The 287,664-nt window shown below is 38.4% G+C and overlaps 1 protein-coding gene and 4 long non-coding RNA genes across 8 annotated transcripts; 3 read left to right on the top strand and 2 right to left on the bottom strand.

Moving 5' to 3' along the window:
* The first annotated feature begins 26,838 nt into the window (after positions 1-26,838).
* On the top strand, positions 26,839-32,687 carry LOC122222800. The gene is made up of 3 exons (XR_006203872.1): positions 26,839-26,960; positions 27,541-27,613; positions 32,206-32,687. It is a non-coding gene; the product is annotated as an uncharacterized LOC122222800 (long non-coding RNA).
* Positions 32,688-94,318: 61,631 nt separating this feature from the next.
* Positions 94,319-127,045, bottom strand: LOC122222794. Of its 3 annotated transcripts, XR_006203866.1 has the most exons (6): positions 126,820-127,045; positions 125,592-125,708; positions 116,509-116,624; positions 116,309-116,400; positions 101,559-101,664; positions 94,319-94,436 (listed from the first exon to the last, which is right to left on the bottom strand). It is a non-coding gene; the product is annotated as an uncharacterized LOC122222794 (long non-coding RNA). The 3 variants fall into 3 exon arrangements; XR_006203865.1 differs by lacking the exons at positions 94,319-94,436; positions 101,559-101,664 and adding an exon at positions 103,257-103,343 and having other exon boundaries at positions 126,820-127,037; XR_006203864.1 differs by lacking the exons at positions 94,319-94,436; positions 101,559-101,664 and having other exon boundaries at positions 115,994-116,400; positions 126,820-127,036.
* LOC122222796 lies at positions 119,150-126,959 on the top strand. 2 transcript variants are annotated; one of them, XR_006203868.1, is made up of 3 exons: positions 119,150-119,266; positions 126,303-126,362; positions 126,873-126,959. It is a non-coding gene; the product is annotated as an uncharacterized LOC122222796 (long non-coding RNA). The 2 variants fall into 2 exon arrangements; XR_006203869.1 differs by lacking the exon at positions 126,873-126,959 and adding an exon at positions 126,559-126,657.
* Position 127,046: 1 nt separating the features above from the next.
* On the top strand, positions 127,047-130,988 carry LOC122222795. The gene is made up of 3 exons (XR_006203867.1): positions 127,047-127,194; positions 129,571-129,712; positions 130,396-130,988. It is a non-coding gene; the product is annotated as an uncharacterized LOC122222795 (long non-coding RNA).
* A 12,170-nt stretch (positions 130,989-143,158) lies between these two features.
* Positions 143,159-262,904, bottom strand: SYT16 (synaptotagmin 16). Its single transcript, XM_042943441.1, has 7 exons — positions 262,856-262,904; positions 236,303-236,969; positions 172,607-172,819; positions 166,778-167,034; positions 161,070-161,510; positions 158,045-158,234; positions 143,159-144,006 (listed from the first exon to the last, which is right to left on the bottom strand). The coding sequence occupies exons 2-7, from the start codon at positions 236,823-236,825 to the stop codon at positions 143,693-143,695; spliced, it is 1,938 nt and encodes a 645-aa protein (XP_042799375.1). The 5' UTR covers positions 236,826-236,969; positions 262,856-262,904; the 3' UTR covers positions 143,159-143,692.
* Between the last annotated feature and the right edge of the window lie 24,760 nt (positions 262,905-287,664).

The raw sequence follows: 287,664 nt of genomic DNA, 5'->3' as shown, positions 1-287,664 counted from the left end.
AGAAGTGCCAACTGGGAAAGCTGACATTTTCAGTGTGTCTAAAGCTCAGACCTAATTATGCCAGCATAGGGTTGAATTTATCATTAATTAAAGCCTTTTAATCATCTTAAATTTTTCATATTGTCTGTTTTCAATGAAAATGTCTTTACTGTTCAGTGCATTTTTAAGTACGAATTACCTAAATAATATCTAAATCTACTGTGGCATAATGTCCAAGTGCTCCACTATAAGTATATATCAGGCAGCCATTAAATACACAAGGCTTCTTCAGTAGTTAAGAGAGTTAACAATGGACTATGGTTTATTTAAATCGAGAAACAAGAGGATAAATTCTTCCAAATAATGCCTAGTATGGTGATACAGACATGCCTGTCACTCTTGTAATCTGAAAGTATGACTTCTTTTAATGTCTTATATCTGGACCTTGATCTGTGAACACTAAGCATTATCACCTACCAAGAAAATGTTTCCATTTTTTTTTCCTGTCCCAATCTGCAATGGTTCTGGACTCCAAATTAACCTTTAATGGGGGAAAATGCCCTTAAGAAATCAATGTAGTAACTATTTCAGTTTTGAGCTGAATAAAGAAATTTTTTAATGTGGTATACATATTGCAAAGATGCATTCATAAGCCCATCTTTTGCTTCCCTAGTATATATCTGTTTATAATGTGTTTAAATGCTTGCTTGTTTCTGTCTTACATGTATATAATAAACACGTCAGAGTTCCCTCACCCTTGGAAATCTAGATATGACTGGCTCAGAGTGCTGCCAATTCTCCATAATAACTAAAACCTTCTTCATGATTTCTGCTAACCCCTGGGGGTTTCATTTTTTCTAGTGCTCTGACTTCAGCTTTTGCATACAATTGTGCAGCGTATATTGAGGCTTTTCACCAAATTCCACAAGGACTCCATCTACTCTGAGCACAGACCTGGCACTACAAAGTAATTAGCTGCTGGACATATAAACCTATAGGGTTGAGTTCAGTGAGGAAGGAAGGGAGGGGAGGGGAGAGAGGTGGGAACAGAGAGAAGCTAATTGAGTCTATTTAGCAAAGTGGAATGAGCTTGGAGTTGGAGGCAATACAGGGTGGTAGGTAAATTCAGTGCAGTGAATGTAAAAGATAAAGCATCTGAAGAAAGAAGGAAGTAAGGAAGGGGGTCAGAGGGTCAGTGGGCCAGAAAAGGAGAGGGAAATAAATGGAGGAAGGGAAGTAGAAGGGAGAAAAGGACAAAGAAAATCAAAGAGCAAGAAAAAAAAAAAAAAAAAAAAAAAAAGGTATCATGAGGATTTGCATGCCGAATGGGAAACCTGTCATATTATGTAAGTGGACAGAAAGCCACTACCAGGCAGGCTCAGGGGTCTCGACAATATGGGATAAGACAGTGAGCTGCCTAGATCATCTGTGGGGCAGGATCTGTAATCAAAGCTAACTTCATATTTACGCAGAAAGTTTGTAATTCAGGTGTTTCACTTAACCCTTTAGTAAATTCAATTGTTTCAATTCTGTATTCTCCATCCTGTTTGTTTTAAGATCCAATACCCTTAACTGGATACTATACATATCAAAAATATCCTACCAGTCACAAAACAGAAATGTAAATAGGACAAAGAAAACCTGAACCCACCTTACTAGGTAAAGTGGCAAGGCCAGTGATCTTATAGAATCTGAGTTCTCCATGACTGCTATACTAGCATAATGCATAATAAATGTAATTTTTTGAATAAAGCAGCCATCACATTATCCTCTCTGGACTAGACACAGGAATAACTACAGCAGAAGTCTGAAATCACATCTCCCCCATAGCACCCTGGTTTCTCTGTTGCCATGACAACTCCAGAGAGAATGAAATAAGGTTTCAAGATATCATCAAATTCATTGATTTTTTTTAAAAAATCAGGTTATGTATTTCATGAATAGCAAACCCTGAATGCTGAGTTAAAATTAAATTAGAATATATTGCTTGAATTATCTCATTATACATATTCAAGTAAGGGACTTGACAATCTAGAATTCAAAGGACCATATCCCTAGAGTTGCTGAAATAAGTCTAGTATCCTCTTCATTGTTTTCACAATGAACACTGAGTCATCTGAATGGGAAAGATGAAGAGACTCTACTGTCTGCAAAGACAATGAGCTGTCACTTCCTATCACCAGCTGCATTCCAGAAAACAGGTGTTCAATAACCAGGTATCACAGCTCAGTGTTTTGAAACATTATTTGAATGATAAACAGTATTCAAATATGGCAAAAAATACACAGTACAAATAGGAACAAATTCCAAGTAAACAGACTTGGGAAATAACAATTAATGGATAACAAATAAATACACTGAAGCATAAACGTGTGTAACTATTACTACCTGGTAGTTAAGGCCACCCTTGTTAGAAGAAATCTGTGAAAAATAATTTTACTGAAAAACGTACTTCAGACTTAGAAATATATTTTATGTTCTCTATCAACCTATAAAAGCTTCAATAGTAACTGACTGACATTATTTTTGACTAAAGTTACCAATATCTGGCATGCCTAATGTCAATAATTTTTAATAGCTTAGAAAAACAACGTATACATCCATTTCATTGAAAGATCTAATGGGGTTTGTTTTTTGTTTTTGTTAGGGTTGGGTCAATTTCCTCTAGGTCTACGCTCATTTGTTTGACAATCTCCTTACAGGTTAGGCATTGTGGGACTTAGGACAAGTTAAAGGCTTTTAGCTGCCCCATTTCATAGCTGAGAATTTTACATCAGTGTGAAAGGAGGTCAGTTTGCAAGAAGCACTTAGAATTTAAGTGGGATGGCACGTAAGAAAAAAACATTGCCTGGTTCTTTATAAAATTATAATGAGTTTTTTTTTAATGAACTATATATTTACAGTTCAGGATGAATTTACAATGAGTAAGGGCTCTTTTATTTGGAGAAACACAACAATAGTAAATAAGTATCAATATCTGGAAACAATGTGGTTTGATGGTTTCCCTCACTGTTTACTCTAAGTTGTGAGCATGGCAAATTGTGTATAGCCAACTGTTAAAGAATTGTGTCTCCCCAAATTCACAAATTGAAGCCCTAATCCCCCAGTACCTTAGAATGTGACTGTACTTGAAATACAGACCTTTAGAGTAGTAATTAAGGTTAAATGAAGTCACAAGGATTGGGCTTTATTCTGATTGGTGTCCTTTTAGGGACACAGCAAGAAAGTAGCTGTCTACAAGACAAGGACAGAGGCCTCAATAGAAACCAAATGTTCTGACATCTTGATCTTGGACTTCCAGCCTCCAGAACCAGGAGAAAACAAATTTCCACTGTTTAAGCCACCCCATGTCTGGTATTTCATTATGGCAACCCTAGCAAACCAATATACCAATTCTGAGAAATTAAAATCAATTCAGATCATTTTATTTGGGGGAATTTTCTGTCTAAGGCATCTCAACTCAGAATCTATAGGCTTTCCTCTGCACTATTCCCCATCAATTTATACCAAGTTAGAGACAAATGAATTTATCTATCTTCAAAGGTAAGGACCAAGATCAAGAGCCTCTCTTCTGATTCCTTCTTCCTGGCATCTCTTGGATGGAGTCTAGACAATTGCTATGGTAAAGGAGCAGCCTAAACGACTTTGACCTTGGGAATCACTTTATAAAAAAGTTCAATGTGTGATGTTATTCTAAAGTTGGTAAAGCCCCTAAGGTTTGCAGAAAAGGGGAGGTGGGGCCAAGAGACGTTGCTGTTTAGATACTCTACTTAGGGTAATAGCCCATGAGTTGCTGTGTTGTTCATCATTTTACAGTTATTCTAGAGAAAGTGAATGGATAGGATGCACATCATACTTATATGGAGACTTTAACTGAAAAGGTCACAGAATGTTTAACAAAAAAAGGACAGGAATACAAAGGAAACAGTAAAGGAGATGGAGGAAATTGTAAAGGGAATACAAGTACATTATTTCTCTACTGAAAATCTAGATGGAGAGAACTTGTGAACATAAAAACCCTAGAAACTACCTCCATCATCTCTAATTTCTGCCAGTTTGTGTAGAGGGACCACTCCTCCCATCTGGGGCATTTTAGTCCTAGGTTATACAGAGATATTGTCAATAAGCCACCTTTTCACTGGATCACATGTGATTGTCTCTCCATAATTCTCATCAGCTCAATACTTCTGAAGTATTAATTCAGAAATTTTCTAAATTACCACTCTCCTGTTTTACTCCAAAGTCAAGTCAAAAAGATATTCAGGCAATGATGTGCTTTAGACTCAAAATGCCCTCCAAACCTAAAGTAAATGAGGACACTGATGGTCACGAGAAGTGACTGGTTCCAGATGCATTCTCTCCCGCAAACGCAGAGTTGTTCATGGTCATGGTTTCCACCTCCCACCAGCCCAATGATGCACTAGCCAACTGCCAGGACTATAGAGGTTGGCATCACAACTGCTGGTCTCCACAGCTGTTACTTCTGAGGGAGAAGCGGAGATATGGAAAGTAGGGTGAAGGAATAATTCAGGAAGCATGAAAGACGTAGTGAATTAAATAGCCTTTTATTTGGTAGTATACTTAGTTGGGCACAAATTTCATCCGTTTAGAAATCACGTGCACTCCATGTTTTAGCTTTTAGGCTAAAGGGAAGCAAACACTCACCAGTATTCAATTACTATGGCAACATTTCTACCTCTCAGTTAGAACCCTGATTTAGGATATTTTGTGCATTCGTCAGTGCTTACCCTGTGCAGAGAGCCTCCTGAGCAACAATTTTCAGCCTTGCTAGCCTAACTCCCATAGCTGTCATATTACTTTAGTTCAACAGACATCCAGTGTGACTCTACCAAATATCCGGGCTGTATTCTAGGGATTCAAAGATGAATGCCATAAGACCATGGAATGCTTACAGCCAGCCAACACTCATCCCTGGAACTACACTGTAAAAGTCTCTCTCTCTGCAGTGCTTTTTCAAGATTTCTCATAAGTCATTCTCATCTTCTGTCTCTTCTCCACTTCATTAGGGAGGGAATTTTAATGCACATTAAAATTTCCAACGATAGAGTCTATACTTAGTAGTTGTATCTTAAATAACTATTTTGAAGTACTGAATCACAAGTCCCCCATTAATATTTAGGAAAAAGCCTAGCCATGACATACTTATATGAAACCTAGCCATAAACCAATGGCCCACACATGAATAAGTAGAGTGAATAAACTGACATAGTCACGAATCATCTTGAGGTAGATCAATTCCTAGACACATGGCTCCTCCTATCTTTGTTGGCTCCTCTTGGCTTCAGTGTCAGAGAGTGGTGAATTGTGGGCTTGTCCATAAACTGGGAGAGGTTGGTGGAGAATTCCATCTTCTTAGAGCCAATGAACCTCGTGCACAGATTTAGAGAAAGACAGAATCTTTGGCTCTTCTCCCTAGCTTCATTGTGCTACTCTGTCAAAGGACATAGTAAAACATGAAGTATCCTAAAACAATGAAAACTGTGTGTTGCCTACAAATAGCCACAGTCTGAGAAATACACTGTACTGGCATCTTTTGAACCACGAAGACGTAAGATTGAAAAGGTAGCTGTTATTTTAACCCTGCTATGAACAATGACAACAAAATCCTTATTATGAAGTCCCTGCACTTTGTGGCTGGTCACTCACCTCTCATCATCATCATTCAGATTGTCTGGTACTGATCAAATAAATCAATCCATCCATCACCAAGTGAAGAAGCACCCTAGACTTGATCTCCAGATCTGTTCACAGTGTCTCCCAATCCCTCCATCTTTGCATCTCATCCAAGAACGAAAAGAGAAAAAGTTTGGGTGGGATCTCAAGCTAGTGAAAGATGACTCTCCCTAGACTCCCACTGTTTGCTAAGAAACTGCTAAACTCCCTGCTTCAGTTGAAGGCCCGTCTCAATGTGGCCCTCACCTGCTACTTCATCTTCTCCCACCTCACCTTTACCAGAAATCATTTTCCCCCATATGGCTAAGGTACTAACCTTGGTCAACTCTGCTGATAACATTTATCGTACATGAAAGTTTTCCCCACTCCTTTGCACTGGTTCCTACAATAGCTATTCTCTGAGGATCACGAAAATTCTCATCTCCCACTGACAGGTCGCAGTGCTGTGTCCAGCTCCGCTCTGAGCTCTTACAGTATCTCCACTCTCTGGATGACTCTTTTGACAAACAAATCATCCTGCCTGTGACACTTCTTGTCTCAAAGCTGGACAGTTGTTTGTTGTTGTGTTTATTCTGAACGCCTGCCTTCTAAAATGCACAGATCCTGGTTCTCCTAAATTAGACCACAGAAAGCTTGTGTGAGTGCAGAAATAAAAATGTTTTTAAAAATATATTATCTTGAAATAAGCAAGAACTACCACCTGAATCCTGAAATACGAAATCAAATATTTTTATCCTTTGCAGAATCATAGGAATAGAGGAGTTAAGTCTTCTATATTCTGTTGCTTTTTCTGTACTTATCCACCCAACACTGGATTTCTTTATAGATATATTTATGACATTTTTATGTCTCCCCATTAAGGTTATAAATCTCCTTAATATCAGTCTATGAAATATCTTATTTCTTTAGAATATTCAGAGTGATGCACAGTAACTGTTCAATAACTATTAACCCCAGTCAAATGATTAAACTATGAAATCTGAGTTGCCCTATTTTTAAAACAGAAAATCATATGTAGCTTTTAATAACAGCAAGAATTTTCCTGAAGGATACCAATATTAGTCTGGCACATAACTGGCACTCACTGGAAGGAAAGGAGGGAGGGAAAGTGGAGGGAGGGAAAGAGGAAGGAGAGGATGCTATGGCCTGTAGCTTATGGTGCAGAATATAAACTGAATATTAATGCTATTAAGCACTGTTATCAGGTACAGGTACAAACAGGATACACAACATTTCCACTGTTAAGAAATATAATTCTAACTCTTTGTTTCCTGTGTATATTCGATATTTATTAAAATATATGTCATCTTTCTCCCCTCCCCCATCTACTTAGATATCAGCAAAATTATTTTCCTTTTACCTACAGTAGCAGAAACATTATTCAAAGTAACCACATTTTACTACCAGCAGGAGCAACATTTAACAAGTAACATTTTGCCTTAGAAAAAGAATCAACAAAAATGCCAAATTACTGAATAGTTGATGTAAATTATTAGAAGCCAAAAACATGCTGAAAATTTGTAACTGTGCCCAGAGCTACATTTAAGCAAAAGAATCATTACTTCTACTTTGAAGAAAAAGCTTCTAAATCAGAAAAGCAAAGAAAGTCAGCTGAACCTTTCTCTGAATTATTTGGCAAAAAGCACATTTAGTAATATTTTATATACAAATGATGCCACTTTTCCAAGGTGCTCAAAATATTTTGCAAACAACCAGTCAGCTTCAGAGTATCATGATTAAACCAAAAGCAGTGTTCATGCCTTTGCACAGGAATAAAACTCAATGCTCATAGTAACTGAATTATGTAGAAAGTCAGTCAGATCCCTTCTCACCCCTGACCACCCCCATCTATTCTCCTATAGGTCTACCTGTTCCCAGATCCTGCACTAAAATAGAAACTGATTTTCCTATCTGGGACTTTCTGTAAAAGGTAAAGAGCAAACCTAGGCATGTCTGGCTGTCACTCAGGAATAGATCGATTCAAAAGGTGATTAAGGACATTTTCAGCTGGAGAAAACTACAGCTGGCTTTACAGATAACAATTACTCACTGATAATTGTGGTGTTTGAAAATTACTACTGCTTCCAGGGACGTCCACAATTCCTCATAGCTTTCCGGGGCTCAGAAGAAATGACTGGCAGCCTCTTTTCTACAACATGACAAATCAGAGCTTTCACAAACTCAATCAAAATTGATTTCTGATGGCAAATAAGCAACTAAAAAGATGCTACACATCACATGTTGTCAGAGAAATGCAAATTAAAACCATGAGATACTATACTCCTATCGTCCAAAATCCAGAGCACTGACACCACCAAAGGCTGGTGAGGGTGTGGAGCAAGAGGAATGCTCTATACGGTTGGCGGGATGCACAATGGTCCAGCCACTTTGGAAGAAAGTTTGACAGCATCTTAAAAACTAAACATACTTTTATCAAAGTTTCTCTTTATTTGTTTAATCTCTACACTCAAAATGGGGCTCGAACTCAGGACCCTGAGATCAAGAGTCACACGCTCTTATGACTGAGCCATCCAGGAACCCCAAAACTAAACATATTTTTATCATATAATCCAGTAATCATGCTCCTTGTTATTTACCCAACAGAGCTAAAGACTTAATGTTTGCATGAAAACCTGCACATGGATGTTTGTAGTTTTATTCATAACTTCCAAAACTTGGAAGCAACCAAGGCATCTTTCAGTAGGTGAATGAATAATCTGTGGTACATTCAGGAAATAGAATGTTATTCAGCTAAAAAGAAATGAGCTATCAAGCTATGAAAAGGTAGAGAAATCTTAAACGCACATTACTGATAGAACACAGTCTTTAAAAGTTACACACCATAAGATTCCAACTATCTGACATCCTCGAAAAGGCAAAACTATGACGATAGTAAGAAGATCAAGGGTTGGCAAGGGTTAGTAAGGAAAGGATGAATAGGTGGAACACAGAGGATTTTTAGGGCACTGAAACTACTCTGTATGGTACTATAATGGTGGATACATATAATTACACATTTGTCCAAACACAAAGAATATACACCACCAGGAACGAACCCCAATATAAAGTATGGATTCTGGGTGATAATGATGCATCAACGTAGATTTTGTCAGTTGACAAATATAACACTCCGGTGAATGATGCTGATAATGGGGGGAGGCTATGTATATTGGGGGCTAAGAAGTGTATAGGAAATTTCTTTACCTTCCCAATTTTCCTTAGTGTATAAGAATGCAACTGATTTCTGTACATTAATTTTGTACCCTGCGACTCTGCTGAATTCATGTATCAGTTCTAGCAGACTTTTGGTGGAGTCTATCCGGTTTTCCATGTATAATATCATGTGATCTACAAAAAGTGAAAGCTTGACTTTATCTTTGCCAATTTTGATGCCTTTGATTTCCTTTTGTTGTCTGATTGCTGATGCTAGAACTTCCAACACTATGTTAAACAACAGCGGTGAGAGTGGACATCCCTGTCGTGTTCCTGATCTCAGGGGGAAAGCTCTCAGTTTTTCCCTCTTGAGGATGATGTTAGCTGTGGGCTTTTCATAAATGGCTTTTATGATCTTTAAGTATGTTCCTTCTATCCCGACTTTCTTGAGGGTTTTTATTAAGAAAGGATGCTGAATTTTATCAAATGCTTTTTCTGCATCAATTGACAGGATCATATGGTTCTTATCTTTTCTTTTCTTAATGTGATGTATCACAGATTGATTTGTGAATATCGAACCAGCCCTGCAGCCCAGGAATGAATCCCACTTGATCATGGTGAATAATTCTTTTTATATGCTATTGAATTCAATTTGCTAGCATCTTGTTGAGAATTTTTGCATCCGTATTCATCAGGGATATTGGCCTGTAGTTCCCTTTTTTGCTGGATCTCTGTCTGGTTTGGGAATCAAAGTAATGCTGGCTTCATAGCTTCTGCACGGCAAAGGAAACAATCAACAAAACTAAAAGGCAACCCATGGAATGGGAAAAGATATTTGCAAACGACATATTGGACAAAGGGCTAGTATCCAAAATCTATAAAGAACTTACCAAACTCCACACCTGAAAAACAAATAATCCAGTGAAGAAATGGACAGAAGACATGAATAGACACTTTCCTAAAGAAGACATCCAGATGGCCAACAGGCAGATGACAAGATGCTCAACGTCACTCCTCTTCAGGGAAATACAAATCAAAACCACACTGAGATACCACCTCACACCAGTCAGAGTGGCTAAAATGAACAAATCAGGAGACTATAGATGCTGGAGAGGATATGGAGAAAATGGAACACTCTTGCGCTGTTGGTGGGAATGCAAACCGGTGCAGCCACTCTAGAAAACAGTGTGGAGGTTCCTCAAAAAGTTAAAAATAGATCTACCCTATGACCCAGCAATAGCACTGCTAGGAATTTACCCAAGGGATACAAGAGTGCTGATGACAGGTGCCCCTTGTACCCCAATGTTTTGGGGTTTTTTTTAATTGTTGAGAGACAGAGACAGAGCATGAGCGGGGGAGGGGCAGAGAGAGAGGGAGACACAGAATTGGAAGAAGACTCCAGGCTCTGCGCTGTCAGAACAGGGCCCAATGCGGGGCTCAAACCCACTAACCGTGAGATCATGACCTGAGCTGAAGTCAGAAGTTCAATCGATTGAACCACCCAGGCGCCCCTGTACCCCAATGTTTATAGCAGCACTTTCAACAATAGCCAAATTATGGAAAGAGCCTAAATGTCCATCAACCGACCAATGGATAAAGAAGATGTGGCTTATATATACAATGGAATACTATTTGGCAATGAGAAAGAATGAAATCTGGCCACTTGCAGCAATGTGGATGAAACTGGAGACTGTTATGCTAAGTGAAATAAGTCAGGCAGAGAAAGACAGATACCATATGTTTTCATTCATATGTGGATCCTGAGAAACTCACCAGAAGACCAAGGGGGAGGGCGTTGGAAGGGGAAGTTACAGAGAGGGTAGGAGGCAAACCATAAGAGACTCTTAAATACTGAGAACAAACTGAGGGTTGATGGGGGGTGGGGAAGAGGGGAAAGTGGGTGATGGGCATTGAGGAGGGCACCTGTTGGGATGAGCACTGGGTATTGTATGGAAACCAATTTGACAATAAATTACATATAAGAAATAAAATGTAACTCTAATGCTCACTAAAATAAATACATAAATAAATACATAGATAAATAAAATTAATCCTTAACCCACCATTTTCATAGAAGCTACTGAGGACACTGGCCATAGGAAAGCACCTACTCCTTCCCCTACAAATATCCACACACATCCTTGTTCCTGGTTTCTGCAATACTCCCCCTTATGATATAAAAGCACTGTAGTTCACTCTTTTGGGTCATTCATATGAGCTGCTCTTTCCTAGTGCTCCCCCAAAGACAACCCATGATTGCTTTACTACCTGATACCCCTCGACCAGATCCTTTCACTATTCCTCCCACCTAAAACTCATGAAATCAAAACTATGATTTGGAATGCAACATTCAATACTGCCTTTATTATTCCCAGGTTCCAGCACTCTTGCTATTCCTTATCTCCTGAAATCCTTACCACTTTTTCAGTATTTGTATTTAGTGTTTTGGGGTATTTTCATACTTTAGTATTTGATACACGAATTCATGAATTTAATATCCTGCATCTAAAGTTCTAAGAGAACCATGCCATTATAAATAGGGTCAATTATATACCTAAGCAGAAAGATTAGTTCAATTTCCAGAGTGGATAAACTTCAGACTTTTATTCTCCCAATAATCAAGCTAGTACTCTAGGTCAGATCTATTTTAGGATGTAGGTAAGAGGTAGCTAAACTGTAGTTCTAAAACCCTAACCCTTATCTCTCAGCCTCACTCTACATAGGAAATTTCCAATCGCATTATTCTAATATTAGAATCATACCGTTGTTATTTAATGTAATATCCTATGCTTATCTACCTTTGGCACTACTGTATTGTCTTGAAATTTTCAGAATTCCTGTTTCTCTGACTCCCTCCCTTCCTCTCTTAAGCTCCCAAAGGCAAACACAATGTGTTCTTCTCACCTCCCAAGGCCTATAGCAATGCCTGGGATATGGTGAACGCTCAATTGATGTGTGTGGACAAACCCATTCAATGTGTGAGTGAAAGAATTAATAGCATATTCAAGAGCATACTCACCAAACATGTCAACTCCCTTTTACCTTTTTTCTATGTGTATGCATTTGCAACTACTGCCAATACATTTCAAACATACAGGGTGAAACAATGTAGATAATAGTAAAGGTGAAGTATTGTCCATGTAGACTTGGCTGGGATCTCAACAGAGCTTCTCCTTGGAACACGTCTCTAAAATCTAAAGTGAGGGCACCTGGGTGACTCAGTCAGTTAAGCATCCAACTCTTAATTTCGGCTCAGGTCATGATCTCACATTTGGTGAGATTGATCCCGCAATGAGCTCTATGGTGACAGCTTGGGATATTGTCTCTCCTCTGCCCCTCCCCAACTAGCACTCTCTTACATGTGTTCTCTCTCTCAAAATAAATAAACCTTAAAAATCCAAAGTGAAGAGGGCAGGGCATGGACTGAATTGTGTCCCAACAAAAATTAATATCTTCATCCAAACCTCCAGTATTTTAGAATGTAATTGTATCTGGAGGTAGGGTCTTTAAAGAGGCAATTAAGTTAAAATGAGGTGATTAGAGTAAGCCCTAATCCCATATGACTACTGTCTTTACAAGAGGACATTTGGATACACATAACAGGCAGAGTTAAGACTGTGTGAAGACAGCCATATACAAGCCAAGGAGAAAAGCCTCAGAAGGAACCAAACTGACACCTTGGACTTCTGGCTTTCAAAATTGTAAATAAATTTGTTTTCCTTCCCTTCCCCTAATGTTCATCTGTTGAGTTTCTCAAATTCCACATATGAGTGATTTCATGTGATATCTTTCTCTAACTTATTTTGCTTAGCATAATATGTTCCAGTTCCATCCATGTTGTTGCAAATGGCAAGATCTCAATTTTCATCACTGAGTGGTATTCCATTGTGTGTGCGTGCGTGTGTGTGTGTGTGTGTATACACATATACATACATATATATATACACACACACACTATATCATATTTATCCATTATATACACTATATACACATATACATACATATATATACACACACTATATCATCTTTATCCATTTATCAGTCGATGGACATTTGGGCTCTTTCCATAATTTGGCTATTGTTGATAGTGGTATTATAAACATTGGGAGGCAAACCATAAGAGACTTTCAAATACAGAGATCAAACTGAGGGTTGCTGGGGAGTGGGGTGGGGAAGGTTTGGGGGGTGGGGGCTGCCTTAAATAAGTGAGAGGCATTAAGGAGAGCATTTTTCAGGATGAGCTCTGGGTGTCCTATGTAAGAGATGAATCACTGGGTTCTACTCCTGAAGCAAAAACTACACTGTATATTAACTAACTTGAAAAAAAAAAAATTCTGTCATGTAAGCTACCCAGTCTGCACTGCTTTTTTATGGCAGCCCAAGCAAATTAATAAGCAGGGCATGGGCTGCTTTAGAAGGCATAGGTGCTTCATACAGTGAGGCATTTTTCATAGAAGATATGAAGGAAACCATCATGGTTGTCTATAATATGCCTGGGTGCAGTGCTGGGTTGTTCATGAGAATTACCCTTTTAGCTCCTCACAAAACCATATAAGGTCATATTATTAACCCAGTTTTTAAAATAAGTGAGTTCAATAGATTGAGAGGCTTTCTAAGGATATTTGGCTGATTTACTTCAGAAACAGTTTCAATAATGCCTAGGTGACTTCAAAGTCCATATTCTTTTTTTTTAAAACATGTTTATTGTCTGGACATACATATAAATTCACCACATAAGATGCTATTCTCTCATTTCCCCATCTTCTTCCTCTTCAACACCCCTGAATTAAAGAACATTACACCTTATTAAAACTTCACCCAAATGACCAGACAATGCTCCATCTGTATATTCTTCTCTGTTTGCAAGCTGCATGTTCATATAGCCATCTGCAGATACCAGATAGCTTTTGTACTCCATTCCCCACTTGAGTTTCACCATCACTGGCTTTCCTGTTAATCCATTCAGGAAAAATTTGGGATTGAAGGGCAAATTTATCTCGACTACAAGCAAATGCTGCAGGCCACTCAGCACCGACCCAGCTGTTGCCCGTCCTTGCTGACTGGAGTAGCTATGCCTGAGCGCAAGTCACAGCGCTTCCAGGGTAAAAATAAATGTCCATATTCTTTTTTGAACAAAGTCTATGTTCTTTACAACTCCTCCAGAATAAAAGGGCTCTGATGGCTGAAGGTCTGGGACAAAGATGCTCCTATGTCCACAGGCAGGAGAACATCCCCACGCACAATCTGGAGGTAGACTGGAGGTAGCTGATATTTTTTAAATCACATCTCTACAATTATAGTATGTGCCAGAATAGAAGATGCAAGTTTTCACACACAAAAAATAGAAAACATAAAGAAAAATAGAGAAGGTGGAGGAGGGAGAGATGGAAAAATCCGAAAGTAACTTTGCATCAATTGAAAGTAAAAAACCTAGAACCAAAGCACCCAAGATTCAGCGTCTTGTTACTCCATGTGTCCTCCAAAACAAACGTCGGCATACTGCTTGGAAGAAGCAGTGCACTAAGAAAAGTAAGGAAGAGGCTGCAGAATATACTAAACCTGTGGCCAACAGACTGAAGGAGGCCAAAGAAAAACACCAGGAACAGATTGCCAAGAGACAGACGCTGTCTTCTCTGAGAGCTTCTGAGTTCAGACAGAAAGGAGATTTGTCTAAGAGTAACAAATAAATAAGATCAGACATCAAAAAAAAAAAAAAAAAAACAACCTTATTTCTGCAGTGCATTACTAGTATTTGTTTTTAATAGAACTGCATGTATGGTATGAAATTTCATTTACCAGTAATGTGTGTTTTGTTGTCTAATATTACCTGATACACAGTGAATATATTTTTTAACTGTGATTATCTATTTTCCAGGATTAGAATGCTAATATCCAAAAATATCATAGTATCATATCCAGAACATACTATTTTGCACCTGGTCTCCACTATATAGTACAATATATAAATAATATATTTCCTTTAAATGGATTTTTATGATAGCATATCATGGATTGTACTTTTTCCCCCAAATTATCTCTGAAAATTTGAGATATATCTTATATATCTCTGTGTCCTACATATAATATGAAAAGTGACATTAGGGAATTTTTAAGTTAAAAGTCATTTAAATTCCCTACCCCTTTCATTTGTACATATTAGATGTGCAGAGATTAGGTTCAATTTAGCAAACATTTACTGAGCACTAGAGAAATGATGATGACTAAGACAGAGTTGCTAGCTGTAAAGAGCTTACTTCTGGCCAAAGTAAAACATGAAGAGCAAACTATTTTTCCTTGTATTTGGATTTACAAGGTACAAAATAAAGTATCCTTCTTTATACTTAACCCCCCAAAGTGTCTACCAACCAGTTTTCCTGTTTCCTTATAGTCTTACCAACTACCAATTCTAATAATTTTAATGTTATATTGAGTCAAGACCCATGATTTCTAAGGCAAATTTTGAATCTTTTGGGACATTCTGATTCTTGCCAATTGCTCTCTAGATAATACTACAACAGAAATTTCAAGTATGTGGATTTTTTCTTTTAGAATATTTAAGATAAATTTCAGAGGGGCTGAATTGCTGAGTCAGTTTTTACTCTAAGAATATTGTTATTTATAAAACCATGATGCCAACGTCCATTGCAATTGGAGTATAATGGTTAAAAAAAGTCACTGCATATTTTCTAGTAATGAGGTTTATCTATGAAAAAAATGTTTTGGAATTGAATGAGATTTTAAATGTACCTTAAATTTTGTTCAAATTTTAGATCTCTGTAACTCATATGCAATAAACTCTCCTGTATTCTAATTTGCACTGTTTTCTGAAATTAAATGTTTATGTCATATGCCGATTTATCTGTTACAGTCTTAAGATTTTTTCCATAAAATTAAACACAGAATAATTATTAATCAAATAGTCCCACTACCATTTGGCTTATAGATTCTTAAAGGATTGTTGTGTTAATGGTACATTTAAACAGGTTTTGAACAACCAAAGAAACCAGAATCCTGAGAATATTTTTTAAATGTTTTTATTCATTTTTGAGACAGAGAGAGACAGAGCATGAGCAGGGGAGGGGCAGAGAGAGGGGGAGACACAGAATCTGAAGCAGGCTCCAGGCTCTGAGCTGTCAGCACAGAGCCCAACGCAGGGCTCGAACTCACAGAGTATGAGATCATGACCTGAGCTGAAGTAGGATGCTTAACTGACTGAGCCACCCAGGCGCCCTGAGAATATTTAATACTTTCCACAAAGATTTGGGGTAGGGGGAGTTTAATGGCTATGGCAACAAAAGACATTAATACCAGCTATCCACTCACCAAAGAGGCATGATTTGCTTTCAAAGTGATTGTAGTAGCCAAGTTTAAAGTAAATCAGAAATAGATAGCTAAATAAATAATTAAAAAACCCATCTGTTAAAAATTTCTTTACTTTTGTCTTTTCTCGCCATCTACTTTCTCTGTGTGAGTAGTTTAACGGGATTAATGTGAACATCTGAACATGCTGTTTTGCACCAAGCTCACTTAGCCTTTCTTCAAGTCCTTGACCCAGATAAAGAAAGATATGATTTCCAAATTCAAAGAAAGCTTCAATTGGAGGGGAGGAGAAAAATGCTATCTCAGCTCAAAGTCTGATTTCTCTGCTGTCCTACAGTTGTAATTGTAAAATAGAGCTTCACTTAAAAATATCTCCCTTTGTTCATGTGGGAAGGGACCTTGAGATGTCATTTACCACCACGGACCACATGTTATGAGCCAAAACTCAAAACAATAGCCTAACCAAAGACTTTCTTTCCCTTATTTGTCAATGTATTTATAATGACCTTCTAAGTGCTCAAAGGTCACATGAATATATACACAAAATCAATTGCTAAGTTTCATTCATCTCTTGGTCCCTGGGCAATCTCATCTAGTGTCAAGGCACGGACAGGACTTATGTGCTGTCCACCCCCCGCCCCACTTCTGTTTTCAGATCTTCTCTCTTTAATTTAGTCTATTTATCCAAGTGTCCATAAACCTCTCTCTCAATACACATTTCACAGGTACTCTAAATCCACATATCCGAAACTGAAATCATCTTTCCTTCCAAACCCATTTTTCCACCTCTCCTCCTCACCCCATGAACAATACCACATCACTCATTACCCAAAACAGAAAGCTCAGAGTTCACACAGGTCACTTTCTCCCTTTCCAACAGTCACCAAATCCTGTCAATCCTACCTGAAAAGAAAATATCTCTTGTGCTTTTCCTTCTCTTCATTCTCACCACTGCTGCCTTAGTGCACATCCTCCAACTTCCTGAGCAAATTATTATGTTTTTAGTTTTTCTTTGTTATTTTAAATTTATTTTTTAATTTATATCCAAGTTAGTTAGCATAGAGTACAACGATTTCAGGAATAGATTCCTTAATGCTCCTTACCCACTTAGCCCATTCCCCCCCCCACAACCTCTCCAGTGACCCTCTGTTCTCTATATTTAAGAGTCTCTTACGTTTTGTCCCCTCCCTGTTTTTATATTATTTTTGCTTCCCTTCCCTTATGATCATCTGCTTTGTATCTTAAATTCCTTATATGAGTGAAGTCATATGATATTTGTCTTTCTCTAATTTCGCTTAGCATAATACCCTCTAGTTCCATCCGTGTAGTTGCAAATGCAAGATTTCATTCTTTCTGACTGCTGAGTAATACTCCATTGTATATACATACCACATCTTCTTTACCCATTCATCCACTGATGGACATTTGGGCTCTTTCCATACTTTGGCTATTGTCGACAGTGCTGCTATAAACATTGGGGTGTATGTGCCCCTTTGAAACAGCATACCTGTATCCCTTGGGTAAATACCTACTAGTGCAATTGCTGGGTCATAGGGTAGTTCTATTTTTAGTTTTTTGAGGAACCTCCATACTGTTTTCCAGAGTGGCTGTACCAGTTTGCATTCTCACCAGCAGTGCAAAAGAGATCCTCTTTCTCCACATCCTCACCAACATCTGTTGTTGCCTGAGTTGTTAATGTTAGCCATTCTGACAGGTGTGAGGTGGTATCTCATTGTGGTTTTGATTTGTATTTCCCTGATGATGAGTGATGTGGAGCATTTTTTCATGTGTCGGTTGGCCATCTGGATGTCTTCTTTGGAGAAGTATCTATTCACATCTTTTGCCCATTTCTTCACTGGATTGTTATTTGGGTTTCCTGAGCAAATTATTGAAGTTCTTTCCTTGTCGGTCTTTTGCTTCCAGTGTTCATCACCATCCACTTGCCCCCCACCCCCAACCCACCCACCGATATGTCACCTCTCAGCATACTCCTTATCTTGGTCAGAGATACACAACTCATCATGTGACCACTACTCTTTATGATCTTATTTTAAATATTTGAGTTTTCTGCTGTAACTGAAATAGTCATGAATGAAACTCAAGTTCACTACTACAACAGGGCAAAATGAGAAATTTTGGATTGTTTAAAAAAAGAAAAAACAGTTGCCAGGCTGATTTTTTTCCCCCTAACACAGGATTTCTAGGATTGAAAACTGCCAAACAGCTTTGTGATCCAGCTTGTAACATGCTCCATGCTCTGCTCTATCCTCCATATAGACTGTGAACCCAGCCATGGGACACACAGAAGATAAAATATACACAAACTTCAAAGGCTGCAAATAGACTGCAAACAGCTACAACATACAGTTGTTTAAAGAAACTGACAGATCCTTCAAGTCCTCCTAAACTGTTATCAATAATATTCAATGATTCTTTTTCCTTTGAGATGCTCTGAGCTCTATAAAAAGAGCAACTCTTTGAATACATAAACAGAACTCACAGAAAGAGTGAACACAAGAATGATCTCCATCCCTTTCTCACAGCTACAGACAATTCCTTCCGTATCCAAAACCAGGGGCATGGGAAGGATTCCTTTATTTATAGATGCATAAGCTCTTTCAATGGTATTTTTAAGCTATATTGAACCAGACAGTATGCTATGGGAACCCACTGGTGCCAGGGAAAGCCCCTCATTATTCCAGGGGTTTCTGAGGGCAGTGACTGCACCCAGCATGAGGATCAGTACCAAGACAGTATTCAATAAACGTTCAGTGAATATTAGAGGAAAAGTGTCGCCAAATGGTGAGATGGTATTGAAAAAGAGGCATGTGCCAACTGCTGCAGAGGAGAAGACCTGGTACCAACTGGCTCAGTGGAGTGAGCTGGAGCCAGGGAAGCTTTCTGGGCAGAATGTTGTGGACAGGGCTCTTTGAGTTAGAAGACAGCTCGTGCTGCTCCCATTTCTGGGAATTCTCTTACCTGTTACTCTACATACTGAACTCTTATTCATCACTCAAGACCCAGATGAAGTCTCAACACCCCAGTGGAGCCACTCCCCACCATCACACTCCCCATCAAAATCTTCCGGACTCCAGAAGCGGAGCACTTTACTTATTGCCTACATGCTCATGCTAGGTTCTTATCACATGTTAACGTCCTCTAGCTCATCTATTTTGCTGAAACACTTACACTGCACTTACTACATACCAGGCAGCATCCTGATGGCTTTGTGACATTACCTCACTTAATCCACACAGTTAGCTACATGTGGCCTAACTATTATCCCTACTTTACAGCTGAGGAAACTGAAGCCCAGACTTTTAGCATTCTGCCTCTTGCACTATAGAGCAAGCTTCTAAACAGAAGAAAATGCATGGTTTCCATCATTACAACCTCAGCCCTTTTACACATGACTTAGCAAATTATAGACTTCGAAACATATGTATATATTGTTGAATAAAGAACATTTGGCAGAGATGCCTGTCCAAACAGAAGTGACTCTATTCATTTTAATTCACTCAATTCAATTCTTTTATATAACCTTCTCTTAACAACTAAAATGTTTGGTGAATTATTACTCTCAGCTTTAAAAAAAGATGAAAATAATAATTAGTGACTTAACTACTATTCTCAAGCCCAAGTAAAGCTCATCAAGACCTGGTTAACTCATTTTCTTCAGAAAGACAAGTTTCACATCACTGCCTTCAAACAAACAAACAAACAAGATTTAGTGCTTGCAAATTTTTTGTGAGAAATCTCAGTTCAAAACTGTGCCAGCATGCTGTTCAATGTGCTACTAAAGAACAGAGGAGGTCTGCAGTTAAAGCTGTTGCTGATGAGATGAGCACACTGTCCTCATCACCAGCCCTGTCCACATCAGGGGAATGTGTGCAAAGACCTAGAGCACAATGAAAAGAGGCGGCTTATGAGCAAACTGTCCTTAACCACCCTGACTCTAAGCGTTTGGAGGGTCAAGATCTGCTCAGTGTCAATAGGGAAGATACTGCAGTGATGGTGTCAGACATCTAGAAGAGGTGGAACTGTATGAACGCAGTGCACTGTCTGAACAGGGAATGAAATGTCATTAGGTACAACTTTACTGGCATCTAGGTCTCCTGAAATTTTGGTTATTTTTAAGTACCAAAAATTAAACCTATCCTGGATAATGGAGGCATGGATTTTTGTAAAGTCCCAAAAGAACACTACTTTTCTTTCAATGATTACAATCTCATTCATTTGCGACAAGTCCCCAATTTAAAATGCTAGCACCCTGGGGCGCCTGGGTGGCTCAGTCGGTAAGCGTCCAACTTCAGCTCAGGTCATGATCTCGCAGTTCATGAGTTCGAGCCCCGCATCGGGCACTGTGCTGACAGCTCGGAGCCTGAAGCCTGCTTCAGATTCTGTGTCTCCCTCTGCTCCTCCCCCACTCACACTCTGTCTCTCTCTCAAAAATAAAATAAAACATTAAAAAAAAAATAAAATGCTAGCACCCCATGAGGAGGTAAAGCTTTTATCATTACCACCTAACACTTGGTTTCCCCAGTAATTCCCAGAGGGTAGTATGCCTGCAGGCAAGGATAAGAAAAGGACCCAGAGAGGTGCCAGGGGCAAGGAGGGTCCTTCTAGGAGAGAGAAAAACAACCACTTTAAGTGAGGAAGGCCCAAAAGGCCCGCATGCTGTGCTTCACAGTTTTCCCAGGCTGGCTGTGTGTCACCAGGACAGAGTGGAACTGCAGGTAGACCCAGGACATTCAACTAATAAGCAATTTCTACTCGGGAAACATTTTCAGTGAGAGAAAAGTGTGTCTTTAATAAACCAGTGGTTATTTAAAAAGGAGGAAGAGGAGGAGGAGGAAGAGGTGACAGTGGTGGTTTTGGTGAGTAAATGAAGGTCTACTGGGCCAGCACCCATGTCATCTGGAGAATAATCAAACAGCCAGGAGAAGGCATCAGCTCAGCAGTGGCACATGGCCAGACAGAACTCAGGGCTGAAATTACTCAGAACTGGACAGCAACTCAGTGTTCTTTTCTGCCCTCACAAAAGGACAAGGTACATGACTGCTCCTTGCATACCTGGATGGAAAAATGTTTTGTTTCATAAATAATACAAATAAGTCATTGAGACACTGTTGACGGCTTACTCCTTTTTATACAGTCATGTTCTGGAAACGACAAATGAAGATCTGCCATTTCTGTCACATTCTAATCATCTGACCAGTGGACCAAAGCTAACCAGTCAGTGGAACTTCTAAAATGACCAAGTGTGGGTTTAAGCTCCAGTGCACAAAAGGTGCATTTTCAGTTGAGCTGAAAATGAAGAGAAGGTGAAAGATCCTTGACACAGATGGTATAGGGGAATGACAACAATAAAATGAGACTTAAAGCCCTTACCACTGAACTCAGGCCAAGAGTCAGGGATGCCCTGAACTGTTGTGCAGGTTGTACCCTGCGCAAGGGTACCCAGTTCAAGTAAGCATGAGTGGAAACAACTACTCTCTGCAAGCCAAGTAATGGCCTGAGCAGGACTGTACCAGCTTCTGAAGGGGTACCATTTTCTAACACATGTACCCAAAGTGGGTTCCTTTTTTTTTTTTTTAATAAGCAGTTCACCCTGTAGGTGTATCTTTTTCTTAGTAAACACAAAAGACACTTCGTATAAGTGAAGAGATTATATCAAGTCCCATTCAATTGGATGTGAGCAGGAGCAAAATAGAAAGTTGAGAGGTAATCTGGGCCCCCACACCACACCTACAGTTCTTGACCTTCCCTCCTACAGACCTCACTCAACTCAGAGTCTCTGCTCTCACAACAGAGGGAAGGAGCAGAGATGTTGTGCATACCTATGGACACCTGCCCAGTTCAGAGGTGAGAGGTGAGTGGCAACGGGAGAGGTGAGTGGCAATGGGGAGAGCTGAAAAGAGCTGTGTGATGGGACCACCTCTGAGAATACCTTGTTTCTTTTTCATATGTTAAAAAATGAGAGGTTGAAGTCAACTTGGAAGAACCTGTGTGTTGAGCAATGGGAATGGGTTAAAGTACTAAAGATAATTTCTGCCTAATTCGTAGGCTTCTCCAGAGCTGGATATAACTTTCCCACTTGCTTGTCATCTCTAGGTCCACACCACAACTCTCAGTCTCACATCCTTACTAAAAACCATATACCCTGCTTGGAGATTTCTGTGACCCCATAGATCCATCTTCTCAGGAACCTGGAGCTACCCTCAGGTGGTAGGAGGATGCCCCACACCTTTCTCCTCATGGCTGAATACAGCCCCTTAACTCCCAGCTGGTGTGGAGGAGATGCAGAGTCTAGCCCCAAAGAAGCACCCCTCAACTGGGATGAGTCTCATTCTTTGGTCCTGTGAACTTGCTCCATTAGAATGAAGGAGCTCTTATGGGGGGTTCTGGTAATGAAGAGCATACTTTTCCAGCCTCAGGCACCAGCGAGCTTGCCTGTGAATTTTGCATTATAAGCGCCTGAGATCTCAGCTTAATTAAGAGCATCACTGCTCCCAGAGAGATCTGGTGACAGAAAAGTAGACAAGCAAAAAAGAAGGAAACACAATTCACCTCAGCAAACTAAGTTCCATTCCTTCAAGTAAGCATTTAAGGAGAAGTGGATCCTTCTCAGCAGGATACTGGTGGTGCTGAGGGAGTGGGGCAGGGCAAAGGAGGGAGCCAGGAGTAGGGAGGGTATAGCCTGGCCTGGGACCAGACACATAGTTAGGCAGCCAGAGGTCAGCTTTATGACAACCGAGCATGTAACAGTCCGTCTCTTCCCAAGTGCAGAGGACACAGGTGGAGGGGCCAAAGAAGAGGAGCTTGTCCTAAAATTAAGTGTGAGGTTGCTGAGACAATTAAATGTGAGGGCCTGGGAAGTGCTGAGTGTGGATCTGGCACATGGAATCATTAGTAGCTGCTACAGTTAGTACGTGGCCCTTGGACTCACCCCACTTATCTCCAGGGCCCCTAGAGGAGACCTCCAAGAGGGACTGTGCTTGTGGCTAGCAAGAACTTTGCCTTCTTATCTTCTGGGAAAAGGTGGAACCAGCCCCTTCCCTCCTAGAAAAGCTAATCCCAGGAAAATTCACAGAAACGGCTGAGCTGAGTCACAATTTGTCCCTTCTCTCTGACAGCTGACTTCTGACACCAGAAAGTTTGGAGCACTTAGAAATGCAAAAGACCTAGCTGAAAGCTACCTGTTTGGAAGCCACAACTCTGCTTTCTCCCTCCTTCATCATCTCCCAGACCTGTGGAAATACATACACATCCAGAATACATGTTTCTCAGTTAACTAAATGACACTTTACTCAACAGGAACTGAGTTGGGCTCACCTGGAGCTAAAAAGTAGAAAAGAGGGAGGAGGAGGAAGAGACAATGCTTTACTGGAAAGGCAGGAGCAAGGTAGGTGATGATGAAGCTGAGTGCTGGAGATAGGCCACTTGGACCTGAACCCCAATCTCACCACTCTAACTATGGGGCTTTGAACAGATTGTTAATCTCATTTTTCCAATGAGAACAAGAGAACGTGCAAGATAGGGTTTTAAATGAGCTAACATACATAAAGTGCACAGTTCACACAGGTTCTCTATATTATAATCTCTATAATTACTAGCCATTAATCCATAAAAACACTGTAAAACAGATGCTATGATTATCTTCCTCCCTTTACAGATGAGGAAACTGAGGCACAGGGCCCAAAGTTGCACACCTAGTAAATGGCAGACCTGGAAATTGAACCAGAGTCTGTGATACCCCCTGAACTATGTTATCTCTTAAGCACTAGAAGTTGCAAGTGGAGCAAAGGGTTTCTTGTTCCACATTGCAAAATTAAAAATTAATGATTTCTCATCAGGTACTAGAATTTTATATGTTCTTTTATTTCCTAGTATGAAACTCTACCCAGGTAAACCAAGCCATTTTCCTAAGTGCTGACCCTGCTGGCCCCCAGGGCCATTATCTCCTCCTGAGTCTGCATATTAAACTGCAATTCCTAGCTCTCCACCCCAAACCTATTAAATCAGATTTGCTGGAGCGGAGCCCAGGAGTCTGCATTTTTAACAAACTCCCTCACACAACCATCCTACCCTCCCCCCTATAACTCTCATGCACCCCAAGGTTGGGAACCAGGGCTACAGATTCTCTTTCCAATTCTGTTTTTGTTTTTTATCTATATATCCTTATTAGATACCTGAAATGTTCTGAGTTTCAAAACATGAAATGAGTTTGAATCAAATTCAAAGCAGAAAAAAAAAGGCACCGCTTCACTTGTCTTTTACAAATAACACAGTCTCGTGTAAAAGTGCCGAGTCTGTGGAAGGTACAGGATGAACAGAAGTCCCATTGCTACCATTTATCCAGACCGTTTCCATTAGGAAAGGAAACATTAACTTCATAATTATCCCCACATCTCCAGGTCTGTGGTGGTTCTTTTAATCACTTGTTTAGGATGAAAAAGTTAACTCTTTCCTACTGCATTCGTGGTTCCCAGTTACACAGAAGCAAAAAGGACTCATCGTCGTGATAATAGGAGCTGCCCTGGTGACCTATGATCTGCAGGTATGGTGTGTTCACTCTGGAGGTCAACCCTTCAGAGTGAACACACCTGCCAGATACAAATTCTTCCTTCCTCCTTCATGAGTCTGTCACTACAGAGAGCTTTTAAATTTCTTCTAGTACATAATGTTATTCTAAACAAAAATGTGTTGTTTAAATCGCTCAAAAAGTAACTGACCCATGAGCTACCAAGTCCCATGACCACCACAAAAGTTCACAATTCAGTCATACAACTGGACTGAGACATTCAGCGACTACATGTTTAGAGTATAGTCTTGTTCTAACAACACCAAAAAAAATAATAATTCCAAAGGTCTGTGCTCAGTGTTTTCTATAATTAACTTACACAGTGAAAAGTACCAGGAAGAAGGGAGAAAGCCATTCGCCTTTGAAAAATAACTATGAGTTCACAGCAAGTTTGCTCTGATGAAATCTATAGTATGCAATTTGCCAGTGCATGGTCCTTCCCCTTGGTGTTCCTAGCCCCCAACCAACTTGCATGTGACACCCCTCCAGCTGCCCTGCCCTTTGCCGGCAAACTGGCAGATACATAAATAATACCTTCAGTCTGCTGGAAGTTCTGTGGTATTTTCTTCCAATACAGCACTTATGGGATTTTAATAGAGGACTGGGTGGGGGCGGGGAGCAGGGAGAGGATGGTGGAATTACTTCAGGTTAAAAATGAAGAGAAGCATTATGTGCAGCTGGCCATTTCCAATTAACCACCAGCTCCTTTGGTTAGCAACGGTCTGAGCCTGCAGCATTTGGGTTGTTTTTCCCCTGAGCTATTATGATATTCATTAGTTCAAATAAAAATCTGCAAGCAAGCTGCTAATAAAGATAGTAAATTTGCTTCTTTACCAGCCTGATGGTGGAGCATTTTTGGCTTATTATCGTATTTAATTGTCTAAGGAAACTAAGTGTTTTGGCTCATTTGTTGAAGTTTATAATACTTGGATCATTTTCTTTGCTTACAGAGCAGGCTAGAACATTTCAGCATTGAATAATGTGTAGTTCATCTATGAAGGATAGTCTTTTGAATATGCATTTTGACTATGGTGGAAAATTTATTCTTTCAAAATCTCATTAGTTTACACTGGAATGTCCTTTAAATGGAAATCAATACAGTATTCTATAAGCAGTAGTGTTCCTGTATATATGGAGAGGAGATACCCAACTCATTGGATCAGGAACCTACTTTGCCCTAGAAATATATACTTTGCAGACAATACTGTGGCAGTGCTAATAATAATAGAGAGGGGGAGCCTAGGTGACTCAGTTGGTTAAGTCTTTGACTCTTGATTTCGGCTCAGGTCATGATCTCACAATCAAGCTCCTCATGGAGCTCAATGCTGAGCATGGACTCTGCTTGGGTCTGTCACGCGCTCTCTCTCTCTCTCACGCGCTCTCTCTCTCTCTCTCTGACCCTCCCCAACTTATCCTCTGTCTAACATTTTTTTAAAAAAAATAACAGGGAGGGGCACCTAGGTGGCTCAGTCAGTTAAGTGTCCAACTCTTGATTTCAGCTCAGGTCATGATCTCACAGTTCATGAGTTCAAGCCCCACATCGGGCTCTGCACTGACATCTCTCTCTGCCCCTCCCCTGCTCGCTCACGCTCTCTTTCTCTCTAAAAAATAAATAAATAAAAATTTTAAAAAATAACAAGGAGGAGAAGGAAAAGAAAGAAGAAACAGAACAGAAAGAAATGAACGAACTAGACTTTCCAGTTCCTCAGATCTGGGTTGAAATTAAGTGCTGCTACTACCAGCTCTTCATTTTCCTTATCTGTAAAGTGGATACTATTTCCCAAGGTTGTTGAAAGAATTAAATGTGCTCCTGTACATAAGGCTTCCGACCTATCACAGAGCTCCAATGAAATTAGTGCAAGCCAGAACTAGGGTGGCCAGGTAAGATACAGGACACCAGGTGTATCAGTTTCCTGTTGCTGCTGTAAAAACTTACACAAAGTTAGTGACTTAAACCAACATAAATAACAGTATCATACAATTCTGGAGGTTAGGAATCTAAAATGGAACTTCAGGGCTGTATTTACTCTGGAAACTCCAGGAAAGGACCGGTTTCCTTGACGTTCTGTTTTGTTTTTAGCTACCAGAAGACTCCTACATTCCTTGGCTCTTGGCTTCTTCCCCTATCTTTAAAGCCAGTAGCATAGCATCTTCTCTGTTCTTTGAACTCTGCTTCTATCCTTTTATCTTCTCCCTAAGAAGGACCCTGGTAATTATCTGATCAACCAAGGTAATTTAAGATAATTTCATTTCTAGATTCTTAATGTATTCATATCTGCAAAGTCCCTTCTGCCATATAAGGTAACATACTGACCTATTCTGGGGAATGAGGCTTGAACAACTATGGAGGCCACTGTTCAGCCTACCACAGTTCACCCTCTGGCCTCCAAAGGTTTATATCCATCTCTTATGCAAAATACATTCACTCATCCCAGTATCTCCAGAAGTCTCAAGTTATTACAGCACCAATGCAATTTCAAAGTCTATCATCCACCCAAAAGTCCTAAAACTCACTTTAAATTTTGTATGGGTCATAAGTCCCAGTATGATCCATTTAAGGCAAAATATCTATCTGTGGACCTGTGAAAATAAAAAACAAGTTATGTGATTCTAAAACACAATCATAGGACAGAGTAAGACAACAGTTATAGTCATTCCCTTTCAAAAGCAAGAGTGAGGGATGGATTGAAAAAAAGAATCATTGGTTCTAAGCAATACTGAGATCCAACTGGGAAAAAATCATTAGGTTTTAAGAGTTGGGAATAATCCTCTGTGGTTCTCATCTTTACCCTCTGGGCCTTCACTTCCAGCCTCTGAACTTGACGCTCTCCCTTCTGGACAAGCAGGCAGTATTTCTGATGATATGACATCCTCAAGAACACTGTGAGTATACCATGTATGTATCAGGAATTCATTCTGTTAAACCAAAGGCTGCTCCACAGATCCTCCCAGATCACTTCATCTCTATTTTGACTTCTCCAGAGATGACTGAAAGGATCCATCAAATGAGTCAAATGCATAATCTCTTCAAAGAGACTTCTTCAAGGTTGAATATTTGGAACTTCTGATCCTTCCAAGGAATTAGTGAAAGGTTGCTGAGACACACCCTTGGCTTTCTCTCAATAGGATGCTTTCCTGACAGTCAACTCCTAACTACATCTTTTTTTTTTTTCCTAACTACATCTTTGCAATATGGATAGACTAAGAATTTCCTAAATCATCAGGTCATTGTTCTATTTTGCTTAGAGTTCTTCCCTTAATCTCTTTCCTCTTACATTTTACTATAAGCAGCAAGAAGAACCTGGATATACGTTCAAGACTTAGAGATTTCCTCAGTGAAATAACCATCACTTATAATTCCACTTTCCATAATAACAATGGGACACAGCTTAGCTAACTGTCTTTCATTATGTAACAAGGATCCCTTTTACTTTAGTTTCCAATAACACCCAGCTAAATTCAAATTTCACATAAAAAATTATTAACATTTGGGGTGCCTGGGTGGCTCAGTCAGTTAAGCATCTGACTTTGGCTCAGGTCAGGATCTCATAGTTTGTGGATTTGAGCCCCATATTGGGCTCTGTGCTGACAGTTCAGAGCCTGGAGCCCACTTTGTTTTGGATTCTGTGTCTCCTTCTCTCTGCCCCTCCCTGCTCACTCTGTATCTCAAAAATAAACATTAAAAAAAACTTAACATCTGTGATAAGTATGTCCCAAATATTACACGGGACACACTTAAACTAAAAAGATATTCTTGTTGATCTGAAATTCAAGTTTAACTGGGCATCCTGAATTTTTATTTGCTAAATTTCATAGTTGTCATGGAGGGTTATGAAAGAGTAGGATACAGAATGAGGAAATGCTAAAAATGAAGAAAACAGAAGAAATGCACAACATAAGGCTAGGTCTGGGAGGGCAGACATTATTAAGAAGCTACGTAGGAGGCCTTGAACAGACAAGGAGGCAACTCCAAAGGTTCAGAGATGGTGAGGTATGGTGGGGAGGGGGATGCATCCTAAAAGAGCTAGAGGCACTGAAAATGAACACCTCACCTCTTTATTTAGCTAAGGCTCATGCCTGCCAAGAAAATCTCATTTTAGCAACACTTATCTCTAGAGGAAAAAAAGTACTCTTCATCCTTCCTATGGCCACACACACACACACAGCATGTGTGCAAGCTGGAGTACATCTAGGTGCATGGCAGCACCATGATGATTTTGGTCACTTATTAACAGTAACTTCTTCCTCAGTGGGAAGCCAACACTTTTTATGCTCCAAATATATAGACCACAGAGAATTTACTCTCAATTAATTTGCTATCAGGAATGTAAGTATGGGTCAGGTTATCACACACACCATATATATACATATATATATATATATATATGTATATATATATATATATATATATATATATATATATACACACACACACACACACACACACACACACTACACACACACACGTCACCCAATTTACAGGTGACTCTTCCAAAGCAAATGGGAATTTAAAATATATCAATGGTATCTCCTGCACTTGTTTGCTTCACTGCCCTTCCAACCCCCCACTTTAAGCAGGAGAATCTTTCCCCACTACTGGAAAAGAAGTCAGAAGCAAGATCACTTAGCTTTGGGCAACTTTATAGCTATTGCAGGTAGGAACCATCTTTGCTCAAGTGGTCTTCAAGGTAGAAATTGAACATGAGTTGGAATGGGAAAATATGGTTGCTTCCTCTGATTTCTCCTGAATGCAGCTTTCCAGAGAAGATCTTTCTTAATAATAACATCACTTCTTTAGTTTTTTGTGTGTGTCAAGAGGACTTCTTAGCACTTTACATATATTAGATCTCAACAGAACCCAGTAAGGAAAATACTAGTATCATCCTTAGTTTATTAATGAGACTACTGAGGCACAGAGATTAAGTAACATGTCCACAGTCACAGTTATAAATGGCAATCTGGATGCAGAATCTAAGCTCCTCCCCACCTCTCTGCACCCTGCCTCTTCCACTATTTCAAATGAATTCCTAACATACCAGGCACACCTATAACCAAACACTAATGACAAGACTCATCCAGCATAGGTAAACAGAAAGAACTCTAATTTATATGGGAGGACCTCAGTTCAAGAACTCTCACTGACTTAATACCATGGAAAAATTCCTCAGTTCATCATTGTAAACACTTTTAAAAATAAAGACCAAAGTCAAAAAAGGAATGAAGCATCCATAATCACAATTAATACATTCTGGCTCTTCAATGAATATACAAATAATTTCTTAAAAATTAATAATGTCTAATATTTTAAAAAGTATGGCTAACTAGGCAACGTTATCCACTGCTGATCCAAATGCTGGCAAAATGGATTCTATTTTTGCAAAGCACTTAGAATGATTCAAAAACATTTTCATATCCTTTGATCCAATAATCCTAATTGTCAGACTGTCCTAAAAAACTATCTTAAGGATAAGCTTTATAGATAAAGATGTTGATCAAAGCATTATTATGTGCATTGTATATACAAACTATGTATATAATTATAATACTGTATATTTAAAAATTATGGGTTCTAATAATACTTTAAAAACTGGTCTTTTGCTTAACATCATTCCTTGTCATTCTCAATATCACTGAAGGCCAGAGATCATTCCAGGAAGGTAGTGATGAACTGGCAACCAGGACTTCAGGTTGAAGAAATTACTTTGTTGTTGTCTTCTTTCATGAGAAAGACAAATTACAGGAAAACAAGATCAAGCAAGGAAATCTGTTTTCAAAGGAATCTCTTGCAGAGAGCATCCTGGAGTCACTTATTTCATCCCAATCTCCTACTCTGCCTTCATCTTTGTCTTGGTATCCAAGAGCCTTTAGGGTCAGAGTGATAACAGAGAGCAAGTCTGCAAGATCCACCCTCATCAAAGGAACATGGCATTCTACATCCAGGTAGCAAACCAAGTCAGTGTTACAAACATTTCCAATATCCACTAACAACTTTTTAAAAGGTGTTTCTGTTCAGAGTACCGAGACACTCTTTCTGAACTGTTCAGATTTCTTCTAAATGCTTCGTAATATTCAGAGAAGAGAAACAGCTGTAATTAGAATTCCACATTTTAGATTTAAATCTGTAAATTCACATCTGCATCATACCCTTCTCATTTTACATGTACAAAGTACATAACAAAGGGGTAGGATGTATCCAACATCCTACACCTGACAGATGTACATCCCAATCATCTGACATATGATCATATGATTAGCCCTTCAAAAAAGGGTTAGATCTTATGCAGGCAGAAGAAGACTGTAAGGGATTATGCTCTCTCAGTCCTTCCCTGAGCATCTGAATACTGGCTGCACATATCACTTGATCCATTAAACTTAAGTTAATGATCCTGGAATGAGTACTCATATTCTAAGCTTAGTAACAGAAAAAAAAATTCCTGCCAATTATGGATTCTACCTTGTAAAATGTACCACATGCACTTTTCTAAGCCATGAATTTGTTTATTCTGACACACACACACACACACACACACACACTATGTGGGTCATTGTGAAATTTAATTGGAGTCCTTCTCACCAAGTAACTGGTAAAACCCCTCATCAGCCATGAATCAAAATTGTCTCCACCCAGACCCCATCCAAATCTTTTCTTCCCCTCTCATCTTAGTTTTACTTTTCTGCTTCCCTCTCACTTCTGCCTCCCAATTCTGATCGGAACTGGAAAGCCTTATTCCTTCCATGAAGATTTTTACATAAATTTAAATCAACTCCCCTTCCCCATGTCTACAGTTACTCAAAGGATTTAATGTAATTTCAGAGCTTGCACTGACACACATCTGCTATTCTAGTCACTGCTAATTCAAGGTTCCTTCTATCCCAGTGTATGTTCCATAAACGGCCTGTTGCCACCTGTTATCTAAGATTATTCTCATCACCACCACTATACCATGATGTCAGGAGTTTACCATGTAACTACTTCAAACCCATTCTTCCTTGACTTAGAATTGTCCTTAGTTTCAGTGACGTGTTGGGTTTCCTGAATAAAATTTCGTCAGCCTTATTCTCCATGTAAAACATAACTAAGACCACTTCTAAAGCAGCCCCATATGTACAGTGTGTCTAGTAAGAATTTTCTCTGTCATGGGAAGCATAAAGAAAAAATAGAAAAGCTGGAAAACTCCAACCAAAGTTAGAACACATCTGGCACAGAATTTACCCTGTGTTTACTCACAAAGGATGGATGACTGCTTGCAAATTATTTGGTTTCTGATATGATGCAGAAAACAATGAACAAATTTGAGGAACCCAGCTTAGAAGGTTGATTTACTAATCAGCGGTATTGATATCTGGATTAGTAGACCACCTTTAATAATTATCATGAAGCCAACATGCAAACATGCTGAAGACTTAGAAATCTTTTCAGAGAATAAAATAGTAATCATATTAATAAATACCACTTAATTTCTCTTTTCCCATAGATCACTTTCACAAAAACCATGCAAAATGAGTCTGGACTCCTATGTTCCAATCACTCAGCTAAGACCCAGGTTGCAAAGGTGACACAGACCTTGATGAGGAGAACAGACTGTACCATAAAAGATGTTCATGTGAGTTGCAGAAGAAAGTGAAAAACTTTCAGGGGAGATCGAGGGCTTCTTGAGGAGGCAGCATGAGGATGAGGAAACTACTGCAGGAGTCCAAGCACTGAGTGACTGGAAGCAGAATGAAGCTTGGTGTCCCATCAGCAGTGTGAACCAAGAGTTCATGGTGGCCAACTGGATGTAAAGAAGAAGGGTAGAAAACTCTTGGCCTACCAGATGAATGACAATGCCAATGTCCCAGATAGGGCCTATTCGAACAAATTCGGGGCTAGAAGAAATGAGTCCATCCTCATCTTACATAAAAGGAAACTGAGTCTCAAATGGCTAAAGATCGAATTAAAGATCACACTAGTGGTTAATGGCTAAGCCAGAGTTCAAGTATTTTTTGGCTGCTGCCAAATTTATGCTCTTTTCATTGACCTACCTGCTTTGTTACTTCTTTGGTAGGAAAACTCGATGGGTAGCAGTTTAATTTTGTTGGAGAGACAGTAGGGATATTTATGAAAAGCAAACTTAGTTTCCTTTCTGTCCCTGTGCTTGCCAGAAAAGGTACCAAGCCTGTAACTATTTTTCTTCTCCCACCACTCCTTCACCCCTTTTGTGCTGCTTTTTCTATTAGATTCCCTACAGAACACAGAGCCCTGAGAAGGAAAGGCATTAGAAGGCTCTCACAGAGCTCAGGATGATCACTATTATCTGCAAACTACATATATACACTTGTGTATACTGCCCAATTTTAAAGGCTTGATAAAGTTGGGGGTTTATGCTGCTCCTTTCATGGCATCCAGAGGCAGATGCAGGTTGTAAACTCAGCACTAAAGACAGCACACATTTGCTGACAGAACTCACTTATGAATTTTACATACTGAATAGATAACTAAATTTAGATTTTAAATCAATTGACTTTTCCAGAAGGCTGGAATTGTTGACTGCATGAAAAAAGAGGTATCCCTTTTTTCACCCATTTAAAAAAAAATTGTTACAACCCTTTGTACTTAGCTGGAAGACGGTAATGCACAAATTTTGAACCATGCTACAATTTCTGTATTGTATTTCAAATTTAAATATGACACTAAAGGGTAAAATTGCTCAGAATTATAAAATCTCCCTTCTTCACCTAATATCTATTTGTGTAAATTATATACATTGAACTCCTTTGTTGAATTAGAGAATGTCTCAGGGAGCCTGGGTGGCTCAGTCAGTTGAACGTCCAACTTCAGCTCAGGTCATGATCTCATGGTTCATGACTTCAAGCCCTGCATTGGGCTCTGTACTGACAGCTCTGAGCCTGGAGCTTGCTTTGGATTCTGTGTCTCCCTCTCTCTCTGCCCATCCCCTGTTCACACTCTGTCTCTCTCAAAAACAAGTAAACATCAAAAAAATTTAAAAAAAAAGAGGATGTCCAAAAGAGTTAGTTGTACAAAACTTCAAAATTTTACTATTCTCTTAAGAGAATTCTTTGAAGTCACTATGGCAACCTCTTAATAAACTAATTATATAGGAATAAATTATTCCATTCATCCCTGTAGATTTTACCACAGTTCACTTATGTCAACACACTGCAAAGATTAATATTTTTATTCACCTAATACTGATTAATATAAATTGTTCATTGAAAATGCACTATACAGAAAATCCCCCAAAGAGAACTACAAAATATTTTATCAAGAAACCGACTCATCTCAAGAAAGTTCTTAATAATTCACAAAAGGAAAGTCTTCTAATAAAATAAAAAAAATGGCAGTATAACACCTCCTGGTTCATCTAACTGTAGATGACTCCAAAAGCTAATATGAGGAGTCATCTCAAGATGAAAGACCACAAAACATCACCATCAGACATAAGTGTGAAAATATGACTTGTTCTGTATTCATCCATGTTAACTATAATAATTTGTTTATTGTTTTCATTCATTCAACAAATGCTGAGTTTAAACTTACTTTACTAAGCATGTCTCATTCTTCACAAAATACCCAGAATAATGACTTCTAAGTCCATTTGGAATATTTTGCCAAAACTCCATCTTTATCTCTGATATTCACGTAAGAAAATGAACATTAAGTATTTGGACACTGGAGCTGCTTGAACAAGTTGTTTCAAGGAATTGAAGAACAATTTTCAAGAATTTATGTCTTCTGGAGAAGAAATAATTATAATAGAAATGCAGATGAGGCATTATAGTTCAGACTACTTCCACTCTCTCCTTGGGTTTAAGGGAAATAATGCTAACTGGATTTGAGGTACAGATCAAACAAAGCAGAGGGTTAAGAACAGTTCTGATAGTGGGCATTCTCCTTTGCTTAGATTCACACAGTGCCCTAGGACAGATCAGGGGATTTTTGATGGAAAAACTGAGCTTTAGAGATCTGAACTGAGATTTGGAGGAAATCCAGGATTTAGAGATTTAAAAATGGAGGAAGAAACAGAGAGTGGTCTGTCAATGTCAGGACACTGAACTTGGGAGTTGAGTATGGGAAGGAGGGCATTGGCAAGACTCTGAGCTTCCTAGAGGCTGTGAGGTCTCCGAGAATGGAGACCGACATGAATCAGAACTATAAACATCACCTCATTTCGGGGGCTGCAAAGCCCAGTGTAAACCCCGTGTTTGTTCCTGACAGCCTAACTTCTTGTGTGTGTGTGTGTGTGTGTGTGTGTGTGTGTGTGTGTGTGTGTGTGTGTTTTCTGGGAGAGATACTAACATGAACAAGAGCATATTTTTCCACAAAAGCATGTGTCAATCTGGCAACTGATGTGGAAACTAAACTGGGAAGCCTTCAAAATTAGTGTTTATAAAACTCTGATCCCTGGACTAGGTAACAAAAACTGGAAAAATGTTGATAGTAACAGATCTCTTTATCCTCTGTACACAAACTCACCCGACCAAGGATCAGTCATTTAAAATCACCCAGCTGTTATGGGAGAAATGCTGCTCAGTATACAGATTTCCCAGTAACATATTCTCAGAGAAAGGAAGAATTGCTTGTGATGTTCAATTAGTTGGGACCCAAAGTCTAGGCTTACTTCCAGGGAGGCCCAATCCTGAATCAACCAATTATTACTAAATGTGATATAGAGGGTATTGTGAACAAGAGTTAATCAACAGCATGTTACATTTTTGCCACACTCCTAAAATGCAACTGGGAATTAACCCATTAGCTATACAACACACTACTCCACCATTTTTTTAAGTATGTAGCTATGAGTACTATTAATTCCAAACCAAAAAACTGAAGGGAGCGATGATTTGTTCAGTGTGCAGCCAAACTAAGAGACTCAAGAGAGGAAGCTTAACAGTCACTGCCCAGATCATGGTAATAAAATGTCCAAGTCCCAATATAATGCCTGAATGCAATGCTAGGAGTTGAAATATGTAGCTAACCACTATTGCATATCATGGTTCTGAAGCTAAGCACCCGGTGCTGGAAAGCTGTCCCCTAATGGTGGAACAAGTAACAATAATGCCCATGTATAAAGTACAGAGCAACATGGTACAGGACAAAGTTAAGACAGCCCATCTAAATACTATATCAATAACAGAACTTGTAGGGTAAGCTTGCTCTCCATCTCAGCCCACTTGACAGGTGTTAACTTGGATTTGAAAATAACTACTCCAAATCCCTTTGAGTTCCTTTTCCAGGATGCCTTTTATGAAAGGATGATTTTTACCAAAGACCAGAAAGGTGCTTCTGAGGAATTATGTGCCACAGGAAGAAACAATATCAGATTGTTTAGTGGCTGATTTAACAGGACTACAGGATCAGGAGGGGAGATGGGATGTTTTCCATGAAGTGGAAATGGATATCCACTCTGGAAATTATCTTGAAGGACGAAAGGAGATCAGCCCAGTAAGAAACTGGGTTTCTTCTTGTTTTCTTCTTCCAGTAAGAAACTGGATTGGGTCTGAAGAGGGTAGTAATTTTAAGGTGTAAGCCAGAGTGATAGGTTAGGATGGACAGTCAGTCACTGAATAACAGCTATGGCCAAAGGAGCTGCCATCTCAGTAGGACATACTACAGTCAAGGATATAGTAGGGCAGCAAAACAAGACCAGAGCAGATTAGCTAAAGGAACTTTTTTTTTTTTTTTGCAAGTATATGTGAGGCTATACCTAAGTAAACTCTCAGAAATAAGATCAGTGGAATAGAAATGAGACTTCAAAAATAAAGTCATACGTTTATGATCAACTAATTTTTGACAGGGCTGACAATGCCACTCCATAGAGAACAGTCTCTTCAGCAAATGGTGCTAGCATATCTAAATGTTCACATGCCAAAGGATGCAATTAGATTTTATCTCAATATATGAAAGCTAACTCCAAATGAATCAAGAACTTAATTTTTAAAACTAAAATTAGGGGCGCCTGGGTGGCTCAGTCAGTTAAGCCTCCGACTTCGGCTCAGGTCATGATCTCGCGGTTCATGAGTTCAAGCCCCGCGTCGGGCTCTGGGCTGACAGCTCAGAGCCTGGAGCCTGTTTCAGATTCTGTGTCTCCCTCTCTCTCTCTGACCCTCCCCCGTTCATACTGTCTCTCTCTGTCTCAAAAATAAATAAACGTTAAAAAAATTTAAAAAAAAAACTAAAATTATAAAATTCTTAGAAGAAAACAAGAAAGTAAATCTTGGATTTAACTTTGATTTGATCAAAATTAAAACGTTCATACTACAAAGAACAGCATCAAAAAGAGTGAAAAGACAACCCACAGAATGGGAGAAAATATTTGTGAATCACGTATTTGACAAGGGACTTATATCTAGAATATACAAAGAAATCCCACAACTAAATAAAAAAAAATAAAAATAAAAAAATATGAATAGACATTTCTACAAGGAATATATACAAATGGCCAGTAAGCACAGAAAAGGTTTTTGGTATCATTTAGTCATCAGAAAATGCAAATAAAAACTACAATGAGATACCACTTCACACCCATGAAAATGGCTAGCATAAAAAATTTCAGATAACAAATATCAATGAGGAAGTTGAGAAACTGGAACCTTCACACACAGCTTGTGGCCACGTAAAATGGTCTAGCTGCTTTAGGAAACAATTGCCAGCTCCGCCCGAAGTTACCATATGATCTGGCAATTCCACTTCTAGGCATATACCAAAGAGACATGAAAATATCTGTCTTCACAGAAACACAAATTTGTGTATTGTACACAAATGTGTACAGCAACATTATTCTTGAAAATAACCAAAAGGTGGAAACAAACCAAATGCCCATCAATTGAAGAATGGATAAATCAAATGTGGTATATTCATACAATATAACATTATTCAGTCATAAAAAGAAAAGACACATACTACAATTCAGATGTACCATGAAAGCATTATGCTAAGTGAAAGAAGTCAGTCACAAAACACCATCGATTATATGAGTTGGTTCACATGAAAGTCCAGACTAGGCTAATTCATAGAGATAGAAAGTATATTAGTGGGTTTTTTATGGTTGTGAGGAAGATGGCAGATAGGGAGTGATAGCTGAAGCGCAGGGTTTCTTTTGGGATGATAAAAATGTTCTCAAATTGACTGTGGTGATGGTTACTTCCATCTGTGAATATATTAAAAACCACTGTACACTTTAATTAGGTGAATTTTAGGGGCGCCTGGGTGGTTCAGTCGGTTAAGCATCTGACTTCGGCTCAGGTCATGATCTTGCAGTCTGTGAGTTCAAGCCCCGCATCGGGCTCTGTGCTGACAGCTCAGAGCCTGGAGCCTGTTTCAGATTCTGTGTCTCCCTCTCTCTCTGACCCCTCCCGCATTCATGCTCTCTGTCTCAAAAATAAACGTTACAAATTTTTTTTTAATTAGGTGAATTTTAAGGTATGTGGTATATCTCAATAAAAGTGTTTTTAAAAGAAAAAAAGGATAGGGCAATACTTTGGTGGCTAACTTTTGAAAGTAGAGACTTGAATTACAAATGTTTAAGTGTAACAATTAAGTTTGGTGGGTATCAATATTCGTATTTTAGGAGTGCCTGGGTGGCTTAGTCAGTTGAGCATCCAGCTTCAGCTCAAGTCATGATCTCATGTTCATAGGTTTGAGCCCTGTGTCAGGCTCTGTCCTGACAGCTCAGAGCCTGGAGCCTGCTTTAGATTCTGTGTCTTCCTCTCTCTCTCTGCCCCTCCCCTGCTCACACGCTGCCTCTCTCAGTCTCTCAAAAAATAAAATAAAATGTTAAAAAATTTTAAATAAAATATATTCATATTTTATTTTTTCAGATAGGAGGTGGGCACACCTTTGTTCTATTCTTCCCATCCTGTTTTGTATGACTGAAATATATATGATTCTGGGTATAGTAGAGTATGTTTACTTTGTCTTTTCCACTGAATCATGCTTTAAACCACTACAAAATGTATAAGGCAGCTTTCAAGAACTCTAAAAGGTGAATAAAACAATCAAAATCCTATCCAGTTATTTTGTGGATATCTACAATTTGATAATAAAGTTTATATGGAGAGGTGAAAGACCCAGATAGCCAACACAATACTGAAGAACAACAAAATTGGAGGACGATGCCACCTGTCTTAGAAGTTTTAATAAAGCTACAGTAATCAAAACAATGGGGTACTGGCAAAGGAATAAACAAATGGATGGATGGAACAGACTAGAGACCCCAGAAATAGGCCCCCATAAATACAGTCGACAGCTACTTGACAAAGGAGCAAAGGCAATACAGTGGCTCTAAGATAGTCTTTTCAATAAATGGTGCTGGAGCAACTGGATATCCACATGCAAAAAAAATTAGTCTAGGCACAGATTTTACACCCTTCACAAAAATGGAACTGAAAAATTGAAAAAAAGGAGTAAATTTTCTTGAGTCACTAGATGGGTTTAATAGCAGAATGATAACCAAGTAAAGAATCGTTGAGCTTGATGACTGGACAACAGAAATTATCCAATCTGAATAGTGGACAGGAGATTGAAAATTAACACAGCTTCAGGGATTAAAAAACAATACCAACAGGATTAACACCCAGCAACCCCCCAAAAAAGAAACCCAAAGAAATTTCCACTCAGAAAAATCAAAATTAACTGATAAAAAATAAACACAAAGAAAAAACAGTGAATGCCAAGAAAAATTATGTATTATCTATGGGGAGCAACAAATTGAATGGCTACAGACTTCTCAGCAGAAATAATGGAGGCCAGAAAGAAGTAGAACATTATTAAAGTTAACAAAAATAACTGCCAACCAATATTTTGATATCTTTGATATATATTTTGATAGCATACCACCTATTAAGATTATTCAATAAAGCTACACTCATCAAGACAGTATGATTGATACTGGTAAAAGGACAGACATAGCTCAATGAAATAGAAGCTAATTGATTTTTAATAGTTACAAAGGAAATTCAATTAAGAAAGAATAGACTTCTCAAATTGCCCCAACATGACTGGTTGATAATCCATATGCAAAAAAACAAACTTTGAACTAAATATTACCCCTTATAGAAAAATTAAAATCAAAATGGATCATAGATATAAGTATAGAACACACAACTGTAAAACTTTTAGGAAATATGGGGAAAATCTTGACCTGAGTTAGGAAAAGAGATTATAGACATGACACCAAAAGCACAATCAAAAAAAGAAACAAATTTCACTTCAAAATTTAAAACTCTTGCTATTAAAATGACCATTAAGGAAATAAAAGATACACACCAATGAAAAATTTCTGTAAATTACATATTCAATGAAAGCTCTGTACCTTGACACGTAAAAAACTCAGAGATCAACAGTAAAAAAGTAAAAAATAAAAAATAATAATTTAAAAATGGAAAGGGGTGACTGGCTGGCTCAGTCAGTGGAGCATGTGACTCTTGATCTTGGGGTTGTGAGTTTGAGCCCCATGTTGGGAGTAGAGATTACTTAAAAATAAAATGTTTAAAAAAATAAAAGTAAATAAAAATGGACAAAAGACTTCATGAAAGATAATATATGAAGGCCAGCAGCCCATGAAAAAATACTAAACATCACTAACCATTCTGGGAAATGAAATTAAAACCAGGATGCATGACAAAATACCACTATATACTAATTAGAATGGTTAAATAAACAATACTGACTATAACAGCTGCTGACAAGAATACAGAGCAGCTGGAACCCCCGTCTGTTACCTGAGGAAATTAAAAATGATGCTTTGCAGTGTGGAGGTTCCTCAGAAAATTAAAAATAGACCTACCCTATGACCCAGCAATAGCACTGCTAGGAATTTATCCAAGGGATACAGGAGTACTGATGCATAGGGGCACCTGTACCCCAATGTTTATAGCGGCACTCTCAACAATAGCCAAATTATGGAAAGAGCCTAAATGTCCATCAACTGATGAATGGATAAAGAAATTGTGGTTTATATACACAATGGAATACTACGTGGCAATGAGAAAAAATGAAATATGGCCTTTTGTAGCAACATGGATGGAACTAGAGAGTGTGATGCTAAGTGAAATAAGCCATACAGAGAAAGACAGATACCATATGGTTTCACTCTTATGTGGATCCTGAGAAACATAACAGAAACCCATGGGGGAGGGGAAGGAAAAAAAAAAAAAAAAAAAGAGGTTAGAGTGGGAGAGAGCCAAAGCATAAGAGACTGTTAAAAACTGAGAACAAACTGAGGGTTGATGGGGGGTGGGAGGGAGGGCAGGGTGGGTGATGGGTATTGAGGAGGGCACCTTTTGGGATGAGCACTGGGTGTTGTATGGAAACCAATTTGACAGTAAATTTCATATATTAAAAAACAAAAAATAAAAAATAAAAAATAAAAAATAAAAAATAAAAAATAAAAAATAAAAAAAAAATGATGCTTTGGAAAACAGTTTAGTAGTTTCTTACAAAGTTAAATATACATCTACATAAGACTCAGCAGTTCACTCCTACTTATTTACCACAGAAAAATCAAAACTTACGTTCACACTAAAAGCTGCACATGAATGTTTATAACAACTTTGGTCATGATCACCAAAAAATTAAAATAAACACATATTTTCAATGGTCAAGTGGATAAATATAGTGTGTCAAGCCCATACAATGCCATACTATTCAGCAAGGAAAAGGAATAAACTATGGATACACACAGCAGTATGGATGAACCCTAAAGGCACTATGCCGAATGAAAGAACCCAGTTTCAAAATTTGCATATTATAGGATTCTGTATATATAACATTCTAGAAAAAGAATTTCATGTAGAGAACAGATCAGTGGTTGCCAGGGACAAGGCGTGAAAGGTGTGTTTGACTACAATGGCACAGCATGAGAGTGTCTTGGAGACGACAGAAGTTTTCTGTACCACGAATGCAGTGAGATTTATATACGTCCACACATGTACTAGAACTGTATATAGAACTGTATACAGAACCCAAAAAAGTCAATTTCACTGAATGTTCACTTAAAAAATAAAATTTACACATATTCAGACAGGTCTCCAAGGGGCTAAAAGCCTAATGGAGTGAGGAAGACAACAGATTTCACCTCCAGACACAGTCTGATGTCAACTCCTCAACCCTTTGGGTTAGAAGCAGGTCTCATTCAGCTTTGAATTTTCTCAGGCTCTGGCATTATTCTCAGTAAATATTAATGGAACTAAACAGCTGACAAATGCCACATGTCGCAGCCAGGCAAATGGCTCATTGGCACAGAACCTACCACATTTAACCCACTGGTGTCTTATCACTAGTGGAGTTTTAATGTTAAGAGGAAGAAAAGTAGGATCCATATCTCCCTTCTTGGAATCAAAGATCACTGTGAATGTGAGCAAGAGTATCCCATGTTCACTTAGGGATGAGAGAGGAGTAGATTAAGAGATAGCACCTGTGAATCCACAAAAACTGTATACTGGATGAAATCAATGAGGAATGAAGATAGGGATGTTGAGGCATCTGACTCTGAGTCCACTTTTATGGACACCTTGGCCAGGATCTCCCAAAAATTCCAGTGAGGGGAAAAAAGTGGCCCACTGGCCCTTGTAGCATAATCCTACCTCTGAGCACAATCCAGTCTTTCAAAAGCAAGAATGTCTCCCAAGTCCAAGAATATACTTCAACGATCATGTTCTCATTTTATAACTAAAGACACTCCTTTCCCTTCTAATAAGAATCTTCTAGAATAATTTAGCTTGCTGAGTTCTTTAGTTTTGTGGTCATAAACACAGTGGAACAAAAAACACCAAGTTTTGTACTGTGGGAAAACAAAACTTTGACCTTATTTTGTAAACATGTGTGGTGAGACCTGGCTCATAAAAAAAGAAAATGAATAAGAAACACCCTGCCTTCAAGGGCTTAGCAAAGGAAAAATAATTGTGGTCAGTCTAGAGTGTTTAAGTGCCTTGAGAGAGAATTACTGCAGGGGAGGTAACAACTGAAGGAGGTGGGTGAGTTAAGGTGGGATTACAAAAAGCTTTATTGCAGATAATCTCTTCTGGCCTTTCTTTTGTTCTAACAATGGCCACTTGCAGAGTATTCTCAAATCCTTCAGGCACAGAGCAAATAAGGACTTTTAGTGTCTAGTCAAACTATATTTTTGTCTTTCAGAAGACAGTTAAATAATACTGCCTATGGCTCTTCAATCACTTTTTCCAGAGGAAGTACACAACTCCTTTACTTTCCAGTGAGACCTCTTAGAACAAAGATGGATGTCTGGGATCAGGGTTAAGTGATCTCAGGCTAAGTACTTCCAATACTGTTCTAGGACACTGTGTGAATCAAAAAAAAACAAAAACAAAAATAAAAAACAACACAAAAAAACTACCACCCGCCATCTGAATTATATTGCTAACCTCTATTTTCTTCTCTCTTCTCACATTCAGTCACGTTATTTCCCTTACAAATGTATCAAGAAGCTATTTATATCAAAGCCTAAGACAGAAAGGTCATTCTAACTTTGAGTTTTCATTATGTAAAAATAATCAAATTTTTCATTATAGAATAAGAAAACCGCATGCTAGGCTATATGCTACCTTCTAATCCTACGGAAAAGCATTCCGTAATTTCATTTTAGTATCAACTGCTGGAAAAGAAACTTTGGAGAATCTCCCAAAGCTGAGTTATTTTGGGATGTGAACCATTGATTTTTCTGTTTCTCTCCAAATATATATGTTTGTATTTATCAATTTGGTAACATTTTTTCATGACTATTCCCATCTCAAAGTTAATCACTCAAATGTTCTTCTTCATCACTTGCATCTTTATATAATATTTAAGATCACAAGCACATTTTGTTGCATTCCCACTAAGGTCAGGCATTTCCTCATATCCATTTTATCAATAGAAAACAAAGACTCAGAGAGATGAAGTCACTTACACTAGTAATATAGTAGAGATCTGATAAGAACTCAGCTTTATCTGACTCAAAGACACTTATTAAACTTAATATTTGAATAGGACTTTTCTTACTGTCTCACAATTTTGCTAAAGATCCCACATTGAAGGTAACGGTCAATTAAGTGTATTTTAAGGAAGAACTGATAAACACATTTCTATAGGACTAATAACATTCTGTAGAGACCATCACCTCATCAACCACCTACAACTGATAGAGAGAAGGCCAATTGGAAAAGAGAATTACTATGTGGGTACCACCAGAGGCAAGACAAATATAGAGCAAGGAAAAGGGACACAGGTCATCTCTGCCAGAATTTGCTTTGCCCATGTCAGGGAATACTCATCTCACAAAGAACCAGCCACAAAGGACTTTGTTCAGCCAGTATCAGCCAAGACAGAATCTTAACGGAAGGACTAGAGAAAAAAATAAAAGATTTTGCTGCTTATCAAATCTCCTCTCCTCTTCAAGTACTAGAATGGGAAGTAGAAGAAAGAGACGAAAATTGAAGACCATGACTATGCCATCTTTCCTCCCTTCCATACTCCTTTCTAGGAATGAGTATGGCCCAAGATTGGTAGGGAGGACATAAACTAGAAATTAGATATGAGACTCAAGTTTGTATTTAAACTTGGGAAGAATTTAATGCTTCAAACCAAGTGACAGTTGCCAAGAGACCATTCTTACAATTAAAGAGTCAAAACTATAGCATTTGTCTGAAGTATCCTCAGAGAGGCAAAATATGGTGGAGGGGGGATAGGATATGTCCAATTTGATTCCCCCAATGAGCACATTTTAAAATATGAAGCAATATTTGACAAACTGATACTGATTAGAGCTAAAGGAAACCATCTAAAGTAGTATTAAGGTATTAAAGAAATAGAATAATGTAATAGAGTTATTGTTTTAAAGAAACATGAGGGGAGGAGTTAAGATTTCATAGTAAGAAGGGGCCCCTGGGTTTGTCTCCTCCCCTGATCCCTGAAGCTAGATCAATATCAAATTATTTTGAGCACCTAGGAAATCAATCTGAGGATTAAGAGAACAACCTGCATAATTTGAGGGAAAACACAGGATAGGTACACGTGCAGAGAGGGGAACTGGGGGAGAGAAATGCCTCAGTGCTACAGAGGGGTAGGAGCCCTTTTCACAGAGAGGAGAGAGGGGTGGGGTGAGAGCAGCTGGGTTCGGTAAGAAAAGTACTCCCCCCAAAATCACTGACGGGGTAATTATAATGAACTGAATATGGCAAGTTTCTGCAAACAGTGGAGTTGAAATTCTGAGTTTTTGGAAGTGCCATATGCTGTATTAGACCTGGGAGGGTAGCAGTGCTTCTGGGGAGAAGGAAGGGAAGCCTGGGAGCAGACAGTGTGGTATGGGGATCCCTGGCGTGGCTCTAGGAGATAACATTCCTTTTCCTGGAGTAGATTTGGAGGAGGGTATATTGCCTCTCCAAGGACAAAAGACCCAGCTGGCGCCTTTGAGCGGCCATTCAACAGCAGGGTACAGAGGCACCAGCAAAGGGCAGACAACCTGGTCGCAGCTTTTCACCTGTAAACTCCAGGTACCTGTGCAGCTATGCAGTGGCTTTTCTAGGACAGCACGGTGCCAGGCACAGCACTGCAAGGCTCTCCTCCAGGAAGGGGGAGTGGGTCCATGCTTTGCTGGGTCCTTTATGATTTGTAGTTTTGAATCCGTTATACACCAGGGATAAAACACAGGAGGGCTCTGGCACCAGGCATGTCACTGGCCCCAGACACAGAAAGCTCAAGGAAGCCTGGAACACAGGAGGGGAGACTGTTCACTTGTCTGTGAGGGCTACCTGAACAGAGGCGGGCACCAACTTCCCTACCCAGGCATTAGAGAGTGGGCCAACACCATCTTCCCCCCTCCCACCAAGTCAGACTTCAACAAGCAACACAGTACCCTCAGTGAAGGCTGGAGCCGCTTACATCAAACCCTGCCCCCCTGCACCCTACAGGGACATCTTTACTAGAGCAGGTCTGGTTATGAGTCAGTGCTGCAGACCTCTCCCCAAGACGGCCAGAGCTGCCCCCACCCCCCAAAGTGGCATGCACCCAGTCTACTGATCACAGAGTGCTCCAAAGCATCAGCCTCAGTTCTGGCAGAAATAGGACCAGATTGTTTTGTTTTTTAGGGGTTTTTTGGTATCAGGCTTACAGTTTTTTGGTTTCTTGTTTACTTTTCTCATTTGTTTTGGATGAGGCTTCTTTTTCTTTCCTTTTTTTTTTTTTTGTCTTCTTTTTGCTTTTTCTTTGGAATCAGACTTACAGTTTCTTGTCTGGGTTTTTGTTGTTGTTGTTGTCATTGTTCCTTTTCTTTTTCTCTCTTTTTGGATAAGGTTTTGTTTTTTTTTTTGGTGTTTTTTTTTTGTTTTTTTTTTTTTTTTTTTTTTTTAAATCAGGTATATTTTAACAAACAAAGCAAAGCACACCTAGTTAAAGATCCAAACATTCTCCACTGCAAGCAAGTAGAAACTCTGCAGAGGACTGACTTGGGAGAAAGAGCAGCCAAACCACAATAGCAGCATACATACACATACACCAGAAACACTTCCTGAAGCACCAGGCCCTGGACAGTGTATAACCCCTTCTTAATATGCCATTATACTCAGGAGTAGGAAACACAAAAAGTTTTCATAACATGTAAAAGACAGAAACCGAGACAAAATGACAAGACCGAGGAATTCTCCCCCATCCCCCTCAAAGAAAGATCAAGAAGAAACCAGAGCCATGGATTTGCTCAAAACAGATATTAATATATCTGAACAATAATTTATAACAACAGTCATAAGAATACTAGCTGGGCTTGAAAAAAGCATAGAAGATACCAGAGAAAGCCTTGCTTCAGAGATCAAAGACCTAAAACCTAGTCAGGCTAAAATTAAAAATGCTATAACTAAAATGCAAAATTGACTGGATGTAATTACAATGAGGATGGAAGAAATCAAAGGATCAAATAGGTGACAGAAAGATAAAATTATGGAAAATAATGAAGCTGAAAAATATCGGGAAAGAAAACTGACAGATCACAACTACAGACTGAGGGGAAATAAGCAATTCTATAAAGTGCAATAATACACATATCATAGGAGTCCAAGAAGAGAAGGGGAAAAGGGACAGAAGGTTTATTTGAACAAATTATAGCTGAGAACTTTCCTAATCTGGAGAAGGAAACAAACATTCAAGTCCATGAGGCACACAGAACACCCCCAAAAATCAATAAAAACAGGTCAACATCAAGACATAGCATAGTGAAACTTGCAAAATACAAAGATAAGGAGAATTCTGAAAGCAGATAGGGACAAAGGTCCTAAATCTACAAGGGTAGACACAAAGTTGGAGCAGACCTGTCCACAGAAACATGGCAGGCCAGAAGGGAGTGGCATGATATATTCAACATGCTAAATAGGAAAAAAAATATATGCAGCCAAGACTACTTTATCCAGCAAGGCTGTCATTTAGAATAGAAGGAGAGATAAAGAGTTTCTAAAACAAGCAAAAATGAAAGGAGTTGGTGAATACTAACCCAGCTCTGCAAAAATTAGTAAAGGGGACCCTCTGTGCAGGAAAGAGAACAGCAACAAAGACTAGAAAAGAACAGAGACAATCTACAGCAAGAGCAACTTTACAGGTAATACAATGGCACCAAATTCATATCTATTAATAATTACTCTGAATTTAAATGAACTAAATGCTCTAATCAACAGACATAGGGTATATGAATAAAAAAAGAAAAAAAAAAACAAGACCCATCGATACACTGCTTACAAAAGACTCATTTAGACCCAGAAACATCTCCAGATTGAAAGTGAGTGAGTAGAGAACCATTTATCATGCTGACATCAAAAGAAAGCTGGAGTAGCCATACTTATATCAAACTGGATTTTAAATAAAGACTGTAATAAGAGATGAAGGGCAATATATCATAAGAAAGAGGTCTACCCAACAAGAAGATCTAACAATTGTAAATATTTATGCCCCCAACTTGAAGCAGCCAAATATATAAATCAATTATTAGCAAACACATTGATGATAATACAGTAACAGTGGGGGACTACAACACCCCATTTACAACAATAGATCATCTGAGCAGAAGATCAACAAGGAAACAGTGGCTTTGAAGGACACACTGGACCAGACGGACTTAACAATATATTCAGAAAATTTATCCGAAAGCAGAATATACATTCTTTGAGTGCACATGGAACATTCTCCAGAACACATCACATACTGAGCCAAAAATCAGGCCTCAACCAATACAAAAAGGTGAGATCATACCATGCATATTTTCAGACCACTATGAAACTTGAAGTCAACCACAGAAAAAATTTGGAAAGACCACCAATATATGGAGGTTAAAGAACATCCTATTAAAGAATGAATGGGTTAACCATGAAATTAAAGAATAAATTTTAAAAAACACATGGAAGCAAATGAAAATGAAAGCACAACAATCAAATAGGTGACAGAAAGATAAAATTATGGAAAATAACTTTGCAACGCAGCAAAAGTTGTCATTATAGGGAAGTATATAGCAATTCAGGCCTTACTCAAGAAGGATGAAAAGTCTCAAGTACACAACCTAACCTTACACCTAAAGCAGCTGGAAAAAGAACAGGAAATAAAGCCCAAAACTAGCATAAGAGGAAAATAATAAAGATTAAAGCAGAAATCAAGGATATAGAAATAAAAAAAGAACAGATCAATGAAACTAAAAGCTGGTTCTTTGAAAGAATTAACAAAATTAATAACCCCCTAGCCAGACTTACAAAAAGAGAAAGGATCCAAATAAATAAAATCACAAATGAAAGAAGAGGGATCACAACCAACACTGCAGAAATACAATTACAAAGCATATTAGGAGCAATCATATGCCAACAAATTGGACAATCTGGGAGAAATGGATAAATTCCTAGAAACATATAAACTACCAAAATAGAAATAGGAAGAAATAGAAAATTTGAACAGACCTATAACCAATGAAGAAATTGAATCAGTAATCAAAAATCTCCTAACAAACAAGTATCTAGGGCCAGATGGCTTTCCAGGGGAATTCTACCAAACATTTAAAGAAGAGTTAATACTAATACGTATTCTTCTCAAACTACTACAAAAAATAAAAATGGAAGGAAAACATCTAAACTCATTATATGAAGCCACCATTACCCTGATTCCAAAACCAAAGACTCCACTAAAAAAGAAAACTACAAGCCAATATTCCTGATGAACATGGACACAAAGTTTCTCAACAAAATACTAGCAAAAATACCATCCAACAGTACATTAAAAGAATCACTTACCACAATCAAGTCGTGGTTCAGTATTAGTCAATCAATGTGATACACTCCATTAATAAAAGAAAGAATAAGAACCATATGATTATCTCAATAGATACAGAAAAGGCATTTGACAAAATAAAGCATCCTTTCTTGATAAGAACCCTCAAGAAAGTAGGGACCGAAGGAATATACCTCAACATCATAAAGGCCATATACAAAAGACCCACAGCTAGGGGTGCCTGGGTGGCCACTGGTTAAGTGACCAACTTTGGCTCAGGTCATGATCTCGCGGTTCATGGGTTCGAGCCCCACATAAGGCTCTGTGCTGAACACTTGCTCAGAGCCTGGAGCCTGCTTCAGAATCTGTGTCTCCTTCTCTCTGCCCCTCCCCCACTTGTGCTCTGTCTCACTCTGTCTCTCAAAAAAAAATGTGGATTAAAAAAAAAAAAGCCCCACCTACAGCTAATATCATCTTCAATGGGGAGAAACTGAGAACTTTTCCCCTAAGGTCAGGAACACAACAGGGATGTCCACTCTTACCACTGCTGTTCAACACAGTACTATAAGTCCTAGCCTCAGGAACCACATAACAAAAAAAAATAAATAAATAAAAGGCATCCAAATTGATAAGGAAGAAGTCAAACTTTCACTATTTACAGACAACATGATACTCTATGTGGAAAACCCAAAAAGACTCCACCAAAAAAACTTCTAGAACTGACAGCAATTCAGCAAAGTCACAGGATACAGAATCAATGTACAGATATTGGGGGCATTTCTGTACACCAATAATGAAGCAGCACAAAGAGAAATCAAGGAATCAATCCCATTTATGATTGCACCAAAAACCATAAGATACCTAGGAATAAACCTAACCAAAGAGATGAAAGATCTGTATGCTGACAACTATAGAAAGCTTATGAAAGAAAATGAAGACGACACAAAGAAATGGAAAAACATCCCATGCTCATGGATTGGAAAAAACAAATTTTGTTAACAATGTTAATACTAGCCAAAGCAATCTACATTCAATGCAATCTCTATCAAAACAACACGAGCATTTTTCACAGAGCTAGAACAAACAATCCTAAAATTTGTATGGAACTAAAAAAGATACCAAATAGCTAAAGTAATTTTGAGAAAGAAAAACAAAGTGGGAGGAATCACAATTCCAGACTTCAAGCTGTATTACAAAGCTGTAATCACCAAGAGAGTATGGTACTGGCACAAAAGCAGACACATAGATCAATGGAACAGAGGAGAAGACCCAGAAATGGACCCACAACTATATGGTCAACTAATCTTCAACAAAGCAGGAAAGAATGTCCAATGGGGGGGAAAAAGCCCCTTCAACACATAGTGCTAGGAAAACTGGACAGCAACATAGAGAAGGAAACTGGACCGCTTTCTTACACTATACACAAAAATTAATTCAAAATGGATGAAAGACTTATATGTGAGACAGGAAACCATCAAAATCCTAGAGGCGAACACAGGCGGCAACCTCTTTGATGTTGGCCACAGCAACTTCTTACTAGACATGTCTCTGGAGGCAAGGGAAACAAAAGCAAAAATGAACTATTGAGACCTCATCAAGATACGAAGCTTCTGCAAGGTAAACAATCAACAAAACTAAAAAGAAACCAATGGAATGGGAGAATATGTTTGCAAATGACATATCAGATAAAGGGCTAACATCCAAGATCTATAAAGAACCTATCAAACTCAACACCCAAAAAACAAATATCCCAGTTAAGAAATGGGCCAAACACATGAAGGGATACTTCTTCAAAGACGACATACAAATGTCTGACAGACACATGAAAAAATGCTCAACATCACTTATCAGGGAAATACAATCAAAACCACAATGAGATACCACCTCACACCTGTCAGAATGACTAAAATTAACAACTCAGAAAACAACAGATGTTGGCGAGGATATGGAGAAAGTGTAACCCTCTTGCACTGTTGGTGGGACTGCAAACTGGTGTAGCCACTCTGGAAAACAATATAGAGGTTCCTCAGAAAGTTAAAGATAAAACTATCCTATGACCCAGCAGTTATAGTGTTAGACATTTATCCAATGGATATAAACATACTGATTTGAAGGGGCACATGCATCCCAATGTTTACAGCAGCACTATCAACAAAAGCCAAATTATGGAAAAAGCCCAAATGTCCCTATATCCATTGACTGATAAATGGATAAAGAAAAGTGGTGTGTGTACACACACACACACACACACAAATGGAATATTACTCAGCCATTAAAAAGAATGAAATCTTGCCATTTGCAATGACATAGATGAAACCTCAGTGTATTATGCTAAGTGAAATAAAACAGAGAAAGAAAAATACCATATGATATCACTCATATGTGGAGTTTAAGAAACAAACCAGATGAACATAGGAGAAGAGAAGGAAAAAATAAGATAAGAACAGAGAAAGAGGCAAACCATAAGAGAATCTTATATACAGAAAACTGAGGGTTGCAGGGCGCCTGGGTGGCTCATTCGCTTGGGCGTCCAACTTTGGCTCAGGTCATGATCTTGCGGTCCGTGAGTTCAAGCCCCGCGTCGGGCTCTGTGCTGACAGCTCAGGGCCTGGAGCCTGCTTCAGATTCTGTGTCTCCCTCTCTCTGACCCTCCCCATTCATGCTCTGTCTCTCTGTCCCAAAAATAAATAAATGTTAAAAAAAAAAAAAAAGAAAGAAAACTGAGGGTTGCTGGAGGGCGGTGGGGGGAGGGGGAGATGAGCTAAATGGGTGATGGGCATTAAGGAGGGCACTTGTTGGGATGAGCACTGGGTGTTACACGTAAGTGATGAATCATTAAATTCTACTCCTGAAACCAATACTAGACTGTATTTTAACTAACTTGTATTTAAATACAATCTTGGGGGGAAAAAAGATACATGCGAAAAATAGTGCTTACCTATGGACAGTGCCTTGTAATCTCTGAGGAAGGTAAAGGAGAATTACTTTTCATTTTATATCCTCCCACACTGTTTGAATTTTTAAATATGTGTCTATTTACTATATGTTATATTTATAGTTAAAATATCACTTAAATTATCTCATTTATTTCTAGATATAAGGAAGCATTTAGAAAGTAAAAAATGAATTTCAGCCAAGCCTCCAGTTATTTTAGGTACTTCTGAAGAGTCAGAACAAACATAACTGATACTGCTTGCACAAAACAATTGTGTGTATTTTACTATATTCCTTTTATTATATCACTTAGTCGTTAAGGGAAAAAGGAATCATGGTCTATTCATGAAAATCCCCCTCTGCCTTGCACGGTTTCTAACTGGTACTGCTAACACTATTACAATTTAGGCAGGGTTCTGAAGCAGCCAAAACTGTGTGCTTTCAGCCTTGTGCTACAGCCCTGACTGGGACAAGGGCTGCAGGAAGTAAATTGATTGGTGTGTGCACAGGAAGATCTCATTTGCTGACAAGAGAGTTCTAGGGTAATGCCAGCACTGTCACTGAAACTTATAACACAGATCCTCAAGCTCCAATTATCACTCATTTTCTCCACCTTCTTATCACTTGTGTTTGACAGCTGTTCGGTGACAATGAAAGAAAGGTTTTTCATCTCTAGGTATTATGCTGGTTGGCCAGATTAACCTCTGGAAAGATTTAATTATCTTTGAGAGGGCAGTCCCTCTGACAACATCCCTTTATCTATCTTGTCCAAATTGGTATTTGCTTCAGTGATTCTCATCCTGAGACTTAGCTCCCCTGTCACCACACACTGTGAGTGAGCTTCATCAAACACCAGAGGCTGAGCCTCTTTTCAGGAAACATTAATTCTGTGGCTGCCTATTTCCAGCTTTATCTTGATACACAGAAATGTGCTTGAGGTTGTCTATCAGGATAAACATTAAAATTAGGTCACAGAAAAAAATAGGTTACAAAACTGTGTGTATGGAATAAGCCCTCCAAAGTGAGCATGTGTGTGTATAGCAAAGAAGTACAGAAAAATGCATCAATACTATCAGTGACTATCTGTGTGGTACGATTGCTGATTCTCTATTTGCTTCATGCTAATACATTTTCTGATTTCAGTATACATATATTTCTTCTTTAATCACACAAGATAAAAAAGCTATTTTAAATATTTCAATATTATTTCAGAGTTACGGAATATTTAAAAGATGATTGGGGGTGCCTCCTAACTTGAGAAATAACTCTAAAAACATCCATGTTTTGGAATCGGCAGATATGACACTCTACCTTTTTCTAATTCTGATTCATGTGATTGCTGGAATTGTTCATTTGAAATCAGTCTACCTTTTGGTTTTCTGACTGAATTTCTAGTCAGAAAGGAATGGGAGACTGTGTGGCGTCAATAATTGAATAGCATGCCAACTAGGCCAGAGTTCATTATCACTATACACAAACTGAGTATAAAACAGTGCATAAAACCTTTAAAAGGGCCAGTAGGTAAGGGTTATAATCAAAGCAAACCAAGTTTCCCAGGAGCCCTCAGCTGGAGACAGCAACAAACCCAGGACAGAAAGGAGTGTTTTCTCTAGTACCCACTCCAAATTGCCTATTTGACTACACGCTACAGGCATTCCCTGGTAGTAGAGCATTAGATGAACCCAGAGCTTTCAAAGCAGGCATCTCTTCTCAGCACGCTGCCGGCCGTGAAGCTGCCCAGAAGCAGAGGAATGAGAAAAATGATCACAGAGGTCTCTAGTCAATCCTCAGATGCTGACATTTGGGGAAGTCTGGGATCCTTCTACAGCCAATATACTGAAGATTACTGCACCTCTGTAAGACAGTTTAAGTTAGAGTTTGTAGAGATCCAAGCAATTATATCGTGTTTCCTTGCCCAAGTTTTAAAATCTAGAGTGACTGAGGAGCTAAAAAGATGAGAATCAAAATGTCAGCTTTGTTTTCGATAGAATTATCGAGAACATGGCGTATGTATGGCAATACTGAGTTTCATGACAATGAATCCCCAGATTCATGGGCATTGCATTGCCCATGCAGACATGGGAAGTACTGGAAATGGAAGCCTGTGTTGGAGGCACCACAATAAATCTATAGCATGGAGGAGCACATCAGACTGTTTGCCCCTACGGGTAGACTGATCCCTGGTATGGAACAAGAGAGGGAAGAATGGCCACTTGAACATACCTAGCTCATTTTCTAAAGTTGCCAAACTGCTAATCGAAGTAATATGTGAGGAGGGTTGGGAGAGTGGCCAAGTGTGGAAAGAAAATAAATCCCTCTTGATAGAAGCCAGAGCATAGGGGAATACACTGCTCACCTTACCTACACACTACTCCTCAGTAACATAACTACCTCTAACACTGACAAAGAGAAGGGCTATCTAGTGAAGAAATTGGACCTCCATGTTCTTATCCTTAACAATGGCATCCTGGTCAAATTAGCTACAACCTAGTAAGGTTCATCCTCTTGTAATCATTAGGGAAGTTTTGCCCACACATTCAGATGGCTTGGGAAACAGTCAACTCAATGAACCTCTGGTTTCTTCCAAGTCTGAAAGTTTCTCATTTCTTTCTAAGGTATAACAACCCACTACATATCCTAAGCTATCTTGCAGTTAAAACAAATATGTTGACAGGATTAAAAATGGGCTAAAACATTTTAGAGAAATTGAGAATCATTAACCCATGAGGAAAAAAAAACTCTGAAAAGCCAAATGCTGAATCATTTGTAAAAGCTGAAGAATTAAACATTCAAATAAGAGCAACATTAAGCCATGATTTATAATTTTCTTCTCTGAAAACACAATGGACCAGAAGATGGCTCAGTAATTTTAACCATATCATGCAATTCACTCATATCTATTACTCTAGTCATTTATTCACTTTGCAACTTGAGTCATCTGGGACAGAATACAAACAAAACACAAATTAGCTGCCAAATTTGGAGCCCAAGTCTGGATATGTACCAAGTAGAGGTGGTACTGAAGTGTGGATATTACCTACAGCAAAGCTGGAATCTGCCAAATGAATGTATTCAACTATTATGGCCTGGATGCATGTGTCCCCCCACTCCCCACACCAGCCCCCAAAACACATGCTGGAATCTTAACACCCAATGTAATGGTGTTAGTAGATGGGGCCATTGGGAAGTGATTAGGTCATGAGAGTGGAGCCCCCATATGTGGTACTAGTACCTTATAAACGCTACACATAGGTCCCTACCCTTTTACCATGTAAGGATACAACAAGATGTTTGTGATCCACAAGAGGGCCCTCAGCCAACCATGCTGGCACCTGATCTCAGACTTCCAAGCCTCCAGAACTGTGAGAAATAAAATTAGGTTGTTTATAAGTGGTACATTGTTGTAGCAGCCCAAACAGACTAAGATACCCATTAATACAAGATACACCACAATCCTCAATTGAAGAAGAAATTCATTTCTTCTTAATCTGCTTTGTTTGCCCATACCAATATGTCACAGAGGAAACGACAGATAAACTGAAGCACTAAATCACAAACTGGCCAAACTTAGGGAGAAGAAAATGGACAAGGTTTAGCCTTCAATCATTCACATATTCAACAAGAATTTTTTGAGTCCGCTGTGTATATCAGGTACTTATTGTGTTAAGAATTAGAAGTTACAGGGGTGCCTGGGTGGTTCAGTCATTTAAGTGTCCAACTCCATTTCAGCTCAGGTAATGATCTCACAGTCATTAGATCAAGCTCCATATCAGGCTCCACACTGGGCACGGAGCCTGCTTAAGATTCTCTCTCCCTCTCCCTCTGCCCTTCCCCCACTCACACAAGCGCCATGCACATGCTCTTGCTTTCAAAAAAATTTAAAATAAAAAAAAAGAATTAGAAGTTACATATGATTATTTCAATAGATGCAGAAAAAGCATTTGACAAAGCACAACACCCATTCATGACAAAAACTCTCAACAAATAGGTTTAGAGGGAACATGCCTCCACATAATAAAGGCCATATGTGAACAACATACTCAGTGATGAAAAACTTACAGTTTTTCCCCTAAGATTAGGAAAAGACAAGGATATCCAATATCACCACTCTTGTCCAACATAGTACTGAAATTCCTAGCCACAACAATCAGATAAGAAATAAAAGACATCCAAATCAGTAATAAGTAAAACTTTCACAATTTTCAGGTGACATGGTACTTTATATAAAAAAACCCTAAAGACTCTACCAAAAAAACTACTAGAACTGATAAATTCCATAAAGTCACAGGAAACAAAGTAAATGTGTAGAAATCTGTTGCATTTCTATATACTAATAATGAAGTAGAAGGAGAAATTACGAAAACAATCCCATCTACAATTGCACCAATAATAAAATAGCTAGGAATAGACTTAACCAAGGAGCTGAAAGACCTGCACTCTGAAAACTATTAAACAGTGATGAAAGAAACTGAAGATGACACAAACAAATGGAAAGATATTCCATGCTCATGGATTGGAAGAACAATATTGTTAAATATTAACAAATTTTTAAATCTAAATAAAATTTAAATATTAAATCTACAGATTTAATGCAATCCCTATCAATATATCAACAGCATTTTTCACAGAACTAGATCAACCTAGAATTTGTATAGAACCAAAAAAGACCCCAAATAGCCAAAGTAATCTGGAAAAAGAACAAAACTGCAGTTATCACAATCCCAGATATCGAGATATTCTACAAAGCTATAATAATCAAAACAGTATGGTAATGACACAAAAAAATAGACATGCATATCAATAGAACAAAACAGAGAGCCCATAAATAAACCCATGATTATTTAGTCAGTTAATTTAGAACAAAAAAAGACAAAATACTCAATGGGCAAAGAACAGTCTCTTCAACAAACAGTGCTGGGAAAACTGGACAGCTACATGCAAAACAATAAAACTGGACTACTTTCTTATAGCATACACAAAAATGAACTCAAAATGGGTTCAGGATCTGAAACCTGAAACCGCAAACATCTCAGAAGAGAGCATAGGCAGTGATTTATTTGACCTCAGCTATAACAACATTTTTCTAGTTATGTCTCCTGAGGTAAGGGAAATAAGAGCAAAAATGAACTATTGGGACTTCATCAAGATAAAAACCTTCTGCACGTCAAAGCAAACAATCAACAAAACTAAAAGACAATCTACTAAATGGGAGAAGATATTTGCAAATGACATACCTGATAAAGGGTTAATATCCAAAATATATAAAGAACTTACACAATACCAAAAAACCCCAAATAATCCAATGAACAAAGGGGCAGCAGTCATGAATAGACATTTCTCCAAAGAAAACATACAGATTGCCAACAGACACATGAAAAGATGCTCAACATCACTCACCATCAGGGAAATGAAAATCAAAACCACAATCATGTATCACCTCACACCTGTCAAAATGATAAAGCAAAAACACAAGAAACAAGTGCTGGCGAGGATATGGAGAAAAAGGAACCCTCTGGCACTGCTGGTAGGAATGCAAACTGTTAAAGCCACTGTGGAAAACAGTATGGAGGTTCCTCAAAAAATTAAAAATAAAATTACCAGATGATGCAGTAATTCCAGTACTGAGTATTTACCCAAAGAAAACGAAAACACTAATTCAGAATGATACATGCATCCATTAAAAAAAAAAAAAGATACATGCACCACTATGTTTATTGCAGCATTAAATACAATAGCCAAAAAATGAAAGCAACCCAATGTCCATTGATAGATGAATGGATAAAGAATATTTGAGATACACACACACACACACACACACACACACACACACACACACACTGAAATACTATTCAACCGTAACAAATAATGAAATCTTGCCAATTGCAACAATATGGATGGATCTCCCGGGCATAATGCTAAGTGAAATAAGTCAGCAAAAGACATACCATATAATATCTGTATGGAATTTAAGAAACACAACAAATGATCAAAGAAACAAACAAAAATCAAACTCTTAACTATAAAGAACAAACTGATGGTTATCAGAAAGATGGGTGGGGGAATGGATGAAATAGGTGATGAGGATTAAGAGTGCACTTATTCTGAGGAGCACCAAGTAATATACAGAAATGTTGAATAATACTGTACACCTGAAACTAATATTAACACTGTATGTTCATTACACTGGAATTAAATAAATTTTTGAAAAGAATTAGGGTTTATGATTGGGTACCTGGGTGGCTCAGTTAAGCGTCTGAATCTTGGTTTTGGCTCAGGTGATAATCTCATGGTTTCGTGAGATGGAGCCCCACACTGGGTTCTGCACTGGCAACACAGAGCCTGCTTGGGATTCTCTCCCTCTCTCCATGTCCTCCCCTACTCATGCTGTTTCTGTCTCAATAAACAAAGTTAAAAAAAAAAAAGAATTAGGGGTTATGGTAATAACTAAGACTGAGTTATTTTGGATTTTATTCTGGATTTTCTCCCAAATTAGGCCCTTTCAAAACTGAAACAAAATGAACTATTTTAAGCAGGACCATGGTTAATAAGGCATGATGAAGTATTCTAAACATAATAATCTGGTCTACTGATGATTCATGACAAGGTTTCCCAGGTCCACAATAAAAATAATAATAATAATGATCAAAGTGTATGTGCAAATTTATACATGTGCATGTGCTGGGTAAGATGGCCTTTAAGAATTATTCTTGATTCTAAGCTTAGTACTTCCAACTTCTTTAGTATGAAAAAAGTTTTTATAATGTGTGGTATTAGTAAATGGTTGATTTTCTTTTGATATCCTTATTTTGCCAACTAAAAAGCTAGCAACCTTATGTGAGTCCCCAAATTATTTTGGAAATTTTACTTATTCTTGATTACCAAAGGTTTGGGTTATGCTAGAAGGACCGAGGAAAATGTACAGGCTGAGTCAGCAGATGTAATACACCTTGGAAGAAAAGGGGAGCTGTTAAAGCACAGATTAATAGATGTTGACATAATAGGAAAACAGGTTGACACAAAGTAAGTGCAATATCATTGAGTCAGCCTTCCCTACTTTGTTGGTTGATTCTCAAGCCTGGGTTAAGACCTAATTATGTCACAGGATCTTTGGAATGTAGGGTTGTTTTCCTTCTTTTTTTTTTTTTTTTTTTCCAGAATGCACTGATCAATAGCAGTCAGCTCTTACTATCTGGTCTTCACATACGTTTGGGATATGAGTAAGGAAGAAAGAAGCTGGCAAAATTTAGTAAGAAATACAAAAACCTTGCTCTGAACAGAATAAACCCTCCTTTTTTCAACTCCTGAATGAGACAAAATAAAGTTACAGGAAACGAGACACAGACTGTGAACAGCCTAAGTCTAGAACTCCTGTTTTGAAGGTAACAGAGGGTCCATATGACTTTGGGGTGATCTCATCCAAGGTGCCCTGCAGAGGTAAGCACTTTGGACTATGAGTAGTCTTAGCCCTGATAATGTTCTCCACTGAATCTGAGAAGAGAGGGGTAATGGAGGAAAGAGAAGACCAGCAGTGAGTTTGAGGAAGCTGAATCAACCAAAAGTAATACAATAGTGGATGAATCACAAATGTCTTACACCAAAGACCTTATATGTGTAATACCCTTCTCCCTAAGCCCTCATTTTATGACTCTATGTTCAAGTTCATAAATAATTTGTTTTTCAGGTGTAGTTGTGTCATTTTATTTAGTCCCTTTCCTTTCTTCCCTTCTTACAAGTACATTAGTTGCCATGGGAACTATGATGCTAATTCTAGTGGTGGAGTCCAGAGACATCTATAAACAGAGGAAGAGAGATTTATTCCCACGGTTTGAAATACAGACCCCAAGCTGGAAAACTGCAGAAACTGAATAAACCACATGTAACTTCAACCTCACAACTACATCCTGCTTGGACCAGTTCACCACTGAACCAAGTTAATAAAATTCTAACAGTAAAATCAAACAGGCAGAGATTTCTAATGCTATTCTTCACTGGAGCTTTTTACATAAACTAATCCATCAAGGAAAGTGGTTCCCATAAAAGCATCTGACTGAAGGATTTATGTTTCCTTATCTCTCAAGTGCCAGCCAAAGTCAAGTTCTTACAAACCACAGCCCTCTTTTGTATGGGTACCAATGTTATACTTTGCCTTCTGCTAAATGTTATCTAATTAAAGCCCTTAAGCCTTTCAAACTTTCTCAACAAGAGGAAGTTTCTACAATGAACCTATCAAAAGCAGAGAAGTCTAGCACACCTAAGGCCCAGTCCCTCCAGTGGTAGACCATTGCCATGCCTCTCCCTCCAACCTTTCCCTTGGCCATGAACTCAATGACTTCACCATGAGCACCAGCACACCACCACTAGCCCACCCAGACATTTCATTCCTGGCTCTCTCATCCAAGATCACTAAATATTTCCTCAATACAACATAAAAACAGAATTCATGTTGAGAAGTTCCTTTATAACCCAAAGTATTCCAAAAGTCATAAAACTCGTGGTCAAATCCATTCAGTTTTCTCTGTTGAGGTTTACACTGAAGATAATAGTGTTTAACTATCTAGGAAATGTCTGTCCTGCTCCTTAAGCAGTGCTCTCCATATCCCATGGATTTAGACTTGGAAGGGGCTAAATATGAACCTCAGAGTTGTAGGATCAGGTTAAAATGTTCCAGAGACTTCTCATCCATAAGTTGGTTGGGAGGCATAAACCCTATTTATGTGTACCCACTAGAAAAAAGTATACTCAATAGCAGTTAAAGCTCATTCAATAAGGGGACTACACCAAGATGTGATAAGATTTAACAAGAAGGGGTAGTACATAAAACAAGCAACACTGAGGAGTCCTTCAGATCTGAAGGTGCCATTGGACTACAGCAAGAAGTTGTAGAAAAGCCGCTTGAGAGAAGGTATGGCATTTCACAGACTGCAGTCCAGCCAAAACGGGAGCAGAGAATAAACACTGTAACTTCTCCCTCACCCTCTGCCTTCTGATTGCCTCTCTGTACCTCCCTCTGGCTGAATCTAACCAGAAAAGACATGGGAGCCCAGGGATCCATGGAGATCAGCCTTCTCAAACAAAAATCAGCATGATGAAGGGTGAAGCAAAGTCTATATGGGCAAACAGAATATGCAGCCAATAGGCTTCTTGTTTATAGACTTGTAAAGGAGTCAGGGCCTACCAAGAGATAGGAGCCTCACATGTGCTAATACAAATCTCAGGAGTTTGCAGCATCTACCTTGCTATTGAAAGAGGAATGACACACAAACTGGAAAACACTAATAGGCATACAATGTACTTACCACCAAGACAGGTCCTGGGAAAATAAAAGTCACAATACATCTTGAAAGTGTGACTTCTCCCAAATTTTGATTTGCATAGACTAAGAACTCAGACTCTCAGAAATCATCATCACCATAACTTTAATAGCCAACATTCATTGGACACACCATGTGCCAAACACCATTCGAAACACTACCCAAATTAACTTGCTTAAATCTTGCAACAACTCTGCAAGACAGGTAGTATTGTCCCCATTTTCTAGATGGTGAAAATTGAATGACTAACAAATAGAGAAGTTACACACCAAGTCAGTGGTGATACCAGGATCTGAACCCAAAATGTGTAACCGCAGAGCGTGCACTTTTTTTTTTGGGGGGGGGGGGGGGAGGAGGGAGACAAAGGGAGAGAGAGGGAGAGAATCTCAAGCAGGCTCGATGCCCAGCACAGAGCCTGACACAGGGCTCAATCTCATGACCCAGACACTTAGCTGACTGAACCACCCAAGTGCCCTGAGCCTGCACTCTTAAACCCTACACTTAATGGTCTCTCATGACCCTGTTTTTAATACAGTTTTGCTACTTATTATTTCCATGTTACTGGCACCTAAAATCCTATCTGAACAAGGGTCAAAGTACTTACACAACATTACAGAATTTCACAGCAGAAATGGTCAGTAGCAACTCACCCTTATTAGGGAAATACGCACAGATGGATATATGGTATAACTCACCTGAGGCAAGAATGCTTTGTGGTGTCAATGTCAGGAGAAGAACTCATATCCTAATGGCTTGTCCACAGCTCTTTCAATTTCATTATAGCTACTCTGATATGCAAAGGAGTTGTATCAAGCACTATGAGGGATCAAAGAAGAAATCAGGCAAGAACCTACCATCTTAGGAGTGACTGAAGGGAGAGAAGATAGGTGTTGCCATTATAATCTAAATGCTCTTGCTCAAAACTGTGATTGTCCATAAAATGTTATGGAGTTTAGAGAAGAAATGGTTTTCTTTCAGAGGACTGTCTGGTAGGGTTTGGTAAAAGAGATGACTTCTGGGTTAGGTTTTTCAGAAAAAGTAATATCAGAAGATTAATTTCTAGCCCATGGAATTTATCCAGGATTGCCAAGGATCCAATTCAGAAGCAAAACTGCCACTCTAGAAACCTGAGAAACTTTGATGTTTGCAGTTTTGTGAGGCATGGAATCTGTAGATGCTAACGCACTAAGAGATTCAAGATTCTTCAAGAATTCTTTACCATTCAAGATTCTTTACCATCATCACCCATGTGGATGCCATCATTCTGGACTTTAGTAGTGGTAGAAATCAGGGTTTGAAAAAATGGGAAGGCTTAGGGGCATCAATGGGAAGAATAATCGCAGAATGCTAAGAGTACTGTTTTCACTGCTGGACTCAAATTGCAGTTTTTGTGCCCAATAAACTAAGAAAATGTAATAACTTTCCAGATTAAACCAAACTTTCAGAAAGAGCAGAGGTAGCTTTTTCACCTAGAAGAATGTGCTCTAGCCTTTGTGATTGACACAAAGGCCCTAAGAGGAGTGGCAGTCCCCCTTTGTTCTTGCTCTATTAGGCAAGGAAGTCAGGTAAAGGGTGTTCAAGCTCTAAGTATTCCTATTTTTTCTTATATTGTCTCCAGACGAGGTAAGCACACTCACCACTCCTGCCACCTTCTCTCCCTACCTCAATGTCCTCCTCTGAAATTCAAATGAGTTACCTGAAAGGCAAATGAGTCCTCCATGAATCCTTCTAAGATTCAGTTTCCAGATCTACATATATTTTCAGTATAGCCCATGATGGTGGCTCATAGCCAGTGCAGAGTAAAGGTTTAATTTAATATGGTTTAATTACATTGAAGGAAAGAGAGTAGAGGACTAATAAAAGAAGGTTCTAAATTTTTTTTTCTTTGAAACTGCTGGCTGAGTGATTCTCACTTCCCTCTAAAGAAAAAGCACTGTTTCCAGAGGCACTCTGTGTTGAGTGAACTAGTTGTCTGCTCAGGTGTAACAAACCTCATGGTTGCTGTACTTTCCCTGAAGAGCTAGGGCAAATCCTGTTTCTAACTGCTGTGATGAAGATTCCCTCAGACAGAGGAGCTATTCCTGGAGCACACTTATTACTTATTGATCTCACCAAACCTGGTTTGGTCACCCATGACAACCATTCAGGAAGCGCCCTTGTGTACAATGAGTTGTCAGTGATCTGTGCAGGTATCCAACACCAAAATCTGTGTCAGATCCCAATTTCCTCAGACACTTTCAACTGTAACTCCATTGCTTACCTGAGGAGCAATGATTCAAGCATAGTTTTGGGCAGCCTCCATTATGGAAGAAATGCAGACACATTAATGAGAATACTTAATGGTAAAGAAATATTGCTAGCTTTTCAAGATTTTATCTAAGGTCTCTGTAGGTGGACATGAAAGGGATCATTAAAACTTCGAAGATTTAGATTCTCTACTATCTTCTACTATGAGCATGTGATAATTAAATCCAAGAGCAAATCATGTAACCAGTAATAGCAAAGAGCCAACATGTTACCAGATTCAGAGGAAAAAGTGCCCATCTGTAGACAGATGGGGCTCACAGCTAGTCTCTGGAGAATAGATAGAATTCTGTGCTAAAGAGAAGAAGCCATCACTCAAAGTGAATGGTATGGCCAGAGAATGACAGAATGTGGATGAGAGTATAAAATATGCCATGTGGCTACAGAAGTGGGAAATATGACTGAAAATGCAGCTTAGTGCCAGATTATGGAGAACCTTGAGAATTAGGCTGCAGGATTTGAACATTAATGACACAGCTCTCTAAAAATCAGCTATCAACACTAAAATGAACTGCTCCTAATGCAGTGTCCTTCCATCATTAGTGGTGTATCAGCTAACACTAGCCCTGTTAGTGGTGAGCAATCAGAATTTTTCCGTTCTGTGTTATGGGATACAGGATCAGATTATCCAAGAGAGTATGATGCAGAGGAGCATGGAATGTAGAGTCAAAGACCTGGATGGGAGCCTAGCTCTGCCTCTTACTACTTTTATTTTCTTGTGGTTATGATGGGCTTCATTTTATCATCTGCAAAATGAGCATAAAAGTGCCTACGTCACAGGGTGAGTACAAGTTCAAAGTGCATGCAATGTGGGAATATACTTTGTAAAAAGTATAATACGTGTTATAGTTGATATTCATGAATGTTAAACTCCCTTCCAATTTGCAAATTCTTGGTTATATCCTGGAGGTATTATGGTCCAGAGGAGGGTCATGGTGAAAATTATATTGTAACAACAATGGAACACATATAGCAAATTGGTTTGGAAAAGAGAAAAGGTAGGAAGAATTTCTTAATAGCCTAGGAAGGAGTCACGGGGTCAGGAAAGCCTTAATTAGTGGGAGTAACAGGGAAGGAAGGGAGTAAGGGAGTGACAAGAATTCATGAAGGAAGAGTTTTGAGAGAAAGATTTACGAAACAAAGGGTGACTCAGATTACAAGCAAAATAGCTTGCTTGAAACATCTTAGTTCCAGCATTTTCAGATTAAGGGACTGTCTAAAACTTTGTTATGCAATACAGCAATCACTGGCCCCATGTGGCTCTTGAGCACTTGAAAAGCAGCTAGTCCAAACTCAGATGTGCTGAAAGTGTAAATCATACACTAAATGTCAAAGATCTAATGTGGAAAAAAATACAAAATATCTCAATTTTAATTTTTTTTTAATTTTTTTTTTTTTTTTTGAGAGACAGAGCAAGAGAGCAAGCATGGAACAGCAAGTGGGGAAAAGGCAGACAGAGAATCCTAAGCAGGCTCCACGCTGTCAGCACTGAGTCTGATGTGGGGCTTTAATGCCACAACTGTGAGATCAGTTGTGAGATCATGACCTGAGCCAAAATCAAGAGTGGGATGCTTACCCAACTGAGCCACTAGGCACCCCAAAGTATCTCAATTTTTATAGTGCTTACATGTTTAAATGACAATGAGCTAAAAAAATTTTAATTAATTTCACCTGTTTCGCTGTACTTTTTTAACGTGGCTACTAGAAAAAATTAAAATATAGATGTGACTTGTATTATATTCCTATTGAACTGCACTGGCAGTGCACATAATTCTCAACAGCATATAATTCTAGCATAAAATTCTCAACAGAATCATAATGGAGCTTTTCATCAACACATTCCAGAGGTCTCTCCCAGGCTACTTAAATAAGCAGAAGCTATGAGGGACCATCTGTATTTTTGTTTCGTGTTGCTTTTTACTGAAGTTTAACACACACACAGAAAGGTGCATACATCATAAGTATTACAGGTGGATGAATTTTCACCTGTAATTAGTCCTAAAATCAGTAGCCAGATGGACAAAACATTAGCAGCATCACAAAATCCCCTTTCTCATGTCTTTCCCAATCATGACCTTTCCCCTGGGTAACCACTCACCTGTTTTGTTTTTTAATAAGTTCTCCCAATAATCATAAGCCATAGGGTTTTGCGTTAGAACACTCTAAACACGTTTTTTTTTTTCCCTTTATTTTTGAGATACAGAGCATGAGCAGGGAGAGAGAGGGAGACACAGAATCAGAAGCAGGCTCCAGGCTCTGAGCGGTCAGCACAGAGCCCAACGTGGGGCTTGAACTCACGGACCGGAGATCATGACCTGAGCTGAAGTTGGACACTTAACCGACTGAGCCATCCAGGCACCCCTAAGCACACTTTTTAAGCTTTGTTTGTACAATCATCACCTGAAGACCTCATTAAGAAACAGATTCCAGCCCCAGATACTTTGATGAGTTATGTCTGGGAGAAGCATGAGGTCCCCTGGAATCTTTAGTTACTGAGTTCCCCATGTGATGTGATGCAGGTGATCCAAGTGTCATATTTGAGGAAATGCTACTTTCTGGGCAGGAAGTACAGTGTTAACCAAATAGGCAGGCTAGGAACACCCACTGGCAGTGCAACAGCAAAGCAGGAGCAAAGAGGGGAGGGGAAGATGAATAATTAAAGAATTTGATTTGACATTTCAAAAAAATTATCAAAAAGTCTTATAGAAAATTATAACTGTCGGGCACCTGGGTGGCTCAGTCTGTTGAGCATCTGACTTCAGCTCAGGTCATGATCTCACTGTTCATGGGTTCTAGCCCCACATTGGGCTCCGTGCTGACAGCTCAGAGCCTGGAGCCTATTTCGGATTCTGTCTCCCTCTCTCTCTCCCCTGCCCTCCCTCACTCGCACTCTCTGTCTCAAAACTAAATAAACATTAAAAAAAATTAAAAAAAAAAAAAAATTATAAATGTTTATCTTAACTTTCTTCCTTTACATTTTGACTTAGAATTTTATTTTTCTATTGTCATTGAATTACATGACAGAGGAGGGTACTATAATTCTTTTCAGAGCTTTCTGTTTTTAAAGATCTCATTCTGGCCTTAGATGAGAATTAAAATATTGCCCCAAATTTTTGTTCCATCTTATTCTGTAGGCCTTGGGGATCACAGGATATGCACACATACCAAACTTGGGGTTCATTAATCTTGAAGGCAGAAAGTCTCACCGTTTTGCCTCAATTTACTGGGTTTTTGCAAATCAGATCTTTCTTGTAAAAGGGGAAAATAACTACTGTCTTCAGAGGAAGATGGATCTTCTAGTAGAAAAGCATGTCTGGGAGAAGTTCTTCAGCTCATTAAACACCCAAGTTTAAATCTTTCTTTCAGTGTCTTTAGAGGATTGGCTGGTCAACATCACAACATAAGAATCAACACCTTGGGCAAACAGCTATTCAAGGACGAGATTCTAGTAGTAGTTAAAAGCCTGCCCACCTTGAACTTCTGGGAGCCCAGGTCTAAGCCCTAATTCACCATCTCTGCACCTCAGTAATATGCAAATCACTCTAACAGCAGTGATTTTTTTAATTTTAATTTTATTTTAATTCTTTTTATTTTAATTTTAAAATGGGGATTAAGGAGTGCACTTGTTGTGATGACCCCAGGGTGTTGTATGGAAGTGTTGAATCACTAAACTGTACACCTGAAACTAATATTACGCTGTATGGTGACTGGAATTTAAGTAAAAACAAACAAAAGAAAAAGGAGAATTCCTAAACGGTCACAAATCTTATACAACGTGTTTTGTTTCTTCATGCCTAACCATTAAGGAATCATTTGAGCCAATTCAGAATCCCAAGATTTATTCAAATTCCCCCATTAGTTAGTTGAGCAAATTACTAAGAAGCAGACAACGATTAGCAGGAGTTGACCACTATGAGAAGTGTCCCTAAGAGCACCCTCCTTTTGACTCCTGGACAATTAACACAGTCTAACTCCTTAGCATCAGGTGACCCCCTTTTTTCATCTTTCTGTTTCCCTCCCTAATCGTCATGATGGCATGGCTCCATACACCATACTGGGGAAGTGCCCTTCTTCTTGTTCATAGAACATATGAGCTGAGGCCAGGAAAACAATCTTGAAATGCAAGGAAATTAACTGGGCCCCAGAGAAATCAAGTCAATGATCCCAGCCTCTAACAGACTCAACCAGCCAGCAGATACAGAGCACAGAGCACCACACTGCACTGTGTGAGGCATCTCATGGGAAACATCCACCATCAACACCAAAGGTACAGAAGCAACCATCAGACCCTACACTTTTCCTCTGCAAGTAAATGACTGAAGTCTCAGGTTCAGGCACTTGTAAAAGAGAATATATCTAGTTAACAGCAGAGCCAAGACCAATGTCCAAGTTCCAGTTCCTAGCTTTAAACTATCTCCATCTCAGAGGAACAAAACAGAGGGAATCATATTTCCTGATTTCAAGCTATATTATAAAGTGTAGTAATCAAAACAGTATGGTACTGGCATAAAAACAGACACATAGACCAATGAAACAATCAGGAGCCCAGATATAAACCAATGCATACATAGTCAACTATTACTTGACAAAGGAACCAAGAATATTCAATGAAGAAAAGATAGTCACTTCAATAAATGGTGCTGGGATCATTGGATATTGACATGTAAAAAGAACAAAACTACACACTTATCTTTTACCACTTACCAAAAATGAACTCAAAATGGATTAAAGGCTAAAATGTAAGACCAGAAACCATAAAACTCTAAGAAAACATGTGCCTGAAGCTCCATGACATGAGTTGTGGCATTGATTTTTTGGCTATGACAGCAAAAGCACAAGGAACAGAATAAATAAAAAAAAAAAAAAAAAGCCCACAAGTGGGACTACAAACTGAAAAACTTCTGCACAGAAAATATCAACAAACTTAAAATATTTGCAAATATTTTCAGAATAGGAAAAAATATTTGCAAACCATCTGTCTGATAAGGGGTTAATATCCAAGATACACTTTCTAAAAGAAAGCAAAACCTCCTACAATAGCCAAAAACCAAAAATCTAATTTAAAAATGGGCAAAGGACCTGAATAGACATTTTTCAAAAAAAAGCAGATAGCCAACAGATACATGAAAAGGTGCTCAGCATCACTAATTATCAGGGAAATGCAAATCAAAACTACAATGAGATCACCTCAAACCTGTAAAATAGATGTCATCAAAAAGACAAAAGATAGTAAATCCTGTTGTGAATGTTAAGGGAAAAGAACACAGTGCACTATTGGTGGGATTATGCATTGGTGTAGCCACTATGGAAAACAGTATGGAGATTCCCCAAATAATTAAAAATAGAACTACCATATAATCCAGCAATTCTACTTTTGGGTATATATCCAAAGGAAACAAAATCACTATGTCAAGGAGCTATCTGCACCCCCAAGTTCACAGCACTATTTACAACAGCCAAGACATGAAAACAACTAAGTGTTCAACAACAGATGAATGGACAAATAAATTGTGGTACACACACAGACACACGGAGTACTACTGAGCCATGAAAAAGGGAAACCCTATCATTATAACACCAGGGTGGACATTGAGAACATGATACTAATTGAAATAAGTCAGAAAGACAAATACTGTATGATCTCATTGATAAGTTGAATCTTTAAAAAAATACAAGTAAAAAGAAAAAATGCATAAAAAAAGAGATCAGATTTATGATTAACAGAGGCAGAGGATGGGGGAGGTGGATGAAGGTAGACAAGAAGTACAAACTTCCAAATGTATAATAATTAAGTACTGGGGATGTGATATACTACATGATGACTACAGTTAACTTTAATATATACCTAATAACAGTGTTAACAGTAAATCCTAAAGTGCTGATCACAAGGAAAAATAGTTTTTTTTATATCTATATAAGGTTACAGATATTAACTAAATTTATTGTGATAATCATTTTAAAATTTAAGTCACATCATTATGCTATACTCCTTAAACTTATATTTGCTATATGTCAAATATATCTCAAAACTGGAAAAAGACTCTTTAATTATGGAATTAAAGACTATATGCCTTTAAAAATTAAAGTTATAAATATGTATAAAAATCCTTGAGACCACAAAAATAATCATATCATTTTAGTTTTCCTATGCAATCAGCTTTAACAACTAATTTACCCAATATTTATCAAGTATAAAGCACTGTGCTAAGAACATGAACATTACTAACCCCATTCTAGAAATTAAGGCACTAAGGGGTTACTTATCCATATTCACACAACTAACAAACAAGTGGGAGGGTCTAAATTCAGGTCACTTTTCTCCATATGCAAAGTAGACTCTCTTAACCACAATGCTACAGCACCTCTTAGAACCACATCACCCTCCATGGATGACTGGAGTGTTAAAGCTAGCTCAGGGTCCTGCCAAAAATAGATCCCTATCCATGTGACCCATCTCTCCTTCCCTCCCTCCCTCCCTGCCTGCCTCTCTCTCTCTCTCTCTCTCTCTCTCTCTCTCTCACACACACACACACACACACACACACACACACACACACACACACACACACACGCCATCTGCAGGATGCATAGTCAGTTTACCATGGGAAAACAGTGTGCATGGTCAAATCAGTGTCAGCACAGTCCTTGCCTTAAAGGCACTTGATGGCTGGATCTCTCCCATTAGAAAGCGCATTCCTTAAACCTGAAATGTAGCTACCTAGGATGTCTTCAGGAGGAGAAACAGGAGCTGTGGAGCACACTGGAGGATAGGGCAAAAATACCACTTCCCTCACAATTTTGCTACAAACCAGTCCAACTTTAGAAGGCAAGGAAAGAAACACAGTTTCCCCCAAGCCCCAAAGCTCTCCTCTATTCAGGACTCTCAGCTTTGCTACCTGCCTCTCAAGTCCTAGGGTCTGACTCCTATTTACCCTTAGCTGATCACCTGGCTGGAGACATTAGGCCACTTGTGAGTATAAAATTTTTAATTCACATTATGACACTTAGAGGGGCATAAATATGTTGGAACATCAGATATAAAACTGTCCTAGGTCACCTCAATGAATGGTCATACTATCCTAGCACCCAGTTGCCTTCCCTGCAAGATACATTTTTAATGGGAAGTGGAAGAAAGTGGCCCATCTGCAGAAGCAGTGCTTTCCCACTGAGGATTCTGTCCAGTTTCCTCCCCTGTGGCATCTTCCTAGGTGTCTGCTACCACCAGCACACAGAACTTACAAGGACATTTGGCAAGGCAGGTTGGCTCATTTTCTACCAAAGATTTGATTGAAGATTTGATTCCTTCTACCAAAAATCTAATTTCTAAGAATAAAGGAGTACTAGCTGAGGATAAATTTGATGGGGGTGAATTTCTTAGTAAACTCGATCCAAAAGGCATCTTTTGCAGGACACCGGCAAGCCATAGAATTTGACTGAGATACTTTCATCCTACTCAGGAGAGGAGCAAAAGCAAAGGTTTGCTGCCACCTGCTGGTGAATATGAGTCCCTGCTAACAAGAGGACAGCAGCAGGGCTTGACATTTGATTGCTTCAGGATGTCTACAGGAACCCAGAGTCAACTTACTCAGAGCAGCGGTGACCCACAGGGCTATCATCTCAAGCACTTATTCAACAACGATTTACTGTGAACATGATGCACCCTAAGCCAGAGGGGAGACAGCAAGATGATGGAGACTCCTGACCTCGATGAGTTTACATCTATTTCACTAAAAGAAAGAAGGCAAAGATTATCTAAAACATCTTTGTATCTTCAAAAAGATTTTTTTTTGAGACGTTGAAATTATTAGGTATTTCCCAAGGACAATGCATATTCTAGTAATTTCTCTGCCAATTTTGGTTACAAAACAATGAATGTGGCACACAGGAAATAATCCTAGAAAAATGTAGAAAGTATGGCTTATCATTATTCCTACCTCTTGCTTTTACTTTCCTTATGACCTCTACCTTTTATACTATTTCTATCAAATAGGATACATAAACTGGTTAAAAGGCAAAACCCCAGGAAGTAGCAAATGATTCACTTTAACTACTGATGTCAGCTGGGGAAACTGATAGAGTGAAACAAACTCCAGTGTCAGGCTTGCACAGCAGTGGGAAAGATCATTTCAGATGGACTCTGGCTGAAAGGACATTTCCTCCTTTTTCAAAAAAAACAAAGGCCTCTTCCACTTCCACAGCATATATATTTTATAAGCAGTAGCAGCTATAATAAGCATTTTATATTATCAGAAAGGAGGTACCTTGAAATCCCCAGCATTATGTCCCAATACAGGCAGAAACGCAATCAGTAAAAACTGAATTTAAAGTTGAAGCCTTGAACATTTGCAAATGGAGAAACTAAGAAAGTTCTGGAACTGGTAAGTTGCATTGATCCCAGCAGGTGACCTGCTGAATGTGAACAGTCTCAGACCAGAGGCAAAGCAGGAGAGAATCAGGGCAGGAACAGAATGGCCATGACATGAAAGGAAGGAAAGGCACAGAGAACTAGGAAGGAGACATTTCCTCTGGGCAAGGGTTTTCCCAGAGCTTAATGAGGAAGGATCATATTGCAGTTGTAGCTGTATGTTATTTTTAAGGTCTCCTCTGGATATATGTAAACCTGTTAAGCAAAATGAGCACTAATCCTTCCAAGGTCTCCTTCAATCTCAATCCATCACCTACTTGGTCTTCATAAAACCCCAAGTTTAAAATAATTATTTTAAATTTAAAAAGATCCCTCAAACAAGCCCATTCCTGTTTGGGTATGTGGTTTCTTACACTTGCCTTTTGTTGGCTATTTCTTTGCCCCAAATCCAATTTTTAGGCCATGAGTCTGATAAACAAACCTTGATGACCCAGTAAGAAACCGGGGAATTCTGACGAGTGAGCATGATAGTAACTGGTCATCAGAATAACACGAAAAGATTAGACGTGGTGCCTAAAAAACATCAACTAAAAAACATAGTTCCAGACTCAACATTACTGGCTGGACAATTTGTGCAGACACTGCTTTTTATGCAAAATAAAGGAATGAACCCCTTCTCAGCTCTCAGGAAATAGGATGACAAATTTTTCATTCCCAATTCTATTGATGTACCCACATAATAGTTGTCAAAGAGTCACCTACCATTTTATTACCTTCATCCGCAATTCTGATTTACTTTTATTAAATGTCATATTAGAATATATTCTTCATGGCCCTAGCAATGTGTCCAGTGAAGGCAGTCACTAGAAACCAGGGTGGAGGGGAAATGCCAGACTCCATCATGGTACAGTGGAGCTGATGTGGCACTGTGAGAACAGGTCATCCTACTTCATGTTCATTTAAAATAATGTGGAAAAAGGAAAAACCCACTTACCGATTTTGACTGAGCAAGAACTTCCAATTTGATAATATAAGCTCGACAGCGTCCACTAATGAACTGCTCAATCAAACTTGGTTGACTACTCTTGACCTGTGACAGGACCAAGGAAATCTCAGGGTAGCATTTCTTATTGGACCTGAATAGAATCTAGCTAATCACCTGAATAACTGTCCTGCACATCACAGATGAACCGCTCGAAAACTTCCCTTTAGCACCTACACACCAGAGCTGAGTTGCCACATGTCACAATGTGGTTGTTAGAGGTGAAGACAAAGGGAGACTCAATCTCAGATCCAAAATTGTTTCTTTCAGAGAGCACAGAGGAAAGATGGGAGCATACACTATATCAATGGAAGAAAAGCTTTATTAACTTTTCTTTCCATCTTATTAATTAGCACAGCCACTAAATCATCCTCTCCTGACAGGCTTCCTACTGTGACACCATATTGACTGTAAGGAGGATGTGACCCTGTTAGGTCCCCTGAGGTTTCTTCTACTTGAATCCATTTTTTTAAAAAGTTCTTTCCAATGTCCTGTTCTTTCTCATCTTCCACTTATTGCATCTTATTTATAGAAAAATTTATAGAATGGGGTAATCTGATCACATGAGGGATTAGAGAAAGGACCTGTACTGATTTCCTTTGAGAGCCATACAATTCAAAGGCCTGAAAGGTCAGCATGAGTTGATCCTTCTCCTAGTGAGCATATGTTTAATAGAAGGAAAAGAATATGCATATGTCTATTACAGGAACCTAAAAGTGGAATATACTCAAGATATTTAAAGGGGCATTAGAAAGCAAGAACTTTTCTGCTATGTTTAACAGTTGGTTATGGTAAATGAATTATACAATGAGATGACATTTCAAAGTTCACAGTGACATCGATCAGGCAACCAGCTGGGGAGATCATTGATTACAGAGGGGCAAACTAGCTGTTTGGTATCTTGTTTTTGTGAACTACCAGAAAAAAGATTCCTGTCCCAATGCAGAGAAGCAAGCATCGAGAGGCTGCAAGAAGTCCTTCCTGGGATAGGAAGTCTACTGTGGATACAATCTGTTTGTGTCCACTCATAACTGATAAGCCACATGCCCTACATTTTTATCCTCAGATGGCTATTTTTGTCTAAATGTCCTAGTATTCTGAACTGTTATCTGTTCTTGCATTTATTCATTCAACCAATGACTGTGCAAGATACTGGGAAAAGTTCTGGGAAGGGTTAAAAGATCCAGAACATACTCATAAGTAGCTCACAATCTAACACTCTACAGATAATTCCATTTTAGAAAGAAAATCATTCCTGTCATGGAGATCCTGTGTGTGCACACACGTGTGTGTGTGTGTGTGTGTGTGTGTGTGTGTGTGTGTGTGAGAGAGAGAGAGAGAGAGAGAGAGAGAGAGAGAGAGAGGGAGGGAGGGAGGGAGGGAGAGGGAGGGAGGGTGGGAGGGAGAGAGGGGTGGGGGAGGGGGAGGGGAGTATTACTAAGAGCACAGGCAAGTGTCTCTATCAGGCTGTCACACAAAGAGGAAGGAATGTCTGGACTAACACTACCTGCCAAAATCTTCTCACCTTCAATAACAGAACAGGTAAAACAAGCCACATTCAGCAATCCAAAAGCAGAATAGAGCTCTTCAGGCAACTACAAATTCTGTGACCACTTTCAATGTTTTCCTATTTCTTTTTTGGCTGAATCTTGATGGACAACAATCAGTTTCATAAAATTACCCAAGTGAATTCACTTGATGTCAAAACTAAAATCTTTGGACTTAGAAGGCACTTTCCATGACCATTATTGGTGGTGATTGTCAGTGAATTCAGCCAGGCGATGCAGTGAAGAACAGCAACCCTGTGCCCCTGGAAGGGAACATGGGGCAGAAGTTAGGAATGAAGGTTCTAGAGTCAGGATGCTTGTGAGCACGAGGTAAGATGATGGCACTGTTAGGTATTTAGCATCATGTGTGGCACAAAAGAATCTATTATCAGATGCTATGACTGTATTATTAAAATTAGCATTTGGAAGTTTGCTCTAGAGTTACACTGTTACAGTTATGAATTCTGGTATCAAGACAGTTAAATCTACAGGTCACAAGTGCAAGTTAAAAAGATGAGTAACAGGAAGTGATCTGATGGGATTTCAAAAGAACTTAAATGTACAAATCTCTGCAAAGTGTCCTAACAGTAAACTCAGACTATAAATTATATATTTATATAAATTAGATACTTTGATCTGCAACAATTCTTTATATAAAGAAAAATGGATAAGTAGGTGTGATTTTGTTAAATAACAGATATTTGTGAACAGATCTCTTTTTAAATGTTGCTTCCCAAGGGATTTTCACATTTTAAGAGCTTTCTGCATTCTATATCAGTTTGTGTATTTGTCCTCTTTTTATGGTAAATCAGTGATACTTTTTGGCTATCTCACACACACACACAAAAAAAATATATATATATATATGCGTGTGTATGTGTATATATGCATATATATGCATATATACACACGTATATACACATGTATATATATACATACATATACACATGTATATATATATATATATATATATATATATATATATATATATATATATGAATAAGTCAGATACTTAAAGCCAAAACAAATGTTAGATTTTCCATTATGGGTGCATTGTTAGCTCTAAGAAACAAAAGAAAACTTAACCACACGAATACAAATGAATTTTAAGTTGCCCAGTAACAGAAAAATGTGACAGCTGAGGCATCGGTGTGGCTCAGAAGTGTTGAGTGTCCAACTCCTGATTTCAGCTCAAGTCATGATCTCATGGTTCGTGGGATTGAGCCCCGCATCAGGCTCCATGCTAACAGCACAGAGCCTGCTTGGGATTCCTTCTCTCTCTTTGTCCCTCCCTCTGCTTGCAAGCTCTCTCAAAATAAACTTTCTAAAAAAACATATGAGAGTCAAGAATAACACTGTGACTCCATCAACTAATTCTCAGAAAATGGGAAAAATCTCAGATTTTTCCATTTTAACATCAGTCGATAAAGACTAATAACATCCATAAACAATGGATTGAAACTGATGACCAGCCTATGGCAACGAAAGCATAGTATCTTATTTAGAAGTAACAGTTGTGACTAAAGGGGTGGGAAGGCACACTGCATATGCTCTGTTGGAATCTAAGAGTGACAAGCACTTGTTCAACAATTACTTCTGGAGCTGACACTATAGGTCAGGCAGTGTTCTAGGTGCTAGGAAGAAAGCAACACACAAAATGGACAAAAATTACTATCCTCATGTTGTTCATATTCCAAGGTCTTTTTCATTCCAGCTTAAGTTTGTTTCCCTTGAAAGTTAAACATATTTGAATGTGAAGCATGCTCTGACAGGCCACCTACATCCTCCTTCAAGAATGAAACACTGAGGGGGCACCTGGGTGGCTCAGTTGGTTGTGTCTGACTCTTGGTTTCAGCTCAGATCATGATCTCATGGTTCATGAGATTGAATTCTGTATCATTAGGCTCTGGGCTGACAGTGTGGAGCCTGCTGGGGATTCCGTCTGCCCCTCTCTCTGCCCACCTCACCCCCCATGCGTGCATGTATGCCTGCACTCTCTCACTCAAAATAAATAAACTTAAAAAAAAAAAAGAATGAAATGCTGAGAACCCTCACTGTTGGTGGGAATGTAAATTGGTGCAACCACTATGGAAAATAGTAGGGAAGTTCCTCAAAAAATTAAAAACAGAACTACCATACAATCAATTCACTTTGGGGTGATTAAAGAAAACGAAAACACCAAGGTGAACAGACATATGCACCCCTATGTTTGTGGAAGCATTATTTACAGAGCCAAGATATGGAAGCAACCTACGTCCAACAGATGAATAAAGATGTGGTATATACAATGCAATATCATTCAGTCATAAAGAATGACATGTCGCCATTTGTGACAAAACAAAAATGACCTAGAGGGTATTATGCTAAGTGAAATAAGATTTCACTTACATGTGGAATCTAAGTACAAAACTAACAAAACAGAAACAGACACAGATATAGGTAACAAACTCATTTACCAGAGGGATGTGGGGGTAAAATAGGTGAAGATATTTAAAAGGTACAAACTTCCAGTTGTAAAGTCAGTCAGTCATGGGAATGTAATGCATAGCATAGGGAATAGAGTCAATATTGTGACAACTTTGTATGGTGACATATGATAACTAGACATCATGGTGATCATTCCATAGTGTATAAAAACATCAAATAACTATGATGTATACCTGAAATAGGATATTTTGTGTCAACTATACATCAATTTAAAAAAAGAATGAAGGGGTGATCAAAGGGTATAAACTTCTACTTAATATATAAATCAATACACCACACACTTTAAACTTCCACAATGTTCTATTCTGATTATACCTGAAAGCTGAATACAAATAACGAACTTATTTCCTTCCTCAGCTGCTGTGAGTGCAGTAGTCAACACTCTTTGGAGATTTTAATGGGCTAAATAAAACCGCTTCACCTAAAATCAAACCACCTTCTGGGGCAGCCCAAAGCCAAAGACTGATTAACATTACAACTTAGGACAAGGGGCATGTCAGCCTTAGAGGTTCCTGTAGGGTCAGCAGAGGCCTTTATTCGTTCCATATTGAGACTTCCCTTTCTGCTTAAGAACTGATTGTAAGAGCATTATCAAGAACATTCCTTATGAAGCCTCCTGTACGCTCTTCTGTATTTTACAGTTGGCTTCCCAGGAATCCACCTGGCAAAATTTTGTATCAAGAGAAAACAAATGCCAAGAAGAGAATTTCAAATTGGATCATCTATCCACCTGCTGGCAATGAGGACCCACCTCTGATGACAGAAACAGCACAAATAGCCGCTGGCACAGGGCAACAGGGCAACTGTTGAAACGTTTACAGGTGGTAAACAAAAATGGGTAGAAGGGAATGCATTAGCTCAATTTGGAGGGAAAATGGAGGAAGCAGTAATTGTTAGGACAGTGGAACCAGAATGCTATTAATTAACTGTGGATGCTCTGGATAAAGACAAAATAAATAGTCAACTAAAAGTGGAGTATTTCCTTGGTGGTGAATAAAGTGGTTCTTATCTCCTCAGCAGGAAGGAAGAGAAAGCTGTGGACACCACCCAGGAACAAAGTTTCATAGATTACACTCCCAACCAAGGAAGATCAGCTGTGCCATAATTAGGGTCCTGATTTGAAAAGAATAGGATTCTGACACATGGGGTGCAGGCATCTAGGTTGACGGACTCAAAGCACTTGAATCACCAGACTGCCTCAACTCTCTAAGCCTGAAGAAGTGGCCTAATTCTCCCAGGGAAGGGCTAACCCTCTTCTTTTGTTTGAAAATCATGCAAAGATTTTGCTAACAAAGGAATATGTGCCCATTCAGTGGCCACTCTCCCATATGGACACTTGACTAGTAACTATGGTTAAATCACAGCACAACTCAGTTGGAGACATGCTAGGAGAAACAATACCCTCAAAGTAACTGCATGGTTCACCCAGAAAAGACAAAATAGATTCTGAGTGTGCTGGACCCAAGCAATAAGACACTAATCTGAATAAAAGTTTATTCTCTCATGATACAGCATTAATGCTCTAACAAAGACCTTTGAAAGTGGCACAAACACACAGCTAAGAAGGCCTCTAGAAGCCTGAAAAAGATGGCCCATACTAAATGAAACAGAAATAGCAGAATTACTGTGCCAGACAATGGAAAAAGGGGTTAAAAGATGTAGAGAAGTGATATCCACAGGGATATACTATGTAAAGCCAGAAAATCCATCAGATCACTTTGCTTCACAGGAGAGTGAGAGGATTTAACATTTACCAAAGCAATGAGGAATGTCTGGTGAGAGGGGAAAAAACAACACTAAGAAGTTTGGTTGTTGGCTCTCCTACGTAAGTCAGTGCACATAAGAGATGCAGAAGTGGGTTCACACCTGATAACAACCGGCATGGTAAATCTCCAAAAACAATCAAGGCCATATACTAGTACTTAACCAGAAGCCAGGTGGATGAAAATACTGTAGAGTGGCAAGGACACACTGTCAGTAAAAGGAGGCCTGACCAGGTGTGGGTTATAGTCTGCTTAAGAGATAAGAGCTTCCACAGGGCTGAACTAGATGGGCAGTCAATAAGGATGCTTTTCAATCTACATAAAATCCAAAAGAACTCCAAGGTGGTTAGTCAGAAGTCTGAAAGCAGGCACCCTAACAAAAAGTCATGATTCTTTTATCAGTCTCTACACCTGAGCTACGTTTCAGACTCAAAACCCAGCAATACCATGGCAAGTATATGATGAGTCCCTCAATCCTTCCCCAAAGAGACACAGGCTCGCTCTGGAAAGCAGTGTGGAGGTTCCTCAGAAAATTAAAAATAGACCTACCCTATGACCCAGCAATAGCACTGCTAGGAATTTATCCAAGGGATACAGGAGTACTGATGCATAGGGGCACCTGTACCCCAATGTTTATAGCGGCACTCTCAACAATAGCCAAATTATGGAAAGAGCCTAAATGTCCATCAACTGATGAATGGATAAAGAAATTGTGGTTTATATACACAATGGAATACTACGTGGCAATGAGAAAAAATGAAATATGGCCTTTTGTAGCAACATGGATGGAACTGGAGAGTGTGATGCTAAGTGAAATAAGCCATACAGAGAAAGACAGATACCATATGGTTTCACTCTTATGTGGATCCTGAGAAACATAACAGAAACCCATGGGGGAGGGGAAGGAAAAAAAAAAAAAAAGAGGTTAGAGTGGAAGAGAGCCAAAGCATTAGAGACTGTTAAAAACTGAGAACAAACTGAGGGTTGATGGGGGGTGGGAGGGAGGGCAGGGTGGGTGATGGGTATTGAGGAGGGCACCTTTTGGGATGAGCACTGGGTGTTGTATGGAAACCAATTTGACAGTAAATTTCATATATTAAAAAATAAAAAAATAAAAAAAAAAAAAGGAATACATTCTAAAAAAAAAAAAAAAAAAAAGAGACACAGGCTCTTTTTTTTTTTTTTTTTTTTTTTTTTTTTAATTTTTATTTTTTTTATTTTTTTTATTTTTTTTTATTTTTTAATATATGAAACTTACTGTCAAATTGGTTTCCATACAACACCCAGTGCTCATCCCAAAAGGTGCCCTCCTCAATACCCATCACCCACCCTGTCCTCCCTCCCACCCTGCCCTCCCTCCCACCCCCCATCAACCCTCAGTTGAGACACAGGCTCTTGATTCAAGAAACTGTATACTTGAGAGAGATCCAAACACTGTTAGGGTTGTTGACAAAGGGTCTAAGTTGACAGTGACTTTTGGATACTCAGAGTATGCATCCAATGACTGATCATCACAGGGCTACTGAAGCCCCAGGTCCCTTACCCCAAACCTGGGAGAATTCTGAAGGGCCACCCGGACCCCATGTTTAGCTGAGGCCTTCTTCAGAACTGTGCTGTATTTCGTCTCCTCTCTACCCAATTCTACTCCCTGACCTTCCTCCATGGGTGTTGATTACAAAACCAAAAACACTTTATACTGAATATCCTGCAAGCCTATCTTGAGTCCACTCTCAGGTTAACCAATCTGCAACACTGGGTGAATCTGAGAATCTGGGGAGAGGGGAAGAGTAAGAGGTGCCTTGTGTGGAATACTTCCCATCTGTTCATCCAAGTCTGTTCTCCTCTCGTTTACTGCTCTATTCCTTCCTCTATGGACTGTGTCACCCGAGGCCTTTGCCCAGTGATTTCTCAAGGGAGCCAACAGGAGACTGAAGAGTGGAAAAAGAAAGCAATCAGAGTATTTATCACCCAGGCTCCCTCACTGTCTTGCCAAGTCTGGGTCATGGCTGCAATCCTCTACTGAAGTCCTTCACTCCAGAGAGTGACTCCTCTCCTGTGTCCAGAGCTACAGCTCTGCCCAGTTTCCCCAAATTGTCTCCCATCTCCTCACTCTGTCCTTGCCCCTTTAAATCTAGGGATATAAATGACTCTTGTTTACTGCGAGGCTTGGAGAGCTTCATTTAACCTTTTTTTAGTTTCATTTAATTCTTCTCTTACCATTGTAAAGGGCCTCCCTATTAAACTCTGCTTAATTACTCGATGATGCAATCTGTTTTCTGCTGTGCCCCTGGTAAATACAGACCAGCTAGAATCTACTGCACAGGAGCTTCCATATCTAGCATATCTGGATTCAGATATCTAGCTGTATGACCAAAGCAAACGACTCCACCTCTATGAGTCTTAGTTTATCCAGTATTCAAGAGCGCAATGATACCTACCTGTTTCTGGATACCTTCACCACTAAACAACAGAAAACCTGAAGCAAACAGGCCAAAATTATAATCACACTTACCTCCTAGAGCAGGAAAGTCACAGGTTTGGAGGACTGAGAGCAAAGTACAGTCAGGGCTCAGCACCATTTCTCTACAGTTCTCTTTCTCTGCCCTCCTTTGCCTTCAGGCTGGTTTACTCCACAGTTGAAAGAAGACCACAAGCAGCTACAATAGCAACACACTTCCTGCTCCATCCAGTGAAAGGGAGTGAGGCACAAGCGCCTGAACCGTGAGTTAAAGCCTTTCCTTCCATCTGATTGGATCAACTTAGTTTGCTTGTCCAACCCTTGACCAGTAAAAGTTGCTCTGATTGGCCAAGGCCTCGGTACTGAACCAATCATTGTCAAGAGGGATGGTATCACTGTGATAAATTTAAACCAATTAAGCTCCATCCCTGGAGCTGAACTCGCAAAGCTGCCTGAGTTTTACAGGATGCCCAAGAGGAAGGACAGATAGCGCTCAGCAAAGGGCTCAGGTGAACACCCTCCTGTGGAGAGCAGGCTTGGGCTGCTGTGGTTGTATACACAGTTCAGCTGTGCTCCAGGGAAAGGCTCTCATTTCCCCATTGTTCTCCATTTTTATGATAAAAAAAAAAAAAACTGAGTTTGGTATGATGATAAATGTTATCTACACTTACTGTGTTGGCCATTTTGCAATATATACAAATATTGAATCTATGTTGTACACCTGAAACAAATGTAATGCTACATGTCAATTATATCCCAATTTAAAAATTGAAATGATTGAAAACAATGGAGTTTGGTCACCAACTTGTCAGAGCTGAGCCATATACTTATGATTTATGCACTTTTCCATACATGTGCTAAAAATACAATTTAAAAAAAAACCTCAACCTCACATTCCCCATCAACTATCACCCATCTTTCATATCCTGTTCTAAGGTAAGTTTATCAAAGAGGAATGTGCCACCTCCACTTTTGTTATCTTCCACTTGTTCCTTAGCCCACATATACATCAGGTTATTTGCCCTACAACTCCCTCATAATTATTCTAGTTACAATCATCAGTAAGATTCATGTTGTTAAACCAATGGACTCATTTCAGTCTTCACTTTGGCTTCTGAGAACATTCAACACAGCCGACCTCTCCTTCATTTTGCTACTGTGACTCCACACTTCCTCAGTTTTCTTGCTACAACTCTTATCATTCCTTGGGAATCCTTTGCTTACTCATTCTCTTCTACAAAACTTCTAAATGTTGGAGATATACCCTAGTAGTTCTCAATCTTCAGCATGAATCAGAATCACCTGGGGAGCTTGCTAAAACAAATTTCTGTGTCCCGCTCCCAGAGTTTCTGATTCAATAGGTCCAGAATGGAGACTTTCTAATAAGTTCCCACGTGATGTTGCTGTCTAGGGATCATACTTTAAAGATCACTGAACTACCTGACTCTCTTCTGGATCCCAGAACTATATATGTGATACTAGTTGGATATTTTCCAGACATTAGAGATATCACTTGTTCAAAGCTGACCTCATAACCTTGTAACCACATCCATTTGTCTTTCAGTTATCCACGTTTTCATAAACTCACCTACTTGTTGAAACCAGACACTGGGACACCATCCTTGATACTTTCTCTCCCTCATTTCCCATATAATTAGCTACTAACTCCTAGCTCTTCTACCCCTACATCTCTCTCAAAGCCATCCCCTTCATCTCCACCATCACCAAAACCTTTCACCTGGAAGACTGTATAGCTTCCCAACTAGTCTCCCAGCAGTCATACACTGAACCATTCTCCAAATATCTGCCAGTGATCTTCTCTAAATCAAGTTTGACTCAATTAATTATTTTCTGAATCTTTCATATAGATTTCCAAACGTTCTTAGATGCAGTCAAAGTACATAACATGGACTACAGGACACTGAAGAGCCTCTTCAGCCTGATCTCATGCCATTCTCCACGGGGCACAAGCCATCCTGGACCCACTCTCAGCTCCTTGTGTGTATTATATCCCTCCCTCCAGGGACCTGTGCACTGCTTCCTCCCTGCCTGGCTCCCTCAGCCTTCTCCCTTCACCAAACTAACTCCTAGTCTTCCTCGGCTTCCCAAAGTAGATTGTTTTAAATTCTGTAAGAATTTACTTGTAATTTATTTACTTATTTATTTTGAGAGAGAGAGAGAGAGAGAGAGAGCACAATAGGGGAGGGGCAGAGGGAGAGGGAGAGGGAGAGGGAGAGAGAGAGAGAGAGAAAATCCCAAGTAGGCTCCATGCCATCAGCTCAGAGCCCAATGCGGGGCTTGAACTCATGAAACTGATATCAAGAGTCAGATGCTTAACTGACTGAGCAACCCAGGCACCCCAATTTACTTGTAATTTTTATGAGAAATGTACTTGTCCTTTCTGATACTTTTCAAGGTATTATTAATAATTAAGTGATATTTCATTTACTACTGAGCTCTGAAAAACAAACCATGTGTGTCTTGTTTGTTATGAACCTCAAATGTAGTTAGCAGTCAATAAACACTTCTGAAAGAAAAATGACTGTGTGTGTTTGGGTGCACAAAGGAGGTAGCTATCTCTGGGACCAAGAGAAGGGTAGCTACTAGAGGGACCAAGAGAAGCTGTACAGAGGATGAGATATTTGAGTAGAGTCATTTCTTGGAAGATGCAGAGGAGTTTACTAAGTGAAAAGGACTAGCATAAGAACAAGTACTAGACCAAGGACAGCATGTCATCCCAAAGAGCGACGAGGTTCCTACATATCTCTCCCATCCAAAGCATTTTCTTCAATGACTGTAAAGAGGCCTCAGCCTGTCCTGGAAGATGGATGGTCAACCATCCAGAAACTCTTGTATTAAAATTCAAGTTCTGTTTCTGCAGGACAGAGAGAGAGAGAGAGAGAGAGGGAAGTGAGTGAGTGACTCACAGGGCACACCACCATTCCTTTCCTCAGAAAAAGGAGCATTTTTATGCCTGCAAATAAAGAAGAAGCCAAAGACAGATAATCTACTGGAGAGTCACAGTTGGGCATAAGGAGGAGAAGTGAGGTGGTCCACAGCCAAGATGCCCTGAGAAATAGAGAGAAAGTGTGCTGGAGTGAGCATTAAAACAACAACTTAGTGGATGGGAGTATATTTTCATTTTTCTTTTTTTTAATTTTTTAACATTTATTTATTTTTGAGACAGAGAGAGACAGAGCATGAATGGGGGAGGGTCAGAGAGAGAGGGGGACACAGAATCCGAAACAGGCTCCAGGCTCTGAGCTGTCAGCACAGAGCCCGACGCGGGGCGTGAACCCACGGACCGCGAGATCATGACCTGAGCCGAAGTTGGACGCTCAACCGACTGAGCCACCCAGGCGCCCCTATATTTTCATTTTTTTAAGCTGCATGGTCTGCAACCTCATCCTTGTAAATTATTTACCCCTTTCCTCAGAGACATGTCACAAAGAGCTAATGCCAAGAAAGAACGTGTGGCATCTTGGCTTTGGATAAATAATCCAGATAATGTGTTACAGACAAAAGTTATATAGCCACTTCCCCACTGTTATCTCTCTTGTCTTAGTAGATCCATATGCAATTGTGAAAACCGTCTTTATCCATTCCTTGCATGTGCAGAGCAGGCTTTTTTTTTAACGTAATGCAACATCACCATCTAGAGTTAAAGAGCATTGCTACAGTTTGTTACCCACAAGAGAACCTGACCACTGAATCCTAGAATTACCATTCACAATCCTGCAAGGAGAAAAGTGGCAGGGGTCCTGTGGAGTAGCATGAAAAGCCTTATCATTTGGATCCCCTCTGAAGTGGCAATTCCCACTTTTAGTAATTTACTCAAAGGAATTTATTCTGAAGCTGAGGTCGACAAACTTCCAGAAATCATGAGGAACATTACTGGCCTATAAATTCTAAAGTTTGTGAAATAATCTTAAATATTAAGTAATAAATGTCCACAAAGATTCATACATTTCTTATCAGAGTGTTGTTTGTAACAACAAAACAATGGAAATAATAACAATGTCCAGCAACAGGGGTGTTGTTAAGTTGTAGAATATATTTCCTTCACTAAAAATATTATGAAAACATATTTAATGACTTAAAAACACTTTCATAAAATATAATGTGTGTATATTCAAGTGTATGTGCATGTGTAAAACTCAGGTTAAAAAAATTTGTACGTCTGTAATCATCCTACTCTTGGGATTGAGGGAAAGAGAGAAGGAAAGGCAGAGACAGAGAAGGAGGATGGAGAGAGAATGAATCTCTATCAATCTACAGAGAATGATTACCTCTGACTGGTGGATTCAAAGTCATTTTTATTTTTTAGCTTTTTGTCTTTACCTATAATTTTCTATAATAAACATCAATGTTACCACTGGGGTGTTTTTGTTGTTTTCTAACAAAAACAAAAGTGCTGGTCTGACAAAGAGTTTATGAACACAAGTTCACTGCAACTCTAAGCTCTCATCTATACCCAAAATGACACTATAGGAAAAAGAATTCAATCTCTGTCATCAGGGGAAACACAGACACATACACACAGTTGCCAGAGTAGTTCTGGGTCCAGGTAGTAACAAGATGCAGGGAGACCCACTCTGGTTACAGAAGATTTGAGTACGGTCCCAGCCAGGGTGACCCCTTCAGATCCAGCTGTTTCAGGGTGTGGCAATAAGGAGGCTCCCCACGACTGCAGTCCTGACTCCCACAAACTACACACAAGCAGGGCACACCTGCCTACTCTTTTCTGAGTTTCAAAGATCTCTATTCTCCTTCCAAGTCCAAGGGAAATATCTTCTCCCCACAGCTTTCTGAAAATGTGTACACCATTTTATCCTGAGTATCTGGAATGGAGATTTTTATTCTCCCCTACACTTCTATGCCAGACATACTGGCCAGTCAGTGTGCAGATATGACTTTTAGTGCTTAGCAACTCCTACATGATCCTTCCATGTAGCAGGGACAGCCATTCTAACTGGGAAGGAACTGGCTCAGGAAAAGGAGCACAGGTCCCTCCCAACACTATGGTAACATCCTACGTGCCAGCAGGGAAAACATCAAAGAGGTCAATAACATGGCCTACAAAGCTAAAGGAATTGGTTGGATCATACCAGGCTCCAAATTCTGGGGGGGAAATATACAAATTTTGCCTAAACTCTGGTCTCTCTTCGTTCCTATCATCGGTGCTTCTTTGCCCCCTCAATGCAAAGAGGGGGCATTTAATTATAATTAAAATTATATAATTTTATATAATTATATATATTTATATATTTATAGAATTATAATATATAATTATAAAATTATATAATTTAATTATAATTAAAAATTATAATTTTTAATATCATATTCAATGATATTGTATATTCCCTTTTATATCAGAAAAATGACTAATCTTTTTATTGGCTGTGGAATTATTTAACCTCTCATACTCGCAATATAGGCTCTACAGAATCCTAACATTTGCTTGATACATGGATGTTGCATGTTGGGAGGCTCACTCACAGCTCTGAGCAGTATCTTCAGTATCTAGAATGTTGAAGGAGGCTGTCAAATGCTGACTGATGGTGATTCAATACTTTCATGCCCAGAGCCCAGAAGAAAATAAAAGTCACTGGGGAGGGAGATGGCCTTCCTGAATACAAACATTGCCAAGGAAGGGAAGCCTGCATTTACAGGCTACAATATAGATCAAGTTACCAGCTGAGTTACCAGTTTTTGTTGGGGGGGAAAAAAGCCTTTTGTAAGATCTTTATAAATTTTTACAATTTATTTGAAAATGTCATACGCTCTACCAGTGCTTATAGTTTACTGGGAAGACTGATGTTTAGAATGCAGAGCTATATGAGTTATCATACGTGGTTGCCAGGCACACTACTTTTGGAACAGCCCTTGATTTTTGTCTGGCATCTATTCCTAATGCCAAGCCAATCAGCTCACTTTGCTCCTCTCTATTTAGGGGTAAGTTCTAGACTGGGATCATGATCAAAAAGGAAAACAAATCAAAACTAATATGATATAGTTCCCAAACGTTGGTTTGAGCTGTCAGAGAGGAGGAAGCTCTCTCTTCCTGACCAAGTGAGAGAGAATATAAGGTGGAATGTGGCCCAGCTTATCTCCACAAAAGGAAAATACTGGAGAGCATGGACAGCACAGTGGAAGCCTGGCATGGATACACACAGAAAAACGGGCTCCTGAGAGGTTGTCTGAGTCCTCATTGGTTTCTCCGGAAACCAGCTACAATTTTAGCATTTGTGCCACACAATTTGTGCCAATATTTTCCATTTGGATTGTGTGAAAATGTCCAAATGGGGAGGTGAAGTTCAGCACACCATAGAGACAGTCAGCATAAAAGGTTTCCCTGAAGTTTCTAGTTCACCAGACTAAGTGGGGGAGGGGAGAATAATCCCAGAAGAGGGAACAGCATACATAGGCCTAAAGGCCAACAGAGCAGAGAACCCAGCCTATCATTTCTCACATGTTACACACTGCCTACAGCTGTTTCATTCATATGTTTCTTAGGAAGTGATCCTTGTATATAGGTCACTTTCAGATGAAAAAAAAAAAAATGTTTCAAAGTCCCTGAACAACCCATCTTAACAGAAAGAAAGTATCAGAAGTCTATATGGTAAAGAAGGAAAACAAAAAAAAGATACAAAAGAAATCAAAATCAAGTCACACAGAAAACTTGCATCTACCAGACTCCCTCTGCCAAGCTCCTTTTACATAATCAGTAACAAACAGACACTTATGAACACTTATGCACATATGTACATATTCCAATGATGCTTTTAATAATGGTAATTTTTTATGCCATCTTTCATAGAAAGATCTAGAAACCATGTTGAGGTGATATAAGCACTTTCAGATGCTACAATATAATCATTCTGAAAAATAATTTGAGAATACATATCAAGAGTCTTAGAAATATTAATGTAATTAGGTGTGGTAATTCCACCCCTGGAAATCTATTATAAGAAAATTGAAAATGGCTTTATGTGTCATATTGATGACATCACCGTTTGTAAAGTCAAAAAGTTAAAATAATTTAAATTTTACAAAATAAAGGTATAATTGTTGTATTTCTAACTCAATAAATATTTTATATGAAAGGATGCTTACCAAAAGTGACTAATAACAGGAGAACACATTTTGCTGCAATGACAAGTGAAAAGAATGGGAAACAACTGGTATACCATAATCTTGACCCTGGAAAACAAACTATGTTCATGTCAATCTCTTTGTTGATTTATCTTTTACTTTGTAGGAATAAATGAGAAATTGATTAAGTGTAATTTAAATAAAAAGTCACCTCCAAAACAGGCAGGCATTGGGGCTTACACAAACTGCTAACTTTACAGTATTTTTACATGAATTGAAAGTATCCATCTTTCCATCTTCCCACACTGGATTGCGAGAACCTCAGGACTACATCTCCATTGTTTCCATACCTGCCCCATAGAAGGAGCTTAATAATGATGATGATGATGATGATGATGATAATGAATATTATTAACTAATATTTATATAGAACTATTTGCCAGGAATTTTCTAAGAACTATACACACACACACACACACACACACATATATAATAAAATACATTATTTACTTTATAAAAAAATTTTTAATCCTCACAGTTCTGTGGAGCAAGTATTATTTTCACCTTATGCATAAGAAAATCAAAGTTCAGAGTGGTTGAGTAACTTAACCCATTTTATCACTAGTAAATAGCAGAACAGAGATTTAAACTAGGGATTCTTGAAACTATACTGATGAATTTGTCAAAGAGCAATGAGAAACAAGGTCTAGTCCCTAATACCAATCCTTCCATGGCTCAGTTTCTGCTCTGACTGTTCACTTACTATTCCCAAGCCCTGGTCTAGAGTCCTGAATTCTGACACCTCCTCTCCTGAGTGTGGACCAACTGTTCTACTTAGAACCGTGGACCTGTCAACTCTGTGCTAATATTACATACAGGTTCTATACTCACCTTTCCAGGGTGGGCTTCCTGAAACCGCATGCCCTTCTCTGTGGTGACATATTGGTCATTGCCTCTACCCCTGTTTTGCTTCATTTTATCCTCAGCTCCCATTTATTGTACATTGTGCTAGGCCCTTAATATGATCTGAGCGCCCCTTCCTTTGTAAAGCACCTTTTATATATTTACACACAAATATTTGTTGTATATAAATAATACATAAACAAATATATATTTGCTTATTTACAGTTATATATTAGATGCCATAACTCTCAGCACCTGTAGCAGCCTATTTTTAATTATTATGGCTTTATAATAATATTCAATGTCTAGTTCAGTATTTTCTCCATGCTCCCTCTTTTTGAAATTTTATTATCCATTCCCACGTTTTTATTCATTCAGAAGGATGTTAGAATCATATTGCTGCAAGTTTTTTTTTTTTTATTTTAATATTTATTTAGTTTTGAGAGAGAGAGAGAGAGAGAGAGAGAGAGAGAGAGCATGAGCAGGCTAGGGGCAGAGAGAGAGGGAGACACAGAATCAGAAGCAGGCTCCAGGCTCTGAGCCGTCAGCACAGAGCCCGACGCGGGGCTCGAACTGGCAAACTGTGAGATCGTGACCTGAGCTGAAGTCAGATGCTTAACCGACTGAGCCACCCAGGTGCCCCGGTGAAAGTTTTTTAAAAGTAGGTTTTGGGTTGTGGTTCAAGGTGGCAACTTAAGAGCATCGTAAACTCACCTCCTCCCATAAACACACAAAATCAGCAGCTACATGTGGAGTATCTTCCCCTGAAAAAAATAAACCCTGGACACTGGCTGAGTGACTCCATGTATCACATCAAACAAAAGACAAGACGGTCCGCTTGTTAGCAGGCAGGAGCAGCTGGGACACGATCTCGCCATAAATCCCATGCCCAGTGCAGTGACTTCACAGGAAGAAACTCAAAACCCAGGGCCTCTCCCTGAGGAACTAAGGGTTTGAACCCCACATAGGGCACCCCCCAACTTTTAAGACCTGCACCTGAGAGATGACCCCACAATATCTCTTTTTGAAAACGAGCGGGCTCCGCCACAAGCCCCACAGGATGTAAGGATCTGAGAAAGGGCGCTTACGGGGCTCGCTGGGACTCACCTGCCCCAGGGCCCAGGCAGCAGCCCACGGAGGCGTGACTTTGTGGGGGCCAGGCTCCTTCGTTCATCTTGGAGCCTCAGCCTGAGAGGCGGCCCACGGGGCTGACGCACATCCGGGGCCACGGTGGGGCTCTACGAGGACCGAGTCTGGCAGGCGCCCTCCTTCGCTGTCCCTCTGCCTTTCTTCAGCTGGTGGGCACCATCTTTTTTATTTTTTTTATTTTTTATTTTTAACCGTGGGCTCCCCCCCCCCCCCCCACGTTGCTGGTAGGCACCATCTCCACACTCACCCTGCGCAGGACTGCCGCCGGCGGGCGCCATCTTGGCGCACTCCCGCCGCAGAGACGCAGCACCAGGCGTACCTTGAGGGGGAACTTGTGCGCATGTGTGGTGCCCGGGCTTCGTGTCTGGTGTCCAGCGTTTGTGGCTGCCACCAGAGGACACCTCTACAGAACCTGGCTGTGGTGGCCAGGGTGGGGCTTACGCTGGCGGGTCCCACAGGACTGTAACCAACGGAGAAAGAATCCTTAAACGACCACCGCCTCCAGGGCACAGCCAGAGGCAACAGAGCCAGGAGCTCATTCTGTGCCAGAGGCCTATCTGCTTATCAACATAGCTGCAGCCTGAGGGCCAGCCTCCTAACTAAACATACGTCTAAAGGCTGACTGTCATACTTTCCAGAACCTCAGTGGGTAGGTGCTATCTTCACCCTCTCCCTCTACCACACTCCAGAGTGCCGGTAGCTCCCAGAGGAAACTCACACGCTCATCTGGAGCCCTGGTTTTCCAACTGGCACCCAGGGAACACCTCTAGATCACCTAGAACTAGTGGCTAGAGGGGCTTAGCTTGCCAACCAACAGGGCTGCATACATTTCACTGCATATATTTGCATATTTTAAAAGCTGCTTCTTTAGAGTCTAGATTCCAATCAGCCTGAATCTAGGTACTGAGATTGACCTCTTTGGGACACTGAGAGGTCTTGGCACACCCCCAACTAGTGGAAGCCGTGAAAAATAAAATAGACTGCTTGGACAATCACAGAAGTTTGAGAGACAACCAAAAGCAAGGGCGGGGTGGAACAATAACTTTCCTCTTTTACACGAGGCCATTCCTTCAAGACTGAGAGAGGTGAATGCTTTATCTAATGCATAGAAACCAACACAGAGAATGAAGCAAAGTAAAGAAGTAGAGGAATATATTCTAAATGAAAAACACAAGATAAAACTTCAGAGAAAAACCTTCATAAAACAGAGATAAGTAATTTACCCGAAAAAGAGTGCAAAGTAATGGTCATAAATATGTTCATCAAGCTTGGAAGAATGTATGAGCATGTGAGAACTTCAATTAAGAGATAGAAAATATAAGAGAATCAAATAGAGGTCACAGAAGAAAACAAAAACACTAATTTGAAAACATGTATGTACCCTCATGATCATTGTGGCATTATCTCCCACAGGCAAGAAATGGAAGAAACCTAACTATTGATCGATGAATTATACATATAAAGAAAACGTGGTATATATTCACAATGGATTATTATTCAGCCAAGAAAAGAATGGAATTTTGCCATTTGCCACAACATTGGACCGTGAGGGCATTATGCTAACTAAAGAAAGTCAGACAGAGAAAGACAGGTACTGTATGATCTCACTTACATTGTGGAATCTAAAAAAGAGAAAAAAAAAAAAAAATGAACTCATAGATACCAGAAAACAGATTGGCGGTTGCCAGAGATGGGAGGAACGGGTGAACAGCGTCAAAAGGTACAAACTTCCAGTTATAAAATAAGTAAGTCACGGGGACGTGATGTACACATGGTGACTATATTTAATAATACTGTATTGTATATTTGAAGATTGCTACGAGAGTAGATCTTAGAAGTCCTCAACATAAGAAAAACATTTTGTAAATACGTATGGTGACAGATGTTAACTGTGATCAGGTGTTATTGTAGTGAGCATTTTGCAGTATATAGGCATAATTTGCATTATGCAAATATCAAATCATTATGTTGTATAACTGAAACTAACAATGCTATATGTCACTTATGCCTCAATTTTTTTTTTTAATTAACTACAATTAAATTAAATTGGTTTTCTGAAGTTCAGGCTACAAATTGGATATGGGGAATATTTTGTCTCTACTCGTGCTTAAAATGCTTAGCTCTTAAGACTATAAGATAATCTCTATGGAAGTAAAGAGCAGAAAGAAGACATGCTGCTGTGTCACTAGCAGTATAAAGTTTACAGAATACCTATTAGTAATTGTTACTAAGTTCAATGAACTTACAATCTCCAATAATCTTGCAAACGTGAATGAAAATTATTTCTTTCCAATGAGTCTAAATAAAAGTTTGTAAAAATATAAAACAAAAAGAAAAAAACGTAGGTTTCTATTAAAATTGTATTAAACATAAACATTAATTGGGGAAAAACAGATATTGATAGTATTAATGAGCCCCATTCAAAAATATGGCTCAGCTCCCTCACACATCCTGTTTATATTATGATAACTCCATTATATAAGATGCACTCAATAACTCATTATCTTATATATTTGTGCTTTTATTGCTATTCTGAATGGTATCTTTATTCCATTGTGGTTGATTTTTTTCTAGTAGATAATTGTTTATGAAAGCTATTTTCTTCTCTTTAAGTCACTTAATTTTTTTATTATTACTAATGATTTTTAATAGGTTATCTTGTATTGTGTCTAAGAAAAAATACCACCTGAAAATAATAGTCTATTTTTTCCTGTAACTATACCTAGAAATTTTAGGGCAACATTAAATAAAAGTGATCAGAAGTAGACATTCTTAGCTCACTCCTGATTATAGTGAAAATGCTTTTGGTCTGTCATTAAGTGTATAACATAGCCTTTTGATAAAATGATACTCATCATCATCTTTTAAAAAATTCTTCTGGGGCATCTGGGTGGCTCAGTCAGTGAAACTTCCATACGTTCAAGCCCCGCAGATTCGAGCCCCACTTCAGGCTCTTCACTGATAGCGTGGTACCTGCCTGAGATTCTATCTCCCTCTCTCTCTGCCTCTCCCAGCTCATGCTCTCACTCTTTCTCTCTCTCTCAAAATAAATAAGCTTAAAATATAATTTAAAAATTCTTCTACCAGAAATTTGAAATATTCCATTTTCTTCCTTTGATTTATTAACATAGTATGCTTTATTTCTAATTTTTTAATCAAAACATTCTTATATCTCCAAACCAAAACTTATTTGTTCCTGGTACATTATACTCTTAATTTACTTCTGAATTTAGTTTTGTGGCACATACGTGTATATGTTATTCTGTTTTTCCTTTCTGTTACATTTGACTGGATTTGTTACCAGGGTTTTTTCCTAGATTTAAAAGTGAACTGGAGAGTTTTTCATTTTTTTCTACATTGTATGACAGTTGATATAATGTCTTCAAATCTTGAAATAATTCAAGTGGTAAGAACATCTAGACCCACAGTTTTTTGGTTATCAATTATTTGGTAATCTTTAAAGGTTTTTCGTAAAAATATTTCTTTTGCTTATCAATTTCACCTTGATTTTGATTATTTACAATTTGTCAGAAAATTATGCATTTTAATCCAATTTTCATATTTATGGCCATACATGGCTCTTTTTTATCATTTTAAAAATCACCCATTTATGGTGTCACAGCACTCTTAAATTCTTTTTGTGTGTCCTTCCTAATTCAACTAGGCATTGATGTTTCTATTTTATGATTTTCTTCTTCTGAGAACTAACTCTAGTTTACTTACCAATGCTGCAAATTTTTGTTTTATAATTTCTTAACTTCTGAATTCATATTTATTATCATTCTGTTTCTTTTGTGTTTGTTTTGCTAAAGGAACAAATATGACTATATATTTTTTCTGAGCACATGCTCCATCATAACACATAACTTTATATATAATGAAATATATATTATATATTATGTATATTTTATATTAATAAATATATGTATACATATACTTAGCTACATATACATATAAAAATAAATACATATACATATATACACATATATAGTGTGTGTTCTTTATATTCAGATAATCAGTATTATGCCTTCAGATTTTGTTTTCTTATTTTATAATATGTATTGTCTAAATGGAGTGCATTTCCTTTGCTTTATCTTCTTCAGTGTAAGATTCCATGCCACCATAATCCTGATATCAAAACAGAAGAAAAATATTTCATTATAAATAGAGAAACAAAATTTCTAGAGAAGACTTTAACAAATCAAATTCTAAAGAGAATTAAAAGAATAGTACTATATTACAACCAAATAGCATTTATCTTAAGAATGTTAAGAATTGTTTATCATTAGGAAATCTATTAAATAAAAAATTGTAAACAATCAAAACATCTTGACAACAAATGCCAAAAATAAAAAAGAATTTAATAAAATTCCACACACTTCCTAATGATAAGGATAATCTAACAATAAGCTAGCAATTAAAGAAACTAAATTTAATAAAGGCCATTAACAAGAAACTTACATAAACCTTATACTTAGTTGTAGAATACTAAAACTATCTCCACTAAGTCAGGAACGAGATAAGAAGACCCATTAGTACTATTATTAGCATTACAATGCAGGTCCAAGGAAGAATCAATAAATAAAAGTTAAATTAATCAGGTAAAAAAACAATGAAACTGCAATCTTTGAAGATAATCTTATACCTGAGGAAACCAGGTAAATCAAATGGAAAACTTTTAAAGTCAGTATAGTAGCCAGATAAAATCAACAATAAAAATCAACAGATTTTGGGGCGCCTGGGTGGCTCAGTTGGTTAAGCGTCCGACTTCTGCTCAGGTCATGATCTCGTGGTTTGTGAGTTCAAGCCCCGCGTCGGGCTCTGTGCTGACAGCTCAGAACCTGGAGCCTGTTTCAGATTCTGTGTCTCCCTCTCTCTCTGACCCTCCCCCGTTCATGCTCTGTCTCTCTCTGTCTCAAAAATAAATAAATGTTAAAAAAAATTTTTTTAAAAAATCAACAGATTTCCTATAACCCATATACATATAATATATATACACATATAGATCACAAATATAATTTTTTTAAAAAGATTCAATTTACTGTATCAACAAAGGCCATAAACTAATTAGGAATAATGCTAACACAAATGTGCAAAACCTTAGAGAAATAAACTATACAACCCCACTGGAGAATATAGAAGAAAATTTGAATAAACAGAAAGACACAGAGTGTTTTTTGAGTCACAAATTGTCCCCTATACACAGAGGGCAAGGGAAGACTAAGAGGCAGACCACTCCACGTTAGTAGGCGGCAGATTTAAAAAGTAAGGGAACTTACATATAAAGCTTGTCTTGAGTAGCCACAAGATCAGTAAATCTCCACATCTACCCACCAGACTTAAAAGTTTATATAAAGGCCTTAAATACATGGGTTCAACCATGTATTCAGCCCAGATGGTCTCAATAACACCTTGCTCTCTCAAGGTTATGTTCTTGAAACAGCTCCTAGCATTGGGAAGGGTGGGTAGAACACACATTCCAAGAGCAGGGGAGGGAGTAAGGAGTGTCCAATTGCCCAGGTCCTGCTTGAGGGTCAACTGGTGGTCACATCCTCTCAATGAACTCCTCCAAGAGCATCCCTTAACTTCTCCCTAATTAGTTGACACTGATCATTGAACTCAACAGCTGACTCCTAAGAATATGAGCAAGAACATATAGAACGTTTTTTAAAATGTGAAAAACAACAAGTGGTGAATTACCCTACAGAACATCAAAATTTCCTTTAAAGCTATGGTAAAATGGTAGAGCAATGGCATAAGAATAGGGAAGCCCTGGGGCACCAGGGTGACTCAGTGGGTTAAGCTTTTGACTTTAGCTCAGGTCATGATCTCACAGTTCGAGAGTTCGAGCCCCACGTCAGGCTCTGTGCTGACAGCTCAGAGCCTGGAGCTGCTTCAGATTCTGTGTCTCCCTCTCTCTCTGCCCCTACCCTGCTTGCACTCTGTCTCTCTCTCAAAAATAAATAAACACAAAAAAAAATTAAAAAAAAAAGAGAATAGGGAAGCCCACTGGTAAGAGAAAAGAGAGATTTCAGGAACACACCCTGTATACATGAGAATTCAATTGAAGGTAAAGGTTGTATTTCAAAGGATAGAATTTAGAATGCATCGGGAGACTTCAGGTGAAGATGCAGACTAAGCAAATGAAAGAAAACTCACCATGACTACACACCTTACTCTCAATAATTACAATAGCCAGATTTTTTTTTAAGTTTATTCTACATAGCTCAACTTAAAAGCAGAAAAAGAAAATTGTCTGTAGCCAGAAATAAAGAACCTACTTTATTGAATAGGAGTTGAAGCTATGTGACTCAGATAAACAAATGGATTTGGTATATACTTAGGGATTTATGTTTTAATATCTATACCTGCTTTATTAAGAACCAGGAAAGGGTGGCCCTATCAGGAAAATACTGCCTGCCAGTGCAAGATTGTAACTCAAAAGCCTCATGGTTATCAGTGAAAACATAGTAGACCTAGAAGCCTTTCCATCTATAACATCTGACCACCAGCAAGGAAGATGGGGCAGAAAGCAGACCTGTGGACACTGCACTACTGGTGACAAAATGATTGATACTATTCGTGACTGGGCTCAAAACCTCTCAGCCAGGGTACAGGTCTACAAAGCTTATTGGTTTTCCAGTTTGAATGATAGGTCTAGTTCTAATAATCATATTGATAATGAAAAGTCAAACCAGGAATTTTCTATTTTTTAGTCCCTCGGGTTCCCAAAGATATAGTCAAGCCCTATCTCTTCATCATCATCACCACCCTAGAATACACTGTTAGTGCTGCCACAGTAGATCAGAAGGTTATCTACAAGGATAACTGTAACCTCAGTACTGAATGCCCACATGACATTAATCCTACCACATGAATGGATAAAACCTTGTAAGCACTCCTGACTCCTCTGTTTCCCTTCTTGCAAAGGTGCTGCCTGCCTCCTTTAGCTTATTCATGTCATGTGATCTATTTCTGGACTCAGATGAAATGACATGCCATAGGTATGGTATCTAAGTTTTCTGAATGTTTACGTAGAGCATGATGAATCTTGACCAATGGGAAACAGGGAATGAGAGGATGTTGGGCAGATAAATTCCCCCTCCTTTCTCCCCTCCAAGGACTATCCAAGATTCAGCTTGTCTTTTCCTGCCTTTCAGATAATACCTGTGTGCCAAGTAAACACTCATGCTCCATGACCTGTCAAGTCTCCTCTTACTCTTTGTGAAGCTATAACCACTGCTTTGCTTTGCTTTTTTTCCTTGCCTCATTTCACTTTTTCTCAATCTCACTACCCATGGCTTGTGTTTCCCAAATAGTTAGTATTTTCAATCCTAACTCTGCCTCTGCTTTTTTAGAAGGCCCAAACAAGGTAGCAAGATTTTTTTTATTCTTTCACTTATTTCCTCAAATTTGATAATACCTTGAATATTGGACTGACAGAATTCCAAATCAATCCCCTTGCCTACTTCCCTCTGGCCATATATGCCACAGTCACAATCATGGGCCAATTATATCATAAATGATTGACTATAGCAGAGTACAGATAAGATATTCATTCTGTTGGTTAAATGTAAACATTCTTTCTGCTATCTTTTGTGCTGGGTTATTTAAATCTCAATAATGTCTCTGCTGCCTTTGTCACATCAAGACCAACTGAAGCATGCATCAATATAGGTTGGTGCCCCACTAACTTTAAAGTCATCCTCAGTTACCAGCCTGCCATTATTGTTCCCTATGGAGAGCCAGTCAAAACCACTGAGAGCTACCTGCATACTGAGCAATGCCACATCTGTGATTGAGGACTTGCCTGGACCAAACTAGACCTGATGTATACCAACCATGCCATTTTTCACTGGTACAAAGGTGAAAGGTTAGAGAAAGGGGTTCTCAGGTACATAAAGACATGAATGTTCTAGAATTGTTTCTGAGATGGTTGAAGTCCATAGGACTAAGGAATAAGATGATTGTCTATCATATTAACTTGTCTCCTGCTAGCTTTTATACTCCTTTGTCTTGAGTTTTAGTTCTCTTCTCTTTACTATCCACAGTAATCCATGAAAGTTATGTTTCTAAAAACAATTTTTAAAGGATAGTACAGAACTTAAATCTTTAACAGTATATATTCTCACTCTCTCTTTTAATGTTTATTTATTTTTAAGAGAGAAAGAGAGAGAGTGAGCAGGGAAGTGGCAGAGAAAGAGAGGGAGACACAGATTCGAAGCAGGCTCCAGGCTCTGAGCTGTTAGCACAAAGCCAGATGTGGGGCTCGAACCCACGAACCCCAAGATCATGACCTGAGTGGAAGTCAGACGCTAACTGACGGAGCCGCCCAGGCACCCCTATAAACTTTCTAAGAATGATTTTTATATTTTACCCAGTTTTGTAAATATACTTCTAGTATTCATTTATGCTTAATGTTGTTTTAACTGATTTCAATGCTCACTGACAGTTTTTTATATCAGTTTCCCCATTCTTAATTTCTTAGAGTGAGTCAGCACTTCTTCAACTCTTTTAAGATATGTTGGATTGATTGCAAATACACCCTTAATTTTCCACCCCCTCCCTCCCTGTATCCATGTCTTCTGTAATATGCTTTTGCAGGTTCTCCCATTAAGAAGTGGTCTATTTCCTGGGGTGCCTGGGTGGCTCAGTTGGTTGAGAACCTGACTTCGGCTCAGGTCATGATTTCATGGCTTGTGAGTTCAAGCCCCATATCAGGCTCTGTTGCTGACAGCTCAGAGCCTGCAGCCTGCTTCAGATTCTCTGTCTACCGTTCTCTCTGCCCCTTCCCTGCTCATGCTCTGTCTTTCTCTCTCAAAAATAAACATTAAAAAAAAATTTTTTTTAAAGAGGTGGTCTATTTCCCAATTCTTGTGGCCTTATGACTTACTCTGACTAAATCAATATGGTGAAAGTAATGTTGAATCAATCTGAGCTGAGGCCTCCTCAGAAAGTCTTGTGTTCTTCCACTCTTGGAACTCTGAAACCACCAGCTGAATAAGCCAGGAGTAGCCTGCTAAATGATGAAATGTATGTGGTTCCTTCACCACAGTTGTCTCACCTGATGGCCAGCCAATAATCAGACCTGTGTGTGAGGCTATCCTAACCCTCTACCAACTCATCAACTGACTGCAGATGCACTAGCAAGGCTAACCAAAACCAACAGAGATAAGTCCAGCTCTACCAAACTACCCACCTGAGCTGTAAACTTATAAGAAATAATAAATGTTTGAGGCTTTAAAGCTCTAAGTTTTAGGGTGATTTATTAAGCATCAATCGGTAACTGATACAAAAGATAATAGGGTGACATTTTCTGAGACTTTGCGTACCTTGGAATATGTTTATATCTCTTTTACTTGACCACCAACCTAATTCACATTTAAAATTCTTGACTTATGAGGAGTGCCTGAGTGGCTCAATCAGTTAAGCGTCCAGCTCTTGATAATTGTCTCAGGTCACGATCTTGCAGTCGTAGGACTGAGCGCCACATCAGGGTCTATGCTGAGCGTGGAACCTACTTGGGATTCTCTCTCCCTCTTTCTCTGTCCCCCATCAAAATAAATAAATAAACATTTAAAAAGAATTTGTGACTTATGAAGTTCTTGTCTCAATACTCTGTATACAATGCTTTACTACCTTCTGGCATTATACTTTGCTGATTTGTAGTCTTTTATATGCCTTTATATTTCATGTCTGAATGCTTATGATAATTTTATTTATCTATATAATGAAACATCTTTCCATGATTTGGAATTTTGTCAACTTTTCCTCAAACATAATGAGCCCTTTTAATCTGTATGCTGAGAAGTATTTTTTCAGTGATATCTTTTACTATCACTTCTATTCAACTATTTATTCCTCACTTAAATATCTACATTTTAAAGCCTTTCTCTTCACTGTATGTCCTCTATCAACACTCTTTTCACAATATTTAAAACTCTTTAATTTTTGCCTCTGCATTATGGGAAAAAATTTATTAAATTTGCCTTCATATTACCATTCCCATTATTGATTTTAAACATTTTTTTACTGTTTTAATTCACTTTTGAGAGAGAGAGGGAGAAACAGAGCATGAGCAGGGGAGGGGCAGAGAGAGAGGGAAACACAGAATCCAAAGCACGATCCAGGCTCTGAGCTGTCAGTACAGAGCCTGATGAGGGACTCAAACTCATGGACCATGAGGTCATGACCTGAACTGAAGTCAGACCTTAACCTATTGAGCCACCCAGGTGCCCCCCATTATTGATTTTAAATCGACATTCTGCTCTTTTTCCAATATAGATTTTAGTCTGCTCTGTATTTTTAATTGCTATGTAATCTTTTCTCTTCCCATCCAGCTTCATCTTCATCTTGAACTGTTGACTTTTAAGTTCATCTGATCTTTTCTGTACAACTTGTTCTCTTTTTATAGCTTTCTGTTCCTGTTTTATAGATGTCATAGCTTTATAAATGTTATTGTAGACTCTTTTTTTTTTCTAAATCTTTTTCTAGCTTAAGGGTTAATCATTTAATGATATTTCTGTTCCTCTGAGTTATAATGGTCACATAACATTACTTTTATTCTGAAATAGTTTTGCATGTTGAGCAATACCCCAGCTATCATTGAGGTCTGTTCTTGTTTTTCATTTTACTCCTCATGGAATGAAGAAAGATACATCTATGTTTGCCAATACACCAGGATTGTGGTTTAGCTTTAGTACAGCTTATTATAGTTAGAAGGTATATTGATGTACACAGCATTTAACTCAATTTCCAGGGCTTAGAGATATTCTTCTATTATGTCTCTTCTGGATTTTAGTGAAATCATTAATCACTTCCTATTTCTGCTATTTGATTCTTTGATATTGTGGACCATCAAAGTATTGGAATTACTTTTGTTTTGGCCTCCCCTCCAATAAAGCCTTTGTACATATTGAGACTATATCTCCAATAATACAAAGCAAAACTCTATGTCACCTCCCTATACCCAAATGCTCATTTCTTGTCCTGTTCTCTAGAAGTTTCAGTATCTAAATCAATGCATAAAAACAAGGATTAATGACACAGGTGGACATAGGAGGGGAGAGCAACATGCTTATGTAGGGGCATAACGACCCTAATCAGAAAAGGTAGACAATGAGAAAGGGCTGATGATGGGTTTAAGTTCCAGATGGCAAAATAGATAGTGTCGATAGTCACTTCAGCCCCATTTTTCTTGAATAATAGAAAATATTCCCAGAAGCTGGAACCAGATATGCTATAGCTTACTTTTAAGGGTATTTTCAGTTCTTGGTCTTTCTGTGTGTCATGGTGGGGTGGGGCAGAGGACGGTATTGTAGGAAGATGGGGGCTGACTGTGCCTTTGGAACAGACACTGCAAAGAAAAGTAGGAACTAAGTCAAAGAATCCTTGATATGTACATTTCAACTCAGAAGTTTCTACCTTACCATGTCTCCTCAAAATTCAGTTTTATTATTCATATAGGCTTATATAGATCTGTCAAGAATCTATTGAGATTAAAAACTCTTGAAGTTGACAGTTACTTGATATGCTCCAAAGAAAAATTAAGATAAATTCAACCTTAAATAAGAGATATTTAGTATTTTTGTTAATACTTTATTTTTTAAGTAATCTCTATGCCCAGCATGGGGCTCGAACTCACATCTCCTAAGATCAAGAGTTGCATGCTCCACCAATCAGGCCAGCTAGGTGCCCCAGGAGTTAGTATTTCAAATACACATAAATACTATGAATATATATTGAAGTCACTGAAATTACACATATGTTATGAATAATACTAATTGCTGCTGGCAAAACATTTTTGTTCCATTTGGGCTTGCAAATCAGCAGAGAGTCTGTTAAAAATTAGTGTAATAACATAATGTTTCTGAAATATTACCAGATGTCTTTTTTATTTGCAGAAATTCTTGTTCCAAACACTGAAGCTGAGGCATTCAGTGCTTCAGAAGAAGGATAGACATGGCCAAGAACAATGAACGAATTGTCCAACATTGACTTTCAAAGCAAACTTTATAAAAAAGCACATGTAGAAACAGTTCCTTTCATTTGCCAGAATCAGGCACTGGAGGGAGAGAAGCTCCCTGAATCCAGCAGTGTCCCTTTATGTATGCAGAATTAGACCTGTGGCCTAAACCAGTTGGGTTTCTGTCATATGACAGAAAAAGAATCCTTACCCATGTATTGCTTTTTTTAATGTGTTAAATGCTAACCTCAAAAGTCAAGTATATAATACCAGAGTCTAATTGTAAGGGCAATGAACTGAGTCCTGGGTTTGAAATTAAGAACGCCAAATTGTATATTTCCTTCCAACCGACTTTCAGTGTTCCGACTGAGCAATCCATCATTTGGCTACTTCTATTTTAATGGATTTTACCTAAAACCCTTTCTTTGAAGTCTTTCCTAGCTCTGGATGAAAGCACAGTCTTAAGCTTAATCCCTTCCATCTATTAATATGATTTTTTTTTTGCAACGTACTCAAAAATTAGAGTATAATACTCTCACCTCCTTTACTCATTTAATTTTGGCATAATACGTCTATTTTCCTGCTTGAAGATTTGCTGTTTCTGGCCACATTGGCACCAGCTGTTCTACATGATGATGCCCAAAGAGACTGGGAATTAGATCTGTTTACCTTGCCCTGAAAGCCCCTCTTCTAGCAGAGCATGCATTTGTCATTGTGCTCCATTTTAGCATCCACATCCGTTTAGCAGGACTTCTAACTTGGTAGAAGCTAGAAGTAGGCAAGTTTCACTTGCATGTTAGCTTTTCATTTGCAACATTGATTCTTTTGACTCAAATTTACTGAACAGGTATTGTGCCTTTTGTTCCAAGGGCCTACCTTCCCTGTCACCCTCCTAATTAAGTAGAGGCCTACCTGAGTTTCACTTTGTGTGAAGTGCTCTGCAAAGGAAATGTTACAGATGGATTCAGGTCTACTCATTTATTCATTCAAGAAACATTTATTTAGTTCCTGAGGATAAAGAAAACAAACAGACGAACAAAGGACAGTCTTTCTCTTGGGTACTTCACAGTCTAGAGAAGGAAACATAAAAATCATTGATTACAAGGAGTTACATGGCTATAAAATAGATTTAATATTGAAGCTTAATCCTTAAATTCTTTGGCATTCATTCATGATAATGTTATCAGCAAAATAGATGATTATAATTTTTAAACATGTTCAGATCTGGTAAGGTGTTGAAATTTCTGGTTTCGAATGCCATTTCAATCCTGAATCACTTACCTTCTTGGGTTCTGTTCTCTCTACAAAATGAGAAAACTAAGCAAGATGCCTTCCAACTGTCTATCTGGCCACCACATGCGACAAATCCACAATTCTCAAAGCTGTAGAAAAAACTCTCCTCCTAGTTTAAACTGCGACCTGTCAATAATGTACTCTTGAACACATGGCTTTGAAGTTCTGATTTGCTGCCAACTTGCCTAGCTGTATTTATTTCCTCTCAAGTTGAACTATCAGAGTGGGAATTAAAAATTGGACACATTACCTTGGTGATCATACCAAATTCCTGTGAATCAGACCAATAGCCATCTGGCGGTTGAGTGTGTTTGAAAACACTGCTAAGCTTGGGGAAGGGCCCTTACTCAGGCTTCTGGCTACCAGTATGGAAGCAGATTCTCTTTGACTGGAATCCTTTGTGGGGAGGAGGCTTTGTGCTTGGAAAGCCTGTAGTTGTGGCTGTGTGGTGTGGGTATCACTTAGCTCCTAGGAACATGGCCTGTGAAATATACAATGCCAATATTGTAGCCATGCTTTGCTTTTTTTACCCCAGCACCAGTTGCGCTCAATTCATTTGTGATGCGTGTGTGTACGTGTCTTAGGTTTCTTTAGCCTGTCCTTGGAAGGAAGGAAGGCCTGGTCTGTGAACACCCCCTTCCCCACAGATGATTAATTTATACACATTGGCGTGGAACAAAGCACCATTCGTGGAGAAGAACTAGTTCATACTTTGAGAACTGTCATTAGAAGCATCAGAATTATTTATTTGTAACCATTTTATATGAAGCCATTTTGGAAGAAGTGGGGAACCCCGGATAAATGGAACACTAAAGATTTCTCATGGTTTCTGAATTAGTATCAAATTTACTTAATTGTGTTAATGCATTGGCGTTTTTATCTTACATGATTATTTATTTTACATTGCTAAAATTTCTTGAGCATAGACCTTAAGTCAGGCATGGTAATAAATGTTGTGCATGCATTAATTCATGTGACTCACATAATAAACCTTAGAGTTATGGGAAATCAGTTCTCCTACTCTAGATAGAAGAAAATCAAGTGGAAAGAAAGCTTGGAGAGGAACTTCCTCAAGTCTCTGCAGGTGTAAGTAGTGGAACTAAGACTTGGTATTGTGTCTGTCTGACTCTGAAAAATATTTTCCTAAGAACTAACTACATCTTCACTCATGTTGGAGTCTTTGGAGTCAGACCACAGGAGTTCCAATTTTGGCTCTACAATGTACCACGTGGATGGCATTAGAGAGGTTTCTTAAATTCTCTGTGCCTCAGTTCCCTTGTATGTAAATTGAGAGATAATAAAATGTAACCCATAGGGTGGGTGAGAAGGAAATTAAGTACTTACAAAGCATTTAGTTCAGTGCCCAGAATATAGTAAACACTCAACAAATGGTAACTATTTAAATGTTTATTCATTCACCATAGCACTGGCTGAATGAAGGAAAATTGAGCACTTTGGGGGAGATAAATATAAATATGTGGTTTCTGTATGTCTAGGGGAGAAAAGAGACATGTAATTAAGCAGTTTAAAAAAAGGCAATGAGGACAAATAGAAAGAGGCTCAAATGAAAAAGACAGTCTATCCAGTGGAGGATTCTGAGACACCTTAATGAAACAGACAATATTGGATCAAAGTATATGGAGCATCTCCTGGGTATGCTCTAGATATACTGGGACGGAAGAAGAATCTCACTGTCTGGTGGTGTTTTATGGCCACAAATCAGATTATAATATCATAAAGAACATCTTTGCTTCCTCCCTAATGCTCCAAAGCATATGTGTTGTTTTTTTCTTAGTGTCAGTGCTCACATTGCCACACCCAAGAGATCAGTTTGGATATAGCTGTGTAAGCACACCGCACTGCACACTCCCCTCTCACACCGTCCTAAGTCCCCAGCACTTTGTACATCATTTCTTTCTGTAAGAATTTGAAACTAAGGAGAATTTTGTAAGGATAAAGGCCCATATGGAAGGTCAAAGAGGTCCATATATGCCATATTGAATCTTAAGAGGTATGCCAGGATGGATAAATTATTTGTTATATACTCAAAACGATAATCGTTCTTTTGAGTCATTCTTAGTAGTTCTGGAAGATTTAGCAATTGACCACTCAACCCTCTCTTAACGCCACATTTGTATTTTCAACAGCTTAACACTTCACTTCAATGATTCACTCCAAGCTAAAATGTTAAAATCCGAGTTGGTGATTTCTCCCTCTCAACTAGCTCCTGCTCCTCTTTCCTCTATGTCCATAGATAGTCCACCATTTTCCTAGTTCTTTAGAGTCTAAACAAGTACTGCCCAAGAGAAATATGTGAGCCACACATGTAATTTTACATTTTCTACTAGTCACATTAAAAGTTTTTAAAGAAACAGGTTAATCTTTAAATGGTGTATTTAACCCAAAATATATAAAATATCAGCATTTTAACATGTAATCAATATAAAAATTAACGAGATATGTACATTCTTTGGTGAAAAATTATTAGAAGTCCAGAGTATATTTTACACTTACATGTCGATTTAGACTAGCTACAGTTGAAGTGATTACTAGCTACATGTGGCTGTGGCTACCATATTGGACAATGCAGGGCTAGACCTTATAGTTACCTTTCATTCATTATCCCTCACCCTCCATATCCAAACATTTACCACGTCTCTGCAATGTCTGTCATAACTATCTTGCCACTTCCACTTACCACATTATTTCTTTATCTACCAAGCACCTTACCTCACGTATCCCCCATCTATTCTGTTTCCTTGTTCCAATCCGTCAAATAAACTACTACAAGACTAACTGTCCCAAAGTGCCACCAAAAAACCATCAATCATTCCCCATTACACCAAAGAGTATTCAAATGCCTAAGCCTGATGCTCAAAACCCTCCACAAAATGCCCCCTAATCATTTTATAATCTCATGTTTCATTGCTTCCCTTGTTTCAGCTAATCCAGTCTACAGATTGTCCCCCAATCCTACCCCCAAATTCCTAGTTCTGTCCCTTTGGTCATTGACCCCCTTCTTCTGCCTATTAAAAGTTTACCTTTTCTTCAGAGTTGTTGTTGAGCTCTACTTTTTCATTAATACCTGCCTGTTCTTCCCAACTAGATGGGATCTCCTCATTCTCTCACAAACAATCCTGTATTTTCCATGCAATTTAGGTAAATCTATTTTGACTTAGAATCTGGGATATATTTTTATTATCCCTTCTATATTTTTGCCTTCAGGGCAGGATAATATCTTTAAAACCTCAGTATCCCAGGCAACTCTCAACTGGTTTCATTTACTCAATAGCTAGCTAAGAGAAGCAAATCTCTGAGATCCATTGGTGGCAGTAAGCAAAAATGCGGGAACCCAAATTTTTGAAATAGCTTCTCATTATCCAAGCAATGAAAGATACCCACAAAAGCAAAATATTTAATGTGATTAGTGTTTCCTATAGAGTTGGACTGGGACTCTAAGATTAAAAGTCAATATCTGCCCTATAAGCTGAGTTGTTGTGGAAGGTACTGGATATGAGAGAAAAGGCTAGACCCATTAATGAACTGATGTCATAATTTATATATAAAATGTACATTTTCTCACCTTGCCTGGGAGCATTCTTCCAATACTGTAATCTTCATTTGGGCTTCCCCCAGGTAACATCAAACTATATATGCAGAACCATTAAGCCTAGGGTTTCGTTCTTTTTATAAGACACAAGTTTATAAAGCAGCAGGCCAGCAGTACATAAAGAAACATACAAGTTTCTTCAAAAGAAATCAAGCCAATGAAAATAAATTGTGAAGTACACAAGCGAGAGAAGCAATCATTCCAGCCCATTTGTCTGAAAGGGACTCACACTCTTAGAGCAAATTCAAAGAAGGAAAAACAACACTGTCTAAGTTTTTGGACCCATGCCCAGGATCCTTTTCTTCTAAATATGGAAATAGATATTTAAGTCCCTGGTGCATTCATACCCACTTTCCAGGTTGCTTCTGTGATTCTGCCTCCCCACAACATGACTGTTTCTTACCCCCAGGCAGAAAGCTCTCTCCATCTGTGCGAACTACATCAATTCAATTCCATGTAATTATGCAGGGATCCAGGAAAGTGGACATAATTCAAATCAGAGACAGTGAACTATTTAGTGTTTTATATATTTTTTCTAGTTCCTAATAGCCTATCAACTACAGCAGAAAGAAGAGTTTTTAGAGTTGGCTTATTTTGAAAGCTAAACAGAGACATCCATTGCTGGTGTATTTAGTCTCTCAATTATTTAATGTCAGTGGTGAACATTTCCTTGGAGAGTTCCACATGAGGAGTTTAGCTTATGTGTTTTTTTTTTTTTTTTTTTGAGAGAGAGAGAAAGAGAGAGAGCGAGCGAGCACAAGCAGGGAAGAAGGGCAGAGGAAGAGAGAAAGAATCCCAAACAGACTCCACACTCAGTGCAGAGCCTGATGCAGGGCTTCCTCCCACAACCCTGGGATCACAACCTAAGCCAAAATCAAAAGTTGGACACTTCACCAGCTGAGCCACCCAGGGGCCCCTAGCCTATCTGTCTTTTATAAAAATAGGGCAGTCAGGATAAGGTTCCATTGTAAGGAGACAGTTTCCCTTTTCACAGTAACTACAAACCCAGGTGTTCCTCATTTCCAGAAGGACACCATGTTGACACTTGAGTCACTACATCCTTTGATGGCAAAATGAGCCACTCTATGAGGTCCCCCTCTCTTCTGACAGGCCACAGCTGGCTGGTGACCAGTGGAAATGGCCTGGAGCACCTTGGGAAGGATTTTCCTAGGAGAAAGACCAGAAAGACCTACCAATGAGGTCAGGTGAGGGTGAGGTTGTCTTAATCTGATAAATAAAAAATTGTCAACTATTTTGTATCACAAATTGATGAGAAGGAAATATAAGACATATATGTGTGTATATAAAACTTCCATATTTGGCTTCCTCATAAACTATAGAAATAACTACAACTACAGTTGGTCAAAGTGGTGCTATATTCTACTTGTCCATATGAACATAGGAAATAGATTGATAGGACTTCTTTTCCCTTGAGAGGAGTCATGGTAATTCAATATAATTTGTGTTTATACAGCACTGTTTACAAATATTTCTACTTATAAAACTCATGGGGCCATAGCAAAAGTATCTTCCAGATAAGTGAAAGTTTGGGAGTGGGTCTCACATTATGGAATATATATTTAACTCAGAAGACTCATATCAAAGAATTTTATGAAAATAATCACAATATGAAGACATGGGTCTGGGATGATTTAACTAAGGCTTTATAAATATTTGTCCTGGTAGAGCTTGCCACCATGTGTATTAATTTTGGGGATAGCAATCAGGTCACAAATAGAGGACTTGGGCTGGAGGTAGGGTAGAATGATGGGGAGATATAATGTCAGGAACAGGGAACAGGAAAAAAAGATGAAAAAAACCTGTTTTGTGGTGGGTCTTTGTTTTGAGGTTAAAGTTGTCCTTACTCAACAACTCCACTATATTCATGCTTCTCAATATGGCTTGAAATTCTCGTGTAGATTCCAAGCTTCCTGAGAGAAGCATTCTGAGTTACCCTTTCTTTTACTTTTTTTATTTAAAAATTTTTAATGTTTATTCATTTTTGAGAGAGAGAAAGACAGAGTGGGAGTGGGAGAGAGGCAGACAGAGGGAGACAGAATCTGAAGCAGGCTCCAGGCTCTGAACTGTCAGCAAAGAGCCCGATGCCACCCTTTCTTTCATTTCTTTCACTTCTTAATAGGTTTTTAAAAACCCCATCTACCTGCAATCTGTGGTTTGCGTGTATATATTTGTGTGTGTGTGTGTGTGTGTGTGTGTGTGTATGTGTTCCATAAACTTTCAAATAGGAAAGAAAAACATAACCATCTACTTTTGGATTCACAAATAGAGCACAAGTGGAAAAATGCATTTATTTATGAAAGAAAAGCTAAGAGTCACTTGGACAACATGATTCATTACCACCAAATATATACTGGAAACTGTCTGATGCCCTTATATACTATATAAGGTTGTTTTTTGACTCCTGGAAGAGATCAACTGGATCTTTATGTTACCATCTTAGATGTGTCCATCTGTGTGTGCTTAAGTTTCTAACACACACGTAAGTCTCTTTTATTTATATGGGTTGGTTGTTCCTGGGTTGCTCAAATAACTATACATTTCATCAATCCATCATCTTGGATATACACGAAAAATATTGTGTTCTTGGAAATACCTTACACTTGGGCTTTAATGTCCCACCTAAGTCAATGGGTTATAGGGAACTTCACAATCACTGGTTCACAAAATTGATTAATAAATACCAGCTCCCAAGAGAAAGAGAAGAAGTCTACCTTCCTTGTGTGTTCCACCTCTCCTTCCCCTAACAAATCTCTGGAGAACTGATGGGGACATCTGTTGCCATTCTAGTCTAATGGGAAATTATCTTTGACTCTGAGATTGATACTTACATTGTTTGAATAAGGCCTAAACTAGAGTGAGTTCTGTCACATGTTCTTCTGACTCATGCTACCTAAAAACCATTTTGAGGCCAAATTTAGTGAAGAGAACTTGCCAGAAGATTAGGACTGTCTTCCAAATACTTAAGCAAATTTTGTGTTGAAAGCAAACTGCTGAAGAAATATAACCATATGCTTTTAAAATGAGGCCTCTACAATCGAGGGACATAAAGCAACTGCCACATGTTCATGACCTCCCCCTCCCCCCACTTAATAAGGCACCTTTATTTCACCAGAAATAAAATTTTATTAGTAACGTGTCAAATATGATTTAAAATACAGTTACCTTTCTTCTTCCTCTCAGTTTAAAAAACAATCCAATAAAAACTCTAAATCATGACCCAGATATTTTTAAATGTGAAAATGACATAGTTTAGATTATGTAACAGACGCACAGTTTCCCAAATAAATGTTGTAGAACACCATCTGCTTGATATTTGGGTGCATTCCCACAGAACTAAATTTCTGCTTCTTTACCCTTCATTAATGGTGTATAACAAATTTATGACAGCATTATTTCACAATAGCTATATCCACAATTTATGACCAAAGGAGAGCCTGACAAAATCACTTGGCATGCTCAAATTAGACAATTTATGCGACTCTCTCATCGACACCAACCCTCCACTGACAACTGAAGAGGAACAATGAGTCCGTAACAAGGGGAGGACCTCTCATGGAATAAAGCTCAATAAAGAGTTCAAAACAAGAAGCTGAAGATCCAGGTGCCATTTTCCAGCTTATGTTTCTCAAATTCTTCAGGCCATGCATTCACCTACAAGTTTGAATTTAATATAGAATGTTTTTATAAGGTTTTCTCATATTCGGCCAGATAAGAAATTGCCAAATTCTTCTTAACTGTCAACAACATTCCATCTTTGTTCTAGTGTTACCAAATACAGCTCACTTATCTGGGTATAATCAAGGGGGGGGGGGGTGGAATCAAGAAGAGAAATTTACCATATGTCATTTCTTGGCTGATAAGAGTGGTACATGGCTATGTCCGTGTCCCTTTTTTGCACTTGATGCAGATAAAATCTATATGAGAAATCATTTTGTATGTATTTTGCTGTATAAAATATTACATTTGTGGCCAATTTGGGAACCAGTTTATGGCATTTACTTTTTATCTTTCATTTCTTTGGATTAACAACTTCTATAGAAAACAGACAAGAACACGTATTCTTTGAAAGTAACCAGAATACAGGCTTGCTTCTCAAAGTGATGTATGGCCTCATTATTCAAAGAGTAGTTGGCAGACAAGGCAGCACCCACATTATCTAGGAGACTTGAGAAATACAGAATCTCAGGCCCTGTCCCAGACCTACTAAAAGGAATTTGTATTTTAACAAGATCTCCCGGGACTTACATGCACAAGAGGATTTGGGAAGTGCTAGTGTAGAAGAATGGACTTTATTTACCCAACTATAGAATAATCCCTGGGAAAAGACAGAATTACTCTAAGGAAAATTTTGTTCAAAATGTTCAACTACGAATGTAACAACTTTGAGACATGATCCACTTAATAAAAAAAAAAACAAAGACAAAAACACCTGAAACATGTCACATTGCTGATGTGCAGAATGAAGCTCGCGAATGGGAAGATGCTTAAAATTCCAAAATTACATAAATGATCATGAACTGCTTGAATTAATCACACACAATCTTTCATTGTTTCCAACTCCAGGTATTTTCTTTAGCAAAACATACACAAGTGATAACTATTACATTGAACCCTAGAAACATGAAGAATACCTTAGTAGTCAATTATTTAATGACTAAGTACAATAGTTTTATAAAGAATTGTATCAAGAAACTGATGAATTCTAGGTTGATGTACTTTGGAAACCCTTTCTCAAAAGAGTTCAACCAGTACTGAAAATTGTTGTCTTCTTCCAAGGATCTTTGAGCAAACGCATTATCAATGCTGGGAGGGTGGGGAATGGGAGGGTGCAGAATTAGAACCATAACCACTGCTTACAGCCAACTGTAAAATCTGGAGTGATTCAGGGTGGAGGGAAAGAAGATGGCTCCATAGCTGGTGTTAAGAAATCCAGAGGTGCATTCAAGCAGTTCACCAGCACAAGGCAAATCGAAGAAAGCTGCCCACGTTATACACAACTCTATACACAACTCTAGAGTTATACACAACTCTAACTTTGACCACATTATACACAACTCTTGGGCTATGATTTCACAATTCTGCTTCTCCTTCAAGTCTGTCCTTTACTTTAATAGCCTGATTTCCCCTGTAAAAGAACAGGAAAGCTAGAGAAGCAGGAGAGAAGGAATTCTTCTGTACTTGCACCTGTCTCCCCACCTCTCCTACAATCCCTGTGCTCCAGGAATAAGCCAAGGCCAGCCTCACTTCCTCTCACAATAGTGGCTTTCTATTATGCTTCCAAGCATAAAATATGTTACAAAGTAGAATGTACATTGCTTCCACTCTAAGATCTAAATGAGTAGACCTTCCCTTCTCCCTGTGCATCTTCTTAACTATAAACCCCTTTGGAGACACACATTTGATAATCATCCTATAGTCCAGAAAGGAGAAATGTAGGTGTTCCTCTCACTACTTCTAAAACAAAACCAAACATCTCCAAGTTTCTCCTTCATCAGTGAACTGCTTGAGCAAAGGGACTGTGTATTCTTCACCTCTGCATATCCAACCCTGGCACAGTGTCTGGCTCATAGTAGTTGCTTAATAAATGGTGGGGACGTAGAGTTTTTTCCCAAGTCCTCTAGCACTTAATTTGTTAAACCTTGGGTTGCACATTTTAAAAGCTGATCATACGTATGAGCTTATCCATGTATATACAGGCTCACCATCAGTCTTTCCCCTAACTTACTTTCTGTTTTTTTCCTTTATTCATCTACCCAGGGAACTCAGTTTAAGAGTTATTTCACAGTCACATCACATTTCAAATAATATATGCTGAATAAAATCTAGTCTTACGAATGAAAGAAAATATCAATATATTATGGCTACCACTTTTGGAAGTGTACAGAGACACAGGGAAGCAAAAATAAGTATAGCAAGTAAGCAACCCACCCTCACAATGAAACAACTTTCCGTTTAACTTACTAATAATGTTTTTTAATTTTTATGCCCCCCCCTTTTTCCTTCCTCATCTCTTCATTTTCCTCTTCTCATTTTTTTTTAAATTGTCTTCTTCTTTACTAGGCCTTCAGGCCATTTGAGCACCTACAAGAATGATCAATATTACCAAAGGCATTCAGATTTCTCATCCTGTCTTTCTTATCTAAGGATGGCTTTTGTTACCAGAGAAAGAATGTCCAGGTTCAAAAAAGTTGAAACTGGTCTCTCACCTTTTGCTTCTCCCATAATACAGCATGTGGGATGGGGTCAACAAAGCAGGTCTATATAGAGTCTCTGTCTATATCAGTTTGCCATGGTAAAATGACAGCAATCTATTGGTCGACTCAGGCAAGTTTACATCATTTAAATACAAATTGTTATTTTTTAAAAAGTCAAGATAACATTAGTCCACTCATTATCTATGAATTGTTTATTGGACAAGAGATTAAATGCTCTTAAAGATAGTTTTAAATAACTTGTTTTGAAATCAACTTTAAAAAAAAAAACCATATTCACAAATACCACTGGCTTCTAAGACATTTCCTTGTCTACATGTGAGTGTATAGATCAGAGAGCTCAGTTAATGATGTCACCAAATAAAACAGACTTAACATCTGTTACTGGTTCATTGCCCAAGAGCTGTTACTTTGTTTAAGTTTTGTGACATACCCTAACTATTATAATTTCACACTTTCTTGGTAATTTTTTCCGTCCTTCTCTTTTCTATTCCAAAGTTGCATTTCTATCCTCAATTTCAGTATGTGCCAGCTTTATAAGTCACATCTATTCACACTGGTGTATTTTTCTTTTAGACACTGTCCTAAACCAAATGTTTCTTTCAGTAAAAAAAATTAAAACTGTTAGAGAGCTAATTCTATTTTTAAATTATATGTGGTATAATCATCCCATCTAATTTGGAGCCTATTCAATTAATATCCTCATTGTTTAAGAAACCTACATTTTAAAAGAAGTGTTGGTAGAAATAAGATATTTTATAAGCAGTGAAATAAAGTTTTTGAACTTTGGTGCCAAATTTTATCCTTAAATTAATTTTTAAATATTTATTTTTGTTTCAAAGCTATCCTACCATTCATACAAAATTGCCTTTAAAAATTAGCCTCAATTATAATTTTTCAGTTTTTTCTAAAGTATTTTCTACAAATTCTAATTGAGCAATTAAAAACAAACCTTATACTTTTATCAGTTATAGATCTATAGAATCTTCAACAACACATGCTAATTAGGGTGCCAATAATCTTTATACCAAACACATCCATGTGACTCACCTGATGATTCATTAGAAGGAACAAATAGTAAATCAAAACTAAGAACAAAATTGTCCTGAATAAAAAAAGGACTTCCTGGTTACAAGACGGCGTTCAACTAGGGAAGGTACAATGTTGACAAGTCACCATAGTTAGATTTGTGAAAACATACGATCACCAAAGGCCTGTAGTATCTTTGTTTAAAGCAGTGTCCTTGATTATCACTATTATGTATAAAGTGCTGTGAAAGCACATTAGTAAGCACATCGTTCCAAAACCCTTTAACAATGTTCTTCTGTGTCCCGTGGAATCCTTATTTTAGACTCTTACCTTCATTATCATAGTCTGTCTAACACTCATCTTTGGGTCTTTGGTATTTTCTTGAATATACCTTTGGCACCTAGTTTTTCCAATCTGTTTTATCAGTTAATGACAGTTCTTTGAATGATATGCTCCATAGGACATGACTCTGGACACTGAAATCAGACATCTCACTCAAACCTCAAAGAACATTATGAACCACTTCAAATAATTTCAGGAAACTATCCAACTTGTTAAATAATTATCTTTCAAATTGCAAAATATAGGGACTTATCTAAACTTCACCACCAAAAGCATTCTGATACATTTTGTCAAATAGTGAATGGTCAACTATTATACAAAAATCAGTGCAAGTTTCGTCCAGGCAGCCTTAAAAGTACTCTTCGATGAAGAAATAACATCATGTAGAATTTCTGTGGTTTTCTCTAATTTCTGCAGATCAGATTTTTTTTAATTGTCAAGCTATTAAAACAAATTGACCTGCCTACCCTTTTCCTGAGCTTCACAGCCTATAAAAATGACATCATAAATAAAATTTAAACCCTTAAGACCAGCCACAAATTTTAAATGACCTCTAGAACTCAGAGATAAGCCCATCTGCAAGGCTCATTTTAATAAATTTTACTTTAAAAGATAGATGTCTATCAAGCCAAAAATATAAAACAAAACAAAAAAAATGGATCAGTTTGGAGTAATCTGGTTGTTACATTCAGCAGTTAAGTTGCAATATGTTTGCCCCATCTTAAATTGCCACGAACCATAGGAGAATGGTGTCAAACAATTATTTGGCACAATGCTTGACAAGCCAAAACTTTTCAGAAAGAGCCTATCTTCCCCTCATCATTTATGAAAAAGTAAATTCATTCCACCCTTAATATTCAGGGATCCTGCATTGTCAGTTCAGGGTCACATTTTGTCACTTTCCACTAGGAATGGCAGAATTTGGAAACGGGGGCTTAAAAGTTTAAATTCACATGAGACCTTGACATAGGTCCCTTTGTACACATCATCTTATCTTTAAGAAAAAAAAAACATAAAAATCTTTGCCTTTACAGCACTTATTTGCTGCTTTATAATATGTGGACATAGCTTCAATTTGGACGATACTAAGGACTGCCGAGTAATAACCAGGGTTCTTTCCACTCAGTTCAGCGTGCATGCCATCTTTGATCTCAAGTGCACTGGTAATTAGTGCCTTGTTTCAATATCTTCACTAAAACAGGTCAGGCATTTAGAAACAAAGTATCAATGAACTTAACAGTTACTTTAATTCATTTTATAAATAAGCAACTGAGAATTTTGCTCCAAGTGGCTGCTAGTGTAGCCCATCCCATAAATGGCATTCTCCGAAGCATAAGGCACAATATGATATGAATGCAGCTCTTCATAATAAAGAGACTGAGAACAGCATTCCTGTACCATGAACTTCAGCCGTTTTCTTGTATCAGAATAAGCAGTCTTATAACAGGGAGCTTCTTTAAAGTATTCATAGCTCTCTTTCTCCGTCTCTAGATGTATCTTCCTCAGCAAATTGTTAATTAACACAGACCTTCTTAAGTAGGTTTCTGGGTCTTCAAGAAACCTGAGCTTCTCCAGAGAAAGTTTGAGAATGCAAGTCCTGTCCTCAGGCAATATCAGGTGCTGGAAAGCAAATACATCATTATCTATTTTTAGAAAAAAGAAAACTAGAGCTGTTTGCTGTTGACAAGACTCATAAAAAGGAAGAAATAATGATAAGCAAACCCTTACTTTTGGAAAATACCCATGGTAATCTTGATGTAAATCTTCTTCTTCTGCATATTTTCTCTTAAAGTAGGCTACTTTCGACGTTGTTAATGTATATGTTAATACTTTTGTTGGATAAGCTAAACAAAATAAGACAATGAGAGAAAAGTCAGATTTTATTGTGGAAAACAGCATTTTATACATTCTACTTATAAGAAGAAACTGTTGGTTGACCCTGGAAAAGAAAATTCTTAGTAAATGAAGAATTTACTAAGCAATGTGCTAAAGTCATCCGTAGCAATTCTCTTGTGACCAAAAAGCCTGTTTGTAGGTAATAGCCACTACTCAGACCCAAAATAGATGTTCCGCGTTGATGAATTATATGTATTTCCTTATGCTGGTCCTCAAAAATGAATACTTACCAATACTCTATTTAATTTCATGCCATTTAATGTCAAAATATTCCCCAATTTGAAGTTGATTCACAAAATCAATGGAAAGAGGGAAGTCATTTTTCATCATTCTTTTAGTTAAACTCCCTAGTTTACAAAGGGAATTTAATGTTGCAAGGTTAATGTAGGTTAATCCAATTGGTGTAAAATGGTTGGTAACCCAATTACGCTTTAAAGAAGCAATCATGTGTGTCTATAGACAAACCCTATGATATGGTCATGGTATGACCATCCTCATAACACAGAGGTTAATCATATGGAAACGAGAGGTTTAAATAGCATCTTGACTAGCAAACTTGAGCTTGGTATAATATCTGAACGTGAAAACTTTGTTCTCTCCTTTAAAATACTATTCATGGTTGGTGGGTTTGAGCCCCATGTCAGGCCCTATGCTGACAGCTCAGAGCCTGGAGCCTGCTTCAGATTCTGTGTCTCCCCTGTCTCTGCCCCTCCCCTTCTCTAGCTCTCTCACTGTCTCTCTCTCTCAAAAATAATAAAAAATAAATAAACATTAAAAAAATTGAGGATTCTGCCTTGTTTAAGGAAGGACAGTAGTGTTCTGGAAGTGGATTTTCAGAAAGCATTTGGTTTGAAGGGAGTTCCTACTATGTACTGTAGGTGGTGCTCATATCACACAAAAGAGGCAAGTTCAACCTTAAAAGCAAAGGACAAGTAGCTTCCTAGTGAAAACACTGAATGAATTTAGAATACAAATTGAGTCCTGGTGAGTACATGCTCATTCAACCTCAGGGGGCAGAACCAAAATAAATGCTCATATTTATACATCATCTATTTTACTTTTAATCCATACCTTCAAATACTGCTAGGTATTGAAACCATTTGACTCACAAAATGAGTAATTTATTAATGTGTTGGTTAAATAAATTTACGATTAAGACTTTTGATGTTTTACCTCTGACATTTTAAATTTAAAAAAATCTTATATATTAAAAATGTGTTCTTCAAGAACCTGCTGCTTCTAACTTTTCTTCCAATTTAGCGGCATCTATTTAACACTTCCTGCAACTTTGGTAGCTGCTGGATGGTTTTCCTAAACCAGTAGGTAAAGCTACAAAAATCACACCTAAAGCATTCCAAATGTTCATTGATACCAGTGTGAATTGTAAACCCAAGAGTCTTCAATTAGAATGGGCATGGTCTGTAAGGGCAGTAAGAATTTTAAACACTGGTGTGTCTGACCTAAAAGGAGACAAATGTGCAATGATCTTTCACAACTGAAGCAAAAACAACAGTTGCCACTGTATGTACGTGGTCTCTGAATTCAATAAGCAGAACTCAATTTATATGGAGTATTCACAGATTTCAAAAGGTTGGGGCAAAAAAAGAACAAAATGGATTGTATTGAAAACAAAGAAAGCATTAAGGAATCCAGTTTTCTCAGGGGCTGTTTTTTGGTTTGGGGGTTTTTGTTTCTTTTTAGTAGACTGCGTTTTCTTTCATGTATTTTGAAAGCATTTAACCAAAGAATTACGTGAAGCTTTGGGATATTCTGTGATGACAATTAGCTATTGTGACTGAATTCTTTTTTAACTGTTTAACTAGTTGACGCTACAATGGATCTCAAGTGTTGGAGAGCATCAGAATCATTTGAAGGGCTCTTCAAATCACAAATTGCTGGGTCCCACCCCCACAATGTCTAATTCAGGAGCTCTGGACCAGGAGCAGAAAATTTACATTTCTAACAAATTTCCAGGTGACCCTGAGCCTGCAGGTGTGGGGACCACATTTTGAGAGCACTGGACAGGCATGGCAGTTGCACTACAACAGCAAGTAGAAAGGCAGAACATTCGGCCCATCAACTGATTGCCTTATCATCTGAATGCCAAGCAATCAGCTTGATTGATTTTTGTTGTTGGTGGTGTTGCTATCGCAACATTGGCTACATTGGCTTCGATGCTGTAGCATCATGAACAAAGCCAGAGTGCCTTTTAACTAAATAGTCAAGGAAGAATGAGGTCACTGTTCAACATAAATTCTGGGTTCACATTAAGAAGTATCAATGACTGTTATTAGCATTAAAGCTGGACAGGTCACTTAAAATAAATAAATAAATAAATAAGGCCCGAAGGATTATTACAGTAGGAAAGGATAGATGAAAGACTTGGAAAGAAGAACAACTTTACCATAGCAAACATTTTTGTCTATGTATATTTTGCTTTTTAACATCTGCTCATTTTATTTTCCAAAGGAATGCAATACCTGTAGCATTTAAGACCAAATGAAAACTTTTGAATGAATGACACAAGGCAAGGCCGGTGGCAGCTTTGGAAAACCAACCATCAACTAAACCAAGTGATGCTCTGGGGAAGGTACTTTTAATTAATAGATCAAGACCAGAAAATTATACTAAATGTCTCCAAGGTTCATTAAGATCTAGTTTGGCTGTGTTGGAGAAGTGAGCCTCAGATACAGAATGTATTACACCCTGAAAACATAGTAAATTCTCAGGGGTCCAGACTTGTGTCTCAGCTCCATGGGCAACACACTTAGCCACTTAGTTTATTGCTCTTAAAAAACACCCCCAAGGGTTGTTGAAATGCTGAAAAGCTTTCACAGCTGGTATTGGTTTGACAATTACCTCCTTGCAGGCTGTTTAGCTATTTGCAATGTTTTTGGCATAAATGTTTTTGGAGGATGCTTTTAGCCACTTTGAGGCTAAAATATATAGCAAACATAAGTTCCTACATCTGTTTTCTTGGCTGGATTGAAACTCAAAAAATTCAGAGCTGGAAATTTATTTATTGACTACCTGATTTGGCCTCCAAAGTTTACAGATGAAGAAACTGTAGCTCAGAAGGGTTCTGTGATTTACAATCAGTTATGTAGCTATGAGTTTGGGTTTTGAAGTCAGGTTGAAGTGGGTTTGAATTCCAGGTCTGCTTTTTCTTAGTTGTGTGGCCTTGAGAAAATCATATAAACATGTTACAAGTCTCATTTGTAAAGTGGGGACAGAAGTATCACTGGCTCATAGGACTGTTGAAATAATTCATGGAAAGGGACTGGCACTGTGCCAAGCATATAGTAAGCACTCAATCAAATCTGAACTCTTATTAGTGCCAACAGGCACAGACCTATCCTACAAACACAAATCCCAGCCTGGCCTCCTAGCTCAGACCCTAAGACTCTTTCTACCACCCTTCCTCCCAGAGATACTAGATGGTAATTTGGGAGTTAAAAGACTACAAAAGAATATTTCAAATGATCAAGTGAGGAAAAAAAAAAATACGGTACAGGTGCTATGACGACTCCAAGAAAATGTTTCTGAATTTACTGCCACTGGTCATACATTTGGGGTGAAACAAATATCAATTGTTTTTGAAACATCCAGATAGCCATTTGAAGAATTAAAGTTACTCCAGATATCCAAAGAAATTTGCCTGTTATGATCCAGCAAGCACGTGTAGATCTGTTTATATCATTCTCCCGTAACTAAAAAGCCAAACTCAATCCAGAGAGTTGAGATACGCAGGAAAAAATCAAAATGATTTTATGTGTTCATTTTCACTGTTTTGAGGTCTGAGAACAGCATATGAATTACAAAACAGAATTAGGCTGCGCCTAAATTTATCTCCAAAGGTAAAACAGTTAACTCTGGCTTGGATATTCACACATAAAATACCTGTGTCCAGCCCAACGCATTTCACAGTGTAAAACTTCAAGAAGCAACACATGAGAAGTCAGGCAACAGAATGACCGCCCCCGTCATTAGGGTTCCAGCAGCACAATTTATACACATTTTTAAAATAAATGTTTCAAATGTAATTACAAACGATTGCTCAAGTGCTCCTCCTATTGTTCTGCCCCTGCCTCCAGACATCTGGAATCCTATTACTGCACAAGTGATTTCATTAGGTACACGGCCCAGGGGCAGTACATTAAGGAAAGATCATCAGCAAATTAATTTACAAACACTTTGAGAGAACAGACAATAATAAAAGAACAAGGCCGTCATGGAGATCCATTCTTTGTCTGAGCCTGCAAAGCCTGAGAGATGGTGAAGAAGTGATGGCTTTCACATATCTTCATTTTAACCACGTTTCCATTCTCTTCCCCACAACACCTTGATCAATAGACTGCAAAACCCGAGCTGAGATCCTCCTAGTAGATGTGCCTCTGTAGCCACAGACAAAAGAACAGTCTGATCGATGGGGAGACTAAGGTGGGGTCTAGCCTCTGATCAACGGCTGACTTGTGTACAAATCACGGGGCCCCGACTTCCGGTCCCTCATTGATTTCCCTTTACGTGGCATTAGCCTGGTGTGAGCCTTAGAAAGTACATGTCCCTACCTAACTACCTAATGCTTTGCTAGTCGCAGAGCTAGAACACATCCTTCCTTAAAGGCAACAACCATTTTTGTTTAGAAAGAGCTGTATCATCTGTCCCTGTTAGCTGCATTCTTCAGTCTTGCTACATGGCTTAAAATATTTCGACAGGATATTCTAGTGCTATGAAACAGCACTAGTTCAAATCCCAACTCTACAATTTATTTGCTTAGTGACTTTAACCTCACAGAGCCTGAGTTTCCTCATCAATTAAATGGAGGAACAATATCAAACTCACTGAGTTGTATGTGAATTAAGGGAGATGATATTTTAAAAGCACTTACTCAGCCAGGGCTTGTCACATTTCCACACATTTTCTACTCAATAAATTTTAGGTGTTGTGAGTGTAGTGATCTCATTTTTGAAATCATAAATATGTGTCCTATTAAGCAGTACTGTGTTAAAGCAGGACATTTGTCCTCTCTTTTGTGTTGAGCACAGTAGCATGAAACATTCACAAGTGTGCTCAAGGAGGTAGATGGAAGCAACATTCAAGGCTGCAATACTGCTCCTTTTGTAGTCCTTGAGTTTTGTGATAGCAATTTTCCATCAGTTTTGTCCCTTATAACCCCTTGCCTGGCACACTTCTAGATAATATATTCTATGGAGCAGAACTCAGTGGCAGTTTTTAGCTCCAAATCAATCAATGGAACAATCTGTTTCTACAGATTTATCACCCACTCCAAGCACAAGATTGACTTTGCTGGCAGTTTAGAATTACCAACAAGTTGTAGCTCCTGGCAAAGTTTCTTAGGAACTTCCAGGGATACTAACAAGAAAGAGAAGTTTCCCAAGACCAGAAGCAGTGTCTGGGACTGGATTCCACGTCCCTCGGGATAGCCCCAAGTGTACACATGGAATAATAAATAAAACACCACCCTTCCACAGCCTATCTTGTTCCGCTGCTGATGACCTCTGAACCAAAGAGAGCATTATTACATGGCTGGTCATATCCCATTTCATAAGTTACCTTCATGAAGTTACCTTAGTTGCTGCACCAAAGCCTAATTTTTGCCATGATCTGGCCCTACTGATAGACACCAAGTGCAAGAGTTCCATGGGTAAATTTAGTGATTTACCACCCCTCAGAAGTGCATTCCTTGTTTTAATTTTTTTAATGTTTATTTATTTTTGAGAGAAAAAGACAGAGAGCAAGCAGGGGAGGAGCAGAGAGAGAGAGAGGGAGACACAGAATCTGAAGCAGGCTCCAGGCTTGAGCTGTCAACACAGCCAGACAATGGGGCTCAAACCCACGAACCGCGAGATCATGACCTGAGCTAAAGTTGGATACTTAACTGAGTCACCCAGGCACCCCCATTCCTTGTTTTAAAGGATGATGCTCCCTTTTACTACACCTTGGAAAGTGGGAATGAATCAGAAAGAAAATTGGCAAAGCACTCACATTGCTAGATATAGGTTCCAAGAAATATCTTACTGATGAGATGTCTCGGGAGATGTTATAACTTCCTTAGATACCCAGGTCTGTTGCTCAGAGAGGAGGGCTTTTCAATCCCCCATATGTGGACTGCAGAGATCTTATGAAGAAATACTTAATCCATATCACCCTCATTGTCTTCCACTTCGATGCCGCCACCAGGTTTGAGTATATCACCAACAACATTTAGCCAGGTACCCCAGAAGGGTTGTAGAAAAACATAAGATGGACTAATCATTAACTTTACTAAGAATATAGGACAATTTGTCCCAGAGTGGGGTGATTCTCTGCCTTCGCTTGTATTGCCTAATTTGTGTCACCACCCAGAGTTACTCTGGTGGTGAAATGTCCCTCATTCACAGGTTCCCTTTCCTCTAAAACTTCGGTGCTTCATTAAATTGAATTGTGTTCAACCCAAGCACTCTGCTTAAGTTAATAGCTAGATTTATGCCCCACATCAGATATGGGGAGACGAGCCACAGAGCAGTAAAGCAAGCAGCCCATGCAGACAGAATAGACACTTGAGGCTCTTGAGCTGTGATTCTCTTTGCAACATCCCCAACTTTTCTTGATGTTTGTAGTCCATGCTCCCTTTTAATAATGGTTTTTAAAAGAATACATACTCTGATACCTCACCACAGGGGGGATTTCCCAGCTTCAAACCTGCCCCTCCTCCCCTTCTAAGCATCACTGATATTTAGAAGACTCTTGTATCTACCTGCCAAGAAGACCTTTTGCTGCACAGTATAAGATGAAAAAAAAACTTTAAAAAAAAAATTCTAGTGATAAAGCTATATCATAATGCTGAACATAATAGTCGCAAGCCTTTAGTCCTTTTTATTAATATCCCCTTATGACCCCCAGTGAGAAATATTGCAACAAACTAGATGGCTCTGTTATTAGTCTGTTACCATAAATGTAATCAGGAAAAATTTTAGAAATACTTGTGTTAGCCCAAAAAGGGGAAATGTTAAAGTAATGTATTGACACTAGCTGAACAGACAACTTCTTAGAAAGATTGGGGGTGGGGGGGACTGACACGGAGCTGCTCCCCCCAGAATGGAAGGTGCACTTCTTCCTCAGTTTTAGTTGTGAATGTCTACGGTCAGTTTACCCCTCTGCTTCTGAAATATTATTTTACTTCACCTTTCTCTAGGTTTCTGAAGCATATTGCTTTGACAAATAGAGCAATCCAAACTGGTTATGCCTCAGCTTTAGAGCTATTGTAAGGGTGTCGGTGTTTTGACAGCTAAAGCCAGCTGGCATGAGTCCTCAGTGCAGAGCCCAGGGCTTTGGCATCTTGATCAAACCTTTCAACATTTCTCCATGTTTCAAAGCATCTTCTAAATCCCAGGAAAGCAACATGGCATAAAATTAAACATGGAATGTTCGTAGACACATAAACACTTCCAAATAGAATATATGAGGAAAAACTGAAATTGGAACATGGTTTCAGTTTTAACCTGCTTGATCTCAGCTTGATCTAAGCCTTATAGCCCGAATGACATCCCCCTTTTAGAACTCACTGTACGTACAAGTACAGCTGGCATTCCCATCGACAAGAGTGACTATATCCTGAACTACAAAGCTGTGGAATTTTTTTTTACACTCTTCCTTAGGATCTACCAATAGCTCTAGAATTAAGCGTTTATATTATAATGACACCATTTGATTTAGTTTCATTTATTTAAAGCTAATTACCATGATAAAATTTTCTGATGAATGACTTCAAACAGATATGTTCATCAAAAGTGTACAGGATATATTCTGCACATTATACATTCAGGATAGAATCAAAATTAAAATTTAAGAACCCTTTTCACTTGACCTTCTTGATTGCAATAGTGGTCTCAATGAAAGGGCAGGCCTTTTCATGTAAATTAAAGGGCACTGAATGATTTTAAACTCCTATGCATATTACATAAGAGATAGGATGTGTATAAATTACGAATGCACAAGACTAATGCATATGCATGAACCAATACTTGTGGCTTATTCAAACTTTCCTCAGATTGATAGCATGGCTAGAATTCTACATACATCTCATCGCAGATGACAGTAAATCTTATTGGTCTCCTTGGATTTGCTGCTTACCATAAAATATAGTAATTATAATGAAGAAAGGAAAAAGGTGTCATGGTACTAAAGGCAAATGATAGTGTTAGTGGTCATCTTTAATGTTTAAAATTATCAAAGGTATTTCAATAAGTGACTATGGACACCAGTACTTTTAAAGTCTCATGATAATCATAAAAAACCTACAATTAGACCAGAATAAATTTTCAAACAGGTTTCTAAATAAAACCGCTCAGTTATTTACTTTTACAAAGAGACGTAAAATGAGGGAAGAAATGCAGCCTGCTGTATTTTCATGAATTTGATTGCAATTTGCTAGGCCGGTTACCTACAGGAACTGTACATGTGAAAGTTAAACACAGCACTGGAGAGCTTAGCACTCATTAAATGTATTCTGACTTGAAAATTTGGTTTCAGATGCTTAATACTCCTAAGTTTCTATCCTCATGACCTTAGTGCAAATTAAATTTTAAAAAAATCACCAAGATCTCCTTTTGCGACTTGGAGACTCCTTTTCATTTCCTTCATTCAGACATGCACCAGTTTGCTCATAGGGCTTCCGCTTGACATGCTCCCCAAGGCAGGCTACCTAATTTGGCCCACCCTATTCACTTGGGTCTTAGGAAAATCTGCCAGCCCACAAATGTCCTCTCTACGGAAAACCTCTATTGACGTTTACCCAGCAACCATCTATATAAACAACCCCTTATATTGATCTTGTGAGTTATGGTAATGCTACATTAGCATTTATTTCTTTGGATACATATTTAAACAGTAATTTCTTTTAAGCTAGTGATTACCTGGTAAAGCTGAATCAATCTGAAAAGTGTATTTCTAGGACAGCTTCAGAAAATCTGGTGAGAGCTCCCCTTTGCACAGCGAGCATTTCTCACAGCCTCGGGCTCATGAATGGCAACCTGAGATTGTGAAACAACGGAGACAGATGCAAAATAACATGGGGAGAGCCAGGACTGCGCTGATTTGAACTGGTTATCAAGTCAGGAGAACGCATGCAGCAGGGGGACACTATGAAAGATGTTCAAGGTGGAGCTGTTCTGGACCAGATGGATTAACTAGATTAACCTTCAAGCACATACCATTACTTTCCTGTTCTCCAGATTTAATTTTAAACAGAAGGAGTCTTAGCTATCCTAAGAAATTTGGAAAAAAAGTGAATAACCAATTTCTCCAATTATTTACTGGCAGATTATTTGGGGGATGTTATCGGTAGGTTGATTTTCTTTTGAAATCGGGGTCAGATGTACTTAATTTGTTTTTAAATGCCAGATGTTGTATAATTTCAAGATACATTCTCTCTAAAGTTACAATCCATCAGTTAACTCAAAACAGCAACTCAATCATTCTCTGTACTACACACGATTTCTCGCAAGATTTGAAACAGCCAAATGGTACTTCTTCTTTGAAGATAGTTTTTCTTTAAAGGGCCATGTTTAACTGCACCTTTTCTACATGGATGTATGCTTACAGATCTCATCATCTTCTATATTTAGAGAGATGAGCTTTCCAAAGGAAGATAGGCAGCCAATGAGGAGGATCCCATCAAAAGAGAGGTGAGTTACTATGGTTACTTTTCAGGAGATTGAGTAACAGTGAACGGCTGCTCCCGGCCAAATGGACCCTTTCCAGAGCAGGACCTAAAAAGATTGTTGCTCTCCATACGTGTTGATTCAATTAGTCCATGCTGCACGATGGCATTTTAGCCTTAACCGCAGGCTTACTGCTCCCCGTTCTCCTCGCCACACACAGGGGCAGCGAAGTCAAAGGAAAAACACGGAGGGCTGAAAACTTCCGAACACAAACCTAGTATCGATGGGCAGGGGAATCCTCAAGAACCAATTCCATGATTTTTAAAATATGAAGCCAGGTAATTCGGGACCACCACCTGGCCGCTTTTCAATGACCGGGAGCGGAGTAGGATCCCAGAACAGTCCCTATCCTCACCCTCAAGGAAACGGGTCTTTTCTGAGCCTCAGAGAAAGGCACATGGCTGGATGAGTCCAGACGTACCTTGCGAGCTGGGTCCACTGGCCAGGAGATCGGCGCATGCACCTGTTTCGTAGGTTCGCGGGGTTCGGCGCTCCCTCCCGCTTTTGCGGCGCTGTCACTCTTCACTCGAGCGCTGACAGCAACGGCGGCGGCGGCAGCGCGACAGCGACAGCGGCAGCAGCGGCAACTGCAGCTCGGCGGGCAGCCCTGGCTCCTGCAGGTCCGTCCCTCCAGTCTCTGAAGCGCCTCTCGCCTCCGGCTCCGGGTTCGGAACGCGAGGCGGGCGCGCAGCTGTTCTCCGCTCGCATTGGACCAGAGGGAGCAGATGTTACCCGGTTGCTAGGAGCGTTGCTAGGAGGCGATGACGCCCCTCTACAGCTCAGGAGCAACTTTCCTGTAGGTCGGATGCGCTGGCAGGGGCTGCTGGGAGCTAGATTTGAGAACAGGAACGAGGAAGCGCAGCGAACAAAGAGTCCCAAACGGGGGGGGGGGGGGGGGGGGTCCTTTCCTTGCCGACGTTGGGTCCTGAAAGGCTGGGGAGCTGCGGGTCGGTGAGAGCAGCAGCTCTGCGCTTGGGCCTTGGGGCCCTGCTTCCGAGGGCCTGGGCAGGTGATGGGGGCCGCTCTTCCCCAGGCAGGTCACTCGGTGCAGGCCACAGCTGGGTGTCGCCCGAGGTGATCAGGTTTGGGAATGGGAGTGGGCGGTGCTTTCAGTGGCTGAGGAAGCAGCATAAGTTGGTGCCTTTAAAACACCGAGGCCCACCGGCATGCTCTGCACCCTAGGGCAGGACCCTGGCAATGGGAGAGATGGAGGAGTGTGTGTATGGCCTGGGGTGAGGGGTGTGGGATGGGGACTATAATAGGAACTTATGCCTTCTGGGGCTCTCCTACCCAGCGTGTTCCAGTTTGTGTCTTCAGGTTTGAACAGTTGATAGATTTTGAATCTAATCCATGAAAATCAGACCAGAGTCTCATTCCTTATAGCACTGGCTATGACTGCCTACTGGTACTGTGCCAAGGATTTCAGAAAAAATGACCCTGTGGTCTCAGATATTCCCTTTATGACTTAGAAAGTCTTCATTTTGATCCAATGGCTAATTAAAACCTCAGGCTAATTTGTAAGCTTCTTTAAAAATATACAAAAGAGAAGATACCTTTCACAAAGGAGACTGGAGAAGGTATTCATGTTTCAGTCATTTACACTTTAGTATAAGTTCACCCAAAGGATTGATTGTATCATCTCTGATAGTGCACTCAAGGTATGCTTTTTCTTTTCTTTTCTTTTTTTTTTTAATCATGGCTTTTTGTTGTTGTTGCTGTTTTTCAATGGAGTTGTTATTCTTTGGTCAGGGAGGGATGATGAGGTCAAAGTGGACAAATTCAGGTAGCCAGTGAGCCAAATTAAAGAAGGGAAAATGACAAATGCAGTAGAAAAAGTTTTCCCAAAGCAGAGAGGCAATCCCTCAGAGAGGGAATCTCATTGAAGAAGGATATATACCACTTCCCTGACTCCCTATAGGGTCAGGCCAGGGCCTGGAAGGAAGAGAGTACCACTTGGGAATCAATTAAAAAGAAAAGTTGCTGTATTCAGAGCCAGGACAGGGCTGCTGTGCAGTGTCATGTTGACTTCTGCAATGGCAGATATTTTGCAAGGCTGAAGGGGCTACACAAAGTGGCCCTACAAATCTCATTGGCCCTGCTTCCTCAGGCACCCATTACCAACTGAACACCTATGACCAAACTTAGAGTTAACAATCTGTTAGCCCGAAGATTTGAAAAGCCAATCACCTTGTGCTAATGATGAACCTGACTATAGGAATCCCACAGCAATGTGGATCAAATCATCACAGGTGCCCTTTAAATATCTTACAATTCTATTTGCCAGTTACACCTCAAGGTCCAGTCACACTAGTTTTCTTGTTTCCTTGAATAGGGAAGGCTCTCACTTGTCTCAGGTATTTTGTACATGCTGTTTCTGCTTCCTTCACGTGCCTCCCTCTTACCTGGCTTACTGCTACTCAGCTTTCAAGTCACAGCTTAAACACCATTTCCTCGTCAGTGGCTTTCCTTCACAGCTTCCCACTGGCTAGGTTAGCCTCGTAATTACATTCCCAAATCACCTTACTGGCCCCATTTCACCAGAATCACCACACCAGGTTTCCGGCTAGTGCCGCCTTGTTAACACTGTGTTTCCAGTGCTGAGCACCCAGGGCCTCGTCCATCAGAGGTAAGCATAGGCACATGTGAATGGATGGAGCCACCCTGTCTGGCTCAAGGTGCCTGGTTTTTCCTTAGCTATGTAGCTATCAGCTGGTGAACTTACAAAGCCTGAGGGTAGCAGCTAGTTGCTGTCCTGTAAAGGAGAGGGGAAAGCCTGTTACATAGAACATTGTTTTCTCCCCTTAATGAGACATTATGTCGATTACAGCAACTTCTTTTTCTTCTTACGGCATCTTATAAATTTCTCAACCTGGATTTTACTGGCATTGGGAAATAACCTTAAAGTTCTTTATATATTTTCCTAATTCTGTTCTCTCTGTGTCCTCCAAAGTAAGCAGGATCCTCTGATGTGTTTCATCTTTCCTTAAAATGCTCCTCTACCTCAGGTAAAAAGGAGCCTTCATCATCACAGGCTGTATCTCTATGGAGCAAAAAATTAAAAGTTAAAAAAAAAACCTCATTGGGGAGCAGCTAGCTAACTTGACCAATATGGACAGTACTTCTAGTCTAGTTGATCAGAAGAGACCAGGAAACCTTCTTCTCTTGTCAATAGAACTCTCCAAATAATTGCCAAATCCCCTCCTCATCTGGGACCACCTCAAGAAAAATAATAGATGTTGGAAACATGATGGAAAGGTCAGGGAAATCTCAAGATCACAGAATTGCTTGGTGGCAAAGCCAGAAATAGAGCACAGGTATGAGTTTAATCTTTACTGGACTACTTATGTCTGCACATATAAGTTTACAAATTCTTCAATCCTCCTGGCAGGAGATCAGAGCACATCTTTCACTAAACATTCTGGATTTTAAAATTAAATACTTAAATACCATACAGTTCACCTTAGAATTAATCTAAATTGTAATCTTCTCACCTCAAGACAACCCTTGAATCTTGTCCCTCCTTGAGACGACCACAGATGTAATGCTAATCCTGTCTCCTACTCCTTATCTATTTGCTAAAAAGAATGAGATGTTTTATTATGTAGTAGAATGCACATTAAAATTCATCAGTGCTCCGAACTGTCACCCAAGTTTCTTCTTGAGCCATGTCTCTGAATCTCCCTAGAGAAACCCTAGGGAAACTGTCAAGACACTATGTAGTTTATAAGACAGATAATGTGATTTGATTCATCAATAAAATGTTACTCAAGATTTTTTTAAATTACTACAAAAGACTTTAAGAACCATAGTCCTAGATAACTGTCTCAATTATTTTAACATTTAAAGATGGGTACATCTCTATTGACGGAATGTTAGAAATAGGAATCCTTTGTCAAGTTTTTGGTTCTGCAGATGATTTACTTTAAAACTCTATTCCCTCTGCAATACTCTGTTTTTGCTCACAGTTTTATATGCTTTGCTTTGGTGTTTTTAACAGGTTACATATGTATGTAGTGCACATACACACGTAGAAATGCTCCGCCATACTCAGGCTGTCAGCTCAAACTCTGCCCTGTGGCTCTGGAAATGTGAACTCAAGTGATCTTTATTTGCAGAAGCACCCCCAAACAGTGTAGAAATACTCTACAATGGCTAATGTGAGCAACTAAAATCCTTAATCAGCCCATAATGTTCTAGTGCCACCGTGGGTTAGGAAGTAACAGATAAGCTTACAGTTAGCAGGTTTTCCTTAAATAATCACCACTGCTACAACATTTGAAATAAAATTGTTTTTTAAAAAGGAAAACTGTGTGTGCTAGATACTGTGTAGAAGAATCCTAATGGATTCAATTTCCTGTACATGCAAATGAACAATTCCTAGCCTTCTTAAATATAGGTGGAGCCATGTGACTCGTTCTGACCAAAGGAGTTTACACAGAGGTGGTGAGCACCCTCTAAGCCTGGTTCCTTGAATGTACATTTGATTCTCGTGCTTTTTCTTCCTCCTTCATTTGATTCGCCATATAGTCCTTCAGAGGCCCTAAGAACTCTGGGATGGCTCTCAGTCCCCGAAATGCTGCTAATAAAGAAAGCTGCATGGGCAAAAGCATGTTAGTCAGAAATAAACTTATCTTATGCTGACTCACTGACATTTAGGGTTGTTTATTATAACAAGTAGCATTAATTACTTCAACTAATACAATATCCAAAAATGGTAAAAATAGATTTTCCCTGTAACATTTAGAGAATGTTTCTTTGTTTGTTTGTTTGTTTGTTTAGGGGACATCAACAATGTTTTTATAGCTATGGAGGTCTGACCATAATAGCCCTGCCCTGGTATTTCTAGCTTCCTGCACTGGATTCTTACAAACCTATTCAAACTGGTTATACACAGAGAAGCCAGAACTCCAAACAAAAGCCTCTCTGATAAACAATTACTTACCCTTTTGTATAGCAATACTTACATTTTTCCTTCTCAGAATCCTCTTCAGATGCAATTTAATTATTTCAGGTGATCTTTACGTATATATAGCTCCTTAGTTACCCAATATTCAACACTTTATCATTTGAATTGAAATACGTTGATTCATATATGTGTTTAACATAAAAGTCTACAGCATCCTAAAACCAAAATAAATTATAGGGGTCATAAATATAACATTTATCATTATATATATATATATATATATATATATATATATATATATATATTGCAGTTGGTGTGGTTTTGGAGTTAATGGTTTCTGTATATACTAAATTAAGCAATATCATTCAGGCCCATAAAATTTGCATGTTGATGCTGCAAAACTGTATCTTTTTTTAGCATAAAAAAATTTCACACATATACATATAAGCCATCTGCTTAAACTTTATTGATAAAACCAGTTTTACAAAATTAGAATGATTTTCAGTTTTGAACTATCATGAGTTCAGTTGCAGCAGACATTTTGTACAAACTGGGGCTAATACTTCTTCTATGTTTCTGGTTTAAACAAAAAGCAATTCGAATTTATCCTCATGCATTTAAATATTTAATACAGAAAGAGTTTTTAGGCTGCATAAAATATGCTTCCAACATCACTGTGAGACAGAAATTCCACTTTAAGCATTCTTTGTACAAGAAAAACAGTATAATTCTTCTAATCACAAACCTATTCTCTATCACAGGTAAACAATTTCATATTTTCTAATGTATTTTCAAGGGTGCTTGTATCACAAGAGTATAGACATTAAATATTTCAGTAGTTTGCCCAGGTAAAACACAGACGTAACAGTGCAGCAATAATACATTAAAACCAGTGTTATGAAATCTGGGACATTACAAAAAGTAGAAAGGTATTCTAGTTTTTAAGTTTAACAATTAAAAAAATTTCCAAACGTCTTCCTATACACTATCCACCAACAGAATTTTAGAAATGGGGTGGGTCATTACATTCTATAGCTGTTTGTTTTGGTAACAGCTGGAGATACATTCATGCTTCTTAAATAGAAGACACCATAAGTCAATAAGTCATACTGTGAGGAACACAGGGACACCTACATGGAATGTTCTGAAGATTTCCAAAGTTTCTAAAATGAGAGTTCAACCTTTTGTAGGAGAAAATACTTTTTGTTTCTTCTCTCTTGAAATTCTGGACCACCCAGGGATTGATTGTCTGCTGGAAAACTTTGGAGGAAGAAATATAATAGCAGCCAGATCTAGAAATGCCCATGAAGTGATGGGACAGGTTTGGGGCAGCTCCTACCTTACAACTAACAAGTCTGGCCTGAAACAATGAATTTGCCCATGAAAGCCTTCTTGTGACTAAAGGTCTTCTAAAGCAAGACCAGATTGTAAGCCATGTTACATTAAATTGTCCCCATAAGTGAAATCTGTAAAACTGTTGACCACCATTCACAAGCACCAAAAACTCAGGACAGTCTAGTACATATAAATAACTCACGAAAGTAAACATGGGATGTAGAAGGTACAGGCTAACAATATTAATACAACTCTAGCATCCAGCTGTGAGCTGAACAGAAATACAAAGTACGTTCTCTGCTGAGAACAGTGTGCTCCATGTAAGGGTAAAAACTCCCCAAAATAGTTTCATATATTCAAAATGAATGAATCATTCACATTTACTTTTTTTGGCATGCAAGTTCTTCAAGGACACCCATCAAAACTTAAGATATAAAGGAAAACCAATAAAATATTTTAAAACAACAGAGTTGCACACAGTATGCATATGGTAAAACATAAATGTGTGAATATGAACAACTGTTTCGGATGCCATATGAAGACCAAAAAACTTGAGAGTCAGATTTATCTTGCACTGTGAACACCAAATATTGCTATGAAATCTTGGATGTACCTTGAACATGTTTTTTTTTTAATCTTTACTTTTTTCTGGGAGATGATAAGTGGTATTTAGGAAAAGAATGGTTATGTGGGTGAGGAAAGTCACTTGGGAGGGGAAAGCTGGAGAAGTGTGATTCTCCAAGAGAAATATAATAATGTAGATGGCAGGACCTTTTCTGCTGGGGGAAACATCTTTCCAAATGCTATATTCAGATTCCATTTTTGTGAAAAAAATGCATAACTTAATACTTTCTCGGTACTCAAAGTTAAATTGTTCTGAAGGAGAATGGTCTGCGTTCAACTCAGATTGGCAAGCCTGCTGAAAAGATGGATTCGCAATTTGTTCTGCGGTCAGGGTGTCTAAACAAAAGAATTAGAGCCTAATACTTCATTTCTATCTTCTCAGAGGCAGAAGGGCTAAAGACCATCCCAACTGTAAGTTTTAGTCAAATAACTGTCTATGAATATAGTTCAATGATTGGCAGAGATCTAGAAGTGTCAATTACTTTGATATACTGACACAAAGAACTGATTTGGCCTTAAAAATAATAAAATATCTCACAGCCTTCAAAAACTCTTCAGTTCTGCAGAGTGGATTTCCATCTATTACCTTGTCATGCCTATGGCCCTGGTACATAGTGTTTGTGGTTTTAATGAAGGAATGAATGAATCTTATAATAACCTGGTGAAAATAAGTAAAATGAGTATTACTATTACCATCTGCCAGACGCAACATTGAAGGCTGAGAGAACTTGTGACTTGACATTGATCTGAGAGCTCATTAGGGGAAGATTTGGTATAGAACACAGTCCTCATTAATTTTAATCTAACCCAATATTCTTTCCGCAACCACACCTTCAGCTCCGCAACAATGCCCCGGTTCCGCAAGTTGCTGCAGCTACAAAGCAAAGGGCAGTCAGTGCACGTGAACATGTCAAAATGTTTCCCAGATATTGATCATCAGTCAGATCTCCCCATTCACCCAGCGTGATTATCAGTGTTACTACTCCAATATCTACTACGTGCTCATTCAGCCTATGCATTACCATGGGTCATCCTTGTATTCAAAATTCAGAGTTCCTGTATGATCCAGATCTTATATTCACTTTTAGCTCATTTGCACCATTGACTATGACAGGGTGCAATCCCGAAACTTCCTTTCTCTTGGCAGCAGTGGTAAATGTAAAGTCATATAAACCAGTAACAGAAGGTGGTTTTCTATCCTGAATCAGTAATAATGTAATTAGCACTTTTTATCAATGTGTATTTAAATCAGTGCTCAGCAAGAAAAAATACTACAGAATCACTAAATTTGGGGATCATATCCTCTCTGCCTTCAGAACTTTCTGTGCTTAGATTCCAATTGTGAAATCATGTAATATTTTCCAGGAATCTTCTCCTCAAAGGTGAAACAAGCCCAATATCACATAGGTGAAATTCATGCTGGGTTGGAAGTTGCTACATTTTAGTTATTGCATCACATGGATCGATCCACCTATTTTTCTTGAGAATATGCACATCAACAAAATGTACAATAGCAATTAGAACTAAAAATAAAAATAAACAGATAATTAACAGACCAGTACATCCAGACAATGGGATATTATTATGCGGCACTAAAAAGGAATGAACTACGAAGCCATGAAAACACAGGGAGGAAACATAAATGCATATTACTAAGTGAAAGCAGCCAATCTGAAAAGACTACATACTGTCTGATTCCAACCATATGACATTCTGGAAAAGGCAAAGCTATGGAGAGAATAAAAAGATCACTGGTTGCCAAGGGTTAGGGAGGAGGGATAAATAGGCAGGGCACAGAAAATTCTTAGGGTAGTGAAACACCAAGACTGAACTCTAATGTAAAATATGGAATTTTGGTGGCAATGATGTGCCAGTGTAAGCTCATCAGAGTAACAAACAGAGCCACCCTGGTGGGGTATGCTGATAGTGGGTGAGGTTGTGCAAGCATGGGGGCAGGGAGTAGATAGGAACCCTACAGTCCACTCAAACTTGCTATGAACCTAAAACTTTCTCAAAAAAACGTTTATTAATTTTTTTAAAAAGCAATTAGATCACAAACGCCTTTATGCCTTTTTCTGAAAATAGAGGTCAAACCTTAATTCAAAACATTATTACAGAAATGTCTCGGTCACACTAAAGTATGCAAATACTAACTTCTTATTTACAAACTTAAAATAATAAAGACTGCAATAAAATTAAAATTTTAAATTCTGGGAAACATTTTATATTTCACAATAACAAAATTCATAGCTGCGTTAGTATGGTGGCATAATAAAACACTGTAATATAACTTGGTGTAGTTGTGAATTAATAAATATTAGCATGGCCCACAGGAAAATGGCAACATTAGTAAACTGCTCAAGTGCCACCTATAAGGAACTTGACAAACTCTTAAGAGAGACGTGTGGCCGTAGAATGTGAACACAGTACACAGAATAGCTTACATGGAAATATCCTTCTGTTAGTGTACCAATCTCACCAATCAGAGTTCTTCATGGCAACCTTTTAATATCTTTCCCCCCAAACCAAGGTCTTCATCAAATAAGAGATATAAACTTTTGTTTTTTTTATAATGGACCATCAACTGGGCAACACTAAAAGACGTCTTCAGTAAGAATTTTTAGGCCATCAAAGATTCTGACCTGGAATCATGGATTGAGACATATTTAGTAGATATGTGAGATCAGTTTCTATGATCTTGTAACTAAGCAAAAAATCCATTGGATAAACCACGTTTGTCTCCTATTATACAATTGAAGTTAAGAGTTACATTCAGACCAATTTAAACTTATTTAAGACTAGAAAACAATTATTGGTTCATCTGCCAAGGAAGGGACACTCCCAATGTTGGTCTCTACCCATTTGACAGGGATGTCCCAAATGTGTTTAGTGTACGATATCTAAGACAAGTTTTAATCCAAAGAAACAGAGAGGTAAGCAGGGATCTCTGTTTCATGCCTTTATCCTCCCTTTTTCTGGCAGCTACTGTTTCCAGTTCACTCTTTCAAAAAAGTAAAAGGTAGCAATGCCTTTCAGCTATTAAAACATGGAGCTTATAAGAACTGTGTCACATTTGTTTGTACAGACCTAGCATTCCAGGCTCTGACCCGCTTACTGCTTTACAAAAGGTATTCAATATTCAATTATAAAAGTGAAAAATAGGAAATATCCAACTTCTACTTCAAGCTAGAACTTATTTCATTACTAGAATGGAATGGTGCATTTCTTCCCTCAGTTGTAAAACGCATCTGTTTATTTTGAAGGGAAGTATAGACTGACAAACAGTACGTTTATTTCTTAACTAGAGGCAGGGTAATAACTCCCACTTTCTATAAATCTTCTCCCTTTCCACAGGGAGGAAAGAAATCGTTACAGAAATACATTAGACAAAAATTAAGAGTAATAAAAGATCTTACTGTTTACCCAGTTTAAAAAAATGGAATATTTAGAAACAAAAGTAATTGTTGAACTCAAAGTATTTCACTCATCTACTACTCTGCAGCCCCTAGTCGAGAGTCTGGGATAACTATCTTTTGAATGAATACATTTTGTATAAAAATTAAAAAAAAAAAACAGTAAGTAGATACTTTAAGGGGAAAATGAAGTAGACAAAAAGAATGTACAAATATGGCGGTCTCAATGGGAAGGCAGCCTTCTCACAGTCCTCAAAGTAGAGTTGGTAGGTAGCATTGTTACTCAAAGGCATGAAGTAAAAACTCCTATGAAGATAGTTTGAGGCAGCATTAGTGAGCAAGGGTGAGCAGGTAGCAACATCCGGGGGTGGTTTATTCTAAGAATGTCCACGGGCCTCAATGACTGTTTCTGAGTTCATTTTGTAAAGCCGCAAGCTGTTTTACAGGTTCCACAGTGGCTATAAATACAGCTCAGGATACTGCTTTGTGACCCAAGGGAAACAAAAACACCGTAGGAGAGGAAACTCACCCAGAGCCTACAGGCATCCCCAGAGTCACCTAAACAAGGCCCAAACAGGAACTCCCCACAGAAAACCTCCTCTTATGCACAGAAAAATCAATGTGGAAACAATGTCCAAAGGAGGAGAGGAGAGGCCTAGAGTGTTGTTTTTGTTGATTCTGTTTGGAGGTTATACACAAAATATTACAATTAGAAGGAACTTTAAAAAGACTGTCTTCCCAGGTGCCCTTCTGTTCTCCTTCAGACAGAACCCACACCCCACCCAGAGGTTTCTATTTAAAAGCCTTCCAAAGCTGATTCTGTGCTCTCCCTGGACAATTACCCCTCCGACGTGACTGAGACATACCTCAGGTCCTGGCTTCTTAGACACGGCCTCTGTTACATTCTGTCAATACGTTTCACCTCCTTCCAAGGATAACCCATAACAAGAAGCTCTGTTTTTTGTGTCATATGATCGGACCAATTGAGTAACTGTTGATAAACATTGTTTTTATCATAGTGACTAATTGCTTCAGTATATAATCACACTACTCCAAAAAAGATTTTAGGTCCTGCACTAGCCCAAATCACCAGGTGCTAGACACAAGGAAATCCAAGGAACACATTTTTGAATGAATGCAAAACCATCTTCATATCCTTCTCCTTATATCCAAGTTAAACTCTTGTTACCTGATTTAGATGGTGACTCTGACTAGTGCCCACATGACTAAAGACATCCGTCCCCCATAACTTCCCTACCTGCTGAATTATTCCTAACAAAAACCGCTAAGCTAAGTGATTCTTCTCCAGTCTCCCCATTTCTCCTTAATTGGGAATCCTAGAACCCGAGTCAGCACTTTGGCGATCTGGCAATATTGGGAATGCAGGCTCATTCTTGCCCATCCCAGAATCACACTCGGTTTAAAACAGCAAGTAGCACATGACTGGCTCTTGGCACTTGGTTACCTTAAACTTGAGATGGTGTGTTCCTGACCGCTTCTGCTGACCAAATGTTCACAAACCTTCTTCTAAATTCTCCGGGAACTCTCCTTCTTACTCGTGGTTTGAACACTTGAGAGCGATGCAACATGCTTTCTATGACATCAATAAGTCACTCTTTAGAGCCCTTCTCAAAAAGGAGTCAGTATGAACTCTGATAGAATTCCTTTCATCGTGATCTCCCAAGGGACACAGTGGTAAATAATCGGTCCTGGAAAGAACTTTCCAAACAGTTAGATGACTTGACAGCTGCATTATTAGATCAGTTTTATTAAAAAAAAATTTTTTAGTGTTTTCATTTATTTTTGAGAGAGAGAGAAACAGAGTAATAGTTGGGGAGGGGCAGAGAGAGAGGGAGACACAGAATCGGAAGCAGGCTGCAGTCTCTGAGCTGTCAGCACAGAGCCTGATGTGGGGTCGAACTCACAAACTGTGAGGTCATGACCTGAGCAGAAGTCAGACGTTTAACTGACTGAGCCCCACAGCCGCCCCTATTGGATCAGTTTTAAAAATTTGCCTATGAAGATATTATAAGGGTGTATAACATGGGCTAAAAAATTGTCTGTTTTTAAATGCATGTCAGTAAATTGCCACACTATTTTTTTTCTTTTATTTTCTTTTTCATACCAAAGTTGAAATGTATACTCAAGTTGTCACTCTTTTCATGGGTATATGGTCAATGTACGTCTTGTAGAAAAGAAATGGGCATAAGAGAGGCCTGGTGTCTGATTTAGCAAGATGTGCACACAAGCACCAAGGTTTTGCATCCCCTCCAGACTAAGGGGGTGAAAGACAAAAAGATTTGGTTATTAAATCTCATTTGGGATTTATTAAGACTCAATATACCAGGCTTATCTCTTTTTAGGTTGCCCGCTAAGACTACTTTCCTTTGTAAATTCAGACCAGCTTTATGAGTTTATCCTTTTTAAAGTATCTGAAAATTGTTTTTAGCCTTTTTCTACAGTTACTCTTACTTTCACTAGACAGAGAAACAAATCTTAAATGCTTTATTCTTTTTTAAGTATGGCTTGGGGTGGGGTGGATATTGAATAATTACTGTATGTCAGGCTCAATGCTGTTATTTCATTACTATATTTTCAAAAACCTCATGAGGTAGATATCTTTTCCATTTTCCAGTTGAAGAATCAGGGACACAGATTGACTAATTTTCAAAAGGCCACATAGCTAGTGGAGTTCCATTCAAACCCAGGCTGAGACCGCAGCCCATGCCAACTTCCTCGAGCTATGTTAGACCAGTCTCATTTCCCTCATCTTTAAGTGTTTTTGAGAATCCCACAACTTGTGAAAAAATGATAGCTAGTTAATCTGAAATGTCTTTTGGTTTGTTGGTTTTACTCTTCTTGAAAATATGCCAGTGGAGGCTAAAGGTATCCAGCATATGTATTTATTCTTTAATTCTTCCCTACGCAAACTATATGATTTCTTTGCTTTCTACAGTTTTGCCTAGCTTTTCTTTTGAACAAATGCATGATTTTTTCAAGACAAAATCCTTTTGCCATTTCCGGATTATCTGTCATGTTTTTGTTGTGGATCAAATGGAACAGAATGTGCTTTGGCCACAGTTCCCTTAAAGTGGGAGGAGATACCACATGTGTTTTCTAGTCCTGTTTATTGTTAAAGCTTATTCCTCCATGTGGTTTTTTTTTTAATTTTTTTTTAACGTTTATTTATTTTTGAGACAGAGAGAGACAGGGGGAGGGTCAGAGAGAGAGGGAGACACAGAATCCGAGCAGTCAGCACAGAGCCTGACGCGGGGCTTGAACTCACGGACCGCGAGATCACGACCTGAGCCGAAGTCGGACGCTTAACCAACTGAGCCACCCAGGCGCCCCACCCTCCATGTGGTTTTATGTCATCTACAAATAATTCTTTTCTATCACTTTTCTGATCTTACTGTACTAAGTTCTCTGCTGCAAGAGGAGAGCCAGGCCTTGGGGCAACTCACAGTTCAATGTCCACACTGAACCATCAGTTTCATAAAATTTGTGGCCATTAGAGAAGCACTCTCTCTTAACTTGATGGTGGCTGCAACTTAAATGATGCTTTACTTGTAAAGAAAAGAACTTTGGTTCTCAGATAAGACCATCTAGGACAAGCAGGATGTAAAGTACAGTGACTGCCTGAGAGGTGCCAACAGTTTGCACAATACAGCGCAAGCCCCCACCCTGCAAAGGCAGAGGCCATTTCAGGCTCGCTGAGGCACCTCACACTATGGAGAGCATCAGTGCTGAAGTCAATCAGTTACTGTCATTGAAGAAGGAGCAGAGGACACGGTGCCTAACGTGAACAAAGACGCGGGAGCTTGCTCTCTTCTCCCCCTTGCCATCATGGTGTGGACTCTCTCTCCAACTTTGTGCAGGCAGATGCCAAGCAGAATACATCCAATGGCGGTACAAGTTCTTCCATTAAGGAAGGCAAGACCTCCCTCCACAGCTACACTACATCAGTCAAAACGGTCCCAAACAACTTGCATCACACTGGGAGCCAGTGAAGGAGAGGGAAGCCAGAGCAGATGCCTCCCTGCCTGGTGAATGGCCCATTTACAAACTCAACAATAGTCAGAGGGGAGCAGGGGGCACAAGAGTTACCACCATGATTGGTGACACCAGCACTTCTGGATCCAGTGTAAGTCAATGCCCTGAAAGAAGACAGGCTAGAAAGCAGATTACCATAAACCTAGAGCATCATTTACCCTCTACCCTGTTATTTAAAAAGCACTGTGTTTAGGAAAAATCATGGAAGGAACTACTCACGCAACAAATGCTGGTGCTTCCTCACTCTCAAATGTCTCTATGGGATATTAACTGTTAGCTAGATAAAACAGGCAAAAGCAGCCTTTTCACTGCTGAACCAACTAATTACCTTTTATAACTCTTAAAAAGTGAAGGTAGATGTAAGAGCTCTAGTGAAAAGAAAAACATGTTAAGTGCATTGTGTCTAGACTTTGCCAAGCAAATAAGGGAGAGAAAACGTACAAAATCAAAAGATCTTGCTACACCAGAATTTCGAATCAATGTAAAAAAAATTTCAGCCTCATATTTTAATGTATCTTGTCATTAGCATTTCATATTTACACAATCAGCCTCAGATTGCTGTATATTCAAGATGTACACGCATCCTACATGGTGAATAGCACCCACATAGTAAAATTACAAAAAATTAAAAATGCTTTTCAGGCATCTCATCCCTTAAAATGCTGCACATTCCTATAACTGTCTCATAAACAGACTATTGGAAAAAAGATCAAGCACACAAGGATATCTTCACTACACCAGCAGAAAGCCCTAAAAGTGGGTGGGTCAAGGCAGAAAATGAACTCTAGGTGATTATTGGGCACCATAAAACAAGGGATGCAGCAAAACACAGAACAGGAAAATATGAGGCGCGGGTGGGGTGGGTGGGGGGGATCCAGGACTGTCAGTACAATATATGCAGGTTTTTTTCAAATGTAAATTTTAAAGTGAATGCTGCTTTTATGTTTCTGCATAAAGGAAAGCATAACAAGGCTGCTTTACTTCCCTTTTAAACACAAGCGCATGAAGAGAGTAAGGGTTGTGAAAAGCCAATTCTTTGTGCCGCTACTTAATCAATTGCACTCAGTTCTACTCGATGACACAGCCACACTGCAAAGACCACTCAGCAGTTAATGGATATAATGTTGGAAAAGCACTTTGAGGTCTTCCAAAGAAAGGTAGGGTAAAAACCCAAAGGAGCGTGGTTTTATTACTTATTCCCAATAACGAAGCAGTATTGTGGATGGAACTCCCGTGACCTAAAAAGAAATTAAGGTGTTAATTTATTTTGCTAATTCTTATTCTTCCATAGGAAATCACTTCTTTCGCAAGTTGGTATGTGAAATCACAGTAGAATTAGCCAGTGCCCTAGTCTGTTCTTGTCAGGATAACCATTCCACACTGCACTGCGAGGGATAAATATGTTCTTCAAGTGTTACAGCCTACGTTTACAATCTGTCAAAATGTGGAGCTGAGGAGGAGTTCTGTGTTTTTCACTGTATACATCCATCACTAGCTATCACTCTCCCCACAGACAGCAAAAAGTCAACAATGAAACATAAAAGCTAAAAATAAGCAACTGAGCAATTGCTCAGAAGAGCCGTGCGACAGGCACCGGCTCTACACGGACACACATTCCTTCCCTTTCTTTATTACTGGCAATTTAAGGTAACTGAAGTTAAGGATGCAGACATAAGCAAAAGAAAAAGAAACATGCACTGCACAAATATGTCAAAGTGGGAAATAAAATTTCATGCTCATAACCACACAAGATCAGCGTTCCGAATGGCACATGCCCGGAATGCAAGGAGTGACTAATATATGCTACCGCAAATGCCGTGAGAAATGACAATTATAGGCACTTCAAATGCTCAGAAAAAGAACTCAGTGTCATTTCATACAAGCTGCAAATATTTCTTCATTCACAGGTGTCATAACATGTTCACATCTAAGAGTCAATCAAATCAACATTTATTAAAGACCCACTGTGTACCATTTACTATGCTCTAATCATGGAAAATAGTGCATGAAAAAGAATATGGTTTACATGCAGGTGTATGTTCAAAATATATGTATGGGTATATACCACTGAATATAGAAAAAGTGTAATCTAAAGGAAAACGCCCGATTCAGAAAATCAGAAAATCCATGACTTCAATAGGTACTTTTGGTTTTCTTCTCATTCTGTAAGAATATATTAGGTAAGAAAAATGGCAGAAAAACCTTGAAAATTACAAGTTGGAAATCTTACAAATGAAAAGGAGACAAGTTGTCTTTCAACAGTGTTTTTAAACTCTTTTTTTAACCTTCAGAATGATTCATTTAACAAAATCTCACAGGAAACCACAATGTATAAGTGAGATAAAGAAAGGTATATATATAATGAATAGAAATGTGTTGTATAAGTACACGTTTATAACATTTATTAGGTAAATAAATGAGGTGTGTTTTCATAAAGACAAAAATGTGAAATAGGGAATGATAGATGACAGTTACATTCTTTTATGAGCCTCAGCATCTGATTCGTTTCTGTATTTGGGGGGTTTTGGCACCATATTAACAAAATTCTGGTTCATACACATACCTGGGTACAAATAGTAAGATTTAACAGCTCCCCTGAAATCTCAGGTTATTCTTCAAGCAAACAGAGACAGCAAGAAAAGCTTTATTCCATAGGCTGAACCCAGATACACTAACGTATGAACACAAATTGACTCATCACTGTTCTCAACTATGGTTAATTTTCCATCAAGTACACTTGACCATGTGTATGTGGGTTTTTTTTTTAATTACAATATTTAAATTCAAATCAAACCTTCGAGAGACCCAAAGACCCTGCCCAGAATGTCCCAGAGGTTAGAAGACCCTAATCCCTATTTGTAAGCCTGTCTTTAAAAAGCCCACCAGCATATGAGGAGTTGGTATGAGTGGCTAAAAGGCGGGTCACCGGGCCATACGTAGCACACAAATGCCTGTTGGCAGAACTAGGATTCGAGCAAGGTGTGCCATCTGCAGATCTGCTGACCTTTTGTTTCCTTCATTTCCTCCCAATGGTCTTGTTCCTCTTCTCCACTACTATTTTGGCCCAGAGCAATCCAACCGACCATCTCTTTACGCTTCATAGTGCGCCTGTTATAAATGGAAATCATCAACGTGACATCAGAGAGCTGAAAGAGGGCCACCTGGAAAACAAAGGTCTCCTTATAGACAGGATTGGGCTGACCACGTCGAATGGATGTCTTACAGCGGGACATCTCTTGACCCACAGAATTGAGAAGAAAGAGCTTCCCGTATGTATCTAAGAAAAAAAAAAACAAATAAGAAAACATCAGGGCTTTCTGTTCTGCTAGTTGTGTTGTAATATTTACATGGGCTCCAAGTTTTTCCTTTTTAACACATTGATCAGCATCCTTGGGCCTGGTGTTTGCTGCAGGGCTAACATATTTTCCATGAATTATTAAGGAAAGGGATTATTAGCTTCAACGTTGAATGTTTCATGCAGCCCACAACAGGCACCTTGCTGATGTTCATCAGAAGCTCTACATTTACAGAGGTGTATACATGCCTAAGTATATGTGCAATGGTGTCTGTGGACATGCATGGTTCTTCATCCACATTTTGTTTATGTAACAAGATAAATATATACATTTTGTTCCAGGAGTGTTTTCTTTTAATAGTCAAAATACTGTTTTATGCCAAGATCACAGACTGCCTTCTCTTCTCACTCTCTCTATATTCTTTGGACCATCTTATCCACTCAGTGACAAGTACCAAATCTGTATCTCTAGCCTAGACTTCTCTCCCAAGCTGAAGATCCAGCTCAATACCACATTGAGCACATTCCACACACCTCTCACTCATCGTGTCCCCAGCTTTTAACAACTTGCTGCTCCAGGATTCCCCATCTCTGTGAACAGTAGCATCATCCACTAAATTACCCAAACCAGGAGTCAGGACTACATTTTTATTTATTTGTTTGTTTGTTTGTTTATTATTTATTTATTGTGAAACTGGCTTTCCATACAACACCTAGTGCTCATCCCAACAAGTGCCCTCCTGAATGCCCATCACCCATTTTCCCCTCTCTCCCACCCCCATCAACCCTCAGTTTCTTGTCTGTATTTAAGAGTCTCTTACGGTTTGCCTCCCTCCCTGTCTGTAAATTTTTTCCCCTTCCCCTCCCCTATGGTCTTCTGTTAAGTTTCTCAAGATCCACATATGAGTGAAAACATATAGTATCTGTCTTTCTCTGACTGACTTATTTCACTTAGCATAATACCCTCCAGTTCTATCCATATTGCTTCAAACGGCAGGATCTCATTCTTTCTCATATAAACCACATATGGTTTATAAACGCAATGGAATACTACTGGACTACATTTTTGGCAAGACTGGCTCCTCGCCACTAGTCTAGCCAAGCAATCACCAAGTTCTGTTGATTCTATGTCCTAAATAGCTCCCAACTCTGCCCACTGCTTTCCATTCCCGAAGCCACTGAACTCTGCATGCACTGCAAGCTTGGGTCACCAGCCTCTATCAGAACCTGCAATACAGCAGGTCTCTTCATTCATCTCCCATCCCTGGGCTGCCCAATCCCACAGCCAGAAGGAGCTCTGTAAAATGCAAATCTGTTCATGTCACTCACTAATAGACAAAGACTAAGGCTTCAATACTTCCCACTAGTCACAGGATCAAAACTAAATGTCTTGGTATAAATCACACACTCTGACCCTCTTACCTTCCAGTTTTACTATGCACCACTGTTGCCTTTATATGCTGCATTCCCGCTACATTGAAGTACCTTCACCCCTCCAACCCACCCTGCTCTCTCCCTTTCAACTTCTGCACAAACTCTACATGCTCTGATACCACATGTGATATTTATCTTCCCACGATTTCTATTCATTAGTTTTGTTCGGACGTGGCTGTCTCCAGGAATTATTGCTGACCACAAGCCCCTGCCCTGACCGGGATAACCCTTCTGTGTGGTCCATCAAAATCTAGCTTCAGGTTATCTCATGACTTAGCACCCAGCATTGTCATTGCTTGCTTACTCATCTGCAAGGCTATCAGTGTGAGAGAGGAATTGCCTTGTTTATGACTGTACCCCTGGTTCCTGGCCTGGAGTCTAACACATGGTAGACATTCAATAAATATTAAATATTTTGAAATGAATGTACATGACTATCCAGGAGGCTTGACTTTCTTTTTTCTTTTGGTCTTGGGTTTTCAAACTTGAAAAATGAAGATAAACCCCTTGTTTTATACCCCCTTGTACTAGAATGCTATAAAATGGTGACTAGCCTCATATGTTTAGTAACTTATAGAAAGGAAAGAAAATAGCCAAATTTTACTAACATAGTCTCTCCTTCTGCTAAAATTCCTGAATAATTACAAAGAAGATTATCCCTACAATTATATTTTATTAAAATCACTTGATTTATCAATTTATTGACCCTCTCTTAACTATGATTTTTTAAAATTTTTTTTATGTTTTATTTATTATTGAAGGAGAGAGAGACAGAGCGTGAGGGGGGAGGTGCAGAGAGAGAGGGAGACACAGAATACAAAGCAAGCTCTAGGCTATGAGCTGTCAGCACAGAGTCCGATGCTGGACTTGAACCTGTAAACCACGAGATCATGACCCAAACGGAAGTCAGAGGTCCAACCAACTGAGCCACCCAGGCACCCCTTAACTACGATTTTTACCACTAACTTCTGTGTGTCCTATTCTTTAGAAAACAAAACAAAACAAAACAAAACGTTAGGGCGTTTCCCCAATTCTATCATTCTGTAATTCTGTTCAATGCAGGCTGAAAGCTGGTTAGTGTTTACTGCTCACTTTCCCACCTACCAACCAGTCAAACTTTTAAAAGTGTAAATCCAGATCTCTGTAATTTACAGTTCCTTACAAGAGCATTGTAAGATCGGAAACAAATTACAACCTGCAGTTTTCTTTCTATGTTGATCTTTTTCTATTCCGGTTTGATGTGTTATTTTATTCACTTATCTGCTGAGAAACACAAGGTGTGAAATTACACTTCAGGTGTGAAAACACTTCTCTGTCTCAGAAACAGGGCTCTCCACTCTTCAAACTGCTCTACAGAGAAAGCTGTCAGAAAACCAACAATGGAGGAGTGAATTTGTGTTTCCGCAGCTGTACAGCTACATGATTCCTACAGGAAAAGTTCAACCCAGTCACCGAACTGCTCTGGCAATTCTGCTGTCAGTTATGGCAGTGGGAATTGAGATCATCTTGCAAACAAAGACTTGCTCATTTCACAAAGTGCAATTTCAATCTTTATCCCGTCACAAGATCCCTTTCTAATTATAAGAAAGGCCATTTACTCCTAAACCACCATCACCGAAGCTGAATTGAATGTGTATGACAAAAAAGGGCAATAATTATTTTATGAACAATCCAGTCTGAGGACACCTAACCAAAAGAAGAGAAACATTGCTGATTATTCCAGCTCCAGGGAACCTCTCCTCAGCATTAACGATGTGTTTATTTTTAATTGTCCAGAGCAAAGGCTGTGCCCAGGAAATTCTACCTGTGAGAAACAGTGCTGGGGTTTTTGGGGTTCGATGACTTATTCCAATGAGCACCAGTCAGAATTGACAAAGAAAGGGTCAAGTAAATATACAACTTAACTGAATTCTGTTTTAATTCTTTGGAATTGATAATACTTGCTACAAAACACCACCAAGCAATATTTTATCTTCTGATGGATGAGTATTCAGAATGCCCCACAGTGGCACTAATAAATAACTCAAAAACATCATCAAAAGTTTGAATGGGTTGGGGCACCTGGGTAGCTCAGTCGGTTGAGCCCCCGACTTCGACTCAGGTCATGATCTCGCTGTCTGTGACTTCGAGCCCCACGTCGGGCTCTGTGCTGACAGCTCAGAGCCTGGAGCCTGTTTCAGATTCTGTGTCTCCCTCTGTCTCTGCCCCTCCCCCACTGGTGCTCGTGCGCACGCTCGCGCTCTCTCTCTCTCTCTCTCTCTGTCAAAAATAAATAAACATTAAAAAGAAATTTTTTTTAAAGTTTCAATGGGTCATGATTCCTTGATAGAACTGGATGCTGCTCTTCTGACTCAGCTGTGTCAACTGCTTTACCAGTCATTGTCTCTTTTACCAGTTGTTTCCTTCTCCATACAGGAAGATGCCATGCATACCAAAAAAATTATAACAGTACATAATCCTCAATTTATCATGGCACAAAACTATGTCATTTTAAACTCAGAAGTCATTTTTCCAAAGAAACAGCACAATACCCTACTGGTTACTTATAGAGCTCATATGAAACACTGCCTATTTGCAGTACCATAGACTCTGCCTTGGGGCAGGGGTGGGGCACCGTGATTGACCAGGCAAGGGAAAGGAATTCAGTAATTTAACCTCCCCTTCTCTTTTAATTTATCATAGTTACAAGATATTTTAAACATACAGAAAAGAATAGAGAACAATATTACATATACCCAAATACCCATCACACAGATGTGTGGTATTTAGCATTTGTTATAGTTACCACTGACCTTTTGCTTTTTGTTGGATTTTTCGGAAATAAAATATTATAATTGAAGATCCTTGAGTATTCCTCCTTGATCCTATTTGATTGCTTCTCTCACTAATAGTAATTACTAGTCTGTATTTGGAGTTCATCGTTTTCATGTATATTTTTAGACTTTCACCATATAATAGACATAAATATAAACAAAATATACTTAATAGTATTTTGCACATTTAAAGTACTTAGCATTTTACTGTATTTATTCCTGAAAACATGCCTTTTTTCATTCAGCATTAAGTTTTTTATATTATCTGTATTGATATATATACTTGTGACTCATTTATTTTAACAGATATATAATGTTTAAACTACAACTCACTTGTCCATTCTCCTAATTAATGGATATTTGTGTGTAATAACCAAGAATTGAAAAGATTTCAGTGAATATTTTTCTATATTTTACACTACCAAAATTTGAGAATTTTTCCAGTATATATGTAGGAGTGGATTGCTGGTTCTTTATAAATTCTAGATAAATATCTTTTTTATATTTATTGCTAGTATCTTTTCTCTGCATGTAGCTTACCTTTTTATTTTATAGTGACTTTTGTAGAGTAACTGCTTTAAATTTCTGTGGAGTCATGTTTATAAATGTTTTCCTTTTTAGTTTATGCACTAACAGAATTATTTAAGAAATCCTACCCAAACTCAATAGTCTCATATATTTTCTTCTATGAGTCATAAGAATTTATTTTTCATATTTAATCTTTAATCTACCAGAAATTGATCTTTGCGTGTGGTGTGAGGTAGGGATCTTTTTTTTTTTTTTTTTTCATACTGGAAGCATTATTCATTAAATAGCCCATCATCTCCCAACTGATTTGTAATACAATGTCAGATACCAAATTTCCAAGCCTGAGTGGCTCACCTGATAATAGTTATTATCATCATTTTATAATATGCCTAGCTGTCTGCTAGGGAGAATCCTTCTATTGTCTTTTTTACATTTTTCATTATTTTAAGCTCTTGCTTGGTTTAGCTGACTTATGCATATGAACATATAATCGGCTTGTAAAGTTCTATTAAAAGACATAAAGCAAAATATACCAAAAACAAACAAACAAACAAACAAACAAAAACCACCCACCCCCCGGGGATTTTGATCGAGATTGTACTGGATAGAAACTTGGGAAAAGTTGTCTTCACAGTATAGAACATTCTTACCAATGAACATAGTTTACCTATGGATTTAGTGTTCTCTTGTGTCTTTCAAAAAGTTTTGTATTTTTTTTCCATAATTTTCTTACTTGTCTTTTGTTAATGTTATCCTTTGGTACCTTAGATATTTTCTTACTGTCATAGGTAGTAGTGTTTTAAAACTCTACTTTCTAACTGCTCTTGATGTATTAGAAAATAATTGGTTTTGTATGAAAAACTTATTAGTTTAAGTTTGTAGATTTTCCTAATGTAGACAATCATACTTTTACAAATAATGGCAGCTTTGTTTCTTCCTCTCATGTTTTAAATTTATATTTCTTTTTCTTATTCTACTGAATTGCCTTGAGCCTCCACTCTAATATCAAGTAAGAGTGATGCCAGTGGGAATCCTTATTTTGTTCCTGACTTTAATAAAGGATTTCAGGATTAAGAATGACAGTTAGTGCAGATTTTCTTTAAATGCCCACTATCAAGGTTTAGCAAGTTCTCTTCCGTATTGCATATTAGTTGTTGATATTTAACACTGTTTCCACCATTCTAAGCACTTTCCTGTACCAAAGGGGCATAAAACTTAAAACTGCACTTCCCTAAATCTTTTGCCAGTAAGATCCCACAAATGAAAGCTACTTGTCTGAGACTGGAAGGTAGAAGAAAAAGGGAGCCACATCTCTCCAGAGGCATGTGTCTAGGCATTAGCAGATGGCAAAGTAGGGGTTTTGCGCATGTGTTCAACCGTCCTTATGAGAATCACTCCTTTCTTGCACACACAGCTCAGACCATTTCAGCATTTTTCCTGTGATGTCTATACTTCTAGATTTCCTGAAGGGAGCCCCCTCAGGAAATTTTATCAATAATAGATAGTGCATTTTATCAAAAGCTTCTTTTGTACCTCTTGAGATAATCCTAATGGTTTTTCATAAATCAGTTAATATGGTGAACTACACAAGCATATTTTCGTAATGTTAAATCCTTCTTGTATTCTTGAGCCAAGTTCAGTGTGTTAGTAATTAGTATTTTTTTTCCTTATACATTATGAGGCTAGGTGGGCCCAACATAAACTACAGTGTGAGTGGCAAGATGTGCAGAGGGGAAACAGGGAGAGATTGGGAGCAAGAGAAACAATCCAGTGTTATATCTATCTTTTACACAGCAATTGTAGTCCTTTTACATTTATTATATCACATATCTTTTGATTTATTTTTATAGTTTTGGTTTGTGCTTTTTATTCTACACTTTCTATGCCTTTAAATATCCTTTTCTGGTTTCTATTGGAACCACTGAATTATCTTTATTCTAATTTACTCCCTCTATTGATTTGAAAGTTAGATTAAAATTTCAACATGTACCTTGATTTAATATCTAAAATTAATCAATATTTTTACCCTCCTCTAAGCAATATAAGGATCTTAGAATTCTTTGATTTTTACTTCCCCTTCTCAACCTTCATGTTATTTCTACCTAGATTTTTATTTCCATTTGCTGTTATACTCCAAATATATTAGTAATTTTCCTGTTGTTTTATTTTTTGCAGTTTATACATGCTGATATTTACCTATATGTTCACCAATTTTTGTTCATTATTCTTTCCTAAAGTTCACTATTTCCTTCTAAGTTCAATTCTTTCTTCCTGAAATATATCAGTCAGTGGTTATTTCAGTGACAAACTCTTTCAAACTTTGTGGAAAATATCTTTATTTTTCCTTCACTCAAACAGAACACTAAGTTGAGAATGTTTTTCTCTTGAGACTTTGGTAATAATGTCCCCTTGTCCTCTGGCTTCTGTCATTGCTGTTGAGAAGTCTTTCCTCAGTCTTACTGCCATTCTTCTGCAGGTAACTTGGTTAAAAAAAACAAAACAATGAAAAACAAACAAATTAACAAAAAACCCCAGTTTGATTGAGATATAATTCATATACCATGGTAACCGTATTTCCCCCTTGTTGCTTTTCTGTCTAGATTTTCTGACTAACTTTAATATTATTGTGGGAATTCTCTCTCTCAAAAATAAACAAACATTTTAAAAAATGTAAAAACTCTCTCTCAAAAATAAATAAACATTAAATTTTTTTTTTTAAAAAGGGGCGCCTGGGTGGCTCAGTCGGTTAAATACCCAACTTCAGCTCAGGTCATGATCTCGCAGTTCATGAGTTCCAGCCTCTCAGCTGGCTCTTTACTGGCAGCTCAGAGCCTGGAGGCTGCTCCACATTATGTGTCTCCCTCGCTCTCTGCCCCTCTTCCACTCCTGCTTGCTTGCTCTTCCTCGCTCTCTCTCTCTCTCTCAAAAAGAAACATTAAAAATTTAAAAATATTATCGTGGGAATTAAGTAAAGGAATATCACCTATGCACTAAGTTAGTGCCACATATAAATCTTCATTTGAATTGCCATAATTCTGAGCATACAGTGGTTACTAATAAACACTATATTTAGCTGAAACTGGCACCAGAACTTTAAAAGAAGGTGGTATGCTCCATATCTGTTTATTTTCATTTAGTCCTTTTTCCCTTGTACTCCATTTGTATAGCTTACCTCCTCCCACCCCTGTATCCCACGTGTTCTTCACACTCGACATGAGGCAGCTTGCTATGCTTTTTTGTTTTTCTTTGCTCTAGTCTCTGCTATTGTGAGTGCCTAACAAGGTTAATACGCTGCTGCTGTAAGTATTATCATTTGGGATGTAATTATCACATGTGGCTAATCATGCACATGCTGAGAGGCTGGGAACTTGTTGTTTTTAACTGGAGGGGACATCCTAATGATAGTTTTTGACAAGAACCATTATATGTGTGTCTATATACACACATATACACAATGCAGTAATGCACTGTAGAAGGAGACAAAGTGAAAATAAAGATGGAGAAAGAGAACCTGACAACAGAATATAGCTAATATATTTTTTAACATAGCACTTGTATGAGTAACATGAGCTTGTTAACCTCATTTAATAGGGAAGGAAATGAAATTCAGAGAGGTTAAGTCAAATGTTGAGGCCATGCAGTAATTAGGTGGCAGGCAGAACAGAGCTGCTAAATTGTTAGTGAATTGCTTTCCCATGAAGCCAAATTTGAAGGATAATCAAATGTTTCTAATTCTCCATGGGAACTTTTTCAAAATCATTTGTAAATGCATATTAGGATTTCTTATGTCCACCAGATGCTATAAACTGCTTTTTTTCACCTGGACCATCCTCCATGCACAGATGTAGAGACTATTCCTTGCCATCAGTTTGCAGACTAACCTATACTACCTTAACAGCAATAATGACAATATTTTTGAACACTGGCCACACATCCTAAATGAAGTATTGCCTTGAAAATGCCTGGCATGATTCTTGTCACACTGTTAAGATTAGTTCATGTTCTTCATTAATATGTTGTTTCTGAATAGGTCTATGGGATAGTTTCAGTGATTTTCAAATAGCCCATTTTATCATCCCTAGACCACCTATTATTTGGAAAAAAACACAGCAGTTTATAACATGGGCACTTTCCAGAAAGATAGAAAAAGATACATAGATAGATGTAAATATAGATATACAAACCTAGCTAGCTAGCTAGTTAGCTCTACCTGTCCACCCATCCATCTACCCATTGGATGAACAGAGAAAAGGTTAACATTGGAAATCAAGCAGTGCCTTAGCCACATACTTTCTCTTGGGATGGATGTGGTTTATGGAGGGTGTCACAGAAGATGCCCTCAGGTGTAGGTGCTTGGTACTCTATCCTGTCCAAGGTTGAGTCAGGGGAACAAGGTTGGACCTTGAGATATCAACATAACCAAAAACAATGTAATTCCAAACACAGAAGCTGAGGCTCACATTTTATTTTTACCCATCTGACCCAGCTGAACTATTACAGACCAGACTAGGCTTTCTGCCCAATATTGTAGAATATTCAAATACACTGAAAATTTGAAATATTTGTACAGTGGACACCCCTACACATTATGCCCAGGATCTTCATTTGTTATATTTTGCTTTATTTGTGTTATGGACTGAATGTGTGTATTCTCTCAAAATTCATATGCTGAAGCCTTAATCCCCAATGTGATGGTATTTGGATGCGTGACCTTTGGAGGTAATTAGGTCATGAAGGTGGATCCCTCATGAATGAGAATAGTACCCTTATAAGAAAAGACATGAGAGAGATGATTTCTTTCTCTGCCATGTGAGGATACAGCAAGAAGGTGTCTGTCTGCAAAGTAGGCAGAGGGGTTCTCACCAGGAACCGAACCAGATGGACTTTGATCTTGAACTTTTCAGCCTCCAGAACTGTGAAAAATACATTTCTGTGAAGTCACTTGGTCTACGGTATTTTTGTTGTAGTAGCCCAAACTCAGACAATTTTCTTTCTCACATATCTGCATTTATCTACCCATCAATCCATCTTAGCCATGTTCATCCTTGCTCTTCACCCGTACCTAAACATTTCAGCATGCATTTAACTAACCAGAGTTCAATACTTTGTTTTTTCTATTTTAAGGTACAATTTACACACGGTAAAATGAACAAAGCTTAGTACCGTCCAGTAAATTCGGACCAATGCAAACACCCATTTAACCCATACTCCCATCAAAATATAGATTATGTCCATCACCATGGAATATTCTTTCACGTCCTTGCCCGGTTCATCTTGACAGGCAACCACTCTTCTGCTTTTTGTTTTCACTATAGATGAGTTTTGCCTATTTAATTTTTTAAAAATCTTTTAATGTTTATTTTTGAGAGAGAGAGAGAGAGAGACAGAGCATGAGCGGGGGAGGGGCAGAGAGAGAGGGAGACACAGAATCCGAAGTAGGCACCAGGCTCTGAGCTGTCAGCACAGAGCCCAGTGCGGGGCTCGAACCCATGAACCGTGAGATCATGACTTGAGCTGAAGTCAGACACTTAACCGACTGAGCCACCCAGGTGCCCCTAGTTTTGCCTACTTTAGAACTCCCCATAAATGGAGTCATGTAGTAGGTATCCAGTATGTTTTGGAGATCCCATGTTAATTTCATTCTTCTTTAGTTGTCGAATAATATTCCACTATATAAATATATCTTAACTTGTTTATTCATTCATGTGGACATGAGGGCTCTTTGCAGTTTTCATCATTATGAATGAATCTGCTCTAAACATTCTTGTCCAGGTCTTTTCTTCTCCTTCTCCTTCTCCTTCTCCTTCTCCTTCTCCTTCTCCTTCTCCTTCTCCTTCTCCTTCTCCTTCTCCTTCTCCTTCTCCTTCTCCTTCTCTTCTCCTCCTCCTCCTCCTCCTCCTCCTTCTTTTTTAATGTATGGGTAAATGTCCAAACATGGAACTGTTGGATTTTCAGTGCAAATTTAGTTGTGTAAGAAACTTCCAGGAATTTTCCCAAAGTGGTTGCTCCATTCCCACGAAGAAAGTATTCTCCACATCCTCAGCAACACTTAGTGGAATCCTTAGTGGAATCTTTCCTCTATGTTGCTTAGGAAGAAAGTTTAAAATATCTTAACAGTCATCAACTGGATCAAGTTGGCAAGTTCAAAGTTATCTTTTGTTTCATGATATATTTTGAGGCAAAAGATTCTCACTTTTAAATCCAAGTCTTTCTCTCAGCTTCCAGCAATATTTAGAAACTTCAGTATTCAGAGAAGAAAAGCTCCCAATATTCAGGCTCAACCTCTTCTCTTTCAGGCTTCCTGGAGGACCATTCTTCGATTATCACAGCTAGTCTGTAAAGCAGGGTTGATGCTCCCTCTTTTTGGAAGAGGGAACTGTCCCTGAGTCCAAAGTCTCATGCACAGGGTTTTAGGACCCTCACACAAGTATTCCCACACATGCCTCTGCCCTGGCAGGCAGCACCTCCTGGCAGACTCTGACCTCTGATGCAGGGCTCTGGTGGCACCTCCCGCCCTCCCTCTGCCTAGTGGGGACAGCGCACTTGGCAGTCTCCCTCAGCCACCCTCCACCCCCAGCTTGCATCCTCTTTTCTCTCCCTTTGTTCCAACTTTGCTCAGTTATCTCATAAAACTCCTGTTCTCTCTCTTATTTTCTTCCATATGGGAACTAAAAATGTAGCCTAAGCTTGCCTGATGACTGCCAAAGTAGTGTGTGGCATAATAAAGTGAGACATCATGAAGAACCAGTGCCATCAACATCTGAAGCCCTTGAAAGTACCAAGAGATCCCTTTTACAATCTCCACAAAGGAACCTTCTACTTTCTCAACCCCTCCTAATGAAACAGGCTTTTCCTCAAGTACCAGCATTCTACATAAAAAACCTTTTGTCTTCACTACTGGGTTTCTGGTTTAATGAATAGTGTCACAGCAACATTGTCTCCTATTACTTTGGTTAAAAAGATGCTGCATGATGGGGCGCCTGGGTGGCTCAGTCGGTTAAGCGGCCGACTTCGGCTCAGGTCATGATCTCGCGGTCCGTGAGTTCGAGCCCCGCGTCGGGCTCTGTGCTGACATCTCAGAGCCTGGAGCCTGTTTCAGATTCTGTGTCTCCCTCTCTCTGACCCTCCCCCGTTCATGCTCTGTCTCTCTCTGTCTCAAAAATAAATAAACGTTAAAAATTAAAAAAAAAAAGATGCTGCATGTTAGTTAGGGTTTAAATTAAATTGTGACACCATGTCTATGAAAAATCATGTAGGAAATGCCAAACTGACTTAAACTCCTGGAATAAGATCAGTTTCTAAATTAGGACTTGCCTTTTTTTTTTTCCCGATTCAGTTTTAAATATTTGTTATAAGAATTTCCTCTCTGGCATGTTTTCTTTTATAGAGAAATGTATAATGATACATAGTACCATCCTCAACATCACAGCTTTCTATGTAGTATTTCTACCTAGAAAGTGTATATGATTACAATCCCATTTTACAGATGAGGAAACTGAGATTCAGGATAGTTTACTAACTCCCAGCTAGTAAGTGGCTGAGCCTGAATTCACTCCTTGGTTTGTTAGCCTCCAGCTGATGCTTTCTCTGCCACCATACTGCTACCCTCTGCACAGCTGAAAGCTTCCCAGCATGGACTGGAATAGGTCATAACTGCGTGATTCACTTCCCCATCATTCTCTGCAGCTCCACCATGTTCTTCCCAAGTAATTGTCCAGATCTCACCAAATTTCAGGAGGATAGGGAAAGAAACTGGCAGAGGTTCTAAAGGAAAAGCAGTAAACCCAGATAGAACTATTAAAAAAAAAAAGTTGTGTCTAGCAAAGAGACTAGCTGTGCAACTAATAATCAGCACCTATGATGCGTTTTAAATGACTTTCACGTGGCTAGGAGCATCATCACAAAATATGGCCTAGGGACCTGTTGTCTTGTGGTCCAGAGGACTGGATTTTCCTTAGTAGCTTGTTCTAATGGTGTTTAATACAGACTGACTAAAAGCTGCAGCACAGGTAAAGACTAAGAAGCATAGGAGCCTAGATTTGGCTACAGAAGCTGACCCTTTTCCACCAGCTTGGCTGGCTCCTCACCTAATGCGCACATGTGAGGCTAGAGTCCATCGACTGACTCCTGCAGTCTACCACGCTGTTATCCACTTCATCCTTATTTCAGTAAGACACCAGTCCCTGGGGCAGACAGGCTCACTAGCCCTCCACTCTACTCCTTCTAGTTTACCCTCTGAACTTGAAAGGCTGGAAATTCAACAACATTTTTCAGACTCTCTAGCGGCTTGGAATTCTAGACACAAATTAGGTTCCTCTGGTTATATGTATTTGCATGAGATCTAGAGGGCAGAAGTGAGGCAGAAACCATCTTCCTGCCCTCTTTTAAGCTATTTTTGCTGACAATCATGAAAGGAGAGCTAATTTTTAGCAGCATTATTCCAATGCTCAATCTCCAACTTCTTGGGTACTGATAGGCAGTTGTGGCTGTTTCCAGCAGTATTTTTATTCTGGCTTTCTAAACCCAGGACTTCGGCTATGGGAGTGTCTTGAGCCCCTCTTTCTAGTGGTAATCTCCAAAATGGTAGTTCTCCTGGTAAGTCAGACTTGTATTGCCCAAAATCCTTCTCGTCCACCTCCTCCTCTGTCAACATCATAACCACTAACATTTCTTGTATGCTCACTGTGTTAGGCACTTTGCTAACTGCTTCGTAGAGATCATTTTATTTAAACCCCAAAACAACCCACGAGGAAGGTACTATTAATATCCCTTTGTTCCAGATGAGTCTACTGAGATTCAGAAAAAAGAATTAAATTGTACTGCATCATAGCAAAGCCAATGGGTAAGTGGATAGAGCTGGAATTTGACCCCAGATCTGCCTCACTCCAAAGCCTATGTTCTGCCTCTTTAAGGTATTAAGGTATTTGCAGGCCTAGAGCCTATTAGCAGATTTTAATTGCCCCTACACATTACGTTGCTGAAAACATACCACTTTTTTCCCTTTGACAATATACATGTAGAGGCCAGCCTATTTTGCATCAAGATATATCCAGATATCAAAGAAGCCTTCGATTTAATGAGATAGAAATGCATTTTCAATATCCAGAGGTATCACTTTGTAAAAAAATGTCTAAGTCATACCAGGATAATTTCTCTGTAAAAGTTGAAGAATTAACACCAAAGCAAACACAGCCTTCTACTTGCCTCTGGAAGGCCCAGAGCTGGGGGTATAGACATGCACTTACCAGGCGCTCTATTAACAGCGAGGTTTCGGAAATGGCTGCCTTTGATCATTTGCACAGATAATCGCCCCGTTGTGGCATTGTAGGACAGCCCCACCAACAGCTCTGGCGCCCCTCCATGAGACAGCGACTGCGTGGATGAAGCACTATCACTGTGAGAAACTGCAGATGGGCTGAGCGGAGACTCTCCACTCTGGAGGGGAAGAACAACAAAGAGTCCATTGGCCCACGCTGTACTACTCTCTTACAGAAAGCCGATATTATGTTTGGTGAAATGGCGGCCCAATCTCGACTGCTGCCAAAGATTACTAACGGCGCACTTGGTGTGAATGATAATGGGCCTGGGGAGCGCAGTCATGGATGAGATTCCCTGCATTATTAGCTGACATAGTTGCTTCAAGAGCCGTCTCCATTCAATATTTCCTCTCTAAAGACAAAACGGACAAAGATGTTATTACCAGTGTAAATCAAACCCTCTAAGATATGTGAAGAGCTAATAATACATTTAATATAGACCAAAATTCCCTCCTGTGTAATTTGTGCTTGAATGTTTCTATGGAACCCATCCACTCTAGGCATGAGTTTTGTTTCTGTTCTCTGCAGCTTCCTGATGAATGTAGCAATACAGGAGGCACTTTGTCTTCACTAGAAAAAGAAATGACCACTACTGTCTACTACCACATAGAATATTTGGCCCCTAGTTCTGCTTCCTAGGGTTGTCAGCAATATGCCAGATGCTACATTTTTTTCCCCCTGAGGAAATGAATTACATTGAAAATGAGCACTTTTATGACTGCTTCGTAAAAAAAGCCAATGCATGGACTGTGGATCTCAGAGACATTGCACGCACAAGGTGAGCCTAGGGGAGAGACTATGCTTTTGGTCCTGTTTATTCACACGCATGCTTTTCCAAAGTACCAGCATTTATACACCAGACATATAGGGAGGAGAAGAGCAAAGTAGGCCAGGATGTTGACTCTGCCTCAGGAAGCATGCAGTGGGCAATGGCACTGTGAGGGCAAGAGAGCCAGCCTCCCAGAACCACCAACACCTCCACCAGAAACCAGTGCATCAGACTTAGCTCACGATTTCTTCTCAACATCTTAAATCATTTCCTAAAACTTCTTAGCAAAACCCCAACAAAATACACACATTAAAAGGAATTAAGTATTCTTCATCTGTAGGAAAATATCCTATTTGCCAGGCCATGGTAGAGCCCTGGGCTTTCAAGAAACACAATTTGTAAACTATAGGGCTAGCTGGTTTTGATAGGTACCATATAGCCCCAGCTGTCAGGTTTATGATAATCCAACAGCAACATATTTGCTTAGTCTGGGGTAAGGATCGCCCCTCCTCTGTGTCTCTACAGAAGCATCCACCAAGGCACCTATCACTACAGAGCTTGCCTCTCCCATCACATTTTGAATCCTTACAAATCACTCAGTTTGGTGCACAGACCAATGTCTGACATGTAAACATGCTCAAGAAGTAACTGATGAATGGAAGAATTTTTACCTTAAAGTTCTTTCACACGGGCACATCTTCCCCACTCAACTCTGTGGCCCCAGCACAGGGCCTGGCACAGAGAAGTAGGGGTGTGATCATACCTATTCTCATGCCTTCTAGTGCATGTTCCTTCTGACCTCCTCTCGCTTCTGTTTTCCATGGTTTCAGACATACTTTGCTCAGAGTTTACAAAAAAAGAGGGATTTAAGCAGAAATGAGACATGATCTGGCTTATGTTTTAAAAGGCTCATTTGGCCCCTGTTTTGGGAATAGTCTGTAAGGGGCAAAGCAGGAAGGTCACTAGGAGGTCATTTCAGTAATCCAGCAGAGTTAGGTTCTGGTTATAGTTTGAAGATAGAGTCAATGGGATTTCAGGTGGAAAGGAGAGAAGTCACAAATGACTTCAAAGGTTTTTCACAACTAAAAGAATGAAATTTCCTTTAGCCAAGATGGGAAGGCTTCAGGTAGAATAGATTTAGGGAGACAAGTCTGGGGATATTAATTTTGAGACATCTATTAAAAATTTAAGTGGCTGGGTCTCCCATCACTACACTCCAGACTTTCTGGCTCCTTTCCTCATCCTGAGAACAAGCTCCTTCCCGCTTCTTGATGCCTGCATGTGCCATTCCCTCTGTCTGGAACCCTTGCTTATCCACATGTCACCAGTCTTGTTCTGTGTTTGATCACCACTTCAAAGACACATTCTGTGACCCTTTTAAACCAACAGCAAACTCTATCACTCTCTCTCTCCCCTTGCGTACCTAGTCTGCTATTGTTTCCCCTCCTCTACCAGTCAGGAAGCTCTTGAGGGCAGAGGCATCACCCGTTTTGTTCTTTCCTACATCCCTTCTACCTATACAGTACTGGACATAGTAAGCACTCAGTAAACATTTTTGAATGGATGACAGATTGGCCCAAGAGGCCAAGATTGCTATGTGATCTTTTTACATGGTTTTTCAAAGGCCCACATACCAGATGACACTTAACCCCCATCAATAGTGGGTTTTCCATCTTGTAGACATACACACCACACTGTCCTTCCTCAAGACCCCAGCAGGGATGCAGAGGATAAGATACGTGGGAGGAGGCCAGTCATATGAATGGCAGGTCTTAGAAGTGGCTGGAGATCAGGGCTACTGTTGTAGCCTACTCAAACACACGTTAAGGAGCTCCCCTTGAAAGTCCCATCTCTGAGATTCATCACAATGCACATTAAGGGTGGGAAAGGAGGAGCATCGTCAGACTATAGGTCAGTTATTCACAGGTTAAGCCCTTCCCCCACACTGTTGCTGTCATTTCCAGAAATGGACAGGGAATACATCCATCAGCTTATAGGGAAGATGGGCACAAAAAACCCATTGTACCATGAAGTGCAAATCATGGGTTACAAGGATGAGGAGAGCCAAATGGAAAATTAAATTAAGGTGTTTGAATTCACAGGCTGAATGTACTAAATCAAGAGCTGACAATTCCAGATCCTTGAACATACCGCATCATTAGCAGCACCATTTAACATACTCACACTGATATTGCTTCTTGGCTCCAGAACCAGAGTCACTTTCATTTCCCCTTCTGGGTTCAGGTGGCTGAGATGGAACAGCTTCTCTCCCATCATTCTCTCACGGGTCATCTTGCGGGCAGCATACAGGCGGAAGCGGATAGCACAGGCAGCCACATCTCTGGGCTCCAGCTTGGTGAAGGTGACCTTCTCCTTAAAAACAGGGTTGGGGCCTCTCTGTATGCTTGTCCTTCCCCTCTGTTTCTTACTGGGCAGCAGAACTACGTGAACTTGCCAGGAGTTGACACCACTTCGGTCCTTATCTGGGAGGCCCTGCGCTCTCACAATGGTCACTGTGAGCTTCTGGCTGGAACCTTTATATTCAAAGATGACATCCAAGTCACCACATTTTGAGATGGGCTCCAGGACCCCAGTCGGCACCTGAAAATTGGCCCCATCCTGTTCCTGTTGCAGATAGAGGAAGAGATTAGGAATGGAAATGATAATGTCCAAATACATTTTGGTGAGATAGAGCCCCTCTGTGCTCCATCAGAACACTGTACTTTTTGACTGCTAGCACATATCCCTGTTCACTAGAAGGGTCTGTTTACTGGTGTATGTCTCCCTTAGATTGTAAATTCTTTGGGGGTACAGCGCCTGGCATAAGGTGAATCTTCACGAATGCTTTTGGAATGAATGAACAAAGCTTTTATATTTTACAAAGTGTTGTCATATACACTCTCTAAAAGCACACCTGACCACTATCATTGAAACCGAGATCTAAAGTCTAAAATTAGTCACCTATACAGCTTCCAAGAGAGAACTTTTTCTGGAGTTCCCAGGAAAAATGGTTGAGCCTGGGCCTGTGCTCCAAGAGCCAGGACTTCCTGCAGATGAGAATCCTAATGCGGGTCACAGACAGGTGATTCTTCAGTAGATTTTCCAGCTACATGGGAGAAAATGTCTAGGGTAGAGCTTCTCAAACGTTTGTGTGGACTTGAGTCACTCAGAGTTTCTGATGCTGTAGGACTGGGGTGGGGCCTGAGGCTCTGCATTTCTCAGGTCACAAGGATGTCACCATTGGCCACAAACCACACTCTGAGTACTGAGGGTTTAGGAGGGCACCCTCAGCAGCCACTTAGCAAACAGCAATACCAGATGTGGAGACAGAACTCGGGTTGAAATCATAACTCTACCATGGACTGGCTTTTTGACCTTGGCCAAATAGGCCACCCTCTCTGTGCTCTAGCTGAAAAATGAGCATTAAGATGCCTATTTGATGGAGTGTTACGGCAAGGTTTTAAGAGATATGGAAAAACACCTGGCTCAGACCAGACTCCGTAAATACCTATTCCCATCAATGGACTGATGATACCTATTTTCAAACATGGCCCCCCTCATTATACAATATCACCCTTCGACAACAATTCACCCATAGCCAGTCAGATCTGATGACCTCACTGAGAACACTGAACTGAGCTGATTATAATGAAGTAGTCTCCAACAAACTATAAAGAATGTCAACATAATTTGATTTTTTTCTATGAAGGCATGATACTTGCTCATAACTAAACTTTGGCCTGATTCTTATTATAAATCAGAACCCATTCTTATTTATGTGACTGAACACCAGACTTCGATAATCCAAAGACTACTTTAACATATATGATAAAGCACCTCAAAAACGTGCATTCATCATCAAAACTTCCCCACAGAGTCGAGGTGAAAGTGCACAGTTCACTGGAATGAGACACCTTTAGGAGACCCAGGTCTACCACTTACTCCCTCTATGACATTGGACAAGGTATTTAATCTTTCCACTTGTGGCTTTCTTCAACAGTAAAATGGGGGATGAAACCAATTACAGGATTGTTGCGAAAATTAAAGGACTTGAGAAACAGGAGACATGGAATAAATGTCTCCTCTTTTAAAATGCACATTCGTCTACCAAGAAAATTTAGGCTTTTGCAAAATAAGGGAAGCTCCTTATATTCTTTCCTCAGCATGCATTCATGTGAGAGTGCTTCTATTCAGAGGTACTTAGTTTCAAGTGATAAAAGTGGTTGCTATAGAGACTTCTGAATACAACTGACTAGTGTAGATTTAATATTAGAAGCAAGTCTCCAAGGAGTTAGGCTAACTCAGAAATCAAGTCACAGTCTTCTGTTAAAACTCCCATCTATTTTAGCCTCCTCTTGATCATCTCTATATTGCTTGCTGGATCAGAAGTAATCAGGGCTAACATCTACTAAGCTGTGTCTTGTGCCAGGTACCATACTAAACACTTTATGGTCTGCAAAAGCCCACTTTCAGGCACTTCAGACCTTCTCGGCCTCACCTTTTGTTGCAGCTTTCCAGCAGGCACAGACAGTTGGGCTCTAAGTAGCTTCAGCCTGGCACAGCCCAACTAAGTCTTACCACTTGTCCAGGCAATGCAACTGTCAACTCCCATCACAGGCCTCTATTGATGTCAAGGATTGGAATGTTACAGAATGCTGCATGGCATTCATGTATATAAAGTCCAGAGTGTCGTGGAGGTTAATGCCCCATGCAATAAACTTGTGTCCTCTTGGACAGATGTCCTGAGATGAGTTAGCACAGCTTCTTGCAGTCCCACAAGATCAAGCCATGAGCCACACTTAGTGGTGGCCAACTTGATTACAGGCTCTCCCTTCTACCCTGCTTCATTCCCCCCTTGTCCCTCACTCTTGTTCTCAGGGATTGTACATCCTGACAAAACAGGCTCTGCTTTTTGGGAATCTACCTAAGAAATGTTATCTTTTAAAATGTTCACATTAACCTAACAAGGTAGGAATTTTAATATCTTCATTTTGTGGGGGGAGGAAACTTAAGGCTTAGAAAGACTAAATAACTCACTCACTGCTCCCAACATCATATGCCCTACCAAGGCTATGCAGGATTTACCAGTATTAATGCTCAAAATCCCAAACCTTAGACTGAACCATGATGACTCCCTTCTACCCCCCCCCCCCAAGCCTCTCACCACAGCTATTTATATTTGTAGTAAGTGTGTGGGGTGAGGCGGGAGTAAAAGGAGAGATGGAAACACATACTACTTTGAATTTCACATCCTTTTAGGTCCCTGCTCTTCATAATAGTTAGCAGAAGTTGTCAGCAACTTCAATGCCAAGGTAAAAATATTCTAGTCAGTGACTTATCTCTCCACTTATCCATCGGGCTATCTATTCAGACAAATGCTCACTCCACCTGCAGGTCTGTGCTAAGCCCTTTGAAGGTCTCTGAAACAACTCTCCTAAGAACCCTGCATAAAACAGAGCTGTAGGCCCTAGCCAGGCTCTGGACGGGGACGATCCGAGCTGTGGCACAGGGAAACTGGGCTCTGTGGCCCCTTCCTGGGTTGATCTGAAACAAAGATTTGTGAAGGCTGGTATTTTTATAGCAATTAATTATTTCAACACACTTTATCTATCACCAGGCAACTAAAGGCTCTCCTCATGCGGGTACTGTTAATACCACTAATCCATCTGACCTTCCTGCAAGGTAAAAATCTCTTCATTTTTATCCCCATTTGGCAGATTTTAATTAACTTCTCAAGGCCAACCAGTTAATCAGTAGAAAGCAGAGATGAAAAGTGGGACACCTGCCTCCCTGTGTGCTCAAAATCACCCAGCCACCCGTCCATTGTCTTCCCTGCCAAGCCTTGGGTCTGCAGGAAAAAGTTGACGGCCTTTTCCAGCAGAGAAGAGCGGTGCTCAAAAATCCATCAGCCTAAAGGGTAGTCACACTGTATGACTGGTTTCCTTCTAAGGCAAAAGAAATGATTCCTTTAGCTCTAAGATCCTGATTTTTCTCTAAGATGGGAATACTTGTGCCACGTTGTCAAAACCCTCGTAGGTTTAAAGACTTTCTATCAAATTGAAAGCCTTTGTGTTTTAGTAAGATAGTGTTGATGTCATCTGTGTGGCCCAAAGTAAACAGACCTGCAATATGTTCCCGATGCCAGATACACAGGGGAAGACTGGGTTCTTAATACAGTTAAGAGGCAAATAAATCAATTCTTAAAAGGCAAGCTAAGCCTGCAAAGCAGGCAGTTACAGGAACTGCCTCCGAGCCGCATCTGAGGTTCTACTGTAGGAGCACCAAATTACAGTTTTTGTCTCAAAATAGATAGGAGGTTGAATGGAGCACACAGAGATGTCTGGGTATTTTTGGAGTCTGAGAACATTTAGTGCTCTCAACACCAAGTCTTCTATTACAGCTCTGTGAGTCAGGCAGATGGGAGGTTACCTGGCAATTCCAAGCCTGAGGGAGCAATTATCAAGAGGACAGAGTATCAATAGGCAGGTAAACGGTTTCTGTTTTGTTTTTGTGTGAGAATACAAAAAGAATATTTTTAAACATTCAGTGTTATTGTGTGGGATTTGATAGGACTTGTCAGCAGCAAATCAACTGGGAAGCATAAATTTTTTCCCAAAACTTATAAGGTTAATAGCTTTGGGTGTCTCTATATGTAGGACTGCCCTTGACAAGCCACAAACCATGTATCTGCGTTACTGTTTCTCATCCTCAGCCATGACACCAACTTGTGGGCGCACACATACACACACACACACACACACACACACACACACACACACACACACCTCCTTATGCTCTCTCTATACACCCCAGTGCATCAACTATAAGACTTTGGAACATTATTTTCTGTGATTTTTTTTCCTTCTCCTTGATGAGCATCTGGTGTGTATGACAGTCCAGGTCCTTCTAAGAGCTTCCACCTGGTTATTTTCTCAAGCAGACCGATGTTAACAAAATCCATTCACTTTTCTCCTTCCTCTTGCCCCACAAATTATATGAATATTTTATATACATATATTACATATTTCATCAAAATTAATTTCAAAGTAGGCAGTAGACATTATTATTTAATATCTCCTAATGTTATAGAATCATAATAAAAGACATCTAGCTAATAAAGAATAACTATAAATGCCTATACAACAATGTTTGTAAAATCTTTATCACAGTGCCTGGCACATAGTAATTGCTCAATAAATGGTAGTGTCTGTAATAATCACCTCCAATCATACCTCTGGGTGGTTAGGAATATTCTGGAGTAAGTTTTAATTAAAAAATAAATTTAGAAGGGGCATCTTTTATAAGAGGTTTATTCCAAAAAGCAAAGTCAATGGCCAGAGGGTCATCACAAACTAATGCTATCTCCTAGATCTTGAATTCAATGCAAATCTAACAAACATACTTATACTGCAAGATATTCATCATATTTTGCATCATTTCATTTGGAGGGCCACTGTATTTTAGTTTAATTTTCAAGTAATTCTCATATTCAAATAATTATAACTCAAGATTGGGGTAAATAAAAATCGACTCCACTTAATTGAAACCATGAAGGAAATAAACCAGTCTTCTCTAAAGAACTAAAAAATCTTTTATATAAACAAGAAGCCTGATTGCTGCTGGGTCCATTCTGCCACTCTTCTTTTTTTCCCCCACTTTGATAGAAATTTATTTACAATTCTTTTATTGGTATACATAGGAGCTGTGACTTAGTCACCTGAAAATTTTTTATTTCTTATAAATAAAGGCTCTTTAGGTCTTTGTTTTTCAAGGCATTGCTTCCTTTCTGGAGAAATTTTTTTCTTAAGACATGAGCAGGAAGAGGAAAGCAAGAACTCACTAGAGAGCACCCAATACTCAAGCAAAGAAAGAATGGAAAACAAATAACTTGCCTCTGGACTCCACATGGAGCTGCTGTCAGTAGCATAGGAGTCTTCAAATCCCCGGTTATTAAAAGCTGTCTCCAATTCCAAGCTGCCTTCTGTGGACTGGCGACTAAGGCTGCGAGGCACACTGGTCTCTTGGGGAGATGCACCCTGGTGCCTGGTGTTTCCCACCTCACATGGGGACTGTGAGTGGGCAGAGATGGGATCATCTTCACCATAAGACAGAGTCTCAGAATAGTTTGGTTGGCTGGCTCCATCCAAACCTAAATGTGTAATAAGGAGACTATTTCAAATGTATTATTATTTTACACCTTTTTACCTAGAGAAATTGAGCAGTAGCAACAACACAAATCAAGATCTCAAAAACAGAGGCACTGGGTGGCTCAGTCACCAGGCTCAGTTCATGATTTCAAGGTCGTGCGATCAAGCCCCGTGTCAGGCTCAATGCTGGGTGTGGAGCCTGCTTAAGATTCTCTCTCTTTCTCTCTCTCTCTAAGTAAAAAAAAAAATCTCAAAAACAAAACCCATCAAATAACACCTACAGAAATATAATTCTATCCACAGAGTGGATAAACTTGGTCTAGATAACCAAAAAGACCATTAGTTCATTACATGGAATATACAAAGGTTTAATACTTTCTAACAATATGAATATAAAGGATGTGTGCTTATATAAAAAAAAAACACATTAGCATTTTGTCAGAACTAACGAACACAAGACTTTGGGGATGGATCTAGAAAGCGAGAACAACAATCTACTATGGAGATCATACTGTCTCCTGACTCTAGGATCCTTCTTTCTCTCTTCTACATTCACCATCTTACCCTCTCCTTGAAAGGCTTCAGTGGTTCTCTCAAGTAAAAAATTCTTTACTTGATCCATGGAACACTGGACTTGGATTCAGATGATCTGTGTTTAAAATCTAGCTCTGTGTTAAGAATTTACACAATATTTGGACTGTCCGAACTTTTGTTTTCTTATCCATAAAATGATGATAAGAGCCGTCACAGAGTCATGTGGACACATGAAATAATATCCACCTGGCAGCCACTAGGTTTTCGATAAATATTAGCCTTGCTTGTTTGTCTGACCCAAACTAGCCTCTTCCAACCCTATAAACCCCAATTTTCTATTGCCTCCCACCTTGCTGTCACCTGTGGCCTCATGGGCTCATGAAAACACAAGTTGTGTATTTCTTTTCACGATGGTCCCCAAACCCCCTCTCCTCTCATCTTTCCTTTCCATCCAAAGTCCAATAACTCCTGAATCTTCCCTGACTCCTTGGACTCAGTGTTTTCCCCTGACCTTGGTGTTATTCTGTTTTCTCTTTCAGCCCTGCATCATCTGTGCATCCCCTTCCTCTTCTTTAAAGTCTAGGTTACCTTCGGACAGTAAGGAAAAACTGGCAGAGTCTTCCAAAGCAATAGTTTTCACCCTGACTTTCCTCTCAATGACGTATTCTCTCTTTGGTCTCCAATCTCCTCCAGAAGCCACAATCCCAGGATAAGAGAAAATTAGAGACAGAGATGGGATGAGTGAGTGGGATGACAAAGTAGAGATGATAAATTCAGCTCTCATTTACACGTTGTGTGGTAGCAATCGTTTCTGCTGTTGGTCTTAAAGCCTCAGTGAGAATATAAGCTCCTTGAAGGTACTAAGCCACATACAAATACGTTCTAGTCTTTATCCACCAGTGGGTTTCACTAAACCCTCAAACAACTTTCCAGGCTAGGCAGGTAACAAATAATTGAAGCATCCAGGTGTGCAGCAATATGGAATAGTGTTGACAGTAGTTTACCAGACAGTTTATGACTCACCTGCAGTAAACATGCAAACTTGAAATTATATTATCACCCTATGCAGACTATACAAAAACATCTTTAGGTGGTCTTGGTACTCAGAGCCCAACTTCAGACTCCTGATTTGGGATTTTGCAACACCATGGCAATCCACTGAGAAGTTCCCCTATCTGCCTTGTTATTCTTAATAATTCAGTGCAGTCCCCTTGGAAACACTTTCATAGGACACCATAACATTTTTACATTCACACACTCAGTTATTTGGCAAACACACTTTAAAAAGGCCACAGAAAATGACAGAACGAGAGATACTCCATATGCAAAACCCTACAACATAAAGCAGAATTTTCTTCTAAGGCTCTAATTAGCACATCCATTCCTCATATACATGAACACTAAAATGTCCTATTAAACAGTGGGTCATCCATCAACGTGTGTAGCACCCAGCAGGATTTCAGCACAAAGTCTAACTTTGCCAAGAAATTACCCCTATAAAACTGTCTCATGACTTTAACTCCTACAGTGATAATACCTAGATCAGTAATAAGGGAATTTTCAAAAGCTACATTAAACCTTGAAAAGCTATTCATAACCGAAAAACATAAGAACCATATTAATGTAACAAACCATTTTCTTTGACAGACAAGCAAGGACTGAATTAGAAAAGCAAAGCTAGGGTACAAGTCACAAGGAGAAGGAGAAAGAAAGAGGATTCACCATCACATAAAGCCATCTTCCCATCCTGTAAGTTAAGGAAGATCATGTCACCTTAAACACATACAGGAAAGTAATTGCCTGTTGTCAGAGAAATGTGTCCTAGCTTCCTAGAAATTATAGGCCATAATTATGTCACATAAACCATATTTATTTTAGCAGAAAACTTTTTTGCACTTTTTAATCCATATCCCCCCTTGCCATGGCATAACCCTATTATCCAGTTACTTTATTTTATACTCCCAAACCCTTCCCTCCCACCACCACCCACACACATACAAATACTTTTTCTCACCATCTACGATGATGGTCAGTTTTATGTGTCAACTTGGCCAAGCTATAGGCTTCAATTAATTAATCAAACATTAATTGAGGTGATACTATGGAAGTATTTTATAGATGTGAGTAAAGCCCTTAGGCAGTTGACTTTAAGTAATGGAGATTATCCTACATAAGCCTTAAGAGGAGAACTGAGGCCTCTCTGGACACAGAGAAATTTTACCTGTGGATTTCAGAGCTCTATATTTCTCTAGCCAGCTTCAGTAATAGCATAGGCCAATTCTTTGCAATAAATCTCTTGATACATATATCACCCTGATATCACCTTAAAAAAATTATTCTTATATAAACTCTAACCCCCATGTGGGGCTTGAACTCATGACCCCGAGATCAAGAGCTGCATGCTCTGATTAAACCAGCCAGGCACCCCAATATCACCTTGAGATAGATAGATAGATAGATAGATAGATATCTCAGATCCGAGGTGGATCACTTCACGTAAACCCTCTTTGACATTACTGGGGAGACAGTGTCAATCAATGTACCACACTAAGTCAGATAAGTGAGACAAGAGAGAACCTGCCAGGAACATGAAGATAGCATTTTCTTGGTTCTAATAACCTCACTATTCCATCTAGAATAAAGAACCTCACTTGAAACATGAAACCTTTACTTTCACTGGTTGAACATTTTGAACATATTTTTAAAGTGTAAGAGTTGTCTACAATTAAATTTTATCTTAGAAAATCATGTTTAAGGTAGAGTGAAAGGGACATCTGGGTGGCTCAGTCTGTTAAGCCTCCAACTTCAGCTCAGGTCATGTTCTCATGGTTTGTGGGTTCAAGCCCCACGAGCCCCGCACTGGGCTCTGTGCTGACAGCTCAGAGCCTGGAGTGTGCTTTGGATTCTGTGTCTCCTTCTCTCTCTGCCCCTCCTCTGCTCACTCTGTCTCTCTCTCAAAAATAAATGAACATTAAAAAAATTTTTTTAAATAAAAAAGGTAGAGTAAAAAAAAGCTAAGTAGATGCAGAACAGACAAGAAACCCACAAATCTTCTCTGGGATGAATGCTTAATCTCTTCCTTATTCTTTCTTGCTGGAAAATAATTCACTGATCTAAAGATGAACAAAAAGAAGTGACACAGAAAAAAACATCATGCAATAAAAATTATATTAACATTTCCATGGCATTTGATAACCTAAAATTTAGCATGCAGTTATCCTTTCCTATGAAAATCCTGATTTTCTTCAAAATCTACAAATAATTTACTGCATTATCCAATGCGGTGTGCTTTTCCCTCCCTCCAATAGCGAAAGTAATTTTATCTTTTCTGTCACTGTCTGTCAAAAATTTCAGAATCCCCAGTTATAATTGAGGTTATTGCTAATTCCAGAAAGGGTAAGTTTGGAATGGTTGTCAGAACTCTCAGAAAAGGAGCCGTTTGTATAAATCAGAAACTAGACATTTGGGCTTCTGGGAAATGGGGCCATTAGCTTTTGAATGCAACACGCTGCTCCCAGGGAATCAACTGCTATTAACTTTCATTAGCTAACATTTGCCCTCCTGGTGGAAGAGGGGAAGGCTGTGATGTAACACCAGCAAAAGAGAAAACAAGAGGGGGAGTAACGAAATGACGGAGGGCAGTAGCTACCGCTACCATGCTTTGGTTACATCACGCATTTATTTTTTCTCTTACCTTGGGCTAAAAGGAATAGCAATAAAATATGTTATGTGGCTCATATCAGTAAGTAAAATTACATGGTGGATAGCACATTGTTATATTTCTGCTGAAGAATAAGGTCTGTTCTGTATATTCTTTGTTGCTGTTCTTTTTTTGGCCAGCCTTATCCACCTTGTCAAGTCAGAAATTTCTTCTCTGTTACCTTCTCTCAATCCCAGGCTCTCGTTTTTCTCTTTCTATTGCTAAGTGTGGAAAAATATGGAAGACCTGCAACTATGCCTCCATTGGTTTGACTAATCACATGTCCAAAGGAAAGAAGGAAAAGATTAGAGAACTCAGGTCATTTAGACTGGGTCACTAAAGTGGACAATGTTCTTTTTCTCTAGCTTTTTACCAACTACAATTCATAGACCTTTCCCTGTTTCAATAGCCTATGCCTATTCAGGGTTCCAGGCATAAAGGACTCAGAGAGATCCCTGACCTTCACTAGAAAAGTACTAAGAAATAATGCACCGTTCTTTCTCCAGGTTATTTTGTGTACATGGGGGGATAGGAGGAGGACTCTTAACAAGGTCTACCTACTATAACAATTCACAGGCTGTGCTGATCTACTTCAGAGTATTATTCCCTCCCCTTTGTGGAAGGTACTTAGTCTGAAGACATCAGAGAATGGCAGAACACTTTGCTCTTGCCCAGCAAGCAATTCTCATGTGGCAGAGGATGGAAACAGAGGGGTAGGATGGGGGGTGGGGGGGAGGGTAGAAACTACAGAAAATGAGGACAAATGTACAAGGTATGTGTTATCTGAAAAAGGCTATTTGATATTATTGTAAAACATATATTTATTTGAATGATAAAACACACATATTGTTTTAAGAACATCAACTATTAAAAGAAAGTTTCCAAAAATTTTTCTGAGGTCATATACATATATGGAAAATAGACTCTAGGATTCCAAATGAGAGAAAAATGACAGAATCTCAATGTCAGCAAACAGGTATGTGAAATATTTGTATTTATCAGAAGAGAACAAGATTTTATAAAGCTTCATAAATACCATTCTAATTCTAGCCATCAGTGTTCAAAATATACAAAATGATAACCTAAAAGGAAGGAAGGGGTCCCACAAATCAGGGGTAAGGATTTTGGCACTTCTTATTCATTCCTCCCAGTTCCCTGCATGACAGCCCCTCTGTGAGGTTGGTAAGACCCCCCTCTACTCTGTTTCAGCCTCTGGGTCTCGCCCCCTTTTCTTTTCCTCTCTGGAGACTCAGATACAAGTGTAGTAATCAAGTGACTCAAAGCTGTTCTTACGATTGTCCATCCCTGCTCTAGATAAAGGGAGGGTTTCATGCAAATACCTTCACAGGCAGACACTTCTGTGTTATCCTCTTCATGGGTAGAGAGCAGGTGGCTGAATTTTGATTTCTGCTCCAATCCCACCTGTGTGCCTTTCTTAGATGCTTCTGAACGAAAACTCTGGGACCGGGACATGGAAATCTCAAATTGTTTGATCACCTCCCCGTCACTGTCAGAAGATGTGCATGGCTCTTCATCATCTCCAAAGCTGTTAACTGGGAGCAAACAAGAGCCATGAGTTTCATGGGGGGCCCACAATAATACAGAGATACATAATTTGGAGAAACAGAAGAACATGGATGAGGAGTCTGGATAAAGCAAGCCCAAACCAGGCAGAAAGATTTTAGAGCATTTATTGAAACACAAATTTGAGCCCAAAGGAATAAAACAGGAAAAGAAAGCCTACGAGAGCAAGTAGAAATATATGACTAGAACCTGGGAGGAAACATTGGGACGCCCCTAATTGACATAATAAGACCTCTTGTTGAGCAGGGAGGCCCTGCTGATTTCTTGTGTTGCTGACGTGCTTATAACTGGGAACAGGACATTTGACTTACATTCATTCTAGTCAATGATGACAGAAAATATGCTCTTAGCCTCATTTCTATTATTAAAACACAAAGAGCCAAGCCCCACTCCAGAACAGACCTACTTGCAACTGAGATCTTCCAAAAGTATCCTAGTTTTGAAGAGACATCCATAGTAGTATATGTAATTTAAATGAAACAAAACAAAACTAGCTTATATTATTGTGTTCCAATGCCTTTCTCAGCACCAACGACCCAACTCAAATACCCTTTGAATTATTTATACCACTTTGTCCATATCGGCCCACTGGTCCTTTCAGCTTCTACAATAAGTGAAGATAGTTCTTCCCTTTGAGTTCTTTGCCTTTGATGTTCCTTCTACCTGGAACTCTCCTGCCCTGGTATTTACCTGGCTGGTTCCTCTCCTCTCACCACTGAGGTGTCAGCTCCACTAAACCCTTCCCCATTGCCCCACCTTAAGCAATTCTCTTTATTTCTCTCTTCTCCCCCATGACTTTCATGAAAATAAAGACATCACCTGTTTTGTTACCTGATGTCTCTTCATTATGTAAAACAATGTCTGTTGCATAGTAACTACTTAACAAACACTTGTTAAATATTGAATAAACTGATGAAGATGTAATGCTTTCTCCAAGCCTGAGCACCTCTCCCCCTCCCCCCGCCCACACTCACCCAGGGTTCCCTGTGCCTGGACTAGTTTCCTCTAGCCCTCTAGACTAGTCAAGAATCTAGCTCATCATCAGGACTTGCCATAGACATCACTTCTTCCAGAAAGCCCTTCACTGATCCCTTATAAGGTTCACGGCTTCTTCCATGAGCTCAGTCCTGCCCTATCAGTGCTCCCTCCGGCTTTGTGACAGATTTACCTATTTAATTTCCAACCATTCCACCTAGCCTGCACACATCAGGAGAGTAAGGGGCACAGCAGACCACCCACCTATGTATCCCTCAAGACCCTATCTCTATGCCAGGCACATGGGAGGCTACTCTGTAAATATTTGCTGAAAGTAAATTGGAAACAATAAATAACAGGAATTATTTCTTAGAGATTTGCTCCTCCAATCCAAAAGTCATATAGTAATTCTGGGGAAGGGTATGGTTGTTAATTCACAGATGGGTCCTGAATATTCCATCTGATTCAGAAGCTAAGAAGAAATTATAAAGCCATTTTGTAAGTGAGAGAAAATACTTTAAGTACCAGCCTGATCAAAACATTTATTCTCTTATTTAAGAATTGATATTTCTGAGTTTGTTAAGAAGATATGTAGTAATAACAAACACTTATTTGTTTGTTTTTTATGTGCCAGGAACTGTCCTAAGTGCTTACACATATTAGCTCACAGAATATACATGAAACACCATTATTGTTCTCTTTTTCCAAGTGAGAAAACTGAGATAGAGATGTCTACAACGGCTGACAATAATACTTCCAATAAGGGGTAGAATGGAGATTTGAATCAAGGTAGCCTGTCTCTAAAGGCTACATTTCTAATCATTATGCTGAAGAACCAGAGAGAGAGAGAGTGGAAAGAACTCTCTATGCTCACATCAACTAGCTCAATCCCTGTGGTCAAATCCTTTAAACACTCTGGATCATTTCTGATGTCTGGGTCATTTCCCAGATCTTCTCTAGATCTATGTTTTCTGCCTCCAAACTTCCTACCCAACAAACATGTATACTGGATCTGTTTTGCTTTTTATGGAGCAGCTGGCCCAAGAATACAAGAGCACATCGCTGTCAGTTCACTCAATTTTGTTGGCCGTGACCAGCACATGGTAAGACCTGAAAAGCTAAGTATCAAAACATACTGAATATGCCAATACTAAAAAAACATCTCAACAGAAAATGATCATAAGGGGCAGTCTTCCCATGTCTCAAATGCTGGGAAAAGCACCTGTTGTGGGATAGACCATCACATATGGGAGAGACCCAGAGACCAGTGGAGCAAAATTGAATTCCCTTCACCTTTAGAACATAGGACCATCTAAGCATCTGAGAAAAAGTTAGGAGGATATGTGCATGGGAGGGGTGGTTGGAATAAGTGTACATGGGAGCTCTTTCCAAGTGTGAGATTCCATTCCATCTGTATCACTACATCATTTTTTAAGATAAAAAGAGAGAGGGAGGCAAACTATAAGAGACTCAAATACAGAGAACAAACTGAGGGTTGCTGTAGGGGAGGGTAATGGGCACTAAGGAGGGCACTTGTTGGGATGAGCACTGGGTGTTATATATAAGTAATAAATCACTAAATTCTTCACATTTAAAGAAAAAATTTTAAATTTAAAATAAAATAAAAATAAATAAAATGTAAATAATCATAGTCATCAATTTCAAATTGAGTTAGTCCATGGATATTTCTTCATCTATAAAATCAATAATTAGAATTATTAATATTTTTTGGACTTCATTAATTTACCATTATTAACCATAATTCATCCTTGATTTTTTTTCTCCAGTGATTCATCAATCATCCACAGAGAAAAGATTTCCAATTCATTCAACTTACAGTATATACCAGGCATCTTCTTGACTTTGCGTATATTATCCCACTTAACCACCATAGCAACACCAGGAAGTAGGGATGATTCTTATTCCCATCATAGAGATGGAAAACAGAGGCACAAAGCAGTTAAGTAACTTGCCCTGGGCAACAAAGTAAGCAAAATAACACAGTGGGACTTGAACATAGAACTTATGTTTTTAGCCAATGCGGATATCAGCAGATGTTATTGTGTGAGAATACTTGCGCCCTATCTAGTTGTCAGAGTTGGGCCAGGGTGCCCGGCTGCCTCCGCCCGGGAAGTTGCTTCCTTTGAAAGGAGAGAAGAGCAGTGAGTCCACATGGGAGTGAATACATACAGGAAGGCTGCAGTATAAGTGGCCTATGGATCCTTGGGGGATTATAAATAAAACTGCACATACTATTCTAAGTCTTACACCCCAAGGATCTCAGGGAATTCTCCACCTAATAACAAAACCTGCCATCCATCCTAAAAACCACTGAGTAGCAACAGAAGTCCCTTGTGGTGCTATAACAATAATAAAAGCAATCCCATATAGAGCATGTATCATGTGCAGGCACTGTTCTAGAACTTTACATATTTTCATTTATTTACTCCTTACGATAACCCAAAGAATAAGTACTTTATTATTCCCATTCTCTGGATGGGAAAACTGAGGCAAAGTGAGGTTAGTAATTTGCCATAGTCATAACAGTTAGTAAATAGTGGAACCAAGATCGAAACCCAGGCTGTATTGCTCCAAAGTCAATGTTAATGGACATAATGCTCCCTCTACCATCAGCTGCCTCAAGGGAAAAAAAAAAAACTTTTTAAATTCCTGGTCAAAATTGATACAACTGTATTTTATCACTAAGAACACAAAATTACACAGGCTGAGTTAGAAAGAATTTTCACGAACATCGTTTTTAAAGATCCCTGCTACTCGCCTTGTAATGATTCTATGTCAACAACTAAATAGCTGATCTGGATTTCATTCAACTTAAATTTTTAAAATTGCAAAGTCTCATCTAAGTTGTGTTGCTTATTTTAGAGATAATATAGTACTCTCTGAAACACTGTATAAACATAAACTTTAAACCCCTTTCAAGCTAAGTACCTGTGAAACAGCACAATGGGCATTTGTATTAAAATCTTCACCTCTTCATCCAACTAGCTTGCTAAAATAATAGGAAAACATTGCACAAATACCATGGATGTGGATACATCTTGAAGTTGAGATTGTTCATTTTACTCAATCACAGAATTCAGACAGACCATAGATAGCACCCAAATATCCACCACCAAAGAGAAGTTAGACTCTTCTGCAACCTTGCTGATGCATGGCCACCTGGCTTCACCCCTTTGTTCATACATTATCAAGGTGCTACTGTGGGCTTCTTGCACTGACAGCAAGTTCATGACTTGGACAGGTACAGAGAGCTAGCTGATGACCCATCAATATTGAATCCCTACCACAATGGAGTCAGAATGTCCCTCACTCTAATTCGTAATGATTTTTTTCTTGTTTAAGTAAGAAGGGGCAGAGCCAATGCCATCTGTATCTTCCACATTAGAGTAAAGAAGGGGGGCTGGGGCAGGGCCACAGAAACTGCTGTCAGGTATAACATTAGTCAAGGCTAGACTGGTTAAGAGTGTAAGTCTGGAGTCAAGCTGCCTGAGTTTGAATTTGGGATCTTCCACTCACTAGTTTGAGACTGAAGCAAATTCTTATTCTTTTTGAACTTCAGTGTCCTTATTGAGATTCCTCACTTCTTACAATTGTTGAGAGAACTAAATGAGATTAGCCATGTAAAGACACTTAGCATATGCCTGGTATTTGATATGCTCAAACTGGTTCATTATTATTATTATTATTATTATTATTATTATTATTATCCCCCATCATGGCAGTACCCTAGGTGGAAACCCTTTCAGGAAGCCTTACATTTACATACAAAGGAAAGAATGTGCCTGTTCTTGCAGGGTCTAACTTGGAAACTCATCATCAGGGTTTTGTAAGGGAAAGGTGGAAGAAACAAGGGCTAGGGGAGGAAAAGATTAAGCTGATAATAGGAGTTGTGTCACTTTCCTTCCTCACTATCCTTTTCCCCAAGTTTGGAGGTGGAGCACTCTATGAGTTGGCAATGCTGTCTGGATGTGGGCAGTGCTCAACACCTGCTCATTTTCTTGTTTCTTTTAAGGCAACAAAACTACCAACTGGTGATACAAAGGGAGGATTTCTTAAGCCTGTCTGCTGCTATTTTACAGATGGAGTTAGAATTTATAAACGATCAGTGTAGCTCCAAGCTTATTAATTCCTTCCCACCCACACAAGAGCAATTAGGTGGAGGGAAGTACGGCTCACATCTTCTAGATGGGAAGTGGAGACAGGTGGGGGTGGGTTGCACTCAGTAGTGCAGTACCTGGGTGTTACTTTTAGCTACAATTGCAGGAAATCCCTTACATACTAGATTTCTCAAATACCCACAATGAATGCCTGCCTGTGGTGGCTGGATAAGATTGGAAGTAAGAATAAGAAGTTGGTTAAAGTGAAAAAGCAGAAAGGAGGTTAAATGAGACAACTGCCCATTTCAGATCCTAAGAAAGGGGCCACATTTCTGGAAGCACAATCCAGCCATTATTGGATTCAGGCAGGAGAGAAAAAGATTTTTTATAAATCATCCAGCCTTAACTATTATCAGACTATGTTCTGTGGAAGTCTAGGGTTCCACAAAGGAGCTTCAATGCCACTATCAACGTGGAGATATGGGTGGTTGCACTGAGCAGGTTGAACTATGCACCCTCTACAGTCAAGGATATTTTGCCCTAATATGGTTTACATTTTTGTGAGATTTTGTTGAGAAAAAAAAATAGAAGTCCCAACACTTTTTAAAGTTTGAAAAACATTGATATAACCCAACTCCCTCATTCTACAGAACAGAAACTGAGTCTGGGATTACTTAAGGGACTCATCAAAGTCAAATAGCTGGTTAGTGGCAGAGGAAGAATTAGCATTGGGTTCTCCTGTGCACACTTGTTTTGTTATCCTGTACCTTTGCGAGATATTTTGACAACTCTATTTCCTACAAAGAGATGCCTCTTGTAACAGATATGAGTGAGTCAAAAATAAAAGATTAAAGTTAGTAACATACAGATCACTATACTAGGGAAAAGTTACAATATCAAAGATTCCAGTTCGTTAAAAAAATTTTTTTTAATGTTTATTTATTTTTGAGAGAGAGAGACAGAATACGAGTGGGGGAGTGGCAGAGAGAGAGAGACACAGAATCCAAAGCAGGCTCCAGGCTCTGAGCTGTCAGCACAGAGCCTGACGTGGAGCTCGAACTCATGAGCGGCGAGATCATGACCTAGGCCAAAGTCAGAGGCTTAACCAACTGAGCCACCCAGGCACCCCTCAAAGATTCCAGTTCTGATAACAGCAGAATAAGTGATTTGAACTCACCTACAAATAACAGTTATAAATTCATGAAAAAAAATTTAAACAAACTATTTGAAGACATAGAGAGTGAGCAAGAGCAGGGACGATCTGGAGAGGATCCAATCTTTGAAAGAAGGAAATTTTACTGGATGAGATACATGGTTACATTGCTTTTCTGTTAAAAGTACCACCAAGTCCATGAAGCACAGGGCATCTAGGACTCAGAAGAAATCAGAAGCCTTATTGACTTAAAATGTTGGAGGACAGAATTCAAAGAAATATAGGGGAAAACTCCAGAAAGGAAGGAACCACAGAGAGAGAACTCCAAAATCTGCATGTGAACTTAGCTCAAACAATTGACTGAAACCTGAAATATGATTGCATAGGGAAGAATCCAAGGAACCCCCTAAAAGTCACAGCTAGAGGGCTAAAAATCTACACAGACATTTTGGCTGCAGACTATTTCAGAGGAGACTGAATTAGGAGTTTGAATCTGGCCAAGTTAGAGAGGCTTAGTACACACCTTAGGTATTCCATTAAAACTCTAGAAGGAGCAACCTTTGAGCTAAGACTAAATGTAAAACTGAAACAAACTTAGCAGAACAAAGTATGAAGCCAATACTCCATCAGATCAAAGGAATCAACAATTAATTGTGGGCTGAAACAAAAAGGAACTTATTTCTCTTCCCCACCAGGCTGTTCTCATCCAAGATAGAGAGGAGGCACCATGAAAGCATCATGGGTGGGGTGATTAGCTCAGACTATGGGGATTACACAAAGGCTGCACTATAATAGATAGTATTCTAAACAGACCTGTGTCCGTACTCATTGGACCCTGATTTCTCATTATCTGACTCTCTCAACTGCAAGTATTTCCTGAACACTTGACTTTGACAATCACTTTGAAGTTCATGACTACAACAGGGCTCATCCGGACAAGAGCAAGTGCTAAACTGTTAATCTCCCTGACTCTTTAGCTCTGCTCTCTAATCTGTATGCTTCCAACAAGGGAATTTCTTGATAGGACCCAAGTGTTGTGTTGTTTTCTTGCTACAGTGGCATTTACATACAAATTAATGGTCAGGACTATAATTTACTCTGCTGAGAACTGCGGTGACCTGGTAATTAAATTTCTGCACATGCAGAGAAAACATAAAACCAGAATGGCTGCTCTTGCTTTCTTTTCTCCAACCCCCAAGAGCTCTCTATCACTCCAATGAATCCTTACATGCAAATGTGAACCTACATTACAATTTACAAATGTTCTGATTAGGAAGACAAAAAAAAATTCCATTGCCATGGATACTAAGGGCCTGGGATGGATAACCAAGGCTGAGAGAGATAATGGACAGATCTTGAGATGTGCAGGTGTTGTGAGTTTTTGAAATTCTAGCCATTCATTCCACTCACTCTTCTTCTTATCCCATGCTGCAAATCATTCTCAAGGCAGTTTCCAAAGTTATTGTTTTATCTTGCAACAGAGCCCAGTCAGGCTACTGGGATAATATCTATAAGGCAGTTTCAAACTCTCCCCAGCACTGAATCTACGGTAAATATATCCAAATATATCATGATAACTGAAAAGGCATGGACTGAAAATGCTCACTTGGCTAAGAGCTTTTTTAGAAGAAAACTAAAAGCCATATTCCAAGAAAAGTCACATAATTCATACCTCATATATTCAGTGGTGGTATGCATATATTGGAATAGCAGCCCTCAATGATGCCACTGATAAAATCAGATAATGAATAACTTTTCTCCATTTGCAGAACAGTTGATGGAAAATTTTCTAAATGTTTGACTTTTCCCATAAAGGTTCTGTCCCTTGGGTTCGTGTTATCACACATAGGCTGACAAGCACAAGCAAGTAAAAAAAAAAAAAAAAAAAAAAGTGGAAATAGTTAATCATGCTTCTTTCCTCAGCTTGTTTTGTCATGGATGTGCATGCTCCTGCCTGTGATTGTTACATGGCTTATATCATCTAGTCATAGTTCCATTGGCAAAATAATTCCTGCTTTGTGGTGAAAATAAATACATTAAAATTTCATGGGGTGCCACAAAAATCACATCCATCTTTGGCATTGAACCACCTGAACAAAGCTGGCACCACTGAATTAGAAATGTTGCCCTGGGTATAATAATGTCCCTTGTTCCATCCATATTCTGAACTGTCACGTAGAGCTTACCTTCTGATATTTATCTTACTTACATTTTCTAAGTGGGTTTATGTAGCTGTAGTTCCTCTAACATGTTTCAAGGAATTTGGGGTCTTAATTCATTGTTCTCTACTGTATCCCTTTAGTGTCTAACATACTGCTAGGAATAAAAGGTCCTTCAAAAATGAATAAACAAATGAATTTTAAATTAATACAATAGTGTATTGGGCAGGTTATCTAGAGAAGCACAGCCAATAGGGGAGATATGTGTATTTATACTTATATTTATTTATATATGTATTTATATTTATTTGTATTTTTATTATAAGGAATTGGCTCATATAATTATGGGGCTGACAATTTCCAAGATCTACAAGTGGCAAGCTGGAGACCCAGGAGAACCAGGGGTCTAGTTCCAGGCTGACTGAAGGCCTAAGAATAAGGAAAGCCAATGGTGTACGTTCTAGTCCAAGACCAGAAGAAGACCAATGTTTTTGTTCAAGCAGACAGGCAGACAAAGTTCTCTCTTACTCAGCTTTTCTCTTCTATTGAGGTCTTCAATTGATTGGATGAGGCCCACCCACATTAGAGAGGGCAATTTGCTTTACTCAGTCTACCATTTCAAACGTTAATCTCATTCATAAACATCCTCCCAGATACACCCAGAATAATATTTGATCAACTATTTTGGCACCTCATGGCACAATCATATGACACACAAAATTAACCATCACAAATATCAGATAAAAGCCAAATGCAAAGCAGGAAGAATGCCAAAAAGAAGCAGGTCATGTACAGGTTTTTATCCCAGCACTGACACTTCCCAGTTGGGTGATCTTGCATGAACCTTAGTTTATTCACCTTTAAAAATCAGACCAACTTTCTGTTCTGGCTATATGGAAGCCTGAGGACATATAGAACCCCTTTCTGCCACAAACTCATAGAAGCACTGATAAAATTAGAAAGACACCTGGTATTAACCCAGAGGAGTAACCAACTTGTTTGGCTGATATCTAGGATATCAACGGCTTTGGGTTCATGCAAGGGTAGAATAAGGACGCTAGCATAAAACTACTACTCTTTAATAAAGGCTGCCCTTTCTATGAAAAGGGGACTAGTAAATTTCATCTAACAGTTTGGACTTAGAGAAGTAGCAAGGAAGCTTACTATCTATTGGGGCTGTGAATGAGAAAAAAATTACCCTATGACAAATAAAAACATCAAGTCTTTACCTCTCTCAGAGATATAGTATCAGTGAAGCACAGATATCTGAAGGTAAGAAATTAATAAGGGAAATGGGTAAGCATCTACGAAATCCAGGAGACCCAGTAGAAGCAAATGCAAAATTGCTCTATAGGAATATTTCCATAACCCAATATACACAGGATTACACCCCTCACCAAGCAAAAACACACCCCTTCTAAAGATGAGTTAACACCACAAACACACAGAATATAATACACAAGAGGAATTAAACTAGCTTGAGGTGAAATGGAAAACAATCTAAGAACACACAGTAATTTAAATCCTATGTGGAAGATTGACAAAAATTAGCCATGTATTAGGCCACAGAAGAAGGTTCAAAAACATTATATCACATTCTAATTTCAATATGGTTAGATATAAAATACTTTTTAAAAATTATAAAAATGCTTTTGGAAACCAGAATCCACATTTTTAAATAATTGATGGGTCAAAGAAGAAACTTAATTGGAATAATAAAATATTTATAGCTGAAAAATAATGAACACATCATATATCATATACTTGTGGGATATATTTAAAGTGGTACTTGAAAGAAATTTATGGATTCATTTAAGGTATATATTAGAAATCAAGAAAAAGACTGAAAAATTAATATGATAAATGGTCAATTTAAGATGTTATTGATCAACAGTTTAAACCAAACCAAAATGCATGGAAGAAATAGAGAAGATAAAAAGCAGATATTAATATAAATGTTAATATAAAGAAAACATTTAAAACTAGACAAGATGAAAATGGTCTCTTAAAGATAAGCCATGGCAAGACAGAGACAAATAATACATTTACATATATAATGGACACTTAAAAATCTGAAAAGAACAAAAACCAGTCTAAACAATTTAAAAAAGAACAAATAGATAAAACATAGACCAGTAACTACTAAAGAAATAATAGAAAAAATTCAAAAAGTGACACATCTATCCAGACAGCTTTATATGACTTTTTCCAACTTTCAGTGACCAGGTAATTGTTCTTTTATATAAGCCATTCTAGAAGGAAAAACTTCTTGTATCATTTTTTAAGGATAGCATAAACTCAAGTAAGGTAATTTACATAGTAGATCAATCTCTTATGATGCTACTTGCAAATATTGTAAACTAAGCAGCAAATAAAATTTGTGATATATCAAAAACAAACACATTGAGAATAAGAATTTATAACAGACATGCAATGAAGTTTAAGTATCAGGAAAATCTCTTAAATGTAATTAACCACATTAATAGATTAAAGATGAAAAACATAATCATCTCACCAGATGTGGAAAATTATTAAAGAGGTTTCAACATCATTCATGACAATGATTCTCAGTAACTAGGAATAGAAGAAAATTTTCTCTACTTGAAAAAGAAAATATACCATGCATCACACTCAAAAGTAAATTTTAACGTTCCTTAGAGACAATAAAAGACAAGAACACTTGCTGTTACCACTTCCTTGCAATTCTGTATTGGAGATCTCAAAAGCACCATAATACAAAAAATAAATGAAGGGGGTATATTGTAATGCAAGAAATGAAATGCCAAGAGATTGAAATTTCCAGGTTAAAAAAAAATCCATGAGAAGCCCAGGTCAACCTTTAAATTGTTAAGGGTTCATCAAGGGGACGTCTGCCTCCAATCAAGATGAAATAACAGGTACCAAATTTAGCCTCACTTGTGAAGCAATTAAAAACCTGGACATAGACAATGTTTCTGAAAATATTGAACATTATGCAACCCCAAACAGGGATTCCTGAGAGATGGGAAATAAGCAGGTGAGTTCTATGCTTACCCAAACTGACTGCCTGGAGAAAGTTTTGAGGCAAAGCTAATGGTCTCCCTGATTTGAGGAGATGGATCTAGGGGCCAAGGCTGTCAGGGCTCGCCCAAACAGTCTGGAAGAACAGAGCCACAAAAAGAACTCACAGACCTGCTGTATTTGAAGTCTTCAGATGAATGCTGATAAGGGCATGTGAGAAAAAATACTGTAGCCATGGAAAAAGCTAATGGAAATGATTGTAGGTAACAGTACCCGGAGCTCACACAGAACCAGGAACAGTGAGTGCCTGGTTCAACTAGCAAGCATAGAAATCCTCATTAGTGGAGCATTTGGTAAACTACTCAGAAGGGTTTTGCCTCATAGGAAAGAGCAATTAGCCCTAGATAAAACATTACTTCAGCCCTACCTAACAAAGTTTAAAACCAAGACCTGAAAGGATCAAACAGTTTCCAAGTAACCTAGCCACATCCCAGAACCAAGCTCAAGGAACAGTTATACATCCAGCATGCAGCATGGTAAAATTTACAATGTATGCTATCCAATCAAAAATGTCTACGCATGCAGAGAAGCAGAAAAATATCATGAATGATGAGGGGAAATTTCAATCAATTGAAATGGTGTAAGAAATCGTACAGACAACAGAATTTGTAGGCAAGGACGCTAAAACGGTAAATATCACTGTATTGCATACATTCAAGAAACTACAAGAAAGATTGAACATAATAGAAATATGAGATATTCAAACAAAACTTAGAGAAGAAAACTACACTAAGATGAAAACATACACTGATTGGAATTAATGGCAGATTGTGCACTACAGAAAAAAAAAAAAAAGACTAGTGGCTTGAAAACAGCAATAGAAACCTATCCAAAATGAAACAGAGAAATATAATCACTGCAAAAACATGAACAGAGGATCAGAGAGCAGTGGGACACCTTCAGGCAGCATAAAATACATGTTATTGGAGACTGTGAAGGAAGGAGAGGAGCAAAAAAAAATCTGAAAGAAGCATGAACAACGTTTTCCATATCTGATGAAAAAGATAAACCCACAAATTCAAGAAGGTCAACACATCTTAAGACCGAGAAGTATGGTGAAAACCACACCAAGGCACACCATCATAATCAAATAGCTGAAAACCAGTGACAGATCATCAGGAACAAAACAACAGAGGGAACCCTAATGTAAACTATGGACTATAGTTACTAGCAATGTATCAATATTGCTTTGTCAGTTGTAACAAATGTACCACACCAACTCAATCCAAGATGTTAATAATAGGAAAAGCAGGGCAGGAGGACAGAGAGTACATGGAAGCTCTCCCTATTTTCTGCCCAATTTTTCTATCAACCTAAAACCGTTCTAAAAATAGTCTATTAATTTTAAGTAGTCAAAGGGGGAAAAAAAGACACTTGAACAGAGGAGTATAGATAAGGACAGTAGGGTTCTCACTGTGAAATCTCACAGTGAAGAAATAGTTTTAAAGGGTTGAAAGAAAAACACTGACAGAATTCTATACCCAGAGAAGATATCTTTCAAGAACAAAGGGAAAATAAAGACTTTTCAGAAAGAATTCATCACAACAAAACAAGAATGTTAAAAGAAGTCCTTCAAACAGAAAAGGGATATAAATGTGCATCTATACAACAAAATGAAAAGCTGAGCACCCGCTATGTGGGGAAATACATAAAAACTTGGGTTCTTAGTATTAAAATTTCTTTTAAAAAGAAGTAACACACTTTTATATGTGTTATACTATACAGGTGTTTTGACCTTCTAGAATATTTCCCCTCTGTTTTGGTAATGACATCTTTACCAAAGATTTTCTTTTGAGGAAAACCACTCCTCTCCAAATTTCAATCCACGAGGTTGGAGTGAGGATGACCCCATATTCCTTCATTTTAGCATAGGCAAACAACTTGAATTTGGTCAATGGCAGCTGGCCCCGGGACTTTGCTGGAAATATTGAAAAGGAGCACTCCTACTCCTCCAGCTGGGGTTGATAATCTAATAGGATGTAAGCCTGTATCCACCTCAGAAAGAAGCTAATGCAGAAAAAAGCAGAACCAAAAGTTGTACATTCCTAATACCCATTGTCAACAGGAGCCAATCATTCCTGTACACAGAATAATTCACTAGCCTTTTCATATGAGCCAATAAACTATTGTGTGCACATGCATGTGTGTGTTTAAGCCCCTTTTGAATTTTCTGTTACTTGCACTCAGAAGAATTGTGCCTAATACATCAGTAAAGTGTAAAGACTATTATAGGTGACAGTGAAGAGATCTCCATTTTGGATCTGCCTCTTTCAACGCAAAATTATAAAATCTTGGCCAAGGAACTTTATCTCTCTCTTCTCTGAATTCCTACAATAAATGCTATCTGCATAATTCATTAAGCAAATAAGTATGTACTGCTTCATGATAGGTTTTCTCTCTTGGCTAGCTATTTAAGTCCTTATTAATATTTTATTTATTTAGTCTTGCTTCCCCAACCAGATTATATGTCCTTGACTCCTCACACATAGCTGATGCTGCTCCCCTGAACCCAAATACACACAGAGCACACCTAAGATGAGTCAGCTGATCTTTTAGGGCCCTCTCAGTTTAAAACAAACTTTTGATTCTATAAGAATCCCGTGGCCCCAAATATCGTGACTGTTCTCTGATTCTACAGCATTTTACTCACATTGACAAAGCTGTCTCATGGCTTATCCCCGAAAAACCATGAGTTACTGGAAGCAGAGTCCACTCTAGGACTTTATAGCCCCCAAAATGGAGCATAGGGGCCTTGACACCATCCACATAATGAAAGAATTGTTTGAATTGAACTGAAATCTATTCAAATTTCCCTTTACATCCAGATGTATTCTCTTTCACCGAAGAAGAAAAGAAGTGAAGAGCAGAGAATTAGAAACGAAAGACCCAAGTTTTAGGTTCTGCCACTTGTTAGCTGTGATTTACCACTTGTTACTCAACTTCTCTGAGCTTCTGTTTTTTCCATACAAATGGAAACAATGATTCTTTACTTTTTAAGGTTACTGTGAGCAGCAAAAGCAATAATTTATAGGCAAATAAGGACTCCAAACAACACTTATTAAACATTATAATGCACTCATTACATTACATATAATACCCCACTGAAAACATAATACCATAACATAATAGGTAGCTATGGTATCGTCACTGGACAGATAAAATTACTAATGTCCCCAACTGTTAAGTAATGTATAGACTCTGACTCCCAAGTCCATATTCCCTCCATCACATTATTTTACTTGGTAAATCCAAAAGTTATATGCAAATAACAGGTGTTCCATTCCCCAGGTGTCAGAAAACTATGAAATACAATAGTCTGTGCATCAAAACCAAAATGACAAAGAACAAAAGAAAATCAAAGTGGGACCCAGAGTCCCTGCTTATGCATAGTAGGTAGGATTGGCAAAATCATGGAGCATGTGCCATTACGATTTTTTCCTTCTTACCCAGAGCAGAGGATAGTCACTGGATGTGACACTCTTGCCTGATAAGCTTGTGTGTGGTTTCAGAATCTGCAAACATCATTCCAAACAGCAAAATCCACCCATCACAGCTACCTGCAAGAGGAAGCTACTGGCCATACTTGGGCCCTGTAAAGACCCTGCCTCTATCATGTTCAGAGACTGCAGAGCAGAGTTATAGCCAAGCCTGGAAGCACGATAGAAAAAAGAAGAGTATGGAAGAAAATTCACTCATTTAAAAGTCCATCTGCTTAATAAACAGTATGGACCCTATGACATGCCAGGCCCTGGGGCTGATGTCAGCATATAATGGTGAACAAACTGTCCACCAATCAGCAAATGGATAAAGAAGATGTGCTATATATACAATGGAATATTACTTATCCAAAAAGAAGAATGAAATATTGCCATTTGCACATGGATGGATCTAGAGAGTATAATGCTAAATGAAATAAGTCAGTCCGAGGAAGACAAACACCATATGATTTCACTCATATGCGGAATTCAAGAAACAAAACAAGTGAGTGAAGGGGAAAATGAGACACAGGGAAATCAAAAAACAGACAATTATAGAGAACTGATGATTATCAGAGGGGAGGGGGAGGGGAGTGGGTTAAGTAGGGGATGGGGATTACGGTAATGGCAGCACTTGTCATGATGAGCGGGTGATGTATGGAATTGTGGAAACACTATGTTCTACAGCTGAAACTAATATGACACTGTATGTTAATCAACTGAAATTAAAATAAAAAGCCATACACACACAAAAAAAAACCCAGATGCTGGCCCTCACCTGGCAGGCAGAAAACGTAGGCTCAATCAAGCAAGCAGAAACGGCCTCGATGGGTCAGTATTGATACTGCCAGGTCCATTGCTGGAACACTTGGGGCTAGGTATATTTCAGAATTGGGGTTTGCTTGGATTTTAAAAAGCCGGTATGGCGCACATACACTATACCTTTTAACAATGCAGTGGAGTCTGGAGCAACACCTTGTAATAAAATGCATTAATAATTAAAACGTGAATATTGACTCTGAGAGATGAGTCAAGGCTCTAAATCACCTCAGTTCATCCTCAGCCTTATGAAACAACCCCAGTTTCTGATGTTTTTGATTTTAGAATTTAGGACAAGGGCTTGGACACTTGTATGAAGGCTAATGTTGAAAATATCAGTTGAAGACAAAAGCTAATTTTACGTATCTAATTTCTAGAAGAGACATCACAAGACATATGCTGGTATTTAATAAAGCTATGGAAATCTTTTCTCCCACAAAATTTATTGATAAATTAGTATTTTTTTAAGATGCAGAACCTCAGAAATTCTAAAATTCTTGTTTTAAAATATTAAAGAAGCCCATTTGTAGGATAATATCCAGTTCTAGGTCTGGAGATAGCACAGAGGAGGTAAGGAAATTTCACAAACACAAAGGAAATCCTAGAAAATTGAAAGGACTTTGTGGACAGGGCTCCTGCCATAACTAGGCTGGAGTAGCAAAAAGTTTATGCTCCTGAAAAATCACTTAATGTAGGGACTAGTGTTCTCAAAGCATCTCACACTTGCCTTTGTAGCTCAGAGGCAAAGGTGTCTAAGAAGGGCACTGACTTATCCCTGTTGCTGCACACACAGATGTTATTTAGTCCTACTTGACTACTCCCCCACAGAAGGTGACACCACTGAGGACATTCCTTCCCTAGTCTTCCACAGCAAAGCAGCCCCAAGACCCCCACTCTCCACCCCGGTCCTTCCTGCTCATCTCTGGGCACCAGTATTTAGGGTTCCACCTGAGCACTTTGCTCAGTACACATGCTCTCCCTGCAAACCCCCCATAGCTGCAGCTACCACATCCACAATGATGACCAGTAAAACATCTCCATCAGCCCTCTTTACTAGCTCCACATTAACGTACTCAACATCCGCCTCTAGGCCGGCTTTCCGCACAACCCCTGCCCTACCCATCCTGCTCGCGGCTTCCCCAATCTGTTATCTTTTTCCTTTATTCTCAACCTTCTGCCTCTGTGCCCACAATGACCTCTGCCTGCCCCCAACTTTGATGCCCAATTCAACCTCATTCCTCAAAGTGCTTCCGGCTTCATATCCTGCAGGATCTATTTCCCACCCCCCAAAAGACAAACCTGAACCTTTCTCTTATTCTTGCTCTCCTTGCCCTCCATGCGTACCCCTATGGAAGCACTTCTTAAAATCATTTCAAACTCTCCATTTACCTGTATGTGCTCCGTCCAGCCTGATGCCTCCTTAAAAGTGGGAGCAGAGTCCCTATGTCTGCATCCTCAGAACCATGACAGTGTAGGGTTAGGCCCAAAACAACTGCTCAATAACTATTTACTGATTGAGAGCAGTAATTAATCAGCCCCATCCCACTGCTGTGTGTGGGGGGGGGGAGTTGGAACCCCAAAAGCACCTATCACCATAATCAGGCACAGAGTGGGTGCTCAACACAGATGTGTTGAATGAATCAGTTGTATATTTTATTAGCATTTATAGGACTCTGTCTTGTATTGATTAAATGAGCTTTTGTGATCTGGACTTGAACCCCAACTTTTAAAGGAAAATGTCTCTCAGGTTCCAAACAGCTTGCAAAGGCCCCCTTGGAACACACCTCCTTGGGAAGTGGGAGCTGTATGTACAATAGGGACACACTGTTTATAAAAGTTAGCTTCTATTAATCTATTTTAATTTTTCACTAAACCAGGGCGCCTGAGTGGCTCAGTTGGTTAAACGTCCGACTTCAGCTCAGGTCATGATGTCACAGTTCCTGAGTTCGAGCCCCACGTTGCGCTCTGTGTTGACAGCTCAGGGCCTGGAGCCTGCTTCAGATTCTATGTCTCCCTCTGCACCTCCCCTGTTCATGCCCTGTCTCTCTCTGTCTCAAAAATAAATAAACAGGGGCGCCTGGGTGGCTCGGTCGGTTAAGCGTCCGACTTCGGCTCAGGTCATGATCTCACGGTCCGTGAGTTCGAGCCCCACATCGGGCTCTGTGCTGACAGCTCAGAGCCTGGAGCCTGTTTCAGATTCTGTGTTTCCCTCTCTCTCTGCCCCTCCCCTGTTCATGCTCTGTCTCTCTCTGTCTCAAAAATAAATAAACGTTAAAAAAAAAAAAAAATTAAAAAAAAAAAAAATAAATAAATAAATAAACATTAAAAAAATAATTTTTCACTAAACCTGTCAATGGACAGCTACTTGTATCTTTAATAGAATTGCAAATATTTTCTCTCATTATTTCTTCCCTGTATTCTGTCCTTCCTTTCTTTATCTTCATGGGTGTTTTCTTAATTAAATGGATTCAACCTTGTTAGGATCTATTATGTGATTTAAAAAATGAACAGAATCATCTGACTAATTACAACAAGGTAAAAATCAAGGCTGTGTACAGCACAAATGGAAAGAATTCATATTTTCAAAAATAAGATACTGAAGAATTTGGGTTATGGGCCCTTGGAACTACTTAATGCTGAGTTCTAGAACATATGCTAAAACTGATCATGATGCAAACTGGATTTAAGGAGACTACCACGTCTAGCAATATGCAGAATAACCTGCATGGGGAACCAGATGCCAAAAGTGCCCTTGAAGATTTGATCCTCAAATCAAAAATTACCCACTGTCTACACGAGAAAAGCACATGTGCATGCATGTGTGTGCACACACATGCACACACACATACACACACAGGACACTTCAAAAAACATTGCATCTGTCATTGCTGAAAAAGGAATTGCCTCAAGGCAAACTGAAAAAACCTGTGGTCTGCAGGTATGACGTTCAGTCAATCCCACCATTGACAGTAAAACTTTTGTCATTTCCCAGAAGATGTCTATGTGGAGTAGTTTTCATTTTATTTTGTTTGTGAGGAGGGTTATTTTTTACACAACTTTACAAAGATATAATTCACATAACACATAATCCACCAACTTTAAGTGTGCAGTTCAGGGGTTCACAGAGCTGTGCAACCATCACAATTTTAGATCATTTTCAACATCCCAAGAGAAAACCTTCACTCTCTTTCCCATCACCCTTCCACCACCAATCACCTTATTCTCCACAACCCTAGCCAGCCATTTATCTACTTTCTGTCTCTATGGATTGGCCTGTTCCAGACATTTCATATAAAGGGAGCCATATAATATGTGTTTTTTGTGACTGCTTTCTTTCCATCAGCATAATGTTTTCAAGGTTTAACTCTGTTTTAGCATGAATTAGTACTTCATTATGCCCAAATATATTCCACTGTATGACTATACCACATTTGTTTATCTATTCAGTTGATGGACATTTAGGTTGTTTTCACTTTTTAGCTGTTACAAATAATGCTGTTATGAACATTCAAGGGTCAGATTTTGTGTGGAGATATGTTTTCACTTCCACTGGATACATGCCTAGGAGTGGGATTGCTGGGTCATAGGCTAACAACTCCACGTTACCAAAGAGGCTGCACCATTCTGCGTTCCCACCAGCAGTGTATTAGGGTCCCAATTTCTTCATGTCCTCACCAACACTTGTTATTACCCATCTTTTTTATTATAGCCAATTCTGGTGGGTGTGAGGTGGTGTCTTATTGTGATTTTAATTTGCATTTCCCTGATGGCTAATGATGTTGAGCATCCTTTCATGTGCTGGTGGCGATTTATACACCCCCTCTGAAGAAATGCTTATTTAGGTCCCTACCCATTTTTAAGTGGGATATTTTCATTTTATTGAATTGTAAGAGTTGTAAGGGTTCTTCATATATTCTAGATATAAGTCCCTTACCAAATATACGATTTGCAAGTACTTTCTCTCATCCTTTAGGATGTCTTTTCATTTTGTTGATGATATCACTTGAAGCACAGAAGTTTTTCATTTTATGAAATCTAATGCATTTAGTTTATGCGTGTGTCACTTCTAATCTAATTAGATATTAGTATCATATCTAATAGGACTTTGGCTAAACCAACATCCTAAGATTTATTCCCAGGTTTTTTTCCAAGAGTTTTATAGTTTGGGCTTTACAGTTATGTCTATGACCCATTTAGAGTTAATTCTTGCTTGTGCTATAAGTTAGTTTTGTTTTTTAATTGGATGTTAGTTGTATATTTACAACTTACAGTGTGTCTCTACATCTTTTATTTTCCACTTTGCTTATGCTGTAATACACTCTTTTTGTAGAATGGCTAATGAACTTGTTCTTGTTAAACAATTCAGTTGACACAGGATTGTTAAATTTCTTCCAGAATGTGTGTCTTTACTTTGAAAATTAAAAAGTGAGGTACGCTATGCTAGTTTATATGCTTTGTGCATTGGGGCACAAATTTTGATAACCAAAACTTATACTTAGTATATTCTTCATATTGTCAAACATTTTACTTCTATTTTTGATGTGCACAAGGAGAAAGTTCAACTTATTTCAATAGTAACAGAATCTGAAGATGTATTTTTATCTCTGATTTCATAAAATGTCTCACGGCACCTACTTTTCAATTGCCCCATGGTTTTTGAGATGTACTTTTGCCTCAATATTTTCAAATAAAATATTTACAGAAAAGTATTTTTCTTAAGTTCATGATGCTAATTTTACATCATACACACTTTTATTTCACGAAATGTAATATCTGTCAAGGGTTGTGTTAATTTGTGATCTAGAATTAGATTCATATTTAATTGGTGCATTTCTAAAACTACAGAATTCAAAATGAACCAACTTATATGAGTACACCTGAAATAATTAGGGACAAATATTTCATCCATTGCAATGACACTTTCATTAGGTAATTGGGCTTAAAATGTTCTGTTTACCAAAATATTCTTTTCCTGAGAAAACCATCAACCACCCCTACTTGCAACATTCCTCACTTCAATGCTTTTTTAAATTTTTTAATGTTTATTTATTTTTGAGAGAGAGAGAGTGAGTGAGAGAGAGAGAGAGAGAGAGAGAGAGAGAACGTGAGAAGTGGAGGGGCAGAAAAAGAGGGAGACAGAGAATCTGAAACAGGCTCTAGGCTCTGAGCTGTCAGCACAGAGCTGGACATGAGGCTTGAACTCACAAACTGTGAGATCATGACCTGAGCTGAAGTTGGACACTTAACTGACTGAGCCACCCAGGCGCCCCCTCAATGAAATGTTTTTAAATTTTTTGATGCATATATCATATATCATTAAGATACATGTATCTTAATTTTTTTACTAAGTTTAGAAGCTTCTGAATCCATCAGTGTTATGTTTAATCAGATTTTCAAAACTTCTGGATAAGAATAAGAGCATTGCTTGCAAACTAAACAGGAATTTAGAGCCAAAAGATCATTATCCAATGTAGATTCAATATCATTATCCTATGTAGATTCATTTTTATAAACTCAAATACATAAATATTTATGAATTCATTAGAATTTGCTATATATTGGATAAACAAAAGCATCTCAAGCCAATAGGTATTACAAAAGAATTGAAATTATCGCTATTTGAAGGAATTTTTAAATAAACGATCCTTGGTTCTTCTAAATGTCTTAGAAAAACAGAACTTTAGGATGGCATGTTATTTTAATTCTTATCTTACAGAAAAAGTAATTAAAACCCAGAAAGATTAAATTGTTTTTACATAATAGAGAAAATGACAAGTCATCTTAATAGCATCCTATATTTCTATGAAATTTTCAGTTTTATTAAGATGTTCAGTTGCTAGCAATAATGTCAACATGCACCCTCTTTATTTTTAGGCTTCTACCATGTTTCTTTTGTACGTTGACTTTCTTCTACTTCTCATGCTTACCTTTCTTTCAGCTTAGTGGGTCAACTATCTTGTCACTCCTGCTTTATTCATCCAAACCACCAAATTCCCTTCTAACTTCTTCAGCCATTACCAAGGTAATTCACCTGCTATTCTACACTACATTAAATTCCCTTCCATTTTTATCATTTGAAAATCATGCTGCTGCCTTTTTCAGATTTTATTGTCTGCAGTCTCTTGCTTTTAGGGTTCAGATGAGGTCCATCTTTCCTATATAGGTCTTTCCTCATGTCCTAACAGTCTTTTAGTGCCAGATAAATCCAAAGCCTTCCTCTTCAGGCTACACAGAAGTATCTCACATACTCATATCTTCAGTATGGGGGCTGGCTTCCTGATGTCAAGGATCACTGAATTAGAAGTTACCACTTTATCAAGATTTTCCAATTTACCCAGGGAGGCAATTTTGATACTGAATCATTGCATGGGTCATGATATGTGTCCCCTGTCACCACCTCTTCATGTGATTTAGAGCAAGTCCACTATATCCTCCAGGTCTGTTTCCTGGACTGTGACATAAGGGGACTCTTCTGGTTTCTAAGTCACTTTTAGCCTTAATTCACTACCATTCTTCTCACTTGCAAGCTCACATTTGCCTTTCCTGGTTTCATGATTAGTAGAAAAGATGCCCAAAAGTTCAACTACCTGTTCATGTAGATTAGTAGCCATTTGCCTTTCAAATGAGGTTGAACTATTTTTTCCCACCTTCAAAATATACTGTGAACATCATCTCCATTTCTGAACAGCTCCACAGTGTTTTTCTAACTATAGTGTTTGTGCTAAATGTGAATAGACCTGCAAATTAATGCAGTGTAGCTCACTCGAAACCCAAATCGGCACGTCTCTTTCTCTGAACTCAACTGAACAGGAGTCAGTTTTGAGGACACAGTTGTGTTTAATACAGGAAGGCATGTATTTATTTGCACATTGTGCAAACCTTCTATCTTTTAACACATGGCATATATTTTCAAAGGGGCTTTAAAGCAAACTTTTAAAATATTAAACTAAGTAGGTGTTAATAGTTCAAGAAAATCTGTTCTATGTAGCTTGAATGCTTTTCAGTATTTCATGATATTCTCACAACAAGGTTATGAGGCAGGTACCACTATTTCCCCCATTTTATAGATAAGAAAACTAGGCACAGAGGTGATAGGTTAGCATGCCTAAAATCACCTAGGCTTGATTCCACATCACAAGTTCAACCTGAAATCAAGTGATACGGCATCTCTGATGGTTATTAATAACCAAATGCAATAGATAAATCATGGCCTTAATTCTCTTTTTTTTTTGCAGCTTTTCATTTTTTTTAATACAAAAGGCCACTGTCTAAAAATCCATGTTCTTTCATCTATGTTTGGCTTCAATCAATGATAAAACACTCTATTCACTAACTGAGAGAAAGGTTCAAGCCACCTTTGAATCTGACTAACAAATAGCAAAATTAAAATCTCTGTAACCTTGTTGCAGACTGATCAAAGCTATATTTTGTTCCTGGAAAGGAAGTGGAACAGGTAGTTCAACTGTAACTGTGAAAGAGAAAGTGAGAGAGAAAAAAAAAAAAAAGAATTTACAGCACTTGTCTACCAAACAAGACAGCACTTGAACTAGTATGGAGATGGCCTCTGTGGATCTTTTATTTTCCAACAAATTAAGGTAAATCAGAGTCACACTGGTCTCGTACAACTCATCAATCAGAAGCATTTCAAAATTATTTCTATGCAAGGTATTCATCACTTTATGCCATGGGTGAATCTTCAATATTATATGAGAAGATTCTGTTTATAACACTTAACACAAAAGTGTTTATAACACTTTCGAAATTCCTTTTCCCCTGAGCAGCACAATATAAAGTGGACAAAGCTACCATTCTATTGTTAAGAAAATAGATTTAAAAAGAAAGAGAGATTGGCAAAAATGGTCTTAATCTGAGCAGAAAGATACACTTCAGTTTGACTCTGTATTAAGTCTTTTCAATAATGGTCAAACTTTCCCACTGTCCAAACCTCCCTAAAGGAGCTAAACATCCCCTAGCTTTTCTGTGCTAACTGCTGATGCCTAGCCATGGAGGAGGGTAGGAAGTGGTGGTGGAGGGTGGTCACCTACCAGCTGCTGTTAAAATCTGTCAACTGGCAAATGAAGCCTCCTGATTTGTGAGCAATTTCCAAAAGAAAAAAAAATCACAACTACCATCTGGGAAGTGGGAAGAAGATACCACTTGGCAAAAATGTTTCAGAAAACACAGGCAAACACAGAAACACACACAAACACACCAGTGTGTACACACACAGAAATGCAATGCCCTCAAGTTGATAAACCAACAACCCTATTACTAAGCTTTTTTCCCCCTAATTACCCTAACAGTAATTAAAAGGGAGATCAGAGAGTCATCGGGTAACAGAATAATTGGATTCTGTTGGTAGTCCCACTGATGACTCATCACAGACTTCAAGCAAACCACCTGTTACAAACTCATGCATAGCTTATCAATTTGCAAAGCAGGTGTGAGCATTCTCACCTTCCACAAATCATGAAGCTTATTCAAATGAGGATTTCAAAGAACTGTGCTATTCTGGGAATAGCATTCCCGAAAGGGAGTGTAACATATCATTTTTAGAGTTCCACATGATCTCCATACACTCATCAAGAATCTTCACAATCATGGTAAAACCACTGGTGGGCATCACTATTTGTTCTCACAGGTGCAGCAGAGAAGTCTGACGTCTGTTCCTCGTGTGAACTATGGCTGCCACAAGTACTGGAAGACTGTGATAGATGCTCTTTGTATCTCCTTTTCACCTCACATTCAACCAAGACTTTGCTCTAAAAGGGCCACTTCATTCCTAATTGTGATATTCAGACTGTCCCTATGGGAGCCACTCAGATGAAAGGTAATTGTGCAAAGCATCACATGCTGCTTGAAACTCTGGCCCCTGAATTTTTCACTGAGGAACAGACATAGCTACTTTTGCTTTAAAGAAATAATTCCCAGAGTTTGATATTGAAAGGTTTTATGGTTTTTTTTATTATACTAGTAAATTCCACTAAGTTACACCTACTTCTTTTCCTTGATTATACTTCAAGGTATTGTCTATATACTTAGTACTTTCAAATTTGCATTTATAAATTAATTTTCAAGTTCCCTTTTAAAATTGCCTTTTAAGCTCAATTGAAAATATTAGTGTAATTCACTGCAATACACATACACACATATTTCAACACTGGTTGTAATTATAACATAAGACTTCAGCCATTCAAACGTTTATGCTTTGGTGACTTTTCAATAATAAAATCTACCCTTAATCAGTCCTTTCAAGTAATTCTTAATTCTATTTTGACAATAATTAATATGAGCATTCCTATAACATATCCCCCAACTTACCTAAAAGTTTAAACAGAGAGATGCTATGGGTTAACTATTTATAGAGGTAGCATAACATTGTGGTTAAGAGTCAGAATGCCTGTGTTCAAATTCTCCTCTGCCACATACTAGCTATATGACTCTGGGTTTAAAATCCTCTGTGCCTCAGTTTTCTCTTTTGTCAAGTAGAGTCAATAATAGTACGTATAGAATTATATGTTTAAAGCACTTAGAACTGCTTGGCACAGAGTGAGCTTTCGGGAAATGATATCTATTTAATCACCATCATCACCTGTCTAATAAGTGTGTCATCCATTTATCTGAGGCTCTGATCAAACAGTTTCAAGACAACCAGTTGAAGGCAGAGGCAAAACATAAATGACTATTCAGGGCATGGCATGGTGGCACAAGCCGATTGAGCAAGTTCTTTTTTTTTTTAATTTTATATATTTATTTTGGGGGGTGGGTAGAGAGAGAGAGTAGAGAAAGAGGAAGGAAAGAATCCCAATCAGGCTCTGTGCTGTCAGCATGGAGCCCACATGGGGCTCAATCTCACAAACCATGAGATCATGACCTGAGATGAAACCAAGAGTTGGACACTTAATCAAATGAGCCACCAAGATGCTCCCTGATTGAGCAAATTCTACCTTCCAAAGCCCCACCAGGAGACAAACAGCACAGGCATGGTCCCTAAACAAAAAGACGTTCAGGTGGAACATCAAAGCTTCCAGTGACAAGGAGGATACAGCAACATTTTTTGGTGTAAAAAAAAAAAAAACAATCACAAAACCCGGAGATTTCTCCTACCTAAGGAGTAATATTGCACATTTTATAACCCCAACAGTGAAGAAGTCTGCAATAAAGATGAGCAACTTTTCAGGGATGCACTGACTGCATAAAGTATAAGATTCCCTCTGAAATACAAAGGCTCCTTTTCTGCAGTTTGGGGGAGGTAACAGAAGGAACAGAAGACTCTAACATGGCTGTCTTGAGACTTCCGAGTTGTGTTTCCAATCAGGTACCCAAGCCTGACTCAATGGGAAGGTCATGGAGAAATCAACTCCCAACATAACATCAAACATGCAAGGTCATGACACTGCAGGAATCAAAGAACAGTGATCAGTGAAATGTTACCTCTGAGAGTATTAATTCAGTACATGTAAGGCTGGATTGAAATACAATGGATGGCAAACTCATGCTTCAAACTAAAAAAAAGCAGAATATTACAGTGAAAGAAGGATTTTGAACATTTTTAACAGACAATAAGACATTGGCACCAACCAATGAGAGGGATCTCTGGCTGTAAAGCTCTTCTACCCATCCCTGCCATGTACTCTTAGGAAACACAGGTCTAGAACCAACAACCAGAAAAGAAGTTCTCTCTCCAGTTCAGACCACAGTCCCCCATTCTTGGGCTCTACATATTTTATTATTCAAATATATTCTATTCTATTTTATTTTATTTTATTTTGTTTTATTTTATTTTATTAAATATTATTTATTGTCAAGTTGGTTAACATACAGTATACACAGTGTGCTGTTGGTTTTGGGGGTAGATTCCTATGATTCATTACTTACATACAACATTCAGTGCTCACCCCAACAAGTGCCCTCCTCAATGCCCATCACCTATTTTCCCCTCTCCCTCACCCCCCACAACCCTCAGTTTGTTCTCTATATCTAAGAGTCTTTTATGATTTGCCTCCCTCTCTGTTTGAAACTATTTTTTCCCTTTTCCTTCCCCCATGGTCTTCTGTTATTAGAGAATACTATGAAAAATTAGATGCCAACAAACTGGACAACCTGGGCTGTACTTTTGAGGTGACTAAAATCATTTCTCTTTCCTGGACCCACATTGATACCATTAGGTCTATATTCATTCCAGAAAGAATGCAACATGGTCAAGGCTGAGTTGGGATATGAAGCCGTGTACTGCATCTTATGGATAAAGTCTCAGACACTAGAAGAGAAAACAGGAAAAGTAAAGTGCTCAACACACTCTCACGGAACTTTCCCCATTTTTCCCACAGATTTTTTAATGAAATAAGTTACAGGTTAATTTCAGGAAAAGATGAGTTTCACGCAAAGAGCATTAAATGGATAGAGAAGTTAGTTTTACAAATGATAAAAGAGGAAATCTACAATGAAGACATCACCATTATGAACAATGCTGTAGAGAACACACAGCATTTAAGTAAAAAATATTTTAATATACAGATGAAAAACACTTCCCAGTCTTTAACAGATCAAGCAAGCAAAAAGCAGTCAAAACTATGAATGTAACTCCACATACATCAAACACCATGCCTTAAAAGCAGAACAGACACCCTTATTTTCGAATGTCAATAAAGAACTTACAACAGATCATATAATTGGTCCTGAAGGAAAACCCTAACACATTCTTAGAAGGAAATAAAGATTATTTGTTCATCAAGTTTTATCTGGCACCTACGACATGCCAGGCTGTGTGCTAGTTCTGGTGTTACGGAAGTAAACAAGGCAAATAGGATGCCTGCCTCCACAGAGTTCTCACAGAGCTTGTGAAAGGAAGAGAAAATAATGAGTAATTATAATACAGTTTGAAATATACCTCCTTATAAGAAAAACATGAGTCAGTGGAGTGTCTGCCCCCTACACACTATGTGAGACTTAAGGGAAAGGAATAGTTTGCTAATCAAAAACCATCTACAAAAGTTGAACAAATATGCACATAAAACAACTGTTTGAACAAATGTTTGAAGTTCTTCAAGAACAACCAACATAGGTAGGATTAGGGTCTATGATTCTCGAAAGTAAGGACGCATTGAAGGTGAACTACACATTCACCTCTACTACCTCCTTGAGAGTACTTTTCAAAATCCCAGGATTGGGAACTAGAGGGAGAGAAAAAAAGTCAGGATTTAGAGCAGCCAAAAGCAGCTGAGGCTCTGGGGCAAAATCCTAGGGAGAAACTAGTCTCAGAAGAATCTGTGTAAAAAATTCTCCTCAAGTTGTTGGCCAATTTCTAAGCTGTACATGCACTTAAGACAGCTTATAGCTGGCAGTCTAAAAAGCTAGACATAGATTTTTATCAGCTTCATGTTTTAGGAGAGACAGAGGTTGGAGATCAAGCTCCATGAAGGCAGAGTAAACTTGATAAACACTCTTTTTAGTGAGACCTTAGAGGCAGTACAGATTAGGAATAAGAAACATTCCAAGAAGTAAAGTTAAGACTGAAAAACCTGTCTCCCAATGCCTAAAAATAAATTCTTACAAATATCAAGATGATCCACCAGTACTCTAGCTGCCTGACAGCAGAAAAATTTGCCTTTTTTGGAAGAAAACAAAATTATCCAGAGCCTCTACAATTTTGGATCCATAATTTTGGTATTCAGTTCCTATCTGGTTTACTAAAATACAACATACAAAACCAAATGACACCAAAACAAAGAGAAAATCAGTTCATAGATACAGAACCACAAGTGATTCTGATCATGGAATTACCAAACAAGAAATTTAAAATATTTAAGGTTATATGCCTGAGAATATGAAGGTTAAATATTTAGACAGAGACCTGAAATCTGTTTCTTTAAAAAGTGAGTCAAATAGGGGGTGTCTGGGTAGCTCAATTAGTTAAGCGTCCAACTCTTGATTTTGGCTCAGGTGATGATCTCACTGTTCATGAGTTCAAGCCCCATGTTGGGCTCTGCACTGTGCAGAGCCTGCTTGGGATTCTGTCTCTCCCTCTCTCCCTGCCTCCCTGCCTGCTCTCTCTCTCCCTCTCTCTTTCTCTCTCACAAAATAAATAAACTTAAGAAAAATCTTGAAAAAAAAAAGCGAATGAAATGGAAATCTAGAACTTGAATTTGAACTAAAATTAAGAATTCAATTGATGAGCTCAATAGCAGACTGGACAAAGCAAAACAGAGGTGAATTGAAAATACCTATATTGAAACACATAGAGAAATAGACTGGAAATACAAAATAAAAGTCAAAGTACTATATATATATATATATATATATATATATATATGCTATTTGTTTATTTATATATATAATGCATACCATGTATGTATGTATATATATGTAACTGAAATCCTAGAAGAAGAATATTGCAGAAACAATATATGAAGAAATAATGCTCAAACTCCTCCAAAATGGATGAAAGACATCAAACCGCATATTCAAGAAGGCTTCTATACACTAAGCAGAATAAAGAAAAAGCAAACCACAACTAAACATATCGTAGTAAAATTGCAAATAAACTCATAAAAGCAGTCAGAGAAAAACATATTAGCTTCAAAGGAGAAACATTAAGACTAAGGTTGGGTGCTCAAACTTAAAACCCTGAGATCAAGAGTCACATGCTATACCAAATGAGCCAGCCAGGCACCCCTAAAGTCTAAACATTAAAAAATAAAATTGAAAGCTGACAACAGAATGACATATTTAAAGTACTAAAAATAAAAGAAACACCAATTTAGAGTTTTATCTCCAATGAAAATAAACTTCAAAAAGAAAGGAAAATACATTTCAAATACATAAATTCTGAAAAATTCATGACCAGTGAACTGGCACTGTAATAAATACTAAATGAAATTCTTAAAGCTAAAGGCAAATGATCTTATATGGAATTACGGAGATGGAGAGGAATTAAAAACAAAGGAATGGATGAATAAATTTTGCCTCTTTGACAATAACTATAACACTACAATATTCTTTCCACTAGAATAGATTCTTCCCTACTCCTGCAAAAAAAAAAAAAAAAAAGACAATGCAAAATTACAACTTTTCTTGAATCCATTAGAGAGAGCTTATCTTTCAGGACAACCAACTAATCCAACTGACTAAGGAAAGACAGGAACCTCCAAAAAGATTCAAGAGACCAAAACTTGCTTACCTGAGATAGACATTGAATCCCAATCAAACCATTATGAATAATTCAGCTAAAACTTTTAACAAATTGCTAAAAACCAAGTATGAGCTAGCATGGGAGCCTACAACCTCTAGGAGCTGCAGACACAAAAGGTATTTAAGAAAGACTGGAGGCAGAGGGAGAAACTAGAGAAAGCCTCTTTCTTGGTGCAATCTTGTTGGAAGCAAAGAGCAGCCACTGTGGAAAAGTCCATGCAGATTCTTCCTTTCTATCTCCCCTAGGGCACAAGAGACAGCCACACACTGATCCAAGAAGCCTAAAAAACACGAATCCAGATAAATGAAATATATGCACGCACACACACACACACACACACACACACACACACGCACACACACACCTCATATTCAAATTGCTGAAGAACAAGGTTAAACAAATTTCTTGCCAATGCTTAGAGAGAAAGGGACACATTACATACGGGGGAACAGGGATAAAAATTTTGACAGATTCTTTGTTAAAAACTATGTAGCTGTAGACAATGGGAATGGCATCTAAGTGTGGAGAGAAAAAACAAAACAAAACAAAACAAAACTACCAAACAATGAAAATAGCTACCAAAAATGAAATAGAAATACAGACATTGTCAAACAGAGAGAAATCATTTGCTGTATACCTGTACTAAAGACTGAGTTCTTCAGAGTAAAGAACTGTAAATACAGATAGAAACTTGAACTTATATAAAGAAATGAAGAGTACTGGAAGTGACATCAATGAAGGGATATTTAAAAATTCATTTCCTTATTTCTAATTTTTTAAAATATAGAGGTCTAAAGCAAAAATAGTAACAATATCTTGGGTATTCTGAATATACGTTAAAGCAAAATGATGATGAATGGTAAGAGGAAGTAAATAGGAACATACATATTCAAGTTATGTTCATATTCAACTAACATATATTAGTAACATACAGTACAACATTAGTTTGAGGAGTAGAATATAATGATTCATCACTTACACATAACACACAGTACTTATCACAAGTGCCCTCCTTAATGCCCATCACCCCTCTAGCCCATTCCCCACCCACCTCCCTCCATCAACCTTTAGTTTGTTCTCTATAACTAAGATCCTCTTATGGTTTGCCTCCTTCTCTTTTTTTTTTCCATCCCCTATGTTCATCTGTTTTGTTTCTTAAATTCCACATATGGTATTTATCTTTCTCTGACTGACTTATTTCACTTAGTTTAAAACACAACCACATGCAACAACATGGATGGAGCTAGAGTGTATTATGCTAAGCAAAGTCAGTCAGTCTGAGAAAGACATTTAAATTACACTTTAAAAAACAAAATTAATTAAAATCCCTTGGGAATTTAAAATATGTGTAGAAGTAAAAGATACAACAACAGAAACACAAAAGTACAAAGGTGGGTATATGTGAAATTAAAATGTTATAAAGTTTTTGCATTTTTCAGGAAGTGATAAAAGTACTCATTTAGAGTAGATTTTATACAGTCAATGATGAATATTATAATCTCTAGAGTAACCACCTAAAGAATAAAACAATATATAACTAAAAAAGCTAAAGAAAACTAGACTAATGCAAGTGTTTGATTAATCCAAAGGCAAGGAAAAAAATAACGAAACAAAGAACAGATAGGAAAAGGACAGAAAACAAAGAGGAGGAGGCCTTATATCCAACTGTATCAATAACTACATGAAATGTAAATAGGCTGAATACTCCACTTAAAATATAAATATCATCATACTAGATAAACATAAAGGAAACCCAACTGTATCTATTTATAAGAGGCCCACTTTAAATCTGATAAAAGTGGGGGGAAAAAGATGTAGCAGGTATATAATAACCAAAAAGAATATGGTGCAGTTGTACTAATATCAAACAGAGTAAACACTTTGAGCAAGAAGTATTCAAAATAAGAAACAATATTTCATAATAAAATGGTCAATTTAATAGGAAGACATAACAACCCTAAATAATTTTAAATTATATAAAGAAAAAAGATCTGTAATTTTATTTCATGATTTTAACATTCTTCTAAAACTGATAGAACTGAAAATAAATAAAAGTATATAAAAATAGAACATGATTAAATAAATCACCCTAATATATTATATATATATATATATATATATATATATATATATATATATACACACACACACACATATGTATATATGTAACACACACACACACACACTTTCATGATATATATTCTTTTCACATTTACATGGGATATTTACCAAAAATGGACCATATCCAAAAAAATAGACTAGACTATATGCTGTGCCATAAAGAAAGCATCACAAATTTTCTAATTTCAAAGGATTGAAATCACAAGGGTATATTCTCTAACCACAGGGCAATTAAACTAAAAATCAACAAAAGAAAGATAACCAGGAAGACATTTTAGGTCAAATTAGAAAATATATTGAGCTTAATTAGAAGCAAAATACAACATACTAAACTTGTGAGAGGTAGCTAACATAGTGTTTTAAGGAAGCATAACTTTATACGCATATATTATAAGAAAGTTATATAATCACCCTTTATCAGGGATGTACAAATCAAAACCATGATGAGATACTGCCTCACATCTGTCAGAATGGCTAAAATTAACAACACAAGAAACAACAGGTATTGGCAAGGATGCAGAGAAAGGGGAACCCTCTTGCACTATTGGGAATGCAAACTGGTGCAGCCACTCTCAAAAACAGTATGGAGTTTCCTCAAAAATTTAAAAATAGAACTACCCTATGACTCAGCAATTGCACTACTATGTATTTACCCAAAGGATACAAAAATATAGATTCAACAGGGTACATTAACACCAATTTTTATAGCAGCATTATCAACAATAGTCAAACCATGGCCAATGGCCCAAATATCCATCAACTGATGAATGGATCAAGAAGAAGTGGTATATCTATACAATGGAATATTACTTAGCCATCAAAAAGAATGAAATCTTGTCATTTGCAATGATGTGGATGGAGTTAGAATGTATTATGCTAAGTGAAATAAGTTAATCAAGAAAGACAAATACCATATGATTTTACTCATATGTGTAATTTAAGAAGCAAAACAAATGAACATATGGTGGTGGTGGGGAGAGGGAAATAAACCATAAGAGACTCTTAATGAAAGGGAACAAACTGATGGTTGATGGAGGGGAAGTGGGTGGGGGGATGGGATAGATGGGTGATGGGTATTAAGGAGGGCATTTATTGTGATGAGCACTGGATGTTGTATATAAATAATGAATCACTAAATTCTACTCCTGAAACCAATATTACACTGTATATTAACTAACTAAAATTTAAACTAAGAAAAAAAAAGTTATATGTCACAGAAGATGAAAATTTTTAAGGTTCATTATCTATTAAAGAAACTTAATCAATTATTTGATTTCTTTTTATAAAGAAACTGCAGTCCCAGATGGCTTCACTGGTGAAATCTGATTAACTTTAAAGAAGAAATAATACCAAACTTGCACAATAAGAGAAAAGAAAAAGAGGTAAACATTGCCCAAATGATGTGATGAGACAGGTATAACCCTGAAACTAAAACCTGAAAAGAACATTACAAGAAAGGAAAATGTTAGGTCTATATTTTTCATGAACAAAGACGTAGAAACCATAGCCAAAATATTTGAAATTCAAATCCCTTGATATTTAAAATTTATATATATCATAACCAGGTAGGATTTATTCAAAACATGCAAAGTTAGTTTAACATTTGAAAATCAACCAACATAATCTACCCAATAATGAATAAAGGAGGAAAGAAAATCATGTAGTTATTTCAATAGATGCAGAATAAGCATGTAATAAAATTTATCTCCTGTCCTATCCCTAAACAAAGTAGGAATAGACAGAGATTTCCTTAATCTATGGTGATAGATATCACAACAGTGGTTGCCTTAGAGACAGGCATGAGGGAGCCGTCTGGGGTCTCTAATTTGATGTGTATGGCAATTACAAGAGTGGAAACATAAATAAACCTCCTTCAAGACACATGCACTTCATTGGATATAAGTTATACCTCAATAAAAGAGTAAATAAAAAGACAGAAACTTTTTAAAAAATTGAACCCTCAATACTAGAACAAGAGTTGACAAACAGCTTATGGACTAGATAAGGCATCCCTAAAACAAATTAACAGACAGAAGAATGTGATAAATGATAAAGGGAGTTAACTTTACAAATATCAATAAGGGTGCCTGGGAGGCTCAGCTGGTTAAGCATTTGACTCTTGATTTCAGCTCAGGTCATGAGCCCCACATTGGGCTCTGCGCAGACAGTTCCGAGCCTGCTTGGGATTCTCTCTCTCCCCACTCTCTCTCTGCCCCTACCCTGCTTGTGAACACATGCTCTCTCTCCCTCTCTCTCTCTCTCTCAAAATAAATAAGCTTGAAGAAAAAAACAAAAACAAAAATCAACAGGGAAGTAAGAAATTGCTCAACGAATTATACAGCCCATCAGAAAATATAAATATATATTTGATATATATATAGCCCATCAGAAAAGCCTCAAATTAGAACTTCACCTTATATTATATACCAAAACGAACTCCTAAGGGATCACAAAGTTAAATGTAAAACAACCCCCTTCCCATCAACCATGGACAAAGAGGCTGAAAGAAAATGTAGGTAAATATTCAGCTGACAGAACTTCAAATGGTTAATGTTTATTAGGAACTTACTGCAGGTCAGAACCACTGTAAATGCTTTGCACACAGCCCCCACAAAATACAACTAGGAGGAAACACAGACCCAGCATCACACAAGAAATAAATGATTGGACCAGAATTCAAATTCAGACGGTGAAATGCCATGGCAACTTCCTGCCTCAGAATGACACCTTAAAAAACAGGACTTTACATAAAACTGATTTGGGATTTTATTCTTCCTTCTTGATGATACTGAACACAAAAACAATTAACAGTCACCTCCCCCAAAATGGCCAACTGACATTGTATAAAAGCATATTGGAAAAGTATTTGCAAAATATGACAAAAGCGTAACAGTTATGACAGGATGAGTTCTTAGGAGGGGATGATTTAAGAAGAAAACCCCAACAAAGAATAAAACCACCAGAAGGGCATCTATGTGGACTGTCAGTAGACAAGTTTTTAGAAATCAGGGATTCCTGGGTGACTCAGTCAGTTAAGCTGCCGACTCTTGATTTTGGCTCAGGTCATTATCTCACTGTTCCTGAGTTGGAGACCCCACGCCCCCATGGGACTCCATGCTCACTGTGCAGAGCCTGCTTGGGAACCTCTGTCTCCCTCTTTCTGGCCCTCTCCCATTCTCATTCTCTCTCTCTCTCTCCCTCTCTCTCTCTCTCTCCCTCTCTCTGTCTCCCTCTCTCAAAAATAAATAAATGTTTAAAAAAATTAAAAATAAATAAAAAATAAAAATCGAACAGTTCACACTCCAAGAAAGAACAAAATGCCACTTCCCATGAGTGTGAGCCTTCACAACTTTTCTTTTTTTCTCTTACCACCTGTAGCCTTAGAACTCTGGACTAGAGTTTCCAGCAAAAACCCTCCTTGGCCATGTTCTCATGAATTTCTGCACCTGGGGTCACCGCCAAAAGATGCAAGCTACACACACAGGCTCTGGGGATATGGGTTTCCCTAATCAGCATGATGGCCCTCTTAGCTGCTGAACCTATGAGAACCAAATTCCCAGCTCATTTAGTGATGTCCAGGATAATCCTGGGAGGTTCCTGGTGCTCACTGGGAATTTCAGCTAAGTTTTGCAGAGACTCTGTGTGCTTGAACAAAAAATCGTTCAGGGTGGATGAACCCACCTCCAGGGAGGCTGGGGTCTGAGGTTCCTGCTGAGAGCCAGGGATGCTGGTTGGTGAAAATGAATTGTAGAGGGGAAAAAAAACATGGAAACTTTTGGGAGATGACATGGAATCTCAATTACTTCCTGCCTGCCTTATCCCTTATAAAATGTGGACAGCTTTGAAAGTGAGCTCTCTAAATTCAATTCAACATTTCCTTGGCAGATTTATAGGTATATTTCAGAACTCTCCAAAGAAGAATAGAATGAAGTGGGTTTTTTAAATTCTTCTTATTTTTTTGTTTTAAATTTTTTAATTTAATTTTAAAATTATTTTTAATGTTTATTTATTTTTGAGAGAAAGAGAGACAGAGAACGAACAGGGGAGAGTCAGAGAGAGAGGGAGACACAGAATCTGAAGCAGGTTCCAGGCTCTAGGCTGTCAGCATAAAGTGGGGCTTGACTTCTGGACCACAAGATCATGACCTGAGCTGAAGTCAGACACTTAACCAACTGAGCCACCCAGGCTCCCCAGAATGAAGTGTTTTTGTTTTCATTTTCATTTTCATTTTAGAGAGAGGTGCTAGGGTTGTAGCTACTCTTTTTTTTTTTTTAATTATAGCTACCCTCCTAAAAAAGAAATAAGGTAATAGGAATAGAGAAAAAAAATATGTAAACTTGAGTAAGGTCTTATGTTAATTTACTTTTACCTATCTACTAGGTAGAAGGAAAAACTCTTTAAGAAAATGACAGCAGTGAGGGTTTTAAAGGTTTTAGAATCTCTAAGCTCTTTCCATCCTGTTAAAGTAAAGAATTGCAAAGTAAAGAAATCTTCAGAATTCAACACAAGAATGCCATGATTGTCAGGCCAATTTCCTTAGGAACCATTAAGTTTGATTTATGAAATGACCCAGATAAAACCAACTGCCTTTGCTAATCCAAGTGTATCTCTAACTAATAAGTTAGGGGTGAAAAAGTAAAAGGTTTTCTTTATTAAAAAAAAAAAAAAAGAATTCCCTTTACTAATTTTCACCGCATCCTATTTCCAAGGTTTCAAACACTGCAGTAACAGTCTTTGATGGGATTATGATCTGACTACCATTTAGAATACAGTGTTGGACCAGCACTTTGAAATGATGCAATTGGCAGCTCATCTTCAACAGAGGCCCCAGGACAAAAGGCTAATGTCCCCTCTTCTTGGCATGCTCCTCCTGAAGACCAAACAAGGGTGTTTCCCATGACTTAGATTCTATTCCTTATACTGCCTGATTACATTGCCAGCTAGCAAAAGAGGACTCACTGTGTTTGCAAATGCATCACATGAAATGAACACGTGGAAGAATGGAGTATCTCCTCCAAGATTCTATTTGAAAAAGATCATAAAGAGACCAAAAGAGAGAGAGAGAGAAGAGAAGAGAAGAGAAGAGAAGAGAAGAGAAGAGAAGAGAAGAGAAGAATATTTGAGAAAAAGAAAATTGTTACATGGCCAACTCTATGCCTGGTCTTGTGTGAGTTCTCACATTTAACTAGATACTGCATTCCCCTGTTACAGATGAAAAAAAAGGTCCTCCTTAGGTTAAGTAATCTTTCCTTCTTACACAGGGAAGTAGCAGTTTGACATTTGAACCCAAATGGTTCCAAAGACCAAAGTCTTCAGATACAGCTCAATGTGATAATTCAGAAAATGGAACTGATTTTTTTCGTGAGGATAAAGGTATAAAATATCTTCGTTTCTGTGTTTTTTCCATGTTCCTAGATTCTTTTAAGAATTAAGCATATTCAGGGGCACTTGGTGGCTCAGTCAGTTGAGCGTCTGACTTCGGCTCAGGTCATGATCTCACAGTTGACGAGTTCAAACCTTGTGTCAGGCTCTGTACTGACAGTTCAGAGCCTGTAGCCTGCTTTGGATTCTGTGTGTGTGTGTCTCTCTCTCTCTGCCCCTCCTCCACTCATGCTCTGTCTCTCTGTCTCAAAAATAAAATAAAACATTTAAAAAAAAAGAAATAAGCACATTCTAATTCTTCTTGATGGTCTGTTAAAAATGTAAGCCTCAGAATAAAGTCTTTATATTACAGTGTTATTTCTGTTGTTAAAGTTTTAGCTTACTTCTTTCTAATACTTATAAAAACTGAAGAAAAACTACAATCCTTACATTTCAATAGCTTATTGTTCCCCCTGTTACAAATCTAAAAGCATCTCATGCCAAATTCTACCACTCAATTTGTGAATGCTGTCAGAACAAACTATTTGAAAACAGGGTATGCCAAACACACACAAAAAGTATTCATCCATTTATTTGACAAGTATCAATCTCTTACCACCATAAGATAAGCACTTCTAGATACAGGGGATACATCAGTGAATGAAATGGATAAAAATGCTTGTCCTCATGGAGACAAATAAGCAAAGCAGGTCAAAGAGTGAAGAATGCTGTGAAGAAAAAAATAGCATAGAAAAGAGGATGAGTACAGACTACATTCACGTGGTCAGAGAGGCTTCTGAGAGGGGCCGTGTGAGTAAAGACCTGGGTGAAGTGAGGGACCAAACATGATGGAGGATGGGCCTGGAGGATAGGCCTTCCAAGCAGAGGAAACAGCTCATGAAAAAGCCCTGAAGTAGCAGCACACTTCGTGTCTTAGAAGAAGATCTGAGGGTCCAGAGTTGCTGGGACAGAGTAAACAAGGGGGGGGCGGGGGGAAATAGTGGAATGTAAGTCAGAGAGATAGCATGGGTCTAGATTCCTAAGGACAATGTAGCCACTGAAAAGGCTCTGGCTTTCACTCTAAATCAGATGGAAACTTAAGTTTTAAAAGTAACACTGAGTACTGTGTTGAAAACAGGCCATGGGAGAGGAAAGCTGGATACAGAGAAATCAGGATATAAACTCAGTAACACAGATAATGGCTGCTTAAATCACCATGGTAGCAATGATGGTAGGAAGAAACAGCCTGATTCTAGATATATTTTTATTGTAGAGCCAATAGGATTTGCTGATGGATGATATGTAGGAAAGGAGAGAAAGGTGTGAATGAGGACTACAAGATTTCTGGCCTGAGAAACTGGAATGATGAAGCTGCTATTTAGAGACAGGCAATGTTGTGGGAAGTACCAGATTTTGAGAGGAGACCAGAAATTCAGATTTGGATGTATTAGATTTGAGATGTCCATTAGACTCAAAGTAGAGTTGCAAGCAAGCACTTAGATAGTTCAAGACTAGAGTGTAGGCTGATTAGCATATGAATGTTATTTAAAACCTTGAGATATGATGAGATTAGGAAGAGAGAGAAGTCCAAAGACTCAGCCCTGGATCATGACATTTAGATGTCAGGGAGATTTTGAAGATCAAGGAGATGAAGAGAAACCCGCCAGTCAAGTAGAAGGAAGCACTTACATTCCTACACCAACAATGTAATTTTTGGATCTTTAAAGAATCATTAATAAGACAGGTGTTTGATGAATATCAGTTTTCTACAATTTTCTTTTTTAAAATCCCAACATTTAAAAAATTTCTGAACATGGAACAAACCAAAAGATAAAGTCACTAAGAATTCTTTCAATGTGTCCCCCAGAGTCTTTTATTTTGCCTGCAAAGCTATGCCAGAACCGTGGCAAAGTTTAACATCTCCACTAACTTAATTGTGAAACATTTATTGGGACTTTAGAATATGCAAGTCACAGCACTGAATATAGTCCTGATGGGATACAGGAATGATTAATACATGGTCCAAGTTCTAAAGAATTTACAGTCTAGTGGAAGGTCCCAAGCATGATATCAGAATAATGATAGAATGTTAACGTGGACAAAATCACAGCAGTTTCAGAAAAAACATTTGCGGGTCAAATTCTTACAGTTCAACAAGAATTCCATTGTCATCAATGCCATAACGATAAACCAAAAATATAATTGAAATATTTCAAAGACTCAGCTCATAACCAGCAAAATAAATATTCTTCTTTACTAATACTGAATGAACTATATATATATATATATATATATATATATATATATATATATAACATATATACATATATAACATATATACACATACATATAACATATATATACATATGTATGTTATATATATGTTATATGTACATATGTATGAATATATATATATATATATATATATATATATATATATATGTATATAACATCTCTCTCATCTTAGGTAAAAATCTTTTGACAAGAAGACACCTCTTATGAAAGTGACTTGGGCCCATGCCAGTGAGAACTGAAATGGCATGACTTCATTTCCACAGCTAGAGTGCCAGAGAAGAGCTGGTGCTTCTTTGATCTTCTGTCCCTGGTGCGTGCTCAGAAGATGCTGCCAGGACATATCAGTTGGCTCTCCATTGTAATGGCTTTACTACTGCCAAGTTGTCTGAGCCAGTCCATTCACAGCTGCTTTGCATGATGATGCCATAGTAGCCTCCCTAGAGCTCCCTACTTTGATTGCAGAGGCACGGCTCATGGGTCCTGCCTTATATCTCAGAGAAACAACGAACAACTACAAGTGAAGGCTAACACAATAACATTTGGAATTCATTTTCACTTGCCTTGTGAAAGGCATTCACTTGCATTAATGCTGGATAGAGAAAGTCAAGGCAAATCTTGAGATACTGTGTTTTTGCCTGTATCTCTCAATACAGTGTCAAAAATGTTAAGAAACCTAGAGGGTGTCAGTGACTATAGTCTTCCAAAAATGTGTCATCAATAGTTAATGGTAGGATAGTTACAGGCTGATCATTTTCCTGAAGGTAAAGAGATGTGTAGTGACAGCTACGATTAGGCTTATGTTCAATAATTAGGTCATTTTTTTTCATTTGATGAAACTGATGTGTGCTAACTGCTACAAATGTAAAGATTTTAAAAAGCTTTGCCATCAAAGAGCCTATAGACTCTGATGAGTACAGTTATTTGTTTTAAAGTTACATATAATATAAAGCCTATATTAATGACAAGTGCAATAAGCTATTGGAACACAGATGAGGAAGCAGATAACTGCCAGAAAAAAGGTAGGGAGCAGGGGCACGGGGGGAGATAGTGTGGGGAATATAGAACAGAATTTAGAATGGAAGGATTCATTTCTGAACTAAAGGTTCGTGCCACTCACCTCAATCCTTCTATTGAAATCCTAACCCCTCAATGTGATAGGATTAGGAGGTGGGGCCACTGGGAGGTGATAAGCTCATGAGAGTAGAGCCCTCAGAATGGTATTTGTGCCCTTAGCAAAGAGACCCCAGAGAGTCTGTAATGTGAGGACACAGCAAGGAGATGGCTATCTATAAACCAGAAAGTTCCCTGTCAGACAGAATCTGCTGGTGCCTTAAACTTGGACTCCCCAGCATCTGAAACTGTGAGAAGTAAATATTGTTTAAGCCACTCAGTCTATAGTATTTTGTGTATAGCAGCCTGAATGGACTAAGAGAGCTGCCTAGAGAAAATGATACTTGAGATAGCTCTTGAAAGACAAGAAATGTTCACTAAGCAGGCATAAGAGTAGGGAGAAAGAAACCAAATGTTTAGGTGTGAAATGGACTTAGTGTTTCCAGAAGCTGGAAGACAGTGGGCCCAAATCCCTGAAAACTAAGCATCTTTCAAAGGAAAGAAATTGTCCTGGAAGGCTTTTTGTATAAGAAGGTGTAAAATCTGATGCAGAGTCCAGAATGAACATCCAGAGGGGAACCCTGAGAATAGAGAGAGATGGAAAGAACACAGAAACAGAAAGGTCAGTTACCACATTATTGAAATAGACCAAGCATGATAAGTTACAATGCTTCATCATTGTTATTCAACATGACAAAATGTGTTCTCAAATCACAAATCTGCATTTTAGCAATATATTCAAATGGTCTGGTTTAGAAAAAATAAAAATAAAAAAATAAAATAAAATTAGATGAAAGTTTCTAATGAAGATTAAGTCCAATAATAACAGATATTTGGCTATCTTTATTAACAGATTTTTGTTAAAAAGGCATCTAGTTCCGGATCTGGTAACTGAAAGCAAAAGTCTCCTTCTCTAGAATGGAAAGATTGTTCTTAGGTAACGGAATCCAGGAATGACTGGCGGTAAGAGGTCAATTCTTTTTACCTAACCAGTGATCTATTCATTGCTCAAGAGTGAACAACCCACAAATATTACACAGTCTTCAGCAGAGTTTGCGTGAATTGACTAGAAATAAAAGCATTACTATATCACATTAGTTCAAATTCCAGTGTTTAGTCCCTGCCATTATTTAAAAAAAAATTTTTTTTAACGTTTTATTTATTTTTGAGACAGGGAGAGACAGAGCATGAACAGGGGAGGGTCAGAGAGAGGGAGACACAGAATCCGAAACAGGCTCCAGGCTCTGAGCTGTCAGCACAGAGCCCGACGCGGGGCTTGAACTCACAGACCGCGAGATCATGACCTGAGCTGAAGTCGGATGCTTAACCGACTGAGCCACCCAGGCGCCCCAAGTCCCTGCCATTATTAACAACAACTCCAGGATTCCACATGGGCAAAATATTAAAATTTATGAATGACTGACAAAAAATTCCAATTCTTATTGCAAAACTTCATACACCTGAAAATGAATAACTGATCAAGAAGAGGAAGATAGAGTAGGGTCAGTGTGCAAATATTTACTCATGAACTTGGCTCTCACTGTTGCCTAATTTTTCATTTAGTTCTGCAGTCTGTGATTATGTATCATGTGCCTAAAAATTATCAATGAAGACAGGTTCACAGAGAAGAAATAACATATAAATGTAAAAAAATAAAAGAAAAGAAATAAACCAAGCAGAAGAGGCTATATATCTGAATTAAGGTAGATGGATAGAGAAGAGCTGGACAGACACAAGAGAAGTTGGAAATAGAATCAATAGGATTTAGTACATACTGAAAAAAATACAAGTCGGGTAGGGGAGCTGAGAGGGATAAGGAACTGAGAGAAACTTCTATCTTACTTTTATGATTAGCTTTCCATAAATTAGATAACAAAGGAAGATGATTAGTCATGTTTCTCAACATGTTGAATTTGGGATGTTTGATACCATTCAGGTGAAGGCAGTTAGATATATGAGCCCAGAGCTCAAAAGAGAAAGGTCCAGACTAGAGACACAGATCTGAAGTGGAAGTCGTGGAGGACTGTGTTAGGAGGGAAACCAATACTCTAGGGACAGGCAGAGGAAGGTGAAAGAAAAGGAGTGACTAGATGTAGTAAGAAGAAAAGGAACACATGGAATCCAGAACCTAGGTGAAGAATGAGTTTCAAGGGAGGAATATCTAGCAATGTTCACAGCCAAAATAAGTCAAATTATTATTTTGACTTATGAACGGGGAGGGGAGGTGCTGCTTATATAACTAAGGGCATGTTCGTTGCAGTGGTAGAGTGGAAGCCAAACTGCAGTGAGTAAAAAAGAAAGCAGAAGCTAGGGAAATGGAGACTCAAGTATAGCCTGTTCTCCCATTAATTCCTTCAGCTCAACTTAGGAGTCCACTGTCAGAAAATGTAATGCCCAGGAATTTGCTGCCAGTCACTGATGTGGGGCTGGAGGTGTGAGATGGAAGGAAGAGCACTTCGACCTACTTTGGGACAGTGGCTACATGAGGAAAGAAACTTGATGTTTTCAGTTAACATGTGCAGTTTGGAATCTGAGCTTCTTTACAGGCTAGGGACATTTAAGAAGTAACTGAGCATCCCTTGAAGTCTTGTCTTTTCTTTAAAAATAATAATAATCCATCCACCCACCCACCCACAGACATATTTCACAAAATGATGATTATGAGGTACAATGTTTATAAAATATCTAACCCATAGTCAAGATTATACTTTACTGAATACCTATAACTGTTACATTTATTATTATTGATATTAGCAACCAAGAAACTCTTCACCTGGGGTGATCTACAAAATCAATAAAGACTCTTGGCAAGGTATCTTGGGCACTTCCCATGAGAGAATATGTGCCAGTGGAGAGTTTTCCTGCAAAGTCTGCATCCCCTTTACACTCTTTACCATTTCAAAATCAATTCAGGTCTACAGATTTAGCTTCTAACCAAAATCTTTTTATGAACAATTCCTGGATGAACCATTTGCAGAGCAGCCAAGAGAAAGGAACAGTTGCCTTTTAAGATAAAAATACAATTTCCCCATTTGAAAAAAATCTGTAAGTTCAAATAACTCAAAAGAAGGCATGTAAGTATTTCCCACCTTTTGTGTAATTTCTCTACTTTATTTAAATAGCCAACCTAGGATCCTGTGGTGGATCAGACCCAAATGGTGGTCATCTATACCCCCATCCCTGCCTCCTAGTGTTCATACCTTTGTATGATCCCCTCCCCTTCAGTATGGCTGCAACTTGTGATGTGCCTCTAACCAGTAGAGTATGACAAACGTGATGGAATGTCACACTCATAATGACACTGCATAATATAAGATTCCTTTGCCATGAGGCTTTCCTTGCTAGCTTGATGTAGTAAGCAACCACAACGGGGAAGCCCATGTAGCAAAGAACCAGGAATGGCTTCTAGGAACTAAAGCAGCCTTCAACCAACAGCCAGCATAAAGCTGGGGCCCTCAGTTTTACATCTGCAAGGAAACCAATTTTGCCAATGACCTGAGAAAGCTAGGAAGTGGATTTTTCCCAGGTCCAACCTCCAAATGAGAATGTAGCCCATCTGACATTTTGAGCCTGTGAGACCCTGAGCAGAGGATACATCTAACCTATATCTGGATCCCTAAACCATAGAACCTGAAATAATAAATGCATGTCATTTTAAGACACTAAGTCTGTGATAATTTATTATGTAGCAATGGATAACGAATACAGATCCCATACAGTTAATTGTGTAGCTAAGCCAATCTAAAAGTGTGAGTTAGGAAGATCTGCTAACATCCAGGAGAGGAGCCATGATCTAGTTCAGAAGTATCAAATGAAAGGGGCGCCTGGGTGGCTTAATCGGTTAAGCATCCGACTTCAGTTCAGGTCATGATCTCATGGTTCATGGGTTCAAGCTCAGTGTTGGGCTCTGCACTGACAGCTCAGAGTCTGGAGTCTTTTTCAGATTCTGTGTCCCCTCTCTCTATGCTCATCACCTGCTTATGTGCTCTCTCGCTCTCTCTAAAAAATAAATAAACATAAAAATAAAGTATTAAATAAAAAAAGAAGTATCAAATGAAAAATTGTTGTTTTTTTTTTTCTGACTTGAAGCAGACATGCATCCCTAAGCACTGAGAAGCAGGTATCCACAGCACCTGTGGTGACATAAGGCATATGTGGTGATGAAAGGAATCTAGGTTCATCCTTGGAACAGACTTATCATCAATGTACAATATACAGACAGTGGAAAGATCCATGAGACACTGACTCCTGTAATAAAGCTCTTGGGTTTTTGTTTGGCCATCCATCATCTATTCTTCCAACTTCTGGAATTCTGATTTTTCTTCTGGTAAACCACTTTCCTCCATGCTCAGACCATTTTTCTGGTAAAGGTCTCTCTCTACCAACTTCAGGAGTGACATGTGACATAGGTCTGTCCAATCAGAGCATCACACTTCCCTGATTTCTAAGTGATTGCCAAGATTTGCCACATAATTCCAGCCCAGCCAAGACAAGACAAGCAAATCAAACCAATTAGTGCTAACCCCAAAACTCTTTTTCAAGTTGCCAGAAAGTGGAATTTATTTTTCCACTAGATTACAACCTACGAAGATACAAACCTGGAGCTTCTGACAACCATATCACTACACATGGAGTCAAAGATGGAGCCCAGATGGAGACAGAGACACAAGACCAGAGGTAGAGGAAGAAAAATCAGGTCCCAAAGATAACATCTGAACTCCTGGATAGAACTCAGAAAGCCAGATTTACTCCCAAATTTATCAGTTACTTGAGTTCACTCCCTCTTTTTCTTTGCTTGTAAGAAATTGAGAAATTCCCAGTATAACTTTAATTTGGTTCAATTATGTAAATAGCATGGTTTCTGGGACACAAGCAATATTGCCTCAATGCCATTTTATGGTTAAGAGGAAGTCCAGCCTTGCAAAGGGAAGTATCAAGGGTCAGAAATAGTTTATATGCAAAATGATCACATAAAAATGACTGTGTGGGGGTGCCTGGGCAGCTCACTAAGTTAAGTGTCAGACTCTTGATTGTGGCTCAGTTCATGATTTCACAGTTTGTGAGAAGGAGCTCCACATTGGGCTCTGCATTGACACTGCAGAGCTTCCTTGGGATTCTCTCTCCCTCTCTGGCTGCCCCTTTCCTGCTCATTGTCTGTCTGTCTGTCTGTCTCTCTCTCTCTCTCTCTCTCTCAAAATAAATAAACATACTTAAAAAAAATAACTGTGTGTCATTATGGGTCTAAAACCAAGAGAACAATTTTCCAACTATCCACACATAAGTTTAGCAGTGACTACTTTATTGCAAGATCAAAACAATAAAAAACAGGAAAACCTGAAGTTTGAATTTGGTTTTGAAATATGCTCTTACATTACAGCTTAAGAAGATAATGCTTAAAATTTCAACTTCATGTTTCTTCCTACCTTCTCCCTGAAAATAAACTGATTTTTGAGATGATATAAAAGTTTTTGAAGTCTTTCCGTGAACAAGAGTGTGTCCTAAGAAAATCTCACACTTGACCTCTTTAAGCAAAAGATTTATGAAACATCAGAAAATTTCACAAACAGCAAAAATTCTGGAGTAACAAATGGACAGTATTACCAATGGCCAGATGCTGATAAGCTTGGGCAAAGCCACATTTTAAAATCAATCTGCCAGTGGTGCCTGGGTGGCTCAGTAGGTTAAGTGCCTGACTTCAGCTCAGGTCATGATCTCATGGTTCAAGCCCCACATCAAGTCCTGTGCTGACAGCTCAGAGCCTGGAGCCTGCTTCAGATTCTCTTGTCTCCCTCTCTCTCTGCTCTTTCTGTGCTCACACTCTGTGAATCTCTCTCCCTTCAAAATAAACAAAGATTAAAATCAATCGGCCAAACACACTTCCCACCCCATACCATGGCTTGCCCAATTACTTTTCCCTCTGTTGGCAATGCTCTTCCCTCATTTATTTGCATAGCCCACTCCCTCACTTCCTTCACAGCTCTGCTTAACTGCTGCCTTCTTGGAGAGGTCATAGTATATAAAATATAGCACCACATATACAAAGTATAAAACCACCTATGTAAAATACAGGTCATTCTATATAAGATATATAAAATTCTACTCACCTGATTAATTTTTACCCCCTTAACCTGCTTAATTTTCCTCATGGCACTTATTACCTATCATATCACATTTGTTTGCCTGGTGAATATCAAATATGGGTAAGAATTAGATGCCCATTTTACCAGTTACCTATCTCCTCCAGAAAGCCTCGGTTCACATGGACGTTCTAGCTCTTCCACAATTAGTCTGGACCGCTTCAAAATCTATACAACTGCTTGGACAACACTTTAATTACTATATTCGTCAAGATCCAATCAGAAGAACAAAAACCACAATAGGTATTTCAATAGAGGGAATTTAATATAGAAAATTGGTTCTACAGCTATTGGGTACTGAATGAATAGAAAGAGGAACAGGAAGTAACTCAGAGACTGTAACTGCAGGAAGCAGCTACCACCCCTCAAGCTGGAGAAGCAAGGGGAAGCAATCAAGATTATCGAAACCAGAAGCTCAGAAACAAGGCTTCAAGGATATGAGGCTCAGACAGTGGGTCAGTCTGCTGGTGGTGGTTCAGGGTGTCAGAAGAGGAGCTCTACAGAGTCTAGACTCTGGGGAGGGAAAATTGCCTAGACAGGGTAGTCACCTCTAAGTGGGAGGCCATGAGGTTGGTTTTAGAATGCTGAAAGAAAGTGGATACTGGAACCCAAACTGTTGGTAGCAATAAGGAAGGCTCTACTGTGGTGCCTATAACAGAACAGTAAGGAAAAGCAGGAAAAAGGAATTCCTTTCTTTCTTCCTTCCATCTTCCAGTATCCCTCCACTGCTCCTTTTGGCACAACATAGGAGAATACCCCTGGCAAAAGAAAACTGTAGTTTGCAGAATACCAGCCTCAACATACAAAGCAGGACAAAGCAGAATAGACGTGAGCAGAGAGAGAATACCTGAAGACCAATGGAGATCCTAATGTATTTCTCCAATTTTATTTTCTTAGGAAAAAAGTCAAATTTAAAAGGAAATGGTACAGTGGTTGACTCCTGACTGTATTATCACTAGCTTTTTTTGTACACCTTGTAGACTTTAATCTAGAATATCATAGATATACTTTGGGTGGTCCATGAACCCATGAAATTTCATTATAAAAATGTTTTGGTATATCCTGCATGTGTTTTCTGAAAAAGTAGGTTCATAACTTTTGTTAAAGTTTCAAAGGAGCCTGTTAGTCCCCTAAAATTTGGTGTCACTACCCATGTTTTCATTCATTATTTAAACTTGCTATGGAAAGCACAGACAACTCTTAGATTCTTTTAATGCCTTCAGCACACCATTGGTTATAACTCTCTTGGTTACAGAACCAGTTGGAACCACCTCAAGAAAAACTGGGGGAGGACCAAGGAATCTATTCAAGGTGCCTCAACCCAGGAAGAAATTACCTAGTTAAAGCAAGGGGCTCAAAATAGCACTGTCTCCTTCATATATGACATCTAAAGAAACTCTGGTATATGTGCTCATAGATAAGTTTACATGGCAGAATTATTCATTATCGTGAAAAACTGGAAATAAATTAGGTGTTAATAAGAATGGATAAATTGGATCAACATGTAAATGGATAAATGGCATGTTATTTAATACAGTGGACTATTATATATCAGTTAAAATAAACTAAATCTACATGGGTCTGAATCATTCAAAAGCATAGCATTGAGAGGTAAACAGAAACAGGTTGCAGAATAACATGGTTAATATCATATCATTTGGATAGCTTTCCAACATGCAAAATTATGTTGTGTGAAATTTACAGATACAAATACTCGCAGCAAAAGAATAAAAACACACTGGGAATCACGCCCCCAAATTTAGACTTGTTTTACTCCTAGAGGAGAGAAGAGAAAGAAAACAAGGAGGAGTTCACAGAGGGTTCCAATCATATTGGTCCTGGATGGCGTCTTTAAAATAAATTGGAGTTCAATGTGGCAAAACTTTAAGATGTGGCAGAGTTAAGTGGTGGATTTGTGGATGTTTGTTATATCATGCTATATTTTTCTGTGTTTTGAAATGTTTCATAAATTTAAAAACTAGGAAATGTAAAGGGCACTAAAAACTCCATTAGCAGTGGCCTAGACCACCCTTGAGCATACTTAACAAGAGCTCAAAGGGAAAAGGAACTCATCATCACAAATCAGAAACTCCATTATTTATAAGGCTCCTTTTCAGAAACAAGACCATTTCTCCTCAGAGGTGGGTATCTAACAAGAATACCAGGGGAGGGAGAAGGGGGATTTCCCAAAGGAAGGAGAATACAAGAGGGAAAAAAAGATAGTATCTCTATGGCATTTTAAAAGATGAATAAACAACACACAAACACACAGGTAAAAATCTTGCTCAGCAAGAGAAAACCAGATAGTAAATGAAGAAAAGGTCTTATTAAGTTTGTACTTCCTACCTGGCTCCAGCTTCTTCCCTAATAGGATAGATAATTGCAAAAAAGAATCACCTGGCTCTATTACTGTGTGAGTCTCGGGGCAGAGAAGACCCCTGAGCTTTTTCATTATCAAGTAATTCCATTATTAAAGAAAAATTCCTTGTTCCTTGGGAATTGGAAAAATGGAACTTAAGCTCATTTGTAGTATAATTTACCTCCTATCTCTCTAATCCATTCCTAATGATGGTAAGAGTAGGAAAAGAAAAAAGGACTTTATTTCCTCATTTTAAAGCTGCCTTTAAAAATGCTCAAGCATTCTATTATAATAATACCCAGAAATCAAGGTAAAAATTTAATCCACATTCTGACCATTTGAATAAGTCATATGTTCCAACTTCTGTCCATGCAGGAATTTGTTACATGCCTAAAATTTCCCTTAAAAATGACACAAAATTGCAAAATACATAGCAGTAGCAATAAGTCTCCTTGCCTTCAAGTCAAGACTCTGAATACTGTACATCAGCTCCTAGCATGTTCATTAATACCTACTTTTTCTAAAACATGCAAGTCAACATATCAAGAAAATTAACCTCAAAAGGTTTTCAGAAAACAAGTTCTGAAGATTTTGCAGAATACTAAACTTTTTTATGACCAATTCTCAATAACCAAGGAACGTGATGGCATATGCCATCAAATGAAGGACTAATGAATGAAGACAAATTTAACTAGAGATAAGTTTACTTTCAAGAAAGCACTTTGTCAATGCAAAAGCAAAGTTCAAGTATTGCAAACAAAGGAAAGGCAGGATGCAACATTTCATATGCCATAACATGTCCTACAGAAAAGAAATAAAGCTCATATGATTTATAAATCAATTGCACTATATTACCTGATGCCTTTTAGTCTCAATTGCCACAAGCAATCCTAACAACATTGACAGAACAAAATACCCCGAATCCATAAAATCTTGAGACCCACCAGTAACTAAGACTGTAGGATTTTCCCTTTCATGTTATATTAGCCTCATAATCTGACCGAAAAGTCAAATTATGTCACCATGATTTCAAAGCCTGCTGTTCTATTTTTTTTTAATTCATTCCATCTAGCCAAAGAGTGTATCTAAAGTTCTATATGCCAGTGTACTTGGAACACATTAATTCCATTAGCAGGCTATTTCAGGAAATAGTGAGCATATTTCTTGGAAACAAATACATGTGGTTAAAAAACAGTCTCAAAAAAAAAAGTATGAGGTGAAAAACTGAAAACAAAGATGATTTTTAAATGCAATTAGAACTCTTTCCCATCACATATCAAAGTGTCATAACTGCTTCTTGACTGAGAAGTTGGTGTTTTGGATTTGGGTCTTTAAACCAAAAAAACCTATCTTGAGATATCACTATAAGGAGTCTATCTGCCTCTTAATCATAGGCAACTGCTAAATGAAGTGTATCTCTTTTCTCTGTTACATTACTATTGGCAACCAGATCCTCAGTAAGTGCCCAGAAATGTTTCCATGGTTACAAAAAGCATTCAGCATCCCTCTTGTTTTGGGCCAATTTAGCTTAAAATCTATTGTAGAGAAAAAATATGGCACATTAAGGAACATAAAATCAAGATACAATGTTATGAAAAGAATTCAAGGTTAAATGGGAAAAGCAGACTTGACAAGGCTTTTTAAAAAGTGCATATAAATCACTGATTAAAATGCCGCCTTTTCCTAGTGTATCTCCAAATACATCTCTTTAATAGACTGCAAAGCAGCCATGTACTGCAGCTGCCGTGATCCGTTGGAATAAAAGAAAAACTGAGCACTGATGATAATTTAAGACTGCTAGCCAGCAGGTAGACCCAAAAAAACCAAGTGTTTAATAGTCATACAGCTGAGAGTCCAGTCCCTTATCCTGGTTTTGTAGAGGGCTCAGGGTATGTACATATTTTGAGGAAAGAGGAACAAGAGTCTTTGTTCACTGGTTAAGAGGCATTTGAAGTAAATTAGTGGGCTATATCACATCAGGAAGAGAGACAAAGATGAAAACTCCCTAAAGGCAACTTAGTAAAGCTCCCCCACCTGTAAAGTCATGAGTGAGTTGGGCCAATGAGACTGTCTCATTTTAGGTCTCTACTGCATTCCCAACTCCCACCACCATCAACAGCCAGGACATTGAAAGCATTTGGGCATCTTCTGGAACATATTAAACAAATGGCATAAGCTTTGCAATAATCTGAAGGAGTGGCTGATCTCTACGTGTGTACACTTGTCCACTCCCCATAGTGCTTTGTATACATGGTAGACATTCAATAAGCATTTGATTGAGAAAAGCCGTCATACAAAACCTCTCTTTTTAGAGAAATTTTTCTCCCCATATTGACCTATACATTCACACCTCCCTTTGTCATATTCTATTGCTCTTAGTTTCACTGTGAAATCAAAAAAAGCGAGTGAGATTTAGTTATAATACTGTTATGGACTAAATAGAAGACTTTCACTTCCAGGAAGATAGAATAGATGTACTTTTCCCTATTCTTCCCCCTAAGTACAATCAAAAACCCTAGACACTGTATATAAAACAAAGATAGGAAGACTAAAAGGTACAGAGAAGATGGTAGAATGGCCAGGGACCAGAATTCAAGGAACATCATGGTGGTGACTTTCTTGGGTTGTTTTGCCACACATAGCCGAGACATGAAGCCAAAGAAGCTGGAAACCCATAAATGCCAACAGGCACAGACAAAAAAGTTCCCAAGAAAAGCCCACTCTTTCTATGCAAAGGACCAGGGAAGGGGCAGCCTAGAAAAAAAAGAAAACTCAGATAATCAATGTTCTACTCTAGCTAAACAGCACAGTAAAAAAATAAAAAAAGAAAAGAAAAAGAAAAAAACTATTCCCTACCCTCATCCATGCCAGCAAAGTCCAAATGGGGAGCCTACATTCCCATCCTCACCAGGCTATAATGAGGCACCCTGATCAATATCCCCACCAGAGGGTGCCAAAGAAGGCAAAGTAGGGATCCAGGACTTTCATTTTTGATAGCCAATAATAAGCATCCTCTATCTCTATCAGAATACGCCACATGAGGAACTTGGACCCAGACTTGAATTGAGGCATTCCTGCCCCTCCCAACTTGGGGGGTATCAGAGGAGCTCTAGTGGAGAAAAGATTTTCACCATCACCCAACAGTATTAAGGCTACCCTCAACTCAGTGTTAGTGGAACTCACATGGGAAGATAGAACTCCCATCCTCACCCAACAATAATGAGGACCACCCCTTCAAGAGTTAAGGAGGCCAAGAGGGAAACCTCGACTTCTGCCTCCACTAATAAGCCAATGCCCCCATTGCTCTGTCAGAGCCCTGTCAGAGACTCTCTTCCTGAGATGCCTTTTTGATGACTTCATTGTGTCATGAAAATAATGAAAACTATTTCTCTATATGTATTCATATTGTTTTAGATACCATTTCTTCTTACAATAGCTCCCTAGAGAGACAACATACATTCTTCCCTTCAATTTAGTCTCCAAATTGATGCTAGAGTTATCCTTCTAAAACAAGGCTCTGTTGGTGTCACTTATGATTATGATCTTCTTGAGATTCCCAACTGCTTACAAAATAAAAGCTAAATCCCTAACACAGAAAAAACAAAGACCTTCTCAGTTGCAACCTAAGCTCTAGCCTCATTTTCCATCCCTGAAAATGTCAGGCTTGTCCACATATCTGTGTTCATGCCATTCCTCTAAAAGGAATGCTTTTCTCCCTCCATCCACCTGTTAAATTCTGACTCATGCTTACAGTTTGTAGTCCTATATCACCTGCTTTGTGAAACCTTTTCTGACCATCTCTGATAACATTATCTCAAGAGTTACCATGTACCTAGTTCTTGTAGCTTTACACAAACTTTTTTTATAGGACTCATTACATATGACTCTTAGGCATTACACAACTCATTATAGGAAAACCAATATCTTAGTTGTACATTTATCTCCCAGCCCAAACATGCTACTCTATTAATAAGAATGTCCAATTCAATTTTAGAATATAGTTTTAAGTGTGTATTTTCTAAGTCTCAGTTTCTACTTAGGATGTAGAACATTGGAAATAATGCTCCCACTCTTTCACAACAAAAACAATAAAATATAGGTATTTGTAAAATGACACATTTCTTAAACTCATCAGAGAGCTCTAGTCATAATATAAACAACCAGTCCAAAAGCGAAAAAAAGAAAACTTATTTCAAAGGAATAAAGGACTCAAGCATTGCCTTGCTAGGGGCAGATGCTGGATTTATGCAAGATGGTAAGAAGAAGCTAATATTTTCAAGGAATTTCTAAAGGCCAACTATGGACAAGCACAAGTGTACAGAACTCATAGGAGTCACAAATCCAAGGAAAATCGAAACCCATTTAGAAGCTCTTCTCCACAAAATTCATAAGAAAGACTGGAGGCAGGGCACAACAGGAGTAAAGAAAGTTTCTCTCATAGTGCAGTCCTGGAAGAGGGGAAGAGTGGCTACTATAGGAGAGGTAAGAAGTCTTGCCAAAATTCTTCTATGATATTTACATTATGGAACAAAGGCTTTAAGCTACTTGGGGAAGGGAAGCAAATTTTGTCACCCCTAAACCACAGATAAAAACACATTAACATGAGTGAATAAAACAAAATTAAAAATTCCACCTTAGGAAAAGGGCAGAAAGAATTCTTAGGGTCAGACCATCAGGGGAGAGGCAAAATTATTGAGAAGGCCCTAACTCTGTGACACAGGGACATAAGAACTGCCTAAAATAGGCTGCTCCAAAACAGCAGAAAACAGAAATTTCCAACACAACCACACCACATTAGCAAATACCAAGTAATATAGAAGAAAGAAGGCTCCTTCCAGGAGAGGGACAAAAGCCTAAAGAGAGAGACACTTTCTGAGGCACAGGCAAAAAAAGGAGACTCAAGGCTGAAGATAGAGCAGATTTTCACAAAAATCTGTAGAAGACAAGCCCCTACCCTAGACACAATGTAATAATAGAGAATTTTGAAGCCTATGTAACACTGAGGTTAACAATAACAGCAAAACCCATACCCAGATCAAATTCTGACTAAATTGACCCAACCTTCTCCCAGCATTAGAAAAGGCTAATATTTTTTTTCAATATATGAAATTTATTGTCAAATTGGTTTCCATACAACACCCAGTGCTCATCCCAAAAGGTGCCCTCCTCAATACCCATCACCCACCCTTCCCTCCCTCCCACCCCCATCAACCCTCAGTTTGTTCTCAGTTTTTAAGAGTCTCTTATGCTTTGGCTCTCTCCCACTCTAACCTCTTGTTTTTTCCTTCCCCTCCCCATGGGTTTCTGTTAAGTTTCTCAGGATCCACATAAGAGTGAAACCGTATGGTATCTGTCTTTCTCTGTATGGCTTAAGAAAAGGCTAATCTTATTTCCAGACAGAAATACTATTTCCTTTCCCTACCTATGATGTTTGATTTGAATCAAAAATTACAAGACAAGCAAAATAAAAAGAAAGGAAAAATACACTATCGAGAGACAAAGCAATCAAAAAAGCCAAACTCAGAGATGACTCAGATGTTGGAACTACCAGACAGGAAACTTAAAGTAACTATAATTAACATGTTAAAAGTCATAGTGGGAAAAGGGGGAACATGCATAAACTCATTTGAAATTTCAGCAAAGAAGACTGAAATTATTATTTAAAAAAATTTTTTTTACATTTATTTATGTTTTGAGAAACAGAGTGAGACAAAGTGTGAGCGGGGTAGGGGCAGAGAGAGAAGGAGACACAGAATCTGAAGCAGGCTCCAGGCTCTGAGCTGTCAGCACAGAGCCTGACACGGGGCTCGAACCCACTGACCCTGAGATCATGATCTGAGCTGAAGTCGGATGCTCAACTGACTGAGCCACCAGGCGCCCCTGAAATTATTTTTTAAAATCAAATCAGAATGCTAGAAATAAAAATATATGGTAACAGAGATGAACTCATAGTCAGACTTTCAGTGGACTCGTCATCAGACTTGACACAAAGAAAGTAAACTTGAAGAATAGATGTCATTAGATTGTACCACCTAAACTGGAGTACAAAAAGGGAAAAAAGAGTGAAGGAAAAAGAACATTCAAGAGCTGTGAGACGGTATCAAAAGGTCTAATATTTGTGCAATTGGAATACTAGAGAGAGGAGCAAAAGAGAATGTATTAGAAGCAGTATTTGTAGAGATGGTGGCCAAGAATTTTCCAGAAGTAATGAAACTCACTAAACTACAGACACAGAAAGATCAGAGAACACCAAGACAAATTAACACCAGAACACACACACATACGGACACATGCACACACACCCGTAGATATAGCTGCTGAAAACCACAGATAAACACAAAATCTTGAAGGTATCCAATAGAAAAAAAAGACACTTTACATGCAGAAGAACAAAAGTAAGAATTACAGCATACTTCTCATATGAAAACTATGCAAGCCATGAGACAGTGAAATGACAACCTTAAAATGCTGGGGAAAAAAATAACTGTCAACTCAGAATTCCATACTTAGCTGAAATCTATTTCAAAAATAAATATTTTTCAGACAAACAACTAAGATGATTCATTAGCAGCATATACGCCCAAGCTAAAGACTTCAAATAGCATAAATGAGGCAAACATTCTTATTTTAATCAGAGAGACAACCAATCTAGAGACAACCATCTAAAGCAAAACAGCATCAATGTATTGAGTATTTCTTTCATGTATAAAAGCAAAATGTATCACAATAAAACAAAGGACTTGAAGGAAAAATTGGGAATATACTGTTGTAGTATTACTAAACTATACCTAAAGCAGTAAAATATTTTTTCAAGGTAGACTGCAATTAATTAAAGATATATGTTGTAAATCCTAGCATGACCATTAAGCATTTTTTAAAAAGATACGTAATTTTTTAATTAAAAAAAAGAGATATGAATAATGAGCCCAGAGTGGAGAGGAAATGGAATCTTAAAAATAGTCAATTCAAAAGAAGGCAGAAAAAAAATAGGATAAAAGAAACGAAGAATAGGTGAAACAAATAGGAATAATCTAATGACAGATTTTATTTCAACAATATAAAAAATTACATTAAATATAAACAATTAAGACCAACTAAACAGTGAAAAAAAAAGACCAATTAACTGAAAATTTGTTAGGTTGGATGAAAAAAAAAAGACCCAATTTTATGCCATGCACAAGAATACCACCATAAATATAAAAATAAATTTAAAGTTAATGAATATACCATGTCAACACTAATCAAAAAAATATTGGGAGGCTCCTGGGTGGCCCAGCTGGTTGAGCTCAGGTCATGATCTCACAGCTCCTGAATTTGGGCCCCACATCAGGCCCCGTGCTGACAGCTCAGAGCCTGGAGCCTGCTTCAGATTCTGTCTCTCTCTCTGCCCCTCCCCTTCTCATACTCTGTCTCTCTCTCTCAAATATTAACAAACATTTTAAAAAAATTAAAACAAAAAAAGAACACTGGAGGGGCACCTGGGTGGCTCAGTTGGTTAAGTATCATATTCTTTTTTTTTTTTAATGTTTGCTTGAACCCATGAACCAAGAGATCACGACCTGAGCTAAAGTCGGAGGCTTAATAGATGGAGCCACCCAGGCGCCCCAAGCATTGTACTCTTGATTCTGGCTCAGGTCATGATCTCACGGTTGGTAAGATCAAGCCTCACATCAGGCTCCCTGCTGACAGCACCAAGCCTGCTTCCTCTTCCTCTCTATGCTTCTCTCTCTCTCTCTCTCTCAAAACAAACAAATAAATAAATAAACATTTAAAAAAAGAAAGAGCTGGAATAGTCATATTAATATCAAAATAGACTTCAGGGATAAAAAAGGTATATTACATAATGAGCAAAAAGTCAATTCATCAAGGAAGCACATATTTCTACAATGTATATGGAATTAATAACAGGGCTTCAAACTACATGAAGCAAAAACTGCTAGAACTGGAAAGAAAAATAGCCAAATCCACAAGAAGAGTTAGAAACTGCAATACTTTTCTCTCAGTAATCAACAAAACAAAATCAGTTGGCAAAATCAGTGGATAAAATAAGTATATAAAAAATTCTGAGAAAAACATCCTCAAAAAACGTGAAGTAATTTATAGAACACTGTGCCCAACAACAGCAAAATACATAGTCTTTTTCAAGTACATAGGAAACATTCAACAAGTCAGAACATATTCAGAATGATAAAACAAACTTTAACTAATTAAAAAAACCCACAAAATTATATAAAATATGTACTTAGACCATACTGAATTAAACTAGAAATTAGTAACAGAAAGTTATCTAAAATATTTCCAATATTTAGAACATAACCAACATACTTTTAAGTAAACCACGTATCAAAAAAAGTCAAAGGGAAACTAGAAAATATTTTCTAATGACAACTTATTAATAATTATTGGATGCACATAAAGCAGTTCTTATAGGGAAATTTATACATTTAATAATTATATTAGAAAAAAGTAAGAACAAATTATAACCAAAGCAAGCAGAAGAAAATAATAAAGATAATAGTAGAAAGCAATAAAATCAGGAACAGAGAAACAATCAAGAAAAATTAATAAAACCAAAAACTAGTTCTTTGGAAAAAAGATATATAAATTAGATAATAATTTACTCAGACAGACCACACCCTCTGCAAAATATGAAGACAAAAATCACCAATACCAGGAAATTTAAAACATTTAAAAGATAGCAAGGAAATACTATGTCTATAAATTTAACAACATAGATGACATTTTAAAAATTCTTGAAAAAACACAAACTGCATAAAATCACTCAAGAAAAAGACATATAACTTGAATAATCCTATACATACTAAAGAAACTGAATTTGTACTTGAAAATATTCCCCCTCCCCATCCCTACTTCTCAACACAAAATTCCTGGTTCAGATGGGTTCGCTGGAAAACTATAGAAAACTTCTGAGAAACAAATAAAGCTTGTTTAATTCAAATTTTTCTAGACTACAGGAAAGGAAAAATGTTTCAGAATTCATTGTGAATTCATTGTGAGGCCAACATTATCCAGATACCAAGACTACACAAAGAGTACAAGAAAAGAAAACTACAGCCTACTATCCCTAATGAAAACAGAAGGAAAACAAAATCCTCAACAAAACACTGGCAAAACAAATCCAGCAATACATGAAAAGAACAGTACCATGATCAAGTGGATTTTATCCTGGGTATGCAAGACAACTTCAACACTCAAAAATTAATCAGTGTAATTCATTTCAACAGACTAACCAAGAAAGATCACATAATAATCTCAATATTTCAAAACAGCATTTTACAGAATTCCTTTTTGATAAAAACTCATAGCAAACCTATGGAAGGGAACTTCTTCAATAAAATAAAGAGCATCTACAAATACCTACACCTAAATACTAATAGTGAAAGACAAAGTTTTTCTAGTAAGCTCAAGATCAAGTCAAAGATATCTATTTTCATCACTCTTATTCAATAGAGTGCTCAATAGAGCATAATCAGTTAAGATAAATCAATAACAGAAAGGGATATTGGGAAGGAAGAAATAAAACTGTCCTTTTCCCCACTAATTGTATTATTTTCTATGTAGAAAATCCCAAAATACCTGCAAAAAACTATTAGAACTAACAGTGGGTTTAGAGAGATTGCAAAATATAAGGTCATTATACAAAAGTCAATGGCATTTTTACATACTAGCAAGCAGCAGTTTTAAATTTAAAGTTATAAAAGTATTCTTTACAAAAGCATCCCCAAAGAGGAAATACTTAGGTATAAATCTAACAAAATATCTATGAGATCCTTTATGCTGGAAACTACAAAACAGATGGAAAAAAATCCAAGCACTAAATAAAGCAATATACCATGTTCATGAATTGAAAAACAAATATTATCAACATATCATTCCCTCCAAACTGATCTGTGGATTCAACACAATTCCAATCAAATTCCCAGCATAATTTTTTAATCAAAAGTTTATTCTAAAATGTATATAGGAATCAAACCACAAGAGACTCTTAATGATAGAGAACAAACTGAGGGTTGCTCGAAGGGGAGGTGGGTAAGGGGATGAGCTAAATAAGTTATGGGTATTAAGGAGGGCAATTGTTAGGATGAGCACTGGAAGTTATATATAAGTGATGAATCACTAAAATCTACTCCTGAAACCAATATTACACTATATGTTAACTAACTAAAATTTAAATTAAAATGATAAAAAAATAAAAATTAAATGGAGAAGCAAATATAATCAAAACAATGTTTTAAAATAATAAAGTTGGAGGGCCCACACTACCTGATTTCCAGACCTATTATAAAGCTATAGGAATCAAGGGTGCCTGAGTGGCTCAGTCAGTTAAGCATCTGACTCTTGATTTCAGCTCAGATCATGATCCAAGGGTCATGGGATTGAGCCCCACATGGGGCTCCACACTGGGCATGGAGCCTGCTTAAGATTCATTCTCTCTCTCTTTCTCTCTCTCTCTCTCTCTCTCTCTCTCTCTCTCTCTCTCTCTCTCTCCCCTCCTCCTCCTCCTCCTCTCTGCCGCTCCACCCTGCTCACACGCTTTCTCTAAAATTAAAAAAAAAAGTTATAGGAATCAGGACAGTGTGATATTAGAGAAAGAATACAAATATAGATTATTGGGAAAATATAGAGTCCAGCAATAGACCCACTCATGTATAGATAATATATTTCTGACAAAGATCCCAAAGCACATAATGGAAAAAGGATAATCATTTCAACAAATGAGATAGGAATAATGGACATCTATATTGAGGGTGGGAGGGAAACACTTTCATCCATACTTCACATCATATTTAAAAATTACCTCAAAATGTATATCCCTAAATGTAAAACCCATATCTCTAAAATTTCCAGAATAAAACACAGAAAAAATGTCTTTGTGACCTTAGGCTATATACAAAGATTTCTTAGATATGATAACAAAAGCACAATTCATAAAAATAAAAAACTTGATGAGATGGATTTCATGTAATTAAGAATCTCTGCTCTTCAAGGGACACCATTAAGAGAAGGAAAAGACAAGGCACAAAACTGGGAGAGAATATTTGTAAATTGTAGACCAATAGAAAAGATCCAGAAATGTATCTCATACTCAGAATATAAACATAACACTCAAGTCTTGAAGATTAAAAAGCAGTTCAATAACAGTGGGCAAAAGATTTGAAGACTTTACTAAAGAAGCCACACAGATGATAAATAACTGCATGAAAAGATGCTCGAAGTCATTAGTTATTGGGGAAATGCAAATTAAAATCAAAACAAGAGTTAAAACCTATGAAAGGCCTTGAGATTTTATCCTACTTGCACACTAACAACTTTGCCTGCTACAATTTTTATGGATGTTGGCAGAAGACATAAGACTTGAGTCAGAGACAAAGGATGTTTTATTACAGTACCACATACTACATGAACATCACATTCACGTCAGTCCCCCACTCTCCAAGTACTACGGGGGCGATGCAGAGGCAGGCTCAGATAGATGCCCAGCATGGAAGCGATGTCACAGCCAAGGAAGACCCAGCTTGTGAAATCTCTACCATTTGCAGGCAAATCTGCCTAAGCTTTGCCCTGAAGTGAGACATTATCTTTATTAGACTGAAAGGCAAACAAATCTTCTCTCTGCTCTGAAGAGAGATGCTATCTCTATCTTCCAAGGCTCTTTGTCATACAAACATCCTTGAAAAGATAGTCTAAAATAAGAGGCTGTTTGTAACTTTGCTCATAGGACAGACTGGAGACCAGAGGAGAGTGATCTCCCAATAAGAGCTATCAGTACACACCTGTGAGAATGGCTGAAAAACATTTTATGATAACACCATGGTAAAGTGAAAATGAGTGACTACATTAATTTTGGGAATGTGAAGTGGTATTCAGATAGCAGCAGAATTTCTTAAAGTTAAACATATACTTCCCATATGACCTACTCCTAGGTATTTACCTAGTTGAAATGAAAACTTACATTTGCACCCAAACCTGTTTCGCAAATGTTTATAGCAGCTTTATTTACATTGCTAAAAACTGGAAACAACCCAAATATCCCTCAGCTGATGAATGGATCAACAAACTGTGGTGCATTTATGCAGTGGAATACTACTCAGCAATTAAAAAAAAAAAAAGAAGCAAACTACTGAAACACACAGCAACATGGATGAATCTCAAATGCATTACTGTAAGCACATAATAAAAGAAGCCAGATTCAAAAGGCTACCATCTGCATATTTCCATTTATATAGCATTCTAGAGAAGACAAAATGATAGAAAGAAAATGTACCAGCAATTTCCCGGAGCTGGTGGTAGAGAAATGAGTACAAAGGGACTTGGGGGAATTTTTTTTGAGGTGATGGAATGGTTTATACCTCAGTTGTGGCAGTGGTTACAAGACTGTGTATTAAAACAGAGCCATATACTAACAGGGATGAATTTTACTATATGCAAATTATAACTTGGAAAAGGGAGAGGAAAAAAAGAGAAATAATATGTATAAACTCTAGAATTGGACTTCCTGAGCTGTGCCTCTTTCTAAATACGGATCTTGGGTATATTCACAAGTTCTCTAAGCATAATCTTCTCAACTGTGATGTGAGAAAAATAATAGTATCTATGTCTTAGAGTTGTTAGCTTACCTTGTTGTAATGATGTTCCATCATTAATTATTATTTGGTGTCCTATTATATACCTAGCATTATGCTTGATGTTAGGGATACAAAAATTAATCTATGATGTGGCTCCTGCCTTCTGGGAGGCTATGATCCACAGAATAAACATCCCCTGAATAAACCAATAAACACATTGTTTTACTGCCATTAGATTATTACAACAATTACACAAATTTTAAAAATCCAATTTCAAGCAACTATTAAGCCAAATTCATGTTAATCATTTTAAATACAGTTCAACTTTAGCAAGAATTTTCTAAATTAGGAATAGAAATTTCAAGTCAAATCTAAGAAATCCTATTGGTTGCCCAGATGTTTCTAAAATTATCTTTACAGATAATTTTTAAAAGCTGGAAATTGAATTTATTTATAAGTTTGTCATATTCAGAAAGAATATCAGCCTCCCTTGTTTTTCCAATTTATTCTAGCATTTCAACATTAATTTAAGTAAGAGTATCAAGAAAGTACTATAAAAAGAATATGAAATTATGTTTCCTCATTTTCTAAGATTTCATGTATCTGGATAAAATGTTTCCTTAAAAAGATAAAACTAAGAGGAATCACTGAAAATGGATGAAGAGGCTGTGAAGTATTCCAGAAAAGTCTGCTTCCCCCAAAAAGAAAGGAATTAGTGACATCACCTTTAAGTCACATAAAAGATCCAAGAATCTTGGTGATATATGTATGCATTACAAGCACACATCACATATACACACCCAACACCTTTCTTGGCCTGTCATGTACCTCTGTCCCTCAACCAAGTCGAATGTTCTTACTTCAGGCTTAGAGCGTTAGAAACATGAGAAATTCATGCCAGGACATACTATAGCTACTTTTACAGAGTTAATTACATTTTCACTATATTCAACATATCTGACAGGATAAAGCTCTAAAGACAGTTTGTTGTAAATGTGTCCTTTCCACTCAGGGCTTAAAGAAAATCAAGCTATTCTTATTTCAGAGGTTTCCTATCTACTGTCATCTCACATCACGTCTCAGTGAAACGCTGTGAAAAGTGTTCTTGGAGTGTTATCAACTAAAAATTTTGCAACAAGTATGGCTTTTTGCACAGGATTTCACACCGAATAATATAGTAACATCTAGAGATTCCTAACCAAGTGAAAAAAAGAGAACATTTTAAAAGATCGTTTAAAAAGCATGACATATGCACAAGGGCTTCTCAAACAGAGCCCACAAACTTGTTTTCACCATTTTGCTTGCTCTGAACTATTGTTCTGGAGTATGGAGCCCACAAATACAGATCTCCCAACGTTTTATATATTGAAAATATTCCTAAGGAGTATATCTCTCAATAAGAAGCCAGTATGTGGAAACGTTTAAAGAGAGAGAAAAATAAAATTCATATGATAACTAAAACAAGTCAAAATAAAATTAGTAGAAATGTCCTTTGGCAGAACCCAGAGAAATTAATCACTGGCTACCTTACCTTGCATTTTTCCATTAACATTTTCTAAAATACCAGAGAGCTGGCTGTCAAAGCTGTGCTGAAGACCACTTCTTTGCTTTTCAAGGTGACGTTGTTCCTCAGCAATAGAAGAGAGCATATGTGGTGGCTTTTGGTCATCAAGGGTCTGACTGGGCCACTGGGACATTATGGAACAGGAGTCCTTTTCAGGTTGGCTAAGTCTGGGGCTTGAACTTTGAGCAGAGTCCTGCAAATCACTATTACAACAGGAGAAATGATCCACTTCAAGAAACAAGGGATTTTCATCCTCTTGACGCCAATCATTGCCTTGTTCTTCATCTTCAAAGTAAGCTTCCTGAATCTGAATATCATCTAAGTCCTGGTCTAGCTTTTCACTTAATTTAGAGTCTTGCTTGTTTAAGTTAACCAGCGAAGCAGATAACATATCTCCTGCTTGCTGGAGAGCTTCATAAACCCGAGATATCCAGGAAGAGAGAGGCTGGAAGAAGTTCTGACCATCCTGGGACGCCATGGCCAACACCATGGCCAGCTATCTGATGTCTACAAGTCCACTTGTTCAGTTCCTTCAGTACTCTGGACTTAATGTGAACTACAGAATAAGCATGATGACAAATTAAATTGGAGATCTCTTAATGGCTGTGAATAGTTCACTCTCAAAACTTCTCAGCTGAAACAGAGGAAAGAAATACTTACACCTATTAAAGTAACAAACTCAGACCCATTACCAGATAACCTATAATCAATGTCAAACAACATTTGGAGACAAAAAGAGATCATCATTGAAGTCTGAAAGTAGCTAAATAAAAATGACTGTGGAAATCTAAATGTAGATTATTTCAATGCCTATTCACCTACTCAGGCATGTGCAAAACTTCCATCAGCAGTAATGGGCTCTATTCATGTGGACTGAGAGAAGTCTATCCCCATAGACCATACTTAACAATGTGAAAAGGATAAATGAATCTTCATTAAGAGGCAGTTGGACATGACATTTCAAAATACAAGAAAGGTTGGATGCTTCATCTACGAACCTGCAGATCCCAGTGAGCAGGCTAATAAGCATCTCTGCTTCATGACACAAAGATTTATCCATTCAAAGGAGATGTGTGCCTGGAATTAAAAAGCTTTTAACAGATCTTAAAGTAGGATTTTATATTTTTGTGCAATTTCTAGAAATCATTTATATTCTTGGGGAGCAAAGAACCACTGCAAAACAGAGTGGCAAGTGGAGTATGCAGCTTACTGGAGACATGATCCTCGCATCTGGTTGCCTTTGTCTGTGTTCCAGCCTCCCCAAGACCTTCCTCTACAGCCTGCAAGATTCCTGAGAGACCTTCCTTCCCACAAGATTCACAACCTGAAGGAGGGGGCTATAAAGACATCAACATAGCAACAGGGCACAACGAAGATTCTAGAGCTAAACATCTATACTTTTATACACATGCATGCATACAAACATATACATAAATTCATATATATATGTATGTGTATTGTGTGTATATATACACACACACACATATATGTATATATATGTGTGTGTGTGTATATATATATATATACACACACACACATATATATACATATACATACACACACATATATATACATATATATGTACAATATATGTATATATATGTGTGTGTGTGTATATGTATATATATATGTGTGTGTGTGTGTGTGTGTGTGTGTGTGTATGTGTGTGAATATTTATATATATCTTATTGCCCTAACAATGCTCATCAACAGCTCAGGATGAATGCTATAAATGATGGCAGAGCCTAAATTCACTGATTGTGCTTAACTACCCCATCTCTTCTATAGCAATAGCTTCCTTCTGACTCAGTCTACCAGCACTCCTGTATATTTCAGGCTTCTTGACCTCAGGCTACTGCAATTGATAGGATTGCCTACCTTCTCCTAAAATTTTCCTTCTAGCTTTTTTTTTTTTTTTTTTAGTTTTTGTAATAGCCATTCATACATGCATTGATTCATCAATAAACAATACTCATCACCTGGGAGAGCTGATCCATCCAATAAGGCTCAACATTTTTGTATACAAAATATACATCTCCAGCCCTTAGCTCAATCCCTCTATACAGGTTTGTATCCCTGGTTATCTAAGCTAGTGGTTCACAAACTTTGTGGAAGAATAACCTGGTAATCTAATTTAAAAAAGAAAAGAGTCTCAGACTGGTTGAAGGAATACACCCTGGATCTTTTTATTTTTGTCAAGTTTCTCAGGTGACTCTGACACACACCAAAGTTTGAGAGATGCTGATCTGAGGAAAGAGCTACACTTGGGGGTCTCACCAAAATCTTAAATTCAGCCATCAAAACTAGCACATAACTTTTGCTACTATAAGGGTTCAACACCCTAGACTCACATCTGTGACTTTCTCTCTTCACCTCTGCTCCCTTACATTCCTTACATTCCAAGTTCTGCTAGCTTTAGGTCTATGAAGACCCTTCCATTATGTTTGTAGAGTGATCATTTTTCCTACACTCTAATCTTCCCAGATATTACATACCTAGTTGGTTTCCGTCTCAAATCTTCTCCAGCCTCAATCCATCCCTTGAGGTTTGCTCACCATAACCTGACCTTCAATCAGGTCTATTGTCTGTCTCCTCCCCTAGAATAGATATTCCTAGAGGGCAGGGACTGTAGGTTTTATTCCCTAGCTTATCCACAATGTCTAGAAGTGTGCTAAGTATGTAGTCAATTCTCAAGAAATGAACTAATGAGTGCTATTTAATATTGTGCCTAGAATAGTGTGTAGCATAAAGTGTGTACTCAAATTCACTAAATTCATGAATAGACCTCAGAATTGTTGAAAACATCTTAACATCACCACACAAATCCCCTGCAGGGTATTATAAAAGGGTTCTTTCAGCATTTCTTCCACTCCATTTCACCACCCACACAGTTTTTGTTTGTTTTTCCTCCACAAATATTGTGCCTCAGTTGTGCTTCAGATGATCACAGACCTAGAAAGTTCCCTGAGAAATCACTGGGTTTAGCTTCTAACACTGTCTTTCAGTACTTGAAACATTTTAAGATGGAGATTGCATATCTTCCTTAATAATCCTTTCTATTGTTTTATTACACAGAGAAAACTTTATTTTAATATTCAATCCAAAATATTTTAATTTAAGTCAGGGTTTTCTCATCCAATCTTTGAACTAGTAACAGCCTCTGTTCTTTTTTTTCCCCACAAAATAGGTTTATTTTAGAAATTTTAGGGAAAAAAGATAAGCAAAAATAAAAGAGGTAATAAGGCATAGTCTCCATCACCCAAAGATAACCAGCCTTTTATTCTACGTCCATAGGATAATTTTTTATACATATAATTCATTGTCAAGTTAGCTTATATACAGAGTATACAATGTGCTCTTAATTTCAGCATAGATTCCCATGATTCATTACTTACATACAACACCCAGTGCTCATCAAAACAAGTGCCCCCCTCAATGCCCATCACCCATTCTCCCCTCACCCCTGCCTACCCATCAACCCTCAGTTTTTTCTTTGTATTTAAGAGTCTCTTATGGTTTGGCTCCCTCTCAATTTCTAACTACTTTTTTCCTTCCCTTCCCCCATGATCTTCTGTTAAGTTTCTCAAATTCCACATGAGTGAGAACCATCCACGTTGTTGCAAAAGTAACAGCCCATGTTCTGGGTCTCATATCTCTTTCTTTTGTAATCTCTGTCTATCAAAGCCTCTAGGCAATTTTTCTAAAAAAAAATAAAGCTTATATCACTCCCCTAGTTTAAAAGGAAAATCAAAAAGAAACCCTACTGAGGTTTTCCTATTACTTATAGTGCAGAATTTGAGCATTGGCAGCCCATCTGTCAAAATCACAAAACTCTGTGTTTATTGATGCAGAGTTCTTTAAAAATTAATTTTGATGCCTCCAATTCACTACAGTCCTCATCTCTCCCTGTTATATGTACCTACTTGCTTTATTCATTTTTATGTAGCCTGCCTGACCCCCTGGAAGCACCTGAATTTTTAAGTCCTACCCTACAGGATAAAGTTCACATTCTTTACGATGGCATACAAGAGAAGAGATGCTCAAAAAATGAACAATCAGGGGTGCCTGAGAGACTCAGTCAGTTAAGCATCTGACTCTTGATTTCAGTTCAGGTCATGATCTCATGGGTTCGTGAGTTGGAGCACTGGGTAGGGCTCCGAGCTGGGTGTAAGCCTGCTTAAGATCCTCCCTCCCTCCCTTTCTCTTTCTCTCTCTCCCTCTCTCTCTTCCTGGCTCACATGCATGCTCTCTCTTATCCAAAATTAAAAAAAAAAAAAAAAAAAAAAAGACCAATCAGCACTACCTAACTAACCTTAGTACTGGAGGGGTCCTAGAGACCTCCTGTAAGTTGCCAACTCTTTAACTGATGAATCACTGGATGTGAGGACTTCTGGGAGGTGGAGTCTCAGATCAGTGGCTATTTATCAACCAGTTTGGAAGTATTTCAATTGCTTCACAACTCACAAAGCCATCCCTCTTGTCCTGACAGAATGTCTAGCTCTGTATGAGCTGTTCCCAATAACACTGCCCCACAGTGATAACTTGGCTATTCTTCACCACCCCTCATTGTAAAGTCCTATGTTCCAGTCACACTAACACACTAAGCATTTGTCATAGTAACTGTGATCTTCCCTGACTTCTGTTTGCTCTGCCCAGATGCCTTCTCTCCCTGGCCTGCCTGGTAGATACTTACTCATTTTTTACAATGAAACTCCTATTGCATATGTCAACACTTCTACAGTCAAAGGTGTGGCCTCAGAGTACTTTAAATGTGTCTTTATGATGTAAGTTTTCACTGGATATGGTAATTATTTGTCAATCTTCCTCTTCCAATGGACACTATTTAGAATTAATAATTCTAGGACCCACACAGGGTAAGGGCTCTTTATCTAATGTTTGCTATGTGAATGAATGAATGAATGAATGTTATTAATGAACAATTTTCTTCATCTATAAAGTGGAGTTAGCTCACTAGATAACCCTTAATAGTTCCTTTCTGCTTTGAAACCCAAGAATTTACCAGTGTGGGCCAAAAAGCATTATAATATTGAGCCTGGATATATTCAGCATTAAGTTGCCTTTTCAAAGATTGGTTCTGTACCTTTGTCAATAACCACTGTCAGATGATTTTGGAGCAATTAGAAAGGGGCCAAATATCCAATATCCATCTATATATTAAACAGTGTCCAATTGTTATATTCTACAATACTAAAAAAGAAAGGGCACCTAAAGCTGGAACATGAAAAATTACCTACTTAGCAACACTGGAGACGTTTCATTTTATACTAAAGCAATAATATAAAGCCAAAAGAACTAAGTGCTAGCAGAGTAACCAGGGAAATATCTTTGTTTCTTGGGTAAATCTCAACTAGCTTGGTAGAGCACACCAAAGGTAATAGCAGATGTATACCTTGTATCCTAGTTCTTCAGGAACTTTCTTACAGCTGAAAAGACAAACTGGCGTGTGGTGTCACAATAATTATTTTTAAACACATAGGAAAAGAAAAGTAGTAAAGAAAAGACAGTCCAGGTCCTTGGATTAGAAGGAAAAATACAGATAAAGTCTGTGGTATCTGAGAAGGCTCACCATTCAAATTTACAGTTCACGATACTTCATTATTCCAAGTATTAAAAAAAAAAAAGGTGTGTGTGTGTATGTGTGTAACATAAAAGCTCCTACCATAAACATAATCAAGGAAAGTTTACAGCTTCTCAAAATACTCAGAATAAACTGGCAATCTAATAAAGAATTAGTTAACAACCAACTCACAGGAATAAAAGGTCCAGCAGAGGGAATACAGTCAATGATATTGCAATAGCATTTTATGGTGACAGATGGTAGCTACACTTGTCTTGAGCATAGCATAATGTATAGAGAAATTGAATCATTATGTTATACACCTGAAACTAATGTAACATTATGTGTCAACTCTACTCAAAAAAAATTTTTTATAGAATTGGTAACAGCCAATAAATAAAAGTGAAAGGAAAACCATTGATATATTCCAGGGGCTACATTACATTTCTTTAAATAGCATTTTAATTAGAATTTTTCTCTATTAATTTTAATTATAAAAGTGTTTAATTAAGGTCATTTTAAACATAGGAAGTAACTAAACAGTAAACATTAAAGAGTTGTTTCTGTAGGGGGGGAAACTATCAAATTCCTGAGTCATATGCTTTGTCATGTATTTTGACCATCCTCACCAAGGGTAATTGTGAGCAGAAAAGGAGTGGTTCCATACCCAGAATAATAATGCTCACGGTCCTTTAAAGGCTGTTAGTTAAATCTTTCTGACCCGATTTTCTATCTAATGACAGATGTTTGGAGGGAGGGAGGAAAGCTATCACCTAAGAAGAAATACTGGTTTCTGGGAGATATGCCTTAAAAATGGATGTTATTTTGGTGAAAGATAAAGTGGAAGTCTGTATGCGCGTGTGATTTTTAAAGGATTATGAGCTCCTGGAGAGAGTCAAACACATTCTAGGAGAAAAGAAAATGTTTCCAATAATATGGTCCCCAGGTAACCTAGCCCCAAATCAAAATCTTATACAAGTTCATCTACTGAAGGGTGTTAATGTTTAGCCATTTTTAATGGAGAAATCACCTTGGAAAGTCTACTCTTCTTATTTTCTACCAAGATCAGTAGGGCAGTCATAAATAAAAGTCAAGAGTACTGGAATGGTGAAATAGATGAAGGGGATTAAGACGTACAAACTTCGAACTATAAAATGAGTAAGTCACAAGGATGAAAAGTACAAGTTAGGGAATATAATCAATAATAAATCAATAATACTGTGATAATGCTGTATGGTGACAGATGGCATCTACACCTACCAAGGTAAGCACTAGATAATGTAAGAATTGTCAAATCACTATGTTGTATTAAGATACACTGAAATTAATATAACACTGTATGCCAAATATACTTCAATAATAAAAAAACATTTTTAAAAAATACTGGGTTTATTCAAAGTGGCTCCTCACAGCCGTCAGTTAACTTCCTTGTGTCATCTATTAAATGTGGGTTATTTATTATTGACTTCTTAGACTGGTCATAAGGCTAATTAAGTCTATAATTTTTATGACAATATGAGCAAGAAAACTTATAAACATGAATAATATATGGAGTCAAAATAAGAACTATAAAATGGGCTGTAATCCATCTTTAAATGATTCAAAAGAGACTACAGGTGTTTTCTGTTAAGAGAAAATTTGTTATGTGGGTAGGAATATGTTTTCTGTTAAGAGAAAATTTGTTATGTGGGTAGAGATGAAATAACTTTTACAGCATTTGTCCAAAATGTTTTCTAAATGCTGGAATCTTAAATATAAAAATGGACTACTGAGGATTATTTATGTAAACAATATGGATATAATACAGCCATATTTTTATTACTGGGGCATGTGCAATACAACAGACCCTTTGCCATTGGGCTTTGGTAAGGGACAATTTGCTTAAAGCTAAATGTGAAATTGCCCTATAATCAAAATATACTTTCATCAGTAGATATTGAGAAAAATGAGACTGCATGAATAAAAGCAATAGTAATGGCTTTGAAATCACACAAAACAAGGCTCAGTGTTGGATAATCTCTCAGTTACACCATGGCATGGTGCAAAACATGTTAACGGGGTGCACCTGTGTCCTCATCTGCACTATGGGGAGCACAACCCCCTGTTTTGAAATTCACTGTGGAAATGAAATTACACAACAGTTCTAAAGCACCTAGAACAGAGTCTAGTACACAACAGGCACTTCATATCAGTTATTCATGACTAAACCCAAATCTGTGACATTTTAGTATATGTGCTGCTGAAGCGAGCACTAAATCTATTATATTTTAAAAGGTAACAACATGTTAAACTCTTGTAATCCTTTCCCTAATACGCCAAGACCCCAGAAACACAATACCATCATTATAGCTAACATTTGCCAAGAACCTTACAACATGCAATGTTTTCTGACAACTTCTATGAATAAAAACTTTTTGTGAAAGATACTAGCTTTCCCATTTTATAGTTGAAAAAACTGAGGCTTAGAAAGGGCAAGTGATTTGCCTCAAGGTTCATGCTTATAATAAAGAATGGAATTAGCATTCTAATTCTCCTTTGAATTCCAAATTCTTGCTTTAACCACTACTCCAAATCTTCATAAAATGTCAATAAGAAACCTTCAAAATAAAACATGTGAAGGTACTTTCCTCATAAGTGGCCAATGTGAGTTCAAATTCAGGTTTGTTTGACTCCAAAGTCTATTCTCATTTTGTTTCCACTCCACCTTTCCTACCTATTTCACTAAGGAAACCTTTAAAAATTAAAATTATTGGGATTACTTTTCCAAAGTAAGCATAATAAAGGTTTTAAAAATTTCTAAACTACTGCTTAAGTTGAGGAAAACTTATTTTTTTATTTTTTAAATGTTTTTATTTATTTTTGAGAGAGAGAGAGAGAGAGAGAGAGAGAGAGAGAATGAATATGGCATGGGAGGGATAGAGACAGAGGGAGACACAGAATCTGAAGCAGGCTCCAGGCTCTGAGCTGTTAGCACAGAGCCTGACGCGGGGCTTGAATTCATGAACCACGAGATCGTGACCTGAGCAGACGTTGGACACCTAAACGACTGAGCAACCCAGGCACCCCTGAGGAAAACTTATTTTTAAATATATTTTTCAAACTATCCAACAGACAGCTTTGTGTTTGAGCATAAATAATGATATCAAAAAGATCTTAAAAAGATGATCTTGGCTCAACAAGAGTTTTAAATTGCTCAATGTTTTTGCTATTGTAACAAATATCACCTTTAAGATATTCTCTAAATTTCATAAGCCCATTGAATATTTTGGACCATCTATTATATCCATGAAATGGCCTCCATGATTTTTTAAGAAACATATCTGATTATGTCATTCCACATTTGAAATGACTTACAATTACTTCTTATTGCTTCAAAGTCCAAAATTTTCCACAAGACTTAGAAGGCCATACATGATTTGATCCCTTCTTTCTTTAACCACTCTCTTTTTGCTCTCTGTTCTTCAGTATCTAACCTCCTCCCTTCACCATCTTACTTCAACAGGCTCCTCCCACTAGCTAAGACTGTGTTCCTCCCTCCAGGCTTCCTTCCCTTGTCCCCCAAAGTCCATCCATCCACTTTCAGGGCTCAGCCTGATAACCAGCATCCCATAATCCAGCCTCAGTTATGTCCCCCTGAAACAGTCTGTTTTGTTCATTGATTGATTGATTGTGCAGGGGAGAGGTGCAGCAGGAGAGAGAGAGAAAATCTTAAGCAGGTTCCATGCTCATCACAGAGCCTGACACGAGGCTGGATCCCATAACCTTGGGATCATGACCTGAGCTGAAATCATGAGCCAGACATTCAACCAACTGAGCTACCCAGGCACCCCTAAAATAGTCTCTCTTAACACCTCTGATTCCTTCTTATTAACACTTGTTGTATTACAATTATAACTTATTTTTTTCATTCCCCCACCCACCTCGCCTCTGGTGACCATCAGTTTGTTCTTTATAGTTAAAAGTCTGTTGCTTGGTTTGTCCCTCTCTCTCTCCTTTTTTCCCCTTTTGCTTGTTTTGTTTCTTAAATTCCACATATAAATTAGATCATATGGTATTTGTCTTTCTTTGAATAACTTACTTCTCTTACTCTCTACCTCTACCATATTGTTGCAAGATTTCATTCCTTTTTATGGCTGAATAATCTTCCTTTCATTCATTCATTTATATATATTACATATTATATGTTATATGTTATATATTATATATTATATATATGCCACATCTTCTTTATTCATCAGTCGATGAACACTTGAGCTGCTTCCAGTTTGGCTATTGTAAATAATGATGCAATAAACATAGGGGTCATGTATCCCCTCGAATTAGCAGAGTAAATACTCAGTAATGCAATTCTTGGATTATAGGATAGTTCTATTTTTAACTTTTTGAGGAACCTCCATACTGTTTTCTGCTGTGGCTACAGAATTTGCATTCCCACGATGGTGCAAAAGGGTTCCTTTTTCTCCACATTCTCACCAACACTTATTGTTTCTTGTATTTTTTATTTTAGCCATTCTGGCAGGTATGAAGTGACATCTTATTGTAGTTTTGATTTGCATTTCCCTGATGATGAGTGATGTTGATCATCTTTCCATGTGTCTATTGGCTGTCTGCATATCTTTAGAGAAATGTCTGTTCATATCTTCTGCCCTTTTTGTTTAATGTTTATTTATTTATATTTGAGAGAGAGAAAGTGCACACATGCATGCATGAGCAGGGGAGAAGCAAGAAAGAGAGGGAGAAAAAGAATCCCAAACACTCTCCACACTGTCAGCACATAGAGGCTGACACATGGCTTGATCTCACAAACTGTGAGATCATGACCTGAGCCTAAATCAAGAGCCAGAGGTTTAACTGACTGAGCCACCCAGGTACCCCATTCTACCCATTTCTTGATTGGATTATTTGTTTGTTGGGTATGGAGTTGTATCAAGTCTTTATATATTTCGGATACTAACCCTCTCCTAGATATAGAATTTGCAAATATCCACTCACATTCTATAGGTTGCCTTTTAGTTTTATTGGCTGGTTCCTTTGCTGTGCAGAAGCTTTTTATTTTGATGTGGTCCCAACAGTTTATTTTTACTTTTATTTCCCTTGCTGCAGGAGACATACCTAGGAAAATGTTGCTATGGCCAACGTCAGAGAGATTACTGCCTGTGTTCTCTTCAAGGATTTTTATGGTTTCAGGTCTCACATTTAGGTCATTAATCTGTTTTGAGTTTATTTTTGTGTATGGTGAAAGAATGTGGTCCAGTTTCATTCTTTTGCATGTAGCTGTCCAGTTTCCCCACACCATTTGCTAAAAAGACTGTCTTTTTCCCATTGTAGATCCATTCCTCCTTTGTTGAAGATTAATTGACCATATGATCGATGGTTTATTTCTGGGTTTTCTGTTCTATTCTCTTGATCGATGTGTCTATTTTTATGCCAGTACCATACTGTATTAATTACTACCGTTTTGTAATAGAACTTGAAATCTGGAATTGTGATACTCCAGTTTTGTTTTTCTTTTTCAAGATTGCTTTGGCTATTCTTTTGTAGTTCCATACAAATTTTAGGATTGTTTCTTCTAGTTCCATGAAAAAGATGCTGTTAGTATTTTGATAGGGATTACATTAAATCCATATATTGCTTTGAGTAGTATATATATTTTAGCAATATTTCTTCTTCCAACCCATGAGTGCAGAATGTCTTTCCATTTTTTTTTTTTTAATCATCTTGAATTTCTTTCATCCATATTTTATAGTTTTCAGAGTACAGGTCTTTCATCTCTTTGGTTAAGTTCATTCATAGATATTTTATTGTTTTGGTGTTATTGTAAATGGGATTGTTTTCTTCATTTCACTTTCTGCTGCTTCATTATTAGTGTATATGAATGCAACCGATTTCTGTACAATGATTTTGTATCCTGCAACTTTACTAAATTCATTTTTCAGTTCCAGTCTTTTGGTGGAGACTTTAAGGTTTATAATTGTAGCTTATTGGTAACTTATGTAATTATTTCTTTTAACATCTGTCTTCCCCATGAAATTAGAAGCTCCATGAGATCAGGTAGCAGGTTAAGTTTTGCCTTTGCCTGTTTTCAGCATCTAGTTGAGTGACTACCATATAACGGGCAATCAATAGATGTAAATATCAGAATACGCTTTTTGCAGAGTCTCAGAAGGGTCCCTAACCACAAGTCCCAACTGTCACTGCTATGAACAGCACAGATTGGTGATGTTATTCCATCTCTGAAAGACACCCTGAAACCAACAATTATACCTTTTAATTTTGATCCCACTATATTTGTGATGAAGGAAAGATGAATCATATCTAAGAAAACTTTCATATATAGCCAGAAAACCACTCCAGAACAAATTATTAATCTATTATATTATACATGTTTCTGCTAGGTCTTAGGACATGGCCTCATATTATTATTTATATTGGCCCCCTTCTGTCTATGAATGAACATATCAATAGTCTTGAGTTGTAATTCATAACCTAAATCAATGCTAACAAGTGTTCAGTATTTTTCCTTATGTTTTCCCTTTTCATTTGTTTACATAACCTTCAAACTAAGTAGGTAGTAAAATTGTTCATTACAAAAATGACTACTGCCACACATTGTATCTCCTTCATTAGTGGTTATCAAAATAAGGTCTCCTGGGGTCCTTAATGACTGGGCTGTTAGAATAGTAATGCTAATAACACAACAATGTCAATACTTCTGTGTCTGACAAACATTAATAATCAGTTCCCCCTGGGAGCCCATCAAAAGCAGCACATTTAATGGGATGTTTGTGGTTGCAAACACAAGTAGGTTAGGGGGGTGGTACACAATGTCTCTCAGGTCTGCCTGGCCAAAGTGGCCCCAATCAAAGAACATTTGAAAACATTCCTTTCACATTTCCCGTCCCACTGGCAGGGAATTTCACATAAGAACTGGGAAGCACTGTTTTCCCAGCATAATAGTGGATCCAAATGTTCCTAACTAGTTCTACATACACGTGTGATCTATTTTATAGCATTATATATAGTTGCACAGATTGTATTTCTTCAGTTAAACCAAAATGCTAGTTATATTTCTATTTTACACCAACAATGCCTTTTACTTTTTTCTTCTCTTTCTCTTTCAATCCTTCCAATTTCTCACTAAAAGATATGAAAGCTTGCTTGCTGAGGATTAGCAAATACTCCCGCAGTCTTCTGTTAGCACAGTTTAGTCCAATGAGGATTTACTACCATCACCCATTATGAATGAGAGTCTACTTTCTAGTAATGAAATACTAATGTTTCATTCCAAAAAACATACTAGTATAAATATGAGTCCTACAATAGAGCAGCTAATGAAAAAAAAAACTCCAACTGATATGGAAAATGACATTTCACATTGGGATCCCATTTCTAAACACAGTGCCACACAAAATACACATTTTGGTTAGTTTTAGGTTCTTTGGAGGAAATTCTAAATGGAACTCTTGCCCTAAGATGTTCTTCAAACTAATACCAACTTAGGTCTTTGACACAAAGCCAACCCACAAGAAAAATAAAAAATTTTTAAAGGTCTGACATCTTTCCAACATAGAATGATGAGCTACTGAGTACAGCTTTGTAAGCATTACTTCTTTAGGGGCAGAAAAGTGATGGAAGGAATTGGGAAGATTAAAAAAAAAAAGCTTTATTTTTTAAAAGAGCTTTCTGCCAAGGAGTCCAGGTAAGACATTGAGAATTTCACTATACTTTCTGTAATGTGCCTTATAATGCCATGATTTATTTTTTGTTTAAAAATAATTTTAAAATAATACACATTCAGATGCCTTAAAGGTAAGGTTTTCTCCAACACCCTGTCTTGCAATAAGTGGCTCACACTTTTGTGGAATGACAACTGTAAATTACCATTCTATAGCCATTGCTCACCGGGGAAAAACAAAAAATAAAAGTTTTCAAGCAGATAGTAATTTCATTCTATATCACTGGCATTAATTGTTCCTAAGTATTGAGAACTGTTTTGAAGACCCAGAGTATAGAAACTAAGAAAATACGATTCAAAACATTTCTGGAATTCCTAATTTCACACACTTCAAATAATAGCTGTCACCTTGTTGTTAAACCTCATTCAGCCAGCCCAGAATAACATAGACTTGCAATTATTATGAGAGCTTTTATGAATAAAGCGTTTGCTCCATTTAAGAGGTTTTAGAGGAATGCAGATATTTTTACGGAAACGTGTAAGTACAGACATGCCCTTTCTTTTACTTTAATCTGTCAGGCTAAGAAAAACGGTGATATTTTAAAGCTGTTACTCCAATAACTAGTTTAAAACTGATTACTCAAATAGCTAGTTAAGCATAAAAAAGGATAGACACCCACTTTACTGCAGAAAATGATCTATACTACTAACTATTCTATGCAAACAATCCTTTCTTCTTGCCACCCACCCATCAACTAAATTTTTCTTTTAACTAAGGCATATATCTTCTTAAAGTATAATGAGCATGGCTGTCTTGCTGACAAGAAAAGCACAAAAACCTACAAAAATCTGGTAAATGTCACTTTTACCACCTTTGGTATCCTCCAGACACTCTGTAGACCTGGAAGATACCACAAAGAGAACTGTTGTTAATTATGCCATTTGCTAGCATGTGTAAATGCACAAGCTTCAAACTTGCAAGCAATCTCCTGATCTATAAGTGAAACTAACAGGTTCATCTCCACCGCATCAAAGTCTCTCAAAGCTATCCATAAAGTTGGTGAATTGGTTTCAGTATCTCCATTAAAGGATGTGTGTTTAAGGCTTCCTCATATAATCTTGAGGGTCTGTGCTAAAGGAGAGGAGGAAGACCTTCAGTCCACCAAGCAATAAACACTTACTTCTGTATAAATGGTATACTGTGTAGATTGCCAAGGTTTACAGAGGTCTACCTAGAACTCTGTCATAAAATTCCATTCTATGACTATTTCACATGCAAAAAGGCCCCAAAGTTTCTGCCCATATGTTATATCACTGACATTAATTGTTCCTAAGTGTACACACACACACACACACACACACACACACACCTCCATATGTTACAGAGTCATTGGTAAAGTGAAAAATCATGAAAGAAATTTTCTACAGCTTCTGAGATAGTGATGTGTGTTTAGGGAGCTCTCAAACTTAGGTGTTAAACATTTTCACAGCACACTTACAGAGAGCTTCAGCTTTGTTTTTATTAATATCCTAGCATCACAAAGGAAGCTCAAATGCCACAAGAATCTGTTTCTAAGGTAACTCATTATACACCCTTATATAAATAGCTCAAAAAGCAGAGCTCCTCATATTCCAACTGTAAACGTACCCAGATTTGTCAAAGGTCTTCTGAACCTTTAATCTAATATCTCCCATCTCCAGCAATCAGCTAGCATGTAACATGTTCATTTGCTGGGTCAGATTCTTGAGCAGAGGATAATAACCCACAATCTAACTTGCAAGAAAACAAATAGTAAAGGCTGAGAGATTTTAAAGGAATAAATTTATTCCCACTATTTCCCAAGGAAAATAAGGAAATGGAAACAATAGTGTATAATTTAGAAATGAGTGGTCTGTGTTAATAATTGTTGAAGCTGAATGATTGGTATATGGGGGTTCATTATACAATTCTCTCTCTACTTTCTTGTAAGTATTTCAATAATAAAAAGTTTTTAAAAAGTGAAGCTCTCTTCTCAACCTCTTTACCATAATACATTGAAGGAAACAAGAACACGCAGATGTTAAGTAAGTGCCTATGATGGTTAATATTATGTGTCAACTTGACTGAGCCATGGTGCCTAGGTATTTGATCAAACATTACTCTGGGTATTTCTGTGAGGGTGTTTTCTGTGGATGAGATTAATGTTTAAATTGGTAGGCTTTGTGTAAAGCAGAATGCCCTCCATAATGTGGGTGAGCCTCATCCAATCAATTGAGGACCTTAACAGAACAAAGATTCACCTCCCAAGAGCAAGAAGGAATTCGGACAGCAGACAACCTTTGGACTTCAACTACAACATCAGCTCCTCCTTGGGTTTCTAGCCTATCAGCCCACCCTGTAGATTTTGGACTTGCCAGCCTCTATAATTGTATAAACTAATTCCTTAAAATAATCTCTCTCTCTCTCTCTTTCTCTCTCAGTCTCTCTCCCTCTCTCCATCTCTCCACCTCCACAGACATACAGATGGAGATCTATATTTCTCTCCATTATATAAATATTTATTTATATTTATATTAACAATTTAGATATAGGCATAGTTATAGGTGAAGATAGATATAGAGATAAATTTAGATAAAGGGCATGATAACTAAAAAGTCTGTAGCAGCTATAGGAGCTGTATTAATAAGGGTTCTCCAGAGAAACAGACCCAATAATAATGTGGTGTGGTGTGGTATGGTGTGTGTTTCTCTCTACCCAGCAACGAGCAAGATGTGTTGAACCCCATCTAGAGTAAATCTCCCCACCTTAACAATTATTATTTTAGTCCCCAGTAGTATTTGTAACAATCTACATGTTGTCTCTTTACTTTCAGTTTTTTGTCCTTCTTCATACAAAAATTTAATTAATTAATTTCCAAGAGAGTAGGGACTATATCTTTCTCTTTCACCATTTTATTTCTAGCACTTAGCACACTGTAGCATAACACAGATTCCTTACAAATAGTACTGAATGGACATATAGACAATAAGTCTATGTAAGTTTAATTTATATCTCAATTAAAATAAGTCAATAAAACAATAAGTCAATAAAACAATAGACAACACAATGACACATGCCATGACTTGTCTTAGTGTTGAAACCTTTACAGTGCCTTAATTCTCAATTTTTCATCTCACGTATTATGTTGAATGATATGAAACTGCCAACCTACAAAAATAGTAATTTCATAGAGTTCAACCTAATATAACACATAGTTAGAGAAATGCATATTCTACACAAATTAAGGCCTTGAAATCAGAAGAGAGATTACTATTCAATTTAGATATAGTAAAAGATATGAATCTTTTACTCTAGGTGCTACACTTCAAGCTCGGTCTCGTTTTGCACATTCTTCACTGGGGAAGAGTGACATCAGAAGTATAGAGGGGCTATTCCATTTATTCCACTCTGAAATCCCACATTTGAGAGCAAAAATGGGGAGAGATGGAGGGTAGTTCTACATATTATTTAATCCATAATTCTAAAACATATTATTGTGTAATCCCAAAGTTGGTAAATTGTATAAAAAGCATTTCAATGGCATTTATAGTTTTCAATTATCCTATTAGAAAGAAATGAAAAAGAAAATATTGAACTTCTTTAAAATTCCAAACTATTTGATCCATTTGCAATTCATCTAAGTAGTCTGAGCCTAAAACCAATGCACAGATCTATAGGTGAAGAAACCTAAATTCTGGGTACAGGTAAAATAATGCACAGTGCTAAAGACGGCATCTAAAACCTTTCAGTAGAGTATGGACCAGGCTGCGTTTACAGTATCCTTTAAAAAACCCCACCCCTTTCTGCCTATAATTAGTTTATCAATCATACTAAACATAATGTACAAAGAAGTTGATGCTAGTTACTTACAACTGTAAGATGTGCACATGGCTAAATGTCTCTCTCACCTCAAGGAGTCAAAAATAAAAAGTGAAACCATTCATATCTGCTGGTGAGTACTCTTTATATTTTTATTTCTTTTTATCTATTTGTCATTTCTCTTTCTTATTTGGGCATAAAAGGAAAATGAAATATTATCAAAATCATTCAGAAAATGCTGGAAGTTTTATCAACGAAACAGTCAAACTCTTCTGTTTGGGTCAAATTCACTAAAAAATTATAAAACTTTCAGAATCTTGAATATGAATTGAAATTGATTATAATTTGGAAACTCTGAATAATCTTATAAAGTAGGTACTTCTTCTAAATATCTTATTTTTTTAATGTTTATTCATTCTAGCCAAAGTATGGAAAGAGCCTAAATGTCTATCAACTGATGAATGGATAAAGAGAGAGAGAGAGAGAGAGAGAGAGAAACAGCCAAAGGGGGGGAGGGGCAGAGAGAGAAGGAGACACAGAATCTGAAACAGGCTCCAGGTTCTGAGCTGTCAGCACAGAGCCCCTGAGGCAGGGCCTGAACTCACAAACCACAAGATCATGACCTGAGCCAAAGTTGGACACTTAAACAACCGAGCTACCCAGGCATCTGTCTTATTTTTTCAATCTACATACAGAAGTAAACTGCTGGTTGTGTCACGGTATTCATGGAGCTTTGGAAAGGGAAGCTATCATAAAGGAAAAAGCTTTCTTAATGACCAAGTTAGAACTGTTTCGATACCTTGGGGGCAGAAGGACGGGTGTATTTGGCTAGTGTTAATACTCTGCTCAGGTTGAAGAGATTGTTGCCTGCTTTCTCCTCCAGGGTGTTGATGGTTTCCTGTCTCACATTTAGCTCTTTCATCCATTTTGGGTTTATTTTTGTGTATGGTGTAAGACAGTGGTCTAGTTTCATTCTTCTGCATGTTGCTGTCCAGTTCTCCCAGCACCATTTGCTAAAGAAATTGTCTTTTTTCCATTAGATGCTCTTTCCTGCTTTGTCAAAGATTAGTTGGCCATACATTTGTGGGTGACCTCAGCTGCAGCAATTTCTTACTCGACACATCCCCAAAGGCAAGGGAATTAAAAGCAAAATGGACTATTGGGACCTCATCAAAGAAAAAGCTTCTGCACTGCAAAGGAAACAATCAACAAAACTAAAAGGCAACTGATGGAATGGGAAAAGATATTTGCAAATGATATATCGGATAAAGGGCTAGTATCCAAAAATCTATAAAGAACTTACCAAACTCAACACCCAAAAAAACAAATAATCCAGTGAAGAAACGGGCAGAAGATATGAATAGCCACTTTTCCAAAGAAGACATCCAGATGGCCAACTGCCACATGAAAAGATGTTTAACATCACTCATCATCAGGGAAATACAAATCAAAGCTACATTGAGATACCACCTCACACCTGTCAGAGGAACTAAAATGAACAAATCAGAAAACTACAGATGCTAGCGAGGATGTGGAGAAATGAGAACCCTCTTGCACTGCTGGTGGGAATGCAAACTGGTGCAGCCGCTCCGGAAAACAGTGTGGAGGTTCCTCAAAAAATTAAAAATAGAACTACCTTATGACCCAGCAATAGCACTGCTAGGGATACAGGAGTGCTGATTTATAAGGGCACATGTACCCCAATGTTTACAGCAGCACTTTCAACAATAGCCAAAGTATGGAAAGAGCCTAAATGTCTATCAAGTGATGAATGGATAAAGAAGATGTAGTTTATATATACAATGGAATACTACTTGGCAATGAGAAAGAATGAAATCATGCCATTTGCAGCAATGTGGATGGAAATGGAAGGTATTATGCTGAGTGAAATAAGTCAGAGAATGACAGATATCATATATTTTCACTCATATGTGGATCTTGAGACACTTAACTTGAGAAGGGAAGGGAAAAAAATAGTGAACAAACAGAGAGGGAGGGAGGCAAACCATAAAGACTTTTAAATACAGAGAACATGAGTATTGAGGGCACCTGTTGGGATGAGCACTGGGTGTTGTATGGAAACCAATTTGACAATAAATTTCATAATTAAAATAAATAAAAATAAATAAATAAATAAATAAATAAATAAATAAATAAATACAGAGAACAAAATGAGGGAGGATGGGGGTAGGGGAGAGGGGAAAACGGGTGATGGGGATGAGGAGGGCACTTGTTGGATGAGCACTGGGTGTTGTATGTAAGCCAATTTGACAATAAATTATATTAATAGACAAAAAGACAACTCTGCTCACATACTATCCTTCCTGACCTGAAAGAGGAAGTTAGCCATAAGCCTACCCTGCATCCATCAATGGTACTCCACCCTGCCTGCACTTTTAGGTCACCTAGTATTCTTTTTAAAGCTATATAGTTTGTTCTGCCACTGCCACTGTTGCTCTCTATTATGATTTAATTAGTTTGCAGTAGGATTTGGGTTTTGATTTGTTTTGTTTTTTTAAGTTTTCCAGGATTGAGACCCAGTGTAGTTCAAATGGGCTTTCAGTTGGAAAGCACCCTGATGGATATCACAATCCATATCATAAACACTTGATAAGCTTTTGTCGTATCTCTTTGTAAGAATCATTCTAACCCCAGATGGGACATGTGGAATATCAGTGAGGAAAATGGAGAAAAGAGAATCCTGCATTCAATTCTTCATCAACTCTCATAATCTGGAATGGTTAAAAACCGTTTCCAGGTGATGCTTCCACATCTTCCCCCCTTGTAGCAGCTGAACGGTGTCCCCCACAAAAAAGATATGCCCATGTCCTAATCCTTGGAACCCACAAATGTTGGCAGGGTCTTTGCAGATGTAGTTAATGATCTTTAGATGAGATATTCCTATATTATCAGGATAAAACCTAAATCCAATGACAAATGAAACAGCAGAGACACAAACAGGAGAAGGCAATGTGAAGATGGAGAAGGAGGTTGGAGCTAGGAGAGTGTGGACCTGCTGACACCCTGATTTTAAAATTTTGGTCTCCAGAATGGTACCAAAAATAAATTCATGTTGTTATAAGACACCAAGTTTGTGACATTTTGTATGGCAGCCACAAGAAACCAAAACCTCCTTTCCCTTATTTTTTTCACATCCCAGAAGTTCAAAAGCATGAACTAGTGGACTGAATTGGGAAGATTAGGTGGGTGGAAAAAAGTAAGGTCTGGGCCTCCAGCATAAGGTGCTCTTGAACAAGCGTCCCAGCTCTGCCACTTAAGAGCTTGGGGAGGAAAAATGTCTCTCTGAACTTCAGTTTCTTCATCAACAAAATGGAGATAATAGGATCTGTTTATTGAATTGTAGACTGAGAAAGTTGTACTTGAACATATTCTGACCTAAATAACCTAAATGCAGAAATGAAATAAATATTTGACAACAGCAGCCATCACATCTCAAGCAGAAGGAAATGGCATAGCTGGGAGGCCCCTGCTGGCCAGAAGCTAACCATTTAGCTTCAGATAAAGAGGTGAGGGTGGTCTTGGGGAGGGACCAGTCAACTGGGCCTTCTTCTCAGCTGGCAGGGAGAAATTGCCACATTTGAACCACCTTGTTTCTGAGCTCTCGCTGATACTCAGCTTTACTGCTGAGCACTAGGTGAGCACCAGCTTTGCCTAAATGTACAGAAGCTTGTCTTCATGTTGTCTCACGGCACTCCTGTCTTTCTCTGTGCACCTCCCCCCCACCCCATATTCAGTGTCAAGAAACAAAACTTCAGGCTGGCCACTGAAAGTAATTCAGTCAACTTCATTTTGGATAAGTACCCAGTGTTTGGGATTTCCACTCCCACCTTCTTTTTCCAAAATATCAGGGAGCATAGGTGTAAACTTATTTACCATGATGTGCCATTCCCCGTCCTGGCTCACCTGACTTCCAGAGAAATTGGCTTCTATCCCTATAGCTTTCCCTGTGACGTTTTCATATCTGCAGTACTTCCTGGTGATAATTTCAGGCAACATGAACTAAAAAATTTGTAAGACCCAATGCAAAGTGAGAACACAAAAACCTTGGCTTACAAATCGTTAAGAATTTTTAAATGGCAATATCAGAGCATTAAACCAAGCACAGAATTCCTTCTAGGCATGGGTGCATGCCCATGAAGCAGGCCCTGACTGCAGGAGGCTCCAGGTAGCTCACCCCCAGCCTCTAATACAGTCCTGCCTCACCCCAAGTTGCAACAGTTCCCTGCTAGGCTAATGGATTCTCATCCCTCTGCTATCTTCTCCTACCCAGAGGGCCATGCACAAATTTCTAAATCCCATGCTGTGAAATGCTCACTTGAGGAACTACCTGGGAGTCTTCTTAAGTTCTTTCTCCTTCCAGTCCCACCACTATGCTTTACCTGTTGCAGCCGCCCTTGGCCCACATGGGACACATGTGAGGCAGTCTCCTACCACAGTTCTAAATGGGAAACACAAGGCACGCTGCTTTCTGCCTCCTCCTCAGGCCATGTTGGATTCTAATCTCACCTCAAGTACTCCAACACCCACATCCACCACCCTTCTCAGAGTCCATACAATGTCTCAAGCCCTGTCTCTCTTTCCCTGCCATCTTTCCAAGCCATGAGCTGGGACTAACTCTCCACATAGCATATCCTCTAACCCTTCTTACATTGTGCCTCTTAAACTAAAGCTCTTTGCTCCAACTTTCTTTGTTTAAATGTTTGTTTATTTTTTATTTTATTTTTTAAATTTACATCCAAGTTAGTTAGCATATAGTGCAACAATGATTTCAGGAGTAGATTCCTTAATGCCCCTTACCCATTTAGCCCATTCCCCCTCCCAAAACCCCTCCAGTAACCCTCTGTTTGTTCTTTGCTCCAACTTCTAAATGGTGCCTTTGATCTATAAAGAAACAAAAAAACAAAATTCCTCTCTCCCTTTCTCTCTTGCAAGGCCAGGCTTCTTTAAAAACTATTATCTCAGTATGGGAATTTTATTTTTAATCAAGTTTTTATCTCAAAGCTGGACAATGCCTCTTTTGTTCCAACTAGCATCCACCCTTTCCCCAAACAACACACATTCTTTGTATACAGAAAAGTAATGCATGTAACATACTTAGCAGGTGCATGGCAATATTAATGCTAAGTAAATGATAGCTATTAATTATCACTGTCTAATTATTACTACTATCTGTCTTATTAGGAAGAAACAGTTAACAGTTTCTTTCTCCTGATACCTAAATCCAGATAGAACCAATAGAACCATAGGTATAAATTTCTTTGAATTTTGAAAACTTTATAGCCTAAAAGAAAGCATTTTTGTCAGGTAAGTTATTGTGCATGATGGTTTCAGAAAATAGATTGTCAGTCCTGCCTCCATGATATTACCACACAAATGAAAATAATTATTTTATTTTTCAGAACTTTATGTATATTAGAATACAATGAGTAGGTTGCAGATATTCAGCCATTTTTTGATCCATAAAAATGGCAATTTCATATGGTTCAATCTAAGAGTGGGATGCTCTAGTTGATTTTTAATCATTTTTATTAGGTCTCATCCATTCATAGACTGAGACCAAGAGAAGAAATTGCTATAGTAACCCTAAGAATCTGTCAGGACTGCACAATAGAAATTGCGAGAAACCTAGTCCAGACTCATCAATTTGAAAATGAAGATTTAAGGCCCAGAGAGGTGAAGCGAGATTCCCAAAATATCACAGCTAATTAGGATGAAACTAAGCTCTGGCTGCCTTTACTGTGCATCTTTCCACCACATCAGGCTGCCTTCCTTACTTCTTTACATTTGTCAAATTATGTTAAGAATATCCCAATTTCACTGAGAAAGCAGTGCTCTGAGGATGATAATTAAGGCAAGTATCAATGCTAAATAAAATCTGGGCTAGAACTACATTTTTCAAAAAGACTTTTGATCAGTGATAATTAGACTTTTTATTGATAATTAAACTTTTAAAGGGAGAAATGTCATAATGAAGGTGTATGGTTCTTAGACATAATTTGGAGAGTCTCCTAATTAAACTATTTTTAAAGCTCCCTTTTTATGAACCCACTCTGAGTTTGAGACATGGATTTCTCAGCGTTTCTTCAGCTGACAGCTCCTAGTTCATGCTTTATTGTTATTGTTTCAACATTATCTTCAAACTTCAACTTATTTGCAAGTATAATTCATAATTGTCTCTAAAATACTCAGATAACATGTCAAACAGGACAAAAATCTTAAATAGCTCTAACCTTAGTTCTTTGTACCCATTATAGTTTGCAAAGGAGAAAACCTCACCAATTTTAATCTCCCAGTTTAAGCGATGAATGTGATGTGTTTGTGGGTGATGTCATTCCTAGATGCCATTACTGTGATTCGTATTTTGCTAACACTGCACAGCTATGGTTCTACTAGGACTTTCACCATAGGCACCATGCTGGTACCTTTACAAAAGTAATTCATTTATCTGGATCAACCCTATAGAACATTTATTGATTATGCCAATATAGAGATGAGGAAATTGAAGTTTTGTTTTTTTTTTTTGCTTTCACATTGTGCTAATCTCTAACAATTTTTTTTAAATTTTTTTTCAATATATGAAGTTTATTGTCAAATTGGTTTCCATACAACACCCAGTGCGCATCCCAAAAGGTGCCCTCCTCAATACCCATCACACACCCTCCCCTCCCTCCCACCCCCCATCAACCCTCAGTTTGTTCTCAGTTTTTAAGAGTCTCTTATGCCTTGGCTCTCTTCCACTCTAACCTCTTTTTTTTTTTTTCCTTCCCCTCTTCCATGGGTTTCTGTTAAGTTTCTCAGGATCCACATAAGAGTGAAACCGTATGGTATCTGTCTTTCTCTGTATGGCTTATTTCACTTAGCATCACACTCTCCAGTTCCATCCATGTTGCTACAAAGGGCCATATTTCATTCTTTCTCATTGCCACGTAGTACTCCATTGTGTATATAAACCACAATTTTTTATCCATTCATCAGTTGATGAACATTTAGGCTCTTTCCATAATTTGGCTATTGTTGAGAGTGCTGCTATAAACATTGGGGTACAAGTGCCCCTATGCATCAGTACTCCTGTATCCCTTGGGTAAATTCCTAGCAGTGCTATTGCTGGGTCATAGGGTAGGTCTATTTTTAATTTTTTGAGGAACCTCCACACTGTATGAGGAAATTGAAGTTTAGGATGGTTCCAGGGGTGACGTGGGTGGCTCAGTTGGTTAAGTGTCCAACTCTGGATTTCAGCTCAGGTCATGATCTCTTGGTTGGTGGGACTGAGCCCCCTATCGGGATCTGCACTGACGGGAGATTTCTTGGATTCTCTCTCTCTCTTTCTTTCTTCCCCTCCCCTGCTTGCATGCACGCTTTCTCTCTTTCTCTCAAAAGAAATAAATTTGGGGCACCTGGGTGGGTGAATCAGTTGAACTTCCGACATTGGCTCAGGTCATGATCTCATGGTTTGTGAATTCGAGCCCCACATTGGGCTCTCTGCTGTCAGCATAGAGCCTGCTTCAGACCCTCTACCCCCCCCACCCCTCCCCAGCTCATTCTTTTTTTCTCTCTCTTTCTCTCTCAAAGTAAATAAGTATTTAAAAATAAAATAAATTTGAAAAGAAAAAAAAAAGAATGGCTCCATAATTTGCCAGGTCACACAACTAGTGGCCACCAGCTGTTCAAGGGGAAAGGTGGAATCACTATGAATCTTACCTCCATACCACCCCATGACCAAGTAGAAGTCTATTTATCTTATACATCTATGCCCTAGCTGGGATAGTAGTGGTTAAACCATTTGTAAGTCCCAGATTTCACCTGACAAACTCTATTTAAAATATTTCATTCTATTTTCAGAAGATGAGTCAGATGTCCCAAGTGGTATTCAAAAAATAAGGCTACAACAGCAGCAATGCCAAACAGATTTCCAGATCTGCAATTTACACCCCCGACGTTATCTCCTATGATTATAAAAATACGTGCACACACTCTTTGATACTCTTCCCTTCAAAAGTGGAGCATAATTTCCCTTCTCTTGAGTGCAGACTCTAAGCACAAAGTAGTAAATCACTAGCATATGGTGGAAGTGACAATGTAGGACTTCCCAGACTCAGTCCTAAAAGGAACTGTGCTTCTTTCTTGCTCCCTTCTCTTGGATCTCCTACTCAGGGAAGCCAGCTGCCATGTCATAAATATAGTCCAATTGCCCTGTGGAGGGTTTCATGTGGATAGAAACTGAGCCCTCCTGCCATCCTGGAAGCGAGTCCATCAGCCTTCGTCACGCCTTTACATGACCGCAGCTGACATTCTAACAGCAGCCTCATGAGAGACCCTGATCTATAACTATCCACTAAACCAATCTCAAATTTGTGAACTTCAGAAACTGCATAAGAATAAATATTTATTGTTTTAGGTGCTCATACTTTGGGATATTTATTATGAAGCAGTAGATAGTTAATACACATTTATCTCTGAATATGCCTTTTCTTAGACCAATAAGGCTGAACCACGGCTGCAAAAGCTGCCATATCAATAAGTTGAGTATATTCCTTGGTCCACGCTCCCTTCACACATGCCCAGGAGGTAGGAGTGTGTGTTTCTCAAGGCCTTGTCCCTGCTCAAAAAAATAAGATTGTTCCTCCCTCAGTGACATCATGCCCCATATGGGTCATGGGAGGAAGTGAAAAGTAGACTGATTTACAAAAAAAGAAAAAAGAAAAAAAAGAAAGAGGGAGAGAGAGAGCAAAGTTGTTACCTGTAAGATAAGAGCATTATCTTTAAATGTCTGGCTTCTGTGTGATGATAACCGTCACTCTGTGGTAACCTCCTGTACCACAAAGTTCTACACTTCAGCAATTGAAAATAAAATATGTCCTTTAAGAACAGGAAGCCAATTATTTCTTTAAGTATGTTATTTTCCTCCAACAAATTGAAGGCTGTTAGTAAATGATGTACTAGATTTGGTGAGCTTAAGGAGTAAAAACCACCTTTGGAAAAGTGTTGCCATATGGGGTGGGAAATGGTACTGAGCAACAAAAGTCAAAAACATCCAACTGAACTGAAAGGTCAACACTGTTCCAATATAATGAGACTAAAACATATCAAGGCTCTTGTCAGTGAAAAACTATTTTTTGGTCAAGCATTAGTCAGAGGGAAACTCAACACAAACATCTAAAAAGCTAAGATGACAGGAAGTGGTGGTCAGCCTTTTCCCATCTACTCTTCAAACACGAAGGAGGGCATTACTTTCATAAGACTAATGTATTTTTTTAGTAATATCCATTCATCATGTCTACCACAGCAGTGGTCAAACAGCTCACATGTGATTTCTTAATGGGGCCTATCCTGGAAACAGTGACATTCCCCCCACCAACCCAAACCACAGCAAGTCGTCAAGCTCGAGAGAATGTGAAACATCATCCTTACCCAGCCCCTCACGGATCCCAATCTTGTCTTTAGAGTGCTTCCTTTTCCCTCGTTGTTCCAGGCATGGAAGTCCTATTTTTTCTAAATATATCTTCTTATTGATGAAGAGGAAGAGGACAACCAGAAGAACAATAAAGACACCAACTGCAGATAAGAAGCCAATGGCTTCAGGAGGAACTGGCAAAAGAACACAAAAGAAAAAAGATCATCACTATTAAAGTAAACTAACTTTTAGTTCTATCAACTGATTAAGGTTTATGTTTATTAATTAGAGTGGCAAATACTGTACAAGTGTTCACACTTGCTGGCATCCCCAGCACTGTGTACAGAGAAAGGGAAAAGACTGTTGTCTAGTACATCCTGCTAGGCTGGCTCTTCAGATGCCAGACCTGTATACTTTTGCACATGTGCTCTCTTCCATCTGGAATAGAACTCCTCTTGTTCCTATCCTCAGACTAATATTCAGTTTCAAACACACAAACTGTAAGACAGACATCTGTCAAATGGGTTGAGTTGGAAATGGTTGATCAGTGTTAGAAAAGCAAGTCCCTTAAAAACACAGCTGCCTAAAGCTTAAAAAATAATCACTTGAGACAAACTTTCAGACATCTGCATTTATCAATATTCGCAACTGGAGAAAAAGTCATTTCCTGGATATATTTTTACAAATCCAACTATGTAATATGATGATTATCATCATCAATGGTGACAAGAAAATTCCTCATCCATGCCATCCATGTAAGAAATTAGAACTATATTTTGACTGATAATATTTTAGAATTCTAAAAACTTAAATTCCATCTTCTGCCTTCTCCTCCTCCTCATCAAAATATCCTGAGTGTTACTTAACTTTGGTTAAGTGCTACCCAGTATACCTTAAAGAATCCCAACCTTTGAGTTCAGCTCTGAGGTGCATATAGCAGGGAGACCAGAACTAATTCAGGATTGAGGAAAGACTCCTCTAAAGAAATGACATTTGAGACAAGACTTCTCTCGGTAAAGAAATCCAGAAAGCAACTGGTATTAAGGAATTAATTACAGAGCAGGTGTCAATAAGAGTTATTCAAGGGAGTTGGGTATCTGTGAAAGCTTATGAAAATGAGTCTCCTAAAAGCAGCTTTAATCCCTGGGCAGGTTTAATCTGTAGACTAATAATATGAAGGGATAATATTTACCTCACCCTACCATCCAGAAAAACAGAGAAAGGATGATTCAAACTAGGTCCGATACCATGAAAAGATCAAGAAAATAAGTGGTACTGCCTCACTGAACTGACCTAGTGGCAAGCCGATGAAAGAACAAAACAAAAAAACGGCAGGCAAGATAATAGCTTGGTAGTCTGCAAAATGATAGTGTCTGCAATCAAAGCCAGCACATAACATGAGGAAAGTATGCACATATTCATTGTCTCCCCTCTCTTCAGAGGCAGCATAGGTAGTAGTGCTTAGTGGTGTGGGTTCTGTAGTTATGCTGCCTGTGAGGAAATCACACTCTACCACAAGCGGCCTTGGGCAAATTATTTAACCTCTCTGTGCTTCAGTTTCCTAAGCAATAAAAGGAGATAATAAAGACAGCTATATCAAGAATTAAATGTGGTAACCCATGGAAAATAATCAGCGTGGCACCCAACATGTAGTGAGTTCTCAAACAGGAGCAACCATCTTCCCCAACATCATCACCTTCATCTTTACAGAGCTGTTAATATATCTAGGAGCAGTGATTTGAAAAGAGATATGCACCTCTATGCTTATTGCAGCATTATTTACAATAGCCAAGATATGGAAGCAACCTAACTGTCCATCAATACATAAATGGATAAAGAGAATATGGTATACAGACACAATGGAACATTACTCAGCCATAAAAAAGAATGAGGCCCTGTCATTTAGAACAACATGGATGGACCTAGAGGGTAGTATGCTAAGTAAAGTAAGTCAGACTGAGAAAGACAAATACCATATGATTTCACTTAGGTATGGAATCTACAAAAAAAAAAAAAAAAGCAGAAACAAACTCATAAATACAAAGGATTGATGGGTACCAGATGGGAGGGGCTGGGCAAAATGGGTGAAAGGCAGAGAGGGATACAGGTTTCCAGCTATGGAGTGTATAAATCATGGGGATGAAAGGTACAGGCTAAGGAATATATTCAGTGGTATTATAATAGCATTGTATGGTGACAGATGGTAGCTACACTTGTGGTGAGTATGACATAATGTATAAACTTGTCGAATCTCTATGCTGTACACCTGAAACTAATGTAACATTTGCATTAACTAAACTTTAATTTAAAAAATATATCTAGGAGCAGTCAAATATGGAATGCATGTATTGCTTTGTGTGCAGTCTGTTCTCTGGACCCCATCTCTCTCCCTTTCGTCAAAACAATTATCCCTATATTTTTGCCCCTCGCTTCTGTATTTTCAGCTACTTCCCCTTGTATATACAACGTCTTTCTCACCTGCATTAAAAATGCATCAATGCGCCTGAGTGGCTTAGTTAAGCATCCTATTCTTGATTTCGGCTCAGGTCATGATCTCACTGTTTGTGAGTTTGAGCCCTACATCAGGCTCTGTGCTGAGAGTGTGGAGCCTGCTTGGGATTCTAGGTCTCTGCCCCTCCCCTGCTCACATGCACCTATGCTTTCTCTCTTTCAAAAATAAGATAAACATTTTTTTAGTGCATCAAGTATCTCCCAACCTTTAAAAACCTCTCTTCACCATGTGCTCCTCAACCACAGCCCTCTCGCTTTTCCCCTCTACAACCATCTTCTGAGTATTTCTTGTACTGTTCTCCACTTTCTTACCCCTGAAACCACTTGCATCCTTTACACAGTCCCCCATTGATCTCCATGGACCAAGAATTACCCTCTCAAATCCCTTCACACAGTAGCCAGGGAAATCCTCCTGAAATGTAAGTCTAATTTCTTCACCTGCCCTCCTAAAACCTTCTATAGTTGGTTAAATTGTGGCCCCCCAAAGATACATCCACCCCAAATTTCAGAAGGTGACCTAATTTGAAATAAAGGTCTTTGCAGATGTAATTAGGATAGGATCTTGAGATGAGATCATGCTGGATAAGGGTAGGCTGTAAATTCAATGTAAGTGTCCCTACAAAAGACTGACTAGGAAAAGACAGAGGGAAGAAAGCCATGTGAACACAGGGGCAGAGACTGGAGTCATGAAACCTCTAGATTAGCAATACCAAGGTTTCCAGCAGCCATCAAAGGCTAGGGAAGAGTCAGGGAACAGATTCTCCCCCTGAGATTCCAGAGAAACCAACCCTGCTGACATCTTGATTTTGGACTTCTGGCATCAAAAACTTAGAGATCATAAATTGCTGTTGTTTTAAGCCATAAATTTTCTAGTAATCTGTCATGGGACTGCCAGGAAACTAATATACCCTCCAATGGCTTCCCATTACCCAAAGCACAAAATTTGAATTTATTGCCTTGGTTTATGAGTCCATTTATGACATAGCTACTGATTTCAGCCTTTATCACTCATCACTCCCCAACATCAAACTTTTTATTGCCAGTGTATTCATCTATATCTGGTCTCCCAAACCTAGCGCACCTTCAGACCTTTGGATAGGCTATTTCAACTGTGTGGGACAAATGCTTACCTCTCTTCTGGCTAATTCTGATGCTGCACTTCTTCTTAAATCCTTTCTTGTTCCTCTTAACCAGGCTAGATGCTTCTACTGTGTGTTCCCACCCACTGCACCCCTAAAAGCTTTTCAACAGTTTTCAAGTAAGACATAACTTCATAAGAATAAGGGCTATGCTTTAATTACTCATTGCATTCTCAGCAGCTAACGTAGGTTAGGTACTCAATAAATATTTAATACATGAATAAATGTTGAACTCATCTGTGTTCAGTACATTGATGAATATGCCTATCAATAAAAACTTCTGGAAAGTAAAGATATACCTCAAGTGGGTCAGTACCACTAAACACAGAACATGATTTACATAACGTTCAGCCTTAGGAAAAAAGAGAGTTCATCTATCATTCATAAGCAGAAACATTTGTACCCAAAGTCATTCATTAATAAAACTAAATCTTTATTTTTGAAAAAGGTATATTTTTCCATTAGAAAGCAACATGAGGTTTGTTACATAAAATCTGAAAAATACAGAAAAAATTAAGAAAACCATTATTAAGATTTTCTGTACTTCCTTCCAGTCATTTTGACTACTGGGAAAATACTAAATTGTCTGTATTGATTTTACCTTCTTGGTTCATAAAATATTTTTATTGGATAAAATTTCTATTATTTTTAGAGATGTTAAAGAAAAAACAATTCATTCATGTAGTAGAAAATGTTGATAATAATGGGAGATGTAAAAAAATGGTCATTTTGAATCTTACCGCTCATCACTGCCAGCATTTTGGATTTTTCTTACAAATTTTTTCTTAACTATTTTTACCACCACTGAAATACTATTTCACATGCTGATATTAATGCATTTAATATAAAAACACTCACATATTCCAAAACGGAAAGAACATGAAGAGATTATTCAATATAATCTCCAAAGATGCAAAAGAAGGGGGAATAACACTCTTGTGTTCTTCAAAATAATGGTTTTTTTGGAGATGAAAATATTTTTGTTAGTAATAATACTTGTGACAATGAGCTAACTATGAAAATTCTAAGGTAGGTGTCAGTATTTTTTTTCCTAAAAACTGTTTAGACATTGCTCCATTATCTTTTTAAATTTTTTTAATGTTTATTTATTTTTGAGAGAGAGACAGAGAGAGAGAGAGACAGAGCGTGAGCAGGGGAGGGGCAGAGAGAGAGGGAGACAGAATCTGAAGCAGGCTCCAGGCTCCGAGCTGTCAGCACAGAGCCCGACGTGGGGCTCAAACTTGCAGACTGTGAGATCATGACCTGAGCCGAAGTCAGATGCTTAACCAACTGAGGCACCCAGGCGCCCCTGCTCCATTATCTTTTAATCTTTAATGTTTACAAATAAGTATGATGCTGCAGCTTACTTTTTGTTACTTTTCGTATGAGCAACAGAATGTTTTGGTCGAAAAGTTTCTAGAAACTTTTAACGCAAAAATTTTTACCAGAATATGCTTTTTTGTGTATATCTTTTGTTGATTTTTTTTTCCTGGAACCAGCTTTTCCACCAAAATATCTATGGCTTTTGTAAAGCTTAGGAGAGTTTTCTTCAATTATGTCTTTGGTAATTTCTTCTGTTCCGACTGTTCTTGTTTCTATATTAAACTGGGTATTTCTTTGGCTACCAACTTTAATGTTTTCTTCCTCTTTGTTTTTTTTCTCCTGCATTCTGATAGATCTTCCTAAATATAGGCTACACATTTTTACTCAAGTAAATAGGTGAAAGTTTGCTCTTAACCACTATACTATACTCACTACTCTAAACTCTGAATATTTGAGTCAGTGGCAGATGAGGGGAAGAAACTGTCTTTTTCCCTCCTTTCAAGTTGAATGGTGGAGAACACTAGGAATAAGCACAAATGTAGCTAAAGCAGAGAGAAAGCTTAGTTTGGCAAATTTGGTTATTTCAACAGAGTTCATGCTCCTCCAAGAATCTAGCAATTCTAATTTCACTTTTTCTGTGTGTTTATGGGTGATCAGTGGGAAGGCTGAACAGGTGCATGAGGGGCTGCTAGCCAAATGCTATGTTAAACTGTAGGTTAGCTTATGTGCTTTCTACATAAGTAGGGAATCATAGCAATAGCTAAGAAGTTGGCAGCGACCCCAGTCTTGTAAGAGTTGCTTCACCAGAGTTGCACACAAACTGTCCTTTTAAAAAGTGGTTTAAAATTCTAATCATAATCTAGCAATTCCACTTCTAGGTATATAACCAAGAGAATTGAAAATATATGCTCACACAAAAACATATTCATGAATGTTCATAACATTATTCATAATAGCCAAAAAGTAGAAATGGCCCAAATGTCCATCAACTGATAAATACACAAAATGTGATAGAGCCATACAATTAAATATTCTACAATAAAAAATGAACTATTGATACATGCTGCAACATAGATGAACACTGAAAACATTATGCTAATTGAAAGAAGTCAGATACAAAAGGCCACATATTGCATGAGTCCATTAAATGAAATGTCCAGAATAGGTAAATCCACAGAGACAGAAGGAAGTATATTAGTTGTGACCAGGAGGTGAGGTGAGGGAGAATTGAGGGGTGACTACAAATGGGTAGGGGTTTTCTTTTTGAGGTAATGAAATTATTCTGTAATTGGATGGTGATAATGATTGTGCAACTTTGTGAATATACTAAAAACTACTGAATCCTCCACCTTAAAATGGTGTGAATTTTATGGAATATGGATTTTATCTCAAAAAGTTTAAATTGCAAATATATCATTTTAATAAAGACTGGAAGGAAATATGAAAAAAATTATAATAATTTTATTTGATTTGGTTTGAAAGTGACTTTCTTCATGTTTAAACATTCTGTAATTTTATTCTTCGATATGTAGAATTAAAAATAAAGTTTCAATATTATAGGTTATGAGAACTGGAGTCAGCACAGTTCTACCCTCAATGTGTAACACTGAACACAGCAAGCCAACAGCTATATCAATATAAGCCAAGGAGGGCTTGATGCTACATTTGGATCTAAACAAAATTAGAGACTTTGGCAGGGAAGCTTGAAGTCATTTTGCATCCCATATATACAAATGCTATAGTGAAGAACAAGCATTACATGTATCATCTGCTATAGATGACAAGGGCACATATGTCAGGAAACTTAAGTGCCATCTGCAAAGTAACTCATCTAATTATTCCAGTAATTACTAAATTGGAAATCAGATGGCTATGAAGTTCGGTCACATAGTTTATATTGAAAACTTCCTTAAAGTTAGACATATCTCTCACATCCCACTGGATAGCCCCATCTGCTGATTTTCAAGCAATGGTTCAAGAAGAAGATAGATCATACAGTGACATAAATAGGGAAGTCTCTGCATGTCACACAGTCACTAGATGTTTTTAAATTTCATTCCATGGTTGTTGAAGAGGTTAAAAAAAGGCTAACCAGTTGCAGCCATTTGACTCACAAGAGCTAGAAATAACATAAGAGGAAGCTGAAAGCTTATTTAACAAAATGGTAAGGAGGGGTTCAGAGTTAACTGAGCAATGACAATAGAAATCATTTAAAAATAAAGTTATAATTTCTCAGGAATAAACTCCCTTGGCATCAGTCTGAGAAACATGAGGAATCTCATTAAAAACATGAGGAAAGACTGAGGTAAATCTTAAACTCTACTCACTTATACAACCCGACCATCTTTGAGTATCTATCAACCTAAAAATACTCTTTTCAGATATATAATTTCAATTTCATTCATCCCTGTAAAAGGCAGCATGACTCTGAAATTGTTTTTATGATGTTCTCAAGCATGGTCATCATCCCTGGCTTGAGCCTAAGCTTGTTCATCTTAGAATTCTGGGATTAACCTAATGTACAGCATAGTGATTATAGACAATCAGTACTATTAATAAACTTCAAAGCTGCTAAGAGTCTAGATATTAATTGTTCCTATCACAAAAAAAATGATAACTATGTGACATAATAGGTGGGTCAGCCAACAGCACAGTGGTAATCATATCGCAACACATAAATGTATCAAATCAACATGTTGTATACCTTAAACTTACACATTAGTATATGTCAATTATATCTCTATAAAAGTAAATTCAAAAGAGAATTCAGGATGCCTGAGCATATCTACATCCTTCTCCAGGCATCCATCCACCTGAAGACTTGAGAAGCCTCCCAGGAAAGACAGAGAACAAGGTCAGAGTAGAGGTAAACTGAGTACAGCACAGGTGTGTACCAGTAACATTGACCCAAGCCAGGATTCTAGGGCAAGGAGGTGACAATAAGAGCTATTGTGTTAGATATCAGCAGCTTTGCAAAACAAGGAGATGTTTTCAAAGGCAATTTTGGCACAATAAGAGTTGAGGGCTTTGACCTATAGTTTATGCTCAGACTTTCCTTGCAACTACCACAAAGAAGGTAAGAAATGAAAAACTTTTAAGAGTTGGACACCAGTGTGCCAACTCCATATACAGCTACTTCAGTGCAAAAATTTATTTATTTTTTAAAATTTTTTAAGGTTTATTTATTTTTGAGAGAGAGAGAGACACACACACACAAAGCGTGAGCGGGGCATGTGCAGAGAGAGGGAGACACAGAATCCGAAGCAGGCTCCAGGCTCTAAGCTGTCAGCACACAGCCCTACATAGGGCTTGAACCCACAGACCATGAGATCATGACCTGAGCTGAAGTCGGACGCTCAACTGATTGAGCCATCCAGGTGCCCCTCAGTGCACAAATTTAAAATATCTGTACAGTTAGACTCATTTGTATCATTACCTGCGTTTTTACAACCAACTACAAAATTAAATAAATTGCTTTTAAAAATTAGCATAGAACAACTTAAACTGGGGCCTTTAATTTTCTTTTTTTCCTTTGGTAATGCTTCCACTACTAACAACAACAACAGAACGAAGTCTTTGATGCTTAGCATATTATTTTTCCAGTGTCTAAATTTAGGTCTAGTTATTATAACCTCAACAACTTTAATGGATAGTCAATCATTTTTCTAAAAATTTGTAGGACTATTAAATATAAAATATTTATTAAAATATTTAAAATATATATATTTAAAGAAAAATAGGTAGTTCCACTTAAATTTTCTTCCTGGTAATAGCTAACAAGGATATGTTAACTACATACTCAAACAAATTCTTTGGAAGGAAAAAAATAGACCTTTCAAAAAATGGTTTAATGAAACCTAAGTGAGATTTTAACATGTTCCAAAATAAAACATAGCAACATATGGAGTCACTAGCAACCAATCATTTTTCAAAACAGTCGAGAACACAGCATTTGGGGTATACATGGGGTGCTATCTTTAATATAATAATAAATGTGTGTTGAAATGTGTCCATCTCCTTCTGAGAATTACGTAACCTAACCTGTCTGCTTTACGTGCTTAAAATGTTAATTCTCCCATAGCATTAACACACACACACACACGCACGCACGCACACACACTTCTAGAAGCCAAGAATTATCAGCAAGCTTGCTTTCCTTTCCCTTAATGCTCAGATGGTTAGCTCAGAAGCAGCATTTAATGAAGAAAGTAGATGAAGTGCACCAATTAGTCCATGAAGGGAACCTTTGAGATTCTTTCCACTTGTCTGATTTTCCCTAAACACTTCAACTATTCTCCACTGTCTCCAACCTCTCCATTTTCCCACATCCTCCCAGATGAGGAAGAGGACTGAAAAAGAAGCAAAGGGAATTAGATAATGTTGATGGTTTAGAAGGTTACAGCCAACATTTTGGATTGTTGGGTTTTTAATGGCATGCTCATATTGCTGAACTTAACTGAGCAATATATGGGCATTGTACAATTTATATGTCATTCGCCAAATAAAATCAATCAGCACGGATATCGTTCATTATAACTTTAACACAATGGAATTTAATATAATTATATGATAAAATTAGGAACATATGTCCAATAAAAGCATGTCATGTTGAAACATCAGAGAAAATACATGTATATCATTTTGGTGGAATAGTTGTTGAATCAGTGAGGCAATTTAGCTTCCAAGTAAAAAGAGAATATTTCTATAAATGAGAGAAATTGAGAGACAAGTCTACTTCAGGCAGACAAAATATCAGAAGAAAGATAGCCAACTTTCTTCAAATCTCCAAAACAAATGCATTTGGAAAGCATTTGGAGTGAAATATAATTTTGATTTGTTTATAACTTCTTTATTTTCAACTCACAGAAGACTGCCCACACAGTGAGACTGGAATTTTAACAAAATTGTTTTTTACCAATCCAATACCCTCAAAAAAATTTTTCCCTGAAGTCTAGTACAGTTAAATATTTTTAAAGATTATTGTAAAGACTTCATTAAACTTCATAATATCTCTATAAAAGTAAATTTAAAAAAGAATTCAGGATTGCCTGAGCATGTCTGCATCCTTCTCCAGGCATCCAGCCACCTGAGGACTTGAAAGCCTCCCAGGAAAGACAGCAAACAAGGTCAGAGGTAAACTGAGTATAGCTTTTGACCCCAAAAAGTAGTAGGCAGAGCTTTATGCTCAAGGACTAAGCAGCATATGAGAAATCCAGAAATAGGAAGAAGATTTAAGGGTCCTTTAAATGCCCAATTTCTCAAACAATGTATTTTTGTCTATTCAGAAAGTTATCCATCCACAGAGATACAAGTTCACTCTGTTACTAAAAATTAGCTGAGACACTGAAAATCTACTGACATTTCAGATAATATAACAGTAAAATCAATTATCTGGCATTAGTATCCCTGTCTAAAGTTCAGACCACATGCAACCACTTAGGTAACAACACTGAACAAAATTATCATTGTATTCAAATAAAATAGGTGCCTTTTACCTATTCTAGTTCCTCAGTAGAAAAATAGAAGTTTCTCTGGAATTAATTTCTGAATAGAACCCCTTTCCAAAACAGATGGGATTCTAATCGATTCTCATATTTCTCTACTAGAAGCATTTACTGGTTCTTTTTAATTACAAAAAAAAAAAAAAAAAGGAAAAAAGAAAAAAAAAGCACCAGCATAAATTGTCTGTTTTACTGTCTGTGCTAATTTCATTTCATTATATCCTTGGAGTAAGCTATTATTTTCCCACTGGTTCCCATGGCATTCTTCATTATCAGCTGCTAATTGTCTAGCATTCACATAGGACTGTGAACCAAGTAGGCTGCTGCGTGGGCTGAAGTTCCAGGGGAAGTTGAACAGCAAAAGGATTCTGCATCGTTATTATTGTGACACATTAGAAAGTTTCCACCCACTTACGTGCCCACATCACTCCACTGCATAGCGTCCCTACCCAGAAGGGCTGTGCATTGAAGCATGGGAGGCCATCTGCACTAAGCATTCCACTTGGTAATTATGGCACATCAAGGGAAGATTACATGGGGTCAAACTGTGGTAGGCATGAAAGCCAGAGGTCTGGCTCCACGTGGTAGGCATGTATATTGATCTTAAAACACAACTATGTCAGTTTCCTCTAAAAGGGTTCCTTTACTCCCAACCTTGAGTCTAAGTATCTGACTCATCCCAATTACTCCCTCAAACCTCTCCCTATTTACCCTTTCAAAATCAAGGCCAATTTAGAGGTTTAAACATTTTTTGAAAGATGCAAAAATGTCAGAGATTTTTAGTAGGTTTTGAGATGCGCTGCTCCTTGACATTATTCCCAATGGAGGCTTGGATATCTGGAGCTAATTACACTTGACCTTATAAATTCAGAATGTGCCAAACAAAAGCTATTAGGAGAGTCAAAACAACATGCAACATTTTACACATTTGGGTCAAGAGGGATTTGTGAAAGTCTCTTAATTAGCAAAGCAAACAAGGACTGTAAAAGTGGGGCTTTGAGGCACAGAAGATAGTGCTTTTATTCCACTGCTTTGCAGGCACCATGTTGCAAAGTCTTGGGGAACAAAGCTCCGATTTCATAGCATGCTATGTGCTGATCACTATTACCAGAAAATTGTGCCTCTTGAGATACCGGTCTCTCTACCAGTCACTTGCTCACCGTAAGAGCTACCCTAACCAGATCGGAGTCGCAGGGAGATAAAATTTCTTTCATGCATTACTGATGATCATCTGATGCTGTGAAACATGAAAAGAGGTAAGGTGATGGGTTCAAGCTGAGCTTCAATTATTGGTACATCCAAGTGAGACCACCACAGTCCAAATGCTACTCCAGGGTTTAAGAATATGATATTTCGCATTTACCACAAGATGCTCAGAATCTTGAAGACCAGTTCACTGTAATTAAATCAGCCAGAGGCAAAATGCAGGAAGGCAGAGTAGAAGCAAAAAAAAAAAAAAAACTTTTGGCCCTGAGTTAGGAGGTTCAGATCCAGCGCTATACTACCTAATTCTATAACCCAGGATGATGTGAGGTCCTGAGGGCAGGACTGTGTGACATCTATGTGATTTTCTGTCAATAAGATATGTGATATATCAGGACACCAATTTTTTTTTATTATAATGGTTATTCCCAGCCCAGGAACTAGAACCAACTTTGTATCTATAGAACTACTATCAATCTTGGGTAGCTCAGTTGGTGGAGCGACCGACTCTTGATTTCAGCTCCGGTCATGATCTCACAGTTTGTGAGATCGAACCCCACGTTGGGCTCTGTGTTAACAGCACAGAGCCTGCTTGGGATTCTCTCTCCTTCTCTCTCTGCCCCTCCCCCCACCTCAAGTGAAATAAACTATAAAAAAAAGGAATATAGTCAATCTTCTATTTGGTGTGGCTCCACTTAAAATGAAATTATAGGTCAAAGGGTTGCCTGCTGAGCAATGAAAAAAGAACATGCAAAATGGGGTTTTCCTGAAGTCTATTTCCACCCCCACCATGAGGTAAATTACTTAAGTACCTTCTCCCAAGGACACTCTTGCTCAGATCTCAGAATGGTCATTAAAAATCAGAATACCCAGACCTCTTGGCAGAGTTAGAACCCACATCACACATCTTTATTCTTCAACTTTTCTTTCTACATGCCTAAATCATCACTAGAATTTTGATTTAGGATTCTCTTCTTATCACTTTACCTACTCTCTCGGAGTTCCACTTCTCTGCTCACCTCTCAGAGTCTTTTATTCTTTAAGATTCTGTGTTTGGGTCCCATTCCTACTTTAAAAGCATTCCTTCAGATATCTTGTGTATTCTCATGGCTGCAGCCGCCACTGAGGGTTACCAAGTATGTGCCTATAAGCTGAAACTCTAATCTGACACATATCTCTCTTCCAGGATGTCCTGTAGGAATTCCCAAAATTATCAAGCCTAGTATTTAACTCAGTATCCTTTTCAAAAGTCTTCTGAAACCTCTAAAGTCCTCACCATTCTATTCTTAATGTAGTGCTTGAGTCAGACTCTTACTAGGCAGAACCTCTACAAAGATTCCAAATTGAATCTATTTTCCTTCTCCTTCCCTCCCTCCTTCCTTCCTTGTTTTTTTTTTTAAGCCTAGTTCAAAATTTCAACTGTTTAATTTCTTAAAAATATAATTTGGGTCTCTGGTGAAGAGGACTTAGCTGGACTAAGTTACTTTAATAAACTTACAGGATAGTGTGGTTCAGACTGAGGTCATTTGATGAACATAGCTGAACACTGATTATTACACACACACGCACACACCTAGGCTGGACACTGCCAGATCCCTCCTCCCCGCCAACACCAACCCATTCTACTACCCCATAACAGGGTTAGCCATATAAACCACAGACCTATAGTCATGCATAAAAGATTCTAGGACTCTCTACCACCTCAGGATTAAAGTTCAAACTATTACCATAACATTTGAGACCCTTTCCAACTCAGCCCCAAACCACCATTTTAGTCTGGCTTATCAAGCACACCTCCCAGATACACCATGCTTGGCTTTACCAGATAGATATTCACTATTCTCTAAACTTGCATGTATTTTCAAACCTCTGCATGTTTCCTCCAGGTAATCCCTCTCCCTGGAATGACCTTTTCCAAAAGGCAAAGTCCTGCTCGTCTTAAGGACCCACTGGAAAGACAACTCTTCTGCAAAGCCTATCCCTTTCTCACCAGGCAGGCTATATAACTGTGCACTTGGCGCAGTGCTTGATCTTGATATCTAACTCATGTCTAACATCATTATTTGTTTAGTCTGGCTGTGATTTCCCCCTAGACTGTAAATTTACTGAAACTAGAGATGGTGTCTGCTTATTCATCTTTATATTCCTGATGCCTGCTCATAATAGATCCATAATGCATGCTAACTTAATTAAATTAAAAAGTGTAACCTCCAAGATTATGTTTTATCTTAAATTACTGGTGGGTTCATTGCATATAAACGATAACTGAATTAGAGTATGGAATGAGGTTAGTCTCTGGAAGACTGCTTACAAAAACGAATCCTGTGCATGGTATATCCTATTAGCTCCAACAAGCTGCTCTCGTTTTATGCTTTAGGCCCATCAGTGTTTCAGGGCCTGCAGAATCCTAGCAAATGTGCAGGCTGCAAAAATTATTATCTTAAAACTGTTGATTTAGAAATAACCCTGGAGGGCACTGATTCAACCCTTCATGTTACAAAAATAAAGGCTAAATTCCAAACAGGCCAAGAGATCCACTCCAAACACCCAACAATATGGTGGCAGAGCTGAGACCAGAGCTCGGGATTTCCTGTGCGTTCTGACAGTTCTGATTTCACCTCTCTCTGATGCTTCTCCTTGAAATCCTCTTACAGAATCACAGCATCTTTGCAGTAGTGCCCTTCTTCCCACCAAGAACCTCCTACATCTCACTCAGGGAAGGAATCCAGTATATACCAACTCTGATTGACAGCCATCAGCATCTGCTTGAACACTGCTGATGGCCAGGAAGCTCACTACTTGGCCAAGAAACCCATTCCTTCTTTGTTCATATCTTCTAGGTAGACATTCTTCTTCACAGAGAAAGCCAGTATCAACCCTGCCAATGCTGAAGACAGCACTTAGGCCTCCCAAACTTTTACTCTAACCTAATGAATTCTAAGTTTCTCCAACCATTCCTCAAAACATATAATTGTAACCCTGCAATTTTACTTGTTGCCCTCCTCCCCACAGAATGTGACATGGCCCTATACAACTTTTGGTTTTGAAAAACAACAGAAATGAAGCTTTTAAAAAATTGTCCTTTGATGCCTCTGATTTATTTTTCAATACAAATTGTCATTTCCTTCAGCTCTACACAATGTCTGAACAGTAATATGCAGGACCCATCAACAGAAAACATTACCTGAGAATGTTCTGATTTTGAACCAATTTATATTTGGTAGACTTGTAAGGAGGATAAACTATAAGCATTATGCAAATATATAGAAAAAAACTTTAGTCCCACAATATCCTGGAATATAAGCAAATCAAACCAAAACTTCTCAGAATGCATTAAAACATCTCAAGACATTCTCTCCTATTTTTCTCCTTTCAACTCCCATCCCAGGTTTAAGAAAGCATTCACTGAAATATCAATTCAAAACCAAAAAAATATTCTGTACATATCTTTGATAAGATTGCAACTACCTAAACTCCCACAGAGATTCTGTTTCAGAATCCTGCTGTGAGTACAAAAACAGAAGAGGAAATTTATCTCTCAGCTTATCTAACATCTCTCCCAGCTGAACTTCCATTATTTAAACCTAGTGGAGTCCCATTTTGATAACACCACTGAGATCACCACTGAAGAGAGTAAAGATTGAATACAGCCTGTTCTCCCACACGTAAAACCAACCTGTTTACTGAGCACCCACTCATGACTGCATTGGATTCTGAACCCCAGGAAGTTTAATAAAGATTTTCAAGGAAGGCTTCACTCATGGAAAATGTATTTTACACAAAATGAGACTTGAAGAAGGGGATATAAAGATCAATTGTTGTAAAATGAGAAAAAATTTTAAAGGAGGTTGAGTGACTTAGCAAGAAACATTCCAATAACTTGCTTTTAAAACAGCCCATTTTCTATAAGCAATACTTTATCTTATTAACAGTTCTAAAATAAAAATAAGACCAATATCTGAAATGTGTAATTTATATAATATGCCTTGTCAAACTACAGGAAGGTAGTGTGCTCCGGCCAATTTTTTGAACATCTTTAACATTGGTAAATAAATTAGTTTGATTGATGAGTAATATTTTTGTACATATGGCCAAAGAAACCTTGCTTGGCAAAGGCAAGGAAACTCTTCTGCCCTTGGATGAATTTCATTTGGCTCCAGATATTTTCTGAAAGGCTTGTTGACTTGTATTTAGATATCATCTTTAAGATAAATCATTTCAGTTGTCCTGACTAGAAATTAAGGGCCTGCCCTACACCTCACTGAGATAGATGCATTAGCACTTGCTGTGGGGAAAGGGGCACATTTGTAGCCTTGGTAATGGGGCCCTCCTCTTGGGGGAGAGCTGGAGACTGGGAAGGAGGCACTAAATGAGCCACAGAGCTAAGAAGAAATAAAGGGAGATTCTGTTTAACTAGTTAAGATGGAAGCCACAGGCTGAGCAAGAGAGGATACAGCAAGAGGTGCCGAGCAGGAGGCTCTACCCTGTGGAAGCAGGAGCATGTTGGCGGAAGGAAGAAAGATAAAGAACTTGTCACAAAGTCACTAGGGATTACAAAGTCAATCTCGGATTTCAGGGAAGAACAAGGTTAAGAATGCAGAATTCAAAGATTAAAACGGTCACCCTTTGCCCAAGGCAAAGAGTAATTTCAAGAGTGAAGACACTGGTGTATACCTGAATTAGTACTCATTTGTACATGAGTTTGTGCCTTGATGGTAAAGCTATGAATCTCGGAGCTCTTAAGGACCCTGTGATTATGGAGTGTCTCACTAGGGGTCCACTAGGGGCCACTTACTGACTTACAAGGTCCCCAGCAGAAGCCTGCCCAAGAAGAAGAGGAGCTGGTGTTTGCATACCAGGACTGTGATCATGCAGAAGCCTGTTCACACTGAAAAAGGCATTGAACCTTACCTTCAACACCAACAGAGATGTGTGTCCTGCAGACGCCAACTAAGATGAGAAGAAGAGCTACCCCTCCCCATTGTGACAGACCATTCCAAACTTTTCCTTCGATCATAAAAGTCTGCTGGGTTTAAAAAGGTGATACTACTGCAAAGGAAAAGGGCAAATGTCTCTGCTATGGCCTGAGCAGCACCACCTTTTTGTGGAAACTCCAAGGGCTCATGATTGGCTACATAGGGAACTGCTCTCCTGGCCTGAGCAGAAGGCAAAGGCTCAAGCAGAGCCTGTTTGGGACTGTGCCAGCAGAACTGCCCCCAAGACAAGCACAATTTATAGACCTTGTCAACTACTTCTGCTTATCATTCTAATAAACGGACAGCTGGTCTGAGGAGGATTCCAGGGAAGCCTGCCCACCCCTGCCTGGGTTACAAAAGGGAAGCCTGGTAGGGGGGAAATGTAGAAAGAGCCAAACAAGATCTGAATCTCCAAGGAAGCTACTCAGAACAAAGGCAAGCAAAATAATAATTATTACAGTTTACACTCACATGGCATTTACTATGTGCCAGGCACTTTACACTCATTTAAATCTCACAGTCCTCTGAGGATGGAACTATTATTATCCTCACTTAACACATGAGAAAAAAACTGAGGTTTGGAGAGTAATGTATCCAAAGTTGCAGAGGACAAAGTGTCAGAGCCAGGATTTGACCCTGGTAGTCTGTCTGGAGCCCCCAGTTCTAATCATTCCACTCATTATGGGTTTTTTCAAGCTAGAATGAAATAAACACTGTAAGCAGGGGCTCAGGTGACTATGAAAAAAAGCAGTTTGGGCCCAAGGTCCCAAGTAGAATGAGAATTTAGAAGCGAGGACATAGGGACCTGAGGCCTCAGCCTCAGCCAGCTGATGGGAACAGAGAACACTAGAAATAAAGAGAAGGTCATCTCAGAGGTAGAGGTGAGAGAAGTCAGAAACAAGTATTAGTCCTGAAAGGCGGACATTTATGAAAACTCTGTAGCTGTACCTTAATGCATCTGTTTATTTTATATATTCCAATTCTCTTCAGAGATTCCCTCCCATCGTTATAAAAAATTATCATGCACATAAACAGACGACTGGAATAAATGTGGTAAGAAACTAGCATTGCCAGAGAAGTTAAAATGAAAACAAAAAAAGGAGAAAGGCTGCTAATCCTAAAATTGGGAGTTGAAAATCCCCCAGATGACATCAGCCTACATTGTCCTAGAAAAGGATGACAGAAAGCTGGCTCGGGAAACTTCTGTTTGGAGATGTCCATTTTAGCACAAGGAACAGAGAGCAAGAGCCTGGATAAGGGGTCAGGGAAGATGCTTGGCCTTGGTCTTCCTGCTGCTCCTCATCTTTTTCGTCCATAGGTGCTATTATAGATTGAATTGTGTTCCCCCAAAATTCATGTTGAATTCCTAACCCCCAGTACCTCAGACTGTGACCATGTTTGGAGATAAGGTCTTTAAAGAGGTAATTAAGTTCAAATGATGTCTTGTGGCTGGGCCCTAACCACCTAGTCAATGTCTTTGTGAGAGGGGGAGATCCAAACATAGGCATGTGTGTGCACAAAGAAAAGACCATGTGAAGACAAGGGGAGAAGATGGTCATCTAAAAGCCAAGGACAGAAGCTTCAGAATGAAAACAACCCTGTGGACATCTTGCTCAGGGACTTCTATTCTCCAGAACTCTATAAAAATACATTTCCATTGTTGAAGCCACCTCAGGTGTGGTACTTGTTATGGCAGCCCTAAGGGACTAGTACAGGTGTCTTCCCTTGAACCACACATGTGCATGAGAGAATTATTAGCTGTCTTACTGAATAAACATGCATCTGTTCCCGACCCTAAAACAGACTGACAATCAGAGGAGAAAATGACTGAAGTCCCTGCAGGCTTCTGCAGCCAAGTTGCGAAGCACCAAGGCCCCTCAGTTTGTGTATTTTATGTATCTCTTACGAACTACCACAAAGTGTCTTTAGATTCTGTTTCCATGCTCTCACGGTCCCCTAATTCATCCTTAACACTACACCAGATTCATCCTCACCAAGGACTATTTGTACCATGTTGCTCTCACTCAACTTGTGTTAACGGTAGCTCCTGTGCTACAAGATAAAGCCTAAATTCCTCTTTAAACTATATGTGGTCCAACTGCAAGCAAACTTCCCAAGTTTATCCCACTGTATCCCCAAGGGAAACTCATAGTTCAACAAAATTAGCATCCTTAACTCACTTCCTCTGGGCAGAATGGTCTTGTCCACTACCAGGCCTCTGACCCTATAACCCAACTTCTTCCTAAGAATGCCTTCCTACTCCAAGTCCCCTCTTACATGTCTCCTTCCAACCAACTATGAAGATGAACTGTATAGCATTTCCACACCACCTATGTGATGACCATTTAATACCGGGCAAGCTAAGCAGCCTTTTATAGCTAAAGCATTTCCACATCGTAAAGAACTTGAAAGTAAGGCCTGCACTCTCTACCCTGCCTCATCCCCAGTCTCATAAAGCATCTGTCATGGTGCTTGGGTAGAGTACCATTCACTAAACACCAGGGAAGGGGGTGAGAGGAAAATGTGTGAAGAGAGAGTCTGTAGCAGTTCTACCCTGTTTAAGCATCTTACTTCTTAAAAGTTTCTTTAACTTTGGATACTAAGCTTACAGGCTAAATGTGTGTGATCTCCACCCTTCAAGTTTCCTCCCTGTAATACCGTGTGTGTGTGTGTGTGTGTGTGTGTGTGTGTGTGTGTGTGTGTGTAAGAGACAGAGAGGGAGGGAGGGAGGGAGGGAGGGATGAGGAAGGGAGAGAGACAGAGAAAGAGAGAGAGAGAGAGAAAGAGAGAGAGAGAGAGAGAGAGAGAAAGAGAGGAAGCAGCTCCAAAGAGGCATCAGATGAAAATATGAGTGGGTGTTCCTCACTGCAGCACAACATCCTCCAAGGCAGGACACTCATATGTCAGGCTTAACCTCCACCCCCCCCCCCACCACCTGTGCAAGCAGGTGATGGATGGAGTTATGTGAGTGAATGGATTCTAAGCTTGCCCATAAACATGACTCTGGAGTTTCCCACTGTTGCAGCAAGGAGGAGTTTCCATTCTCCCTTTTTTCCTCCAGTTCTCTGGACTAAAAAGCCAAAAGCCACCTCACATCTGGGGAGTCTGGTACCAAATATGAATTTCCACTTATGCCTTTGAAACCATACTCCTACTGGGAATTCCCAATATTCACCAGGTCTGCATGGAAAGGCAGAAGAGGGCTTCCTGACCATCTAAAGTAGGTGTGTGCCAAGATAATTACCTTGACTGGCCCTGAGGTCATCAACAGCTTTCTCAGAATATGCTTCAGTGATTTTAACCAAAAGAGCAAGAGAGGTAGAACACAGGTAGGAGTTGACAACATTTAAATAAAATCTAAAAGCTAAGTAAGTCTTACAGCTCTCAAGTCTCTTACTTTCAGGGGACTTCCCTTCATGAATGGCAAGGTAAGGAAATTAGTCTTCTGAGACAAAGGATCACGTTGACTTTTCTAGAACTTATTAAATCACTTCACTCTGTTAAGTAAGCAGAGAAAAAAGCTACAAACTGCCAGATATGGTTGCCATTAACACTGTGCTTGCTCCGGTGATTTTGAATGATAACCAACTTTGAAAATCATGATGGAATACTATTTCAAAACAACATGAGTCTAAAGCAAATGCAAACTTTGAAGCTCTTGCAAATGGAATCACAGAGACATCATGGCCCACTGGGAAGTCCCACCAAATCAGCAGCAAGGTGGGTGATAGCATTGTTCCTAGCTCACTCTGTTGGCTTTCTTGTCTGTTTCTTTCTGTTGTTTCTGCTGGCTTTGTTGTCTATAAGACAAATGCATACTTCGGCCGGACAGCTGCTGAGGAGGCTTTTTTAGTGCCTCTAAATTCACCAATGGGAACACTTTGTTCAGATTTAACAAAACAAGGATGTGCAGGTACACCTTGTGACATGAGGTAGAATGCTGCTATTTTTAGGAAACCTGAAAACAGGCTGAATTGTCACAGGAAGGGAACATGCCAGGCCCAGCAGCCTGAGGGTAACAGAAAGATGCCAGGGACGGTGGCCAGACGTATGACCCCACTCCCCAGGATACTGAGCCACTATCCTGTGCCACTATCCTCTGTCTTCTGAACAGCTGAAACTGTGGCTGTAAGAGCACAGAAAGGGAAGAGATGGAGCAGGGAGCAGAGGGGATAGCCACAGGACAAGTGGGGTAGGGGGAGAAAACAAGTGAGAGGGAGGGAGGGAGGTGAGGAGGAGAAGATAGAGCTGTAGCAACATCAGTATTTCTTCAAATGCAAACTCTTTAGTGGATCTCAGGGGCAATATGGCAGGACCACACCTGCCTCACCCCTAGTCAAAACGCCAAGTGTTCTCTGCCATTGCCACTGGACGGTCAGGAAACATGTTATTTGCCTTGTGAAGCTGGGAGTCGTCACCTTTGGTTAACAGTACGGTGCTCTACCCTACCCATCCCTGAACAGCCAGAACAAATTTAGCATGATCTGCTGTCAACTTTGTCACTTACACTAAACCATAGTTACCAGTGCTCTTCTGTTTGCTAGAAAATCATGGCAGGAAATGAGGAGTCCTTGCGCATTACTATGGAAACCCTATAACTTCCACTAGAAACCATGAAAAAAGGCAGCACATAACCCCATTCTGACTTTCAATCACGAATCTCTCCTAGGAAAAAAGCTGAAAATTAGATGGATTCATTCCGAGTTCCCTTTTCCCCTCAAACACATGGGATTTAGATAAGCTCTTAAAGCAAACTGTGATTCATATAATAATATGTAAACTTGTCTCAAATCTCAGAGGCTTTCTCTAAAGAAGATTCTGATAATTAAAACGTTCCTGCACATCTCAAATTCCATTAAAGCAATATAGTTAAATAAAGGCTCTTCCAGAGACAATATTTCTAAGCTCTGGTCAAAGGGCCAGAATATTTGTGCCCTTTGCTCAATTTATTAAAAGAGTAGCAATTATGAAAAGTGTAATACTAAGAACGTGTATAACAAATGTTCTCCTATGTCATTGTTAAGGGTTTTTAAAAGCCATTCAAAAGATTTTGTATTTAGAAAGCACCTACTATGTGCTCACCATGATATGAAGAAAGATTAAGAACAAACTAAGCACAATTATTATCAGAAACATCTTTCTAAGTCTATTGATTTAGGGTCCATATGTGACATATTCAAATTATTTTTTAACGTTTATTTATTTTTGAGACAGAGAGACAGAGCATGAACAGGGGAGGGGCAGAGAGAGAGGGAGACACGGAATCCGAAACGGGCTCCAGGCTCCAAGCTGTCAGCACAGAGCCCGACGCGGGGCTCGAACTCACGGACAGTGAGATCATGACCTGAGCCGAAGTCGGACGCTCAACCGACTGAGCCACCCAGGCACCCCCATATGTGACATATTCGAGTGAAGGTTTCAAATTCACAGTCCAAGAACCTTCCTAATGAAACTCCTTGTTGAAGGGAAACTAACATTCATCACGCTTCTAATGTGTGCCAACCCTACCCTTACAGTATCACGTGGTCAGGTCCACCTTGACCCCCCCACCTCCACCAACAACCTCACTAGATTGGTTTCATTACCATCAATGACACAGATCATGACACACAAGCTTAGTGAGATGGGAGTGATCTGCCTGCTGGTCACAAAGCCCTGGTCAACTGGAGAACTAGGACAAGGCCAGCACCAGCAATGAAGGGGTAGGGTTTTCCCTATCAACAACAGAATCCTATTGTGGCTAAAAAGTAAACCAGACTTTGATGAAAAGATATCCAAAGTCCACAGATTAGAAAGAAAAGGGAACAATAACATGGAAAAACAGTGAGAGCAGTTTGGGCATGTGGACAGGACAGGATAGGGAACTGCTATCAATGCAAATAAGCTTTGATTATTGTGGGGCTCTGAGTATCTGCTGGTGGGACACACAGACCTCTTAGCTGGGGGAGCTACTTAATACAAAGTACCACCCAAACTATCTGCAATGGGTAGTGGTGACTCCCTCAGGCAAAATTAAGAGGAAAGAAGGAATGGACGGTGGGCAAGCGAAAGTCTTCTTTCACTAAACAGTGTTAGGGTTCACTACAGGTAAACTGTTGTAATTTGCCTAGGCTACACAGTTTTAAACTCTAGTAGGTATATTAAAGGTCCATTCTGCTTATCACAGATGAATTAAACAGAGCAGAGTTGGCTTCAAGCCACTGAGTTTTAGATCGGAAAGAAACCTCAGAGGTCAATCAGAACAATTCTATCACTTTACAGATGAGGAAACAGAACTTGTGCAAGGTTGTTCAAGCAAATTAGTGGGAGAATCAGGAAAACTGAGCTTGCCTCAGTCCCAAGCCAATCTCTGTACACTATGCTGCATCCCCTGCTGCAGGGTCATCTCCTTGGTACCTGGTGCAATGCAGCTTGATGCATTCTACAGTACATTTTACCCACCAGTGTAGTCCCAAACCAGACCTCTTCCTGTAGTTTCCTTTGCATAACCATGCCTCAATTCTGTAGCAACATGGCAGCTTTAGGATTGAAATGTTCATAAAGTGTTCCATGTTTTCAGTCATTAGAGGGTTTTTCTCACACTGATTCTCCAGTTTGAAAAAAGATTTTAGATAACTAATATTTAATGAGCACTTGCTGATTTTTTGGGTACTTTTTAAAGATATTTACATAGAGGTAAATATAGACATAGAGAAGGGAAGCTCAGAATTGTTTGAAGAAATAGAAAATCAGAAACTACCTAAATATCAAACATTGAAAGAAGGGTTGAATCAGACCAAAATATATCTATGTGAACTTTTTAAAAGATTATGCAATCATTAGAGTTATTATAGGCATGGAAATACCTCATGATACGTAGTTGAATGAAAAGTTTATACAGGCAAAGTATATGCAGCAAAATACCATGTTTCTACAAAAAATAACAGCGATGCACATATATGAATGCATGCACATATATGGACACACATGTACATATATATGCACTTGCACACATACATACACACATATAAAATGTGCACCAAAATGTTAATTTGAGGGTTGTGAGAATGAAATACAGGTGATTTTTAAAATTTTCTCCTTATTTTGTATCTTTATAATTTTTCTGCTATAGAAATTTACTTTTACCTCAAATTGAAAATGAGAGCCAAATCATAAGAGACTCTTAAAAACTGAGAACAAACTGAGGGTTGATGGGGGGGTGGGGGGGGAGGGTGGGTGATGGGTACTGAGGAGGGCACCTTTTGGGATGAGCACTGGGTGTCATATGGAAACCAATTTGACAATAAACTTCATATATTGAAAAAAAAAAGAAAGAAAATAGTTTTTTCTAATGTTCAAATGATTGGCCATGTAGGCAATCCTAGAAATGTCTGATAACCTAAATCTCACTGTCCACACTGAACCAACCCACAAAAAACAGGTCCAGGTCCCCAGAGTCTAAGGAACTGCAGATTCCCACACACAACCAGAGTTTTCGCTGGGAAAGGACCACACAGTAAGCACACACTTTCCTCAGAGCACAGGCAAGAAGGCAACGGTGGGACTTCCTACCTTGAAAAGGCCAACTTTGTTTTGTTTTTCCCAACACCTCCTTTGTTTCAGGGTCCCCGGGCTGGTTAGAGTAGTTTTTACACCTTAGATTTTCAAGAGAAAATAACTTCATTATCTGTTCCCACATCTAGGGACGGGGGTGGAAAGGTGGGAAAACAGGATGAAAAAGACAAGTTTGGTGGTTCCAACTGTCAATGATTTTCCTTTGTAATTTTAGAGACACGGAGTGATAGTCCTTGCTCCAGATCCAGGTGCCCTCTTTCCAAAGCCAGAATCTTTGTGAAAGCAAACAATGAGAAAGGAGCTTTGTGGCCTGTCCCTTTGCCTTCACCCAGCTCTCATCTCTGTCAGGCAGCATGTTGATTTAACTGTCAAACACTAAGTAGCACATCTTTCAAGAGGCTCCACAGACCACTCCATAAACCAAAAAAGGAATATAACAAACAAGTGGCTGAAAGCTTTGTGTTGCCATAGCAACTAGACTTGCTTCCCTACACTCACAGGGTAAAAACTATTCCACCAAAAAAGAGAATGCAACTAATAAACTTGATATTTTATTAATGCTTCTGTACATGCCAGGTCAGTGTTTCCAGAGACAACCACAGCCAATGCCAACTACCAA

Source organism: Panthera leo, chromosome B3, assembly GCF_018350215.1.
Source record: "Panthera leo isolate Ple1 chromosome B3, P.leo_Ple1_pat1.1, whole genome shotgun sequence".
NCBI classification, from domain to species: Eukaryota; Metazoa; Chordata; class Mammalia; order Carnivora; family Felidae; genus Panthera; species Panthera leo.
Note: the sequence above shows the minus strand (reverse complement) of the source record. Positions and strands in the feature narration are given on the sequence as shown.

Bases quoted from the DNA above. Each gene is read 5' to 3' on its own strand.
- SYT16 (XM_042943441.1), bottom strand. From the start codon at position 236,825: ATGGTGTTGGCCATGGCGTCCCAGGATGGTCAGAACTTCTTCCAGCCT. The intron at 161,511-166,777 runs GCAAGTTATTTG...TATCTGCAACAG, and splicing joins GCTCCATGTGGAGTCCAGAG to GAACAGGATGGGGCCAATTT. The intron at 144,007-158,044 runs GTAAGTGCATGT...TTTTTTTCTTAG, and splicing joins CGCTGTTAATAGAGCGCCTG to ATACATACGGGAAGCTCTTT.